The 269144-nt window shown below is 34.5% G+C and overlaps 2 long non-coding RNA genes across 2 annotated transcripts, besides 3 other annotated features; both read left to right on the top strand.

The window, feature by feature from the left end:
• LOC107986050 (uncharacterized) lies at positions 73987 to 80380 on the top strand. Its single transcript, XR_001740573.1, has 3 exons — positions 73987 to 74204; positions 75023 to 75076; positions 80307 to 80380. It is a non-coding gene; the product is annotated as an uncharacterized LOC107986050 (long non-coding RNA).
• Positions 88003 to 88503: an enhancer, noted in NCBI's record as "H3K27ac hESC enhancer chr3:164607970-164608470 (GRCh37/hg19 assembly coordinates)". NCBI's record gives its function as "activates a minimal SCP1, AML or CMV promoter by ChIP-STARR-seq in primed H9 embryonic stem cells {active_cell/tissue: H9 hESC(primed)}" and the evidence as "EXISTENCE:reporter gene assay evidence [ECO:0000049][PMID:30033119]".
• Positions 113611 to 114261: an enhancer, noted in NCBI's record as "OCT4-NANOG hESC enhancer chr3:164582212-164582862 (GRCh37/hg19 assembly coordinates)". NCBI's record gives its function as "activates a minimal SCP1, AML or CMV promoter by ChIP-STARR-seq in naive H9 embryonic stem cells {active_cell/tissue: H9 hESC(naive)}" and the evidence as "EXISTENCE:reporter gene assay evidence [ECO:0000049][PMID:30033119]".
• On the top strand, positions 147205 to 264590 carry LINC01324 (long intergenic non-protein coding RNA 1324). Its single transcript, NR_126405.1, has 4 exons — positions 147205 to 147271; positions 247645 to 247813; positions 260894 to 261113; positions 264203 to 264590. It is a non-coding gene; the product is annotated as a long intergenic non-protein coding RNA 1324 (long non-coding RNA).
• Positions 247491 to 247992: an enhancer, noted in NCBI's record as "NANOG hESC enhancer chr3:164448481-164448982 (GRCh37/hg19 assembly coordinates)". NCBI's record gives its function as "activates a minimal SCP1, AML or CMV promoter by ChIP-STARR-seq in primed H9 embryonic stem cells {active_cell/tissue: H9 hESC(primed)}" and the evidence as "EXISTENCE:reporter gene assay evidence [ECO:0000049][PMID:30033119]".
• Positions 264591 to 269144: the final 4554 nt, after the last annotated feature.

The following is a 269144-nucleotide window of genomic DNA, read 5'->3' as shown; positions in this document are numbered from 1 at the left end:
TGGCAGAGAGAGAGGAAGAAAACTCTCTCATGTCTCTTTTTATAAGAGCACTAAGGTGCAGGATACAAAATCAACATGCAAAATTTAGTAGAATATCTATATGCCAATAATGAACTATCTGAAAAAGGAAAACAATCCCATTTACAATAGTCACACACACACATAAAAATCACACCACCACCACCAACAAAAAATCTCTGGGAATAAGTTTACTCAAGCAGGGGTAAAATATGTATAAGGAACACTAGAAAACATTGATGAAAAAAATTGAGGAAACACAAATAAGTGGAAAGATATCCCATGCTTATAAATTGAATACAAAAATAAGTTAAAATATTCATACTACCCAAAGTGATCTACATATTTGATGCAATCTCTATCAAAATACTAGTAACTTTCTTCACAGAAATAGATAAAGCATTCCTAAAATTTGTATTGAACCACAATTGACCCAGAATAACCAAAGCAATCTTGTGTAAAAAGAATAAAGCTAGAGGCATTACACTACCTGACTTCAAAATATACTACAATGCTATAGTAACCAAAAGAGCATGGTACTGACATTAAAAAAAAAAAAATACACACAGACCAATGGACCAGAATAGAGTCTGGAAATAAATTCGTGCATTTAGAGCCAACTGATCTTTGGCAAAGGCGCCAAGAACACACATTGAGGAAAAGACAGTCTCTTCAGTAAATAGTGGTGGGAACACTGGCTATCCACAGGCAGAAGAATAAAACCAGATTCATATCTCTCAGCATATATAAAAATGAACTCAAAATAATTAAAGACTTAAAGAGTTGAACTATGAAACTACTTGAAGGAAACATAGGAAAAATACTTTATGACATTGGTCTGAGTGAGAAATTTTGGATAGAACCTTCAAAGCACAGCCAATGGGAGCAAAAAGAGACAAATATAATGGTATCAAACTAAAAATTATCTTTATAGCAGAGAAAGCAATCAGTAAAGTGAAAAGATATTCCCCAAAATGAGGGAAAATATTTGCAAACTATGCACCTGACAAGAGGTCCACATCCAAAATATACAAGGAATTCCAACAACTCAATACCAAAACAACAAATAATCCAATTTACAAATGAGCAAAAGGCCTGAATACACATTTCTTAAAAGAATACATACAAATAGCCAGCAGATATATCACAAAATGTCCAACATTACTAATCATCAGGAAAATGCAAATGAAAACCACAAGGAGATATTATCTCACCTGAGTTAGAATGTCTGTTATAAAAAAGACAAAAAATAACAAATCCTGGCAAGGATACATAATAAAGGGACATTTTACATTGTTGGTGGGAATATAAATTAGTATAGCAATTATGGAAAACAGTATGGAAGGTCCTTAAAAGACTAAAAGTAGAACTACAAAATGATTTGGCAATTTCATTACTGGTTGTCCAAAAAAATTGAAATCAGTGTGTCGAAAAGATATCTGTACCCCTTTGTTTATGGCATCACTATTCAAAATAGCCAAGAGAATGAATCAACCTATATGGCCATAATGGGTGAATGGATAAGAAAAGATGGTATATATATGCAACTGAATATGATTCAGCTATGAAAAAGAATGAAATCCTGTCATTTGTGAAAACATGAATGAACCTGGAGGACACAATGTTAAGTAAAATAAATCAGGCAGAGAAAGACAAATACTCGATAATCTCACTTATTAAGATAAAACAAACAAACAAAAAGCTTATCTCATAAAAATGAAGAGTACCATAGTGGGTATCAGAGGCTAGGAATGGGAGAAATGAAGGGGGTATGAAGGGAGATAGGACAACAGGTACAAACTTACAGTTAGATAGGAAGAATAAGTTCTAGTGTGCTATCAGGTAGTAGAGTGAATATAGCCAATAATAATCAACTGCATGTTTCAAGGTTGCTAGAAAAGAAGATCTTGAAAGTTACCACTACAAAGAAATAAAAGTTTGAGGTGATGAACATGCTAACTATCCTGATTGGATCACTATACAATGTATATATGTATTGAAATATCTCTCTGTACTCCATAAACATGTACAATTATTATGGTGTGAATTATAAACACAATTTTAAATATCAATTGACCATAAATTAATGGGTTTATTTAAAAACTCTCAATTCTATTCAACTGAACAGTATGTCCACCTTTATGCTAGTACCACATTATTTTGATTACTCTGGCATTGTGGTTAAGTTTTGAAATCAGCAAGTACAAGTCCTCCAATTCTGTTCTTTTTCAAAATAGTTTTGCCTATTCTGTGTCTCTTGATTTTTTTATGAATTTGAGAATCAACTTGTAAAATTCTATAAAAATAGTAGGTGGGATTTGACAGAGTATGTGTTGATCTTTAGCTCAGTAGGGGGAGTACTGCCATCTTAACAATATTAGGCATTCCCGTCCATAAACATAAGATGGATTTCAACTTATTTAAAAGTGTTAAACTTCTTTCAACAGTGTTTCGTAGTTTTCAGTATATAAATCTTCAATTTATTTTTGTTAATTTTAGTCTAAGATATTTTATTCACTTTAATTCTGCTGTAAAATAGTCTTTTAATTTCATTTTCAGATTATGTACTGCTAGTGTATATGAATACAATTGATTTTTATATATTATTAGTTACAACAGTTTTCTTGGAAGTAATAGAGTTTTCTACAAAAAAAGATTATGACTTCGGCAAATAGAGATACTTTTACTTCATTTCAATATTGATAGAAGTGGTAAGAATATATATCATTGTCTTATTCCTCCTGTGAAGGGAAAAATATTCAGACTTTCATTATTAAGTATGATAACTATTAGCATTTGTTTTGTTTTGTAGGTGTCCTTTATCAGGTTGACAAATTTCCCTTCTTTTCCTAATTTATTGAGTATTTTTCCATAAAAGTTTAAGATATTTTTGTCAAGTGAATTTTCTGTATCTGCTCAGATTATCATATGGTTTCTGTTCTTTAGTCTATTAATATGGTGTACTACATTGGTTGTTTATCAGAGGCTAAACAATCGTATTCCTGGGAGAAACCCAAATTAGTCATGGTTTATAACAGAATATCTAAAACTATGTAATTTATAAGGAAAATAAATTTACTACTTCCATTCGTGGAGGCAGACAACTCCAAGATCAATGAGCGGCATATTGTTATAGTCTTCTTTCTGGTGGGGACTCTGAAGTTTTGAGGTAGCACAGAGCATCACGTGGGAAGAGGACTAAGCATGCTGGCTCCTGTCTCTCTTCTGCTTATCAAGCCACAAGTATCACACCCATGATAACCCACTAATCCATTACTCGATAAATAGGTTAATCCATTCTGAGAGCTCTGCCTTCATGATCAAATCACTTCTTAAAGGTCCTACTTCAATATTGCTATATCGGGAATTAAATTGCAACATGAGTTTGGAATGGAAAAACACACAAATGATAGCAGATTTGGTATTATTTGTTCAAATGTTTGGTAGAACTCACCAATGAAACCATCTAGGCCTGAGCTTTTTTTTGAGGGCAACATTTTTATTACTATCTTACTTCTTACTTGTTACAGCTTATAGGTCTGTTGTGGTTTGGCTGTGTACCCACCCAAATCTCATCTTGACTTGTAGTTCCCACAATCCTGATGTGTCATGGGATGGACCCAGTGAGAGGTAATTGAATCATGGGAGCAGTTACTTCCATGTTGCTGCTACATGATAGTGAGTGAGTTCTCATGAGATTTGATGGTTTTATAAGGGGCTTGTCCCCCTTTTGCTCGACACTTCTTTCTGCCACCATGTGAAGAAGGATGTGTTTGCATCCCCTTTCACCATGACTGTAAGTTTCCTGAGGCCTCCCCAGCCATGCTGAACTGCGACCCAATTAAGTTTCTTTCCTTTATAAATTACCCAGTCTCGGTTATGTCTGTAATAGCAGCATGAGAATGTACTAATACGAGGTCTACTCTGATTTTCTTTTTCTTTTTGTGTCAGCTTTTGTCACTTTTGTCTTTCTAGAAAATTATCCATTTCATCTAGGTTATCGAGAGGTTGGCAAATAGTGGAGAAATAGTTGTTCTTAGTATTTCCTTTTAATTATTTTCTTGCTATAATGTCAGTAGTTATGCCCCCTTTTTCCTTCTTGAGTTTAGTAATTTTGTTACAGGTAGCTAGGCATGAGCAGGGCAGGAAAGAGCTCCCTCCCAACCCACTAGAATGTCAGATGATGGTTCGGCAATTATCAAATTACCTCTCTAAAAATAATTTGGCAGTGCCAGGGAGAGACAATTTCCTGATGGTCCACACCTGTTAACATCAAAATGTTAATTGAATGCAGACCTCAGGAAGAAGCAACTTCCTGGGCACACATGTTAAGAGACAAAAATAGTAAAGTATGATCTTCTGGTGGCACACTCCACCAGAAAAGGGAAGAAAGCCTCAGATGGGGATTTATGTAACTCCCTAAACATGATGCACATGCTCAATTCCAAAGGGTAAGGAAGGCTTTTCTCAATTCCAAAGCATGCGGAAAGCCCATCCTAAGGAAAGAATCATGGGAAAGAGGCGAGCTCTTAAAAGTCCTAGGATTATAGTTAAACAGGGCACTTGACCTTCTCTCTTTAACATTCACGTGCCAACTTGGGTCTCTTCCAAGCACGCCTTTCTTTCTTTTCTGTTCTAAGGCCTTTTACAATAAACTTCTATTCCTGCTCTGGAACTTTCCTCAGTCTCTTTCTGCTTTATGCCCCTCACTTGAATTATTTATTCTGTGGAGGCAAGACTGAAGTTATGGATTTGAAAGGATAGGCCGCCAATAACTTGAAATAACTCATATATCTTCCACTGATACCAATTTGAGTCTTCTCTATTTCTTTCTTGGTCAATCTAGCTATAGATTCGTTAACTTTTTGAAGTTTAAAAGAAGCAGCTTTTTAATTTTTTCAAAACATTTTTCTCCATTTTTTACTCTTTATTCCACTTACATTCCACTCTTCATTATCTCTTTATTTTGGTATGCTTTGAGGTTAGTTTTTCTCTCCTTTTTCAACATAATAAGATGGAATGTTAGATAATTTATTCAAAGTATTTATTCTTTTCTTAAAAATAATATAGATATTTACAGGTATCAATTCCCTTCTAATCATAGTTGTAACAGACTCCCATAAGCATAATTTTATATTTTGCCTTTATTCTCATTCATCTCAAAGTATTTTCTTTTTTTAACTTTTATTTTAGGTTCAATGGTACATGTGCAGGTTTGTTATATAGGTAAGCTCATGTCATGGGGGTTTGTTGAATAGATTATTTCATCATCCAGATATTAAACTTAGTACCCAATAGTTATTTTTTCTCATTCTCTCATCTCCTGCCTCCTTCCACCCTCCACCCTCAAGATGGGCTCAGTGTCTGTCATTCCCTTATTTGTATTAATGAGTTCTCATCATTTAGCTCCCACTTATAAGTGAGAACACGTGGTGTTTGATTTTCTGTTCCTGCATTAGTTTGCTAAGTATAATAGCCTCTAGCTCCATCCATGTTCCTGCAAAAGACATAATCTCATTCATAAAAAATTGAATCAAACTGAATTACAGACATAAATCTAAGACCTGAAATAATAAAACTACTAAAAGAAAAAATTGGGGAAATTCCCTAGGACTTTGGGCATAGATTTCTTGAGCAATATCCCACAATCACAGGCAATCAAAATAAAAAATAGACAAATGGGACCATGTCAAGTTAGAAAGATTCTGCACAGCAAACAATCAACAAAGAGATAATTCATAGAATGGGACAAAATATTTGCAAACTATCCATTTGACAAGGGATTAATAACAAGGTTGTATAAGAATCTCAAACAATAGGAAAAAATCTAGTAATCTGATGAAAATGAGCAAAAGTCCTGAATGGACATTTCTCAGAAGGTGTACAAATGGCAAACAGGCATACGAAAATGTACTCAGCATCACTGATCATCAAAGCAATGCAAATCCAAACTGCAATGAGATATCTCATCCCAGTAAGACAGACAATAACAAATGTTGGTGAGGTTGTGAAAAAAGGGGAAACTTCTTACACTATTCATGTAAATGTAAATTAGTACAGCCAGTATAGAGAACAATATAGAGTTTCTTCAAAAAAGTAAAAATAGAACTCTCACACAATTCAACAATCTTACTGCTAGGTATATACCCAAAAGAAAACAAATCAAAGACATATCTGCATTCCCATGTTTATTGCAGCACTATTCACAGTAACCAAGATTTGAAGCAAGCCATATGTCCAACAACAGACGAATAAATACAGAACACGTGGTACATATACATAATGGAGTATTACTTAGCCGTAAAAAAGAATGAGATCCTGTCATTTGAAACAACATGGATGGAACTGAATAACATTATATTAAGTGAAATACACCAGGCACAGAAGGACAAACTTCACATATTTTCACTTATTTGGGGAGCTGAAAATTAAAACGATTGAACTTCTGGAAGTCGAGAGAGGAACCATGGTTACCAAGACTGGGAAGGGTGGTAGGCGGCTGGTCGAGGGGAAGTGGGGATAGTTAACGAGTAAAAATAAATAGTTAGAAAAAAAAAGATAATATCTACTATTTGATAGCACAACAGAATGACTGTCAATAATAATTTATTATACATTTGAAAATAACTAATAGAGTATAATTTGATTGTTTATAACACAAAGGATAAATGCTCCAGGTGCTGAATACACCATTTATCCTGGATGTGGTTATTTCACATTGCATACCTGTATCAAAATATCTCAAGAACTCCATAAATATATCCAAATATTACATATCCATTAAAATTACAAAGTAAATAAATTTTAAAATGTGTTTAGAACCCAGTCTCTACTAAAAATACAAAAATTAGCCGGGCATGGTGTCAGGTGCCTGCAATCCCAGCTACTCAGCAGGCTGAGGCTGGAGAATCGCTTGAACCCAGGAGGTGGAGGTTGCAGTGAACTCTGTCTCAAAAAAAAAAAAAAAAAAAAAAAAAAGGATGTGTTTAGGGGAAGGAAATAATAGCACAGCCACTTTGGATAGGAGTTTGCAAATCTTAAAAATTAAGTGTTCACTTGCTATCTGACCTAGCTATCTCATTTCCATGTATTTATCCAACTTAAACAAAAGCATGTGTTCACAGGAAAAAATTTATGTGTAAAATATTTTAGTGGCTTTATTCCTAATTGCCAAAACCTAAAAACCACCCAAATGTCTCTCAACTAGGTGATCCATAAATAAGCCATTATGTGCCACATTTTCTTTATCCAGTCTAACATTGATGGACATTTGGGTTGGTTCCAAGTCTTTGCTATTGTAAATACTGCTGCAATAAACATATGTGTGCATGTGTCTTTATAGTAGAATGATTTACAATCCTTTGGGTATATACGCAGTAATGGGATTGGTGGGTCAAATGGTATTTCTGGTTCTAGATCCTTGAGGAATCGCCACACTGTCTTCCACAATGGTTGAACTAATTAACACTCCCACCAACAGTGTACAAGTGTTCCTATTTCTGCGCATCCACTCCAGCATCTGTTGTTTCCTGATGTTATAATGATTGTCATTCTAACTGGCGTGAGATGGTATCTCATTGTGGTTTCGATTTGTATTTCTCTAATGATCAGTGATGATGAGCTTTTTTTCATATGCTGGCTGGCTCCATAAATGTCTTCTTTTGAAAAGTGACTGTTCATATCATTTGCCCAGTTTTTGATAATTTTTTCTTATAAATTTGTTTAAGCTCCTTGTATTTTCTGGATATTAGCCCTTTGTCAGATGGATAGATTGCAAAATTTTTCTCCCATTCTGTAGGTTGCCTGTTCACTCTGATGACAGTTTCTTTTGCTGTGCAGAAGCTCTTTAGTTTAATTAAATCCCATTTGTCAATAAAAAAGAATGAGCTCATGTCCTTTTCAGGGACATGGATGAAGCTGGAAACCATCATTCTCAGCAAGCTAACACAGGAACAGAAAACCAAACACCATATGGTCTCACTCATAAGTGGGAGCTGAACAATGAGAACACATGGGCACAGGGAGGGGAACATCACATACCGGGGCCTGTCGGGATGTTGCGGGGAAGGGGAGCAATAGCATTAGGAGAAATACCTAATGTAGATGATGAGTTGATGGGTGCAGCAAACCACCATGGCACATTTATACCAACGTAACAAACCTGCACTTTCTGCACATGTATCCCAGAACTTAAAGTATAATAATAATAATAATAATAATAATAATAATAATAATATGCTCTAATAAAGCAACTATTTAAAATTTTAAAAAATAAACTATTATACACCCATAAATGAAATGAGCTACTGATACCTGTAAAATCCTGGATGAAATTCAAATGGCTTGCACTAAGTGTAGGAAGCCAAATTCAAATGCCAAAAACTTTATGATTTCTTTTTGAAAACATTATATAATAGCAAGACTATAGAGGCAGAAGTTAGACCATGGTTATCAGGAGAATGGAGTGTGGTAAGTGTTTTACTACAAAGGGCCACAGAAAAACCTTTTCAGATAATGGAACAGTTTTATATCTTTAATTTGGTGACAGTTACACAGCTGTATGAGTTTCTCAAAACTTGCAGAACTGCACACCTAAAGTGTAAATTTTACCATAAAAGAGGTCACATACAAAAGCAAACATACAATATGATGCCAAGTATATAAAGATAAAAAAACAGGCAAGACCAGCTAATTGTGATAGAAGCCATGATTGACAGCCTTCATGGAGGTAGTAACTGGAGAGACATAGAGGTGCTTTCTGAGTGTTGGTAACATTTTTCTTGATTACATTATTAGTTTTAAATATGGATTCATTGTACCCAAAACTTAAAATAAAAGTTGAAATAAATAAATAAATAATGACAAAAATCAAGAAAGCAAGCAAGCAAGAAAGACGGATTCTTTTTGCAAAAATTTCTTTAGCTCTACATGTAGTTTACTATTTGCATGCATTTTTATATGTACATTTTAATAAAAAGTTACCATATTTGAGGGATTTATAAGATGAGTTAAATAGAAACATGTTTGGTGGTTTATATTTAGTTCCTGTGTATTTTTTCTTGAAGGAGTCCTTGTCTTATTATGTGAAAAAATTGTTAATACATAAGCATAACACGCTCCATACCCTTAAATTTTATATCTAGGACAAAGATCATCTTAACAGCAATAACTGCAGAATAGATGTAAATATACTTGTTTCTGAAACCATATGACAATATACAATAAAATCCTGATAGATGTTCTTTTTATAAGTCATTTTATTCCAAATTAGTTTGACATTTTCCAAGATTCAGCCAATAGTTTTCTGCTGGTCTCTTGCTTCATGTTCTCTCTTGATGATATTATTAATCCTTTTGGTTTCAAGTATCCTCCTAATGAGAACAACTATCACATAAGCAACCCCCATACTTTTTTAATGCTCAATTTCAAACTCATGTTTTAATCTGCCTATGAGGTAAGGTATACTTTTTAATTCTTAAAATGTATTATTATATGGCAATATAGTCACATGGCTCAAAAATTAAAAAAATAAGTAGTGAAACTATTCTCTCAGACACCTGGCACTAAGTATTCATTTGTCCTACAAGCAATGTATCATCTTCTTATGTATACCACTGTGGGTATTTCATACGTATTCAAGAAAACTTATTTTCATGTTCTTTTCCACCACAACCCCCTTTAAGTTACACAAATGGTCAGACTAGCATGTGCTTTAGTCTTCTGAAACTCACTCAATCAGAAATTGAACATGTAACATCTATAAGTCATAAAATTAAGATCAGAGAATGTTTGCAGGTCACTGAGCACATTTATTCTCACCTTTCCCCCAAGACAGTTCCTCCTCCTTTCTTTCATTGCATAGTCACAATTCTATAGACAGAGACTTGGAATTTTTATTTATTCATGTATTATTACTATTAATTATTGTTATTATTTTAGAGACAGGGTCTCACTCTGTCACCCAAGCTGGAGTGCAGTGACAGTTATAGCTCACTGCAGCTTTGAGTTACAGGTCTCAGGCAATCCTCTCCACTCAGCCTCCTGAGTAGCTAGGACTACAGGCAAGCATCACTACACCCAGCTATTTTAAAATTTTTCTGCAGAGATAGGAACTCCCTATGTTACCCAAGCTGGTCTTGAACTCCTGGACTCAAGTGACCCTGTCACCTCAGCCTCCCAAAGTGCCGTGATTACAGGCGTGCACCACCATGCCTGGCCCTTGAAAATTTTGACATTATTTTTTATTTGTTTTTAGTTTCTTCCACCCATCCATCCAACCTCATCCATTTTTTGCACAATGGCATTTATTAATTTTGTCCCTCCTTTTCTTTACAACAACGATCACATAATGAAGACCCTCATTACCTCGTTTGTATCATTAAAAACAATTTGTAATTAGACTCCCTGCCTTCAAACCTTCATCCTGTAATCCACCCTAAACACTACCTCCAGATAAATTGTCCCCAGATTTCACTGTCATGATTCCTCATTTACTTCTCACCATACTTGAAAAGTTCTTCATTTCTTTGTGACACAGTTAAAGTCTAAAACTGTTAGCCCATCGTGAAAGAGCCATCATGTGAGGCTCTCTGCATCCTGAAGCTATGAGAGTGAGCTAAGGATAGTGGATGTGAAATCAGAATTTGTTTCTGAATCCATATTTCACCAACTGGTAAATGATGATCGCATGGTATGCTAATAATTTTCAAATATCATCTTAATTTGTCTTCATTAACATTTAATAGTTATGTAGTATCATCTTACTCATTTTATAAATGAGGAATGTAAGGAACAGAAGGCTAAATAACTTGCCCAAGGCCATATATCTAATAAATAAAAAAAAACTGACTCTACCGCACGTATCACCAACACACTGTACCATCTCACTTAAGCTCTCTAATCTTCAGTTTCCTCGCCTACACAGTAGGGGTTAGGATGGGGCCTATTTAATCAGTTTATTGAGAGCATGCATGGAACTTCCAGTCCACTAGGCACATGGTAGTCATTTACTGAAAAGTATCTCTATATATCTAAATCTGCTGTCTCCTGGGCTTTATTTTCAGAATGCTCAGTTTCATCACATTTTCTGGCCAATTTATGTATCTTTTAAAACCTCTTAAATATAATTCAAATTTTTCTGCAATTATTATCACTATTGTCATTTAATAATTATCCATATAAAGGCATAATCAGCAAATTAATTTATTTAACTAAAATTTTTATATTTAATTTAAATAAAGTTATTCAAATGTTTATGTATATTATCTGTTAGTAGATTATAAGTTTCTTTTGACTAATTATTTTACTCCTTTTTTCCATCTTCAATATTCTTATAATGATATCTTGCTCATAAAAAGCACATTAAATAAAAAGCTGTGATCACATTACATTTTGAAAACACCTTACTTAGACTTATGACAAATGTATCAATCTGTTCAGATGGAAAGAAAAGAAAAAATATACCTAAAACACAATAAATGTTTTTATTATACTTCAAGTATCTAATTTTTTTCTTATACAAATGGCATTAGGACTATAAAATACTAAAATACAACTATAATCTCATATTTACTTGAGAATTCTTATCTGTTTTTGGCAGTGCAAATTGTTCTATTAAGTTGTTTGGCAAAATTTCATGCAGAAATAAATTTCAAACATACTACCTCCCACTGCTAAGCTTTATTCACTACATGTTTTGTACATTTTTCATTGCAGTATGACTATTCAGAAAGTTGAAGAATACTACAAACACCTGAGCAGTAAATGTCTAATATTAACTTATATAACACAACAAAGTAGACCCCAAATCTAGGTTTCTATAATTATTCTATAGGGTTAATATGTGTGAATAGAAATTTTTTAATACCTCATTCACACCTGAAGAATAATTCTGCTATGAGCCTTTCGAAATGTAACCTGGCAAATTGGCACCACATTTGGTGAATTTAGCCAACTAGGGAAATACCGAAGATGTTTTTATTCATTTCTCTCATTGAACGCTGATCAATCTTAGGATTATTGTGAGATGTGGGCCTCTATGAATTGCAAAGAAGTGAGAGTTGGGCACATAGAGATGATTTAGGTTTGTTTGTTTTCAAGTCTCCTTGACACTTGAATGTGGGCATTTCCAGTAGAGATTTATAGATTCTATACTGTAGCAGCTTTGGCAGCCAACTTTGATGGGCATAGACTTTTTCATCTTAGGTTGTTAGATCAGATTGCAAGAGACTGAACTCAGGCAATGCGCTTTATTGTATATAAAAGGAATTAAAATACACAAGGAAGTAAGAGAGCATAAGAAAAAAAAAAGGAGGCTCATTAGAGAATTGGCAGCTTTAAATTTGCCATTTATCCTCCTTTTTTTATTATTATCATTTTTATACAGACACTACCAGTGGTTTTTCTCCTTTCCAACCTTTGCCACTGCTTACCCATGACTTCTGTGTTTCATCTTCTCTCTACATGTCTTGGTTTTAGTCCCAAAGAAAAATAGTGTTACTTGTTGTTTTGCTCATCTGTTGCTGTGAGAAAAAGAAAATAAATAAAGCAAAACAAAACAAAAACTCATTCTCAGATTTTGTGGTTTAAAACAATTTTATCTTTCATGGTTCCATTAGCTTGCATGGGGGTGTGTCATATGGTGCCAGTCAGATATAGGTTGGCACTGGATCAATTTGAAGACTGGATTGGCTAGAAATAGATTACGTCTTTACTTACATTTGTTGTCTTAGATTTTATCCTCATGTTCTCACTCTACATTTTGAGTTGCTTGGACTTCTTCTGTGGAAACCCAGAGCTCCAAGAGTCAAGAAGTGATTTAACTAGAAAAACAGTTACAAACTAACCGTTTCATGGAGCTGGGGTTGAAGGAATAGACTCTCTCCATGGAGGAATGGCACACACAAGGAGGGGAAAACTGATGGAAGACTTCTGAGTTTTATATCCTTTCCCTTTGGCTTCTTCTTTCTGTCTTTTGCCACATTGTTGGCACTAAAGGTCTTCCTTCCCTCCACTGTATTAATTTCACTGGGGCTCATATTTAGAAAAATTATCTTATATATATTAAGCAAGATGCTTCTTGGAAAATTAATTTATACTCTACTTATCTATCAATCATCCATCCATATAATTTGAGGTTAAATAGATTAGAACAACATGAAAATATAAAAATAAGGGGGCAGTTATGTGGAAATTAAACCTGAGCTATGTAAAAATTGTGCACATTTCTGTTTTCTCTAATTTTCTCCATTTATACCATGAAATTAAATCTGTTGTTTCTTTTCTGATTATTAAGTCATCCCAATGGCAAATTTTTATTTGACATAAATAGAAATAGTGGTTGTCTGGGAAATATCTTAGAAAAAATAGAATAAATGATAAGTATAATGAGAAAATTACCTTTTTTTTTTTCCTTTTTGCACAGATTTGAAAATGTCATGGTAGGTGAGGAGAAATGGAAAATAAGGGAGGGGCAAATGAATTAGTATCATTAGTGCTCTCTTCTAGGAATAAAATGAGTCTAACTTAGCCTACCTGATGATATTATTTTTTACTTACATCAAAGGGGTGAGAGAAGAACTCTCTCTGGGAGATCTTTTGGTTCAACAAAGTGGGGAATGTTGAGAGTCACCTTTTGAGCATTCTGAAAGCTTACAGAGCAGAGTGAGGTGCTTCTTTCTTTGTAATTACAATTTTAATGAATATAAGTTTCAAATTTCATATAAGTTGTATAACCATAAGGGAAATAAAATACTTTATTAGCCTATAGTATGCTTTATTTTTCTAGATACAACTGACATCCTAGAGACTGAAGGAAGTGACAAAGTAATCAATAAGTGAAACATTTCATAATCTCTCTTAAGATTATGGGTAGTAGCTCACCATTAACAAGTACTACAGTTTGCAGTTGCGTGTTCATATTTTTTAACTTTTATTGTTTTATTTCAAAATTTAATTTTTTTCTTTTTTTTAATCAAATAGTACTTTATATTTCAGGTCCAATTAAAGTTTGGAGAAATTGTCCAAAATGTATCTTTAATGAAATTTTTTTCTTCTCTTACTTGTCTGTTCTCATATCTCTTTGTTACATTCTTAGTTATTTCAATAATAATAAAAATTCTCTGGATAGCTGTATATATATTTTCTTTAACTTGACATATCATGTAGGACTTGACATTATTAGTTCTTTTATCTTATAATTATTCCCTTAACCAACTAGAGCTTTTCAGATTTTATTTCTCACTTATGTTTCTGCCATCTGTTTGGTTAAGATTTTACCCCGTGACATGATATTTTATTCATGATCTTTCATGTCACTTTAGTATTAAAATACGTTGTAAGGTTCTTTGATGTAACTTTCTCTTTATTATAGATATCAATATTGGTTTTATTTTGATATGAATATTAACAGTATGAAATAACCACTTGCTAGCATCATTTTACTTTAAAAATGAGACAATAAAATAGGTTAACCATAAGATAAAACATGTATTACTGTACTTAATCTCATTATCATGCAGAGTTTGTACTTATCATCAACTGTTATTATATTTCTTATTAGTAAGTTAGGGAAAAATGATAGCTCACTTAGGTGAAATTTACACTTGAAATACACAAGTATAATAAAATATGCAAAAATGTCACAATAACAATATATGATAATTCTTTTGGAAAATAATTTTAGAAGCATAAGATTTAATGACGTTTACCCTTAAATTTTATGTCATGTATTTAGTTAAGATATGAAACTTATTAGCAATACTCAGAGGTTATAAGCCAAATACTAAGAATTTGGAAGTAAGATTATCTCAGAAATCAATGCAGAATAGTTGAGAGCAGAAATATGTAACTTGAACTTAGAGGCATTCTACATTTTCCAAAAGCTCCCTGATTCTTTTCCCTGTCACAGATCTTTATTTCTCCACTTCCTAACCTGAGACAAAACATTCTAGCTCTGCAGTCAGTAAATGCCCAGATCTTCAAATTTTCAAATGTTTCCTCAGCCAGGATGAAGCCTGGTTTATCCTAATGACACTGATTCTCTGGGTGCTGTCACCTTAAATTTCAACAAGTTTAAGCTCCAACCCATATCCCTGTTGTGTCTTCACATTCATGCATTCATCTCCTTTTATACAGGAATTCTTTGGACATCTCACAAGTGCCTTAAATGTAAACATTAAAAAAACTGAACTCATGATCTTGCTCACCTTTCCAATTCAATTTTAATTGCCATACTAGCTCCTCACCCTTTCTTTTTATTTTGGAATATAACACTACCATTCACCCAGCAGTTCATGGCAAAGTTTTGGGGGTTAGTTTTGACAGTAGTTTGTCCTGATCTAATGTGTCACCACATCTTGTTGGTTCTAGGTCCTAAATTCTCTTGACTTCATCTCCTGTTCTTCATCTCTTCTGCCATCATTATTGTACAAGCCATTGTTATGGTTCATCTAGAGCACCACAATAGAAGACCACAAATTATTCTGTCTTCCTCAATCTCCTCAATTTTTGCTTCTTCTCCATCTGTTCTCCTTAAATAAATTGAAGGGCTTTATAATAAAAACACAAATACAATGATATCACCACCATGGTTACCTATCAACCGCTTCCCTTTGCTTTTAGGGCAAAAGGAATATTTTAATATGAGCCCCAGGGCCTTTCTGCCCTGGTGCAAATCCACTTCTCCACATTTACCTCTGCCACTCTCCCTTTACCTCTCCTTGCTTCAATTATGCTTGTCTACTTTGTGTTCTTAGAAATGGCGTGCTTCTTTCCGCTTCAGACGTTTGCATATTCACTCCCCTTTGACTCATCTTGTTCTCCAGGTAACGGCATATTTAGCTCCCTCATTTTCTTCAGGTCTTTGCCACATGTCTCCTTCTCAATGAGGTAGTCATTGACCACACCTTTGCACTCCCCATTCCCCTTCCATGGTTCCTCCTTAGCACTTAATTACCATAAGATACAGATACACCATACACTTTAATTACATATTGGTATGTCACCCGTCTCCCACCACAAGAATTCAAGCTTTTTGGGACAACGAATCTGTTTTATTTGCTCACTGCCATATCCTTCACACGTAGAAGAATACCCATCAATGAGTAAGCCCTCAATACATACTTATGATGATTAATTCATGTAATTTAATTCTCCTGATGACAGAAAGTTCATATTTTTACCTCTATTTTAAAGATAAGGAAACTGACTGTTAAATTCAGGCAATGAGAAAGTGGCAGAGCAGAGATTAGAATCTCAAGTGCTAGGCTACAAGTACTCTGGTCTCATGCCGAGACATGTGCTTGCATGGATTGGGAGTGGCAGAAGAGAAAATAATTTCCTTAGTAGAATGGTTATTAATTTTATAGACATTCTTGGGGCACTCCCTTTCCTAGTTTCTATTTAGTTTAAATGATGTACCTTATAGATGAAACAGAAATCAGTATTAGATACCTTGCCACTGGTGGATTTCTGCATTTAATTAGCCATATATGTGGTAAAATTTAGTTGACCTGAGCAGCATTTTCAGCCTTGAAATATTGAGATACAGGAAACATTTTCATTTGATGCACTACAAATTTGGATGCTCACTTTTTCAGTTCAACACATTCTAATAGGTGTAAATTGCTCTAAAATGGGATTCAGAATGTGTCTTATCCCCAAATATTGTTAACTTTTAAAATAGACTTTTCCTTAAAAGGACAAAATTTTCCTTGTTAGAAACAATGTTATAAAAGTGAAACTCTGGAAACTGAATACTTAATTCTATATTCAAAATAATACTGAAATCCCAAGAAATACCAAACACTGACACAGTTGTCATCACAATGAGTACTACCACAACAACTGCTACAGCAAATACATTATTTCCTTGAACAAATTGGGTATATTTTCTCAAACACAAGACCACAGTAGTCATAGCCACCAAGTTAAAGGTTGTTAATCTGAAACCTTAATTAATCTTTGGTCTACTATAATATTCAGTTGTATTGGGCAGAATAATGGCCCTCTGAAGATGTTAGTACCCTAATCCCTAGAACCTATGAATATATTAAGTCACATAGCAAAGGAAAATTAAGGTTACAGATGAAATTAAAGTTTCTAATCAAGTGACCTTGAGGAGAGTAGATTATTTTGAATTACCCATGAAGTCCTAAGTCCTAATCACAGAGTTTCTCATAAGTGGAAGTAGAAAGCAGAAGAAGGTCTGTATCAAATTAATGCAAGTGTCCATTTTTGGCTTTGAAGATGAAAAATGGAAAAGTCAAAAAATATGTGGAGCTTCTAGAAGCTGGAAAAATAAAAAAAAATAATTTTCCCATGGACAATCCAGAAAGAATGCAGCTCTACCAACACCTGGCTTTTACTGGTATGACATTTCTGACTTCTGATGTTCAGAACTGTAACATTTTGGCATTTTAAGCTATTAAGTTTGTGATATGTTATTACAGCATCAATAGAAAATGAATACATTGATTTTTAAAGTATAACCTGAAATTACACTCAGAACTTTTGTTGTGGTGATTGTTATTGTCATTTTGGCATACAGAACTTTTAAATTTTATGTACTATTTTAGAGGAGAAGCACTAATAATATATATCTAGAATTAAGTCTGTAATTTTTTCAGAAAAAGACTCTATTACTGCAAGCAAAACTCCATGTCTAATGTCTGAAGACATCCATACACCTGCCCATAGTTTTCTCTACAGAATAGTGACTTCTATTCCAGGTCTGTATAAAACATAATCTCTTCTAATGGAAGCTCTTTGGTAGGAAAATCAGGGAAGTGTTTTCCATCCTAATGGTCTTGTGGTGAGAGCCCTGAAGGAGTGGGTAGCTGGATATCAACAAGCTTTATTGGAAATACTAGTTGTTTGACTTTGGGCACATTATGTAATGATTTTTATCTGTAAAAACTTGACAATAATACTATCTACCATGTATATTTGTATGGATTAAAGGAAATTATTCACTGAGATAAAGTCTAATACACAGAAAAAGATTAACATAGCTTAACTATTTTATTTTAATTTCAGAAGATACTATTAAAATAGTAACACATGCAAGAGTCAAGTAGACCTGGACTTAAATCCTGATTTTTATATCATCTATTATTTGAGTACATTTGTCAAATTACTGAATCCTATAATCATTACATTCCTCAGTCATAAAATGTAGACACACCTGTGAGGTAATACAAAGCTGGTGCATAAATTATAAACAAATTGAAGTCACTGTTATTATTAGGAATCATTATCACAAATAATAAGGCCAGGCACAGTGGTTCATACCTGTAATCCTAGCATTATGGGAGGCTGAAGCAGGAGGATCACTTGAGTCCAGGAGCTAGAGACTAACCTAGGCAACACAGCAAGACACTGTCTCTGCAAAAAATTAAAACAAAAAACAAAAAACAAAAACGTTAGCCAGGCATGGTGGCATGTGCCTGTAGCCCCAGTTATTCAAGGGGCTGAAGCAGAAGGAATCATTTGAGCCCTGGAGTTCAGGGCTGCAGTGAAACATGATCATGTCACTGCCCTCCAGCCGGGGCCACAGAGTATGACCTTGCCTCTGAAAAAAAAAAAAAAAAAGAAAAAAAAAAAAGAAAAGAAAGATAGAAATAATAACAATAATGATAAATTTAAATGTAATAAATATTTTCTGATTATATAAATTATCTATCAAAAGATGAAAACCGATATAAAATACATGGTGTGAAGCAAGGCTGTGATTACATTATAAATCTAGCTATATCTTGAGAGGGGATGTTATAGAAATAGAAAAAAATAATTTATGAAGGGCATTTTCTTCCTGCTCCAATCCCAGTCAAGAAACATTGTTAAATGCAATTGACTTGAAACCTGGGCTTGCTATTGTGGTTAGAGTATGATAAAAACACATCATAAAAATTAATCATCTTTAGAATGTCTAGTACAATATTTTAAAGATATTAGAACCAAATTCATATGCAATTGTCTATAATTTAAATAAAATACAGTGCATTGCCATTTGCAAATCAAATAAAATAATTAGAAAAAGGAAAATATTTTAAGTCACCCAAAATTACATCACCCAGAAATAACTGTAATTTATATTTGATGAACATCATTCTGGAGATCTCAATATTTATATATAGTGAGAAACACCAAAAGCTGTTTTTGATAGAGAATTTAATTTTCAGTGCTAAGGCCAGAGAAAAATATTCCAAAAGCTTTTATACCCTTATTTCTGTTCTTCTTATATATTTTATAACTAATATTATTATATAACAATATATAGTCTTCTATTTATAGGAGTTACCACACTACAGCTTCATCTGAAATTATCATGTTATAACGATCTGGTTAGAATATTTGTTTATTTTTGGAGACAGGTTTATTTAATTCTTATCTTTCTAGAAACTGAAAATTTATAAGCCTCTTCCTGAGTTTCCAAGTTCCAAATTCTATACATACAAACTACAAATGAAAAATTTAGGTGAGCTCTTTCAGACCCACATTAATGTTATTAAAGGAGCAGACACAAATGAAGTTGAGGGAAACTGCGCTGAACTCTTGATGCTGTGTAGCAAGCTGTGATCATACCCCAAATAAATGCCTCCCCTCCATGTGACTTCCATCATGTGTATGATTAAAATTTGTGCCACCGCAAAGTTGTAAATTACAATGCCATAGACCAACCTAGTCGCTCATGAATTGTCCAAACCAAGAATGCAAATGAAAAGCTTTATGACATCTCATTTCAGATATTTATATTTGCACTTCTGACTTGAATTTCAAGGAATTCCTTTGAATTATTTAAAGAAGGCTATAACTCTTACTTTTCAGATTGCCTGAGAAAGATAAAGCTGCTCTTGCTGACTTGATAAAAATCATTTTTCTGAGCTTGCGAGACTGTTGGGCAGCTTAGATAGTTAAAAAAGGCAGCACTAACTTGTGGCTACACATATTTCACTTCTCTGAATTACTGTAGGAGTATTTCTCTTTACTAAATATTTTTTAAATTTGCATTTAAATTTTAGCACTATAAACTATCAAAAAATTGTAATTATGCTTGAGATTAGAGTCTGCTAGCTCTGAGATTAGTATCTGTATGTTTTGAATTTTTAGAAACTGTTTTGACATAGTTGCCTTACATTTTTGCTTTGCAGAAATGAGAGTTTCAGTAGTGTAAAGAATTGCAGAGCAATGATCAATTGCCAGAAGCCACACATCAGAGGGATCGGCAGTGGAGTCTTTGTTCTGTCTGGAGAAGGGCTGGCTAGACAAATACTCATGTAATTTTCTCATGTGACTTTTGTAACTGGGAAGGTGTTGATACCTTCAACTGAGATATTGAGATGATGAAGTGGGGAAATGGGGGAAATGTCATAGTATAGAAGAGAAGTTGCTGGACAGATAATTTAGCAGACAATTACTACAATTAGCAAGCTTCCTTTAATTTTTTTTCATCGATATGCAAGGAAGGAGAGGTTTAGGTAGAAGGTAATCAAGCATCTTGTCCAGTCACATAGCTAGAAGTGAAGTTAAATATTCAAACCCAGCTATTTCTGGCTTAAAAGCCAACTTTTTACCCAGGATGCTGGTTAAAATTATACTTGTTAATGAAACAACCTCTGAATAGAATATAATATTAAAAAAATGACCTAAGAATAGAACTTGGAAACTTCAATATTTAGGACTTGGGAGAATAGAAGGACCTTTCAAGATCGTTATAGTTGATATGAAGAAACAGAATCACTGTCTAAAGTCAAAGGGAGTAAACAATCACAAGTTGAAATGAGGAAAAAAAATTAGAGAGGCACAGTAAATAGAAAAGTCAAGTATTTTATCCAACTTCAATAATGAAATGATGAGGTGGAGAAGAAAGTGGACTGAAAGACAAAAGATTCAATCGAGTCTAAACTGTATCACAAGCTTCTCTGAGAATTAGCATTTTCAAACTCCACATGAGCAGTTTCCATACAAAACCATTCTGCTCATCTTTATCAAGTTCATAATAAGCGAAGAGAAATTCAAAAAATGACTTAATTTCATTAACAGTAAGAGACCTGCAAAAATGCATAAATAACTTAACTTCAAATTAGACCTATTTTATAGCTAGTCCTAATGGTTAACACCTTCTTTTACATTCTGCGCAGTTAATGTATTTCAATATAAATACAGCATTTGTAATGTAATGTTCATCTATATCAGAAGAAGAGAAAAATGTAAAGAAATTATAATGAAGGAAAAGAAAAAAAGGAACTGAAATGCCCGGAAGGAGGCTTCATTTTCTTTTTGGATTAGGATATTTGTTTTATATTAATATTGCTAATATTAATTTGTTCATGTTTATTTATATTAATATTGTGAATATTCATATATTAGCAATGTTTGAGAAAGTTGATTTTGTACTTAACACGCAAATGCTTAATAGAAATATTGAACAGAGATATTTAAGATAAAATTTCAATAGTACTGAATGAACTGCCATGTTAAAACACTAATAATTAGATTAGTCATTAATATTGAAAATGATTGAGAATCAAAATTGTTATCTTTTGGGGTGTATCTGCTATGATCAGGTTTTACAATAAAAGTAATTTCTAATTATTGCTTATGTCATTCTTATTTGCAATAACATATTATACAATGCTAAATTAGATATATAGAATTAATTTATTAAAATATTTAAGACAAAATGATCATTTTTTGTTTTTTTATTCCGTAATAAAATGTGATAGCTTTTTAACTTTTGATCCTAAAACACAAGAACAATTGTCTAGTCTAATATAGCTACAAAAATTATAAACGATGGTTAGTCAAAATACTTATCAGGAGATGATCCTGCAAAAAAATGTAAGAAATTTTATGTATAAACCTCTTTATGAAGATTAAAAATTTAATTAATACAAAATGTACTGTGAAATTCTGAAACACTGAAATCTACATAAATTAGTTTACACAGTGATTTCCAAACTTGTTTGTTTATAAAATGTATTTTCTATAACATCATCAGTGAAACTATTGTCTCAAAGAATATAATTAGTAAAGTATTGGTATCTTCTCCTTCTTAAATTTTACTTATTCTCAGATTTTAGTTGTATACATTTTTCAGGAAGCAAGGTACTCCATTTTCTGAAACATCTTATTTTATTTCCAAGATTACACAAATTATTTTCACAGTCATATATGACAAACCCTATAATTATGATTTTCTATGGCTACAATTATATCATGATTGAAATAATTATTTTACAATACAGTATAAGCATATTTTATTAAATATACTACTTTCTATTTTTAAAAATAAAAGATTAAGACTTCATATTTCTGAGTTATATAGCAAACTACTAATATATTTTGAATTAAAATCTATTATTCTTCTTTACCATTGAATATTAGATAATGCATTTCATCTGTTAGACTCAAATGATTCCCTGAGAAATAAAAACAATAATTTCACTCTGACTCTGAATGTTGTTTTGGAAATTTGTTACAATATGATATATATGAAGAGTCATATTCACTGGGCATACACATATATTTCCAATAGTGCTTCTTTTGTAACAAAGGAAGAAATCTATTTTAAAAGAGTAAACTTTTAAACATTTTCAGGATTTCTGAAAGAGAAGTTTGATTGTGCTGTCTTCTAGCTCTACCTCTAATGTGTGTTTGTTTCTAGGATAATTTAACCATGGATTATTTTCCCACCTTTTCTCTCTCCCTCTCCCTCTCTCTCTCTTCTAAGGAGCATATTTCCAAACCAGCAACCCTCAATCTGTCATTAGGAAAAGCTAATATTACTTCCATATATGACCAACGTTTTCCAAAATTTAGAAAATAATATACAAATAAATAAATGTTAATAAAAATAATTTTAAAGTATTTAAAGTACTTTATAAAATTGCACTTTTAAGTTATGTTTGTTACTAATCAAAAAAAATATTTATCAACATCATAGAGCCACATTAGTTTAGATATTCTAACAAACTGAAACATTCCTTGGGATTTGGTAATAAAATACTGGTCAATAAATATGACCATATTGTTACTGAAAACAAAATATACATGGTCTTTATATTTTATTTGTTCTATAATATAACAGCATTGTTCAGGGACAATCAGGTCTAGCTATTCTGTTCCATAGCCACATAAAGCTGTGTATTGTTTAATATTCAGAAAGTTCATGTGTTTCTGTGTGCCCATGAGCATCCCTGCTTTTGAAATTACTTACAAGTGGACCATGGGAAAAGGTCTGACCTTGTAATCTCCTCATGGGATGTCTGGGCAAGAGTATAAGATTAAATTGTATTTCTAATTTGTATATATAAATTGAAATTACAAGCAGAAATCTAACCAGGAGTTTAGAAACTGGTTATAAACACATGGAATGTGGTTGTATTCATCTCTATATACCTAGTTCCTCAAACTCTGAATTGGAGTTTGAGGAACTAGCTCTCTGAGAAATGAATGCATTGAATAGACATGATACAGTCTAAATCATGATAATAAGGAACTATATATTAGAGGACATTTACCAAATAAATGGATTTTTAATTTATCTTGGAAGCAGTAATTCACACACTCATCTATAAATATTTACAAATTCTATTCTTCACTTTTCTGCAAGTCTAAAACTGTTATTTCTAGAAGAAATATATATCATTTGTGAGGGTCCTAAAATGTTGACATTTATAAATATTTATAAATAGATTGACATAAGAAGTTTAATACTCTTACCATAATACCATAATACCATATCACTAATACCATCATACATAGTGATTATGGTTTATGTATACTGAATACAAAAGAAAAGAGAAGGAAAGATTCACATAGAATATAATAATTATTTTCTAAAGAAAAGAGAAATAAAATTGAGTATTCTGGAAGAAGGTGAACTGAAAATGTAAAGGAAATATAAAGGTTCAATCCCATATTTATTAAAAAGTGAAGTAGAAACAAGTAGTAAATAAAGACTATAATGAGGTCGAAGCAAACAGTGAATGGCACATACAAATTCATTAAACATCAACTGAATGCATCTATTAATGTATGATAGTAACTTCTGATAATTTTAGCAAAAAAAAAACTTAAAGGATATACACAAACCAAGAAATGATCAAGTACAGAACTCTCCAAGCTCAATTGTTAATTTGTATAAAATTTCCTTTTATATAAATTATGAAGCAGAAAAACAATAGACTGATTTTGAATAGTCACCAGAAAGCAATATAAAAATAATTAATACATTTCAGTTACAATTAACAAATCATAAATTGAAGATGGTGGGTAAAAACGTAGGATAAATTTGAAGATATTAAAAAATATTGTCTAGAAATTCATTTTCCAAGGAAACTCAGCATATTTCAATAAAATGCAATTGATATTCTACACAAAATAGGGCATTAAGGACAAAGCAAAACACCATATACTATCTCTCAATTAATAAATGAAACTTTTGAATTTTTCATGCAAGAGAATACTCACACAATGTTGTAGAAAGAAGAGATTGTTAAGATGTTAATCAACAGGATGACAAGTGAAAACTGAGTAGAAATTGAAGTAGGAAGAGGGCATGAAGTCACTGGGAAAGAGAAATATCCAACTGAGATCCGCTTATGGATGGCCTTAAATTTTACATAATCTTTGACATAGCAATACCACTCCTGAGAATTCATTGTGAGAATATGAAGCAAATAAAATCAATGTTAAATAAGAGTTATACACATTTTTAAAAATATAAGTAATATTTAAACATCTTGAGGCCTTAAGCGAAGAAAAACTCCAAATATTATGTATATAACAATTAAATTTCATGCATATGAAAAAATTCTGGAAGGAAAAGTTAAATATTTAACTTAACTATATATATATGCAAATTTGTTTGACAGATTGACAGATACATAAACTATTTTGATTTGTAATATATTTTGGGAGTCTAAAATTTTTATATTCAATGTATTGCATGCTCATTACAATAGAAATTGATAAAAGTAGGTACCGCTATAATTCTTTCATCTGGAGACAATCACAATTATTTTTTAATACATTTTTATTTTAATCACATTGTAGACAGATGATAGGTAAATGACATATAGATAGAATTTTTCTTTTTATATCTTGTGCACAGGAACTATGAACAACCTATTGCGTTCTGTATTTTATTTACCATATGATAATTATTTTTCAGTTTCATTAAAATTTTCATGTTTAGTGACTGCATATTATTTTTAAATTTTCCTCTTTTCATCAAGATTTAAGTTTTGTCCATTGTTTTCTTCCTTTTTATGTTGTAAAATACCCCATTTTAGCCTGAAATGTCAAGCTAATGGTTCCAGGAATCTTGCTTGAACAAATAGGTTTTTTTTCCTTAGCTCTTGGGTGAAAAGAATATATAGGCAATGAAGAGTTGGAGAAAATGGAAGATAACATGGTGTTTATATCCAATCCCAGCCATCAGGACAATAGGGCATTTGAACCAAGAAATAAATAAATAACTGGAAGAAGGTAACCATGCAATAATCCTGGAGTAGCCTGGAACAGTGGAAGCATTGAGATGAGAACAAGTGTGTGGTGTTTAGTATTGAAAAGGCCAGTGTGTTTAAGGCAAGCATAGGCCATTTCAGGTAAGGTATTTCGGGCTGTAAATATGAGAACATATTTATTCCAGCAGTAACGCAAAACAAAGGAAGGATATAATCTGATTCGTATTTAAAATAGTGTGGCTACATGTGATGATTACTTAAACATTTGGATAAATATACATAGAGGTAGAAATCTTTTGAAATTGTAATTAAAGCAGAATCACTTATTCAAAAAGAAAAAAACAACACTCAAGCATGTACAGATGTTGGAAAGGAGATATACTTCTTCCTCTAAAACAACCTGTAAATTAGTAAGTATTTTTGCCTAATAGTTCCTAATTTATCATCATGACCCACAAATATAGTTCAAAAGAAAAAGAAATAAGTAGTTTAAAATTATAGTTGAACAAAAAACATTCCTTAGCAGTTGGATAATATCTGAGTACCCTATAAAATTTATTATAATAAAAATAAGAAACAATTAGAAATACACACATAAATTAACGACTTACTTCCTAGGTGGGGAATTGAACCTTGACTACTGAGCTACAGCATGGGACTGTCTCTAGTTCCTTCCCCAGAAGGAGTCTAGAGTAGTTAATTCTGAGCTTGAAAGGCTTTCAACATTTAATATGATTTTTAGACCTAACTATGACATGAACTCTAAAATTCCTGTTCCCTGGAAGGTGGAGAAGAAGAGAAATTACCGCCACCTGGTTAAAAGGTCAAGCTCCCAAGGACATAAAACAAAGCGAAGACTTCATCCAGTTTTTTTTTTTTGTTTTGTGTCAGAGGCCTGCAGCCAAGTTTGTTACTGACCAGCTTGCTGGGTCATCTTGAAAAGCTGACTTACAGGTGTTCTAAGTCCATGTTTTATTTTACAGAAAAACGAATTCATAGCACAAAATACACCAGCGTTAAGACGAGCCTTAAATTCTTTTTCTCTTTAATCAAAACATTACAGAGGAGATAAACACTGATTTTTTCTTTCCATTCATTCAACCATTTGCAGAGAGAGAGAGAAGCCAAAGATCTGACTGGTAAGAAATTCTTACCCTTTTCCAGGCATGCCAGCGTTCTGGGTTCCCTTTCCCTGAGCGGCCCTAGTGATCTTGCTTGCGGCACCATTGCCCTGGGGGCCAAGCCACATCCTAAAGGATTTTTTGTTTGTTTGTTTTTTGTTTTGTTGTTGTTGTTCTGGCCAAAGCAAAACATGTGATAAAATATAGACATTAGCCACTCTGCTTAGCATCCAGTATCAAACTGGCAAGGCTTAAATTTGCCCTCAGATGGACCCCATCATCTTTAATCCAACCTCCAACTAGGAGTTACAACACGAGGTCTCTGGACAAGATGGTCGCCCTGAGTAATAGAAAAAGATAAGAAAGGGAAAGGAGAGAGAGAGAAAAGCACTGCTAAAACAGGTTGCAGTGAAGGAGCCAACCAAAATCCACCAAAATCAAAATGGCCACAAGAGTAACCTCTGGTCATTCTCCCGTTACACGCCCACCAGCGCCATGACAGTTTACAAATGCCATGGCAACATCAGGAAGTTACCCTATAGGGTCTAAAAAGGGGAGGCATGAACAAGGCACCGCTTGTTTAGCATATCATCAAGAAATAACCATAAAAATGGGCAACTAGCAGCCCTCGGGGCTGCTCTGTCTATGGAGTAGCCATTCTTTCATTCCTTTACTTTCCTAAACTTGCTTTCACTTTGCACTGCGGACTCGCCCTGAATTATTTCTTGTGCGAGATCCAGGAACTCTCTTGTGGGATCTGGATCGGGACCCCTGTCCTGTAACAAAATGAGGTCTTAGGGTGACCCCTAATCCATTATGACTGGTGTCTTTATAAAAGGGGGAAATTTGGATACAAGGACAGACATGCACATATCTACTACATAAAGGGAGAAAGTGATGTGAATATGATTGTAGAGATCAACGTGATGAACTTACAAACCAAAGAGTGACAAAGATAACCAGCAAAGGACAAGGATCTAGGAGACAGACATAAAGCAGATTCTTCCTCACAGCCCCAAAAGGGAACCAGTCCTATCATACTTCGATCTTGTATTTCAAATCTCCAAAAATTGTGAAACAATACGTTTCTGTTGTTCTGAGGTACCTAGTTTGTGACACTTCGTTGTAACAGTGCTTGGAAGCAAATATGATGTGTTTTTAAGAGGAAACAGTTGGGCTTTGTGACATAAATCACTGACAAATTATTTGTATGCACTCACCAGTCTTGCTATGCATATGTTCACCATTTAGATCATGCTCTTTAATTTCATTTTTAATTATTTTGGAGATATGACCTAGGGATCAGCGGCTTTTAGTAGCCGCCATAAATCAAAGAAAAGAATGTCATAAGTAAACAACAAATTAATTATGAATCTGTTTCTATATTATTGTTGTCCAGGTGTTTTATACTTTCAATATTATGCAACTATCAAAAATATTTTTTGATAGCCTACTATGCTCAGAATGGTACTAAAGCTTGAAATGATGACACTCCTTTTTCTTTTCATAGAAATGATGAGGCAGGACATAAAACCCTAACAGTTTATATGTACACAAATACCTAGCTATAACAGAGACAAATATTTACTTTCTACTCATGAAATCTCCTGTTGTCCCCACTAATTACCTATAATGTATCAGCAATTCACCTCAGAGGAGTAATCCACATCCATTTGGCTTACTTGAAAACAAAAAACAATCCTGGTAAGCAGGAACTAAATGCATTTTAATTTCCTAGAAAGCTGATCCAAAACATTTATTTTATAAATTTGATTATATTTATATGTTTTATCATGTTATAAGATAGTTTTCCATAATTTTGAATTCCATTTATTTTGTTTTACATACATTTTGCCAGTAAAAAGTAGAAATCAGGTACCCTTGACTATGGGATCCCGGGAGGCAGTGAGCAGTAAAGACAAGAAACTGAGAGGGGAGGGGAATTGGAGCGCCATGGTACAGTCAACCTGCCTATATTTGTTTCTTTCCAAAAAATTTTTTTTGTATATTCCCTGTGATTTTTTCATTGTTATTAGTTAAAACAAGAGAGTAAGAAGGGGATGCTTTTCTTATATATCCTCAAAAGTTAAAAATATAATTGTAATAAGGCTAACATGATTCTATTCTATTTTACATATAAAAATTCATGAAAAATATATAGTGATAGTTATATACAATTTTGATACAGGTAAGTACAATATTCTGATGTCATTATGTTGCTTTAAAATATTTAACAGATTATTAACTGCTTCTGCCTATATTCTATATGTTCAGCAGAACATGTAAGGCCCTTCTTAGCATGGACTACACCTCTCTATTCTTTATCCTCTCTTCCTGTTATACACACATACACACGCCCACACCCCTCCATAAACACATATTGTTGTAGCCATTTTTTATTTTTTCTCTTTTTTTGAGACGGAGTCTCGCTCTGTCACCCAGGCTGGAGTGCAGTGGCACCATCTGGGTTCACTGCAACATCTGCCTCCTGGGTTCATGCCATTTTCCTGCCTCAGCCTCCCCAGTAGCTGGGACTACAGGCGCCCACCACCACACCCGGTTGTTGTAGCCATATTTTTGAGAGAATATATTTATTTTGGAGTTTTCCAATTTATTGGCATAAGGGGTTCATAATATACTCTTATTACTTAAAAATGAGACTTTACTTTTTAGAGAAGATTTAGAGTTACAGAAAAGTACTTTAAGTGGAAAGTACTGAGTTTCCATATACTCATTTCCCTCCCCACGACTGCCCCACACTCACAACAACCATATAGTTATTATTATTATTATCATCTTGCTTAGTGCGGCACATTTGTTACAACTGATGAATCAATATTGTTACATTATTATTACCTGAAGTCATTACCCTTAGCTAACAGGGGACATTCTTTGTGTTGTACATTCTATGGGTTTTGAAAAATGTGTAATGTTATCTGTCTACTATTACAGTATCACACACAATTTCACTACCCTAAAAATCCCCTATGACCCACACCTGCTCATCTCTTCCTTCCTCTCCCCCCAAAACCCTAAGAACGATTGATATTTTTACTGCCTTTTCCGGAAGGTCAAATAATTGGAATTACATAGCGTTTAGCCTTCCCGGATTGGATTCCTTCACTTAACAATATGCACTCAAAGTTCATTCATGTCTTTTTTTATTGCTGAAAAATATTTCATTGTATGGATGTACCACAGTTTGTTTATCCATTCATCTTTATGAAAGGACATGTTGGTTGCATCTAAATTTTTGCAAGTAGGAATAAAACCACTATAAACATTGGTGTGCAGGTTTTTGCATGGACATAAGTTTTCATCTCATTCGAATAAATACCAAGGAATGTGATTTCTGGATCACATGGTAAGAGCATGTTTAGTGGTGTAAGAAAATGCCCACAGTATTCCAAAGTGATACCATTCTGCATTCCCACAAGAAATGAATAAGTTTCTGTTGTTTTACATCCTGCATTTGTTGTTGACAGTGCTTTGGATTATAGCCCTTACAATGGGTGAATAGTGGTATCTCATTGTTATTTTGATTTGCAACTCTCTAATGACATATGATGTTAGGATTTTTCTAATGCTTATTTGCAATTGGTATGTCTTCTTTGGTGAAGTGAATGTTCAGATTTTTTTCCAATGTTTAACTAAGGTTTTTTTAAGTTTAAAAAGTTATTTGTATATTTTTATACTTGTCCTTTATCAGATATGTGTTTTTCAAAGATGTTCTTTCAGTATGTGTCTTGTCTTTTCCCTCACTTAACATTGTCTTTTGCAGAGCAGTTTTAATGCTAACAAAGTCTAATTTATCACTTTTTTCTTTAATGGATCATCCTTTTGGTTTTGTATATAAACAGTCACTTCCAAAAACAATGTCACCTAGAGTTTCACCAATGTTATCTTCTAAAAGTTTTATAGTTTTGTATTTTAAATTTAGATCTGTGATTCATTTTGAGTTAATTTCTGTGAAAGATATATAAACTTGTGACTAAATTGTTTTGGTTTGTTTTCAGATTCCAGTTGTTCCAAGTTTGTTGAAAAGACTATTCTCCACTGAATTGCCTTTGCTCACATTGTCAAATATCAGCTGACTATATTTGAGTGTGTCAATTTCTTGCTGTTCTGTTCCTTTGATATATTTGCCAGTTTTTTCAGCAGTACCACACTATCTTGACTTCTGTAGATTTATAGTATATTTTGAAATTGGATTGCACCATTCCTCCAACTTTATTCTTCTCTTCAATATTGTATTGGCTATTCTAAGTCTTTTGCTTCTCCATATAAACTTTGGAATCTGTTTATAAATATATAAAGAAAAAATTGTTGGAATATTTATTGGGATTGCATTGAGTCTGTAGATCAAATTGGAAAGAAGTGACTTTTTTTTTTTTTTTTTCTCTTGAGACGGAGTCTCGCTCTGTCACCCAGGCTGGAGTGCAGTGGCGTGATCTCGGCTCACCACAAATTCCGCCTCCCGGGTTCAGGCCATTCTCCTGCCGCAGACTCCCGAGTAACTGGTACTATAGGTGCCCGCCACCACACCTGGCTAAATTTTTGTATTTTTAGTAGAGACAGAGTTTCACCATGTTAGCCAGGATGGTCTCGATCTACTGACCTCGTGATCCGCCCGCCTCGGCCTCCCATAGTGCTGGGATTACCGGCGTGAGCCACCGTGCCTGGTCAGAACTGACATTTTAACAATATTGTCTTCTTATCCATTAACACAGGATACATCTCTATTTTGTTAGACCTTTTTTTTCTTTCTTTCTTTCTTTCTTCTTTTTGAGACGGAATCTCTCTCTGTCACCGAGGCTGGAGGGCTGTGGCGCGATCTCGGCTCACTGCAAGCTCCGCCCCCTGGGTTTACGCCATTCTCCTGCCTCAGCCTCCCGAGTAGCTGGGACTACAGGCGCCCGCCACCACGCCCGGCTTTTTGTATTTTTAGTAGAGACGGGGTTTCGTCGTTTCAGCCAGGATGTTCTTGATCTTCTGACCGCATGATCCGCCCGCCTCGGCCTCCCAAAGTGCTGGAATTACAGGCATGAGCCATCGCACCCAGCCTTTTCTTTCTTGAGAGATTTATAGTTTTCTTCATATAAAATTTTATTTGCCATATATATATGTTAGTATCTCATTTTTGTGAATATAAATGGTTTATGTTTTCTGGGATTTTTGGTTGTTGTTGTTTCTTTTGGAAAAGGTCTCACTCTGTCACCCAGGCTGGAGTACAGTAAAGTGGTCATGTCTCACGACAGCCTCCACCTACTTGGCTTCGGAGATTCTCCCAGTTAGCTGGGACTAGGGGCGTGCACCACCATGCCTGGCCAATTTTTTATTTTTGGTAGAAACTGGGTTTTGCCATGTTGCCTAGGCTGTTCACGAGCTCCTGGACTCAAGCTATCCACTTACTTTGGCCTCTCAAAGTGCTGGGATTACAGGCATGAGCCACCATGCCTGGCCAGTATTATGTTTTTAATTTTACATTCCAATTGTTTATTTTTGGTATGTAAGAAGCAATTGGCCTTCGTGTATTAAACTTTTATCCTGTCGTCTTGCTATAAACACTTACTAGTTCCAGGAGACTTTTTATTGATACTTTACATATCTGATACTTTTGATATTTGATACTTTTATTTATAGACAATCACATTATTGTGAACAAAGACAGTTTTATTTCTTCCTTCTAAATCTGTATACTTTTATTTTATTTTCTTGTTTTATTGCATTAGCCAGGACTTTCTGTATGATAAATAGGAGTGGTGAAGTAGCCATCCTTGCTTTGTTTCTCACTTTAATGGGAAAACTTCATTTCTTCACCATTAAGTATGATGTTATATGCAAGTATTTTTCTTCTTTTTTTTTCCTTTACCTGTGCTTTATCAAGTAAGAAGTGGTCCCCACTATAACTAGTTTTCTTTAAAGTTTTTTTTTAATCATGAATAGGTGTTTGATTACATAATTCTTATCTACAAATTCACCTTAAAATATAAAACTGAATTATCTCTAAGTAAGCTTATATTTAGTTTTGAGCCATTACTTTGGCTGAGTTCAAAACACTATTCCCAACAATTTCAGTTTCTGTCCTCTCCAAAGCTGGATCTATGTTTGCAAGACTGTCATGGTATGAAGGCATTTGTAAGTGGATCTGTCTGGTAATAGATGTCATCTGTCCCTTTAGCCATCAGCTCAATCAGCCACCTTTCCTTGGTCTTGGTTGAAGAGAGTATCCCCGTAGGTGCTTTTTATTCCTCTCATTTGGTTTGTTGAGATCTGTTTAGTCTCTATGATAGTTTGCTATGTTTAAAAACATAGGAGTCATTCTGCTTCTTCATTTCATACTAGGACATGGAAAATGTCTGTAAGGTTTTCTTTGGATACATTCCAAATACAATAAACTGTTTTGCTTCTTGAGGTCTATTTGAGGATCTGTTGGGCAGGCCATCAAATTGGAAATTGGGAAAGGATTTCTATGTTACAGTCTTAAGGCAGAATGTCTTCGTCTCCAATTGATATGGTTTGGCTTTGTTCCCACCCAAATCTCATCTTGAATTCTCATGTGTTGTGGGAGGGACCCGGTGGGAGGTAATTGAATCATGGGGGCAGGTCTTTCCTGTGCTGTTCTCATGATAGTGAGTAAATCTCATGAGACCTGATGGTTAGTATAAGGGGGAGTTTTCCTATCTAAGCTCTCTTTCCCTGCTGCCATCCATGTAAGATGTGACTTGCTCCTCCTCACCTTCCGCCATGATTCTGAGGCTTCCCCAGCCACGTGAAAGTGTGAGTTCTCCATTAAGCCTCTTTCCTTTGTAAATTGCCCAGTCTTGAGTATGTCTTTATCAGCAGTGTGAAAATGGGCCCATACGCCAATACACTTCAAATTTAGCTCTTAACACCTTTCAATTATTGGATGAGGACCATTCACATTATTAAGAGTAGTCTTATTTACTGAATGTCAATTCATTGTTAATCACATCTACAAAATACCTTCACAGCAACAATATAGACTAGTGTTTTGCTAAACAACTGAGTACCATAGCCTAGCCAAGCTGACACATAAATTTAACTATCAGTCCTTAAAATTTCTTATAAAACTCCCTGCAATATTTTTCAATATAACATTTTCTTTCTTAACTTAAAAAATGAAATGTATTTTAAATTGAAATATGCTACTTTATAGAACTGACAAAATCCTGTAATACCATTATTCTTTCTGCCTAAAATACCCTTCATCTTTTTTAATCTTTTCATTTTAAAGAAATTATTTTTAAAATTTATAATTGAAACATAATAATTGTACATTTTTATGGGTTACATAATGATGTGGCCATAAATATAATGCATTTGTTAAAGGATACAAAATTATAGCTAGGTAGGAGGAATAAGTTCTAATGTTCTATAGCACTGTAGGATGACTACAGTTAACAATAACAGTTTCAGATAGCTAGAAGGAGAGTCTTGAATGTTCTCAACACAAATAAATGAGAAATGTTTGAGAGGATGCATAGGTTCAATATCCTGATCTAGTCACTATACACATTATTTTCTAAATTTGAAACTGTTGATTCAGTTTTTGACTTTTTTCTGAAGAGAATCGTATTTTTAATTTATAAAATACTCTTGTTACAGGTTCTAAGAAACTTGGTAAACTCAAGGCCAATTCTGAGGATATAATTAATTCTTTTTTTTTTTGTATTGAATTCATAAATATTTTAGCTCAAATATTTCCTCCGGTACTTCTTTTTGCCCACACTCAGAGTGCCTTTCTTTCATATGTATGTTTTTACAAGACCAAATTTTTCAAGTAAGATTCTTAATTAATTATTCCTTTGAATGTTTGCCAAATTTAATTCTGCAAAATTATATAATTTTTCAGTGACTAAGCATTTTGAATCATTTTTATTTAAGAAATATATTTCATAACAATAAAATAAAACACTGTAGATAATAAAACATTATATAAAAAATAGACTATAATCTCTGTAGCTAAACCTGAGCCTTCGTTTCTATGACATATTTTATGTACTTCTGAAGTACATAAAGTAATTTCTCAATGTTATCTGGAGTTTTGTGTATTTTGTATGGCATAATATAGGCCACAGCATAAACTTCTATCACAGGAAGTTACTGGCAAGGGCAGCAGTATGGAATGCTCTTTACTTTAACACCTGAGACCAGAAGAGCTGGCTATCTCTAATGTAAGCATTTGCATCTGTGGACAATTCACTTTATCAGCAAGTACCTACTCGGTCTTTGAAAGTGCAACTTTTTCATTACTTTGTGTCTGTAAAACAAAGAAAAATTGATACAAGTTACAGTGGCTATCTTTCATATTAAAGCAGATATTAATGTGCAAATGCTGGTCACTGTACTCACACTCTGAATTGAAAACAAAAATTGGAAGCACAAAGTGGAGGTCTACAAAATTCTTTCTAGTATTTGTTAATGTACCTTTTAGTAATATAGTTTTATTAAATACATGGAAAATATTGGGACAAACACTAAGTGGGATGAGATGCTAAAACAACAATTTTTACCTTGAATTTTCCCAGGCAAACCAGAAACTAAGTTTACTCTAAATATAGGTGTAAGCTAGGTGCAGTGGCTTACGCCTATAATCCCAGCACTTTGGGAGGCTGAGGCAGGTGGATCATGAGGTCAGGAGATCGAGACCATCCTGGCTAACATGGTGAAACCCCGTCTCTACTAAAAATACAAAAAAAAAGCTGGGTGTGGTGGCTGGCGCCTGTAGTCCCAGCTACTCGGGAGGCTGAGGCAGCAGAATGGTGTTAACCCAGGAGGTGGAGCTTGCAGTGAGCTGAGATTGCGCCACTGCACTCCAGCCTGGGCGACAGAGGAAGACTCTGTCTCAAAAAAAAAAAAGTGTAGGTGTAAATCAGCATAGTGTATTGATTATGACTTTTTGGTTAAGTGACAAAACACAATCCAAGCTTCCTTATGCCTGTAATAATACATATGAATTAATCCGTTCCCATAACAGAAACATATAGAAAAAGATCTAAAGACTCAAGAAATGCATTCAATTCTTTATTTTTTTCTGCTTTTAATTTCCATTTTGCATTCCTGTTTTTCTCAGGTTTATTTCAGTGAGTTTTTCTCTGCATGACAGTAAAAAGATGTCATCAGTATCTTAACTTTTTTTTATACTTTTAGTTAAGAATCTCACAAAAAAACAGAAAACAGAAAAACAGAATATGTTTTTTATGGCAGAATATGATTTTATTTTATTAAAGAATTTTGGGAGATGAATGATGTACTCAATTTAAATCAGTTTACCATCCTTGAACAAATCAGTGTGATCAAGTAGATAGGACTTACTGAATAACTAGTTTGTTAAGTACCTAGACCAGTTTTGGGAAACCAGCACCATGTAATTGGTAGCCCAAATGGGTAGAAAAATAAAGTTCCCCAATGGAGGGGATGTTGGAGAGACCAAAAAAAAAAAAAAAAGCCAGATATTCACTATAGTGTAGTGGGGTGGAAAGGGGGGTGACTAGAAATTGGCCTCATTGGAGTGGAGAGTACATATTATACAAGTGGAGAGATGATTTTTAGATGAGGTGGGAAAGTATTAAGAATGGCTTTGAAATCCAAATTTAGATTAATAACAAGGAATATTCGCACCACTGCACTCCAGTCTGGGCAACGGAGTGAGACTCCGCCTCAAAAATAAATAAATAAATAAATAAAATAAAATAAAACAGGGAATACTAGCATTAAAAAGAAGAAAAAAATAATAATACTTTATAGACTTTTTTTTGGCAAAAAAAAAAAAATTATTTTTTCTGTACCAAAGAGTAATTAATACCGTGGTGACAGTTAAACAATGTTTTGTGTGATTCATATTCTAGGTCTGCCTATGAATTAAGGCAAGACAGTAGCAGGATAAATAAGTTATTTTAAGTTTCTTGATTCACTCTGGTTTAGTCTAATTTATGCTGCTATAGCAGAATACTTGTGAGAGCAATTTGTAAATAACAGAAATGCATTAGCTCACAGTTCTGGGGACTGGGAAATCCGAGGTCAAGGTACCACAGGTGTGGTGTCTGGTGAGGCCATTCTCTTTTTTCAAGATGGAACCTTGTGCTCTGCATTCCCTGGAGAGAAAGAAAGCTGGATGCTTATATGGCAAAAGGCAGAAGGGCCAAGAGAGAGCAAGAGGGGATTAAGCACAGTCTTTAATATAGCACCAATCCCACCCACGAGGGTGAAACTGTCATGACCTAATCACCTATTAAAGGTTCCACCTCCTAATTCGTTACAATGGCAATTAAATTTCAGCATGAGTTTTGGAGGAAACAAACATTCGAATTACAGAACTTTATTTTTTAACTAAGTATTTTTTTAACAAATTATGTTCATATATAATTATTGGGTATACCGTGATGTTATAATATGTCTACAGTGTGGAATGAATAAATCAAGAAAATTTGCATATCTAGCACCTTAAATACATATCATTTATTTCTTCTATATAACTGTAGTTTATGTATATACCTTATAGCATTTTAAGGATTTAGCAAGTTCAAACACTAAGAAATTAGGGGAGTGGTTATATATTTACTCAGTGTTCATGTAAAATGGGAAACATTGAGCTATGCAATATTCATACCTTGAAATCAGCTTTTATGTCTTCTTACTACTTGTAAATTTTGAAGACAAAAGGATTTATTTATATATTCATTTATTTCACTCTTTTGTTTAGTATGCTAATTACTTTTGAGGACATTCAGAAATGACCTTAACAATAGCAAGTAATTAGAAAGACAACAATACATTTGGTGAGAAAGGGTATAGAATGAACTATGACAGATATACACATTCATGGCAAAAAGGACAAGGTCATAGCAGTGAAAATCAAATACAATCCACAAATGGAATCTTCTTCAAAAAATAAAGCAGTAAAACAGAACTTTTGTAGAGAGTAGTAATTATCTACAGCACTTAAGGATAGGGAACAGATAATGTTTGAGGAAGATAAGTAGTAGAATGCTTTGATAAAGAATGAAGAATTAAAAAGTTTGAGGTATTTAAGTATTGCTGAAAAGGTATTTAAGTATTGCTTAAAAGGTTAAAAAAAGTGATTCATGAGGTGAGTCACAGATTTAAGCCTGGTTCAGTAATTCACAGTGTGATGTGGAGCAAATATTTCACCTCTTAATTGAACTCTGACAAAAAAAGTGGGAACGTGAAATGGTTCTTTAGGCCACACAGTTAAAATTATATTGTGATGAAATCTAGGTTCATGGTTAAAAAAAAAAAAGAAGTCAAACATGAGGAAAGTTGATGATTGGAATGAACATAAATGGAACCAAAGGATAATCCATTAGATGTGGAATACTACTGTCAAAATTTAGTAAGCTAAAGTCAATTCTGGAGATCTCAAGTCATGTTACATAAATTTTCATGTATTACATCCATTATTATTTAGGTATTAAAATAATATGATTGCTGACCCTTCAGGATATTTTTGGTTTAAAAGGAACACAAATTATTTTAAGAATTAGGGGGTTTTCATTCAGTCATCCAAATAATTATTTGAATTTATGAAAAAAATAGTTAAAGAATTCAGGAGAAATTGTTTTTAGAAAAGGGGATTATCTCTACCATTTAGAATAACATTATTTTCTAGAAGCTTATGATCAAATTAACATTTTTAAAGTACATATGTGGGTAATTCTAGACATTCTACAAGTGAATTATTTATGGCTTATTTCTACCTCTACTCTGCCAGATTCACCACTAATAACTTCCTTGCTCCACCAGATAAATATATTTACCTTATTTTCTTGTCATTATCATCAGGGTATGCACACAAAAAATAATAATTGTTTTTCCTAGAATACCAAGTTATGTGTAATATTTCTTTAATTGCCTAATATTTTTATTTAGGAGAGCTATATACTTATTCCATTTAACATGGACATTTGAGAGTGCACTACCTGGATCAAGTGTGTAAAATGCCAAATTTTAAAAAATCATTTTTTCTCTGTTATCAGAATAAGCAACTGGAGAATCTCATTCTATTAACATCTTTGAATGTCTTAAATTACCGATTGTATTGAAATTCAGAAGCATAGCTATTATGGTAGAATGGTTATTAATGATGTCTGGAGAAATGTGTTCTCAGAGTGTGCTAGTATTCTCTACCTGATTTGATAAAGTTATTGCTTCTTATGTGCTCTCATTGTTCTTAGTAGAGAAAGGAAGATATATTCAATATAAAAACAGAAACAGAGAAAAAGAAAAAAAGCAAATAAAAGTGAACGGGATGGGCAATGACAAAGGTATAAAGAAAGAAAATTATCCAATGATAGGTAGTGACAATAAATCTGAGGCATTAAAATTTCCTCCTCTTCTTTTAAAAGGAAGCACTCTGACTCCTTCTTGTTTATAAGGAATTTGTGTGGAAAATAGTAAGTCAATGTTAGTAAAATGCAGTTATTGAGAGTCTTCAAAAAACCCATATAAGACAACTAAAAAAGGATCTAAATGGAGCATCTAAAATAGCTTAAACAGAGGAATTAAATGCATTTAATTTTCTTCGCTCTAATCCAAAAGAGGAAAGAAGTTAAAAATATATAAGCACATGACAATAAGCAGAACAGAAGAGATAACATTATATGAGAGGTATAAACATAATTTTGGAAGATATGTTGTAATAAACAAACCATTACTAATAGTAAAATGGAGACAGCGTAATGCAATTATTGAATACTAGAATAGAATTTCAACAATGGAGACTAAAAAACAATGCAGCAATGCATTCAAAATTCTGAGAGAAAATGATTTTATAGAATTTAAGTGCAGCCAAAACAAAATTAGCGCAGAAAAAATAAATTTTCTGACCCATAAGGACTCAAAACCTTACTTACAGTATTAGTTTACTAGGCTGTTTAAAGAATTACTACACATTTAGCAGCTTACAACAATACACGTTCTTTATCTCACAGTTTCTGTGGGTCTCAAGTCCAGGCACAGTTGAGCTACACCGTCTTCTCAGGGGCTCACAAATTTCCAATTAAGTGACTAACAAGAGCTTGGTTCTTATTTGTTAGCTCAGCTAGGGAAAGATCCATTTCCCCAGTCATGTGGTTGTTGGCAGCATTTGGTCCCTGTAGTTGTAGGATTAAAAACTTCAGGGTTTTTTGGGTGTTTTTGTTTTTGATTTTGTTTTTATTTTTTTCTGGCTGTCTTCCAGAGACTGACCTCACCTCTTAGAAGCTGCCAACAGTTCCTGGCCGTGTGGGCCTCACCAACATGGCTGCTTACTTCATCAATCCAACAAGGAAAGGGAGATACTCCAGCAAGACTGGTGCTTCAGTTTTAGGTAATAATGTAATACTATCCTATATCTTTTGTGTATTACATTGGTTAAAAGCAAGTCACAGGTACTGCACACATTCAAGGGAACCTTGAACAAAGGCATAAATATCATGGGATGAAAATCATGTGGGACCATTCTAAAGTATGTTCAACACACTTACCATGGCCCTTTTCCAAGAAATGGAGAGTGTGCTCCACAAAGCAAGAGAATAAAGAGGAACATATCTCATTGTGCAAACAAGAAAGATGACACAGGGAATAGGCAAAAGGAGTTCCCAGTATGCCTAGCACAACAACTGTACATCTGGTTTACTGAAAGATCAGATTTTAATATGGAGCAAAGATGGAGAGCATCAGGATATTGTAAATAATAATAGTAATGAGGGATTATCTAATACATTCAACCATGTTAATAACGTCTTATTGAATGGGTGTTTTAATTCTTTTGTAGAGTTTGGGAAGAATTCATGATAAGCACCTAAGAAATTTAGGAGAAAAAAAGGAATTCTTGACTCCAGAATAAATAAGAATATGTTATATTCCAGGAAAAAAATATTAAAATAAAAAGGAAATTTAAATCATATGGAATTTCAGTTTTAGCGATAAGTTGTATTTGGTCCTTCAACAAAACATTGTTGAATATTATTTTTTAGATATTTCTTAAACAGAACAGGGAAGGAGACAAATCCCTGTCCTTAATGGAACTTACATTATTAAGAAGGAATGATAGAAAATAAATAAATATAAATTAAATATAAAAATTAATATACAATGCAACCTCAAGTATTAATGGGTGTTAAGGAAATTAAGCAGGATAAGAAGGTAAAATAACACAATGGACATGAAATGGGAAGGGCTAATATTGAGATAATCCAAAATGTATAATTAAGTAGGTGGAGATAGGAAAGTGAGGTAACACAATAAGGTAAAATCTCACATCTTCCCTAATAAAGAAGTTATAAAATTAATTAAAATTGTTAAAAAATAAATCCACTATCCAAATATGTGTTATTGTTCTTTTTTGGAACATTTTAAGGCCAATTAGACAAAACTAGTCCAATCACTTTCAGCTACTCACACTGTTTTCAGATGAGAAAGCACATGGGCAGCTTGTGAGAGCGAATAGGGTCTATTCCTTACTGGGGTTACAGGAAGAAAATATGAATAAATATATGGGATTTAAGATTAATACCTTTCACTTGGAAGTAGACACCATAATAATTAATTAATTAATTAATTAAAAATTATCTCTATGTTCATTGCTCTTAATACGTAGCACACACTATCAAAAATTCACTAGGAAAGCCAAACTACTTAGAAAAATAATATTTGGAATTGATTAAGGATGAAGTTAGGACAAAAACTATATGTATTATTGAAACACAGTTTATTTAAAAATATACTGAAACACATAGATATGACAAATTTTGAATATGAGACTGACTTGTGGAGTTTTTTTAATGCCCCAGTGTTACTAGGGAGACAATATATGATGAAATCTTGAGTCTGAATCTAAACTATCTTTAGCAGTTAAACAGAGTGAGGAGACAAAATGTCTTAAGCAAGATAAATAGTTCACTGACCAAATGGCTAAAGAAAGTTTATCCTCGTTCTTTGACTAGTAAAGGTCAAGTGCAGGCAGTTAAAAGTGATAGGATAGAAACCAACATTTTCATTTACCCATCATAAGAAAATTGGTTGGCTATTGAATGATAGAGGGTATTTTATTCTATCAATAAAAAGGAATCTTTCCTGAATTGGGGAATTGAAATTCAAGGCATTATGAAAGCAAGTCTCTGTTATTAAAATGACTTAAAAATAAGTTATTCAATTAATTCATATTTCTCTTTTAACTCAAAGTCTATTGTGATTATAAAGTAGATATTCCAGACATTGCACATCAAAGATTTTGTATCTTTTGAAGCCTTATAAAACCTCTTCTCAGCTCTATCCAAATGCTTGTGGTACCTAGTATGATAAGATAGAAGTGCTTCCTTCAAGGAGCTTGCAGTCTAGTGGCTACATAATTAAGGGAAACAATGACTGCAGTACAATCTTGTAGGTCTGCAAAAATGTCTGATGAATAGGGTGTTATGGGAAACAGACAAGTTAGTATAGGTCATTTCCTTACCTCTCAGAATAGCTTTTCTAAAATGTGCCTTGATGCATACTATGAGCCTACACAGAGTCCAATTATTATGTTTTAAGCCCTACGTTAAAGTTAAGAAGACGTTAAGGAGAGATTTTTTTCACTGTATCATATTATGCCTTTTATGTGGATCACTGGGTGTCTTCTTTTTCCTGTGTATGCAATTATTCTGCGTAGTTAATATATTTTAATCTCAGTAAGAATTAAATTTATATTTATGCAAAATTATCCCTCTTCAAGTTGTTGAAAGTTACCAAATATATACCTAATAAAAGGTATAGGCATTGAACAGCATATATTTTAGGCTTATATCTGATTCTACTTTGTCCCCACCCTTGTATTTCCTTCTTTATTGCAATCTGTATGTTATTTTATGCATTTTGTGTTTATACGTCTACATTGTAGTTCATATGTCTACACTGAACTAATACGTAAAATAAAGCTACAAAGTTATCAAGACGTTAATTAACATTCAACCAAACATGTGAATGTGCATAATAAGAATGAAGAAGGCATATAGGTGATTGGCAGAAGGCATAGCTAGAAAGTTAGATTTTTAAGGGTTTTGTACATTTAAGTATGAACTTTGTGCTTTATCCTGCAAACATGGAGTACTTCTAAATACTTTTTACCAAAAGAGTTAATAGTATTTGTGTTTGAGAAAGTAGGTCCTGCATAAATACAAGATTTGTACTGGGTTTTGAAGGACAATACAACTGGCTCTCTTAGTAGCCTTGAGTAAGAAATGTACCTTAAGATGAGAAATCTGTAATGATTTAGTACTAGGCACATGGGGAGGACACATTCTATGTCAATTCAGTGAATTGGTTAATTATTTAATGCAGAAGACCTTTCATGATGCAATCATGCTTCTGTGTCAACATAGTAGTCACTAGTTAAGATGGTAGGTTTCTATATATGTAGAAACTTTAAGTTCAAACGTTGGCAGTGCCTGTGTTCTTTTAGCTATTCACATTTAACTGCATGCTAATTCACAATTACAAGATTTTATATGTTCTCTGTAAAGATCTTGAAAGAGAGATTTTGAAAGGAAAATAGAGCTGTCTGTTCTCAGTCAACAAACACTAATTCTCATTCTGTAGAAGAATGTCAGAACTATGTTGCTTGAGACAATACAGTAAAAAAAAATGTATCAAGTTATTTAAACCCTTCTTTCATGGTTGAGATTCCAAATAAAGATTACTTTATTTTCTTCCATCCATTGAAAAGAGAATTGGAGTTTACTACTTAATTTAGTTTTCAAAGTTGTTTATTTTTTAGTAAAATTTTCTTTTTTCTTTTTTTTTGAAGAGGAGTCTCAGTCTGTCACCCAGGCTAGAATGGGCTCACTGCAGCCTCCACCTCCAGGGTTCAAGTGATTCTCCTGTCTCAGCTTCCCAACTAGCTGGGATTACAGGCGCCCGTCACCATGCCCGGCTAATTTTTGTATTTTTTAGTAGAGACATAGTTTCACCATGTTGGCCAGGTTGGTCTCAAACTCCTGAACTCAAGTGATCTGCTCACATCGACCTCCCAAAGGGCTGGAATTGAAGGTGTGAGCCACTGCACCTGGCTCTTGTTTTTTTCTTAAAGACATTTCTTTCTAAATTGAATTTATTTATTCATTTATGATCCCAAAATAAAATTTAAGAAATTATTTTTTTTGTTGTTTATTAAAAGGAAAGCAGGTAAAGGCACCTTCTATTTTATAATCACAGTTGTTAAGAATGAGCAAGGCTTTCTAGATTGATTTATTCATGGCATCCTTATTTCTTGCCATGACAAATTCTAATCTTCATGATGAGAATGTTTACATTTTTTACTTAGAGATTTGATAACAAAGCAATAAAACTGTCCACTGCTAATATTCACAATTATTTGCTTGATCCTCATTTTGACAGCCTTGACTTAGTTCAGAGGGACAACTTATTGTAAAAAACTGACTCTGCGAAGTTTCTTTTATTTTGTTCTTTTGATGTTCTAATAACACTTTGTATCTGCATTCCTTAACTCATGTTAATGAACAAATGGAAGTTTTGGCCTATTTACTTGGCATGATTCAAATCTTATTTGTTAACTTACATTAGTGTGTTAATTTAATAGAGCAGTAACAATAATCTGCCCTTTTCAACATGTAAAACCAGTTTAAAAAATGATTTTCAAGCAAAATATATTTTTCTAAATATTTTCTAAAACAATTAGGACATAATACTCATTTTTTGTTAAATGTATGTATTACCTTCACCCATTCACTGAGTGCCTGTTTTGTAATAAATGTAAAAAATAAAATATAAGAGAAATTAAATTGAATGAATATCATAAAGAAAGTTATACTTAAATGAAACATTTTACTGCAAATAAACTCACACTAATTGGTATAGTAGTTCTCAACTGAGTAAAATTTGACTTTCAAGCAACATTTTAGTGCTAAAGTTGAGAAACCCTAGTGTAGTACGATGTAATTTACCTTAACATTTTACGTAAGACTAATAAATAACCAAGTCATTGCTATTTCCACTGCCCAAAAGATTCTTTTCAAATCAACAATTTCAAATACACAGATAAACTTCTCAGAAGATATTCCTCCACATTTAAATTAATTACAATTAAAACTTCAGTATTTACTTAACTCTGGGTATAGTTTCATAGCAACTGCTTATTTTCTGTAAATGTTTGTTAACATCTCTCTTAATGGGCAAGAGAATAATTTGGTAAATTTTTTTTTTCTTAAATTCCAGTAGTCATTACTATGAACATAAGTTAAGGCACAAAACTTTAGGACTTCAGCCTTTCATCTTTTCCATAAACTGAAAAGGATCCAATATTGCTTTGAGAAAAAATCTTAGCTCTGCACCATGAAAGACTGCACTCAGTTTTGAGTTAATGTAGGATAGGCTTAGATTTAGGTACCTCAGTTTTCATAAAAAATTGTCATTCCTAAGTCTAGCTTACTTAAGGCTTGAAAACACAACTTGCAGTACAGGATCAACAACATATCTGTCTTCAGATGAGGAAAATACTACTTAGGAACATGCTAGAAACATGTGCAATCTCTTTATTCATCTGTACTCTAAAGTTGAATTAGGCCATTCCAGGAAAACCTCCATACCTGGGACTACATTATGGCTACCAGCAGAATAGATTTTTTCTAAACTGTACTTTGATATGATATCATCAACCCAAACAGAGCTATGAAATAGTCCTATGAACCTCCTTGTTTTAATTCTCAGGTTTGAAAACATTTTTCACAATGTCCTCTTTTTCAAAGTTCACAGGGGCAAAAATAAAAAGAAAGAAAAGTCTTTAGTTTTTGTTCCAGGACTAGCTATGGTACTCCTGGGACACAAATATTGTGGAAATTGTTGATTGTGCAAATGTATATGGTTGTCAGAAAGCACAGAATTGAACTTGAAGACCACCATAGCATACAGGACTTTTTAATAAGCTTTCTTCAATCTTTTCTCCTATTTACTGCCTTTATATTCTCCTTGCTACTGTATCCTAATTTAAATATTACCAGTTTTGACTGTGTTTAGCTTAAATATATATTTGTGGTTATCATTTTTGTATTTTTCAGACTGAAAATGACGTTTTGATGCTTATTATAGTACTCAAGTGAAATTTTAAGTAGCCCCAGTCTTCTTTACATAGAATAGAGACCTTATCCCAAGTCTCTCTTTGATGACTTTATATCATACCATGATTCTGCAGAGATGGCTTGCCATGTGGAGTTGTTATGTTTATCACAGTAAATTGTCTCCTAGAAACCGAGACGCTTCTGTATAGATATACTGAAGAAATAGTCAATGGATTTTATGTGTTTAGGCAGTAAATCGGCTAAGCTATCCATGTGGTCATTACTTTTTTTTCTATTTCAAATATATGGGCTAAAATAAAACATATGGAGCAGAAAAAATTTCAGAGAGGATCATTCACCATTTTTTTGTGGGATAATCACAGAACTAAAAAAAAAAAAGAAAATGGAAATGGGAATGACATTTTTATAGCTTATATAAGTTCCAGTTTTTAGATGCAATTATCCTTTATGTATTGTGATAGGGTGGTGGGGCCTAAGGGAATACCCTGGGCCACTGGGTTAGTAGAGAATCTCTTTGGGTTCTGAAAGTATTATTCTCCTGAGTGTAACACTCTGATCTCTCTCTCTCTCTCTCTCTCTCTCTCTCTCTGTCTTTCTTTCTTTTTATTTATTTTTTGATGGAGTCTCGCTCTGTCGCCGAGGCTGGAGTGCAGTGGTGTGACCTCAGCTCACTGCAACCCTCTGCCTCCTGGGTACAAGCAATTCTCTGCCTCAGCTTCCCGAGTAGCTGGGATTACATGTGCCCGTCACCAGGCCCAGATATGTTTTGTATTTTTAGTAGAGACAGGGTTTCACCATCTTGGCCAGGCTGGTCTTGAACTCCTGACCTCGTGATCCACCCGCCTCGGCCTCCCAAAGTGTTGGGATTGCAGGCGTGAGCCACCATGCCCGGCCAACACTCAGATTTCTAACTAGTGTAGACTACATTCTTTCATTGCCTTTTGTCTTCACTTGCTATTTTATTCAGGCATTAGTCATCTGGCTCAGATTTTCTGTAATCTCATTCTTCAAGTAGCTTCTTCATTACCTGACTAGACCCAACGCTTGTCACTGCTAACCCGACTTCCTCAAGTCTTAGGCAATGAGGTCTGTTAGATTCTGGGTCTGTCCTAGCAGATAGGTGAAACTTAGACAAGAGGTTGAGTTATTTATGACTAAGTGAAGAAGGAAAAAAGAGATCTCAGAATAATGTAAAATTTAAGGAAATAGTTGTTAAAAATTACATTTTGGTTAAAATAATAAACATGGGAGATTTAGCTATAGGGATTCTGAAAATAAACTGAGGTTCTTATTTTATTATAAACATACAGTTTATACAAAAAGAATTATTTTATAATAGATGCTCTGAAAATTCAAGAATTGAAGTCTTCTCCATCACATTTTTTATAAAAATAGCTAAATTTATTTAGCACGTAGCTTTTGCTAGGTACTCTGCTGAGAATTTGGCATGACTTATGTTATTTACTTTCTTTTTGGATAGCTCTATAACCGGAGGACTATTATTATTCCTCAGTAGATATGAGGAAACTAATGTTCAAGGAAATAACAATGTTATCAAAGTCATACATTTAGGAGGTGGTAAAGCTAGAATAGAAAACCAGGTTTCTGACCTAGCCTATTTATTTAATCACTATGACATACTGGTATAAAGCTGACATCTTGAAAAGTATATCTCCTTTATTAAAAATGAAGCAGTATTATATCCAGTTCTTTGATATCATGTTTTATTTTTTAACATTCATTGAGATCTAGTTTACATTTCTTACAACTCTCTTATTTAAAATGTACTATCTAGTGTTTTTTTCTGTACTCACAGATGTGTGAAGTAATCACTGCACTTGATTTTAGAACATTTCATCACTTCTAAAAGAAACCCCATACCTTTGGTTAACTCTTCCCAAGCCCCATCCCCACTCTCCATCCCCTGTCCTTAGCAACCACAGATGTACTTTCTGCCTCAATAGATTTCCTAACTTTGGATGTCTTATATTAATTGAATCACATAATAAATGGTATTTCGTAACTAGTTTCTTTTCATTAGCATAATATTTTAAAGGATCATCAGTACTGTAGTATGAGTCAGTATTTCATTATTTTTAATGGTCAAATAATATTCCAATGAATATGTATGCTACTTTGTTTGTACATTCATACATTGATGAGCACTTGCCTTGTTTCAACCTTTTATCTATTATGAATAAAGTTAGTAAAAATATTTGTGTACATATTTCTGTATGGACATATGTTTTCACCTTTATGGATACAATGTATATCTAGAAGTGGAATTCCTGGGCCATATGGTAACTTTGTATTGTATTTGAGGACTGCCAAACTATTTTCCAAAGCAGCTGTGTCATTTCAAAATTCTATAGTATATGAAGTTCTTATTTCCTTGCCAATATTTTTAATATCTGACTTTTTGATTCCAGTCATCTTAGATGTGTTTGATATCTCATTGTGGCTTTGATTTGCATTTTTCTGATGATGCACGATGTCACATGTGTTTTTATATGCTTATTAGACATTTGTATATCTTCCTTAGAGAAATATTTATGTAGATATTTTGGTTAGTTTTTAATTGGGTGCCTTTTTATTAGGTTGCAAGATTTAGTTTATGTTCTGAATTTAAGTCCTTTATCAGATATATGATTTGTAAATATCTTATTTTGTGGATAATCCTTTTACTTTCTAGAAGCTGTCTTTTGAAATACAATTTTTTAAAAAATTTTGATGGTGTCCAATTTATTTTTTTTCTTGTTGCATATTTTTGGTGTCATATCTAAAACTTATTTGTGAAATCCAAGATCACAAAACTTATGCTTATTGAATTTTTTTAAGAATTTATAGTTATAGCTTTTACATTCCTGTTTTGATTCATTTTGACTTTTAATTTTTGTATGCAGTGTGAGGTATGGGTCTAAATTCATTATTTTGCCTGGGGCTATCCAATTGTCCAAGTTCTATCTGTAGAAAAATCTATTTTTCCCACATTGGATAGAGTCATCATTATTGTTAAAAACTAGTTGTTCATGAATATATGGGTTTATTTCTGGAGTCTCATTTTTATTCTGTTGATCTACATGTTTATTTTGGACCATTACTAAGCTGTCTTAATTACTGTCTTGTATGTTTTGAAGTTAGGAAATATGAGTCATCAATCTTTGCTCTTCCTTTTCAAGATTGCTTTGACTATTTTGGGTCTTTGTAATTTAATAGGGATTTTAGAATCAGCTCATAAATTTTTACGAGAAGTCTGCTTGGTCCTGATGAGAATTCCATTGAATTTGCGATTAGTTTGGGGAGTATTTCCATCTTAACAATGTTAAATCTTCTAATCCATTAACATGGGATTTTTTCTGATAGTTAGATCTTCTTTAATTTATTTAAACAGTGTTTCATAATTTTAAGAGTATACATTTCACACTTTTGCTAAATTTATTTATAAGAAAAAGAATGAAATCGTGTCATTTTTGGCAACATAGATGAGCTTGGAGGACATTATATTAAATAAAATAAGCCAAGCACAGGAAGTTAAATACTGCATGTTCTCACTCATATGTGGGAACTAAAAATGTTAATATCATAGAAGTGCAGTAGAAAAGTTGTTACTAGAGCCTGGAAAGGATAGTGGGGAAGGGGATAGAGAGAGGCTGGTTAATGAATACAAAAGTATGGCTAGATAAGGTGAATAAGTTCTAGTGTTCAACAGAACTGTAAGGTGACTCTAGTAAACAATAATTTATTGTACTTTTTCAAAGAGCTAGAATACAGGGTTTTGAATGTTCCCAAAACAAAGTAGTGAGAAATGTTTAAGGTAATGGATATGCTAATTATCCTGACTTGATTTTTACAAATTGTATATATGTATCAAAATATCACACTGTATCTCATAAATTTGTAAAATTATTGTGCATCTATTAAAAACAATAATAAAGATACAAATATTTATAAGTGTTATTTTTGTTGCTATTGTAAATGAAATTGTTTTCTTTATTTCATTTTTGGGCTGTTTATTGCAACTTTATAGAAATAGAACTGGGGAGCCAAGATGGCCAACTAGACACAGCCAAGGAAGAGAAGAGCATCTCCCACTGAGTGATCCGACTGTCACGAAGACTGGCACACTTTGAGAAGAACTTCAGAAGGTAGTCATTGAGAGTGGGTGAAGAGAGGACTCAAATCCTGGTCTAATGCGGGAGGAAGCTGGGAGCCCTGTATGAGACTGCTGAGCACCAGGACTCATTCTTGGCCTCCAGTGTCTCCTGGGAAAGGGGTGAGTTAAATAGGCAAGGAGTGGCCAACTCTCACCAGGGACCTCCAGAATCCTAGCTGCAGAAGACCCCCTAACCCCCACAGACATTTGAGTTGACGGGGAGACTATTTTGGAGAGGTTGCAGGAAAAAGACTCCAGTCTGTGTGGACCCCAGAGGGTGTGGTACAGGAAAGGGTGCAATGAGCACATCTATAAACGCCCATACTCCAAGGCTCAGCAAGCTACTGTAGATAGCTTTGGCCTTTGTTAACTGTTAGATTTGGACACAGCAGGGTGGTCTTGGCTCTGGGATGGGGCCAGTATGATTTGAGGGACCACTCTGTCTGCCACCCTCTCCCAGAGTCCCTGCCTGTCTGAGGCCACTTGCAGTGTAGCCCCAGATACCCAATCTGAGTGCTTCCCAAAAGTTGCTGCCATTGCTCCTTGACTGGAAGACTGCACTTGATCATTGAGGAGTTCCAGCATATGGTCCCTTGACAATGTGCACACACTGACCTGCATTTTCCTACAAAACACAGCACCCCCAACCCACTGCACAACTTTGCAGGTGCACACACATGGGCAAACCTCACTGCCCCAGATTTGCCAGTGTGTGTGTGGACTCTGCTGCCCTGCAACCACAGGCACAAGTGCACCCACAGATGTTGCCACCTCACTCCGGTCAGTGCCTCATCCCCGCCAGTGTGTGCATACCCAGCCTCGCCGCCACAGCTGGCACAGAGGTGGGTGCACACGCTGCCTCCCCACCACCATATGGATGCTGGCATCTGTGTGCACCCAGCACATTGTGCACCTGGCATGTGTGTGCTGCCACTGCCATTGGCACACCTGCATGTGTGGACACTGCTACTCTGCTCTGTTAAGGATGCTGCTGTCCCACCACCACCAGTGCCTTTGTGCATCCTGAAGCACTGCCACCACTGCCAGGGCCCTGCCATGACCAATGGGCATGCACACTGCCATGTTACCTCCAATGCTGCGATGCAGGTGTGAACATGGCCTCCACTGTCATTGCCACAATCAAGCATTTTGGGTGGCACTTCCCATGAGAGTTTTGTTTCCAGTGCACTGGGAACACTTTAGCCCTTTCAGTGTAACAGGTGCTTAACCTCAAGGAGCCAGAGCATAAAGGAATGAGCCTGCTGCCAACTGCCCAGGTTTACAGCATGCAGCTCAGAAGTGTTGAGCTGAGCCTTGGCCCCATAAAATCTTCCAGAAATGAAGCTAGTCAACTGAATCCACCTTATACTACAGTCAAACCCTAAAGGGCATTTAAGACTATAAAAGCAAAAGAAAGAAAAAAGGAAAAACATTCAAAGAACAGCAACTTCAAACATTAAAAGAACATCAGCCCATATAGATGATAAAGAACCAGCATAAGAACTGTGGCAACTCAAAATGCCAGTGTTTTCTAACCTCCAAATGACTACCCTAGTTCCCCAGAAATGGTTCTTATCCAGGCTGAAATGGTTGACACGACAGACATAAAATTCAGAAACTTGGTAGGAATGAAGATACTTGACGTTCAGGAGAAAGTTGAAATTCAATTCAAGGAATCTAAGAAATGCAATAAAACAATTCAGGAGCAGAAAGGTAAAATAGCCATTTTTATGAAATAACCAAACAAAACTGATAGAACTGAAAACCTTACTAGAATTGTTTAATACAATCAGAAGTATTAACAGCAGAATAGACCAAGCTGAGGAAAGAATCTCAGAGCTCGAAGACCAGTTCTTCAAATTAACTCAGTCAGACAAAAACAATGATAAAAAAGAATACAAAACAATAAACAAAACCTCCAGGAAATATGGGGTTATGTAAAGAGACAAAACCTACCACTCATTAGTGTCCCTGAAAAAGAGATAGAGAGAACAAGCAACTTGGAAAACATATGGAAGACATTACCAACAAAAATTTCCCCAACCTCACTAGATGGCTTGACATTCAAAATCAGGAAGTGCAGAGAATGCCTGTAAGATACTAGAGTTGAGCATCCTCAAAACACATAGTCTTCAGATTCTCCAAAGTCAACACGAAAAAAAAATGCTAATGGCAGCAAGGGAGAAAAGGCAGAACACCATAAGGCTAAGAGTGGACTTCTTAGCAGTAACTTTACAAACCAGAGTCCTATATTGAGGAATTTTAAAGAAAGGAAATTCCAATGAAGAATTTTGCATCCAGCCAAACTAAGCTTCATAAGTGAAGGAAAAATAAGATTCTTTTCAGACAAAAAAATGACATGGGAATTTGTTACCACCAGATTTGCCTTAAAAGAGGTCCTTAAGGGAGTGCTAGTCATGGAAATGAATATTGTTACTGGTCACCACTAAAACACATTGAAGTATACAGACCATTGACAGTGTAAAACAGCCATGCAGTAAAGTCTGCATAACAACCAGAAGATAACATAATGACAGGATTAAATCTGCATATATCAACATTAACCTTGAATGCAAACAGGCTAAGGGCCCCACTTAAAAGTCCCAGAGTGGCAAATTGGATAAAGAAGCAAGACTCAGCTGTGTGCTGTCTTTAAGAGACCCATCTTCAGTGACACCCATAGGCTCAAAGTAAAGGGATGGAGAAGAATCTACTAAGCAAACAGAAAAGAGAAAAAAGCAGGAGTTGCTATTTTAATTTCAGACATGGCAGGCGTTAAACAAAAAACTGTCAAAAAAGTCAAAAAAGGCATTATATAATAATAAAGGGTTCAATTCAACAAGAAGACTTAACTCTCTAAATATATATGCATGCAACACTGGAGCACCCAGATTCATAGTAGAAGTTCTTAGAGACCTATGAAGACAATTAAATAATTACAAAACCATAGTGGGAGACGTAAAAACTGCACTGACATTACTAGACAGATAATTGAGGCAGAAAACTAACAAAGATATTTGAGGCCCGAATTTGACATGTGACCAAAAGGATCTAACAGACATCTACAGAACTCTTCACCCAACAACAGATTATATGTTCTTCTCATCCACCCATTGCACATAGTCTAAAATTGACCATATGATTGGCCATAAAACAATTCTCAACAAATTGAAAAAAGCCAAGATCATACCAATCACACCCACAGACTACATTGCTATAAAAATAGAAATTGATTTTAAGAAGATCTTTCAAAACCACACAATTACATGGAAATTAAACAACCTGATCCTAAATGACTTTTGGGTAAACATTTAAATTATGGCAGAAATCAAGAAATTTTTTGAAACTAGATAAAAACAAAAATGTGGCTGGGTGCAGTGGCTCACACCTGTAATCCCAGCACTTTGGGAAGCTGAAGCGGGTGGATCACCTGAGGTCGGGAGTTTGAGACCAGCCTGACCAACATGGAGAAACCTTGTCTCTAATAAAAATACAAAATTAGCTGGGCTTGGTGGTGAATGCCTGTAGTCCCAGCTACTCGGGAGGCTGAGGCAGGAGAATCGCTTGAACCCAGGAGGCGGAGGTTGCGGTGAGCCGAGATCGTGCCATAGCACGCTAGCCTGGGCAATAAGAGCAAAACTCCGCCTCAAAATAAATAAATAAATAAATAAAATTAAATAAAAACAAAAATGTAACACACCAGAATCTCTGTCTAAAGCAGTGTTAAGAGGAAAGTTTATAGTGCCAAACACCTACAGCAAAAAGTTAGAAAAATTTCACATTAACAACTTTAGATCACACATGGAGGAACTAGAAAAACAAGACCAAACAAAACCCAAATGTAACACAGGAATATAAATAACCAAACTCAGAGCCAAACTGAATGAAATTGAGATGCAAAACAACCATACATAAATCAACAAAACTAAAAGCTAGTTTTCTTTAAAATAAATTTGATAGACTACTAGCTAAATAATAAAGAAAAAGAGAGAAAAGATCCAAATAAATAAGTCAGGCATTATAAAGCAGACCTTATCACCCAACCCACAGAAATACAAAAATCCTCAGAGATTATTATGAACACTTCTATGCACACAAACTAGAAAACCTAGAAGAAATGAATAAATTCCTAGAAACAAATAATCTCCCAACAGTGAAAGAGGAAGAAATTAACAGCCTGAATAGACCAATAATGAGTCCCAAAATTCAACCACTAATTAAATTCCTATCAACCAGAAAAGGCCCTGGTCCAAGTGGATTCACAGCTGAAACTTGCTAGACTTACAAAGAAGAGCTAGTATCAATTGTATTGGAAACACTTCAAAAAATTAAGGAGGAGGGACTCCTACCTAACTCAATCTATGAGATAAGCAACATTCTGATACCAATATCTAGTACAGACACAACAACAAAAACGAAAGCTTCAGGCCAATAACTATGATGACCATAGATGAAAAAATTCTCAACAAAATACAAGTGATCTGAATCCAGCAGCACATCTAAAGGCTAATCCACAATAATCAAGTAGGCTTTATACCTGGGATGCAAAGTTGGTTCAACATATGAAAATCAATAAATTTTGCTAATCACATAAACAGAACCAAAACCAAAACCACAGAAATATCTTAATAGATGCAGAAAAGGCTCTCAATAAAATTCAATATACCTTCATGGAAAAAAAAAAAAAAACCCTCAACAAACTGGGCATTAAAAGAGCATGGTTCTGGCCGGGCGGGGTGGCTCATGCCTGTAATCCCAGCACTTTGGGTGGCCGAGGTGGGCAGATCATGAGGTCAGGAGATCAAGACCATCCTGGCTAACACGGTGAAACCCTGTCTCTACTAAAAATACAAAAAATTAGCCAGCGTGGTGGCAGACGCCTGTAGTCCCAGCTACTCAGGAGGCTGAGGCAGAAGAATGGTGTGAATCCAGGTGGCGGAGCTTGCAGTGAGAAGAGATCACACCACTGCACTCCAGCCTGGGCAACAGAACCAGACTCCGTCTCAAAAAAAAAAAAAAAAAAAAAGAAGAGGATGATTCAAAATGATAAGTGACATCTGTAACAAAGCCATAGCCAACATCATACTTAATGGGTAAAAGCTGGCAGCACTTTCCTTGAGAAGCAGAATAAGACAAGGATGTCCACTCTCAACAATCCTCCTCAACTGAGTCCCAGAAGTCCTAGCCAGAGCAATTGGACAAGAGAAAGAAATGAAAGGCATCCAATAAGAAGAGAGGAAGTCAAAGTATCTCCTCTCACAGATGACATGATTTTATATCTATAAAAATGCATAGTCTCCACCCAAAAGCTCCTAGATCAGATAAACAATTTCAGTAAATTCATGACACAAAATCAATGTAAAAAATTAGTAATATTTCTATATACCAACAATATCCAAGTTGAGAGCAAGAATCAAGAATGCAATCTCATTCACAGCAGCCACACACACACACACACACACACACAATATATAAGAATACAGCTAACAAGGGAGGTGAAAGATCTTTACAATAGAATTATAAAACACTGAGGAAAGAAATCAGAGACAACACAAACAAATGGGAAAACTTTCCATGCTCATGGATAGGAAGAATCAATATTGTTAAAATGGTCATACTGCCCAAAATGGTCAAAGCAATTTATTAAATCAATGCTATTCCTATCAGAGCACCAATGACATTTTTCCTAGAATTAGAAAAAACTATCTAAACATGCATTTGGAATCAAGAAAAGAGACCAAAGAGCCCAAATAATCCTAAGCAAAAAGAAAAAATTGAAGGCATCACTCTACCTGATTTCAAATGCATTACAAGGCTAGAATAACTAAAATAGCATGGTACCAGTACAAAAACAGACACCTAGACCAATGAAACAGACTAGAGAGCCCATAAACAAAGCCACACACATAGAACCATCTGACCTTCAACAAAGTTGAGAATGACAAGCAATAGGGAAAGGAATTCCCATTCAATAAATGGTGCTGGAATAACTGCTAGACATAGGCAGAAGATTGAAAATGGACCCCATTCTTTTTTTTTTTTTTAATACTTTAAGTTCTAGGGTACATATGCACAAGGTGCAGGTTTGTTACATATGTATACCTGTGCCATGTTGGTGTGCTGGACCCGTTAACTCGTCATTTACATTAGGTATATCTTCTAATGCTATCCCTCCCCCCTCCCCCAACCCCATGACAGGCCCTGGTGTGTGATGTTCCCCACCTTGTGTCTAAGTGTTCTCATTCCTCAGTTCCCGCCTATGAGTGAGAACATGTGGTGTTTGGTTTTTTGTCCTTGTGATAGTTTGCTCAGAATGATGTTTTCCAGCTTCATCCATGTCCTTACAAAGGACATGAACCCATCCTTTTTATGGCTGCATAGTATTCCACGGTGTATGTGTGCCACATTTTCTTAATCCAGTCTATCATTGATGGACATTTGGGTTGATTCCAAGTCTTTGCTATTGTGAATAGTGCCGCAATAAACATACGTGTGCATGTGTCTTTATAGCAGCATGATTTATAATCCTTTAGGTATATGCCCAGTAATGGGATGGCTGGGTCAAATGATATTTCTATTTATAGATCCTTGAGGAATCGCCACACTGTCTTCCACAATGGTGGAACTGTAAACTAGTTCCACCAACAATGTAAAAGCATTCCTATTTCTCCAGATCCTCTCTAGCACCTGTTGTTTCCTGACTTTTTAATGATTGCCATTCTAACTGGTGTGAGATGGTATCTCACTGTGGTTTTGATTTGCATTTCTCTGATGGCCAGTGATGATGAACATTTTTTCATGTGTCTGTTGGCTGCATAAATGTCTTCTTTTGAGAAGTGTCTGTTCATATCCTTTGCCCACTTTTTGATGGGGTTGATTTTTTTCTCGTAAATTTGTTGAAGTTCTTTGTAGATTCTGGATATTAGCCCTTTGTCAGATGAGTAGATTGTAAAAATTTTCTCCCATTCTGTAGGTTGCCTGTTCACTCTGATGGTAGTTTCTTTTGCTGTGCAGAAGCTCTTTAGTTTAATTAGATCCCATTTCTGAATTTTGGCTTTTGTTGCCATTGCTTTTGGTGTTTTAGTCATGAAGTCCTTGCCCATGTCTATGTCCTGAATGGTATTGCCTAAGTTTTCTTCTAGGGTTTCTATGGTTTTAGGTCTAACCTTTAAGTCTTTAATCCATGTTGAATTAATTTTTGTATAGGGTGTAAGGAAGGGATCCAGTTTCAGCTTTCTACATATGGCTAGCCAGCTTTCTCAGCACCATTTATTAAATAGGGAATCCTTTCCCCATTTCTTGTTTTTGTCGGGTTTGTCAAAGATCAACTGGTTGTAGATGTGTGGTATTATTTCCGGGGGCTCTATTCTGTTCCATTTGTCTATATCTCTGTTTTGCTACCAGTACCGCGGAGAGCCATTGATTTTGTCAAGTCAAGCTAATTTTAAGCTAAGAAATTAGTTTCAGAAGATGATGTATCCATTATACAGAATTAGCAGCAAGAATTAGCAACAATGAATATCTATATTTTATTCCTAGTTTTCTGCTATTTTTACCACAAATATATATCACCAATTATTTAGCAGATAGAGTATAATTATATTTGCATAAATGTCACAATATATTAATTTTGTATCAATTCTATACATTTTACTTGTCTTTCTAGGTCCAGATATTTCTACTAACCCCCATTGGTATCCACCTTATGCTTTCTAGACAGTGAGCATAAAAAATAGAAATAACATAAATTTTTAAATATTTAGTATAAAATTACTAAAAAAGTTCATTAACAAATTAAGACTCCTGGCATTCTGAGATTGACTTTATTTGGAACAGGGATATGTATAACAACTTATTAAATATATATATGTATATGTGTGTGTGCGTATATATATATATATATATATACGCACACACACCAACCCATTATATGAATCTTTTTGTCCTCTACATTTTGCAAGTGAAAATTAACAAAGAATGCTTCCAAAATGTCAAACTATATGATGCCTAGAAACTGGTTTTAAGTCTAGTGTTTGCAGAAAAGAAATTAAATTGAAAATAATTATGATGAGTGAGATTGAAAAGCAGTTTGAGTTATTATATTTAAATATTGGTAAATACTTATTCACCCATGTTAGACAATGGGAATGTTGTCAGTAACCACAAAACTCCATCAATTTTAAAAGTAAATGCATTCTGAAGAGAAAGAATTATAATTTGTAAGACCATGAAAAACAACATAATTTCAAGCTACGTTTATTTTATACTAAAATTTATTTAAATTATTTCAAATGTTCTGGTTATATGAACGTATAGACTTAGGATTATATTAATCAAAAAAGTAATTTAGATTTTTGTATACTCTTCAGATTGACCTGAGAATAAGAAAATACTCATTGTCTCTGTCAGACTAAAAACCTTAAATTTTACAATGTTTCTTATACTTTTAATAATGTATTTTCTTCCAGAAGATTACTTCAGTTTACTAATTGTGTACATTAATTATGTGACATATATTTATATTTAATTAATAAACGTGTCCATTGGAAAATAGAAAATGTCTATCAAAAATAATTATATATTTTTTTATATTATAGATCCCAATAACAAAAGATACAAAGTCTCTCATCAACATATCAAAAACTTCAGAGGACCAGCAGCTTCTGACGCCCAGTGTTCTCTTAAAGTGACTGACCATCAATTCAGCATTAGTAATGATCAAAGAAAGTAACATAGAAGTTTTATACACAATTTTAATTTGACATTTCTCTAGTTTCAAATATGGACTTGACCTTTATTTTCATCCTTCAGAAATCAAATGTAGAAAAGATACAAGCTATTCCTTTTTCTGATAGACTTAATGTTTTTTTGAAAAATGAAATATTTTATTACTTCCTTACCAAGCACTTTTATGTAAAGTATGAAAGTTTGTCCACATTATTCTCTATGAAAGGGTTTTGTCACTTAAATCTCTTGATAAATGCTCCTAGAGAAACAAGTAACATAAAGACAAAGTGAAAATGGAAGATTGAGAAGAGGTAAAAATAGTTATTAACAGTACATAATTATGTCTGAAAAATATAACTTATTAGAGATGAAACTGTTCCTTTTTTTAATCGTGTCTGTCTTTTAATAGTATGAATGCTCCCTGTACAATGGTGAGTAAGTAGAGCAAGTTTATCACTAATAAAAAAGACTGTCTAAATTGTGATTGTCAGTGAAAACAAAGAAGCAGATATAACAACATAGTAAGAATAAAATTATTTATTTATAGTTATAATAGCATTTGAATATGACATTTTCTAACTCTAAAACACTTTCTAAAGATTTTGCAAGTTTACAAACTAGTTGACATGATTTACTTTTTTGATAATATGTTACTTTTGAATTCTCTAATTTTACTTATTTTGAGCTTAGCCACTACTTCTGCAATTTTTTTAAAATTGTTGTTCTCATTTATAAGAATTCATGTCATGGAAATCCCCAGAGACTACTTATATTTAAAGAGTAGCTTCTCATCCAAATCACTCTGCCAAATCTTTCTTCTAGACTTGCCTATTGGAAATTGTGATATAAAACAACACACAGGTCATTTTCAGGTAGTGATTTTAAGTTAAGTGACCCAGTTACCTAGAAATGACCTGTTCTATAATCACATGCCTGCTGTGGCAAGTAGTGGCAGGGGAAGTTTCTCTCGTAAGATGACATTGCACAGTGACTTGCAGAAAATGAGACAATTGGGTTTCTGGGTGAGAGAGTAATTAGACCAAATGTTCAAGAACAAAGATGAGATTTGGGGAGATGTTTGCTTGCGCAGTTAATGAAAACAGAGGTTGACAGATGAGGTAACAAAGAAAAAGAGGTTGTGTAACTTCTACTGGTCAGTGGAAACTATTTTAAAGGCTTTGGCTTTACTCTGACTTTAGTGGCTAGGCACTTGTTCAAGGGCAGATAAGTGACATCTGACATCTATGTAAGAAAATATTTAAATAAAGTAAGGGTTCAAGCAGAAGAATAGATAGGCAGCTACTGCAATAATCAAAGCTGATAAAATAAGGTGGTAACATTAGAGGTTAAAATCTGTATATATGTAAGAACGTATAGAAGGAAGGAAGAATTTGCTGATAGATAGATGTGGATTATAAGATCAAAGTTTCCAGGAGATTTTTGTTTTCTGTTTTGTCATGTGTGTTTCTTTTTTAAAAATACTTTATTTCTCTTTTTTGGCCTGAGAAACTGTAATAATGTCTACCACTGAGTTGTGGGAAGACTTGGAAAGGAGCATATTTATTTAAGTGACAAGATTAGAACAGAACTCTACAATTTGTTTTTGTATATATTACCTCTGAATTGTCTATTAGCCATCCAAGTGGTGAAGTGAAGTAGAACTGTCAAAGGATTATTGCGCTTAAAATGTCTATTCAATGTCACTAATCATAATAATATCACCTGAGGTTTGTATGGGCCACTCTTGCCCATGACTGGACATGATTTCCATGACTACCCTGGAAGTAGCTACTTTCATTATTACTAGGTGAAAAAAAAAAAAAAAAAAAGTTCAGGGAAGTTGTTTTCCCAAGTTTCTTATTTCAAAATAGAGGTCATAAATTTCTTACAGGATTGTTATAAGAATTGAAATAATGTAATGAACATAATACATTGAGTTAAAATCACAGTTTTCACACAAAGGTACTAAAACCAATATAATAAAGAGTAGTTAACAATGTTAATTTATGGGCTAAAATTTCCATTTTATGATTCGTGACCAAATATAATTTCTAATACTCTGGCTCAACAACTTTCATAATTAGTGCAATGTTTGCCACAAAATAGAGATTCAAGAAATGTTTTTCAAATACATAAAGGCTTGTGACACTTTATATATATAGAAGGAAATAACAGATATGCCAAGAGCCAAATATTTAAAAAGTTACATTTCTTAAAGCACATATTACTTAAAAACTGTAGAGCTAGTATATGGGAGAAAATAAAAATTATTGGTAATACCAAAACTGGATAATTTTGGAGTTAATTTATTCATGTTTTTTTTTTCCTTTTGGGAGAGCTGTATTTTATGACACATAAATAAAATTGTTGTACTCAAAACTATTCTCTTTATAAGATTTTGATTATATAAAAATTCCAAGAATTAAAGATTGCATTATCAATGTGTGAAATATAGTGTGATGAGTATCTTTATGTTGATATTACTTGAAATTAATCTTATGAGGTTCCAAAAGTTTCTAAACTCTAATTAGAAATGACCTGATCTCAGGAGTAACGTAGTATCATGTTACCACACTCTTTTCATAAGAGTAGTCATAGATTCAACATCAAAATATGTAATAAATAGAGTAACCGCTTTTAAGTTAGGCTTTAAATTCTAAGCCCACAAAAGATATTATTTATGCATTTCTTTTTCTTTTGACTATATATGGCACAAGAGTTACATATTAATCTCTTACCTTGGAGGTGTGATGAGGATTTACTGTGTACCTGATTTTACCAACCTGGCATATGTAAATTGGTGAGTGAACGAGCGTGGGCTTTTTCAACAGAAAAGTAAAATTAGATGATTTCAAGTGTAAGTAATTATTTTACATATTGTTTTAGTAAAAAAAAGACACTATCAATTACAGGATACAATTCTTACATAAAAATCTTTTCTTATCCCATTTAATAAGCATTTTTAGCAATTCTTTCAGTCTCCTTGAGTTAAAAGTTCAGAAATAATTTTTATTCATACAGAGGAAGAGAAAATAAGAAAATTTGTGCCTTGTCTCCATTTCCTTCTGAAAAATACACTCACCTACCTCTGGAGTTTACTAATTATTAATCTAGAATGATCATAATAAAAAAATTTTGACAATAAAATTTTGTTGTCATGATAAAAGTTGCATAAAAAGTAAAAAGTTTCTAATGAATTTTTACTTTTGGATTCTGGATCCTTGAGGATTGAAAGAATTTAGCTTCATGTGAACTAAACAATCATTGAAATATAAAACTTCTAATTTTAAAAAATTGAACCTGTAGAATATACCAGGCACTGTGTTATGTGCAAGCAATAGATCTCACCTCAAGGTGATTTTGTCCCTCTAATGAATATATGGTTGTCTTTAGAGACATTTTGGGTTGTCATAACTAGGAAGCGCTACTGATACTAATTGAGTAGAAGTCATGGATATTGTTAAACATGTTACAATGCACTGTACAGCCTCCAAACAAAGAATTATCTGGCCCAAAATGTAAGTAGTACCAAGGCTGAAAAACTGTAGGCAACAGGGATATAAAGATAAAGTAAACACATAGTTATATATTTAAAAATTGTAAATACTGCAGGCATATTTTGTTTTATTGCATTTCACTTTACTGTACTTTATAGATACTGCATATTGCAGATTTTACAAATTAAAGGTGGATGGCAAGTGGGCAAATATACTGGTATTGTTTTTCCAACAGCAGGCATTTACTTTGTGTTTCTGTGTCACATTTTGATAATTCTCACAATATTTCAAACTCTTTTATTATTGTCTTATCACTAATGGTGATTACTTTTGATCAGGAATCTTTGCTGTTATTATGGTAATTGGTTGGGGCACCATAACTGTACCCACAAAAAACACCAAACTTAATGGGTAAATACTGTATGTGTCCTGACTGCAATACTAACTAGCCATTCTTCTATCTCTCTCCTCCTCAAACATTCCTGTTCCTTAAGACATACAATATTGAAATTACACTAATTCATTGCCTTACAATGGACTCTAAATGTTCAAATGAAAGAGTTTCTTGTCTCTTAGGTTAAATTAAAAACTGGAAATGATAGGCTGGGCGTGGTGGCTCACACAAATCCCAGCATTTTGGGAGGCCGAGGCGGGTTTTATATTTAAGAAATACATTTTGTACAGATGTAGCTGCCGTAGATAGTGATTCCTCTGATAGATAGGAGTAAAGTAAATTGAAAACCTTTGGAAGGGTTTCACCATTCTAGATGCCATTAAGAAAATTTCTGAGTTATAGGAGGTCAAATAGCAACATGAATAGGAGTTTGTAAGAAGTAGATTCTAACCCTCCTGGATGACTTTAAGTGCTTCAAGTCTTCAACGGAAGAAGGAGCTACAGAAGTGGTAGAAAGAGCAAGATAGGAAGAATTAGAATTGGAGCCTGAAGATGTAACTGAATTGCTGCAATATCACGGTAACATTTGAACCAATGACAAGTTTCTTCCTATGGATGAGCAAAGGAAATGGCTTCAGAGATGAAACCTGCTTCTGGTGAAGATGCTGTAAACATACTCAAAATGATAACAAAGTATTTAGTTGATACATAAACTTAGTTTATAACTGTGGCACAGCTTGAGAAGATTGACTCTAATTTTGAAGGAAGTTATACTGTGAATAAAATGCTGTCAAGAAGCACATCACATGCTACAGAGAGATCTTTTGTGAAAGGAAGAGTCAATTTGGAAAACTGAATTGTCTTAGTTTAAGAAATGTCCACAGCCACTTCAACTTTCAGCAACATCACCCTGAATAGTCAGCAGTCATCAACATAGATGTAAGACCTTCCATCAGCAAAAAGATTAGGACTTGCTGAAGGCTCAGTTGATTATTAGCATTTTTTAGCAATAAAGTATTTTTAAATTAAGGTATGTAATGCATTTTTAGACATAATTCTATTGCACACTTAATAGACTATAGTATACTTTAAACATAACTCTTTTTTTTTTGAGACAAGATCTTGCTCTGTTGTCTAGGCTGGAGTATAGTGCCTTGATTATGATTCACTGCAGCCTTGACTTGTGGGCTCAAGCAATCCTTCCACCTCAGCCTCCCAAGTAGCTGGGAATATAGGCATGAGCCACAACACCCAGCTAATTTTTTTTGTATTTTTTGTAGAGATGGGATTTTCCCATGTTGCCCAGGCTGGTCTGAAACCCCTGGGCTCAAGCAATTCTCCTGCTTCCGCCTCCTAAGTTGCTGGGATTACAGGTATGACCCACTGCACCTGGCTAACATAACTCTTATATGCAGTGAGAAACCAAAAGATTCTTTTAACTCACCTTGTTGGGATATTCCTTGTATTGTGATGGTCTGGAATCAAATCCGTATCTCCAAGATATGCCTGCACATACTAAGGTCTATAGTTTTGAATAATCAAAGTTATTTCATTTATGTACATTTATTTAAGAAATATTTTCACTCACTATGATATAATTTCTTTGGTAGAGATCAGTAGCCTTAGTGATGGGCAAGGTTTAATATATCTTTATCCATGACATTGCTACTAAGCATGTTTCAATTGAATGCAAGTCTCAGACAAGAGTTTGTCCACATAAAATCTTTTTGGCAAGCAAGCTCAGTGATAATCTTCCTCATGTTCTCTAAGCTCTAGGAAGAACTAGTTTTCTGTCCTTGATGTGCTCTCATCAGCACTGTGCACAAAATGCTTCTCCTGGTACATGAAACAATATTCTAGCAGAAATATCAACAAGCTCTCCTGTCAGGTTTGATTATAGGTATGATTGGACTCCTAAGTTTGGGATGCATTTCTAAAGTGTATAAGTTACTGGTTTCACTGGGTTCTTTTGTCTGATACATACAAAGTAGAATTCCTTAAAAAAAATTCTTGCTAACTGATATAGTTTGGCTCTCTGTCCCCACCCAAATCTTATCTTGTAGCTCCCATAATTCCCACATGTTGTGGGAGGTACTCGGTGGGAGATGATTGAATCACAGGGGGTGGGTCTTTCCCATGCTGTTCATGTGATAGTGAATGGATCTCATGAGATCCGTTCACGTGGTAGTGAACAGATCTCATGAGATCAGATGGTTTTAAAAGCGGGAGTTTCTCTGCACAAGTCCTCTCTTTGCCTGCTGACATCCATATAAGATATGACTTGCTCCTCCTTGCCTTCTGCCATGATTGCAAGGCTTCCCCAGCCACATTGAAATGTAAATCCATTAAACCTCTTTCTTTGTAAATTGCCCAGTCTTGGGAATATCTTTATCAGCAGTGTGAAAATGGACTGATACAGTAAATTAGTACCAGTAGAGTAGGACCTTGCTGAAAAGATACCCAAAAATGTAGAGGCAACTTTGGAACTGGGTAACAGGCAGATGTTGGAACAGTTTGGAGGACTCAGAAGAAGACAGGAAAATATGGGACAGTTTGGAACTCCCTAGAGATTTGTTGAATGGCTTTGACCAAAATGCCAATAATGGTATGGACAATGAAATCTAGGCTGAGGTGGTATCAGATGGAGATGAAGAACTTGCTGGGAACTGGAGCAAAGGTGACTTGTTATGTTTTAGCAAAGAGACTGGTGGCATTTGTCCCTGCCCTAGAGATTTGTGGAACTTTGAACTTGAGAGAGATGATTTAGGGTATCTGGCAGAAGAAGTTTGTAAGCAGCAAAGCATTCAAGAGGTGACTCAGGTGCTGTTAAAGGCATTAAGTTTTAAAAGGAAAACAGAGCACAAAAGTTCAAAAAATTTGCAGCCTGACAATGTGATAGAAAATAAAATCCCATTTTCTGAGGAGAAATTCAATCAGGCTGCAGAAATTTGAATAAGTAAGGAGGAGTCAGATGTTAATCCCCAAGACAATGGGGAAAATGTGGCCAGGGCATGTCAGAGGTCCTCATGACAGCCCCTCCCATCACAGGCCTGGAGGCCTAGGAGGAAAAAGTGGTTTCCTGGGCTAGGCCCAGGGTCCCCATGCTGTATGCAGCCTAGGGATTTGGTGCCGTGCATCCCAGCCACTCTAACCCTGGCTGAAAGGTGCCAACATAGAGCTTGGGCTGTGGCCGCAGAGAGTGCAAGCCTCAAACCTTGGCAGCCTCCATGTGGTGTTGACCCTATAAGTGCACAGAAGTCAAGAATTAAGGTTTGGGAACCTCTGCCTAGATTTCAGAAAATGTATGAAAATGCCTGGATGCTCAGGCAGAAGTTTGCTGTAGGGGTAGGGTCCTCTTGAAGAACCTCTGCTAGGGCAGTGCAGAAGTGAAATGTGGAGTGGGAGCCCCCACACAGAGTCCCTACTGGGACACTGCCTAGTGGAACTGTGAGAAGAGGGGCACTGTACTCCAGACCCCAGAATGGTAGATCCACTGATAGCTTGCACCATGCACACAGAAATGCTACAGACACTCAACACCAGTCCATGAAGGCAGCTGAAAGGGAGACTATACTCTGCAAAACCATAAGGGTAGGGCTTCCCAAGACCGTGGGAACCCACCTTTTACATCAGCATGACCCAGATGTGAGACATGGAGTCAAAGGATTTGTCTCCTTTGCATGGAGTCAAAGCATTTTGGAGCTGTAAAGTTTGACTGCCCTGCTGGACTTTCAGGGGCCCTGTAGTCCCTTTGTTTTGGTCAATTTCTATAATTTGGAATGGTTGAATTTACCCAATGTCTGTAGTCCCACTGTATCTAGCAAGGAGCTAACTTGCTTTTTATTTTACAGGCTCATAGGCAGAAATGACTTGCCTTGTGTCAGATGAGACTTTGGACTGTGGACTGTTGAGTTAATGCTGAATTGATTTGAGACTTAGGGGGACCATTGGGAAGGCATGATTGGTTTTCAAATGTGAAGACATGAGATTTGGGAGGGGCCAGGGGCTAAATGATATGATTTGGCTCTGTGTCCCTACCCAAATCTCATCTTTTAGCTCCCATAATTCCCACATGTTTTGGTAGGGACTTAGTGGGAGATGATTGAATCACGGGGTGGGTCTTTTCCATGCTGTTCTCATGATAGTGAATGAGTCTCATGAGATCTGATGCTTTTAAACATGGGAGTTTCCCTGCATAAGTCCTCTCTTTACCTGCTGTCATCCATGTAAAATGTGACTTGCTCCTCCTGGCCTTCTGCTATGATTGTGAGCTCTCCTCAGCCACATAGAAATGAAAGTCCATTAAACCTCTTTTTTTTTTTTTTTTTTTTTTTGTAAATTGCCCAGTCTTGGATATATCTTTATCAGCAGCATGAAAACAGACTAATAAACTAAAGTATAGGCAATGAACATCTTTCTAGCATATAGATACTGAACATCTTATTAAACAAGCAAAGAAATTATTTCAATAACATTTAAATAATTTATAATGGTAAATAATGAATCTTTTTATATTTAGCACAGACAAAGGTGGTTGAAAACATTGGAGTAGCTGCAGGTCTGATGTGAACATTTGACTAGAATATTTCAAATATTAATTTACCATTCTGTGGTGGGTGTGGATTTCTGATCAAATTTAAATATCATGTACATATTGAAAGATTTCAAAATTAATGACAGATATTACATTCACTTGTATCTCTTAAGAACTCATTTTTTTGAATATAGAATTTGATGTACAGAGAGATTAAATATATGCCTAACATTACGTAGTGGTAAATTGCTGACCAAAATTTGACAAAGGCTTGTTTAATCTCAAAGTTCTTACTCTAATCCTATATTACTCCCTTTACAAGAGTTAACCACCTAGGTTTACAGAGAGACAGATAATCATAATGCAGTTTAATTAGTGCAGCAATAGTGATTTTCCACAGGTATATTTGGACGAGATAGAATTGGTACCCCATTAAGTTGGGAGCTGGGGGATAAAGCTGGATGTTGAAGGAGTAGTTGGTTGAAGGCATAGGAAAAGCAGGTTCAGGAAAGGCAACATTGGCTATAAGTGAGTTTTCTGTTTGAGGAGATTTAAAAAGCCTGTGACAAATGGTGAAAGGTTTATTTTCTTCATTGATGAAATTGGTCAGGGTATTGTAGGCAGCAGAAAATAGTTGAAATGTTTCACATAAAAGAAGCACATTTTAAATAAATCTTTGTGGCAAACGCATAAAGGATTGATTTGAAAAAGACAAAACTAGAGTCAAGGAGATCAACTGGAGGGTTTTTAGAGTAAATTAGGAGGAAAAGACTTTGTCTAAACTTGGAGAGATATGGGTTAAGTAAAGGTTATGGAAGGGATGAACATGAGAAATGTAAACCTTTTGGATTTGTGAGTAATTGACTAAATTCAGGTGGAATGTTGCTTAAGAAAGATGAATCAAGGATTACTTCCAAAGTTCTATCTTGGGTAAGTGGTTGATTACACATGGTGAGGGTGGGATTTGGGATAGCAGAATGATTTCTGTTACGAACATACTGAATTGTGTTGCTCATGGATAGCTAAATAAAGGACAAAGCTTAACAATAGTTTCCTTGAAGCTGTCTCAAAATTTCTGTAAGAATAAAACTGTTCTTTCCTATTTTCCAAATAGTTTTATTTTATGATAAGGAATGAAAGGCAACGTGTTTTGCAGGTTCATGTTCCTCTGTCCATACATAGTATTTATCAGTGGTACTGTGCCAGCCAATTTGTTTTGAAAAAAAAAAAAAAAAAAACAGTGGCTTTTACCATGCTTTCATATACGTAATTAATTTCATTGTAAAAATAATGATATCTCCTGTCAAGCCTGGCTTCATTCATCAGTTCGAAATGTATCCTTATGAGTTATCATCTATTCAGAGGATAAAGCTGAAAATTAACATCCATGAGGTTTGGAGATTCTATATATGACACATGCACAGAGAAGTGAGTTAGAATTATTTGCAATAGATTTAGATTTACACAAGTAGTTAAGTTAGATTTCTATGTCTGAAAATAACAATTCTTGTCATTTTCCAAATGATTTATATGACCAAGATTGCTAACATTTCAGGCAATACTCAGTCCCATAGTGGGTGAAAATAATAAAATAGTTTCTATTATATGGTGCTTAGTATATATTACATATCCTATTCGTTATTTTACACTTACTGAGCTACATTCTCATTTATTTTAATCCTCTTAACAATCCTATGCCTTTTTTAAGGTATGATAAAGCTGAGGCATACAGAAAGGTAAGTAACACGTCCAAGATCACATAACTAGTTACTGACACAGCTGAGACTCAGACTCATGCTTCTCACTCTGAAATTCATGATTTTCATCAACACACTATTGAGAATAATATTATTATATATGTTAGCTTTGATATGCTCTAATTACAAAAATAGATCAATAACATGCAAGAGTTTGTATTTTACTGTGATTTTTAATTTTTGTTTTACTCGGATGGATGGATACTCACACTCTTGTGTATCATGACACTGTTAAAAACATAGAAAAGATTATTAGAGCATAGCGAATTTTAAAAACTATGAAAAATAAAGCAGAAACTAATAAAAGAGAGTCTAGATCGATACTTTGTATGCAGCAAGGATGCAATAAATATTTGGAGAATAAATGGAAGAAATGACAATTGGTACATCTGATTCATTTACATAAAAATTGAATAAATAGGGTTCTTGTTTAGGATTATTTAGTATTATGTATTGAGCATGAAAAATGTTTGCCATGAACAAATATTTTGATCTTAGTATTATTAATATTGAGCAGTTCTTTCTAATATTAATTACACCAGAGTACCTACCAGCTTCCCAGCTATCCATTTCATTTTATTGTATGTTTTTATTGCAAAAATAATATATAATCATTTATATTTGAAGATAAGTTACAAAGTATAAAGATAAGGAAGAAAATAAAATCACCCATAACTGAATCATTAAAGAGATTACTGCTATTAACACTTTGAAAAATAGGTTTCATAAGAATTACGTTGCAAGTACCAATGCCTGGATGATACAATGAACGAAGGTCAATTGTATTGCACAATTAAGTCGCAGTCCACATTCTTGTTCTTTTAAGGGTTAAAACCTAATTTCCAGTGACATGTGATCCTTTACTATCTAATATTGATGAAAATTAAGCAGTTAAAGATGAAAATCCTTTAACAAATAATGTATGCAATTGTCCCTTGGTATCTGTGGGGGATTGGTTCTAGGAACCAGATAGATATCAAAATCCATGACTGCTCAATTTCTTATGTAAAATAGCATATCATTTGCATGTAACCCACACTCATTATTCTATATACTTTAATATCTAGATTACTTATAATACATAATATAATGAAAATGCTATGTAAATAGTTATCATACTGTATTTTATTTGTATTATTTTATTGTATTTTTATTTTTCATTTATTTATTTTGCCAAATTTTTTTTATCTCCAATTGATTGAATTCACAGATTCATACCAATGGATATAGAGGGGCAACTGTATTTCCTTTAACAGAAATTGTCTTTGAATGAGGGTAAGATTAGAATTATAGAATATTTTTCGAAGAAAATGTGATTATTTATAGAAATACATAATGCATAAGAGATTATCTCCAGCCTTCTCAGATTCATAGCTCTAAGGTTCCTTCTGGTGTTAAATGCTTTGAGCCAAGTTCTGATTTTACCTGATTAGCTTCCTAAGTAAAAAAATGATAGCTAACATTTATTGAGCCCCTGCTAACTGCACTGAAGATTGCCTGACCCTGCAAGGTAGTAAGGCAACATTTTTATTTCTTTATGTTTTGGGAAATTGAAGGGTAAGATCTGTTAGAGGCAGAAAATTAGAAAGTTTATTATGCAGAAATAAAACAAGAGTCCATCGAGATCTCAGGAGAGATCTGGAAAACTATCAGGATCCTCAGGGTCCTCCCTTGACCTGTTTGTGTGTGTCTGGCTAACTTTATCTGTTATGCTGATCTATGGTAAAACATCGGTTCCAAACAGACGTTCTTTATGTACTCAAACTCTATGAATTACAATCCTAAATATCCAAGGTACCTTTATCTCAAACAATGGTGGTCAAGAAGCCGGATTCAGGCAGTACACACATAGCTGTTTCGATTTTCCCTGTGTATAGTGGTACTTTTCAGACAGTGGTAGTAATGAGTTTAAAGACAATCTAAAAGTTACCTTCTACATTGAAACTCAGGAAAGCTTAATTTGCAATTGATCACATTTAATCAGAATGTCCCTAGGTCTGTCTTGCAACAAAGCCCTTGTTCTTTCTACTATACATTACAGACTCACCATAGATAAAATAGCATCTATAAGTTGATTCATTTTTTTACTAATTTGTTGAGTTATTTTATAGCTAAACTGTCAGCTATAAAAGTTGTTTTGTGTTTTGTAAATATGTACATTCTGGTTGTTTTAAAGATACATTACTGGAAAAAGTACAAAAATCTGTTCCCTTTTGCAGCTCACTGAAGAAATATATAAAGCCATACTCAAACAAATCAGATTTTAACCACAGTATTTTATTAAAAATTGGGTAATTCCTCAAAGTAAAACAACCTAATATGTTGCTTTATTATTTTCTTCTTGAAATTGTATATAATGCTAATGAATTAAAAATCCAAATCACCATGTAGCATATTTTTCTTATTCCAAAAGCATCCTGATAGTGGTGGAAGTCAAGCTTTAAAATTTTGGTAAGGTTACTGATTATTTAAATGGACAATGCCTAGCAATTCCTCCCCAACTCCATTTTTTCTTTGCTTTTCTGTATTATTATTATTATTATTATTATTATTTTGGTTAGAAAACACATAACACAACATCTACCTCCTTAACGATTTTAACTATACAGTACAGTACTGTACTGTATGTACTGTAATAGATGAACATTATTGTACAGCAGATCTCTGTAACTATTTTACATGATCATGGTGCATGATCCTTTTCGTGTGCATCTATGTTTATCAGGGATATTTGCCTATAGTTTTCTTTTCTCATAGTGTCTTTGGCTGGCTTTGGTATTAGACTACTGCTGAATAAAATGGGTTTGGGAATGTTCCTCTTCTTCATTTTTTTGGAAGCGTTTACGAAGGATTAGTATGAGTTCTTTACATGTTTGGTAGAATTCTCCAATAAAGCAATCTGGTCCTGGATTTTTCATTGTTGGGAGCCTTTTGACTATGATTCAACCTCCTTGTTGTTTGTAGGTCTGTTAGAACTTTCTATTTTTTTCATGATTTATTATTGGTAATATTTTCCTAGGAGTGTATCCATTTCTAAGTTATCCAGGTTGTTGGTATATAATTGTTCATAACAGCTTCTATAATCCTTTTTATGTCTGTAGTGTCAGTTACAATGTCTTGTCCTTCACTAATAATTTTATTTATCTAAGTCTTCTTTCTCTTTTCTTAAGCTAGATAACGATTTGTCAATTAAAAGAAATTCTCCAAAAAGCCTACTCATAGTTTTATTAATTTTTCTATATTAAGTTTTCTAGTCTTGATTTCATTTATTTCTTCTCTGACCTTTATTATTTCCTTCCTTCTGCTAACTTTCAGCTTAGTTCGTTCTTCATTTTCTAGTTCCATGATACAGAAAATTAGGTTACTTATTTAAGATAAGTATTTTGTTTGTTTATTTGTTTTGAGATGAAGTCTTCCACTACCCTCCAGGCTGGTGTGCAGTGGCGCAATCTCAGCTCACTGCAACCTCTACCTCCCATGTTCAAGCGATTCTCCTGTCTCAGCCTCTCGAGTAGCTAGGATTACAGGTGCCTGCCACCACACCTGGCTAATTTTTTTGTATTTTTAGTTGAGATGAGGTTTCACTATGTTGGCCAGGCTGGTCTTGAACTCTTGACTTCATGATCTGCCAGCCTCGGCCTCCCAAAGTGCTGGGATTACAGGTGTGAGCCACTGTGACCGGCCGATATAAGTATTTTTTTTTTCAACATAGCTGTATACTGTTACAAACTTTCCACTTAGTACTGCTTTTGCAGCATTCTTAAGTTTGTTGTTATGATTTGTTTCAAGATATTTTCTAATTTCCCTTTTGACATCTTCTGTGATTCCTTGGGTCAAATGTATTATTTAATTAACAGATATTTGTGAAATTTCAGTTTTTCTTTCAATATTTATTTCTTTTTAAATTAGTTTTTTTTATTAAATTTTCATGGGTACCTAGTAAGTGTGTATATTTATGGGGTACCTGAGATGTTTTGATACAGTTACGTAATGTGAAATAAGCACATCATGGAGAATGGGGTTTCCATCCCCTCAAGCATTTATTGTTTGGTTCATTCTATTTTGAATAGAGAAGATTACTGGAATGATTAAAGCTTTTTAAATTTGTTCAGATTTTTGTGTCTGACATGTGAATTATCCTGGATAATGCTTTGAGTGTGCTTGAGAGGGATGCCTGTTCTGCTGCTGTTAGGGGAATGTTCCGTATATGACTGTTAGGTACCATTGGTCTACAGTGTTTTCATATCTGCTATTTCCTTGTTGATTTTCTGTCTGGATTCTCTATCCGTTTTTGAAAGCGGGGTTGAAACTCCCCTAGTATTATTGTGTTACATTTTATTTCTGCCTTCCATTAAGTCGGTGTTTGTCATATATAAGTGAGTTTTCTGAAGTTGAGTAAATATACGTGTTTTACCTTCCTAGTAATTTGACTCTTGTTATTCTATGATATCTTTGTCTTTTGTGACATTTTTCGATTCAAAGTATATTTTGTCTGAGAGAAGTTTGGCCATTTCTAATTTTTTATTATCATTTACATAGAATACCTTTTCCATTCCTTTCCCTTTCAGCCTATGTGTTTCTTTAAATATAAAGTGGGTCTCTTGTAGAGATTGCATAGTTGAATCTTATTTTTATTTTTTAAATACATTTAGCCATTCTATTTCTCTTGATCAAAGAGTTCAACCATTTACATTTAAATTGATTACTGATAAGTGAGTACTTACAATTGCCTTTTCTTAGTTGTTTCTGTCTGTCTTGTAGCTCTTTAGTCCTTTTCTTTTCTTGCTCTCTTCCTTTGTAATTTTGTTGACTGTTTGCAGCTGTTGGAGGCCGCACAAATGTTTCTTATAATGAGGCATAATTGAAGCCTGTCAGTAACAATATGAACCTGTGGTCAATTAAGCAGCTGACCAATCGTTACCTCCTCCTTCTTGCTCTTGTTACCCAATAAATAAGAAGGGTTGTGGAAGCTCAGGGGCTGCCTTTCCTCACTAGAAGCAGGGAGCTCTCTTCTTCCCCATGCTAGCCTTTCCTTAAAATAGTTACTTTTGTTTTCTGTTATGATTTCTATGTTCGTCCGTTCATTCAGTCTTGTAATGACAGTCTCAAGCAGTAACAGCAGTAACTGCTGTAATGACGGTCTCAAGTAGTAGTAGTGGCAGTCGGCCACATTTTATAATTTCTATCTCTTTGCTGATATTCTCATTTTGATTATGTATCATTTTCCTGAGCTCACTGAGCACCTTAATGTCTGTCATTTTAAATTTTTTCACAGATAATCTATATACTTTCACTTCTTTATGACCAGTTTCTAGAGTTTTAGTTTGGAATGGACCACGTTTTATTGTTTTACCATGCGTCTTGTAACTTTTTGTTGAAATTCATTCATTTGAAAAACAACCACTTCTCCCCATCTTTGAAGATAGACATCATACAGGTAAGACCTTTGTCAATCAGCCAAGCTAGAGATTCTGAGGGTTTCTCCAACATTTTCTGTAGATGCATCTTCCTTGAACATCTGTGTATAAATTCCCAATTAGAGGAGTTCGCCAGTTTCTTTTTTAGGACCTTGTAATCACTTGCTCTTTCTGGTGTTTGCCCATGACACTGAAGATTCTTTGTAGCTGCCACAAGCCACACAGCTTTCATTTGTTCTCAACAGCTTCCAGGACCCTAGAGTATGCTGGGTCCTGTCAGGACTCTGAGTTAGGTGAGACACAAACAGTCCCTCAAACAGTGTCCGCAAAAGTCAGAAAGTTGGATAAACACTTCATTCTTCTCTTTACCCACTGAGAGAGAGCCCATCAAGTTGTTTCAGCCTCCATCTGCTTATTCCAAATCCTCTGCAGCAGCAGCAGGCAGCTCAGTTCTCTTTGCTTCTCAAGGGCCTTCAGACATCTAGAATACGCTGGGTCCTGTCAGCACTTTGACGCAGATGAGACAGAAACCGGTCCCTAGGGCTACCCTCCAAAAAACCAGAATGTTGGACACACATTCTACCTCTTTCCCTCTCCATGAAGAAGTTACAAGTTGAGGATTTTCTCTCACCCCTTCAGCACTGAGTTGAAATGAGGAAGACTTTGGCAAGAGAGTTTATGTAGTCTAAACATTTGTCTTTGTTCTCAGAGACTGTCCAGACTAAAACCTTTTTTGTCAGTGCTTAGATTCAGGCAAAACAGAAACTAGTTCATCTAGCAGCCCCCTGCAAAGTGTTGACTTTGGACATGTGTTTCAGTCTTTTATTTCCCTTTCCAGGGAGAAGACAGAAACTGGAAGTTCCTTCTCAATTGGACTTTACTGAGCTAGCAGGTAGGGCTCTAATGAGTGAGTGCCACAGTTTTTTTTTTGGTTTGTTTTTTGTTTATTTTGTTTTTTTTTTTTTTTTACCAGCTTTGATGCAGCTGATTTTGCATTCACCTAGGGTTCAGGAGACTTTTAACTGTTTTCACTGTTTCTCACAAAGGAAATTAATCTGTGTATTGTTGGATCAGTATCTCTGTTGGGGGGGAAGGGGATCTGGAGATTCCTATTCTACCATCTTACTGACATCAGCTTTCTACATTTTCATTTTGAGTCAGACTCATCTTCTAGTGATGTGGAGTAGCAGAGAGAGTGGGATATAGTTAATTCAATTGTGTTGGCAAAATCAAGGTTGTGTGGTTGGGATTAATTTATAAGTTTAGAATATGCCAAAAGTTCATCTGAAACATTTGAGACTTGAGTAATAATGTGGTATTTCAAACATATTTTCTAAATTTTGTTTGTTTTACTTCTATAGCAGTTATCTGGTTTGATCCTTAGAAAATACCTTTTGTAACTGTATCATCTTTGGTTTCACAGAGATAGTATCAGTGAGTTCTTTCTTATTACAAACAGATTCTTTGGCAGGATAATCTAAGGATTTTTCCTTAAATATTTTTGTGTCCTTTGTGAAACTATGGTAAAATGTATTGTCTAGTAGATTAGTAACTGTCTTTTATATGACAAGCTATGCATTTAAATGGTCTACATTACAATATTAGGAAAAAGGTTTTTCTTTCTGTAATTATATGCTTTTTAAAATTAGGCAATGATAATTAAATAACATTTTGCTTTAGTTTTTAAGAACATAATGAAAATATTAGTACTAAATTTATAAAAACTAAATTTATTCATTCAAGTAATTAAAAATTATATTATAGTTTTTTATGAAATTTCATTAATGGATTGTAACATTTTAATTGTATTAACCTATTTGTTTTAATAAGTAACATTAAATCAATCACAGAAGTAGTCTAAGAGATTTGAAGCACACAAATGAGCTATTTTTTCTACTTACATTGATTTATTAAGGCCTCACATAGGCATTCATTTCAAATACATGAATTCCTCCTGATCTGTTTTTTAAAGACATTAGTGATTTATGTGTTTCAAGGCAACTGTGGGGAAAAAAAGCCAAAAATATTAGTTTCCAAGGTTAAATTTTTAAAAAGAAAAAACAAAATCATTAAATAGTTGTATAATAAAATGTAGTGAAACAAGTTTGTGAGAAAGTAGCCTCTGATCATGAGAAGTTTATACTTGTATCAGCAAAATACTGCCCATTTGTTGACAAAAAATATGAATAGGAATTAAATATTTATTTAGACAATTTTTATAATTTGAGTTTTAGATATTTTGTACTAGACAGGAGAAATATTTGAGCTGTCTGTGAGCTATATGTATAAACGTATATTTCAAAGACAAACCTTGATATATTACCACCTAAAACCTCAACAAAAATTCTATTCTTAAAAATCAAGACAATTTATATCCCTGGAGCTCTACTAATTTCATAGCTGTATAGTTTAACTAAGTCAATAGGTTATACATAAAATATGGTTGAGATATTTTTCAAGACAGCTTTTCCTTATGCATGTGAGCAAGACTGTACAATAGAAATAGGATAAAGGGAATTCAAATAAAACCTTTTGTTTGTTATCATAGTTATTTATTATGTTCACGCTAATGAATAGTCACAGATGGTGTTTTTCTATTAACTTCAAGGCTTGAAAGCAAGATACGTCTTACAGTTCTTGTAGTGTGTGCCATTTATTTCTTGACTCTGGTTACAATGTTGAGTATGACACTAAAATCTCTAAGAGAACAATGTGATCTACTGAGAAACTAGTCAACTTTTGAAGCTATGGCACTCTTAAAGAATATTCCTTCTTTTTGGGATATTAAAGTGTCAAGCTTTTCTTAAGATAGAAGGAAAGAATTTAATAACAACAGTCTGAACTATCTACCTTTTACTCCTCCTAAGTGATCATGTAGAAAATTTTCATCTGAATAACTGGCAATCATGGTTATCTAATTATTATAAATTTCCTCCCTGTACAAAGCACAATTTTAAATAATTATTTCAATTATAATATATGTCTAATTTTTCTTATCCTAGGTAGTATTTTGAAAATTCTTAATATTAAACAGTTGTTCAGATAATTATAAAGGCTTTCTTGCCTCTCAAAGATAACCTAGATATAATCATATTCTTCAATATTATAATTATTAAATAAGAGAGTACCTTTCAGGAATTTCTTTTTGAAATTAAATACTAAAAATGATGTTCGAAATGCAAAAATAACTGAAGAACTCTTATCCATCACATGTACAATCCAAAATTCACCTGGAACCAGCCAAGAAAATTAAATATATGTGCATTTAATACACACATATATGCAGTTTATGTGTGTGTGTGTGTGTGTGTGTGTGTGTGTATTTGAGCAGTTAAAATACATGTCACTAACCTCATTCCCCATGCTAACGTTTATAGGAAAAGGCTTAATATTCAGCCAGTACACACTGGTTTGAACACAGTAGTTGTTAATTTATTGAATGAATTCCAAATGGTTTCAAATACTTTTCAGAGTTGCAGCTGCCCTTGGCCTATACTCCAAAAGCCTCAGTCCTCTTAATAATGCTGCACTCAAAGGATATACAGATGGAGAGTTTCAGAATCCTGCTTCCGTGCTGTGTCTGGTGCTCAAGTTCATCAGGCAGTACACATACCATATTGGTTGTTAAGTATTGCATATAGCCTGTGCATAGGAGAGCTTCTAATTCTTTATTTCAAGTATTTTCAATCTAATATTAGACAAACATCTAATGAGCTACGTTTTAGAACTGTTACATTGTTACATTTCTATATGCTTCTGTGGTTAGGGTAAAACAGCTATAACATAACACCGACATTAATTTAAATATTCTGTTTTTATCATTTTTAGTTGCATTTAAATAAAAATAAATTGATAAAATGTAAAGAGCAAACATGTGTAAAGACAAAGCAGCTAAGAGAAACTTACAGTCATTATCAATATAAATTTGTTGAATTCAATCATACTTATATTTCAATTATTTCTAAAGATACTACTGTGTTGTACCAATGTCTAGAAATTATCAGTTCATCATAACGTAATTATAAAACTATGTTCTGTGTCCTTAGTGAAAGAACTGTTTAATACATTTTATATATATTTTTATCAAAAATATTTAAAATGTAAAAAGACTTTAAGCTTAAATTAGACATGACTAGCAGATTACTCCTTAACAGTAATTGTTAAATAGGGTGTTGCCCTTCCTTGATAACTAAGTATATGGATCGTTTGCTTTACTTGAAAGGCAGTTTTCCTGGTTTCAAGTACAATGTCTGAATTCAAACAAAAGTATCTGATAAATAATTGTACCTTAGCTGAAGGTTAGATATTATATAGCCACTGTCAAAAGAGAGAATAATAATAAATTGCATAAGCATATGGTAAGCCAAATACTATGAACTCTTAAAAATTCAATGAGTTATTATTTAATCATGCATGTTTACCTGTGTTTATTGTGTTATTTGTATGTGGGGAAAATAGAACAAAAATCCAGACAAAAATACATACAAACAAACCAACACATCTTACATGCACACACATGCAAACACACACACACATACACATATACACACTGACATGTTTTCAAAAAGAATGAAGAAGATGCTTTAGAGAAAAATGTTTGTTTGTCAACTGTTTTAACTTTGCTACTGTAACAATATGATCTGAGAATCTCCAAGAAGTAGGCACTCTGTATATTTTCACAAACATATATAACCAGTGAATATTTTTCCAAGTCACTCCTTGACTTGGTTTATTTTAGGTGTCAGTTTGACTGTACTAAGTAACACCTAGAGAGTTGGTAAAGCATTACTTCTGGTTGTGTCTCTGAGGGTGTTTTCGGAAGAGATTTGTGTGTGAGTCAGTGAACTCAGTGGGGGAAAATCCACCCTCAATGTGGTCAGGCACCATTCCATTGGCTAGGGGCTCAGACAGAAGAAAAAAGAGAAAAACATTTCGTTACTCCCTCCTTCTCTCTCTCTTTTTCTTCTGGATCTGGGACACTCTTCTCTTCCTGACTTTGGACATCAGGACCTCAAGCTCTGTGGCCTTGGTACTCCAGGACTTATACCAGTTGCCCTCTGGGTTCTCAAGCCTTTGGCCTTAGAATAACACTATTGACTTCCCTGGTTCTCAGGCCTTCGGACTTAGACTGAACCACACTATAAGAATCCCAGGGTCTCCAACCTGCAGTTGGCCTGTTGTGGGACTTCTCAGCGTACATGATTATGTCAGCAAATTCCACTAATAAATCCCCTCTCATATTATCTCTCCATATATCCCATTGGTTCTGTCTCTCTGGAGAAGCCTGACCAATACACTCCTGTAAACATCTTTCAAATCAAGACTGCTAATTTACATCAATTTATTAGTTATCTGCAGCTGTAGAAATCAAACAAAGTATATTTAACATTTACAGGTGATTACTCGATACAGCAGAATTTAACAATACTTAGCATATGTTGAGGCAATACAATTACATGATTCATTACAATACTTTTTAGCCAATAAAACTATTAAAAGATATTCTTGCCTTTTCACTTTGAAGTAGAACGTGAGTGTGCAGGATAAGAGAGAAGACATCTTTTTCTTTCTTCCTACTTCTGATTTTCCAGCTCAGTGTTATATTAGAGGCTTCCCACTGCACAGATGGAAGAGGAGGGGAGAAAACTGTAAAGGGGTCTGTGATAGAATGAGGATCATAACATTTAAAATTAAAACAGGATTTCTAAGAGCTGAAGTACTAATAATAATAATAAACATTGAAACACGGCTACAATTTAATTATTGTAAATGGGACAGGATGGTCCTACATGTTCACCCAATTGATCCCTGGTACCTCCAAACTCATTAATGATGTAATCTTAATCATGTCTCTCCAATTTCCTGGGCCATTATAATTTCAACTGTGAAAATAAAAGAAATTAGCTTTAGCACTAAGAGCCTGGATTAAATAATTTCTTAGGGCCATATTTACTTTTAGTATTAATAGTTTTATTATTATTCCCTTAATAAATTGAAATAGAAAATGATATTTGTAATTTCTGTCATAGGAAACAATATGATTGAAAATGAAAATATCTTTTGCTTCACTTCTTATACGTAAGTAAAAAGACATCCTTTAACATCAGTATGTTTTCTCTAAGGTATCATTGATGAAGTCATGTTTTCCAAAACTCTTTGTGTGAATTCTGTGCACTACTGGAGCAAGCACGATGGCATTCACAGGACACATGGACACAGTGTGGCTATAGCTGCAGAGGACATTTTTTATTGTTTATTTTATTAGGTCCTTTGCTTCATGTCTAAAATGATTACATGATTGAATGTATCAGTAGCCTTTAGTAAGCCATAAATACTCAACTTAAATTTGAAAACTGTATGCAACTGGGGATGTTTATTCTAGAATGAAGTATGACAAACATGAAGACCATCCTAAAATATTGAAGGAAAGTAATGTGGGTGAGGCTAAGGTTTATTCTGTGATTTCTGAGAGAATAACTAAGATTCAGTGAGCTTTCTTAGTTCTGAGGGAGAGTGTCTAAGAATGGAATAGATAAACAGAGGAAGTACTGATGTTCTTATCAAAGCAGTTGCTCACACTGAACAAAAATTAATGTTTTATCCCTTAAATGAGTATGTGTTTAAATGACTTCTAGTGGTCCTTTACATTACAAGATGGTTGTCATTGTTATTACTGAAAAACAAGAGCATTTGCTATTTAAGAATGCATTCTTCCTAATATATTTTAACAAACTGGCTTGTTTTTTTTAAAAACTGCTATCACGTTTATTCAGCTCTGTGTATTACAGTTATAGATTTACTGCAATTGCCTTATAGCTGGTTTTCTTCTCTGTGATTCCTACCACTCAGACAAATTCTTCAGGCTATCTCCAGAGCAAATCTCTGCTCTGAACATGAAACTACCCTGTCACCTTTTGTCCTCTCAGCTTTTCACTCCCAGCTCTGCCTATTGAAATCTTAGCTTAAATGCCATTTCCTTATAACACTTTGGCAGGATGCCATCTTTCTCTACCCACCTCTCTCTCTTTAACCACAATCCTTTGATTAATTTTTCTTTTTAAATAATTCTTTTTGGGTATGTGGTACAGTATTTCTCCATTAAATTTCCAACTCATTAAGGACCAAAGACATGCTTATTTATTTTTATATTCTCCAGTGTCTAGCAGTAGTTTAAAAATATACACTTTTTAGTTTTTATTATGACAATTTCAAATGGGTGATGAAAACAGAATAGTATCATTACCTGTACCCATCACCTATATTCAATAATTTTAATACATGATCAACTTCATTTAAAGTCCCCCATAATCTGGCGTAAAGAGATATGTATTGACTTATTGATCCTAAATATTTAACACAAATCTCATGCTTCAGGAAATGCAGGTAAATCTCATTTTCTTGAATTGAAAGTATATGTGCATTATGTCAATATGAGGCATCACTCATGTGTTTTTCACCTTTATATGTATCCTGTATTATTCTGATTCATTTGATGGTGTAGCTGAAGAGTTAGAACATAGGAATAATTTGGTGGCATAGCACAGTGGCTCACTCCTGTAATTCCACCACTTTAGGAGGCTGAGGCAGGAGGATTACTTGAGTCCAGGAATTTGAGACCAGCCTGGGGATCACAGTAAGATTCTGTCTCTACAAAACTTTTAAAAATATTGTCCAGGTATGGTGGTGCATGCCTGTAGTCCCAGCTACTTTGGAGGCTGAGGTAGGAGGCTCCTTTGATTCCTGGAAGTCAAAGCTGCAGTAAGCCATGATTGTGCCGCTGTGCTCTGTGACAGAGAAAGGCCCTGTCAACAACAACAACAACAACAACAACAACAACAACAACAACAGATGATTTGGAGACTCCATTAAGACAGTAATAACTTTTAGTGTTTATTTCATTTTTTACTTAGAAAACAGTTTTATTAAAATATAACTCACATACAATTAAATTTACCATTCAAAGTGCAAATGTAGTTTTTAGGGCTTTCAGTTTAGTGCAACCATCATCACTCTCATACCAAAACATTTTCATCAACCAAAAAAGAAGCCCCATAGACTCATAGACATTAGCAGTCACTCTCCATTTCTACTCTTCTTCAGCCCAAAAACCACTACTGTCTGTCTTCATAGATTTTCTTATTCTGGATATTTCAAATAAATAAAATAATAAAATGCATGGTCTTTTGTGTCTAGCTTTTTTTATTTAACATAATGTGTTTAAGGTTCATCTGTGTTGTAGCATGAATCAGTACTTCATTCTTTTTATTGTTAAAAAAAGTATTCTATTGTATGGATAGACATTTTTTTTTTTATTCAGCCATCAGGTGGTAGATATTTAGGTTTTTCTTCTCCATCTTTTGGTTATTTTGAATAATGCTGCTATAAACATTTCTGTATAGATCTTTTGGTGAATATATGTTTGCAACTTTTTTGGATATATATCTAGAAGTGGAAAGGCTAGATCATATGACTTCATGTTTAACATTTCAGGAAACTTCCAAAGTGCTTTCCAAAATACCTGCACCAGTTTACAATACCATCATCAGTGTATCTGAGGCTTCCAATTTATTTGCATCTTTACTGACCCTTCTTACTGTTGATTGTTCTGATTTTAGTCATCCTAATGGGTATGAAATGACACCTAATCATGTTTTTGCTTTACAGTTCCCTAATAACCAATAATGCTGAACATCTTTTTATGCACATGGCCATTTATATGTCCCTTTTAAAGAGATGCTTATTCAAATCCTTTGCACATTTTTCATTTTGTCTATTTATTTTTTATTGTTTTTGAGTTGAAAGAGTTCTTTATCCATTGTGGATACAAGTGTCTTGTCAGATACATGAATTGTATCCCATTTGGTGGGTTGTATTTTCACATTTTTTGATGGCATTTTTGTAACAAAAAAGGTTTTCATAATGAAAAATCGCAATTCATTTATTTTTTTCTTTTGTCATGAGTGCTTTTGTTGTATAAGAAGCTTTTGCCTAATCCAAGGCAAATACTTTCTCCAATGTATCTTCTAATAATTTTGTAGATTTAACCCATATATTTAAGCCTATAGGATACATTTTGAGTTAATTTTTACGTATGTTTTAAAGTAGGGGTTCAACTTCACTCTTTTGCATATGGCTTTCCAGTTGTTTCACCACCAATTGTTGAAAAGACTGTTCTTTTCTGATTATATTTTCTTGACACCCTTGTAGAATATCAGTTTGCCTAAGTGTAAGAATTTATATCTAGACTCTCAATTCTATTACATGATCTTTATGTCTATCTTTATACCAGTTTCACACTGTCACACACTGCAGCATTGTAGTAGGTTTTGAAATTAGAAAGACTGAATATTCCTCTTTTGTTCTTTTTCAAGATGTTTTTGTCTATTCTGTACCCTTTGAATTTCCATATGAATTTTAGAATTCATTCACCAATTTTTTCAATAAACTTGGCTGAGATTCTACTGGAGATTTCACTGAATCTGTAGATCACTTCGGTGACTATTTCTGTCTTTACAATATTAATCTCCTATCCATGACATGGAGTGTATTTCCGGTTATTTAGATCTTCAATTTCCTTCAGCAAAAACAAATAATCCAACAAAAAATAGACAGACTTTTTTTCTTCCAAAGAAGACATATAAATCATCATCAGAAGTGTTAAAAGGTGCTCAATGTCACTAAGCATCAAAGAAATGCTATTCAAAGCTGCAATGAGATATTACCCCACAACTGTCAGGGTGGCTGATATATTCTCACTGATATATATCAGTGATATATATCAGTGATATATATCAGTGAGAATATGGGGAAATTAGAGCCATTATACACTGTTGGTGGAAACATTATACATTATAAGGCTGTATAATGTTGTAGGAGGCATTTTTCATTCTTCACCAGCAGTGTATAATGTATAGTGGGAGCTGTCATAGATTATACACTCATGGAATGGCTATTAACCAGGTTGCTGTAATTCAGTTTGTTGAGAATACCTTATGTAAACACACACTTTAGTAAAATAACTTGGTGAGTTTCACATTAAGTCTATCTTCTTAGCAGGTCATTTAAATGATAAAGAGTTATCATTGAATATGTGCCACTTGAAACATGATTTAGCAATTTCTTTCATTCACATAACTTCTGTGTTAATCCACATGCTGGTAACTTTTTAAAACTGTATATTTATTAATTACTTTTCTCCTGAATTCTGTATTTCTATATCCAGTTGTCTCTATACATATATGTTCATGTCTTATAGGTATCTTAAATACCATATATCAGAGCAGAGGTTATCAACTATTCCCAAAATTTATTCTTCTCCAGGGTTTCCACCTTAAATGATTCAACAAAACTTTAGTTAATCAAAATAGAATTGTAAGGATAATCTGAAATTTCCTCTTCTCCCCTCATATTCAATTTCAAGTTTGTCACTAAGCTGCATTGTGTTTCCAACCACTTCATAAGAAATACTTGAATAAATCTTTCTGTTTCCATTCTTTCAACCTTAGTCTATTATCCTTTTTTCGAATTACTTTAATTAATTAATTAATTAATTTTTTTTTTTTTTTTTTTTTTTTTTTTTTTTTTTTTTTGAGACGGAGTCTCGCTCTGTCGCCCAGGCTGGAGCGCAGTGGCGCGATCTCGGCTCACTGCAAGCTCCGCCTCCCGGGTTCCCACCATTCTCCTGCCTCAGCCTCCCGAGTAGCTGGGACCACAGGCACCCGCCACTACGCCCGGCTAATTTTTTGTATTTTTAGTAGAGACGGGGTTTCACCATGTTAGCCAGGATGGTCTCGATCTCCTGACCTCGTGATCCGCCCGCCTCGACCTCCCAAAGTGCTGGGATTACAGGAGTGGGCCACCGCGCCGGCCGATTTACTTTAATATTTTACTGCAAAAATCTCTATTTTCTCTGACTCTAGTCTTAATCTCATAAATGTATCCCCCATACTGAAGCTTGAGTGTTTAGTTTTAAGCACACATATAACAATGTTCCCCTAATTCTCAAAGTCCATTTGTTGTTTCACATTTTCCTTAGCTAAAATCTAAATGCTTTCATTTGATTTGCAAAACCTCCAGTGACTGGGTTTCTACCGACATCAGCAGCCTCATCCTTCCTTTCCTCCCTTCCAATACTTAATGCTCCAGTCATATAGAATTTTTTTATTATACCCAATATGCCACACTTTATTTTACAACTAATGCCCATGATTCAGTCAGCTTTTAATACTTATGTGAATTTGTGCATTGAATTTCTAACTAACCTATTTTGGGGTTTACCTCCTCTCATAAATATACCACGTTTCATTTATTTTATTTTTTGCACTTGAATATTTTGGCACTTTTAATTGGGTAACATGATAAACTAGAATTCTCTTATGCAAGCTGGGATGTATGGTCACTCTGCTTTTAATTCATCCCCTGTATTTTTCCTAGAATAATTTTTCTAAAAGATTGATTAGATAATTGTGCTTCTTCATGTTTAAAATTATTCAATGTCTTTCTGTTGATCTCAAATTAATCCACTTCTCAAGCCATAAAAGGTCATTCATGCCCACTTCTCTACCTAACTTTCACCATTGCCTTTCTCCCTTATGAATTTCCAAGCGTTTGCAGTTCTCTGAAAGTGTCTTATTCAGCCACAGTGAGCCTCTGAGTGAAACTTACTCTGCTGTTGCCTCTGAAACAACTTTACTTATTCTTTAGTTAAATCCCATCTTATTCTTATACGTCATTCTCTTGTGAAATTACCTTTCTGTAGTCTTGGCCACATGCTCCTTCTATAGGTTAAAATAATATCTGAATATTCTTATAATTGAGGTTTTATCAATTCTATTAAATTTTACTGAGTTCAAAATACTCTTAAAGACTTTGAGGAAACAGGAGGTTATGAAATTCCTGCCTTCATTTGTTTTATACTCTAAGAGAAGAGAAAAACAATAAAATAGTTAACATAGAAATTATGTAATTTCTGAGAGGAATTAAGAGCCTAGGTCTATTAATAGAAGTGAGTATTTTGTACTGAATAGTGAGAGAAAAGCCTCGGCTTGTATTATAATAATTCCCAGTTAGACTTTGGGTACTTTGAGGGTAGAAAATAAGTATTTTATTTCTGTATCTTCAGTAAGTAGCCTAGTTCTATCTCCTTGTGAATATTTTATAAATTTTTATAGTTAGTTATTAATGACTGTTCAAATATTCCTTCAAATAATCTTAATGTTTTTCTTTTAATATTGTTTGATAATTTTTTTACATGTTTCATTGTTTTTCACATTTTATGATTTTGTAAGAGTCAAACTAAAGGCAAGGGAAAGAAAAATGAGGTAGTTATGATAAAAATTGGAAAATAATGTAAATTAATGTCAGTATAAAAAGAAATTTTTTTTTTCAAGTATAGGACACACAAGAGTTTTTAAAACAGTAATATATAATAAATTAACTTGAATAGGAATATAAGAGCTTGAGCATAAAAAATGGAGATTTTCTACTAAATGGTTTATAATTTTTCTAGACTGAAGTAAATTTGTGGGTTCCTTTATGTTACTACAGAAAAATTTTGCAGAGAATAAATGCAACTTTGAGCATTTGACCCATTTGTTAGCAGTATCAATGGTGGAAAAACTGCTGGCAAATCTTAACGTTCTAATTAACAAATCTGTTAAATTCTCTACTTCTTGAAAATTGAGAATCCATACTTAGTCTAAATAATTATATGTTCTCTTGTAAAGAAAAAGCAACTAATTTAAGTGTAGCCACTAATTTTAAGCCTAGGTGAAAGATAAAAGTAAAAATTTTCCTATTGCTTAAGAGATAAAATGATAATAGTAGTGTCTTGGTCAAAGAGAATGGTAACTTAACTAATGGTAACAATGATAACAAACCTTCTTATTTTAATTGTGTATAGTTATATCAGCACACACACAAAAGTATGTCTACATTTTTTATGACTCATCTACATTTCAGTGCCCCAGTGCAATGGTATTATCACTACTTCATTGGAAAATGTTATTTGCGACTTGACTTTTAAATAGCATGTATTCATAGGAAAGCCATTTTACTCCCTAATCTTTAGAAATAATATTGGATAGGGTTTTTAAAATGTCAGAAAACATTTTTCATGGGGTTTCATTGTATATGTTTAAAATTAAGCATTAATACTTTATACAATTTGTTTTAATTTCCTTTCTAATATTTTTTGGGCTGTCCCAATGTAGCATGTAAAACCAATCCAGAACAAAACAAATAAACAAAATGCATAAGAAAACATTTTTTAGGTTAAAAATAACATATTGCATTTTTTTTGAAAGGAAATAGTTGAACTAGAATTCTGCTTGATTCATTCACAACTTTAAATAAAATAATATAGAGTTTCAACGTCAAATGTAAGTTAATAATAAAGAGGAGGTGGAACAAGATGGCAGAATCGGAGCTTCTAGTAATTGTAATCCCTACAGGAACACCAAAATTGAACAACTATCCACACAAAGAAGCAACCTCCTATGACCCAAAAATCAAGTGAGTGATCACAAAACTGGCTTTTGAGATCTTATTAAGGAAGCAGGCACTGAAGAGGATAAGAAAGACAGTCTTGAGTTGCAGGTACTGTCCCTCCCCCATCCCTTGGCAGTGGCCTCATGGTGTGGAGAGAGAATTTATGTGCTTGCGGGAGGGAGAGGGTAGTGATTGTGGAACTTTGCATTGTAACTCAGTGCTGTGCTGTTACAGTGGAAAGTGACATGGGCAGAACTCAGCTGGTGCTCCTGAAAGGAGCATTTAGACCAGCCCTAGACAGAGGCGAATCATTCATCCCAGCACTCAGAATTTGAGTTCCAGAAAGCCTTGCCACTGGCTTGGGAAGCTGGTTAACCATGATCAGCAGTTTTGTTGCAGGTGCTGTTCACTTTTGTCTACACCCCACTTCTATAGTTTTTACTGCTCAAACAAAATATAGGGCTGCTGGTGAAACTGTTCAGCCACAAGGCTCTGTAAGAGAACACTGAAAAGCTAACGTGTACTGAGGTCCTAAATAAACTTGAAAGGCAGTATAGGCCACAAGGACTGCAAATTCCTGGGCAAGCCCTGGGCAAGCTTGGAGCCAGTGGACTTGGGGGACATGTGACCTAAAGAGACACCAGTTAGGACAGCCAAGGAACTGCTTGGATCATCACTCATGAAAGCACAGGCAATACAGTTTGCAGCTCCCAGAGATACTCCTTTCCTCTGCTTGAGGAGAGGAGATGGGAGAGTAAAGAGGTCTTTGTCTTGCAAATTAAATACCAGCTCACACACAGTAGAATAGGGCACCAAGAAGAATCCTGAGGCTCCCATTTCAGGACTTAACTACCAGATATTGCTAGAGACACCCTGGGCTAGAAAGGAACCTGCTGCCTTGAACAAAAGTACCTAGTTTTAACAGGTTTCATTGCCTGCTAAATAAAGGGTCCTTGGGCCCTTAATAATCAGCAATGCTATCCAGGTAGTACACACCACAGGCCTTGGGTTAGACTCAGGATCAGGCTGGCTTCAGGTCTGACCTAGCACATTCCCAGCTGTGGTGGCTACAGGGAAAGATTTCCAATTGAGGAAATAAGAGAAAAGAGTAAGGGGACTTTGTCTTGCATCTTGGGTACCAGCTCGGCTATAGTGGAGTAGAGCATCAGATAGGCTTCCCGGGGGCTCAATTCCAGGCTTTGGCCCTGGCATGACATTTCTGGACATGTTCTGGGCCAAAGGAGTTTCTATACCCAAAAGGGAGAGACCCAAGCCTGACAGCATTCACCAAAAGCTGACCGAAGAGCTTTTGGGCTTTGAGTGAACATTGGTGGTAGCTAGGCAGTACTCGCTGCAGACCTAGGGTGGTAGTGGTCATAGGGAAAGACTTTTCTGCATGAGGAAAGGGGAGGCAAGAGTGGGAAGGACTTTGTAATGTAGCTTGAATGCCAGCTCCTCAGCAGTAATATAGAGCATTGTGTAGATTGCCAAGGTTCCCAACATTAGGCACTGGCTCCTGGATGGCATCTCTGGACCAGCCTGGGGTTGGGGCAAACTAGACACCCTGAACAGAAGAAAACAAGCCTGGATGGATTTGCCACCTAGTTATTTTAGAGCCCTTGGGCCTTTAGTGAACATAGTCAGTAGCCAGGTAGTCCTCATCACGGGCCTTGCGTGAGACCCAGTGCTGTGCTGGCTTCAGATCTAACCCAAAACAGTCCCAGTGGTGGTGGCTAGGGGTGTTTATATCACTTTTCCCCTAGCTCCAGGCAGATCACCATAGAGAGAGAGGGACTTTCTTTGGGGCAAAGTAAGAGAAGAGAACAAGAGTCTTTGCATGGTAATTCAGGAAATTTTCCCAGATCTTACCCAAGACCATCAAGGTGGTACCTGTATAAGTCTACAAGAGCCACGCCATTATGGGGCTTGGGGTCTCCCCTAATGCATATGTAGCTGCACTGAGCAAAGACTTAGATCACAACACCTAAGTCCATTCAGATACTTGGAAAACCTTCTCAAGAGGGATGGGTACAAGCAAGCCCAGACTATGGAGACTACAATAAGTACCTAATTCTTCATTGTTCAGACACTGATAAATATCTAAAAATAACAAGATCGTCCAGGAAAACATGACCTCACTAAATGAGCTAAATAAGCATCAATGTCCAGTCCTAGAGAGACAGAGATATGTGACCTTTAAGACGGAGAATTCAAAAATAGCTGTTTTGAGGAAGCTCAATGAAATTTATGATAACATGAAGAAGGAATTCAGGATCTTATCAGGTAAACTTAACAAAGATATTGAAATAATTAAAAAGAATCTTGTAAGTATCCCAGAGATAAAAAATACAATTGACATACCACAGAATGTATCAGAGTCTCAACAGCAGAATTGATTAAGCAAAAGAGAGAAATTTTGAGCTTGAAGATGGGCTATTTGAAAGTATACAGTCAGAGAAGACAAAAGGAAAAAGAGTAAAAAGAATGAAGCACACCTAGAGAATCTAGAAAAAATAGCCTCAAAATGGCAAATCTAAAAGATATTGGCTTTAAAATGGAGACAGAGAGAGAGATATGGGTAGAAAGTTGATTTAAAGGGAAATAACAGAGAACACCCCAAATCCAAATAAACTTTGCAATATTCAAGTACAAGAAAGTTATAAAACACCAAGCTGATTTAATCCAAATAAAACTACCTTAAGACATGTAATAATCAAACTCCCAAAGGTTATGGATAAAGAAAGGACCCTAAAAGCAGCAAGAAAAAAGAAATGAATAACATACAAAGGAGCTCCAATATGTCTGGCAGCAGACTTTTCAGTGGAAACTTTACAAACCAGGAAAGGCTGGTATGACATCTTTAAAGTGCTGAAGGGAAAAAAAAAATTATCCAGAATAGTATATCCAACAAAAATATCCTTTAAAATTGAGAAATAAATACTTTCCTAGATAAACAAAAGCTGGGAAATTTTATCAACACCAGATCTATCCTACAAAAATTGCTAAAAGGAGTTTTTCAATTTGAAAGAAAAGGATGTTAATGAGCAATAAGAAATCATATGAAGGTATAAAGCTCAGTAGTAATAGTAAACACACAGAAAAACACATAATATTATAACACTGTAATTGTGGTGTAAAAATTCTCAACAAAATACTAGCAAACAGAATTCAACAATACATTAAAAATATAAATCATTATGACCAAGTAGGATTTATCTCAGGAATGCAAGGATGGTTCAGCATACACAAATCAATAAATGTGACACATCATATCAACAGAATGAAGGATAAAAAAAATAATCATTTCAATTGATGCTGGATAAGCATTTGATACAATTTAATTATCTCTTCATGATAAAAATCCTCAAAAACTTTGCATATTCAGCTATGCTGGACCTACCTCAACACAATAAAAGCCACTTGTGACAAATTCACAGCTAGTACCATATTGAACAGGGAACAATCAAAAGCCTTTCTTCCAGATTCTGGAACATAGCAAGGCTGCCCATTTTCATCACTGTTATTCAACATAGGACAAGAGGTTATTGATAGATTAATCAGACAAGAGAAAGAAAGAAATATCCAAATTGTAAAGGAAGATGTAAAATGATTCTTGTTTTCAAATGATAAAATCATATATTCAAAAAAACCTAAAGCCTCCATCAAAGAAGTATTAGAACTGATAAACAAATTCAGTAAAGTTTCAGAATACAAAATCAACCTACAAAAATCAATAACATCTCTATATACTAATTGTGATCAATGCAAAATAAGTCAAGAAAGTAATTCCATTTGCAATATCTACAAATAAAATTAAATACTTAGCAATTAACCAAAAAAGTTAAAGATCTCTGCAATAAAAATGATAAAACACTGAATCAAGAAATTAAAGAGGACACAAAAAATGAACAGATATAGGCCAGGCACAGTGGCTCACGCCTATAATCCCAGGACTTTGGGAGGCTGGGGAGGGCGATCACGAAATCTGGAAATCAAGACTATCCTGTCCAACATGGTGAAACTGTGTCTCTACTAAAAATACAAAAATTGGCCATGCGTGGTGGTGCATGCCTGTAGTCCAACTACTCGGGAGGCTGAGGCAGAAGAATAGCTTGAACCCAGGATGCGGAGGTTGCAGTGAGCTGAGATCACACCACTGCACTCTAGCCTAGGTGACAGAGTGAGACTGTCTCAAAAAAAAAAAAAAAAAGATACTTAATGTTTAATGACTAGAAGAATCAATATTGTTAAAATATCCATACTACCCAAAGCAATCTACAGAGTCAATGAAATTCCTACCAATATACCAATGGCATTCTTCACTGAAATAGAAAAACCAATCCTAAAATTTATATGGAACTACAAAAGGCCCAGAATAGCCAAATCTATCATGAGTGAAAAGAACAGAAGTGAATGAATCACATTACATGATTTCAAATTAGAATACAGAGCTATAGTAACCAATGGTTACTGTAGCTTGGTACTGGCATAAAAACAGACACATAGAGCAACGGAGTAGAATAGAAAACCAGATGCAAATCCATACATTTACTGTGAAGTTATCTTTGATAAAGTTGTCAAGAACATGCATTGGGGAAAGGATGGTCTCCTCAATATATTGTGCTGGATAAACTGGGTATCAATATGCAGAAGAATGAAACTAGACCCCTATCTTTCAGCACGTACAATAATCAAATTAGAATGCATTAAAGACTTACATCTAAGACCTCAACCTATGAAACTACTAAAAGGAAATATTGAGAATAGTCTCTAGGACATTGGTCTGGGCAAAGATCTTTTTGAGTAATACCCTATAAGCCCAGGCAACCAGTGCAAAAATGGACAAATAGAATCACATCAAGTTAAAAATGTTCTGCACAGCAAAGGAAACAATCAACAAATTGAAGGGACAACTCACACAATGGGAGGAAATATTTGCAAACCATCCATCTGACAAGGTATTAATATCCAGGATATATAAGGAGCTCAACTCAATAAGAAAAAAATCAAAGAATGCAATTTAAAAACTGGGCAAAAGATCAGAATGGACATTTCTTTAAAGAAGGAATACAAATGGCAAACAGGTATATGAAAACGTGTTCAACATCACTGATTATCAGAGAAATGTAAATCAAACTACAACGAGTTATCATCACACCACTGTTAAAATAGCTTTTGTCAAAAAATAGGCAATAATGAATAATGGCAAGGATGTGGAGAAAAAGAAACCTCTGTATGCTGTTGATATGGACATAAATTACTACAACCACTGTTGAGAACAGTTTTGAGCTTCTCCAAAAAACTAAAAATAGAGTCACCATATCATTCCGCAATCCCACTGCTAGGCATTACAGTGCGGTGGCACAATCATGGCCCAAAGCCCAAATCCTATATCACATTCTTTCTGATAGCGTCATACAAAGATGGCCAGGGTGTGTCTTCTCTCTTGCTGCAATGAGTGATAAATGCTAGTTGTTCAACTAAAAAATAATAATAAGTTAATAAAATATATTCTTAAAACAAATGAGGTTAAACACAGAGAAACTATCATGTTAATAACATTTCTTAATGTAATATTTTTAGCTTCATGACCTAGCATATGTTACAAATCACTCTCTTTTGGCTAAGGTGTCAAAGGTCTATTTGAATATTTGCTGGATAAGATATTGCCTTACTCTATACTTGGTTTTATAAAGCCCTTGTAAATGAGGACACAATATCAAGGCCAATTCTTCATGAGTAAGTCAAGTATTCACAAATTTGATTCACTTTTCAGGTATATTTATTCAGTAATAGTTTAAAACATCATTTGGTATATATTGTAAGAAATTTAAAATTAAAAAATGTAGTTAGTGCAATTTCGGTAAAGATTCTCAGCATTAGCAAACAACTTAATCAGAAATAGTCATCAAATACTGTGGATATTATCCATACTTGTATAATACTTTTAGGATAAAATTTAGGACACTGTACTTTTTACAGCACTTCCCCTTTGTTATGGAGAAATGAAATGAAAAATTTATTGAACAACCAATACTAAATATTACCAATGAAGAAAAAGATGGATGGAACATAATGTGATATGAAAATAATACTAGACAAGAAAGGATTAAATGTATGACTTAATCTTTTTAATATTTTTGTGTTCAGACACTTCAAAAGCCATATTAAATGCCAAGATTTAAAAGTAAGAAATCTAAAGGCATAATCAGAGTGGAATTACATATTTTACCCTCCTAAAAAGAAATTTAAAGTATGTAAAGTAAGTTATATAATTAATTTTAACATATTTGTTTCTACTTAAAGATCCCTGTAATAATGAAGACACATTCCCTCTAAAGTATAGAAAATTATGACTTGTGAATAAAAATAAAAATATATATGGGAAGAAATTATTTTAAAATTCCATGGAGATGCAGAAAGATTTACTTAAAACAAGAAATTTAAGTTATTTTTTTCTAGTCATATCACAACAATATTTTGCTTTATCTTAGGTTTTATTCAGCTGCAAATATCTAGACTGAGGACACAGTTATCATTGAGACTAAGCATTCTGCATTCTATACTACTCCTGCCCTAAAACAAGTAAATATAAGTTTTGGAATTCTCTTTCTTTCTTTCTTTTCTTTCTTTCCTTTCTTTTTGACAGAATCTTTTTTTGTTTCCAAGGCTACAGTACAGTGGTGCAGTCATGGCTCACAGCAGCCTTGACGTCTGGGGCTCAAAGGATCCTCTCAGCTCTGTCTTTAAGGCAGTTGGAACCACAGTCATGGGCCACCAAACCCAGCTAATGTTTTATTATTTTTAATGTTTTGTGAAGTTGGGGTCTCCCTATGTTGCCCAGGCTGGTCTTGAACTCCCAAGCTGAAGTAATACCCCTGCCTGGGCCTCCCGCAATGCTGGGATTCCAGGCATGAGATACCATGCCCAGCCAAGTTGTAGAATACTGATGCATATTTCCTCCATGTAATTCTTAAACATAGATGTAAATATCTGCCCAATTTTCAATAATAATTCCTACTTAATAGCCTTAATTTTATCATTTTACCATGGATCATACTATATTACAATGATTATTTGATCATAGCTAATATAACCAATCTGAATAAAATGTATATGCCATCATAATATTTTTTAAAAATCAGTTAAGAGAAAAACGTAAAGAGCATCTGTCACCTTTTTATTTTGAGATACTGACTTTTCAGTCACTGAGTATCCTGCTAAGCATTTAAGCTTTAAATACATACAATTGTTAATTTATTATTATTATTTACAATAATTAGATTTTGCTACCCAATATTTTATCTATTTTTTTCTCACTTAAATTATCAGGGAAATTTTCCAGGTCAACAATATATCAGTTCAGTTAAAGAAGGCCTTTAATGTCCCATTTGTTATTGATACTTCAATACCTAACCTGAAAACCCTTAAGAGAGTAGTAGTACAGCATACTCTCTTGTCAGAGATCTAACCTTGAATTTACTATAGCTCAAGCCTTAGCAAAAGCTGTGCTGGAAAAAAAAAAAAATCTATGTAGAAAATACATCCTGAAAAAAATACAGTCTGTCCTTTTGGAGATCATGTGAAAAAGAATCCTTGGATTCAGCCACATGATCAGAGAGCTGCTACTTAAAGTCAAGTGTGCTTCAAATATGCTGAACTCTGCCTCACCAAGATGTTACAAAGACTCTTTGATGCTCTCTGCTGTATTTCCTGAAGTCTTATCATTAGAAAACATTCTTTATAACACAGTATAACTATTTCATGAGGATTCTTAGAGGAAAATGTGCTTCTGCTCATTAGCTGGCTTATTTTTATCTTATGGGTATAAAATGAGTCAACTATTAATACATACTACTTTATGATTGCTGGTTACAAATCCCAAAGATTTGTAACGTTTTTCAACTTCCTTAGAAATGACATTCAGTTTAAATTGTAACATTACATGCCCTTATTTTTTCCATCACATGATTTTTTTCATTACATTTTTACCTTATGGTATATATTTTGTAAGCTATTTCAAATATCTTTTATTGAGAAACAAGGTAAAATAATTATATAAAGCCAAGATAAGTTAATAAAAGCATTTCCTTTGTTTATAAGAGAATAACTGGGGGGAAAAGATCCACACTATGGCTCTTGGGAATTCAGACCATTAGTAGATCATTTAGTTTCTGAATGTGGCTAATGAGAGCAGAGATTTGTGGATAAGGTATGTAGTTATGAAGTTTATATTGTAATGACTGTTAGTTAGCCTTGTGGTATTATGGTATTGTTACAGATATATGGACTTAAAAACTGACTGCTATGCAAGGGAAGGACTAAGTTCGAGTGTGTTATCTATTTAATATTTTTTAATTAATTTACCATAGCATTTCTTATTCTATAAAGGAAATGTTTCCTAGATTTTTCAGTAATATTGACAGAATTCAATTTTGTCTACAAATTCAGTGATTTCCAATAATCTTATTCTCTTTTGCTTTGCTTTGCTTTCATTTCGGAGTGCAATGTCAGCAAGTACCTATATCCCTGATAAAAAATGGTATGATTATGGAACCATAAGTAATTTTTAATTGATGATAAGATACATTAAAGATCCATAATAAATTGTTAATAAGACAGGTTGGAGTCATATCTCAATCTATAAATACAAAATTCATTATTATTTTATATACTGAAGGATGTTCCAGTGAACTTGAACATCCTGCAACAAAGAAATCAAGATGTAAATTAGAAGACTTTGATCACAAAACTGCTTATCTCAGTGAAATTTGAAAGCAAGCCACCTCCACTCTATTAAGCTTCAAATTCTTAACCTGCAAATGGGGTTGAGGTATTTTTCTTTTATATTTTACTGAATAGTTTCAAAAATTAAGTCATTGTGCATTAATATCATATTTTTAAAGCAATGCTGACATAATATATACACAATAAAATACTACTGATCCTTTAAAAAGAAGGAAGTTCTGTCATTTGCAACATGCTGAGATTATGCTAACTGAAATAAACCTGGCATAAGATTTATCTTATTTATTTATCATATGCATGATATGACTTATATGTAAAATCTCAAAAAGTCGAGCTGAGAGATGTAGAAAATAGAACGGTGGTGGAATAGCAGGTGGGGTGAAGAATGGAAAGTGAGATGGACTGGGATGGACAAAGAAGTGGGAAATGTTAGTCAAAGGGTACAAAGTACCAGTTAGAGAGAAATAATAGGTTTTCGGCATCTATTACATGGTGTTGTGACTACAGTTAATAATATATTGTATATTTCAAAATTTTTATAAGTAGATTTTTGAATGCTCTAACCACAAAGAAATGATAGGTATATAAGGTGATAGATATGTTAATTAGACAGATTTAATTATCATTTCACAAAATACACTTTTATCATAACATTACATTGTACCCCATAAATAAATGCAATCATTTTTCAAAATGATAAACATAGTTACCTTTTAAAATTCAAGTACCCAGCTCCTTTTGGTTGAATTCAGTTTCAAGGTTTACTTTTCATATGCTGTAAATACTATGTCAAAAATCAGCCCTGCCCTCCTCTATAAAAGATACAATTTTTTTAAATCTTTCTCTTAGAAAGCTGTTGAGAATCCTATTATTTAAATATTTTTGAACATCTCTTCTCTTTCTCCTTAAGTAGTTATTTTTCTGTTCATGCCTTAAAATTTTTGTTTTCAAAGGATTTTCTGTTGATCCATTTTTCTTCAAACTGTGCTTTCCCTCTCAATTTCTATGATTTTACATAAGATTACCAAATCCCTTCCTCCATTTTCAAAATTGCTTCTCAGTACCAAATATGTATATCCAATTATCTCCCGAAATTCTTCATCTTGGTGTTCCTCAGGCATCTGAAAACATAACAGCCCCTAAAGGCATTTATCCCCCAGCTTTGTGTGAAATGCGCACCCATGCATATTTGCTTAATACATAAGGATTGTATTTCTTTATCTTAGTGAAGTCTATTGAAATTTGTAATCATGGTAGAAGCCTAATTTGTAAATGCTTGTTTTATTTATTATAAACTTCTAACTGCTTTAAAAAAATTATTTGTGAAAAGAATAGCTTTAAGCTCACTTGAAGGATTTCCTCTGTGCATGACAAAGCCACTAATTCAAGTTTATTTGTTCTATTTTGCTCATAGTGTTTAGGAATTGCTCTTTTTTCTTCTACTTTGATATAATTTTGTTTTATAATTATGCAAAATTTTTATACAACTCCTATGCCAAACCTACAAAACAGGGTACATTTAGAGAAATCTAGCTTCCATCTGTTGCCTAATTTTTATTTCTGTCTTCCCTGTAACCATTTTATTCACTTGATTAAGTATTCTTCCATTTAGAAAATATTTAAGAAAGTATGTATAATTTAAAATTTATTTTTGAGAATACATGTTGCTATAAATATGTTCCAATCATTTGCATTCTTAAATGTATTTTATTATAGTTGTCAAAATCCCATGAAACTCATAATTATTCTAGATAATAATAATTTAACAAAAGGAGATTTGTTCCAGGATGATGGAAAGTATAAAAGTAGACATATTATATGTATATATAAAAGATAGATTAATAAATGTCAAAACAATTTAAAATACAATAAATCATCAAGCGCAATCACTTTGCTTTGATCTAAAATTAAGGGTAACCAAGATTGATTTTCATAAGTGGTTTATGGAAGTCAGGATAGAATGTTGTAATTGCCAAATGATACCGAGCTAGTTTACCATGTTTTTACACATAGACATGCAAATAACTAAATATAAAATAAAATGAGAATTAATAGGAATAGAAACTAAGAAACAGAATTTACCATGTATATAGACATTTACACATACAAAGATGTTAAAAAGAAAAGAGAAAAAAAGTAAAAACCAAAATAACAAAAGATTTGTTTTACAAAAATATGCTTCATAAATTTCTATGATGTTTATCGAATGCAAACTAAATATTTGGCTATAATAGTATTAGCAGTCAAAGGAAAGAGAAATTCATGATTAGATGTAATGTTGAAAGTGCTGTCAAAACATTAATACCAGTTGTTCATAAGAGGCAAAACTTTTCTGACACTGAAAATATGGGTTCCCACAAAAGCATCATTGAAAGACATAGAAAACAATATCTGTGTATATACAATATTGGCAGCATCACTACAATAAACATGCAGTGAGTATCAAATGAGTTATATTTGGTGCATCACAAAACAAAAGATGAAATCATTGGACCACACTGATATCATTCAAATAAATTTATATTTTTATATTTTAAAAAACATCTAAAAATTGTAGTCACAAAAATGTATTCACATTTATAAAATGAATATATTTAATATAATTTAATTTAACATCACCATGCATCCTGAAGAATCCTAAAGAAACTGGCAAAATGGAGAATCTATAGAACTATTACAGTATTCCATTCTTATGTCACAAATGAAAAAATCTAAGTTTCAGAGAGAATAAAGGTATCAGTAAGGATAAAAAATTGTAATGGTAAAGTTGAAATCTTGCGGCTTTTTTGCTCCTGTAGTTCAGTGAGCAGGAGGGAGTGGCACTCAGCAGTTTCTTCACTCCCACAGCTCGGTGAGCGGGAGGGAGTGTTACAGCTCTTTTACTCCTGCCATCTGCAGCTTGGCTAGCAGGAGCATTACAGCTCTTTCACTCCCACAGTTCTACAAGTTCTGAGTTCTTGTTTCCCACCAAGAAGAATAAGGTACATGGACATCAGAGAGTGAGTAAGGCAGATTAGAATTTTATGGAGCGGCAAAAAGAAAGCTCTCAGCAAGCTCTCAGCAGCAAGGGGGACCCAAAAGTGGGTTGCCGTCTGTGAGGCTAAGTCTGGGGTTTTTAGGGCTTAGAATGGGGGAATGCATGGATCCATGTGTGGGCTTGGAAAAGGCACCATTCAATTGGTTAAAGGGCATCCATCACTCGGAATCAATAGAGAGAGAGTGGGTAAGATGAGGACTGAAGTTCTCATTCTGGTCGTGGACTCTATCTGGAACTGGCAGCTTGGTTTTCAGGCTTCAGACTATCTTTGTCCTGAAGGTCGGTTTCACCAGGGACCTGTCCCTGTCTGCCTATGAATTTGTCTGTCTCCTGTCACTATCAAAATGAAAGCCTAAATTCCTTAATTTGTTTTATATTGTACCACGTTGTCTTTGTCAGGTATATGCTAGGAGATTGACTCATGCTTTAAAACTGTAGTGACAAAACAGCTTGAGTTATTTCTATGCATTATAAAAATAAATAAGAACTAAAACATTCATAATCACAATTTCAAATTTAGAAAAATAATTTTGCCTGCATTTTCTCGTTTGATGTTCACAGTAACCTTGAGATGTAGCTTTGGTGATGCCATTTATTAGATTAGAATCAGAGAATCACAGAATATATATAATTTATCTGACCTTCAAAAACTAGTAAATGAGAGGGTAGGGATTCATAGACAGAGATTTGATTCCAAATTAAGCATCCTTTTCATTTATCTACAATTTTCAGTGTCATAACAACTTAGTCTGTTGGTTGAATTATTTTTTCAATAAATGTTTATTAAACAAGTTTGTACAAATAATGATCTGAAGAGTAGAAAAGCAGGTAATTATAGTAAGACTTCATTTCTGCTCAACAAGAATTCACATTGTATACAGGAAATAAAAATACAATAGTAATGTTGATAACTGAAGTTAGTTAGCCAAGTGTTCTAGTAATCACTTCATTTGCTGTCATAAACTTTTTGTATCATGAGTGATATCAAATGATAACATAACAAAATTTGCTAGAAATAGCAGTACTCCAGAAAAGGTTTGCTTCATTTGCTTTATTTAAGATATATAACTCTATGTTTAACACTAAGGATGTTGGCTGGCACTGTGAGAACTATTAGTAGTTATAATAATAGTGAGAATTTTTAATAGATATAATAATAGTGAGACTTGTTAGTAATTATAATGAAAAATCATTATAAAAATCATTAAGCATAGATTAAACAATGTATGCTGAATGGAAGTTTTTCATAAAGCAGTTATTTCTTCTCTCCAGAGTACTATTGACAATTTAAGAGGACAAGTAAGAACCACTGTGAAATGGGCTGAAAGGATTACTGGCATAATTCATCATTTACATATTGTATTACTAAAGTACAAGACTTTTAAAAAGTTTAATGGATGCCACACTTGTTGCTGAAATTCACAAGTGATTTCTCAGTCATAATGAATGTAGATCCTGATTCAAAATTTATTTTTCAGTAGAATATAAAGCACATTTAAATGAATGCTTTAAAAAAGTGGTTGCCTGCGTAAGATTTGCAGGATTCCTTTTTTTACAATTTAACTTAGTCCCCTACCATCATTTTCCATGCTACAGCATCATTTCCATTCTTTCCCACAAATAAATACCTCATTAACATAATATTTGGTTCTAGATATTCATTGTGGAATCAAACAGGTTCAATTTCAATTTGTAATTTGATTAAAACTGGTTATATGACTATGGATAAATTATATAACCTTTCTATAAGACTCTCTTCTGTCAAAGGGCTATTTTAAAAAAACCTCTCATTGTTGTTGCTATAAAAAATTCATACATATACTCTAAGTTATACCTAGAGCCATTATCATCATTCTCATTATTCTAATAGTTAAATTGATGGATATGAAGTTATTTTTATTTGACTGAAACAACAGTAAAAGTATCCTATATGTAAATACTGTTTTGCTGTGAAGAGAGGAGAGAGAGAGAGAGAGAGAGAGAGAGAGAGAGAGGTTCCTTTTCAATCACAATCATGTTTTGTCTTGAGAAGGAAAGAAAAAAAAATCAAGAATAGTGAGTTTATTTTCATTAAGAATTAGAATGTGTATTTAGTTTTGGACTATGAGGGCAAAGGCCTTTGGCCACCTAAGAGTTTGCTGAAAAATTACTGACATGAGGCAGATTGATTAGTTGGATAAAAGGCATACAAATTGATTTGATGTACATACACAGATCCTTCAGGATGAAGACCCAAAGATACAAGGGCATTATCTATTTTCATCGTTAGATTTAACAAAATATGGAAAGGTGTGTAGAAATATGATTGGATGAAAAGGTCATGATCTAATGCTAATTGACTGAGTAGGGAAATCCAGCAAGGCCTTTTGTTCTAGATTCTTCTTACCTCTCTGATTATGCATTTCTTCCTTCTGGGTGTGGGGTGAGGCCCTTGATGAAATGGGGGTCTTATGACCTACAGTCAAACATGGTAGCTCAGATAATCTTGTAATAGCCAGTTTTTAAGGATAATATTTTTAGGTTTTATGACTGGCTTTTGGGAAAAGAAACTCTGGTTTGTATGCCCTTACTTGGGGAAGAAGGATTCTAGTTTCTATGGCCAGCCTGTGGAGAGAATGCGACTGAGAGACAGGAGAACAGGAGAAGGTCAGAGAGAAACTTTTGCTTCTGAGGCTGCTGCTGAGGCCTTCATTTTGGAGTATTGTTTTCTGGGTTCCATCAGGACAAACCTATCCAATTAGGAATTTTTCCCTAGCTTATTTTGGTTAACTCCCTTCTTAATACATTTCTTAATACATAACAATTAAGATTTGTCTTCTAGAAGTTCTCTAGACCTACTTTGAAATTGTGTTTCTTTTTTATCTTTTTTTAAATTTCAGGTAGTATGGAGAATAGTAACTACATTCTCTATGAATTTTTAATCTCTAATGTAAGAATATTCACTGAATAAAATGTTTCTTGTATACCTGAATAATGAAAAGTTTTGCATTTCATGCTGTTTATGCCTTGTGATTAAACATATGGTAGTTGTTTCAAATTTCACTTAAACTAATATATAGATGGCTTTTCCCTGAAATTAGTAAGCTGGCTTTTAAATTTTCATTTCATTCATAAACAGATTTTACTTATCCCCTTAAATCAATGTATATTTTTAGCTTAATATTAAGAAAAAGATGAGTACTTGGTAAATTCAGCTATGAAAGGCAAAGATTATTAAAGAATGAATAAAGAAAAAACCTATAATGAATTATTGAGATGAATTATAAATCTTAATTTTATACATACATGTAAATTGTCTCAATATATATTTTTTCAAACTAGTGAGTAGTGATTAGTTATCCTTTTATCTTTAAGGAGATAGTATAATAAAAATAAGTATAGATTGCTAACTCTCAAGGAAATTGTATAGGTAAAAAGCAGAGGCATAGCTTGACTAAAGTATCTATGAAAGCACGACTGACTTCTGTGTTATAGTGCCTTTTTTCCCATGAAATGTGATAACTGCATTACTCTTTGCTTTTATAAACCAATTTTATCATTCTGGAAATGTAAAATTTTTAGCATCATAAAACAAATACGCTTATGTTAACAGAGTTTAGTTTATTATTTTTGCAAAGAGAGTAATGTACCTTTGGTGGTTGTATTGTTTCTTACCATATGACTCCCCATGGGAAGTTGAAAAAAGGACGCACCATATTGAGTTACACCCTATCTGGAAGGAATGTTTTAAGCATAACACTGATACTGTGGTAGCATTACTTCCTCAGTGATATTTGTGCCACTTTCATTTTAGGTTCTTAATAGATACTCTAATAACTAATGCATTCATTTTCTTTCAGAATCACAATCACTTAGCTTTGACTTGTATTTGTTCATAATGTCCTGAAGAAACAAGTTTGAGCTTTTCTGACATTAAGGTTCTTGGAAAACTTTACATCAATTACAGTGAAAGAGAACAATCAATAAAGCACACCTGCTCCTTCTTTTAATTTTTATATGGTGAATAAGATGAGTAAAATTTAATTAAATATTTTACATATGAAATATAGTTCTAGTTTTCTTGATTTATTGCTAAAATTAACACATAAAGAGTGTGTTAACTACTTTTTTAATAATTCTAATTCAACTACTTATTTATATTCAATTTTCTACTTATTTATATTCACTTCAGTTGCCATGGTTACCCTTTCTTTCAATCAACCTTCTGTTAAGTTTGTTATATTAAGGTTTTTTAATTGATGAAAGATGAATTGTGCATATTAATGGTATAAAATGTGATATTTTGAGAGAGATATGTGTACACACATTGTGAAATGACTAAATATAGCTAATAAACATATTAATCATCTAACATAATTATCATTTTGTGATCAGAACTTTATTTATCCCTTTAAGTTAATGTGCATTTTTAGCTTAATATTAAGAAAAAGATGAGTACTTGGTAAATTCAGCTATGAAAGGCAAAGATTATTAAATAATAAAAAAGAAAAAACCTATAATGAATAATTAATGAAATAAATTATAAATCTTAATTTTAGACATACATGTAAATTGTCTCAATGTATTTTTTTTCAGACTAATGAGTAGTGGCTAGCTATCCTTTTATCTTTAATGAAATAAATCTATCATCTTAGAAACTTTTAAGTATACTATACATTGTTATCAATTATAATCACCATGCTGTATAACAGATCTCCAGAACTTATTCTTCCTGTCTAATTGGAACTTTGTGCCTTTAAACCATCTCCCTATTCTTTTTCTCGCCCCAGCCCCTGTTCACCACATTTCTACTCTGTTTCTTTGAGTTTGATTTTATTTTTATTTTTAGATTCATATATAACTGAAATCACACAATCTTTGTCTATTTGTGCCCACTTTACTTCACTAAGCATAATGTCATCCATGTTTATCTATGTTGTTGCAAATAACAGAATATTTGTCTTAAAAGACTGAGCAGCTTTATTGAGATATAATTTACATTTTATGCAATCTATCCATTTAAAATGTATAATCCCGTGGTTTTTTGTAAGTTCACAGCAGTTGTTCAACCATCACCCCAGTCCATTTTAAAACATTTTCATCACCCATAAAAGAAACTTCATAACCACTAGTAGTGGTTCCTCATTCCTCTCCCCTATCTTCTCTTCCTTACTGCATGGCCCCAAGCAATCACTTATCTACTTTCTGTCTCATATATTTGTCTATTCTGGACATTTAAAATATGTTTTTCCTCCCTAACTGTAGTTATATCCTTTGACCAACAGGCACAGAAAGACAAATACTGCATGACCTCACTCACATGTGGAATCTAAAAAAAGTGTATCTTATAGAAGTAGAGAGTAGAATGGTGGTTACCAGAGGCTTTGATGGCTAGTGGGTTGGGAGGATAAAGAGATGTTGGTCAAAGGTTATATAATTACATTTAATTGAGAGGAATATTTTTTTAATATCCAGGATACTCTTTTCTAATGCTAAATATTATTCCATTGTGTAATATGCCACATTTTCTTTATTCATTGATCCATTGATGAACATTTATATTGATTCCATATCTTGGCTATTATGAGTAACATTAGTCATACTCAGAATAATATACTCCCACTCATACTCACTCTTAGACATAATAGCCAAGATATGGCAGAGAACATGGGAGTGCAGACATCTCTTTGATTTACTGATTTTATTTACTATGGACTTGTACTGAGAAGTGAAATTACTGGATCATATAGTAGTTTTATTTTCAATTTTTTGAGGAAACTTTGTATCGTATTCCACTGCTCAGTTAATTATTAAATCACTCCTGGATTCTGCCATTTGTTTCATAATCAGTCTCTTTGCATCTATACTCAATTTTTAGTATCACTACATATATTTTTCTAAAGTATTAAATTCATATAATTATTCATTTTATAAAACAAAACAAAACACTAATGTGGACACTAAAATTCTATAGTATAAAAATCTAAGTGAATTGTACTGGAATTCAAATATCTTCATTACCTGTGTTCAATCAATATTTTTTTAATGCAGGCTAAGAGCAGATTTGTTTAATGTCATCAATCTATTCAGCTACCTATTTAGTAAATTATATTATTATGGTAGCAGCTATGGTAGTAGTAGTTGTTGTAATTATAATACATACTATAATATTTATTTATATAAGACACTCCACAATCTTTATCTCATTTATTCTGTACAAAAATCTTTTAAAAGAAGCTTTATTGGCCTGGCATGGTGGCTTACTTCTGTAATCCCAGCACTTTGGGAGGCTGAGGCAGGTGGATCATGAGCTCAGGAGTTGGAGACCAGCCTGGCCAACATGGTGAAACCCCATCTCTACTAAAAATACAAAAATTAGCTGGGTGTGGTGGCACATACCTGTAATCCCAGCTACTCGGGAGGATGAGGGAGGATAACCGCTTGAACCCGGGAGGCGGAGGTTGCAGTGAACCGAGATCACACCACTGCACTCTAGCCTGGCTACAGAGTGGGACTCCATTGCAAAAAAAAAAAAAAAAAAGAAAAGAAAAGCATTATTATATTCACATTATTGACAGGAAAACTAAAACTGAGAAAAGTTACTGGTAACTAGCCCTACCACATGTAGTGACAAAGAACAGAGACAAAATTTTCACCTAGGTCCATTAGATGCTGAATTATATTCTTTCATAAGGGATAAATATAAGTAATCTTTGGCCTAATAAAAGACAATTGTTTCAGTTGAATTTAGCCTCTGTTCATTTAGTATATAGTTAAATCCATAATATATAACTTGTTTTCTACTATTTATTATAATATATAAACCCCTAGCTTATGCCAAAGTCATTCATTTCTGAAAATTTTTTTAAAAAGAACAATTCTAATGCTTGTAATTCCTGTATTCCATTTTTCTGGAAGATTTAACTATTAAATTATTAATTATAACTTAATGCCTTTTTAAAATATAATTTTTCTGAACTATTTCTACCCTGACCCCAAAATTACTTAAAATGGCTTTAGGAAACAACGAGTAAGTAGCTATATAACTGTTAGCAAATTATTTCTTTATTTTCAGTCCTGCTATGCAAGCCTACCAAGTGAAGTGATTGAACCAAATGATCCCAAAGTTATCTTCCCTAAGTAGCAAAATATATTGTCTATTATTGATACAAATGGAATACAATGTAGTATATGCTGACCCCAAATTACTTTTAGGTGGTAATTATTTTTATAATAGATAAAGACAGAATGAAAATAGACAAATTAACAGATAAATGACAGAGAGAGATGGAATACACAAATAATGATTACAAAGATAAATGATATACACATATAGAAATATGAGCATTTCTTTTTCTAACAATTAATTATATTTGGAAAAGGATTGAGCCTAATAACTGTACATGACAATTATTCAATAAATGTTAATTATTATTGTTGTTGTTATAGCAGAATCTACAGTCTTATTCTAGAATAATTCCAGATAATAAGTATTTGACAATTAGTAAGTAATGATAGACATTTTGCCAACACGTGTGCTTTGGAGGTGCCTCTGTACCTTCGGAATGGTGTCACTTTCATAATTTTGGTCATGTGGTGAGATGGTGTGATAGGCAGAATAATAATCACTCCCTCCCCAGAGATGTCTACATCCTAGTATACTGAGCTTGTGAATATGTTACCTTACATGACAAAAGTGACTTTGCAGATGTGATCAAATTCAGGATTTTGAGACAGGAAGATTAGCTTGTATTATCTGTGTGTAAAAGTCTTTACAAGAGAAAAAGGGAGGCGAGGACAAACAAGATGCAACCATAGAAGCAGAGGTCAAGAGATTTGAAGGTGCTATGCCGCTGTATTTGAAGATAGGGAAAGGGACTATAATCCGAGGAATACAGGTGGCCTTTAAAAGTTCAAAAAACAGGTAAATGGATTCTCTGTAGAGGTTTTAGAAGAAACGCAATTCTGCCATCACCTTGATGTTAACCCTATGAGCCTTCTGACCCTCAGAAGGGTTTATAGAAATTTATTACAATAGTAATAGGAAGTAACACGACTAATAAGAAACTAATGCAAAGGGTAAGGAGGAGTGGGAATAAAAAAAAGAGGAAAGGGAAAATGAGGAGAAAAGGAGAGAGATGATTTTGTAAAACAGTAAAGCAGATACATTTTCTTGAAAGTCATATATAGTAGTTCATACTCATGTCCTTACAAAAAAACAGGCTTCCCCTCTACAATCTGTTATCTGCTCACATTAAAGTATAGGTGACATAGATTAAAGTATTATAAGACCGAAAATTTTTGCATTTTAGTAACAGGAGACTCTAAAGTCAACCTAATGAAACTTCAATGGTGTAAGTTTGTAAAAAACCTGACCACTTGAAGATAATTATTTAGGGAGCAGATGGGCTGTCCATGTGTTCTTGAAATTATGCTTTCTATATGGTCATCAGTCTCATGAGGTAGACTATGTACTTGATAGTAATTTATGACCTGTTTTCTCTTTTTTAATTGTAACCTTTTTTTTTTTTTTTTTTGAGACAAAATCTTGCTCTGCAGCCCAGGCTCAAGTGTAATGGTGCAATCTCGGTTCACTGCAACCTCTGCCTCCCGGGTTCTGGTTCAAGCAATTCTAAGCAATTCTCCCGGCTCAGCCTCCTGAGTAGCTGGGATTTCAGGAATGCGCCACCATGCCCAGCTAATTTTTATAGTTTTAGTAGAGACAGTGTTTTACTATGTTGGCCAGGCTGGTCTTGAACTCCTGACCTCATGATCCGCCCGCCTCGGCCCCCCAAAGTACTGGGAGTACAGGCGCGAGCCACCGTGCCCGGCCAAACAAAATGTTTCTTAATATCTCACAATTTATGTTTGCTTAGAAAGGATATGTGAACAAACTTGTTTTTCTCAAACTCCTGGTCTCCTGGCTTTCTGAAAACCACAAGCTTTCACCTTGTCTTATTTTTTAGCAGCTGAAAATCACATCCAGATTTGAACTTTGTCATATTATAATTGTTCTACCTCCTAAAAGGAAATTCTGAAATTGTCCTCTTTGAAACAATTTTCTCTCACCTATTCATCTCTCTCATCTCCTCATTCCCCCGGCCTTAGTTTGTGCTCCAGTGTAAAATGAATTCTCCAACCCAGTGTAGCTGTCTTCTGGATTCTGTACTTTTGCTCCTCCTCAACCAGGTGATTCCGAGCCTTTTGTCTTAGTTCTTCCTTGTCAACCAATGTGCACTGTTAGAAAAGTCGCATCAATGTGCTAGCTGGGCCTCCATGACTAAATTTTTTCTTTTCTTCTACTCAAACATTGTTTACATTCTTTTTTTTTTTTTCTTTTTGAGATGGAGTCTCACTCTGTCACCCAGGCTGGACTACAGTGGCACAAACTCGGCTCACTGCAACCTCCGCCTCCCAGGTTCAAGCAATTCTTCTGCTTCAGCCTCCTGAGTAGCTGGGACTACAGGCGTGCACCAACACACCTGGCTAATTTTTTGTATTTTTAGTAGAGATGTGGTTTCGCCATGCTGGCCAGGCTGGTCTCGAACTCCTGACCTTATGATCCGCCTGCCTTGGCCTCCCAAAGTGCTGGGATTACAGGCATGAGCCACCGCACCTGGCATCATTGTTTACATTCTTGGTTTCATTATTTTTTCCCATTCTACTCCATTTCAAAACTTTTCTTTTGTTATCATGATTTCACCTTAAAAACCTCTATCCCTAGCAAATGCATCCCCTAATCCACAATCTTAACTGTCTTTAAATGACACAATTACCCAGGTAATTATGCCCCAAATCTAGGAGTTGTTACTGATGCCTTCTTTACCCTCAGCCCTACATCAGTCATCTTCCTAAGGACCATCATTTGGTCCAAAATGTATCTCAAATTTGCCTATTAATTTTTCATATCTACTGCCAACACCCTACTCCTGAAACCCTTATTGTTTCTTAGCTTTTTCATTCCAGTTCCTCTTATCCCTTTTTTTTTTTTTTTTTTTTTTTTTTTTTTTTTTTGAGACGGAGTCTCGCTCTGTCTCCCAGGCTGGAGTGCAGTGGCGGGATCTCGGCTCACTGCAAGCTCCGCCTCCCGGGTTCACGCCATTCCCCTGCCTCAGCCTCCCAAGTAGCTGGGACTACAGGCGCCCACCACTACGCCCGGCTAATTTTTTGTATTTTTAGTAGAGACGGGGTTTCACCGTTTTAGCCGGGATGGTCTCGATCTCCTGACCTCGTGATCCGCCCGCCTCGGCCTCCCAAAGTGCTGGGATTACAGGCGTGAGCCACCGCGCCCGGCCCTCTTATCCCTTTTGATAGCTATTCTGTATACAATATCCCAAGTTATAGTCTTAGAATATAAGAGATCATATTTGGGCCTTGCTTAGAATATGACAGACTTGTTCTTGTCTTTAGAGCAACATTCAAATTCTATGACTAGTTGTACAAGATTCTGCATGATCTGACCCCTGCTTGCTTCTTCAGGCTCATGTCCTAGTCTCACATGCTCACTTATTTCCGGTCTTACTGAAATTATTTCAGTTCTTTCAACATGCTGTGCCCTTTTCTACTGGCAAGCCTTTATTGATCTGTGCAGTCCTCACTGGGAATGACTTTCCTTCCATTTTTTACTTTACTGGTTTCATCTAATCCTTCAAGTCTCATTTTAAATTCAACTGCTCAAAGAGGAATTCGCTGTCACCATTCTAAAGCCTAAACCCTTATTCCAACAGCCTTTCTGTTTTCAGCCCACTGAGTATATTTCAAAGTTTATTATCTGTTTTTAGATGTATTATTTATCTATTTTCTCATCTTTTAATTTGGTTCCTTTACTGGAGAAGAAATCATGCATGTTTCATTTATTTTTCAACAAATCCTCAATGATCAGCAGTGTGCCTAATATATATAAACTGTTAAGAATTTGTTTAGTAAAAGGACAAATGAAGCCCTCACTTTCAATCCTGTCACATTGGTTTTCTACGTTGATAAAATAATTGGAACTGACCATTGAGAATTCTTTCACATTTGTCCTTTTCATTTCAAATGTTTCCATATCTTCAAGTATTTTATACTCTCTAGTTTCAGAGAAACACTCACTTTAACAACTGGTCTCATTCCGGCTCAATATCCTCAGGATTTCCCTATTCCCTTTGCATCTTTTTAGTAATTTTCCCTCTAGTTACTCCTTTACATGGCCTCTAAGAACCTAACAAATTCATTCCTTGACTGTGCTCTCCTATTTCGTGTCTTTCTAGGTCTAAGTCTTTGAATACATAAGGTATCCATGTTCCCTATGCTCTTTTGCATCTCACTCCATTACCTGCTGTGGGCTCTGTCAACAACCCTCATGAAAATATTCCACAAAAAAGGTTATCAATTACAAACCACATGCTTAGGATTTATTTCAGCTAGACTCTCTATTGCATTCAACTGTGGGGCTGCTTGCTAGCTTGAGGTTATTGTGGCATTCTTAATCCTTGATCAGTTTTGCTCCATATTTGTGATACTTTATCTTCTTTTACCCTACACTTAATGTGTACACACTTTCTATCTTCAATAATGTTCTCCTTCTTAACTAGTCTCACTCTCTCAAGCTTTATATCTACTTCAATATTCATTTCTATATTAAAGTTTCATTCATTATTATACTTTATACAAATTAAGTTCTCAATAAATATTTGTCAAATGGAATTGACTTGAAGCACTGTGTCTTATTCCTGAACTTTATCCTTTCTGATTTGAACCTATTAAGTGGGACTGGCATGGCCATGAAGAAGGACACTGTCTCCTGCAAAGTATCTGCCTGATGTATTAGAACAATGGGGCATAATCGGAGTCAGCAAACCCTACTTCATTTAAAGATCATATAGTCTGCAAGAGAAACAAAACTATTTTCTATAAATTTCCTACCATAGGTAACCACACTTTTTTCTTCTCCACATTAACGGAGAAAAGGAAATATGACAAACTTAGAGCTAAAAATACATGCTGGCTTTCTATGAACAGTGTAAAGGCTTTTTTTTTTTTAAAGTGAAATATTAAGCAAAAGCATTAAAAATCAGTACACTTTTATTGAATTAATTTCTCTTTGTGATTCTTTCCACTGCCCACCAAAGTCACCTTAGTTCCTCTAAAGCTTGAGTCAAGACTTACCTTCAAGTTAGTTCTTTTTAAAAGAACTGATGCTTGGGCCAGGTGCGGGGGCTCACCCCTGTAATCCCAACTTTGGGAGGCAGAGGCGGGCAGATCACAAGGTCAGGAGATCAAGACAATCCTGGCTAACATGGTGAAATCCCGTCTCTACTAAAAATACAAAAAATTAGCCGGGCATGGTGGCGGGCGCCTGTAGATCCAGCTACTCGGGAGGCAGAGGCAGGAGAATGGCGTGAACCCGGGAGGCGGAGGTTGCAGTGAACCCGGATCGCGCCACTGCACTCCAGCCTGGATGACAGAGACAGACTCCGTCTCAAAAAAAAAAAAAAAAGAACCGATGCTTAATCCACACTTGTCCTGTCAGCTCACAATTGCTTTGTTTCTTTTATTTCCACTTGAATTATGCACATACTGGGTTCCTCAGACATTTTCTATTACTTGGTTAAAGATACAGTAGAATTCTTTATACCGAATTTTATGTACAGTATTTATTTCATAATGATAAAAGTAAATAAAATGTTTATATGCAAAACGTATTTCATAAAATATATAGTAGTTCTAATAAATTTTAGCAGGTGGAAGGATTATTTTATTCAATATGTTTAATTTTATGCATTTAGTGGTGCGGAGGAATGACAGTTCAGAAAAGATCCTAGGACCTAATGCACATTAACTGCTTTTATTTAATTATAATAATTTTATTTGTTGATGCATCATTGCCTTATAGACAAGAAAAAATCAATCTAAAATAGCAGATAAAGTCTATTTGAAAAGAAAAGCAAAGCTAAAATTGCCAAAGAAAAAAAAAATCTGATGGCCCAGATGTCAGGATATATTATTAGTTTCAAACGAAAATCCTTGAAATCTTTTTTTTTTTTTTTTTTTTTTTTTTTTTTTTTTTTTTTTTTTTGAGACGGAGTCTGGCTCTGTCTCCCAGGCTGGAGAGCAGTGGCGCGATCTGGGCTCACTGCAAGCTCCGCCTCCCAGGTTCACGCCATTCTCCCGCCTCAGCCTCTGGAGTAGCTGGGACCACAGTCCCCCGCCGCCATGCCCGGCTAATTTTGTTTTTATTGTTTTTGTATTGTTAGTAGAGACGGGGTTTCTCCATGTTAGCCAGGATGGTCTCGATTTCCTGACCTCGTGATCCGCCTGCCTCGGCCTGCCAAAGTGCTGGGGGATTACAGAGAGCCACTGCATCCGGCCGAAAGTCCTTGAAATCTTAAAATTCATAGCATTGAGTTTTCATTAGGAAGTATACATATTTAGGAAAATTAGTAAACATTTAGTATGTATTACCAAAATCTATACTACGAAATGTATAAAGTAAGACTCCCTTTAGCAGTCTCTGTCAAGAGTTTAAAGCAGAGTTTCTCAAACCTGACTGCCCGTTATCACTCCCCGGGGAGACTTGACAGGTATCATTGCTGAGGACTCAGTCCCAGAGATTCTGATTGAATCAGCCTGGATGGCATCCCTGGAATGGCAGTTTTTAAAAGCTCCCTAGGAAATTCTAATATTCCGCAAGGATGAGAACCACTGGATAGAATTAAAAGTATGGGTTTTTGGTCACTATTAGCACATGTATAAGTATATAAATATATTTTATTTTATTAAAATGCACAGAAACAAAGTACTAGACAGGACCTTACCTATCTCTTATTATATTTCTGCTTCTGCTTTGGTTACCACCAATGATAAAATAATTCAGTATCTGGCATCTTTTTGTTTGTTTGTTTGTTTTTGTTTGTTTTTTGAGACGGAATCTTGAGCTGTCCTCCAAGCTGGAGTGCAGTGGTGCAGTCTTGGCTCACTGCAAGCTCTGCCTCCCGGGTTCAGGCCATTCTTCTGCCTCAGCCTCCTGGAGTAGCTGGGAATACAGGAGCCCGCCACCACGCCCGGCTAATTTTTTTGTACTTTTTAGTAGAGACGGGGTTTCACCGTGTTAGCCAGGATGGTCTCGATCTCCTGACCTCGCGATCCACCCACCTTGGCCTCCCAAAGAGCTGGGATTACAGGCGTGAGCCACCACACCCAGCCTCTGGCATCTTATAGTCAATCAAAAGGTACCTGTTGAGCTGTGAATTGGACTACCTGCTGATGCTCATGCATCATTCTTTTGTCATATTCTTCATCAGTGTTTTTAAACATAAAATATTTTCCCACTGCATAATCAGTGCTATCACTAAAGGAAATAAAAATATTTTACCCCAAAATATATTTCTTTGACATATTTTGAAATAGCTATCACAGGGCCAGCTGAATGAGGTGGGGAAAATTTGCCTCTGTAGAGAATCTACATTAAATCAGCCAAGCCTTCTTTTTCTAGGCCTTTCTCAGATCTAGGAGACTTTAACTGGGACTCTGACACCTTTAAAGATCTGAAAAGAAACATTTACTGTCTATTCTCTCTGAGGACTAACACCTATGAGGCTTTATCTACATAACAAGGCTACCTTTGCTAGCCAGGCCCCTTCCTTTCTTCCTCCTATACCTGTCTCTCTGCTGAAACTTGATTTACCAACATAGTATCTTTTGGGCTGTGCTCTGAGCCAGCATTCTTAAAAGATGGTATATCATTTCTGTACCTCACTGGGAGGTTGGGTCTTCATTTTGAAGACTCCCTTGTATACACGTCAAATAAATGTGCATACTCTAATTCAATTCAATTCTGACACTCTCTACCTGAAGATAGCATCAGATACTAGACATTGAGGACTCATTTCCACAAGGCTTCTTCCCACTTCTGATGCCAATAAAAAAACCCAGGTTGTTTTACTTTACCTGTATTTCCTACCAACTGATTATAAGCTGGGGCTCCCACAGCTGCCTCCTCAGGTTCAAATAATTTGCTAGAGGAGCTTATATAACTCAGGAAAACACTTGATTTTCATTTATCAGTGTATTATAAATAATATTACAAAGGATACAGGTTAAAAGATGCATAGGGTGAGATACGTGGGAAGGGGTGAATAGCTTCCATGCCACAGGTGCACCACTGTCAAAAAACCTCCACATGTTCAGTTATCCAGAAGCTATGCAAACCTGATCCTTTTGGGTTTATATGGAAGGTGCATTACATAGACATGATTAATTACTGCCTTGGTAGCCAATTCAACCTTAAGGTCATCTTCCCTCCATGGAAGTTAAGGGCGGTAAGGCTAGCTAAAAGTTCCAACCCTCTAATCCTGACTACCTTACTCTTGCTAGTGATGAGCCCCCATCCTGAAGCTACCTGGGGACTTCCAGTCACCAGTCAACTCGTTAGCATACAAAAAGATATTGTAACCTCCCAAAGGATTAACCTTGCCTGCTACCTAGACAGATCCGATTTATCAAAACACAGGGGAATTGCAATAAAGAGTAATTCATGAAGACCTGGCTGTGCGGAAGACTGGAGTTTTATTATTACTCAAATCAGTCTTCCGGAGCATTCGGGGATCAGAGTTTTTAAGAACAACTTTTTGGGTCGGGAAAAGCCAGTGAGCCAGGAGTGTTGACTGGTTAGGTAGGAGATGAAATCATGGGAAGTTGAAGCTGTCCTTATGTACTGAGTCAGTTTCTGGGTGGGGGCCACAAGACCAGATGAGCCAGTTTATTGATCTGGGTGGTGCCAGCTGATCCATCAAGTGCAGGCTCTGCAAAATACCTGAAGCACTGATTTTAGGAGTAGTTTAGGGAGAGTCAGAATCATGTTGCCTCCAGCTGCATGACTCTAAACCATAATTTCTAATCTTGTAGCTAATTTCTTAGTCCTACAAAGGTAGTCGAGTCCCTAGGCAAGAAGGAAGTTGGTTTTGGGAAAGGCTTCTTATCGTCTTTGTTTTAAACTATAAACTAACTTTCTCCCAAAATTAGTCCAGCCTACACCCAAGAAGGAACAAGGACAGCTTAAATGTTAGAGCCAATATGGAGTTGGTTAGTTTAAATCTCTTTCACTGTCTCAGTCATAATTTTGCAAAGGTGGTTTCAATATCACTTTGAAGATTCCAAGGATTTTCTGAGTTGGATGCTAGGAAACAGGGACAAAGATCAAATATGTATTTCACAATATCGCACATGTACACCCATCTGCCTCCACTTCCAGCAGATTATAACAGCCCAGTGAAAAGAATTTACTCTTTTGTATTAAAGAAGCAAAAAACTGGTCAGATAAGTAATAAACAACATACTATAGAATCAAGAACGGTCTTGCATTCTTTTCTGCATGACGAATTACCGTAATCTTAGTAGTTTATAACAGCGCACATTTATTATCTCACATTTCCCATGGGTTAAACATCCAAGTACCATTTAACCATGTCTTCCATTTATGGTCTCTCAAGGCTGACATTATGATGTTGGCAAAACTGTGTTCACTTTTGGAGACATAACTAGAGAAGAATCCACTTCCAAGATCATACAAGATATTGGAAGAATTTATTTACTTGCAGTTATGTGACTGAGAACCCAGCTTCTACCTGGCTGTCAGATGGATCTTCAGGATCTAGAGTCAGCCTACAGTTCCTTCAAGTAGCTGCAAACTTCAAGCTTGCAAGGAATGTCTACTCCAGTCTGCTTATATCACATAATATAATGTTGAGGGAGTGACATCTTATCTCCTTTGTTATATGCTGTATGTTATAAGACAGTAATAACCCTGCCCAACCACTCACCACACCCTCACTCAACAGGGAGGGAATACAAAAAGATGCAACTAAGAAATGTGAATCATTTGGGTCACTTTGGGGTCTATTTGCCAGAGGGTCACCATAAACTTGAACTTCATTATGTATTTAGGTGAAGACACTCATCCTAGCATAAAAGGAATGGGTGGAGTACCAGAGTAGGATGTTTTGAAGAAGACAGAATCTTTCTGACAACCCTTACCTATAGGCAAAGCTAGCGAGGATTTGCTCCTTCTGTGGTGTAGTAAAGGGAGATCAGTAGGCTCTGGGACAAAACTTCTCCCATTCCCTGTCTCTTCATGTCCTTGAAATCTGATCATCTCTCTGTATGAAGCTGTGTAACTATTTTCAATGTTCAGTATGTATTTACTTTGAGGAAATATGAGTAAACTGGTACTCATAATGTAACTGTTCAGCTGATTCTTCCTGCTCACTGCCCAAACAAAATCAATTCACAGAGATCATGGCATTTCAGCAATGAGTTTAATTGTCAGAGGCCAGCCATGCAATGTGGGAGATGGAATTATTACTCAAATTAGCCTCCTTGAAGGCTCAGATGTCAGGGGTTTTTCAAAGACAGTTTGGACTGCAGGGGCTAGGGTATGGGGAGTGCTGATTGGTTAGGTTGGAGATGAAATCATAGGGAGTCGAAGCTGTCCTCTTGCACTGAATTGCTTCTGAGTGGAACCACAAGAGCAGTTGGTAGGTCTAGGTGGAGCCATCGGTTGGTGGATCCGGGTAAAGCCGTTAGTTGTCAGACATGCAAAAACTGTGAAAAGATATCTCAAAAGGCCAATCCTCAGTCCACAAAAGTGATGTTGTCTGCAGAAGCAATTGGGAAAGTTGCCTATCATGACCTCTGGAATAATGGCTGGCAATCATTTATGTCTCCACCTTAGCAGAATTTAGTCTCCTCTAGTCTCCTAGCCTGGTGTTCTCTCATTAGCTTTACACAGGGGGTTGAGTTCTGAGAAAGGTTCATTATTGTTTAAACTATAAAGTAAATATATCCAAAAATTAGCTTGGCCCAAGCCTAGGAATAATTAAGGGCAGTTTGAAGGCCAATGGCAAGATGAGGGCTAGCCAGATCAGATCTCCTTCACTGCCATAATTTTCTCATTGTTATAATTTTTGCAAAGGCAGTTTCAATAACATGGAGTAGACTAGACTAGGCTGTGGTTACAAATAGTCCCCTCCCAAATCTTAGTAAATTAAAATAACAAAGGTTTCTATTTTGCTCATGCTACATATACATCATGGGTCATCTGGGCATTCTGCTTCATGTCCTCCTCACTCTAGTACTTAGGATGCTAAAGCAGCTCTCTGGAAAATTGTTGATCTCCTGACAGGTGGAAAGAGTATGGGGCATATTGAACACTAGCTCTTAAAGTTTCTACTGGCGAAGACATGTCACTTCTCCTTACATTGACCAAAGTAAGCCACATAGCCATACCTAAGTTCAAAGCAGTGGACCATGAAAGGTAATTGAAAATACATGATGAACTGGGTTAAAGAATACTAAAAGGAAAGTCAGGGTGGAGGGTGGTTATGTTACAGGAAAGAGGTTCGATCCAGACCCCAAGAGAGTGTTCTTGGTTCTCATGCAAGAAAGAATTCAGTGTGAGTCCATAAAGTGAAAGCTTAATAAAGTTTATTAAGAAAGTAAAGGAATAAAAGAATGGCTACTCTATAGACAGAACAGTCCTGACGCCTGCTGGTTGCCCATTTTTGTGGTTATTTCTTGATGACATGCTAAACAAGGGGTGGATTATTCATGCCTCCCCTTTTTTAGAACATAGAGGAGTCAATTTAGATATAGACAGGTTTTCTTATTGTTTGTAAGATGCCACTTGTAGAAAGCTGACTGATCAACTAGTTAGATAAATTTGATTTCTTTGGTTAGCTAGAAAAATGGTTAATATTGTAAACAAAATTGTAATAGTTAAGTTTATGTGATAAGTTAGATGGTAAGACTTGAAGTTGTTAGTCTAATTGCACTACATAGTCTAAAGGCAGAGAACCAATCTCAGTTTTAATGATATGGCTGATTCTGTCCCAATAATTAGACCCATTCCTGCTAGTTCCATTATAAGTCATGATACTATGACCCAAGTACTAACTCTCTCTTTAGCTTTAGATTTTCTTCCCTCTGAAATTTGCAGTGTCTACACAGAAAGATAACGATACATGTTAAAAACAAATTCTTCATTTGTGACCTCAAAGATACTTGAGAGGTCACCTGAATGATAACTATGTCACCCTCTTTTTGGTTAATAGTCTGTAAATTCTTGATTTTGATGTTTTGTTTGAGTTATTAGTTCAGCTTGGAAAATACAGCTCATACAAAGCCAGAAAAAACCTTCAGTTTGAGGAAAAGTAGCCTGGGCAGGAGGTACATTAGTAAAGAGTCAAGCAAAGGTCCTTAGAAAATGGCAACAGAAAAAAACCTCAAGTTGTCAGAAATTTACAAAAGGAGAATCAAGGGCTTGGCAGGCAGAGGACACTCAGGTAGGTAATAGGAGGTTCCAGCCAGTAGATCATACATATTACAGTACCAGCAGGAAAACTCTTGAAGATCATCTGAAGGAGCAGGATATCCAGACACCCTGTGTTCAGTTCTACCACTTGTTAGCCGTGTATAGAGAAATATCTTAAGTCTTTTTGTACCTCAGTTTCTGCATCTCTAAAATCAGAAAATATCAATACATCTGTGGTTGCCAACAGAATAAAAAGTTAATGTATGCAGCTATAACATTCTGCATGTTAGCTATGAATACGGTAAATATTTCAGCCTCAAGTATTAGTCTTTAAAATTAGAGAAATAAAATATGCTTTTATTTCCTCAATAATGTTCAAATTTCATGTTAGCATAGGCAATAAAATAATTCTAGTTAGTGCCTTTATGCAAGAAACAATTTACTCAGATTTATTAGGCCCGATAGTTGTTTTTCTACACTTAAAATTAGATGGGGTTCAAGCTGTAGTCATATGTCAAAAAAGGTTGGCCCAAATTAGATGGAGCCATAATTATTTCATGCTTTCACAAAAAATAAAAATCTTAAAAATAGGGTTACAATGGATATAAAAGCAACTCCAAATTGCAGAGTTCTAATATAAAGACTTTGGCCTTAGGATTAAATGTGGAAAATTATTTTAAATGATGGTATTCAGTAATCCTAGATATCATTCAGAAGGAGTTCAGGATGAATTTCTAAATAGGCTCAAGAAGAATTTACGTATATCATAAATAATGCACTGAGGAAATTATGGATATTTAGGTTACATAATTACATTCAAAGATTTTTTAAGAATAATTTGGAAGAAAATGATAATTCCCTTCCCAAAGAAATCTTTATTGCTTCTGTGAGAGACAAAATATTAGCTCAGTTAGATTATTTTAATTGAGCAGAATGATTATTATACACATAGATATTATTAGTGAATATTAGACCCTGCAGAATAGCAGAAGGAATTGTAAATTTGAATCAGAGTTGGGGTGCATATGTGCGTTTTGATTCCTTATAGCCATATGGCTATAGTGTAAAGACTAAAAGAAGAAAATTTGCTATGTGGAAATTCAGAAATAAGACTAATTGATTGATAACTGTTAAGTGAAATTGATAATACTATTCATACAGAGTGTTTTAAATTAGTCCTAAGAGTGGCAAAGATTTTAGGCCACAAAAATTTACATATTCTTTCTTCAAGCATGTCTGCTTTCATAATACTTTTGAAGTCTACATATGCATACATGTTCATGTTTAGAGTGAATGTTTACAATTGCATACATCAAGAAAAAAATTCGTTTCCTTCTTCAAAATTTCATAATAATCTCTTCCTGAGTGAGGTAGACATGTTCAATCATATTTTGTTCTCTTTCTGTCTTTCTCTGTGTATCTACACTCAGGGTTCCTGCTGCACACACAGTGAGCCATATAACCCCATCTCCAGTGTCAGTTAATTCAAAAGGGACAGATTCTGATTCACACTTCATTAGTCTGTGATTCTGTCTATGAAGCTGGGATTTCTATCAAGGATACTTCAATTCTACTTTGGGAATGGCTTAACCAGAGAAGCAGAGAAAGAAAATTGTCAGAGAGAATAAAAAAAATATATATATATATATATATATATATATGGAATCAGACTCAGTAGAACTGAGAGAAGAAACCAGGTAGCTCTAGAAACTTGACTACTATCCTAGCAGATTTTGATTTTCATGTAAGTCCCAACTGTGCTTTCTGCTCTTGGTTTAATTAAAGTGCACCATTTTCCCTTATATTAAATTCTCCATTTCTGCTTAAGCCAGTAGGAGCAAATATTCTTTACCTTCAACAAAATAACTTTCCTCCAGAATAAAAATGCACTGGCTTGCATAGTTTCTATATTTGCAGTTGAAGAAATTAATATTGTACCCAATGCAAGAGGCAGATTCACAAGTTAAACTGTCAGTGACAAAGCTGCATTAAGACTCAGTTATTCCATTCTACTGTTAAATATTATTTTCATATAGTCCATTCTATTCACTTTTATGTTATTTTCCTGTTTATATCCCCCTATTATCTTGCCCTCCTCCCCACTAGCTCTCATGTAGCTTACACTTTGGCAAAGTACTGCAATTTGGTGAGAAAAAAATTAATCCAAGGCAAACACTACAGCATTTCACAGGCCTTCAGTGAAGGGAAAGCAGCTTTTGGAGTACACCATTTTAAATGTAGGAATTTTACTTCACCACAAACAACAGTACCTTCCTGGAGGACCTCTTTGAAATATAAGAAATTGTATATTATCTGTAGTTTATTAGGCTCTAACAGAAAGAAGAGATCAAAGATATAAGGAATCACTCATTTATTCATTTATGAAGAGTCCTTACTCATTTTCTTACAGGATAAGACTACAGATCTAGAGTATGAGGAACATAATCCAACCAACAAGCATTTTTAGCGCCTTACAATCAAGATCAAAGCCTTCTAAAAATCCAGCTGTGAGTTTCTTTTAATTAGCTCACTACTCAGTATACCACATATTGCAAGTATTCCTTCTTGAATAACTTCCTTGAATAATGCAGCTGGGAGTATAGTCAGTTGAGCATTAATGCAGCTGGGTAGCTGAAAAGATGAAAATCAAATGTGAATTCTGATGAAGTAATTTCATTTTGAGCTTTTCATATTTCTTCCCCCCTAAATTAAAAAGAAATGAAACCTTGAGTTCAGCTGGTTCACTACCTACTTCATGACAACTCACATTTTCAGATAATAGAAGTATTTTGCCCAAAATGAATACTAAACATAAAATTCTATCTTCTCACCTAATGGTGAAACATTTTTTATGTATGGAGCCTATAGTAATTTGTTCTGATGACATAATAGCTGACCTTGTTTGTGAAGTAAGGTGAACATGTTACTATCGGTAATAGAGTTTAATGTTGCTGTAATTACTGATTATAAAATGCTGTCTTGTCTAAAAACATTCATATATGTTCAGTTTCAAGAATAATACTATTGAGGAATAACTATAATGCTTATCCTGAGATAATCTTTCCATTTTTGAAATAGTATCAGTACATTTTCAAAGATCATTTTTTCACCTCATACTTATAATGCAATAAATGTCTTCAGGAATTTAATCAGTTGATAGCATTATAATTTAGAACAATAAACCCATGAAATTGAATTATTATAATGGAAATTTTTCCTTGTTCTAGTTACATATAAGGCAGCCTATTTTAATTATAAGTTTGAGTTTTATCTCTTTTTGTTTTACATTAATATTTAAATATATTGGACTTTATAATTTTAGAGTATAAAGTGCTATTTTTTCATTTATTGATTTATTAATTTATTCATCAAACAAATATTTTTTGAGAGCTCATTATGTGCCATGTGGTATGCTAGGTACTGAAAATACAAAAATGAGCAATTCAAGTCTTGGCTTTCAGCTTCACAGTTATTTAGAAAAAGAGAGACCACCCACAAATAGTGTCTACACATCTTCAGATTGGTTTAAAAATGTGACAATACTGAAAGCTGGCAAGGATGTGAAGAAATGACATCATTCATACAACGCTCATGATAATGAAAAATGGTACAGCTCCTGTAGAACCCAGTTAGGCAGTTTCCTATAAAACTAAACATGCAACTACCATATTATTCAGCTGTTATACTCCTGGGAATTTATCCCCGGGAAATGAGCATTTATGTTCACATAAAAAGTTGTTCCTAAATTTTTGTAACAGCTTTATTCGTAATAGCCCAAACTGGAAACACTTCAAATGTCCTTTAAAAGGTGAATGGTTAACAAACTGTACATACACATCATGGAATATCACTCAGCAATGAAAAAGAACTAATTGGCCCAGCGAGGGGGCTCACGCCTGTAATCCCAGCACTTTGGGAGGCTGAGGCGGGCGGATCACGAGGTCAGGAGATCGAGACCATCCTGGCTAACAAGGTGAAGCCCCATCTCTACTAAAAATACAAAAAAATTAGCCAGGGGTGGTGGCGGGCGCCTGTAGCCCCAGCTACTCGGGAGGCTGAAGCAGGAGAATGGTGCGACCCTGGGAGGCGGAACTTGCAGTGAGCCGAGATTGCACCACTGCACTCCAGCCTGGGCGACAGAGCGAGACTCCATCTAAAAAAAAAAAGAAAAAGAAAAAGAAAAAGAACTAATTGCTGATACATTCAACAACTTAGAAAAAACTCCAGGAATTTATGCTTAATGAAAAACATCCAATCCCAAAGGTTACATACTACATTTTTATATTTATATACTATTTTATAAGTGACAACATTTTAGAAATGAAGAACAGATTAGTGGCTGCCAGGAATCAGGACAATGGGTAAGAGAGAGAAGTGAATGAGTTTATAGAAAAGCAAGATGAGAGATCTTGACTGTACTGATGGATGCACAAATATACAGTTGTGGTAAAATTGTATAAAACTAAATACACATACATAATCAAATGAAGACAAGTAAAAATCACAAAATCTGAATAAGATCAGTGGTTTGTATTGATTCTATTATTCTGGTTGTGACATTCGAGTACACTTTTACAAAGTCTTCCCATTGGAGAAACATAAGTAAAGGGTACATAGGATCTATTATTTCTTATAGCTGCATGTGAACATATAATTATCTTAATATATTTTAAATAAAAATAGTATAATAAAATGAGAGAGTTGCTTTTACAGAATTCTACATAGTATATAGTAGGACCATAAGGCAATTGTGTATACTTTGTATATTTTTCCATTGAACGATTGTTTGATTCATTCATTTATTCATTTAGTATATTTGTTGAGCACCTAGAATGTGGTAGGCATGAGATTGGTAACGGTACATGAAGTGCACAGACATTACTGGCCTTTTATTGCTTCTATTCTAGTGAAGAGATAGACGTTTATTAAAAAGTGAGTATAAGATATATTGTTAGATTGAAAAGTTTATGGGAAAAAAATAAGGCAGAAAATGAGTAAGAAAAAAATACAACAGGTAGGGTGGGGTGGAGTAGTTTTCTAGATCATGTAGTGCCTTGTCAAGCATGGAAAATATTTTAACATTTTACTCTGAGTGAAATGGACAATCTTGAAGAAAAATACCTTTTTATTTTATTTTATTGTTATTGTGTTCTTGAAGTATATTTAGAGAAAATTGAACTTATTATATGTGTAAAGCTGGGTGAATTCTGAATCCGACTTGTTTTCAACACCCAGATAAGGGTGGTGGCTCGCCCCTGTAATCCCAGCATTTTGGGAGGCTGAGATGGATGCATTGCTTGAACTCAGGAGTTCAAGATCAGCCTGGGCAAACTGGCAAAACCCTGTCTCTACAAAAAATACAAAAATTAGCTGGGTATGGTGGGGTGTGCCTATAGTTCCAGCTACTCGGGAGGCTGAGATGGGAGGATGGCTTGAGCCCAGGAGCCAGAGGTTGCGGTGAGCCAAGATCATGCCACTGCATTCCAGCCTGGGCAATAGAGCCAGACCCTGTCTCAAAATAAATAAATAAATTAATTAATTAATCAATAAATAAAACAAAACAAAAATATAAAATAAAATAAAGCACCCAAATAAGAAAGAAAACATGGAGTCCTGCAGTTTACTACAGACTTCCTTCTGGTCACAGCAAATCTATCAGGGAAACATGTAGAGAGATATAAATAAAATTAGCTTCTCTAATTTGGAGACTATCTTGTGGATCTGCAGGCAAAAGATCTGTTTTTGAATGTTTGCTCCACCTCTAGCTATTCACGTGGCATTTAGTTTTTTTCATTTATTAAGTGAAAATAATGAACTTAGTTCACAGGAGGTAATGTATTAAAGTGCTTAAATTATTACATAATGTGCACATTAAAGTTATTATTACAACAAATAAAAGCCTTGGTTTACTTAACAGCTACAAGTCTAATTGTTTTTAAGGAGTTTTATTATTTGAACATTATATTGAGGTATTCTAAATTTCCAATTTAATTCTTACACTCTCCTGGTAATTCTAGTATCTTATAATTTGTTTTGCAATAAATATTTTTCACCAAACACCAGTTTAAGAACATGACTTTCTCTAAGTATGTTATTAAAATTGACATTTTAAATAATATGCCTTTTTATGCTGATTAAATGTGGCCAAAGTTTGTATAAAGAAAATACACTTTGTTTCTTAGGTGATAAATCTATGTACATTTCTAAGAAGTCTCTGTTTTTTTTCCAAATAAAATATATCATTTCTATGCTAAATTTTTATTAGGTTTTCTTTCCTAAGAGTCTTGGTTTCCCACTGAGAGGTTGAATTAAAAAAATGGTTACGTCTACTTATAAAATTCAATAAAATTCATTAACCCTCTTAAGTCACTTCATTTTCACTTATGTAATAGGGTTTCTTTCTTTCGTTCTATTCTACAGGTGGTATACATGTCACAATTTTTTTCCACAACAAAGAAATAGCATAATAGCCATGTACTACTTCTGACTTAGACTATTAAAAACTTTTTCCTTTTTGATCAAACTCTAATAATGTGATATTTTTCAGTTTTTTGAATTCAAACTGGAAGTAGTATAAGCAAAACCCCACAAAGTTTATTATATTTAACTGCGGGATAATATTTTGTAATTAACATTAAATGTTGAGGTTTCAATTTGAGTTTAAATAAATGAGTCAACCATTCATTCAGATCATGAACATTCAGTTGTCCCAAACGTGTCTAGTGCATTCTTTCATGTTAGAGAACTTCTCAAATTAGACTTGGTTTATTTTTCTATGTAAAATTAAAAAGGCATACTTTATGATGTTAATGGTGTCTTAAAACAAATACCAGTAAAACAAAATAAGGGTCCTCAGTGGCACAGAGTAACTGGACTCTGATCTTTGAGCAAACAATTATCAAGTTAATCCTGTGTACTGGGGGTGGGTAAATAATGAGATAATGTGTAAGTTGTTCCATGGGGAAGCTAATATTCTAGTGATAATTGAGCTTTGACTGTCTTATTTCATAACCAATATCCTAGTGATAATTGAGCCTTGACTGTCTTATTTCATAGACTCTGAAATAAGTCAGGCTTCTTATAATTTCATCATTTACATAGAATTAAATTAAACCAAATACCTTATGTCAGCCTACTTTCTCACAAATTATTAAAGACAAGGAGATTATGTATACAATTTTAAATACTTTCACATTTTTTTATATTACTGTACTTGATTCACTTCCTTACATTAATCCTAGGAATAAAGCAAAGGAAAATGAATATTTCATTTCTGATTTTTAAAAGTATCATTTTATTTCCAACAGTTATATCATTTTGTGTGTTGTTTATTCTTGATGAATGAATTTAACTAGAACCTGAGAAATGAAAAATCATTCCAAAATTAGATTCAATCTATTTCAATACAGTGACAATTTTCTTCAACAATTGCACTTGATAAAGATATATTTAAGTAGTCTCAAACAATGCTAACCATAAAATTTAAACTCATGTTTTAATAGTGACAGATTTCTTTTCAATTTTGGAGTCGAATTTTTAAAACATTTTAAAAAATGTTATCTTCATCATCATGAGATAACAGGATTATGTACGTCAGAACAGAGCTCTGTACTTGCAGAAAATAAATTTGATCAAGACATATAAATTACATATACCAATGAGAACATTTCTATCAAGCATTACAATAAGCCTACCAATGAGGGTATTTTTTAACTATATCACTCTCCTCTGGATAGTCTTAGAATTACAACCCTCATCTAATGGAAATTTTTTAGAACAAGGAAATGACTATAAGAAGCTGTTTAGATTTAGGTCATCATGTTTGCATTATAACTCCATTATCTCCATTATGCATTATAACTCCATTATAACATAGGGATGGCCTCCTGACTAAAAGGCAGCCTATAATTAGTCTAGACAGCAATCTATGAGGTAGTCAATAGAAAGATGAGCAGATTCCAGTTGATAAAATTTCCCTGGAAAGATTACAAACTCAAATGCCTATAGCGTCCAAATAACATTTGTTATAATGTTTGTAATTTTTTGAAAAATGCTTGAGCATACGAAGTGCAATATGCATTAAGTTACATTCCAGGTGAATTCATTTGCTCAGATCAGTCCCTTATCATCTAGGGTAGTTAGCACTTAATCAGAAAGACCTCAATTAAGCGAGATGGCTATTTTAAGTGCTGCAAGCCATCCATCTACATACGAAGTTTACTATTTAGCAAAATAAATGTCACAATCTTCTTGTGAAAATATTGAAATTCATTTTTTTCAGATTAGCTAAAATCCTTTTGGAGGTATGCCTTGTAAGTGATTTTTTTTTTTTTTTTTGTGACACACCTCACATCCTCTCAGCCTCACCTCTACTTCCAACAGTCACTGCAATAAACACTCCATGCAGCTTCCATATAGTTTATAGTTACCAATATCCTACCAAACTTGATGTGCCCCTTATGTGGAACCCTAATAGATCAATAAGTCAACAGGAACCTGGAAGGAGCCAGGCTGGTGGAACAGAGACCTACCCCATTTGCATTCACTTTGTGTGGAAAAACCACAGCCACTATCTTGCAAATGGACAGTATGCGGGTTGCAAAATGGCTAAAAGCAGCAGAGCATTTCCTTTGGGCAGCTGGAGCAGAAAGGCCTGGCAGTAAAAAAATTACTCCAACATATTCTTAGCGTACAGCACAAACTCACCCGCATGTACCTGCTTCCAGCAGGACCTTGTAAAACTTACCTCCACCATCTGCTTCTTTGCAGACAGCCACTTCTCTGCTATGCTGCATGTTGCATCTTTGCAGTGTATCTTCATACTTTCTCTAATAAATCTGCCTTTCTTTATCTACAGCTGTTTTGGCTAATTTCTTTCTTTTTTTTTTGGAGATGGAGTCTCGCTCTGTCACCCAGGTGTTTTGGCAAATTTCTTTACCACCTGTGACACCAACCCCAAAAGTCATTGCTCACAACACTTTTTTTAGTTTAAGATGGAAATATGAGCAAAGTATCTTATACATCAAGCATTTATTGTCATATCTAGCAGATTGATGATCTGTGTAACATTGATTTCTGTCAGGTGTTTTTCCTGTGCTCAAATACGTTAAGAAAATACAACTTAAAACAATGTTAAGTAGGTTAATTTATTAAAGGACGACATGGAGCATTTATTATTTAGTTTTAGAAGAATTCAGGATTTATTCTAGTCTACATGTGGATAACAAGAACTTAAAAACAATAAACAGTGCTACAATCTTATAACGGGTATATTATAATTTTTCTTTAGAAACATCAGTTATTTTTCTCTACATAGAAAGCTCAGGTTTAAAAACTTCTTGAGGCTATGAAGCCAAACCAAGGCTGACTTCAGGTTTTTGGGCCTGCCAGAAAGTACCAATTTTTATTCACTTACTTTAAGAGTCTTGAAATCAGGCATTGTATGTATTGTCTCAAAAATGATTTAGTCAAAGCTTTGGTGATAAAACCAATGTTTCCGATTGTATGCTGTTATAAAGATAGAGCAGTGCAGGCATGATGGCTCAGGACTATAATCCCTGCACTTTGGGAGGCCAAGGTGGACAGATCCCTTGAGCCCATGAGATTGACACCAGCCTCAGCAACATGGCAAAACTCTGTCTCTAAAAAAGTACAAAAATGAGCCAGGCATGGTGGTGCGCCTGTGGTCCCAGCTACTCAGGAGGATAAAGTAGGAGAATTACCTGACCCCAGGAGGCAGAGGTTGATTGTATCAGCTGTGATTGTACCACTGCACTCCAGCCTGGGCAACAGAGAAAAACCCTGTCTCAAAAAAAAAATAAAAATAAAAATAAATAAATAAAAAAAAGACAAAGCAGATTTTTAACATATGCGAATAACTATATTGTTATAAAAATAAAAATATTTATAAATAGTTTTGAATTTTCAAAACATCTAATAGCAGAAAAAAGCAAGTGCTGTCACCATTGTTCACACCCAAACTTTACTTACTTATTTATTTATTTATTTATTTATTTATTTATTTATTAGAGACGGAGTCTTGCTCTGTTGACCAGGTTGGAGTGCAGTGGTGCTATCTTGGCTCACTGCAACCTATACCTCCCGGGTTCAAGCAATTCTCATGCCTCAGTCTCCGCAGTAGCTGAGACTACAGGTGCATGCCACCACATCCGGCGATTTTTTGTATTTTTAGTAGAGACGGGGTTTCACCATGTTGGCCAGGCTGGTCTCAAACTCTTGACCTCAACTGATCCACTTGCCTTGGCCTCCCAAAGTACAGGGATTACAGGCATAAGCCACTGGGCCTGGGCCCAACCTTTAATATCCTAAAGTATACTGTGACTCCTAAATAAAGAGAATTTACAAAATGTATATAATTGTGTCATTCACAACCAGAAAAATACACAAAGACAGAGGAAAGCTATAGCAAGGTATTAACACTACTTATATGTGGCAAGCTATATCTGGTTTCTAATTTAAAACTCAACAAGAGCAAATGCTACATTTATAAATAAAGAAAAAACAAAGTGTTATATATTTTCATCTCCCCATATTCATTATTTTACGCATTTTTTCTTTACTGTCAGGCAAACAAAATGATTTGCTCATGTTAGGGTATTAACCACCATTTTCTTTGCCAATGGCAGAAGGAGTGTGTTAAGCTCCCTATGAAAAAAGTAGGAATTTTTTCCTGATTAGAATTGATAGAACATATTTATTTTTCCCTGACAAGGCACTTGATACGTGATAAAAATTGGATCTATCTGAATCCCTCTTTAAAGAACTTGGAAAGTTGTGTATTGCAAAAAATAAAAATATTTCACCACAAAATATGCTTATTTGACATATTTGGAGATGGGTTTCAGAGGACCCGCCATTAGACGTGGCCCTGCAAAGCTGTATTTTCTGGGTATATTTGCATCTGTAGAGAAAATCTGCATTTATGCAGCCAGGGTTTCTCCGAGAGCTTTTCCTTGTCTGGCTGTAGGAGAGATTCACTCAGAGTCTGACAACTTTAGAAGTCTGAAAGAAGCATTCACTATCTATTCTCTCTGAGGGATGCTATCTATGAAATTTATCCATATAAAGAGATCAAATTTGCTAGAGAAGCCTCCTCTTTTCCCCCTCCCATAACCTGTTTTGCCACTATCCAAAAACCCCATTATTTCTGTAACCTCAAGATAGTGCATAAGCTTTTGAACCTCATTGGGGGATTGGGGTACTCACTCTGTGGCTCTCTTCCATATGTGCATTAATAAATTTGTATGCCTTTTCTTCAATTAATCTCCTCTAATGAGTTGATTTATCAGTGGGTAAGCTTTCCCTTGGCCCCTATTGTACTTTTCCAAACAGTGAGACTGGAGTAGTCCAGGCAAAACAATGAAGTTACAGGTACTCATTCTTACTAAAGACAGTGCAGCAAGCAAGAAGTCAGTGAATCACCGTTGTCTTCAATTTGCAGGATCAAGTTAACTTTTAGCGCATCTCTTATTTTTCTTCTTATTGACATCATTCTGTATGATGCAATCCCCTTCTAATTTCCTCAACAGATTTCCCTAAAATAGAACTAACTAGATTTTATATGGCACCTAAAATAATTAATATTTGCATCATAAGAATATCATTTTAATATCATTACTTTACTAAAACAGGGGTTCTACTTATCAGCAAACTACAGAAGATTATGAAGATTGCTACTACATTTAGCCATCTTCGGTAATATGTATGAAATAATGCAATAAGTCCATAGCTTTGTTTGCTTTTGTGTCTTTCCCTTATCTTCCCACAAGCCTTAAATACTTTAAGGTCTACAGTTCTGTGCATTTGCTCCTTACTACAGTAATTTATCTGCTTGAAATATTTTATTCTACTGAATAATATTGATGTGATAATGTGTGTTTAATAACTTACAGAATTACAGTACACAATACAACTTTCAGGTCTTTCATGAAGCCTTTAAATAGATGCACCAGTTGCTATCTCTCAGAAACAGGAAATTAGGTTGGATGGACCATTGGTTTGGTCTAATAATACAACACTCTAAACTAAAGTTGCCTGGAATTGATATAGTGTTTCTAAAATGCTTCATGCAATTTCTTCATTAGCTTTTGTGATTTACTTGCCTGTATTTTAACAGATGAGTAAATTTAATAGTCCTAACAAAACCTATATGCAGTATAATACATCATTCTCTTTGTAAGAAAGTATGGACACAACATTACATTACCAATCCTTAGAAAAATAATGAGACAGTTATTACAAAGACTTATTCCCCATGAGAGTATGTAGTTTATAAACTGTTGTAGCCCTTCTTGAATTAAAAAAATAATTAAAATGGCAACATTTTATCTAAAATTAGCTTCATATTATGTCTGTCTTTCTTATTAAATTATCCTGTTAAATTATTTATTAAATTATTAAATTATCCTGTTAAATAATTTATTAAATTATTAAAATACTGTCTAGAATCAACATTCCAGGTGTTTTACTATTTACAAAAACTAGACTAGGACCACTTAATTTAAATAGCATTTGTACCAAATATTTGCTTGTTTTGCAACATGATACACAAACTGACACTCACTGTTTCCACAGACCCTTACCATATGGAGAAGCTGTACTTTTTATCACACAGTGCCTACACCTAGCACTGCAGGTGTTGCAGCTATAGCCAGGTTCGGGCAACCTATTGTGTAATTGCAACTCAGTGGCCATTGCCTTCATAGATGAACTCTTATTTCAACATCACAGATGGCTGAAACAGGTTCACTGATTATTAGAATTGATAGCACATGACTCGTTGTGACATGAAATATAGAAGATATTTTTGTCAGAGGAAGGGTAAATAACCAGCTGTATTAGCTATTTAATTTCTAGACATTCATATGAAAAGTATAGTTGTTGAAAATCTATACTATTGAAAACTGTCATTTAATTTAATACATACCTGACTTAAGAAAAACTTTTATAAAGCCTGTAATTCACCTGTTTGTAGAATAATTTACAAGAAATCTAGTGTGATGAGTTTTATATATCAAAGTTAGTTTTCACAACACAAAAGAGTGTGTATTTCAATGAGGGTAGACTATAGATAATACAACTAGAAAAAACATTTAACCTATTGTAGTAATTATGGAAATAATATATAGTTCAATAGTCAGTACAGATTTCATGTAGTGCATGCCCTTCTAAATTGGCAGTTGAACTCTGAGATACTTGGAGTTATAAAAGTACATAACAAGTAGAAAGGTTTGTTGTTTATGCATTTGAAAATGCAGTTTTTATAACAATGAAAAACTTATAAATAAACTAGGTCAGCTGGATAATTCGAGGAACAATCTGGATGAATAGCTGACTGATTAGAATTGTCTATAGCTTTGGGATTCTTTCCCCTCTCCTCCCTCCAATTTAATCAAGTGTAAACTTTTAAAATGTGTATAATGGCAATAATATTATGGTGTTACAACAGATTAGAAAAATAATAAATTTTGACATGCAAGGAAGTTGTATTTCGGGAGGGGGGAGCCATGGTCCCCTAAAGAGGACTCAGCAAGCCATGGAAGGTGAAGGCTTTACTAGTAACAGCAATGCAGACTTATTAGATTTTCTGGCTTTTTTGTCTCTTTGTGCTTAGAAGAGCATGGTGAGGGTGAATGGGTTCATAATCAGTTCCTATCATTCCAACCTAAGATTCAGATTACTTTCTTCTATGCAATGAAGTCTACTTGTTGTTTCAGTCTAGATGGTCAGCTTGTGGTCTTCCATGGCTCATCTCAATTCTTTAAAAATTGTTTTCTTCAATCATAGATTCCAGAAATTTGCTAATCATATTTATAATAATTAGTTTGAATAGTATATGTAGTTAGAATTAAGTTTTCCCTGTAGGTTTATCATTCCTTTTTTTCAGACAGAATTGTCTCTGGAATAAAAAGCTCAGCTCTTGGTCTTGTTTTATCTCTGGCGAGGATGCTTTATCATGCAATTTCCTTAAGGGGAGCTTCCTGGTGGATTCTATTCTCTCCCACTCCAACCACAATGTCTTTGCCCTATGAGTTTTTATTTGTCTGTTTTGATGCTTTGCAGTTACCACCTTACCTATTCTGTTTCCTTTCAGGAATCTAAATACACAAAAGAGCTTAGATTTTCCTGAGAATCTTTTGCTTTCTCTTTCTCAAGACCTGCCAGCTCTCACTATGGCTTCTCGCTAGGGCAGCTAGCTGGAGCAAAGACATGGCCTGGCTATTTGTGTCTATAGTCTTTTAATTACTCTGATTACTGTGCCTGCAAACCACTCCTTCTCTTCACACTTGACAAGATCTGCCTGTAAACTGGATTTTATTACACAAAATTTGGGCTGTGTTTTCCTCTACCCCGTATTCACTATTGTATTAATAACCACCTTTGTATGCCATTTACTAGGAATTCTGCAAAATGTCATGCTTTTGGTGATGCCTGTGCTTCTGAATTCCCAATGGTTTTTAAGGGCTTTTCTTTTGGTACAACTTAAATAAATAGAATTTTGAGAAATAAATTTATGTATTTTGTGCAATGTCTTCAGTCAAAAGTCATCTTTGAAGAAATTTAACAATCTTCTATCTATTACCTATTTGTTGTTCATCTATTTTGAATGTTAAAAAACAGAAGACTCCTACATAGCAACTGCCAGCCTTTGAAATATAAAATTAATTAGTAGGAAGTTTACCCTATGCAAATGAAAAGAAGAGAATTGTCAAGTTATAACAAGGAGAAAGAGTAGTTAACTATTTTTACTAATTATCTTAGCCCAATCTGAAACTCAGAAGACCTATGCAGAAGGAAATGTCAACTAAAGTTCATTTGAATATGTAGGCATTAACTTCAATTAATAATGGGATTTAAGGACTAGAAAGAATTAGAAAATATCATAATAAAATGATTATTATAAAAGGACATCTAAGACAATATTGTATATCTTATTAAGGATGTCTTGTTTCATATTCCTGTGATGAAGCTCTCTCAAACTTAAAAGATGTCAGTTTATACCAACAAACTGGTAGATTTCCAAGGAATAGGGTTTTTTTTTTTAATAGAATAACAGATGAGTTATTATCTAAAATGTTTTCCTTTCCTCCTTGATTTTTGAAAGCTTAGAGGTGCTTTCTGCTCAGTGATGTTTACAGGCAGAAAGTTAAAATTGTACTTTAATTTATTATTTGATGTTTGTCTTGTGTTTTTACTTGTGTTTTACTATAAAACCACAAAATGTGTGCTTTACTTTGTCTTATATTTCAACTATAAAGCATTGTGAATAATTTTTTGGATGTCGATAGTAAATGAAAATAGAAATAATTTTTTAAACATGTAGGCTTTTTTTTTTCCGATTGAATAGGAGCTTCACCTTGTACCTTTTGTGAGAGGAAGGGAAATCTGCAATGTAATGTGTCTAACTTTCTGCCAAAAAGAGCACCCGAATATATATTATGTGAATAGAGAAGAAAATCATTAGGCAATCTTCTCATTCTCTGCCATCTCAGGGTAGTTTTCATTTTATCATTTTGGACATTTTGATTTTACTGTATTCACATGCTTCTCCATTAAGAATAAGCGCCTAAGTTATTATCCATGCCCCACACATGATATGGTGAATAAAAACCATTAAATGTTTTTCTAATGTTCCTGTTATCATAAATGTGCCTAATTGAATAAAATGTTTTAAAAACTTTTATTTTTGAGGAAGATAAAGGTTAGAGTACCATTAACAGAAAATGCTAATTCCACTAAGAGAGGAATTTCACTCACATAAATAAATAAAAGAAAATGAATTTTAATGATTGCCTTTAGAGTAATCAATTATGACAAATTTTATAGACTGCTAATCACATGTATCATGGCAATGCTTTGAAGTAACTATCATCACTTGGCATATATTAAATAAATTAATCCAATATATTTCATCAGCATAATTTGCATATAAAATCTATTTTAGAAACGTAATACAGACAAACCTCAGATATATTGTGGGTTCAGTACTACCAACACAATGAAGCAAATATTTCAACAAAGCTAGTCACGTAAATTTTCTGGTTTCTTGGTGCATATAAAAGTTATGTTTAGACTATACTGTAGTCTATTAAATGTGCAATGACATTATGTCTAAAAAATGTGCATACATACTTTAAATAAAAATACTTATTATTAAAACACATGCTATTATAACAATACACTAAGCCTTCAGCAAGTCATAATCATTTTGTTGATGTAAAATCTTGCTTCTATGTTGTTGGCTGCTGACTGATCAGGATAGTGGTTGCTAAAGGTTGTTGTGGCTTTGCAATTTCATAAGATAATACAGCAATGAAGTTTGCCATATTAATTGACTCTTCCTTTCATGAAAGATTTCTCTGTAGTCTGCAATACAGTTTAATCGCATTTTACTCACAGTAGAACTTATTTCAAAATTGGAGTAAATCCTCTCAAGCCTTGCTACTGCATTGTCAACTGCATTTCTGTAGTATTCTTTGTTGTCATTTGTATAATATTTTTTGTCGTCATTTCAACAATGTTTATACCATCTTAACCAGGAGCAAATTTCATCTCAAGAAACCACTATCTTTGCTCAACCATAAGAACAAGAGCCTCATCTGTTTAAATTTTATCATGAGTTTTGATATTCAGCATGAATATCAATGAAACTTCAGCAATTTAATCACATCTTTAGGCTCCACTTCAAATTCTACTTCTCTTGCTATGTCTACCACATCTTCAGTGACTTCCTCCACTGAAATCTTGAACTTCTTAATATTATCCAGGAGGACTGGAATAAACGTCTTTTAAACTCCTATAAATATTTCTACTTTGACCTCCTCCCGTGAATTATGAGTGTTCTTAATGGCACTTAGAATGATGAATTTCTTCTATAAGTTTTCAATTTACTTTGCCCTGATCCATCAGAAGAATCACTATCTATAATAATAATTATTACTTTATAAAATATATTTCTTAAATAATAAGTCTTGTTTACTCCTTTACCTGTGGGCTGCAGAATGAATTTTGTATTAACAGACATGAAGCCAACATTTCCCTTTCTGTAAATCTCCATCAGAGCTATGGGGTGACCAGATGCATTATCAGTGAGCGGCAATATTTTAAAAAGATTTTGTTGTTGTCGTTTTTCCTGAGTAGTAAGTCTCAACTGTGGGCTTAAAATACTCAGTAAACCAAGCGGTAAACAGATGCTTTGTCATCCAAGCTTTGTTGTTCCACTTAGAAAGCTCGAGCAGAGTAGATTTAACATAATTCTTAAGAGTCTTAGGATTTTGGAATGGTAAATAAACGTTGGCTTCACCAGCTACATTAGCCTCTAAAAAGAGAGTCAGCTTGTCCTTTGAAACTACGAAGACAGGCATTGACAGATCCTCTTTAGCTATCAAAGTCCTAGATAGCATCTTCTTTCAACAGAAGGCTGTTTCATCAACACTGAAATCTATTGCTTAGTGTAGCTGCCATCATCAATCATCGAGATATTCTGGATAACTTGCTGCAGCTTCTACATCAGCACTTGCTGCTTTACCTTAGAAGGGATTTGATGTGATGCGATGCAATGTGATGCTATGCTATGTTATGTTGCTATACGTTTTGTAGATGGCTTCTTTACTTCAACCTCATGAACCAATCTCTGCTAGTTTCTAATTTTTCTTCTGCAGCTTCCTCACCTCTTTCAGCCTTCATAGAATTCAACAGAATTAGGACTTTTCTCTGGATTAATCTTTTGCTTACAAAAATGTGATGTTCTATCCTGAACACTAAAACTCTCTCCATCTCAGCAAGAAGGCTGTTTTGCTTTCTTATCATTTGTGTGTTCACCGGAGTAGCACTTCTAATTTTTTTCAAGAAATTTTCTTTTGCATTCCAATGTGGCTGTTTGGCATAAGAGGTCTATTTTTGGCCTATCTCAACTTTTGGCATCCTTTCCTTATGAAACTTAATCATTTCTAGCTTTTGACTCAAAGCAAGAGACATGCAGAGTCTTTCTTTCACTTGAAAACTTAGAGGCTGTGTAGGGTTATTAATTGGCCTAATTTCAATATTGTCGTGTCTCTGGGAATGGGGAAGCCTGAGGAGATGGGGAGAGATGAGGGAATCAGTGCAGCTGTCAGAGCACACACAATATTTATCAATTAAGTTCACCCTCTGATGTGGGTGTAGTTTGTGGTTCCCTAAACAATTACAATAGTAACATCAAAGATCACCAAATAGAGATCACCATAAAAAAATAATGAACTAGTCCATTTGCGTTGCTATAAAGGAATACCTGAGTCTGGATAATTTAAAAGAAACTAGGTTTCTTTTGACTCATGGTTCTACAAGGTAAACAGGAAGCATGGTGTTGGCATTTGCTCCTGGTGAGAGCCTCAGGAAGCTTTCAATCATGGCAGAAGGTGAAGGGGAAGCATGCAAATCACATGGAGAGAGAGGGAGTAGGAGAGAAAGTGGGGAGATCCCAACTCTTTTTAACAACCAGATATCATATGAACTCAGAGTGAGATCTCACATAGCACCCCAGGGAGGGCATCAGGCCATTCATGAGGGATCCACCCCCATGACTCAAACACCTTTCACTAAGCTCCACCTCCAACATTGGGGATCACATTCCAGCATGTGATTTGTAGTGGACACATATACCAAACTTATAATAATTATGAAAAAGTTTGAAGTATGAAAATTACCAGAATGTGATACAAAGGCAGGAAGTGAGGACATGTTGTTGGAATAATGGCACTGATAGATGTTCTCAACTTGTCACAAACCCTCAATTTGTAAAAATGCAGTATCTGCGAGCTCCAATAAAGCAAAGAGCAATAATGAGATATACCTATATCTAGATATTTTCTGCCACCACATCTGCTGCAAGTTGATTCTTTATCCTTTCAAATGCCAAGTGTTTCATTAAACACTTAAAATTTCACCTGGAACTAAGGCTCTCCACCTTGAAAGCCCATAGTATTTTTATCTGACTTGTGATCCTAATTTTGCTCCTCTCTTTATTAGACATGTTTTTGTACTTGCTTTACCTGTTTCCTTAAGATAAACAAACAAACAAAAAACAGTTCTTTTAGTGCTGTTTCTCTTCTTATTTTGTTTCTCTCTTGCAAAGTACATACTCTAGTGTCCTGTATATTATAAGCATAAAAATTTAAATCAGAATTTAAATACAAGCCTATAATCTTATAATATTCAATTTTTTTCAGTATACACATTATATTTATCATAAAGAAGTGGTAAACAGTAAGTTATTAGAATTGCTGATTAAACAATTAATAATTCTTCAGTTAAGAAAATTATCTTCAGATAAGACATATACGACAGATACACATACGAAGGAAATTATAGAACTAAAGGTTAAAATCACTCTCAGAAAATATATTTTCTATTCACACTATAGTGACTAAATATAAAACTATTGTCTGGGTTAATGGGGAGAATTCTGAGAAGGAAATAGGTAACCACAGATCTTTTCCTGAACGTATCATATTATGTCACTTTGGCAAATTTCCTTAATCTCTCTGTTTCTTAATTTTCTCACCTGCAAAATGGAATACTTTTTTTTCTATTAGCCTATAAAGTTCTTGTGATAACATACTTTGCTACTTGTTTGAAGCTCCTTGAAGATTACCAATTAATATGCAGGTATAAGTTTTATTATTAGTTTTACAAGTGGATATATTAATACCAAAAATTTCCAGAGGGGGACTATGGTAGTCTTCATCAACTAAGTACTAGAACACTAAGAAGCCATGATTATTATTTTTTAGTTTTAAAACTGTTTCCAGATTGATATGATTGATAGTTAAGAATAAGAAAAGTGCAATTTATTGGTTGTTACAGAGAAATGTTTCTTTTTTTGTTGTTTTGAGACAGAACCTTACTCTGTCAACCAAGATGTAGTGCAATGGCATGAATATGGCTCATTGTAGACTCAAACTCATGGGCTAATGTGGTCCTCCCTCTCTATCCTCCCAAGTAGTTGGGTCTACAAGCATGCACCACCATGCTTGGCCATTTTCATTTTATTTTGTAATGACAGCATCTCACCATGTTGCCCAGGCTGTTCTTGAACTCCTGGGCTCAAACAGTCTTCCCATCTCGGTCTCCACCTAAAGTCCTGGGATTAAAGCCATGAGCCACCACACTCAGCAGAAATACTACATTTTAATCAATGTGTATAAATATGTAGTTATGAGAGATGTTTAAACAATAGAAGATGAAGTTTGTTTTGGTCAAGTCTAGATTAAATTTGTTTTGCCTTTATTAAGCACGGGTTTTTATCTGTCAGCAGGAGCTATGTTGGTACAGTAAGAGCTGCCTATATTTTCAACATTAGTTACAAGGCTTCCAGCCATTTACCTCATTGAAGTAAATCTAGAAACATTTATTTACCTACATTAAAGGGAACACTTAAAATAGTAACATAGTACAACTACCAGAAACTCTAATCAACATTGTATTCTAAATGTAGCATTTTGTATACCCTCAGTTAATACCAGATTCTGAGATGTTGTCTTTGGTCCCTCCGATCACACAGTGTTTTTATTCTCTGGTGTTTGATTTAAATTCTCGGAGGTATTTTTTAAATATGGGCAGCTTTTCATTTTATATACACCCACAAGTCAGTTTATTCCTTTTCTGTTATGAAAACCAAAAGAAAGTTCATAAATTCTGGGAAATCATCTTTTTCAAAATCTAGAACAATATTTACCAAACACATTCAGGTATGTCTGACATTGTCTTTAGACAAACTGGGACACCTCCTATATTAACAAATGAAATGAAATCATCAACTGCAACTATAATCCTATGTGAATAGTTTTGAGAGGTCAGATAAATAAACTGTGTATTGTTTGCTTCTCAAAAGTCTCAAATTGTCTACTTCATGCACAGCTATCTCCTTCAGCTTTCTTTAAGCCTATACTTCTTTGATTCATGTTCCTCAGTTTCACAGAGGTTGTTTGTGTTAAGGTGACCAGCAATCTGGATCAAACCTAATTTGATGCTAATTTCTTCCTCACTACTTTCTTTACCTCTTAGTGGTATTTCACAACAACTCTATCATACCTGGAAACCCCGCTGCTGTCTCCCCCATTACTTTTGTGATATTTCTGCTTTTGTTTCCCTCTAAATTCACTGGCTGCTCCTCAGGTTCCTTTAATTTGTTTCTTCTTCTAATTTATCTGTAAATATGAGAGTGCTGCTGGGAGCTTCATTTTTACCTCTTGCCTATGTGATCTCATCTAATTTCATAGCCCTAAATAGGTTTTACCTGGTGATAGTGTGCAAATCTTTTTCTATCCCTGATATTTATTAGCATATTTAATAGGCATTTCTAACTTTCAAAATTAATATGTCCAACACAGAAACCTCGATATTTCCTCCTTTAGTAAAAAGTATCACCTCCCTTTCAGTTTCTTAGGTAAAAAATTCCACAAGTCATCTTTGATGCTTTTCTACCATAGCAAAAGAAATGATATTCTAAATTTTGTTTTGCTTCTGTATGTGAAGTTTTAATGTTTTAATGGCTTAACAAAATTACTTGAAAAGAACTTGACTTAAATGTATACCATATAATAAAATAGTAATTTGGAGAAATAGTCTTAATAGTTCAAAAAACTCCTACATTTTCTTGTTGATGCTTTGACAGATGACATACCAGAAAATCTCCAGTCATAGAAATAAAGATGCTGCAAATAACAACAGTTTCTACTCAGCTAATTGACAACCAGGGACATAAATACATCAAAGAGAATATATTATAATATTATTCAAGGGAACACAGTGTGTTAGGAAATGTGCAATGTTTATTAGTTGAAAATGAGAATGTATTTTTGAATTACAACATTAAACAGTTGGTTACCTCTTATAAATAAAAACACTAGCTACAAAAACAATTCTCTAATTGAAAGACTAATAGGCATTAATGATGAAATAAAGAAAGTATTTTTTTAAGTATTTAAAGTGTTTCTGTTTAAACAGTTTAGCAGAATTGTATACATTGTACTCGAAAACATCTTAAAAGTATAGTAAAATTTCATTATATAGTTTTTGTAGTGATTTTCATTCAACTGTAATAACCTAATTTCAAAGTCTTCTAGAAACCCCATGGGTGTCATGATTTCCACCCTTATTGTTTTGCCTTGTAATGCATATGATAGACATTCAAAAATAAATTGCATTTTCTTAAACAAAAATTATCTGACGAGACTATGAATATTAATAAAGGGCTCACCCTGGAGTCTCATTATGTGATATAGGAAATGTAATAAGAATAGCAATAAGAGTTTATATCTCACTTGTCTAAAGAGTGAGTAGGGAAATTTTAATCTTTTACAAAGTAAAATAATTTTTCTCCTGAAATTTTCTAGCTAATTGTACATTAAAAAGGGAAGAGAACTAATCGTCTTTGAACACCTGCTCCATGGCTCATATTGTGCTGCATGCATATTGCTTTGTTCATGGTAAAATACTCGAAAGTCTAAAGTAAAATGAGAAAAAAAGTATGTAAATTAGAGTTTTTTAAAAAGTTAAATATATTTGAAGTTCATAAGATTCTGTTTTTATTCTGAGTTTTAACCCTCTCTTGGTGTCCAAAAGTTTTTATTTTGTTATACGATAGTACAGGTAGATATGGAGTTTGCTTTTGTTTACTTGGAAAAAATAGAAATCCTATATGAGTTCCTGGAGGTTTTGAAAAGTGTTATGGTTTTATAGAATGTAAAATTATGGAAACTATGATTGATACTCAAAAGTTCCCTTTATTTTAAAGAGAATAATAAAATATTTATTATTTTTTTCCAGTATAATAGTTGATAAATTGTAGCACAAAGAAATAATGAGCTTTTCCAGGTCATTCAACTAATAATAAAGAGGTGATGGCAAATTCAAAGAGAAAACAAATTGAAATCAGTTGGAGTTTGACGAATTAATCTATTAACTACCACTGATTGAACTATTTGGGAGTATTGTTTCCTCTCTTAGAAAAATGAAATTATCTTTAAAGGTGATACACATAATAATTCATTTTATCTTATTTCTTAGAGTCAGTTTATCATACTGAAATGCTACATTTCACTTGCTATCTCTAGAAATGCCTCTTATCTCTTTCAAAGCTGTGGTTTAGTGACTAGAAAGGGATGTAACCATAAAATAATGAAAAGTGAAAATAGAAGTTTGGGAGATCTTGTTTTTGAGAGGTGCATATTGATGGTCGTTTTTCAAGAGAAAGACCAGAGGTTGACTTCAAAAATTAAAAATATAGCATTAAAATAAGAATCATGTTACAAAATGAGAAAGGAGGCATACAAGGTAATTAGCTAAAATTAAAGCTAAATCTAGAGCCAAGATGATCACCACAGCAGAGGAAACATAGGCAATCAGTTAAAATACAAGCAGCAGATAATTCTAGTGAATAAGACAGGCGGTGATTGATAGGATGGTGTTTTTTTGTTACAGAAGATGTGTTTCTGGGCCAAAAGAATCCAGCACTGAGAGGCCAAAGGCCTGAAAGTCAGTCACAGCCAAAGAAATAGAAGTCATTGAGATACTAGAAACAGTTACTGTTTAACTCTTATCTAGGGAGAGGGCTACTCTGAGTTTGCGGCAAAGCTGAATACATTGTTTATAGTGAAGATGGGCACTTGTTACAAAGGAAGAAACGACCTTTTCTTAGTTCCTAATTTAGTGTAGTGGTCCTCAACAGATTTTCACTTCAGCATTAGCTGGATTCTTCTCTTTTGCTTTCTCTGTTGCCGATTTCTTCTTTATTTTTCAAAATCCTTGTACCTAGAAAACCACTCACTTCTATGTAATTAAAACATCTGGGTGTAGAAGGCATATTTGAGCCACTGGAATCTCTTTCCTTTGGTAATTCTGATGTGCATCCATTGTTATGAACCCTGAGAATGTTGTAGACCCAGTGAATTAAAGTAATCCTTTAAAACCCAAGATGTTTCAGAGTACAATGTGGACAGATTCTCACATATGGGATATAGGTTACATCGATCATGTTGTGATTAATTCTTGGATTGAAGACTTCTGGTAAATAACACTCAACAAAAATAATTTTAAAAAATACTTAAGAAACAGAAGGAAATTTGGAAGTATGAATAGTGAAATGAGGAAGGAAATTACCTATGTGATGCTATATTAAATAAAAATTCATCATGAGGTTCCAAAGATTTAAATTAAAATAATCGTATTCATAACCAGTATTACTTAATAACAAATTCACCAACTTAGGTTGTACACAAAAAACTGAAAGTGACAGTGAGGAGTAGAAGATATTTGGAAACAGAGCTGAAAATTTATTGATTGAAGGAGGAAAATTTAAACTTGGAATAATAAATAACAGTGAATGATTATATTTTATATTTATATTTTATATTATATTTTTGAAATCTTAAATTTCAAAGTGCATAAAAAACTCTCCAGGGATCTTGTTAAATGAAGATTCTGGGCTGGACACGGTGGCTCACGCCTGTAATCCCAGCACTTTGGGAGGCCGAGGTGGGCGGATCATGAGCTCAGGAGTTCCAGACCAGCCGGACCAACATGGTGAAACCCCATCTATACTAAAAATACAAAAAATTAGCCGGGTGTGGTGGTATGCAGCTACTCAGGAGGCTGAGGCAGGAGAATCACTTGAACCCAGGAGGCGGAGGTTGCGGTGAGCTGAGATTGCACCACTTCACTCCAGCCTGGGTGACAGAGTGAGACTCCATCTTGAAAAACAAAACAAAACAAAACAAAACAAAACAAAACAAAAGATTCTGGCTCCATTGGTTTGGGTAAGACCTGAGATTCTGTACTTCCAACAAGCTCCCTGATGATGCCATTGCTGCTGTTCCATACATCTTGAGTAGTAAGTCTCCAGTTTAGACCATCTAAATAAGAGAGAACCTGAAGTAAGTATACAGGTCATCATGGAAAATAAAGGATATTTATTTTATATTTTGATTCTTTAATAATATTAGTGGCTCATTTTTTCTTAGGTTGTTTTCAGGCATTAGGAACAAATTGCATCCTCTGTAAAGCACTCACTGGTTTTACAGAGGATAATTGGATAACATAATTATGTATCCAGTTTTGTACCTTAACATGACAGGTTTCTCCTGTATGGGGTACAGTAAGTAATAAGTATGCAACATTCTAAACACATGAATAGGTTTGTAAAAGAAATATTAAAATGATCTCTTTGGAGTTTATGATAGCAAATAATATTTCAAGGGTTAATTTTATCATCTTTCCATAAAACAGGCCTAATTAGTCTCAGGATCAAAACCCTGGTTAGAAAAACGGTACAGTTTGGTGTGTGTAATGGGTAAAGTGAATTTTCCGGGTTGAGTAAGAACTGCATTCTTTGTAGCAAGCAGAACATCTGGATGAATGATTGGGCTTTATTTCCATATGTTACAAGGGCTTTTCTAGGAAAGGTCAAAACTTTGTTTAAAAAAAATTGCATAAGCAGTGAAAGGCTGGACTTACTCTAAGAGCTATATATACCTGATCTTTACAATATATCCTAGATCTGGTCATGTATAGTTATGCTCAAATAGGGCATAAAGGGTTGCTGTGGTAAAAATCTGAAAAACAAATGGGAAACCCAAGGAAGCATTTTAATAAGATGTGTGTGCAACAACTCCAGTGAAAAATGTGAGTGGCATTAGTCTAAGTGTGAACAGTGGAATCAAGATGGCAGTAGGTTCAGCATGACAGTAGTCAATGAATTGGCAATAGAAGCAGTTAACACTGGTTATGGTTACAGTTACACTTTTGGCTCCTCAACATTGGGCATCCTGCTCCTGCTGTGAAACTCACTTCCTTAAACCCTGGGCATCTACAGATTTGTCACAAATTACAGAACCAGCAGCATCAACTCATTGTTGCCTTCAAGGGATCTTGACACCATATCTTCTACTTTTAGTATCAGTAGCAATTAGAAAGCTCTTTGCATCCTTAACAGGAGTGATAGACTATTAAAATAGAAGTCCCATTTTAGAGGACATTATTGGAGATCAATTCCTCTAGATTGACAGAAATATTAAGGAGAAATTTCAAGGAACTGATTTTCTTACAAAGTGGGTGAGATAGAGCCATAGAAGAACTGCTCTCTAGGTGACATTTATATCTCCAGAATAACAGCACTGGAAAACACACATAGCAATTTTTTAAGCCCAAGGAAAAAAGTACTTTATACTTTCATCATTAAGAATATCCTTAGAGACCTAAAATTTCTAAATGAGAAGCGAGCAGAGAATTTTAAAAAGAACCTACCAAAGTGTTATATTTCAAACCTAAGATTATAAAAATAGCTTTTTTTTTGAAAATGCTTCTTGAGACTGAAGAATAATTGAACTTATGGAAATTTATTTGAACAGAAATATATTTAAACAGAAAAGTATAGTGTGAATGACATAATAGCAGCACCTGGATTCTGTGCCAATTTCCGAGAAATGGAGACTTTCTCGGAAACCAACATAGCTACTGAAGAATTAGTGGACTGGATATTGAACATAAAAAATAATCAGTCTACTGGGAAGACATCTTATAGCAGTGGAGTCAACAGACAATAGAAAAATGTACTAAACAGCTTCTTTTGCTTATTTTAACATTTGTTTGTAAATATAGGATATAAACTTAAGATGACATATAAACTAATGACATAGCATTCTTGAGGACCAATTGAAAAGTTTACAGAACCATGTGACTATTTATTTTCTATAGTTACAAAGAATATTCAGACTTAGTAGAGAATTTAAACACTTTTTTATGACTTAGTTCCACTTTCCTTCATTATGCTTGAAAAATTATAGTTTGCTTCTGGAGCTCAGGGCTACAGCAGAGGAATAGAGATAAAATGTAAGATTGTCTCATTGATTAGAGTTTCCTGTGACTCCAATATTATGTCATCTGAGTCACAGATAGCAATTAATTGCTAATAAAATGCTTTATATTTTCCAGGTTTCCCACTATCTTTAAAACACAGATGTTAACTTGCTCCTGACACTTTCACTTTTATTTTTGTATTTTACTTTTTGCTGTCACCACAGCAGAACAGTTGCTTTTAAGTCAGAATTAGGAAATTTAAAAATGGATATGGCCCTGTGATTTATTTCATGTTTTGTTTCAGCATGTACATCTTTTTCAAAGGTATGTCTCTCTTCCATCTTAGCTAGGAGAGAAAGCTTAACTGTCAGGTATCAGAGCAGCTGAATAAAGCAACAAATCAGAAATGCAAGAGTTAAACCTTTAATTACTTACTATGATGGTATAAGCAAGAGTCTTAAATTAGTGGAAGCACCAACTCATCCCTTGTTCCATTTTCCCCCACGGAGCAGCACATTTAGCTAGAGTCATGTAGATCAGTGTAGTCATGGGGGTGGTCTCACCGTTGAGGGAACTCAGAACAAAAGGCTCAGGCAGATGTACAGACTTTGAGGTCAAGGGGAGGGCATGGGGAAAGAGTTAGGAGCAGACATGTATTACATACTGAGTCACAGTCGGGCAAATACTCTTCAAGATTTCTCATTTCTCCATAAAGAAGTCTCAGCAGAGGTGCCTGAAGCAGACGTGTGTCCAAGGCTACAGATTAAAGATAGAGGAAGGAATATGCCAAGCTTAGGAATGTAAATATGGGAAAAGCATGACGAATGAGGAAGGCCTGAGTCCTTGACCACAACTCCCCCCAGAAACTTTAAAGCAAGGACTGTGTACTATGTCTGTGGTAGAAAAGACAGTTATTCCCCATGGGTCTGGCCAGGAAGAGGCTTTGTGATTGCCTATTGTCAGGCCTGAAAAATTATGCATAGTTTTTTAACCAGAGTATGAACTTCTCTGGATGGATCTTTGTAGACTTATAAGGCCCTTGAAGGACAAAAGCATAAATGGCATCACATGAGATTTTATTAGCCTGATTCTGTTCAACCAACTTTAACCAGATATATTAGTTTTTAAAAATGTACTTAACAGTGCTTGTATTAGTCTATTTTCACACTGCCATAAAGATACTACCTGAGACTGGTTAATTTATAAAGAAAAAAGGTTTAATTGACTCATAGTTCAGCATGACTAGAGGCCTCAGGAAACTTACAATCATGGCAGACGGCAACAGGGGAGCAAGGCATGTCTTACGTGGTGGCAAAAGAGAGTGAGAGTGAAAAGGGAAGTGCCAAATACTTTTAAAACCATCAGCTCTTGTGAGAACTCATGCACTATTGGGAGAACAGGATGGGGGAACCACCCCTATGATCCCATCACCTCCCAACAGGTCCTTCCCTCAACATGTGGGGATTACAGATTGAGATGAGATTTGGGTAGGGACACAGAGCCAAACCATATCAGGGGTCAATGTCAAAATTAATATCAGATCTCATTCTGGGACTTCCAGGACAGAGAAAGCGTAATCCGGAACAAAGCCATACCTGTCTCCTGCCTCCTGACCTGCCTCACACTCCTCTACCTGAATGCACTTGTGAACTTCAGAATTTTGAAGCTCTGTCTCCTGACATCACAGATAGACAGTAAGACTTGTCATCCTAGAAATTTTCTGACTATTAACATTCAGAATTGCTTTTTTTACTTCATGTGTGATTACAAATCTTTTCTTCTTTCATATTTGCTCAACAGAGACAGGGAATTCTTATGTTACCTCCATTTCTATACACATTTAACCAATGTAATATATTATAAATATAATTATGTAAATTATTTTACCTTTTTTTATAATTTCCCAATATGTTCTAAATTTTAACACATAATTTTAACTAACAGTAGCTATAAATATCAGAAATAATAAAATATTGAAACACATATAGAAAGTGCCTATTTCCTAGGATCATTTTTTGTCTCTATTTCAGTCATTTTAATGTATTTTTTGTAATTAATACACATAGGAGGGACACTCTGTTTGATATTATTGTTTTGGTACAAACAGTAATTCAGTCTTTCAAAGCTTGTCAACTAATCAAGGTAGAAGAAAACCATGAACTAGAAGAAACAAAATTGACATCAATAGACTTCACTCACTGCCTGCCCCTAAGAGAATGCAGAAACCAATTTTGTCCCGATAGTGATAACGCCACACAGATTAGATAACAAAAGAGGATACAGTAGGTTTAAAATATTGGGGGAATTTAAGATAAAAATCAATGATGTTAAAAATTAGCTAGGCGTGGTGGCGGGCACCTGTAGTCCCAGCTACTCATGAGGCTGAGGCAGGAGAATGGCATGAACCTGGGAGGGGAGCTTGCAGTGAGCCGAGATTGTGCCACTGCAGTCCAGCCTGGGTGACACAGCGAGACTCCGTCTCAAAAAAAAAAAAAAAAAAAAAAAATTAACGATATTACTTAAGTAATAAAATGTCAAAACATCACTGAGGAACTTAATGAGAGAAAATTTTAAAATGCATAATAGTTTGGGTCGAATTTAAACAAATTTAATATACATTATACATCTCATAATTTTTTCTAATAATTTACTACACCAACGTTATTTATATAAGATTACAAAACTGATAGATGAGAATCCTCATAGAAATAACTAGAAAAATCAGAGAAAATTAAACAATTTGTTTTACTAGTTTGAGTGTTCTCTGAAGAATTGAAGACTTAACCAAAACTTAATTGACCATAAATTGTAAGCACAATATTAAAAGATATTAAAAAGACCAATTTTATGCAGTCTATATTTGTGCTTTATATTTCTTTTTCTATGAAGATCCACATTAGAATATAAGTTACATTTTACACTTTAAAGTAATTTTTTTCTGGTGGTTAGATTTTCAATACGTGTAGATATTATGCAATATCTACCTATGAGAGACTTCTTTCTTTGCCAATTGTAGCAATTACTCCTTTTCCTTTAGTAAAAACCTGTGTAACATAGCTTTGTCATTTGATTCTTAATTAAGCCTGCTCATTTTATAAGAGAAAAGAATCCAGTTAGTGCATCTTTTATATTCCAAAAGTCCTTTGAAATTGAATAAATGTTTAAGCCCTTAAATTATATAGAAGTAAATTTGATATAATCATGTATCCAGTTTTACTAAATTTTCTATTCTTAACCTAGGAGACTCACCATTATTAACTAGAAAATATTATTATTACTATATTATTATTATTTTGTTATTTTCCATCAAGGTAAGTATTGCTGAAGATTGGAAATGTATTTCTATTTTCAAATCAATACAAGATATTCTTGGAGAAATCAAGTTATTGTGGTCAGTATGTGTGATTTTTAACACATATATGTAACATTGTATAATGTTATAAAATGTTACATATTTATTTATTTTTATAGTTTAAAAAGATAACAATATACAAAGCCCTTAACTAATTACATGGCTTATATTGGAACTTAGATAATTGTCCCTGGAAGGGGTATGACCTGAGATTATTAAGGGTAGAATCTGTTTTGTTGTTCATATTTTCAAAATCAAACAGGAATCAGAGATATCTGAGAGAACATTTTTTTTTAAGTCAGAATTATTCCCCCAAAATCCTGAATTCGAAAGTAATTCCACATATACATTGAGTACTAGAGAATTTTCTGAGTAATAGTTAACGTGCTCCAGAGGGGAGCCACCCATGGAAGGAGGCTCACTAGGCTATTTTGGCAGCAATGTCTTGTCGGGGAACATTGCAAGTAATATATGAATAGCATCCATCAGAAGTTCTTATTTTAAAAGGCCCTTAATCACCTAGCATGGGATTATGGATCCCATTGACCTCAAGTATCTCCAGTTAAAGTTATTGTTTACATATAAGTCTACTGAGTGGCCTGGAACATGTTTATCTCTTCAATAACCTCTGGAGCATTTCCTGCTTTATGACAAGCAGCCAGAAGTAAAGAAAATCTTTCTGAAGATGGAATTTTTAACTTCTGAGGAAGAGATATTTCAGTTTGTGATTTATACCCAAGGGATTGTTTCTGACTTGTGATAATTTTATGGATTATACAATTGAAAACCTTCATAAGCATAAAAAGTAAATAATCCTAGCTATTCGGTTAAAGCTATTGTTACAACATAAACTTAACTTTTAGCAAAAAGAAACTCAAGTACTTATACACGTGAAAATGATAACTTGGTTGTTATTATTTAGCGTTTCTAAATAAAAAAGATAAAGTGCTGGTGATATTGCATAGATATGCAGAAGCACTGGTTCTATATCTATAACCAAAGAAAAGAGATTTTCTGTTAACTGAACCAAAAATGTTATTTTTGAATTCCACACAAAGCAATATAGTATCTGATATGTCCTACACCACAATATCAGCATCTGATATCTCCTCCACCTTATTTTGAAATATAAAATAAGGCCTCGTGTCATTTAAATAACACTATTTTGAGAACTATCATTTCAAGATTATTTTTACCAGATATTCCCAATGATCTCTAATATTTGCTCACTTGGTCCAAAGTAATAAATATAGGTTTCCACTGCTAAAGATGAAAAGTAGAAAGACGCTCTTCTCTCAGTTTTTGTTGTTCCCTCACCCATCTGAGACATCCAATGAAGGACAGTCACACAGACTATACCCCAGCTTTAAAAAACAGTGATAATCCTATGTAAATTTACGCCAGCTAAATTCAAATTTGGGGGAGTGTGGTCAAGTGTCAGGACATTGGATGGACAATCAAAATACATTTGTTTTTACTGAGGTACCTAAATTAAGGACTTTTCTAAGAGAAATCTATTCTATAGCAGTATTACTTGATTTTTAAAAACTGATACCAAACAATGACTAAGAACAGATACTACTCTATTCAATGTGTGTTAACTCATTTATTCTTCAAAACAACACTGTGAGGTAGACTTTCCTAGGATCTTTACAAGTAAGGAAACAGGCATAGAGATATTAATAACTGCCCAAGTCTGTGCAGGTGATGAGGGGGCAGAGTCAGATTTCCAACCTTGCAGTCTGGCTACAAAACCCATGCCTTAAACGTTGCACACTATAACCTCTCCTGAGGCTTCACTGTATGCAAACTGCTAGCAACTTCATGGTTTCCTCTGTCTTGGAAACTGAGCATCTTACTATATGTAACTGAGATCGCAGTGAATTAAGTATAAATGACTAATATGTAAATGAGATTTTCTTTTGCTTTCGCTAAATAGCTATTCATAAGCATTGCAAAAATAAAGCTGAGCTCTTCAGAATAACATCCCACTGGTATACAACTTAGAGATTATTCGTGTTTGATTGTTGTAAAATTCAACTATCAAATATCCTGATATATTCTTTTCTTCCCATTTACAAATTATCTTGCATCTTTTATTAATAGTATCTAATCTTATTGTATTACATTTTTATGGTGCACCCGTTCATTTTCTTTTTGGAGGTAACTAGAATGTAAATAAATAAATACATAACTCTAAGTAATCTTGACTTATAAAAAAGTAAGTAAAATATATAAGAGTATTTCCAACCTTATGCTAAACAGCCAAAGGTAAAGAAAAACTTTTTGAAGATGCAATTTAAAAATTACTTTTAGGTATCTTGGTATCAATTTACCATTTACTGATTTGGTTTCTGTGACTGAACAACTGTTTTATACTTGCAAATAATAGAAGTGTGTTTGTGGTGACACATTAACGTGGAAGATTATTTGGAATAATATATGATCTATCCCATTTTACTAGGGAAGAAATGACAACTCAGGAGCTTAGTTGGTGTCAGTTCCTATAGCTTCTAAGTAACAAAATCAGTGGTTTGGGACAATATATTTTTATCCTAGAACCAGTATTCTTTCGACGTAATGATTGTGATAAGTGGCTCAGCTATTTTTCTGTGATATTTACTTTCCAAAGACCGGTAGGGCATAGGAGAAACTTCAAGCAGGGAACCCAGAAAGATCCAGAAGATAAATATGAGGTCAGAACCTTCCCATTAAAAGGACAAATAAGGCAACGGTGGAATGGTAGAGTGGTGATTATATTGATGGAAATTTAGGCAAACATAGATGACTCAATCTAGTCACCATCGCTGAGTGGAAGAACAACATGACACATAAATAGCAAGGAGAATGCATGTGGGTAATGACAATTCATTTCAAGAAGACAAAATCAACAAATACTACCCATCCCTACCCTGCAAACACTCAGTATCTGAGAATTCTAAGGTTTGAGAATTCCCAATGTGTGTTTAGTGAGGTGATGGTTATATGCTGAGTACAGCCAAAGCTACGAACATTTTCTTTAAATTTCAAAATTGATAACCTTGCTTCCCCCAGTAAGACCCCTCTATATGAAATATCTCAAATATAACATGAGCTTTCAATATGTAGGATGGGTAGGGTATTATGTCTGTCTTAGTTTGGTCCAGATTATCTTCTTATAGCTATCTATATGCCTATGATGTTGTCGATGTCTCCCATGTTGAGCTGTTCATATGTAACCCTCCAGTTTATACATAACTCTCTAAAATTAGGACTTAGGCAAGGTATGAAATCAAGGGAAGTCATCACTCAGCACACATTTTTTGGTCTACTCCTAAGAGTTCAGTGACTTTTGCTTTACCTATATTAATTGATAAAGTGATAATGAATATTGATATTTAGTCCAATAATAGATGAAGCCACATTCTCATGGTGAAGTTCTCATTGCTTAGTTGTGATAATGAACAAAGCAAGTAATATGAACAAAGCAGATTGGATAGATTCAGTTTGTTATGAAATAAGTCACAAATTGCCTGAAGTATCAAATTACATATTAGGAATGATCAGAGTCATTTCAATGGAACTGAGATTCTTATCATTAAGTGGCTAGGATGTCTTCTTCCCTGATAAATCTGGGATAGCTCTTATTTATGCCAACTTTTAAATTCTGGTTTTATAGTACACCATCCCTCTCTGGTTTTATAAACCCATCCTTCCTAGAGATGAATTAAAGATTCAGGACATTTCAGTTACTTTGAGAGGGAGTTGGACTGTGTTGGAGACTTTGTGTTTTTTTGCTCCAGTTTATTATGCCTAATTTACACAAAAATTCCATTTTTGTTATCTATTTTTTATATGTAGAAGGGGAGAGAGACATATAGTATTCCAAATTCTGATGAAAAATATAAATAACAATAGCAAAAACAACTTTTTTTTTCTGAGTTCAATTTTTTTGATATTTCACAGTTATCTCTCAGAGAAATTGATAATTGTCCCATTGAACTCTGAAATTCTTAAAAGGAAGACCCTACCAATTATCATCTTTTTATTCTTACTGTCCAGCATGGCATATTTTACATGATAAAAAGACAACGAAAAAGCATTCATTGAATATATACCTACATTATTTATATAGTTCTCAAAGTACTATTCACATTTTTTGTCATTTATTACTCTGTGTGGGTGTCTGCATGTATATAATTTTCCAGAAGTATTTTTAATAAGTTTATTACATATCAGATATACAAAGTGTAGAGTGAAAAGAAGTGATCTACTGACAACAAGAGAAAATGTCTTTTCAAATAATAACAAATAGCATCATTTCCAGTACTGTTCCTGGAAAAAAACTGAGGGTCAGGCTGCTTATTCTTGTGGCCCAATAATGAGATGCACATGAAATGGGAGAAAAGGGAATTTATTTCTGTAACCGGTTACAGGGAGAAAGCCTGGAAATTATCACCAGACCAACTCAAAATTACAAAGTTTTCCAGAATTTATATACTTTCTAAGCTATATGTCTATGTGTTGACTGTGAATTCATCTAAAGACATAAGTAATTAACTCCTTCTAATCTAAAATTAAGATCTGAGTCCTGAAGACCTTCCTCTGGAGCCTCAGTAAATTCACTTAATCTAAATGGGTCTAGGTGCTGGGGTGATTTGTTTAGATCCTCAATAAGCTTGTTTGTGGAGGCTTGGGGAGTTTCTACAGACCCCCAATTAAACTTGTTTAATCCTAAACAGGTCCTGTTAAGAATTCCTTCATTATCTTGTCATGCTTCAAGTTCCAGGCAAGGCCTAGGCAAAACTCTTGGTGGGCTTTTGTTCCGTTCCAGCCTTTGTAAAAGGGCACTGACTCTTTGAGATTTAATATTTAACTTTACCATTCAGTCAGTGCTGAAACAGTTGTTATGGAGGCCTGTGTTACTGAGGCCTGGCCTGCCACAGTACTTCTAGTTGCTTTTATAGCAGCTGATCAAATTTTCAACAGTAAAGGAAAACACTTATTTTATAAATAAAGATGTGGTGCTAAAGCCTGTAACTTCTTATAATTGCTACATACCTTAGCTGGGAATTGCAAATAAAAACAGCAGTTAAAATTTGTTGGCTTTCAGATTTTAGCAAGTAATTTAGAACTTAGGTGAAATATCTTCCACTTAAAATCGTTTATTAATAATTGCATTTTTTTTTCCAGAACTCAGTTCTCTCAAATGTGTATTCATCCAGGATAGTAAACACCATATTTTGGCATAAATCTAAAATATTTAATATTGTAGAATAGTTCATGCATCATATTTAATCAAGTTTAATTTTTGTTACTGATGGGCATTCACATAATTAAATTACATTCATGTCTACTATTAAAAACAATCACTGAAAAATTTCTTGTGATTCATAGTATCAGATATTGTAACATTATGCTAATGTATTTTGATGAGGTTAGTATTATTTAATATATGATGAGACATCCAATATGCCAGATGGACTAGGACAGATCAACAAGTCCTGAGGGTATATGATAATCACGCAGAAGAGGAAATATAATTACAAATTATAATTATATTTAACTTGAGTTTCTCAAAGATATGAATAAAAAATAATTGCAGTTTAAGTATATACTTGTAGTTAATGGAAGCTATTTCATGAGAAGAGAAAATATGAAGGGATATTTTACAATAGGCACCAAAGGCATGAAACTGTGAATTAAAATAAGGAAAATGATTTTTGGAAGCAAATAAGCTCTTAGATTATAACTGCTCATAGAAATGCCAATGATGATGCAAACAATGGTTTACTTCCACACTCTGAATAGATCTAAGTTATGTAAGCTGTTATACTAATGGAATAAAATGCTGGAATAAATTTTTTGCTGAGAAGAGGACAGATTTCACAATGTTTGGGTACATCTCTTATTGTACAAATTGATCATAGTTCAATATAATTTTAATTTTCTCATAAGCAAAATAAAATGCCCATAGGAGGGCTGATGAAAACCTCAAATTGTGAAGCTCATGAATATTCTGATTTCCCTCATATCAATGTATGAACAAACATTTTTTAAGGTAAAGAAAAACATAATACAAAAAAAGTTATCTTGTAAGAATTATGGTTAGGGAGAAGCTTAAGAAAGTTTTCCTCCTGGTGCTGGCCTAGATAGAAAGGGTAGCAGCTTCTAGACTCAACTCTGTCACCTCTGTTGTTGAAAAAAAAAAAAAAAAGCCATAATATTCAGGGAGAAGGGCAACAAAAATTCTTGCCCTTAGGGCACTAATGAAAACCCATTACAGCTGGGGAAAGACTGAAAACAATCACACACACGCACACACACACACACACACACACGCACATACACACACATCATTTTTAAGCAGGGAGGAGGGGAAGAATCTTTGCTGCGCTCAACATTATAGCTGGAGAAGAGTAACATAGCTGTGAAGGCCACATATACTAATGTCAGGAAGCTTTTATCCTTATAAGTTTGGGACTTTTTTTTTTCTGATGAGAAATCAATCTCTATTGTTGGAAAAAGGGAGCAATATGAAGCTTTTGAAATCTTGGGCATAAAGATTGAGATAGAAGTACCATAGAAGGGGGAAAGAAAAAAAAGGAAAGGGGATTGGTCATTAGGTTCATGTAACAGCCAAAGTCAGAACTCATCCTGAGATAAGTTTCAGGGCCAGCCCAAGAACTGGAAGTTGTAGGGCCTGTGGAGCATTTAAAGAACCAATTGTGTCAGCTTTGTGGAGACTGGCAGTGGCTGTGGCCCAAGGGAGTCCATCTGAGCTCTGAATGTAGGCAACCATCAGGTTTTGGACCCTTGACAATAAATAATTCACTTTGAATTCACCACAATAAGATGTAAAGCCCATATTTGAGGAAGCCTTTCCATGCTGTATGTTCTGTAGACTTCATCTACCAATCTGACTGTAGGGGTACTGACAGAAAAGAGTAAACTGGAGGGAAAATACTAACAAAAGTAATTTCAAAATGTCTTGATTTAGGGAAATAATCTCTCTATCTTAAGCATTTACCTATTGCCAGCTCCAAAAACACCTGGAAAGAAGGAAGGAAGGAAGGAAAGAACGAAGGAAAAACCAAAGCTAAGGCATAGCATAATAAAATGTTAAAACAACTGAAATAAGAAAAATATCCTAAACTATTACAGAAAAAATGTACAATAAACTAAATGAGCATCTGGCAGGTAATGGAGTAATGCCCTGCAAATACTAACAAAATGTAATTTTCAAACTAAAATATTCTACTCAATCATGTAATTTTTAAAAGTAAGAGTAGCATAAAGGTATTTTCAGATAGATGAGGATTAAATATATTTATATTCTGGTCACTCATCTTTAGGGAAATGCTGAAGGCTCTCTGCCAGCAAAAGAAGGACAGAACCAACAAAAGATGATAAAATTGAATATAGGAAAATGGGGATTAAGCCCAGTAAAATAAACAGAGAAATTTTAGATAATGTAATGTATAGGACGACTCAAAAGCAATTACATAGTCCATTTTGAAACAGTAGGACAAAGTGCATCATGAGGAAAATCTCTTGGAGGAAAAAATAAACATAATCACTTGGGAATAGTGAGCATTCAAATAATTTTAAATAAAGAAAAAATTAGAGATTATATGTTTTGTTATATTATAGATCTGATTCACTACATGGAAGAGATCAATATAAGAACATAGAATTCTAAGTAAATGAAAATCCAATATAAGAACATAGAATTCTAAGTAAATGAAAATCCAAAGCAGTTTATTACCACCAGATACATCAAGCTGTTGAAAACAGACAAACATACAAACAAACAAAATTTTAGTACATTAACTGGCTACGTTATTCCTACTAAATCCCAGCTACAGAATACACACACGTGCACACACACCCCACATACCACACACACAGCACATACCACACACACACACAAACATCATACACACATATATTGGGACGATGATATAAGGAAATTTAGGAACAGTGTAAGCTAAATCTTTATCAATCAAATGGTAACATCCATACGATTTCTAAAATTGATAAAACATTTTTATGAAAGCATATTATTTAAAGTAGAGGTAAATACAAAACAAATATGAAATGACTAAAATCATTGCTTTTGGGAGCATGGTTGTGAAACAGAATGGGGGAGTCTTGTTTTTTTAATACATATTTAATGTTGATGATTTTTGAAAGTTGTGAATTATTTGATAAGAATGCCAGGTAAAATATAATTATTGAATATTTATTGAATCTTCCAAATTAAATTTCATTCACATGTTCTGTAATGGATTAATTTGCTGCCTATGTGAATCAAATACTGGACTTGACGCTTTGGTGTACATATACTAAGGTTTTTTCTATCCCGACTCTCAAGGAGCCTATAATTTTGGGAAAATTGCAAATACTCACTATATAATTAAGTATCTCCAACTGTAACACTAAGGCATCTGTTCTTTCTGTAAAAAGAAAGTATGTTGTTTATTTATTATAAATTTGGCATTGAGTAATGGGCTCCAGTCCCCTTTACTTCCTGTTTCTGGTTAACTGTGTAATTTATTTCTGATTATTAAAAATGGTACATGCTAATTATACTTTTAAAAATTATAGTGCATACATACACTATATAATATAAAAGATCAAAGTATGCCATAACCTTTTCTTTTCTTTTTCTTTTTTCTTTTTTCATTTTTCTTTTTCTTTTTTTTTTTTTTTTTTTGAGGCAGGGTCTCACTCTGTTGCCCAGGCTAGAGGGCAATGGTGCAATCTTGGCTCAGTGTAACCTCCACCTCCCAGGCTCAAGTGATCTTTCTGCTTCAGCATCCTGAGTACCTGGGACTACAGGCACATGACACAATGCCGGGCTGATTTTTATATCTTTTGTGGAGCTGTAGTTTCACCATGTTGTTCCGGCTGGTCTCAAACTCCTGGACTCAAGTGATCTGCCCTCGGCCTCCCAAAGTGCTGGGATTACAGATAAGAGCCACTGCACCAGGCTGCTATAATCTTAGAAGTCACAAAATAACCACAATTATTTATTGCATGATATATTCCTGGATTTTTCACAATTACTGTTGTCTTTTATCTGTATTTTCAGATTTCTTATTTATATATGAGCAAATATTATTTTCTGTTACACTATATTAAGGATAATACCTTGCTATTGGCTTTGTGTTTTATTTCCTACTCTGTGGTAAATTTTATCTTAAAGTACATATAAATCTATGACTTTAAATATTAAAAAGCAGTTCATTGAAAACACCAAAATTAATGGTAAAATTGTTGATTGACTATCATTTGCTTCCTTTATTTTTGCTATTACCAACAATATGGAGTGAAGTTTTTGTAATTATTGTAAGTACTTCCATATGACAATATTTAAATATAAAAATGCTCCATTGATTATGAATATTTTATATTTTGATATATATTATTAATTTGTTCCAAGTGGTTATAGTAGGCCTTATAGATTGCTATCACTTCTGGAAATGATATGCTTTTATTAATCAAACTCTGTCATAATCAAGTGTTGTTAATATTTTGTTAATGTCCAAATATCAGATTTTTTAAACAAATGTTTTAATGTCTTTAATTGACTAATTGGTTAATTATTAGTTAGATTGGTATGTATTTATATTATTACCCACAATTGTGTTTATTTTAATATAAATTACCCACTTTCATATTTAGTCAAGTTTTCTTCATTTGCTAGGCCTCTTGTTTGGTGCAATTAATTCTTTGTCTTTTTCAAATATCTTCAATGTGGTAAATGCCTTTCAGATTTATACATAGTATTTTTTGAAGCTTAATAAACTTAAAAACATAATACTTTCCCTTATATGTACTATCTTCCAGGTCAGGTAAAAAAGTGATTTTCTCGCATTCAAATTACAGACATATTGATATATATATAAAAGATCAAAGTATGCTATAACCTTTTCTTTTTCTTTTTTCTTTTTTCATTTATATATATTATATATATATTTTATATATATATATATTTGGGGCACTCTTTTTTGGGGGTTTGTTTTGAAGTAGATTTTGTTTGTTGTTAATTGTTTGGGCTGTTTTTGGAGGTCTAAATTTGAATCATCATTTAATCTTTGATTCAGAATTGAATAAATAGAAATTATTAATCTAATGGTGCAAAGAATGGAGCTAAATGTAATTTCTGCCATATAGTAATCTGTCCGGAATTGGTGGATTCTTGGTCTCACTGACTTCAGGAATGAAGTCGCAGACCCTCACAGTGAGTGTTACAGTTCTTAAAGATGGTGTGTCCGGAGTTTGTTTCTTCAGATGTTCAGATGTGTCCAGAGTTTCTTCCTTCTCGTGGGTTCATGATCTTGCTGACTTCAGGAGTGAAGCTGCAGACCTTCGTGGTGAGTGCTGTAGCTCATAAAGGCAGTGCGGACCCAGAGTGAGCAGCAGCAAGATTTATTGTGAAGAGCAAAAAAACAAAGCTTCCACAGAGTGGAAGGGGACCCAAGTGGGTTGCTGCTGCTGGCTCGGGTGGCCTGCTTTTATCCCCTTATCTGGCCCCACCCACATCCTGCTGATTGGTCCATTTTACAGAGAGCTGATTGGTCCATTTTACAGAGAGCTGATTTGTCCGTTTTACAGAGAGCCGATGGGTCCATTTTGACAGAGCGCTGATTGGTGCATTTACAAACCTTTAGCTAGACACAGAGTGCTGATTGGTGCATTTACAATCCTTTAGCTAGACAGAAAAGTTCTCCAAGTCCCCACCAGATTAGCTAGACACAGAGCGCTGATTGGTGCATTAACAAGCCTTTAGCTAGACACAGAGTGCTGACTGGTGCGTTTACAAACCTCTAGCTAGACACAGATTGCTGATTGGTGCATTTAAAATCCTTTTGCTAGCCAGAGAGTGCTGACTGGTGTGTTTACAATTATTTAGCTAGACACAGAGTGCTGATTGGTGCGTTTACAGTTATTTAGCTAGACACAGAGTGCTGATTGGTGCATTTACAAACCTTTAGCTAGACACAGAGTGCTGATTGGTGCATTTACAATCCTTTAGCTAGACAGAAAAGTTCTCCAAGTCCCCACCTGTCCCAGAAGCCCAGCCAGCTTCACCTCTCACTGGCACTCGCTGCGGGACTTTGCGGCACCTAGCCCAGGCACTCCAGCAGCCCAGAGGGAGCTCGTCCCCTGATCAAGCCGTGCAGGCGCTGGCCAGCCATGCTGAGTGCAGGGCCCACTGAGCCCATGCCCACCCAGAACCCACATTGGCTCACCAGTACCGTGCACAGCCCTGGCTCCTGCCTGCGCCTTTCCCTCCATGCCTCCCCTGGAGCAGAGGGAGCCGGCTCCAGCCTCAGCCATCCCCAGAGAGGGGCCCCCACAGCACAGCGGCAGGCTGAAGGGCTCCTCAAGCACAGACAGAGCAGACACTGAGGCCGAGGAAGCACCAAGAGTGAGCGAGGGCTGCTAGCACGTTGTCACCTCTCAATCCCCCATCTAAGCAGGACACCCCAACTGCTGTTGAGAATTTGGCTGATGACCGCTCTAGCTACTTCCTGCTGGATAGGGGCAAAGAAGGGGCCCTGCAGTTGTAGTGTCCTCCAGAGGGGAACTCTTTAGGCCAGTGGAAGGACCAGTGGGTCAGTCCAGGAGTCCTCGGTAGAAGTTGTTAGTTGAGGTCATTTGGGGTTCCATTTGTAAGACCATCTGTAGCTTGATGGCCTCGATTCTAGTGGTACCTCCACAAGAAGGTTAAAAATTCAGGGCCGAAAGGCAAGTAACAGCAAGATGGCTGCCGCGAGACCTAGAAAGGGGAGAAGCCATGTTGCCCAACTCCAGAGGTTGGTATAAGAGTTTGAAAGGTGTTGTCTAATTTCAGAAGCCTTTTCCTGTAAATGTCAGGCAGCATCTTGTACTATCCCTGACTGGTTAGTGTAAAAACAACACTCTTCCCCTAAGAAGGTGTAGAGTCCTCCTTTCTCAACAGTGAGGAGGTCTAGGCCTTGGTGGTTTTGGAGAGTCACTGCTGCCAAAGAGTCTATTTGGGATTGTAGAGTAAGGATAGATTTTGTTATTTCTTACAAACTGTCTGAGAAATCCTTTGAGAGTGTGTGGTAGTAGGATAATGCATGTTACACTGTTAACTTTTAACAAACTTTGCTTTAGTTGAAAACCTTGTAAGTTTGGGATTTTAATTTTTCTTTGCTATTAATCAGACCTCATTCAGTCCATATTAACTTAGAATTGGTATAGATGTCTCCTTCCTGATTCTGTAAGTACTTTAAGATTTGGCTGAGTGCAAACAACTCACACGTTTGAGCAGACCAATTATTAGGCAATTTTCCTAATTCTGCTTCTATAAGAGTTTCCTTATCACATACTGAATACCCATTGTGTCTTTTTTCCTTAATCACCTGGGGGGAACCATCTATCATCCTGTCCTGAAGGGAGTTCCTTCTATGTCTGGTCAGATCTTTGTATGGCAATTAATTAAGATTTAGATCCCCTGTTAGGAAACCTTCTGGGTTAAGGATTTTTGATAGGAAGGCTATGGGTTATCAGTGGCCTCAGTGCTTTTGGGCTACACCCCTGTTTACACTGACAACAAGGTGGCATTGGAGTGTTATAGGGCCACAGAGAAGACCTTCAATCCTCAATTATAGGATTTAAATCTACCCTGGCTTTCAAAGGAATAGGGTATACTGTTTTTTTACTACTTCTATCTCTCTCTCTCTTTGACTTCTTTGACTCTCTCTTTCTGACTCCCTCTTTGTCTCTGTCTCTTTCTCTCTTTGACTTTGTCTGTTCCTTCCTCTCTCTTTGACTTTCTGTCTCTGTCCCTTCCTCTCTCCTTTCTTCTGGTCTTTCCCTGCCTCAGCCAGCCACTTATGCTGCTGCTCTCCCCTCTCCTTCCCCTTTTGATGGCTTTTGCACTGTAAGACTGCCACCACCTTGGGTTTTTGCACTGCGTGCAGTAACTCCATAATTTGCTTGTGGTATTTAATGGGGGTTCCCCCAGAGGTTAAGAACTCCCTTTCTTTCCATATTGCAGCATGGGCATGTACGATTAGATATGCATACTTGCTATTTGTATACACATTTATTCTTTTTCCTTTTCCCAGTTCTAAGGCTCGGATAAGTGCCATTAGTTCTGCTAACTGGGCGCTGGTCCCTGGGGGAAGAGGCTTACTTTCAAGTACAGTTACATCACTACCTATGGCATAACCTGCCCTTCATATTCCATTCTCCACAAATGAACTTCTGTCAGTACATAGGTTAAGGTCAGGATTAGCTAAGGGGACTTCTAAGAGGTCATCTTGGGCGGCATAAGTCTGGACTATAATTTGTTGGCAGTCATGCTCAATTGGTTCGCCATCCTCTGGGATAGAAGTGGCAGGGTTGAGGGCCACGCACGTACATATTTGAAACACCGGTCCCTCAAGGAATAGCACCTGGTATCTAAGTAGGCAGTTGTCTGATAGCCATAAACTTCCTTTGGCACCTAGTATGCCATTCACATCATGCGTAGTCCAGACAGTGAGAACCTTTCCTTGTATTACCTTGATAGCCTCTGACACTAAGACGGCCACCGCCGCAACTACCCATAAACAGTGAGGCCAGCCTTTTGCTACTACATCAATTTTCTTACTTAGGTATGGCACTGGTTGTGGGATTGTCCCATGAGTCAGAGTAAGGACTCCAAGAGCTATCCATACTCTCTATGTGACATATAAAGAGAAGTTTTGTCCTGTTGGAGGCTTAAAGCTGGAGCTTGTACTAGGGCCTGCTTTAAGGTTTTGAAGGTTGTTTCTGCCTCTGGTTCCCATTCTACTAGATGAATATTTGCCCTCTGGGTTTCCTTGATTTGAGTACAGAGCGGCCCGGCTATCTCACTGTATCCAGGGATCCATAGTTGGCAAAAGCCGGTGATTCCAAGGAACCCTCGCAACTGTTTTTAATGTCTTAGGGTGAGGATAAGCCAGTATAGGTTCTATTCATTCCTTGCTGGGGGCCCTGGTCCCTCTGGCTAAGATTAGGCCTAGATATTTGACCTGCTGTGGGCAAAGCTGGGCCTTCGACCTCGACACCTTGTACCCTTGGTTAGCTAGAAAGTTCAAGAGATCTAGAGTAGCCTGCTGGCATGAGGCTTCTGAACTGGTAGCCAAAAGTAAATCATCCACATACTGAAGGACCAGAGTGCCTGGACTTGAGAAGTGGCCTAGATCTTGGGCCAGTGCCTGACCAAACAGATGAGGGCTATCCCTAAACCCTTGGGGCAAGACTGTTGATGTAAGTTGGGACATGTGTTCTGTGGGATCCTCAAAGGCAAAGAGAAACTGGGAGTCAGAGTGCAGGGGAATACAGAAGAAGGTATCCTTGAGGTCCAGAACTGTGAACCATTCTGCTTCCTCTGGTATTTGAGAGAGCAGGGTATAGGGGTTGGGTACAACTGGATATAGAAGAATTACTGCCTCATTGATGAGTCTAAGATCTTGCACTTGTCTCCACTGACCATTCGGTTTTTGTACTCCTAGAATTGGGGTGTTGCAGGGACTGCTGCATTTCCTTACTAAGCCTTGAGCTTTTAAATGTTTAACAATATCCTGTAATCCTTTATGAGCTTCAGGCCTTAAGGGTATTGCCTTTGATAAGGAAAAGTGGTGGGGTCTTTTAGCCTGATTTGGACTGGGTGGGCATTTTTTGTCCTTCCAAATTGTCCTTCCAATGCCCAGACTTCAGGATTGATTCCTTCCTCAAGTAGGGGACAACAAATGGGTAACTTGTTCCCCATATTCATGTAGATAATAGCTCCAGCTTTGGCTAATATATTCCCCCCTAATAAGGGTCTGGGACTTTAAGGCATAACAAAAAATGCATGTGAAAAGAGCAAAGTCTCCCAATTACAGCTGAGGAGGTTGGAGAAATACCTGCTTACAGGCTGTCCCAGGATTCCTTGAATGGTAACGGACCTTGAGGACAGTTGTCCAGGACAGAAGCTTAACACTGAGAAAGCCACGCCAGTGTCCAAGAGGAAGTAAATTTCCTGGCCCTCAATGGTTAAACATACCCGGGGCTCAGTGAGGGTGATGACATGAGCTGACACTTGCCCCGGGACCCCTCAGTCCTGTTGTTGGATCATCTGGAAGGTGCGCTGCCCCAGAAGACAAAGGTTCGATTGCCTTGGCATAGCGGACATGGACAAGGGGGCAGCTTCTTTCTCATTGGACAATCTTTTTTAAAGTGTCCTTGTAAACCACACTGATAACACGCCCTACCAGATGATTGGCCTGCTCCATTTTCTGTCCCCACCCATCCCAGAAGCCCAGCCAGCTTCACCTCTCACTGGCACTCACTGCGGGACTTTGTGGCACCTAGCCCGGGCACTCCGGATGAGCCCAGAGGGAGCTCATCCGCCAATCAAGCCCAGCAGGTGCTGACCAGCCACACCGAGTGTGGGGCCACTGAGCCCGCAACCCCTGGAACCCGCACTGGTCCGCAAGCATAGCACGCAGCCCCGGCTCCCGCCTGCGCCTCTCCCTCCACACCTCCCCATGAGCAAAGGGAGCCAGCTCCGGCCTCGGCCAGCCCCAGAGAGGGGCCCCCACAATGCAGCAGCAGGCTGAAGGGCTCCTCGAGCACATCCAGAGCAGATGATGAGGCCTAGGAGGCACACAGAGTGAGCAAGGGCTGCTAGCACGTTGTCACCTCTCAGTAATATATATCAGACTCATTTAAAACTCAATTTAAACTGTTCAGCAATATAAAGAGCACTATTGGTTCCTAGCACTTGAAAGTTCAGTGGTTGGTCTGACCTCAGTCTGATCTTCGTCTCAAATTTCAAATGGTCATCTCAGGTTTCAAACAAGGTCATCAGAATCTGTTTTGTTTTGTTTTTAATGTTTGTTTGTTTGTTTCTCTCTCTTAGTTTTGCCTTGTCTTCAATTTTAGACCCATGTCAACTGGTTAATAAATCATTAGTTAGTGGCCCCCAGGTTTAAACCAGCGGAAAGAAGATGATTCTTTCTACAATTTGCATAAACGTCCTGGAATTAGTTCTTACTGACTTGAATTGGGTCTAATGCTCATTCCCAAAGCACACATGGCCTGGGTCATGAGGTATTGCTGGTTGGAACTTCGTGCACCACTCCCTGAGCTTCATGATAGTAAAATAGGAAGGAAATTTGAGTAATTTTATAGGAAGAAAAATAGATTTGAGCAGCTAGAAAAATAGTGATATATTATTATGAATGAATTATCCTATTGCTCTTTAAACATATAATGACCATTTCTATCATTGACTTGAGGCATCACTTCAGCACAAAAACTACATTTCTATGAGTTGAACTTCTTTTCCCAAACTCAGGAAGCTGTTTCCCTTGGTGGGAATGTTCTTGATTCCACTGGACACTGTGACAATGTCTGGATATTGATTGCTTTGATTGGATTCTAAATATCAACAAAGTAACAGTGTACAGTATCTGTCCCTCAGCAGTCACCACACCTTCATATGTTGCCCCTTATAAATCACATAAAATCATGTTTATGGCTTCTACTGAAAACACCAACACTTCTCTGCTAATGTCTTTTGCTGTCTACAAAATCATTCTCAGTTCGTGTGTGAAGCAAACCAGAGGTTCCAGGGAGTTAATCCTGGGTATATTCCTAATAAATCACAGAGTGGAGGTAGTGAGTAAATACCTCTGAGTTTACCCTAGACTGGGACAACTCAAAGTCACATTATATTCATTTTCCCAGAAAGTCCCCAGTAGGATTGAGTCACAGTAGACATCTGTTCTTCATTTACCTGTATTGGCTTTGTTTCCTGCTCTATCTCACCTTCCCACTCTCTTAGTAGTGTTTCCAGTAGTCACTTCCCAAATCCATTATGTGTATTCAAATCTTTGTTAGTTTCTCTGGGAATTAAATGTAGAACAATGAGATTTTGCTTAATTCATCAAGATTACACTAAAAACTTGTTGCACAAACTTTGAAGTGTTGTACATGGCAAATAAAACCCAAGATTCAATGTTTGAGTTTTATTTTGCCAATGTTACTTGCCCTGGCATGGATTTACAGGTCAGTGACTTTCTTTTCCCATACATATTCTCCACATCTGCAACTAATATTGACATTAATTGAACAATATGGTGTCATATCATTTTTCCTTTATAACTTTCACATAAAATGCATTTTTAAGAAGTCCTATCACAACACCATGCTTTTGGAAGCTCCAGGGCTTTTTGTTTGTTTGTTTATTATTGCCCTGTACCTCTCAAATCAACTGTTTTAACTCCTGAAATTTTAAAATTTATTTTATTTTTAAAATTATTTATTTATTCATTCATTTATTCATTTATTTATTTATTTTGGAGACAGAGTCTCATTCTGTCACCCAGGCTGGAGTGCAGTGGCGTGATCTCGACTCACTGCAAACACTGCCTCCTGGGTTCAGGTGATTCTTGTGCCTCAGCCTCTGCAGTGGTTGGGATTACAGGCGTGAGCCACTACGCCTGGCTAATTTTTGTATTTTAAGTAGAGATGGGGTTTCGCAATGTTGGCCAGGTTGGTCTCAAATTCCTGACCTCAGGTGATCTGTGCATCTTGGCCTCCCAAAGTTCTGGGGTTAGAGGTGTGAGCCACTGTACCTGGCTTTAAAATTTATTTTAATACACGGTGGGCATGTATTCTTCATTTTCCAAATTTTTTGCTATTCACAAACATGTATTACTCTATATCAATCTGATTATAAATCCAGCAAGGTAAAAATAACAATATAATCCTAGAAAGATTCTCATTGAAACTGTATTAATATTCCATAATAAATATAGAAAATGAAAATATTTACACTTTTAAATATCTTCTCCATACAAGACTTTGTACAAGTCTTGTAAATGTTTTGTCTTGAAAACTATTTTAGAATTTGTTACAATCATACATGGGAAATACTTTGCCATTACATTTTACTGGTATCAAATAACTTTATTCATGTTAATATACTGTCTCAAATCTCAGAAATATTATGTAATATTATTATTTTAAATGTTATTTATATTTAATAAATATTGATTGGGTTATCTATGGGAAAAGATTTAACCTATTGACATATGAAAAGTTTTTCAGATCATTTTTCTCTATGCTCAGTTTTTCTTGGTACAAGGAAACTTGATATCTAAAGTGGATGGTATATAAAAAACAAAAGTCCTGTGTTACCTATGTCACTGAAATGTACTGTTTTTTTATACTCTCGTGGAAGAGGAGTTTTTGCAAAGGCATTTCTAGTTCTTTAATGACTAATTACACCTTAGCAAAGTAAGTAATAGCCACCTTTTATAATGAACAAAAAGACATTACTTCATTTATCTTCAAATCATTTCTAAAAGAGAATCATTAAATCATTATTTTCCAGGTCAGCACAATGAAGAATGGAAAGGTTTCTGCTTTTTTTTTTTTTCAATTAGAAAGTAACGAGACCATCCTGGCTAATATGCTGAAACCCCGTCTCTTCTAAAAATACAAAAAAATTAGCTGGGCGTGGTAGTGGGCACCTGTAGTCCCAGCTACTTGGGAGGCTGAGGCAGGAGAATGGTGTGAACCCGGGAGGCAGAGCTTGCAGTAAGCTGAGATTACACCACTGCACTCCAGCCTGGGCGACAGAGCAAGACTCAGTAAAAAAAAAAACAAAAAAACAATTTTTCTTACCAATAGCCCTACTAAGTTCCAGTAATCAAAACACAAGTAAAGATAACTAAACTGGACAATGGAGTTGTCCATTGTGTTTCTGTTTTTGGTATTGCACACAGTTGAATGAGTAACTGCATAAATTTGTAGCGTATTCTTTCATTTGATTGTTTATCTTTTGCCATATCTCATCTGGTTTGCTTCACAATTAATTTATTTTTCATTAATATTTACATTTAGAAGTGTGACCACATCTTAAAATTTCCAGTGTTTTATTTATTTTGCCTTATATTTAAGGGAAAACTGTCCTCCCCATCTTCATAATAAAAGAATTATATAAAGAAGTTTAAATGGATTGTAGATGGTATAAGGTAATCCTTGGATTACCAAAGAATATGGGATTTTAAATTAATCTCTTAAACTCTCCTTCCTTCCTTCTTTCCTTCCTTCCTTCCTTCCTTTCTTCCTTCCTTCCTTCTTTTCTTTCCTTCCTTCCCTTCTTCTCTTTTCCTCTCTGCCTCTCATACTTTCTTTCTCTCTTTTCCTCTTTCTCTCCCTTCTTCTTTTCCTCCTTCTCTAAATTCATTTCAATTTCTTCTTTTCAAAAAATTTAATCAATATTTTCACTTCAATAATCTGCCTTTGAATTATCAATAAATTAGACATAGAGTAGAAGAAAAAAAGCCCAAAAGTTAGTTTTTAATTACAATGGGAGGATTTTACTTTCAGACACTATTTTAAGGCTTAATGGGTATAATATCTTGAGTTTTTACCCCACTGAGTTGCAGATGATAACATCTGCATTGTGAAGCTTACCTCACATAATGATTTGGAAGTTCAGATGTAATATATAATAAAACACTTTGGAAAACATTTCACAATATAAAAATGTGAAGCATTGTTGTAAATATTACCCCGTAGGATTAGAAAGGTGAAAAAGTTGAAAAATCTTACACAAATTGAATCTGAAATTCTTAAAACACTATCCTACATTCTGTAGAAAGCTCACACTTAGACACTAAATGACCTCCAAATATTTATTTGTCTACTCTCAGTTGGGAAAAACAAATGAGAAAACAAAGGACCAGTAAGTTTAAGAGACTGGTCAACTATTGCATGACTCACATATGAGAGACGAAATTTCAACCTATGCTTTGTACAGAGCCTTTTCTATCAATGCATGCTCTTTGCTCTACTGGTTGATGAACGTTTTGTAAAGGAAGGAAAGCTCAACATTTATAGTAATTCCTATTGAAACTCATTTGTCTCTGTTTTCTAATAGGAAGATGTTTATACTAAGCAATCTAAACTATTACTCCTGCGATGCTTTGCTCTTGTTCTTCAAATAACCAAGGAACTAATTTGTCATGCAAAGAAGGAAAAGGCTGAAATTCATTTTTTGTTTTAACACCGTTTGCATATATTCATAGTTCTGATGATTACAGGAGAAAATTCCAGAAGTTCATCTTTCTAGTTGAGAATTCATCCTTATAAGCATTGTAACAGCAATCAAGCATAAGTAAGCATGTGCTTCACAATATCCTTATCTGCAAGTCTGCTGAAAAAAGAAAACCCAAGCAATACGTGTGAAGCATTTGGTGTCTAATATTTACTGTCAGCTGGATTTTGCCTATAGAAAAACAAATATCAGCTGTGGAAATGTCAGGTCGTTTTGATTTTATAAGAAACAATGAGAGAGAATTATGATTAAAGCAGTGGGTGACCAAGAGTTTTAACACGGTAAGTGCGGACTACCTCAGGGCTAATGCTGCTCTGTTTTTTAACTGTTAGTAAAAAACTGTTAGTACAGTGGAAGGCAACTTTCAAGAGACCAAAAACAATAACTGTTGGATTTCAGAATATTGTCCTTGACTCAAGAATTTGTATAACTTATCACTCTAGGATAAGCACTTGGAATATTTGTCCAAATATGGCCAAATAGGCCAGAAGTCCAGTGCCTAAGCAGCAACGGCATAGCTCCAGCAACTCTTTGTGGTTGCTTTTTAGGATTGTTTAGGTTTCAAATTCCAGGTATGTTTTACCTCTTTTCTAGAAATGAAAGGCCCATTGATCCATTTTATTATTTTCCATAGATATAAATATTATTGAATATGAAGTGTGTGAATTTTTATAAGAAACTTTACTGCAAGGAAGGCCATATTTCTTAAGTGAAATTAAATAATTCAGGTGTCTTGCAAGTGAGCTGAAAATCAAACCTTAGTAATTTAAGGAATCTCCTTTCTCTCCCTTGATACCTAGAACCTGGCATCAAACATAATATTCACCAGTTCAGACCCATAAATCCATGGCTGCATCAACCTGTTATGTTTGGGCTTTGACTAGCTTCATGAAGGTTTAATTTGAGAACACTTCACTTCAGGTCCAAGCCTCTTCCCTCGTGCCTGTCCCCCTCAGCCCTGGACTTCTCAGTTTGCATCTATTCTTGATATATATTTGCTTCCCCAGTGCACTATTTCTGCAAGCATCACTCTTCTGCTATCCTGGGGTTTATAGACATAGCAAGGACAATATTGTCTTCTACCAGAAGATATATTTTATGGCAAAAGAGATGGTAAAATGGATTCACGGTCATAGGACCCACTGGCATTTTCATATATCCCAACACCCTGATGCAGCTGATCTAACAGAATAAAGAAGGGCTTGTTGAAAGTTGAGCTAAGGTGATGGTTTAAGGACAATACTCTGCAGATTATAATGCTATCTCTTCAGGATCCTGAATATGTAAGGAAACAATGGCATATATATGATACTTTGTTTCTGTACCTAGACTACATGGATTTTGAAACTGAGGAAGTGGTATTGGTCCTTCTCAACATGATTCTCAGTTTCCTACTTGAATGTATTATTCTGAAGGTGTAGTGGATTTTAAGGTCTATGTTTTCAGAATTAAAGCTTCCTTTTCAAGGGAATGTAATAAAGGTTCACTGAACTTGAAGCTATGACTACCACCTGGTCAAAGGGAGGTTCTTAACACAAACAATGCAGTAGGCATAGAAAAAAGTTTACTCTATCTGTAAGAATCATTTAATTCTGATTTCCATCAAGAACCAGGATTGCTGGTAGGCAGTAGGAACATGGAAAAATACATCCAGATCATCCAGATCCAGATAATTAAATGGTAAATGCACAATTGAAGAATCATAGCTTGACAAGAGCAAAAAAAGTATCTAGACTCTTCGGTGATAAATTGAACAATGGAGACTAGTCAGAATGCTAGCTAAGGGTGCAGGCAAATGAAAGTAAGAAAGGGAGAATAGGGATGAATATCCTTACAAATAAATGCACCAATGAAGATTTGTTTTCATGAGCCTCTTACTTTCATTCTTTTCAGAGACCAAAGTGGATCTTTCCCTTAGTGGGAGCTTTGTGATGAAGTAGCCTTAATAGGGTTATGTCTGTATCTGAGTTATATCAGAGCAGTTGATATGGAACCTCTCTTGTGCATTATTTAATACGCCCTCACAGATTTCTTTTCCTTTATTTTCCTTCCTTCCTTCCTTCCTTCCTTCCTTCCTTCCTTCCTTCTTTCCCTCCCTCCCTCCCTTCCTTTTCTTTCTTCTTTCCTCTTTTCTTCCTTTCTTCTTTTCTTTTCTTTCTTTCTTTTTAAATTTCAACATTTATTTTAGATAAAGGAGTATATATGCAGGTTTGTTACATGAGAATATTGAGTGCCTCTGAGGTTTGGGATACAGATCCCATTATCTAGGTGGTGAGCATAGTACCCACAGGTAGTTCTTCAACCCACGCACAGTTCCTTCCCATTCTACTCGAGTAGTCCACAGTGTCTATTGTTCTCATGTTTATGTCAATATGTGCTCAGTGTTTAGCTTCCGCTTACAAGTGAGAGCATGAGGCATTTAGTTTTCTGGTCCTGTGTTAGCTCACTTAGGATATTGGCCTCCACCTTCACCCATGCTGCTGCATAGGACAAGATTTCATTTTTTATGGTTATGTAGTATTCCTTGGTGTATATGTACCACATTTTCTTTATCCAGTCCACCACTGATGGCATTTGGGTGGATTCTATGTTTTTGCATCATAGTTTTTTTTGTTGTTGTTTTTTTTTTTTTTTTTTTTTTTTTTTTTTTTTTTTTGCCAAAGGAGAGTAACATTTCAGTCAGTGGGCTGGGAAAGGCAGACCCACCCTTAATATGGGTGGGCACCATCTAATCAGCCTCCAGTGTGGCTAGAATATAAATTTAATTTTATTTACTACTCCTGTATCCAGCTCTGCAGCTCCTGCTGTGAGCTTCTGTTGCATTTTGCCCTTGGGCTTCGCTGTTAAGGTAGCAGTAGAGATACCCAGAACAGCTCTTGTATTTCCTAAATTGGTTACCTTTATGCCCCTTGAGGGACAACCTTTGACCTATGGTGTATAATTCTCTGTGTCCCTCAGGGTTAGTCCTGAGATGCATTTCATTTTACTCTTCAGGAGTTCCTGTTAGAATGAGCAAACAATTATTTGTATATATCGACTCTCCCTCCTTTTTTGGTATCACACTTCTTACTCACTCCTGCTCTCTAGATCACATTATGCAATAAAGTCATTTAATTTAAACCTTTTTCAAAAATTCTGCTTTCTAGGGAACTCTAGCTCCCACAGAGCCCAGGGCATACTCAATGTGAGAATTTTTTGCCAAAGTGCTTTGTTCTTTAGTTCATGAAAAACCATGCTGTGTTGCTTATTGGCTGGGTCCATTTGGCCCGTTGGCCTTAGGTGGCTCTGCTGCTTATGGTATCTACTTTCGTCACATATAAGTCTTGGAACCAGTATGTTCACTATAATTTTTAAGATGTTTATTGATGAGTCTCTAGCAATCACAGCCTCTTCCTCAACTTTCAGACCACTGTCCTTTGCAGTAGTAGGATATCACCACTCATTGCATCTGTACCTTGCATGTGGAGAATCGAGCTTTCTTTGAGACCTGGCCCCCTTTTCTCCCTCGAGTCTTAGCAACATTCAAGGACAATTTAGAACAGTTGCTATGAGCATAGGCTTTAAAAATTTAAGAACTCTGAAATCTCTCGTGGTGTAATAAAAGTCAAATTTTCCAAGACTTACAGCTTTGGCTACTCTTCTTTCCTAAAGAGCTTAAGCTTAGATAAAAGACAGGTTGTTGCTCATCTTGTTGTTACATAAAGGTTTTTGGGGGAAATATTTACTTACTTTTGGTGAGATGGGAAAAATATTGGCTAGAAAACTTTCAATATGATATTGTTTATATCTATTTCTTACTAAGTATATGTATTTGAGCTGGTCATGGGCCTTAATTTCCCCACATCTAACATGGAAATAATATCTACAACATTCTTGTAAGAATAATAAGCAATAATATTTGTGATACTAACTTGTTCATAATTTTTAGAAATGTGAGATGTTTCCACTATAGTGGTTATTGATGTTGACATAGTACTTACTATATCCAAAATAAATTTTTAGGTTAAATAATACTGTCAAATTCAAATGCACTTGAACATAAAATAATTACACAGAATATATCTATGACTCACTAAAATTACTAGAAATGTACATCTTTTACTCACTGAGTAATGGTTAAACTATATGAATTTAGACGTTGGAGGTGCTGCTCAAAATGTTAGGGTTGAGTTTTCCATGCCTTGTGAAGATCATTTAGGTATTACTATGCATTATGTTACACAACATTAGTGTATAGTTCTACATTGCTAAAATAAAATATATATGCATAATTATGAAAAATATTGTTCTCTGTAGTAAAAAAAATCATATTTTCCCATCTGGTTAGACTTTATATTCATCCTTAGCTTTACTTATCTGCAAAATGGAAGGAAAAACACATACTTCAGAAGGATTGTGAATTATTCCTAAATGCTTTTTCATATTCAAATGTAATAGAATCTAATGTAATAGATGCTTAGAGAATGTTTACTGAAGGAATTTCTAATAAAATGTTTCAAAGAATGTAAAATTTTAAGAAAATATGCCCTTAATACATTGTCCATGATTAAACCTACTGAATAAGATTGTTAGGTAAGTGGACTTATAAAATAAATTTGTGATGGTTAATACTGAGTGTCAACTTGATTGGACTGAAGGATGCAAAGTATTGATCTTGGGTATGTCTGTGTGGGTGCTGGTGTTGCCAAAGGAGATTAACATTTGAGTTAGTGGGCTGGGAAAGGCAGACCCACCCTTAATCTGGGTGGGCACCATCTAATCAGCTGCCAGCATGGCTAGAATATAAAACAGGCAGAAAAACGTGAAAAGACTAGACTGGCCCAGCATCCCAGCCTACATCTTTCTCCCATGCTGGATGCTTCCTGCCCTTGAACATCGGACTCCAAGTTCTTCAGTTTTGGGACTTGGACTGGCTCTCCTTGCTCCTCAGCTTGCAGATGACCTGTTGTGGGACCTTGTGATCATGTAAGTTAATATTTAATAAACTCCTCTTTACTCCTCTTTATATATATATGTATATATATATATATATACGTATATATATATATATATGTATATGTATAAAGGTGTTACTGGCTGCTTGTCTTGGATTGTTCTGTGCAGCTATCAGAGTATCTAAGACTCAGTAATTTATAATGAGCTCACATTTTTGGAGGCCAGGAAATTCAAGATCAAGGAGCTGGCATCTAGTGGTGGCCTTCTAGCTGTGTCATCACATGGTAAAAGGGAGAAGGTCAAAGAGAGCAGGAGGGGTCCAATTTTGCCCTTTCATAATGGCATGAATCCCATCATTGACAACAGAGCTCGCAGGGCTTTGGCACTTCTCTAAGGTCTCACCTCCTAACACTGCCTCAGGGGCAACCAAATTTTAACATTTTTGGAGGGAGCAAAAATTCAAACCATAGCATTGCTTAAGGTAAAAATGACCTTTAATTAATAAACTGCATGAGTAGCTGATAGAAAACTATACTGGGGTCTTCTCTGACTATACCAAATCCCATAACTGGCATGTCCTTTGCAGAAACCCTAAAATAATGGCTTATATAAATATTATAAAAGATATTGATCCTGTGGGGCCAGATATTTTAAAGCTATATCAGCTCCTGTAGCCTCCTGATTTTTATCATGCCTTTGAAATATTGCACTGCAATAAGGACTCCTGGAGAAAAGCAATACCTGACACTCATTCTGGCAAGCTGTGGTTTCTGCCCTGTTACTTCTGATTGGAGTGGTACCCATGAGAATCTTGTCACTCAAGTCATTCAAGTGAATCTTGTCACTTGAATGTCTAGTTGAGTCTCAGAAGACCTTCAGGTGGGGTTGCAGTTGCACATACCATCACCTCAATCCTTAAATTTTTTAGTGTCTATTTCCTGAAAACAAGGTTATTGTCTTACTTAGCTGCAATAAATTAAAATTAAATTAAATTTTGAAATTAAACTATATTTTAAATTAAATTTTAAACCTAATGCAATAATATATACTGCTTTTTTTTTTTTTTTTTTTTTTTTGAAACAGAGTCTCACTCTGTCACCCAGGCTGGAGTACAGTGGCGCGATTTCAGCTCACTGCAAGCTCCGCCTCCTGGGTCCAAGCGATTCTCCTGCCTCAGCCCCCTGAGTAGCTGGGATTACAGGCACGTGCCACCACGCCCGGCTAATTTTTTTATTTTTAGTAGAGACGGGGTTTCACCATGTTAGTCAGACTCAAACTCCTGACCTCGTGATCTGCCCACCTCAGCCTCCCAAAGTGCTGGGATTACAGACGTGAGCCACTGTGCCCGACCACTGCATTTTCTTTAGCCATTCATCTGTTGATGAACATTTAGTGTGATTTCATATCTAAGCTATTGCAAATAGTGCTGCAATAAACATGGCGGTGCTAGTATCGCTTTGATATATTGATTTTCTTCCCTTTGATATGTACCCAGTGCTGGCATTGCTAGAAGCTAGTCTCATTTTTAGTTTTTTAAGGAACTTCCACACTGTTTTCCACAATGGTTGTACATAGTATATGAACACAATGTGATACCATTCAGCCTTAAAGAAATAATAGAAACCTGTCATTTACAGCAACATAAATGGAACTAGAGGTCATTATGTTATGTGAAATAAGCTAGACGCAGAAAGACGACACATGTTCTCACGCATATGTAGGAGATAAAAAAGTTGATCTCATGGAGATAAAGAATAGAATTATAGTTACCAGAGGCTGGGTAAGAATGAAGAGAAGTTGGTTAATGGTACAAACATACAAGCAATAGAAAGCTCTAGTGTTTGATAGCACAATAGGCTGACTATGGCTAATAATAATATTTTATTTATTTCAAAATAGCTTTAAGAGAAGAGCTGAAATGTTTCCAAGATAAAGAAATGATAATTGTTTGAGGTGGTGAAGATGATATTCATTAGTGCAGGCTTCCAACTTTTTCATTCTCTTTCAAGATTCTCTTTTGTGGTGGATTAAAAATGGCCGTGAATTCTGTTTGAATCTTGAGTTGACCTCATGAGTTGCTCTAATAAAGTAAAAGTGAAGGAAATCATTACTATGTGACTTCCGAACCTAGGGTTCATGAGGCCTTGTGACTTTCATTTTTGCCTCCTTGGAGCCCTTTGACTGTCAAGTAAAAAAGTTTAGGCTAACCTCCCATTGGATGAGATACTATGTAGAGAGAGGCCCAGCTGACCACCCATACCAACTGCCAACAAATGACTGGCTCCCTCTTGGGCTGGCCAGCCTCTGTTGAGCTACCAGCTTAGTCTGACAGCATGAAAGAGTTCAGGTGAGACCAACTGAAGAGCTGCTCAGCTAACCTTAGCCTAAATTACTCACCCACAAAATGGTGAGCTAATAAATTAATGTTTTTTGAAGCCTCTGTGTTTTGGGGCAGTTTTTAATATAGCAATTTATGACTGATAGACCACAGCTGTTTTGGACCCCTTGAATTTCCAAATAAATTTAACTTCATTGTGTCATTTTGCACTAAACAAACAAATAAAAACTCATTAGATTTTGCTTGAAACTGCATTAAATCCTGACAATCCAATATTAGGATGGTTGAAAATTTTACAATTTTGAGTTAACTCAATATCTGTTTCCCAGTATTTCATTGACTATTACTCCTATTAAATGCTTTAGTGCTCACAGGAAAACAAAAAATGGTATATATGGTTAAATAACTTTGAAAAACACTGGATGCTATATATAAAATAAAATATTATAGGTACAGTAATATATTACAGATCTTGAAAGTTTTCATAGGAATACGAAAAACTGTTTTACTTAGCTTAGTGGGGCACTTCTGAAGTTGGATATTGAAAATGAAAAAAAAAAAAAAGTATCCAGAGAGAATAAGTAGAAACTTTGAAACAGTTTACAAAGTGTTACTAAAATAGTAACTCATGTTTCCACATTAAACATACAAAATAAAAATGTGCATATTTTAGAAATACACAAAAGTGCCTAGACGTGATGTGGTTTGACTGTGTCCCCATCAAAATCTCAACTTGAATTTTATCTCCCAGAATTCCCAGGTGTTGTGGGAGGGACCCAGGGGAGATAATTGAATCATGGGGGCTGTGCTATTCTCATGATAGTGAATAAGCCTCACGAGATCTGATGGGTTTATCAGGGTTTTCCAGTTTTGTTTCTTCCTCATTTTTCTCTTGCCACCGCCATGTAAGAAGTGCTTTTCACCTCTCACCATGATTCTGAGGCCTCCCTAGCCATTTGGAACTGTAAGTCTAATTAAATCTCCTTTTCTTTCCAGTCTTAGGTATGTCCTTATCAGCAGCATAAAAATGGCCTAATACAAGATGATATAGAATATTTGCTGTGGCTAACTTATCAATTAAAAAAAAAATTCAAAACGTGATGTCAGACAGAAAAATAGAGGGGAGAAAAAAAAAACACACACACATGTAAATTCTGAATCTAAAATGTAAAAAAATAGTTTAAAAAAGGAAGCAAGCAAGTGCCAGGAATCCTGAGGTTTATCTCTATAAAGACATAGGGAGATCCAGGGAAGCCTATTTCCTTTACCAGTGCTGTCTCTCTTCTGTTGTCTACTATAATCCCAGCACATTGGGAGGCCAGGGCGGGCGGATCACGAGGTCGGGAGATTGTGACCATCCTGGCTAACACGGTGAAACCCCATCTCTACTAAAAATACCAAAAATTGCTCGGGCTTGGTGGCGGGCGCCTGTAGTCCGAGCTACTCGGGGGGCTGAGGCAGGAGAATGGCATGAACCTGGGAGGCGGAGCTCGCAGTGAGCAGAGATCAGGCCACTGCACTCCAGCCTGGACAACAGAACGAGACTCCATCTCAAAAATAATAATAATAATATAAATAAATAAATAAATACGTCTGAGTAACATTTATGAGATAGTTAAACTATGTAATGAAACTTTCATGACAAAATCTTTAATTGTTCTGATAAAAGAGTAGAAACCTCTAGAGTAGTAATTCCCAAACTTTTTCATATTATTGTGCATATAGAAAAAAATAATATTTGTATGGCACACTGAGACAAGCAAATGGGGATAATGTGGGCTGATAATGACTGTACTTGGATATTTGGTCATCTCAGGACCTTCCCAGCTTCCTAGGGGGAATCTGTCCTCCAGTCACACTAGTTTAAAAACTGTTATTTTCTCTTCATTAGGAGGAAATAGCATTCATTCCCCATAGCCTACAATTAATTAGGTGACTTACAGGTTCAGGATGATTTTTCTAACAGGATTTTAACATATTATTGTCTAACAATATTTTTACAAGAAGTTGCTCTTTGGAAGCTTTTTCAGAGGAAAAACCCTCTCTGCATCATTTTAGTACAAGGATCCTATCAGATCACCTTGAACATTATACACATTCAATGAGTATATGCTAAGTGAATTATTAATTAACTCTCTCTCTTATAATTCTGTGAATAAAAATGACAGAATAATGAAAATATTATGCCAAATAAAATCAAAGTTCTCATATACTTTATTTTCTCATTTCCATCAAGAACTAAAAGAAAATTCTGCTACACATCTTAGTTCAAATATAATGATATCTGTCACTTTATCTTGGGCTTTTCAGCTAGCATACCCAATACAGTGATAGGATATATGCATCTATAATCATCTTTTAAATTATTTTCAGAGCTCCTTGTTTAGTGCCTGCATATAATAAGTACCCAGTACATCTTTGTTGACATATTAAATCAAATCTAATCTTAATTGTTAATGTCTAGTAAGACTGAGGGTTCATGATCTTTCCAATATGAGCCTACAGGGGACTCATTAGTATTCAGATCATCAGTAGACAGCTTGAGTCAATTAAAGTGTATCTTTTACAATCTGTAAAGAGACTAAAATTCACACACTACTTTAGAAACCCATTAATAATTCAAAAACATATTTGAAATTTCTTATCCTCTGACACCAACTGATGGTAAATATCAATTTAATTACATTCAGAAAATTTACATTAAGCACATACTACGTGCAAATCTCTCAGTTCCACACTATGGAGACTATCAAAGTTAAAAAGACATGGTACTTATTATAATTCTGATTTAGTATTTGATAATTATAACTCTAATTTAGTATTTGATAATTTATTATTTACCAAATACTTAGTGATGATTAGTCTGTATTATTCCATTAAATAATCATATTCATTTATTTATTCAGTCATCCATTAAGCAAACATTTACTGACTACCAACCATGTATTGGGCATTATTGTCAGTTCTTGGGTTAAAAGAGGAAAAAAACAGTCCAAGTCCTTGCTCTCATGGAAGGCATACATTTGTGAGGAAGATAATAAATAAAATGGAAAATATAAAATATGTCTACATGGTCAGCTTTAACTGTTAAATTATGCTGTAGTAATCAACAATTCTGAAATCACTATGCCTTTTATTGACCAGGGTAAGATATGGCTCTGTTCTAGCTCTGATTCTGCTCTATGTATTTTATTCATTATGTAATCTAAGCAAAAGAAGCAATTCTAATCTGGGACAAAGCATTGTCGTGGAAGACTCAAAAGTGCAGCAAACTTTTAATTGAAGTCTCTTTAACAAAACCATATGATGGCTATTAAAACCTCTGTTCTAATTGGAATGCAGCTACTTTTGTTCTTACCTTATAAATCAAGCAATTCAGGTGGCCAAATGTGATTTCAGTGCTGAAGGCAAGTATATTCTTCCAAAAAGGAGAGATACGTAATACCCTTACATGAAATATAAGTAAATATTTGGGAGAAATAATTTATCTCCTGCTTTGTGTATAAGTGGAAATGGCACCAGAATGAGAGAAGGATTTTATTGTTACATAAGTAGATAAGAAAAGCCTCAGTAACACATGAAGAAAAACATGAAACGAGTTTGGGATTGAGCCATTCCAATGCCCAAATTAAAAGCATCACAGGCAGATGATTACCAGGGAGCCAAAGTGGCTGGAGATTGAATGAGAGGGAAGGACAGTATGTGATGAGGTCAGAGAGGTAGGAAGGTGGTTGATTTGAGTAAATGCTTTAAAAAGATAACTGGAGACTGAAGAGGAGAAAGCGTGGAACCGCAGATACAAATTAAGATGCTCCTTCAACTATTTGATTTAGAAGTGTAGGCCAGTCTATAGAGATGAAGATTAAGAGAAGTCATAGGTTTCTGAATATATTTTGAAAGTAGAGCCAACAGATTTTGTGGACGGATGGATTCTATAATGGGAAAGAAAGGGGAGACAGGTTGACTTCAAGATTTGTGGTCTGAGCACTTGGAATGATGGAGTCACCATGTTTATTTAGATGAGGAAGCATGCGAGAGGAACACATTCAATGAGAATGTTAGGAGCTCTGCTTTAGACTTAGTTTTGAATATCTGTCATAATTTTAATCATATAAAGGAGTCGGGCATTTAGGGAAGATTTTGAGTGTTGCACTGCAAGCACAAACGGGTAATTTAAGCCCACTATTCTGGATAAGGTCACAAAAGGAGTTGAGTGTCAATGGAGACCTGAGGATAGAATCCTAGTGCGGTCCAATATTAGGATCTTATGTCAGTTTCAGTGAATGAAATAATGTAATTAATGTCTAATTGTACAGATAAGGTAACTGGATATTAGTATTATAATGGAAAACTTAAGCAACCTTTTCCAAGTTAACAAGACTGATCATAAGAACATGCTGTAATCTAGCAGACAGACCAAGAAAAAATGTAAGATGGAAAACAGATTTGGAAGTACAAAAATCAATTCTATTTGCACATAAATGCATAGATATCTCATGGGTGATCGGATAGAGAAAGAAAGAAAAAGTGCATACATGAAGTGAATAATAGCAGAGAGCAGATACAGTAAAATATTTCTTTTAGGCACACAGAAAGCAAATAAAATTCTGGAAATCTCTGAAGTCAAGAAAAGAAACAGTATTACATAGGTATACTATGAAAAGAAGGAAATAGTGTTAAACAGAGATGAATGCAAGATTTTTATATTTATGTACTAGCTAGAAGAAGAAAAAGGAGAAAAGAAAAGTTAAATGGATGAGGAAAACCAAATCAGTGAAATATATGGCAGTTAAGTGTTGTTAGTGGGAATGAGGGGATGGTTAAAAAATCAAAATTAATAGAAAAATGAAACAGATATTAGGCTTAGTATACAATTACATTAAAATTATTATAATTCATATGTTCAAGAAGGTAGAGGAAGCATTTAAAATGTTTCAGTAGTGACATAGGAGAAGTGGAAAGATTCAAATAAAACTTATAAAAAATAAAATGTCTAAGATTTTTCAAAAATCCTTTATATGAGATTAAAAACAGAGTAGAAAATACAGAAGAAAGGAATGGTGACTTTGAATATGTAATAATAGAAATTATCCAATGAAACATGTGCTATTCATCATATATAAATATTTTTGGTAAAATATTTATTTAATTCTTTGGCCATTTTTTTTAAACTGGATTGTCTTCTTATTAGTTAGTTGTAAGTTTGCCTTTTATTTTATGAATACACGTTCTTTAGCAGATATATGATTTGCAAATATGTTTACTCAGGCTATGACCTGTCTTATAAATTTTTCAAAGCCGTATTATTAGAAAAATAGGTATATTAATTTTGATATAGTCTAATTTATAATTTTTTCTTTTACCGATTATTCTTTTATTATTTTAGGGTCATATATATGTGTGAATATATATGTCTGCCTTTGCCTAATCCAAAACAACTAAAGTTTTCTTCTATATTTTTTCTACATAATTTATGGTTTTAGTGCTTACATTTAAGAGTAGGCTCAATTTTTTTGCAAATTCCATTGACCAGCACAATTTCTTAAAGTGAATTTTCTCTTCTTCATTTATTTTCCTTGACCTATTCACAAAAATCAACCGACAATAAACATAAAGTCTATTTTTGGACTTTGCATCCAGATCTATTCATCTATTAATTGATATGTCTGTTCTCATAAAAATATCACACTATCTTCATATCTTTGAAATTGGGAAATGTAAATTATCAACCTTTGCTCTTTGCTTTCAAAATTGTTTTGATTACTCTACTTTTTTGCTTCTATATACAAGATCGGCTTGTAGATCTCTACAAGTAAAACCATGGGAATGTGATTAGGATTGTGTTGAATTTGTATATAAATTACATAAAAAGGAATGTCTAAAATTAAAAAAAAATCACTCTAACAAGTGTTAATAGAGATAAAGACCTATTGAACATTTTCATTGCTGGTGCATAAGTAAAATGATACACACAGTTTGAAAAATAGTTTGACAGTTTCTTAAAAAGTTAAACGTACACTTACTGAATTATCAGCATTTTACTAATATGTTAACAGAAAATAGTCTAAATTTCCATTAACAGGTAAATTGATAAAAATATTTTCGGTATATTCATATAATGGTATACTACTCAGCAATAGAAAGAAGTAGACTACTGAAGTAGCAACATAGATGAATCTCAAAATAATTATGCTGAGTCAAAAAATCAGACAAAATATATATATACTTTGTAAGTATCTTGATATTAAAATCTAGAAAATAATAACAAATCTATAACAGAGAGTAAATCAGTGTTTGCCTTGAGTCTGGATAAGGTGCTGGGAGTAGAAAGAAGGAGGGATTAATAAGGAAACTAAGAGACTTTTGAAGGACGATGGATATGTACATTATCTTTATTGTGGCGATACGGTATATGTTTGTCAAATTGTATTAAATTGCAATTCACGTGCAATTAATTTTACATTAACTGTACATTTTTAAAGAATTAAAATTGTTTTTCATATGAACACAAAATAGTTTATATTTTTCTCATAGACTTAAATATTTTGTATTAAATTATATTTTTTAAAATGTTAACATTTTCACTGAAACAGTTTATTTAAATCTATATTTCACAGGGCTTCTTTAGCTCTCACTATCAATATGTATTTGATAGTTAACTAGTAGTCTATCCATGTTGAATCTCTGGTTACAATAGTATCTGTAGGAAACATTTATTTTCATATTCAAAAGACCATTCATCAACTTAAATTTGCTGTTCTCACTCTGTCTTCATATCCCAGGTGTAATAATGAATCTTTGCTCGTTTTTAGATCTATAATCTACCTTAATATTCCTTCCGTTGTTATTCCTATGTCTTTTTATTTTCCTAAATTTGGGCCATTGTTTTAATATTTTGCCCTGTGTTTCTTTCATTGAAGATTTTTCTCTTACCTTTTGCTTGTGTCCTCAAGGTTTAGAATCAAATGTCTGACCTCAGAGCCTATGGAAAGCTTGCTGCCTATTGAGTATTCCATTCTTGATTGTTCCAAATCTTCCTGTTGCCAGAATCCCTTAGCTATACTCAAGAATTTTTCACGTCTGGCTCTTCCTTATGCATATTGTTTCTCTGGACTTACATCTGTTTTCTGACACACCCTTTCTGGATGTCACTTTATGTTTGACTTTTAGTCACTAAAAGTTGATGCAGGTTCTCAATAACTTATGCTGCTCACAGGAGTTGTGGAATTTTAGGTCTAAGATATTTCTCAGTGGGCCAATTTTATTGCTGTTTGTCATTTCATGCCACAAGAGATAACATGTGCCTAATAACAAACTTATTGAAGAAAGAGACTTCATAAAAAGGCAAAGATGGGCCGGGCGCGGTGGCTCACACCTGTAATCCCAGCACTTTGGGAGGCCAAGGCGGGCAGATCAGGAGGTCAGGAGATTGAGACCATCCTGGCTAACACGGTGAAACCCCATTTCTACTAAAAATACAAAAAATTAGCCAGGCGCGGTGGCGGGCACCTGTAGTCCCAGCTACTCAGGAGGCTGAGGCAGGAGAATGGCGTGAACCTGGAAGGCAGAGCTTGCAGTGAGCTGAGATCGCACCACTGCACTCCAGCCTGGGCGACAGAGCAAGACTCTGTCTCAAAAAACAAAACAAAACAAAAAAAAAGAACAAAAAAAGGCAAAGATATTATTTATTGTTAGCTTTGTTAAGATTCCCATTCTGAAGTTTGAGAAAAAATATGACAATAAATATTACCAAAATACCACAATTAGATCAGTGTTTGGAAAGTTTTACTTGTATTTAATGAAGGAAAAATATAAATGCCCGTTTCTACAAATACACAGAGCAACTTTAAGAACTCATCCTAAATTTCTTCAAATTTAAATTAAGGCAATGATGCCCTACAAAAATTGACAGATTATAAATTCCCTGTGGAAACAGTGTGACCAGAAGCAGGCTTTTAGTCTGCATTTCCTTTAGGCATTATTTTCTTAATTTAAACTTGGAATAATGAAGGGTGATTTGCAAATTAATTATGTAGGTTTCTTGTTTAAACATGAGCATTTAAAAAATTCCAAATGACATCTGCAGAGTCAGCACAAGTTTAGATAAATACTGTACTGTGTTATAGATCTGAATAACCCATTTATTTAAATCTGCAAAGAAAAGTGAGCTAGGTATAGGAAAAGGCCATACACAAATTATCTCTTGATTGCAGATGCCCTTGGTGATTCATAATTGTGAAATTTTAAAATCGTCATAGATATGCAAAATGGGTATAGATTATATTAAAGTTATACAATCAATAAATAGTACTTGTTAAATTTTACTCCTGAGCATGTTATCTTACAGATCTTTGTACTATAAAAGGAAAGAAAGGGTGTGGCTTTTTAAATATCCGTTAATTAATCTTTTAGATAATGTATGTTAATACCATGTGATCCATCTAAATGAAGACAACTATTAATAACGTTTAGAGGCCATGTTAAGTTTATGTTAAATATATACAATTCTATGTAAATTTCATAACTACCTTTTTAATATGCATTATCTCCTCAAGAAGCAAGCATTTAAATTGATTCAAAGAGTTTTTAAAATGCATTTTTAGTAAAAAAGTGTAACTTCAAAAAGTTGGGGATTAGGCTTAAAGTAATACTCAAATTATATGCATATAAGTCAGCATATTGGAAAGCAGCATCATAATATTTATATATTCATAGGGAATTCAAGTGCCACAGAATTTTTCTTCTTTTAATCTCTCTTAATTGAAAAGCCAATGTGTGAATTAGAGTTGTCCACCAGAATAAGTCAATTTTCTCATCATGAAAGTATCATAGTGAGCATACTTACACAATTCAGCATTGAAGGCACAAGATAAAGCCTTCTTTCTGAGAAATTATACATGGAGAGTTAAGTGTTCATTTGATACTCAATTTTTCTGAAACTCCAAAGTTATTAAAGCAACCTGAGGTTGTATGCAAGAAAAAAAAATCGGTGGCCTTATCAGTCAGTTAGCTTCAGAAACATAATTGATAGATTGTTATTTGTTGAACTAAATTAAACTATAAGAAATTGATCAGTAATGTTAATGGTTCCTGGTAGTCAAAGGGATGTAAACTGAGAAGAGGAAACAATGAACACCTTTAAGAGAAACATTTTACAAAGTGGTAGAGATAGACACCAAGAAGCAAGGTTTAGAAGTACCTGGATAATGAGTACATTCAGCCAATAATTCTCAATGATTCATTTATTATAGTTAAACTTTATAAACACTTGAAGTTCAAAAATGGTTTGATAGATAAATAGGACAAGATACAAAAAGAGACAATTATCAATAAAGTCAAAAGAAATAAAACGCAGTACTTGAAAAAGAGGAAAAAATCCTTACTGTAAGAATAAAAATTCAATAAAATTTGGAGGTGGATAGGAAGTAACAGATAATTGACATGTTCTCTGACCATTTCAATGTAATAAGAGGATTGTCATCTGTGTAGAGCAAATGGTTGACATGGGAAGTGGAAAATTAAATAAGTTCTAGAAAATTTAATGGATCATCATTAGAAATCAATATAAAATTGACTGAGTTGTACATTTAGCATGGCTGATTTTGGTTCAACACATTCAGTGTCCATGTTGTTTTTAGTCCTTGACTCTCACTTGTATCCTACTTACAGTTGAACCATATGATGATGTTTCAACCAATGCCAGGGCTGCGTGTGTGATGATAGTCCCATTGGATCATAATACTGTATTTTAACTGTACCATTTTAATGTTTAGATACACAAATAGTTACCTTTGTCTTGCATTTGCCTACAATATTTAGTTTAGTAACATGAAGTATAGGTTTGTAACCTAGAAGAAACAGGCTATACTATATAGCCCAGGTGTTTAGTGAGCTGTACTGTCTAGGTTTGTGTAAGTACACTTTTTAATGTTTGCACAATGATAAAATCACTAAATGACACATTTCACAGAATAAGTACCCATCTTTAAGTGATGCATGACTATATTCAGTTACCCGTTAATAAATTTTGATCATAATTAGTCTCAATATCAATATATTTAACTTACATTTATTGAGTTTTCTCAGGTGACTCACACTGTGCTTTGAGAAATATAAAGACTTGAATACTGAACATTATGTTGGAAACATGACACACTATCTTTGTTCAACCTTTAGTGTATCATAAAGAGTGCTTAATAGAGTGGTACTTCACGTCCTGTGATTTGAAGGGTACAGGTAACAGTTCGATGTAGCAATTTAATAAGATAAGACCAAGGTCATCAAAGTTGGCTATTGAAGAAAAATACATCCAACTTTCCTAATGAAAAGACACAGACTCTGAAAATTTCTTATATGACTGAATGCTAAATTAGTGTAGTGTAAAGAGAAAGGTTATAAAGTCAAGAAAACTGACTTTCTAAAGCACAGAATTTTTGTAAGGAGATACTATGTTAGTGCAGCAACACTAATATATTGGAATGAGATTTGAAAGTGCTTATAAAATGGGAGCATGAACTAAGCAGAAAAGTAGTGAGGGTTAATGAGATTTGCAGTAATCTACAGCACAAATTAAAATCATGCAAAGCAGAAGATCTAACAGTGGCACACAGACAATCCGAAAGTCTGAGAGTTACATAACTAGAAGACAGCTGCATCAGAATTGGTAATTTGCTTCATCAGTCTCAAACAGAGAGGTAGCCAATGAGCTATTGGTTTCACAGGGTTTAAAAATACTGAGAGACAACATGGCCAGAGTATTTATGACATTTCTTTACCACATGCTCAGAATTCGTATCCAAAACTACATTTTTGAAAGTGTAACTAATAAAATTTGTAGTGCTTACTCACATTCTCCACTCAATAGGCTATTTATTTGCTTTAATTTGGAGCAGGCAAACAGTGAAATGAAGCAGTGAAATGTACTTATTGTGTAATGCTATCATGAGATGATTTACGTGCTTTGGGGGTTTGGCTAATGTTCAAAGTTAAACCTTCTCTCCGATGTCTCCTACTACATGTTCTTTGAAGACACTCCATCGTGGGTCATGTCTCACCTTCAGTTTGTTTGTTTGTTTGTTTTTTTAACACCCACCCAATCACTTAACAATTGTTTCCTCTGGAAATGAGCTTCTTTTGGAGCTCCTTGAACTGTAGTTCAAAATACTGGTCAAAATCCAAAACAACCTCTTGCCACTGGTGTCTTGAGTAGTCTACATGTGATCCACAGGAAACATGTATGTCCTTTTTTTATGTGCCCCTTAATCCCCCCAAAAATTGGAAGTGTAGGCAGTCATCAATTCAAGAACAGCTTTATCATTACAACACTGGCCATCAACAGTTCCCAATCCTTCTGATTCCCCAAACAAAAATCAGTAGCTCCAAAATATAAATCAAATGTTCTAGGTGTTACATTGGTGAATCTTTTCCAGGCTTGACCTGAAAGTAAAAGCACATTCTATCATTTCTCCATAGAGAAGGAGGGAAAGGAGATTCAGAGACTATCAAAGCTTCCCCTAAAAAATTTCCTTCTAAAAAAAAAAAAAAAAAAACTCCTAACTTATATGTAGACTGTATATTAGATCATAATATTGTGTTAGATAATGATATATTGTGTCAATCAAAATAAAAAATTCAAAACAAGGAAACAAAATAAAGAGCATTGCAACAGCAAATAAGTATTTAATTAAATGTCAATTTCTCATTAAACTTTATTCATTACACTTTCCTATATCTGGAAAACAGGTACTAGGCACTTGAAAATACTTGCCATGTGTTTTCTTGGGCCTCATCCACCATTATTTTAATTTCAATATCACGTAAAAAACAGTGCAGCTAGCTGGTATATTTGAAAAATATTTGTTTTCATACAAATTATTTATGATATTAAATTATACAGGGGTTGATAAAGTAGCTTTGATTTTGCTAAATAATGATTTTAAAAATGAGTCACAGGAAATAAATATTGCTTAAATACATTTTATGAAATAGCACACAGATATTTTAAAATTTAGTATTAATTAGGAAAAGTTCACTTGAACCTTTTCATTTCTTGAACAGCATGTTTGAATTTAATTATTCTAAATTTTTCTTTCAGTCTTTTTGTTCACTGTACTTTTTTGGATAATTTGCATAAGCATCTATTGACATTTATAGACTCTTTCCTCTGTCATTTTCATCTTGCTATTTAGAACATCCAGTGTATTTTTTTCTTAGTTACAGATATTGTAACTTTTTGACCTAAAATATACATTTCATTCATTTTTGTACTTACTGGTTCACTTAAAACATGTTTTTTAGAGATTGTAATTATTACCTGAGGTTCAATACACTGTAAGTTATTTAGCCAACAGGAAGCTGAGTTGACAGTTCATTTCTATAAAATATAGTTATCTTACAGGATTTATTATCCTTATGCCTACACAATGATTATGTAGGTAATAGTCTGACAATAAAAAGCAGTATGGTCTGCTGAAGTTTGGAAATGTTTTTTACTTCCTGATATATTCTATCATTATGTATATAGTTACTATGGTTTCTAAAACTTCTGCACAAAATAATAATAAATTTTAAATCGTCCAAATCCTCACCAATTATATCACTTATATCGCTTCCAAATTAGTCCTCTTCTCAACACCACAAAAATAAATATTCTATATTAAATTATAGGACACTTTATTGAGAGCAAGGAGGAAGCAAATTTAGGTGATTTCTTCAGAAACTAGTATCTTTCAACTTGAGGCATTAATATTCTGTGATAAGCAACCCTATCTAGTGAGGCCCAATATCTCTATACTGTTTAAATACCACCCAACTACTTTTAGCAGATACGCAGCAAAGTTAAAGATGGCAACCTGGTTATAAGAGTTTAGTATAGTAAATTAGTAGAATGAACAAATTTTGATCTTAAATCTATCCATATGTTGAAGATATCCCTATGATCCTCTACAATCAAGGGGAGTTTGGATATTTAGAGGAGGGTGTCAGGCTTACTAAATATCACAAAACACTCTGCATAGGACAAAGTCCAGTTATGAAAACAATGTGAGAGAAGAGGAGCATAGGTCCAAACCATAAAGCTGATTTTAGCCATCAACTTCAAGTTGTGGGGGGCAGGGGCCGGCTAACCCCAACCCTATTGTCAACAGGAAACCAAAAAGATAATAGTCACTTCAACATTGGAGGCATAAAATATGTGGAATAAGTCAAGGTTAAGCTGAAGACAATATTGGCAAACATTTCACTATAATTGGTGGTTCAGTGTTTTCTTAAATTAAATTTTCTAGAGTGATTAAATTCACCACTCCTCTAAATAGTAAGTTTTAATTTTTATTTGTGACTTAAAAAGACCATCTAATATATAATACTTTATTTCTTAAAAGGTAAAATTATAAAATGATTTTGACAATAATGGAAATGATGATAAATACATATGGTGGAGCAATAATCCTTTATTAAATTATAATTATTTAAAAACATAGCTATAAAAATCAGTGTTATTAATTCTGAAACCTGTGTTTCTAAAAATTATGTAATCAATTTTTAAAACAGAGCTCTCTAGATTTACAGCCTAACAAGTAATTTAAACTCTAACGACATTGCCATTGTAAAAATTACGATGTATTTTTCAATACATTGTACGTGTACATTTTTAAGTACATAATACATTCTCTATTTTAAGAGAAGTCTTAAATTGTATTTCAGACTTCAAAAATAGCATTGGAAATATTCAAAAAAGCAATTAGGAAATGGGGTAGATTTTTTACTAGAGAAAATATATAGAAATAGAGAGTTAGCCATTGAAGTTTTGCTTACTATAGGCCTAGGCCTTTCTTTCCTGCTCAAAATGATATTAGAACTGATTAAACAATGCTTAACCTATGAACCTAGACAATTCTTGAGTGTTACTTCCACTTTTTTTTTAAATAAAACTCATTTTAAGTGTTAAAAAAAAGGAAAATTTTCTAGTCACACTTACACTTTTTTTGTTATAATTCAATGTAATTAATCAGCATCTTAATTTGATAATTTCCATAGGTATTATAATACTGATATGTAGTTTTATAGTTTTTAGTTGGTATTCAATAAATCATTCAGGCATTTAGGTGTATATATTTACATATATCTAAATTTCTCTTTGAGGTTGATTAAAAGCTTATAATAACAACTTGAAATCAATGATTGCCTTTTTTATTTCTATCATTTGTGGGTCTTATTTCTTAGAAAGTTTGATTTCCAAAATGTAATACTTACATATTATAAAACAATGCTATACTATTAAAGATTAAGAAGAGATGATGACAATGATGATGGTGATATGTTCTAAATCACAGTGTGCACTGGTATCCTGATATTCATAGATCCTCTAGAAATAATTCCCTCAATTCGGAGAAGTTTGATCATCTTAAGCCTTCTTCTCTCAACTCGTCAAAGTCATTCTCTGTCCAGTTTTGTTCCATTGCTGGCAAGGAGCTGCGTTCCTGTGGAGGGGGAGAGGTGCTCTGATTTTTAGAATTTTCAGCTTTTCTGCTCTGTTTTTTCTCCATCTTTGTGGTTTTATCTACCTTTGGTCTTTGATGATGGTGACGTACAGATAGGGTCTTGGTGTGGATGTCCTTTCTGTTTGTTAGTTTTCCTTCTAACAGTCAGGACCCTTAGCTACAGGTCTGTTGGAGTTTGCTGGAGGTCCACTCCAGACCCTGTTTGCCTGGGTATCAGCAGCGGAGGCTGCAGAACAGCGAATATTGCTGAACAGAAAAATGTTACTACCTGATCGTTCCTCTAGAAGCTTTGTCTCAGAGGGGCACCCAGCCGTGTGAGGTGTCAGTCGGCCCCTACTGGGAGATGCCTCCCAGTTAGGCTACTCAGGGATCAAGGACCCACTTGAGGAGGCAGTCTGTCTGTTCTCAGATCTCAAACTCCATGCTGGGAGAACCACTGCTCTCTTCAAAGCTGTCAGACAAGGACATTTAAGTCTGCAGAGGTTTCCACTGTCTTTTGTTTGGCTATGCCCTGCCCCCAGAGGAGGAGTCTACAGAGCAGGCAGGCCTCCTTGAGCTGTGGTGGGCTCCACCCAGTTCGAGGTTCCTGGTCACTTTGTTTACCTACTCAAGCCTCAGCAATGGCGGGCGCCCCTCCCCCAGCCTCACTTTCACCTTGCAGTTCAATCTTAGACTGCTGTGCTAGCAATGAGTGAGGCTCCGTGGGCATGGGACCCTCTGAGCCATGCGCGGGATATAATCTCCTGGTGTGCCGTTTGCTAAGACCATTGGAAAAGCGCAGTATTAAGGTGGGAGTGACCCTATTTTCCAGGTGCCTTCTGTCACAGCCTTGCTTGGCTAGGAAAGGGAATTCCCTGACCCCTTGCACTTCCCGGGTGAGGTGATGCCTCGCCCTGCTTCAGCTTATGCTCGGTGCACTGCACCCACTGTCCTGCACCCACTGTCTGACAAGCCCCAGTGAGATGATCCCGGTACCTCAGTTGGAAATGTAGAAATCACCCGTCTTCTGCGTCACTCACGCTGGGAGCTGTAGACTGGAGCTGTTCTTATTCGGCCATCTTGTGTTGGAAGTTCTGGCCAGGGCAATCAGGCAGGAGAAAGAAATAAAGGGTATTCAATTAGTAAAAGAGGAAGTCAAACTGTCCCTGTTTGTAGATGACATGATTGTATATCTAGAAAACCCCATCATCTCAGCCCAAAATCTCCTTAAGCTAAGCAACTTCAGCAAAGTCTCAGGATACAAAATCGATGTGCAAAAATCACAAGCATTTTTATACACCAATAACAGACAAACAGAGAGCCACATCATGAGTGAACTCCCATTCACAATTGCTTCAAAGAGAATAAAATACCTAGGAATCCAACTTACAAGGGATGTGAAGGACCTCTTCAAGGAGAACTACAAACCACTGCTCAAGGAAATAAAAGAGGACACAAACGAATGGAAGAACACTCCATGCTCATGGGTAGGAAGAAGCAATATCATGAAAATGGCCATACTGCCCAAGGTAATTGATAGATTCAATGCCATCCCCATCAAGCTACCAATGACTTTCTTCACAGAATTGGAAAAAACTACTTTAAAGTTCATAAGGAACCAAAAAAGAGCTCACATTGCCAAGTCAATCCTAAGCCAAAAGAACAAAGCTGGAGGCGTCACGCTACCTGACTTCAAACTATGCTACAAGGCTACAGTAACGAAAAAGCATGGTACTGGTACTGAAACAGAGATATAGACCAATGGAACAGAACAGAGCCCTCAGAAATAATGCCATATATCTACAACTATCTGATCTTTGACAAACCTGACAAAAACAAGCAATGGGGAAAGGATTCCCTATTTAATAAATGGTGCTGGGAAAACTGGCTAGCCATATGTAGAAAGCTGAAACTGGATCCCTTCCTTGCACCTTATACAAAAATTAATTCAAGATGGATTAAAGGCTTAAATGTTAGACCTAAAACCATAAAAACCCTAGAAGAAAACCTAGGCAATACCATTCAGGACATAAGCATGGGCAAAGACTTTATGTCTAAAACACCAAAAGCAATGGCAACAAGAGCCAAAATTGACAAATGGGACCTAATTAAACTAAGGAGCCCTGGAGTTTGAGACTGCAGTGAGGTACAACCATGCCATTATAGTCCACACTCCAGCCAGTACAACAGAATGGGATCTTGTATTAAAAAAAAAATCTGGTTGTCTTCAAGATAGTTTTTTTCTCAGTTTATGTACTTGCCAAGACATATTTCTGCTATTGTCAAAGAAGTGATGAAAAGTGAAAGAGGAAATGTTATGTTGAAAGCTGTTATATATCATGGAATTTTGTTGTAATTTCTCCTAAGAAATACTTTAATCTAAGTTTTAACATTGTCATCAAGAAATCATTTTTTTTTGTTTTTTTGTTTTTTTTTTTGCTGCATCACAAAGTGTTAATCAAGATTTTCAAAAATAATGAAGCACATTTAATCACATTGCCATTCACTAAGAGTATCATAATTAATATTTGGGTGAGAGTAAAAAGATTGTGTTGTTAATAAATAAGTTATTTTAAATATTGTTTATCTTTTTTTAATTTTTTTAGTATTTATTGATCATTCTTGGGTGTTTCTCAGAGGGGGGATTTGGCAGGGTCATAGGACAATAGTGGAGAGAAGGTCAGCAGATAAACATGTGAACAAAGGTCTCTGGTTTTCCTAGGCAGAGGACCCTGCGGCCTTCCGCAGTGTTTGTGTCCCTGGGTACTTGAGATTAGGGAGTGATGATGACTCTTAAGGAGCATGCTGCCTTCAAGCATCTGTTTAACAAAGCACATCTTGCACCGCCCTTAATCCATTTAAACCTGAGTTGACACAGCACATGTTTCAGAGAGCACGGGATTGGGGGTAAGGTTATAGATTAACAGCATCCCAAGGCAGAAGAATTTTTCTTAGTACAGAACAAAATGGAGTCTCCTATGTCTACTTCTTTCTACACAGACACAGTAACAATCTGATCTCTCTTTCTTTTCCCCACATTTCCCCCTTTTCTATTCGACAAAACCGCCATCGTCATCATGGCCCATTCTCAATGAGCTGTTGGGTACACCTCCCAGACTGGGTGGCGGCCGGGCAGAGGGGCTCCTCACTTCCCAGACGTGGTGGCCGGGCAGAGGGGCCCCCCACCCCCCACACGGGGTGGCTGGGCAGAGGCACCCCCCACCTCCCAGATGGGGCAGCTGCTGGGCGGGGGTGCCCCCCACCTCCCAGACGGGGCGGCCAGGCAGAGGCGCTCCTCAGTACCCAGACGGGGTCACGGCCAGGCAGAGGTGCTCCTCACATCCCAGACGGGGCGGCCGGGCAGAGGCGCTCCCCACATCCCAGACGATGGGCAGCCAGGCAGAGACTCTCCTCACTTCTTCCTAGACAGGGTGGCGGCCGGGAAGAGGCGCTCCTCACTTCCCAGACTGGGCGGCCGGGCAGAGGGGCTCCTCACATCCCAGACGATAGGCAGCCAGGCAGAGACGCTCCTCACTTCCTAGATGGGGTGGCGGCCGGGCAGAGGCTGCAATCTCAGCACTTTGGGAGGCCAAGGCAGGCGGCTGGGAGGTAGAGGTTGTAGTGAGCGGAGATCATGCCACTGCACTCCAGCCTGGGCAACATTGAGCACTGAGTGAGCAAGACTCCCTCTACAATCCCGGCACCTTGGGAGGCCTAGGCGGGCAGATCACTCGCGGTCAGGAGCTGGAGACCAGCCCGGCCAACACGGCGAAAACCTGTCTCCACCAAAAAATACAAAAATCAGTCAGGCATGGCAGCGCATGCCTGCAATCCCAGGCACTCGGCAGGCTGAGGCAGGAGAATCAGGCAGGGAGGTTGCAGTGAGCCGAGATCGCGGCAGTACAGTCCAACCTCGGCAACAGAGGGAGACCGTGGAAAGTGGGAGACAGAGATGAGGGAGAGGGGGAGACCATGGAAAGTGGGAGATGGAGACGACGGAGAGGGAGAGGGGGAGACCGTGGAAAGTGGGAGATGGAGATGACGGAGAGGGAGAGGGAGAGGGAGAGGCAAGAAAGCATTTGTTAAAAACTTAACTGGACAAAGTTTGGATAAAGACAATTCTAGAAAATGGAGCTATGTAGAAAAATATCCATCCCTGGTTTTATTAGGTGGAACTATATGAAATTTACATATTTTAATAAAATAACTGATTTATTCTCTTTAAAAATATTAATGTTATAATATAAAATATATAATATAAAAATATTAATATTATCAATGATAAGGAAAGGCAGAAAACCATCCCAGATTAAGAGATGAAAGAGACACAACAATTAAACACAATACATGCTCTTGAACTGACATAGATTAAAGGATGGCATCTATATTAAGTTTTCTAAATTTGATTATACAAGTGTCTGAATCTGTGTTTATAAAAGGAAATATCCTCATTAGATAATGCACATCAAAGTATCAAGGTGTAAAAGAAGATGATAAATATAATAAACTCTCAAGTGCTTCAGAACAAAATCTATAATGTATATATTTAAAATGAAAGAAAGTTAAAGCAAATGTGGCAAGGTATTAAAAATTTGTGAATCTCAGTAAAGGGAATACAAGAGTTCTTGGTACACTCTTGAAACTTTTTATAGTTTGGAAGTATTCAAAATAAAAGTTAAAAAATAGTTGAGTACCAGCAGTTTCGGATGGCCCAACATGATTATCATTTAAGACTGAATTATACATGCAGCACTTTGAATTATGTATAAGACATTTTCTTTCTAGTCTACTTTTATAGACTTGAGAGCTTCATTTCATACAGAAGCTCATCACACTACCATTAGGCAGAACCATGGATACTCTACAGCCTTAAAGTCATAAGGAATCCTTGTTTTAATTTTTTGTACATAAAATACCACCTGGGCAGAGGTCTACAATATCTTTTTATTCCAAGTACATGATTTTCTTTTAGTAAGATTAAAATGTTACTATCTAATTATATCAGGGTTTCTAACTTATAATTAATATGCAGCTTGAAGTATTTGTGATATAAAGCCAACACCTTCTCCACTTCTCAACCAAATAACAAAAATCAAGCATGCAGTAATCTCACTTATTATAGTAAACTGAATGTCTCTTGTCATAATCTCACAAAAAACCATATCACATATCTGGAAAAACTTATGAAGCATATGTTACTACTCCTGAAGAAGCACAGTGTTCCATTAAATTTGAAAGGCAGCATGAAGCACCTTGCAGATTATACTCAGACCAGACATATGTGTCAAAATGAATCAAGATCCATTTTCCTTTTAAAATGTTGATGCCAAATAAATTGATGTAATCTGACATTGGTAGCACTGAAGTTTATCTCCATTCAGTACAGAAATCTCTCTATCACTCTTGCCCCCAAAAAATTGCTCTCTTCACAATTCAAATATATAGGAAAACAACATTTTCTATTACTGAGTAATCAGAAGGAAGATAGACATGAAAGAAACTAGTCATGGCTTTTAAAACTAATGGCTCCATCACACACACACAAAAAAAACCTGTCAGAAATAAAATGAGGTATAGGAGTATATCTGTACAGTCATAGTTTTACAACTGCACTTGAAACATTAGTTTCGATAAGAATTATTTCACAAGAAGAAATAACAGCTTTAAAAATAAATAAAAGCACAAATTTTATGCCATTGTGCCTTGATTTTTTACTAACCAAGAAAGTGAAATTAAAAGTGGAAATTTTTATGTGCTGCTTTACCTGGGAAATCCTCTCCATTCTTTCTGAAATCTGTACTTTTGTGGGATAGTATTATTCTTTAACTGAAACACACTCCATATTATCAGATATATTACACCCAAGTGTTCACTTTATTTGAAACATACACATGGGTTCACAGCTATAGATCAGTGTTTAATTATGAAGATGAAATTTTTGCTGACATGATATTTCTGTCAGGCATGAGCCACTGCACCTGGCCAAGCTTTTAAAAATATGTTAATTTTCTGTGAAATAAGCCTGGCATGTGGTGTGGTATGAACTCAGTAAATGTTAGAATCTAACAGTTCTTTCTTTTTATGTTATATAATCATAATTTACTTCAAGACCATTTGTAAGAAGGTAGTAATATGTTATAAAAAAATTAATAGAAACTCAGTTTTTATGGAGGTATATGTTTTACCATATTAATCCTCTTGCAAAATGTAAATAGTATATGACACATGAACAAATAAATTCAGAGCAACAAATTTTGTTAGATATTTTCCTTCAAGTTATTTATCATGTAATTATTTTATATTGGAATATGATTTAGAAGAGAAAATCACATAGAAAATAATTCATATTTTAATGTATAAAATTTTGTATAATACAATCTCTTAGTTTTATGATTATGATTTAAAATTTTCATATATCTGTAATAACTTTGAAGCACATTGAAGACTGAAATCACATATACTATACCATAATAATTCATTAAGCTTTATAATCAATTCACTTTGATTTGTACTAAAATTTATTTTTCTCCTATTCTTATTTGGTCATATTAATTTAACCTAATAATTTTCTGTCATTGCCGCTGAAAATCAATATGTGTATGTGTATGTACACTAAATTACATAAAAATATAACTAAAACACTTTGTTATGAGTATTCTGTTTTCGTAACTTTGTGATGAGCTTTATGTATCTGCATAACAGCAGTCTGTTGATTTTTTTTTCTCAGAGTTTATATAACTCTGTGCAGTTCTGAGACCTGCCATGATTGTGCTGGGAGTCATTTACAGATGATCTATTTCTTCTGTTGGGAATACAGAACACAAGTTTTCCTTATTGTTCTGGACATCTCACCCACTAAACCATACGTTTTCTCTGAGGACAGAAGTAAATAGCACTATTTGTTCTCAAAGATGACTAACTGTTTTTGAAATGTGAGGAAGCTCATGGTAAATGTGCAGAATGTTAGATATAAATAAGAAAAATGAAGCAGCAGAAATAAATCTTTTATGATTTCTTCTCTCATTCATTTATATGGAGGCTATCTTTTGCCACAGCTACAGGTGACAAAAAACAAAAAAATTACCAGTTTAAAGTATTCCCGAAAAAATAGTATTAATTTCATCATCAGCCTGAAAATGCACTTATGGTAAACTTTGTAAAAAGTTCACACTAAATATTGATTTACAATTAATCTTTGCTTCATTTACTGTATTTACAATCCTGGGAATATTATTTTATTATTGTTAAATTTAATTTTTATGACCTTATTTTCTCAACATGTATTATTTTATACCTATCTTTTTGTAATAAATATTCTATAATTCAGACATTAAAGATGAAGGAAAGAAGTATTAGAATTTTCTGCAACTGAATATAGCCAACTATAAGATGGAACTTTATTACCTATATGATGGACAACAAATAGTTTATTGGCACTTGTTCAGGAAATAGTTTCTTCTCACCTAAAGTAACTGGAACAAGATAAATTGTCCTTCTACATGCTGAATGATCAAACATAAAGTGGAAAAAATAGAGGAGTAGCATTAGAATAAGTCAGGAAATTTAACCAAGCTGAGAGATAATGGCAAATTATATTTTCCAAAGATGGTCACATTCATACATATTCCACCCTAACATGCTCTGGAAATATGAAACTGAATACCCCTCCACTTGAATATGGACTTAGTAGTGATTCTAATAAATGGAATGCAGCAGAAGCAGCACTTTATGATGTCTGAGTATAGGTTATAAAAGATAATACAACTTCCATATGGTTATCTCACCCTAGGTTATGCTCATGCAAGGATCACAATCACTATGCTCTAAAGAAAGCGTGTTGCCACACAGAAAGAATGCATGTCAGTTTTCTGGTAGTAATCCCAGAAGGTAAACAGCTTCAAGTACCAGACACGTAAGTGAGTCTCTAATGATTTCAGGGCTCAACCTTCAAGCCTCTGCGGCCAAGTGGAACAGATAGGAGCTTTCCGCACAAAAGTCTGCTAAATTACAGATACTTAATCAAAATAAATGTCATTGTTTTAAGCCATTATCTTCTGGAGTGTTTTTTATTTGCTTTTTAAAAATCTAGCAACAAATAATAGGAACAGATGAAATTTAAGGCAAGTTCTGAGATGAGGATAGACTTGTTTGCTATTTAAATATTCAGAGTAGAAATACTGCAAACTATGGTTCTTTCTACTAACTCACAGTCATGATATTTGTACATATTTAACAAAACTAGTATTAAGTCTACAAATCCCCACCTGGGGAAAAAACATATACACATGTAACAGGATAAAATAATCATCAGTTTTATAATTATGTAACCAGTATTAAATAAATTGGGTCAAATATAGTATAATTCTATTAAATATAAATATCTAAAATGGTGTAACAATTAAGCTTTTATTCGTTTATATTTTCTGGGAGATTGCTTTATTTCAAAAACTTGTTTTGAAATACTTAACAGTTAATTGCTTTGTGTTTCTAAGAATGTAGGAAATACTGTTTTCTATTCTTACTCATACTTGTAGTATTTATTTGAAAGCACAGACTGCCCCTATTGTAAATTTAATTTCAAATATTTAAATGTCTCATCTATTTTAAGTAAATCACCTGAACTATAAACATACAATGCATAGAAGATACTATAACAATGTTTCTTCATGTGTTTTTTCTTATATTTATTCTCAAATAAAACCACCTATTTCATTAGAGAAGATAAGCTGGGCTGTGCCTTTTTGTAACCATGACATGAGTCCCTAACATAAAATAGAGAGAATATATATGGATAGTATCGAATTTGTATCCTAAATAAATGGAGTTATGCCTTCTCCTTTTACCCATTTATCCACAAGGTATCACCACTTTTGGTTCATTTCTTCTTTTTGAGATCTTAATATGATATAGCTGAACAACAGTAACAAATCTACTGTCCTTATTTCAGAAGAAAAAGAGAATTAGTTGGTACTCTGCATATGCACATTAAATCTGCTCCAAGATCATATTGCTTAGACTGAGAGCTTAAAAATAACTGGAGAACTAGTAGAAAACTTGTCTTCTGCACTCAGAAAAGTGTCAAACATGCTGCCAGTGATGATAGGGGATTGTTTATAGGTAAATGTATACTATCATTGTTTTAGTTTTTCCTTTCTTAATCCAAAAGCCTCATTTTGAAGTCATCCTGGTTACAGAAGAAACATTTTTATTACTTTTTATTTCACCTCAAGCAAAATTAACAAATTCAGAGGATTTTACTTATATATTCTTCTAAAGCCTTTTGGCAAAAGTAATTGTAACTTACTAATAATATCACTGGCCTCAAATTTAGATCGCATTTTCTAATGAGCTCAAAATAATTTTATTTCCCCCTGACTATGCCCAGAGATTCCAGCAAACTAAGTAAAAACTATTATTACTATTATTACTTCAAGGATAGAAAAATTAAATAAAATGAATTTCTGGAGGACATGTAATATAGCAGTAAATTACAGACTTATTGAGATAGTTGTTTGTTAATGGTTTATTACAAATGAATTGCTCACTTTCCATCCTAACTCCTTCCCTTCCTCTTTCTTTCCCTTTTTTCTGTGCACAGATGTTAAATTAATGCTTAGTATGTGTCAGGTACTGAGGATCTGAGGTTACAGAAATGGTTTTTTTTTATGATCTATGCTTTTGAGGTGATCACTGTGTAGTTTGAATAAAAGTAGATTAATCACACAACTCCACAGCAGTAGAATAAGTGTTACACTGAGAGCTATGAACAAGCATACAAGAAAGACTGGCGAACTCTAAGAGGCCCTGGGAGAAAAGTAAGGATCACAGAATCAGGTGAAAGGGAACAGAAGTGACGATTAGAAAAAAGGTTGATCCTCATTATTTATTAATTCCATATTTGTGAATTTGCCTACTCACTAAAATTTATGTGTAACCACAAAGTCAATACTTGTGAAAATGTCATGGACATTTGAAGATTTGTGCAGAGTGAAAAATATTTGAGATACCTGACATGCATATTCCCAGCTGAAGTCAGACAAGACTATGCTCTGCCTTATTATTTCAGTTCTTATACTGTAAACGTTTCCTTTACAAGGTCCATTTAAAGCCATGATTTTGTGAGTTTTGTTGGTGATTTCACTGTGTAAAACAGCCCCAAGCATAGTGCTGAAGTGCTTTCTAATCCCCCTAAATACCAGAAGTCATTGATTTACTTTTCAGAGATAATTTGTATGTTAAATAAGCTTCATTCAGGTACAAATTATATTCCTGTTGCCTGTATTATTAAATAATGTATTTTTAAACAGTAACACAAAAAGCAAGCTTATGTTATTTAAGAATTGCTAATAATGTTGTGACCAGAGGCTCACAGGAACCTAGCCCTATATCTCCCTTAGGAACAATGGTTCAGAATTAACTAATTCAGTGTTTGCAGTAAAACAAAATTACCATGAATAACAAGGATTGACTGGATGGGGTATCTCAAGCAACAGATTTTTCTTATTCCATAGATATTTTCAAATAATATTATTTTGGTTTTGCTTTTTTCTCTCTCATTCACAAGTATGAAAATAGTCCGTTTGTCTTATTCATCTTTTTATTTTTAGTAAAATGCTCACTATATACTAGTAACTCAATATATGGTTTTTGAATGTTTTTTGGATCATTGAGAGTGAAGAACGTGGATGCTGAAGAGAAACAATTGGCTTATTAATATCTAATTGGTCTGAATATAAATTCTCTGAGGCTTTTTGGTAATCAGTATTTTAGAGAAATTATAATTTTATTACAAATTACCCTCGGTTAGATATCCTTAAAGAAATAAATTTTTAAAGAGAATCTGCTTAAAACATCTAACTGTCATGTTTCAAATTTGGGGGTAGTAGGAGGATTGTTTCCAGTTTGATATTTATGTCAAAGCTGCAAGCCACATTTTTGGTTGTCAATTATGTGCTAGATTTCTTCCCTGTATCTTAGTCCAGATCTGCTTTCTAACCTTGTCAATTCTGCTCCTAGGAGCTCACCTGTTTATATCACAATGATTGTAGGAGATTTGAGGGAGAAAAGATAACTATTTCCTATCTTTAGTAGACTGCATGCCTAAATCATACTCTCCTTGAATGTTTCAATATATATTGCTGTGATTTATAAAAACAGAACAAAACAAAGCCCTAAGACAATAATCAATGACTTCTCATTCATAACTAGCTCACCCAGTTTCAACTCTAGACTGCAAGTCAAACTGAAATTTGCTACCACCTTAAAAAGCACCATCTACTGTCTGCCTGTGCTATGACCATCTAATGTGGTTGGAAGAAGCACAAGAAGTCAACCTGAAAAACAAAGCTTACATAATAATCAGCTTGTCTAGAAGAATGGTTTTCCAGAATGTTCAATTTGTAGAAAAAGTATCTGACAGTATATGAAATACCAGAAGACATTATACAAGCACAGACCACACATACACACACAGAGATATGTGAGTGTGTATATATATATATATATATATATATATATATACATTTTTCTTTTCAGAGATAATTTGTGTGTATACATATATAAACACACACATATATACACATATACACATATGTGTGTGCATGTGGTTTGTGTGTGTAGAATATTTATACATATATACTAATTTTAATGAACTCAATTATTTTAATGGCTGAATATGTCTCTGTGTGTGTATATATATAAACACAAATGTCATTTAGAAATGCCAATGTGATATTTTTGTCTAGAATTTTTTAAAAGGTTAACTTGTTTTATATTCCACTGTAAAAATAAAGATATAACGGTATTATATGACCGCTAAATATTATCTGAAACAATGTTATGTCAACCAAAATTCAGAAAACAATAAGCAGATGTATGATGATTTGGAAGGCAATATGTTACAGCCTAATGACTGTGAGTCATCCAAACTTGCTAAAAATCAAACTTGCCTAACATTGTCTCATTTTATGACCTTTTCACTTGATATTACCTCTACAAGAAATTATCTCTACCCAGATATCTGTGTAGTTCTTTTCCTCACTTTATTGTAGTCTGTGTTCAATTTCATTTTTTTAGGAAGGGTTTTCAGTAATCACCCTTACCAAAATAGTACAATGTTATTACTCTGTTCTGTTTTTTTCCGCTAGTGCTTATCATGAACAAATATGGCATTAAATACTTATTTAATTTTTGCTAATAGAATGTAAACTTTGTAAGGGCAAGGTATATATCAATTTTATTCAATAAAGTGTTATCAATGTCTAGAATAATACCTATTACATAGTTAGCAGTCAGAAAATAAGTTAAATGAATTATGTCTTTGAATGTTAGGCATATGATAAATTCGTATTGAAAATTAGAAGTCACGATACATAAAATGGATATGACAATTTATAATCCCATTTTGTCCATGATTTCCACTCATATTAACATTAGTTCTAACAGTAAGCGATACTCATTAATTACTTATCTGCCTAAGGCTCTTTAATATAAAATATTCTAATGGTTTTTAAATTGTGACAGATTTACCCTCAAGGAATGTTTTGCCTAAGGATAAAGAATATACTCTAGACATATTAAATAAGCATATCAACAAATGTAGGAAAATGTTTTCTCATCGTATCTTTATCACAATATATGCATTAAAGCTTGACTTTATTTAAAGAACATAAAGAAAACAGTAAATTTTTTTTCTATTGTATTGTGGCTTTTTAGAAATATCTTTAAAGTTAGCATTAAATTATATACCTATGTACATCATTTCAGATTTCTTATATATAAGATGTATGTTAGATTCTTAAAAATATATAATTTCAGAAATGAGATATTAAATATCTACATCCTACCTCTCTTGTGAAATTTAATGTTCCCAATTGGCTGAATGTATTGTTAGGATATTTTGAAAATTAGCGATATTTTTTATAATTACATATATAATTAATACAAAATCACAACAATTTATAAGGATTAGACCTTTGCATGATGATTATATAATTAGTAAAAAAATTTGAACTACAATTTACCATATAAATCAATGCTTCCATGTTTGTGCCTTTATTTTGTAAAGCCAAATGGACTTTCCCTCCCACTCCATCATGGCATTAATACAATCAAGAAAATTAAAGGATATATATTGAGTTTTCAGAGTTACAATCAAAGATGGGGTTTGTCGCTTAGGATTCTTCTGCCATCGTTAAAGACTTGCATAAGTTTATACACATCAAGAAGAAAAAGCTATACTGTTTAAAGGTCTAAGAACATCTAAAAGAAAACATAACTAGCTTATAGGCATTATTATCTAAATGTAAAAAGTAATGTCTATTATTCTGTAGAGCAGATGGGTGTTTTGTGCCTCATATTGCCACTAAACAGATATTTTTGCTTTCACTTTGTAAAATTAAAATGTCCATTGAGGAAATTTCTTTGCAAATAAATTTTTCTCCAAAGTCATAAGTTATTTTCTCTTGGTAACATGTGGGGTGCTAAAATGCTATATCCCTTAACATTGAATTTCTATTTAAAAGAAGTTCTGTCTTTCTCCAGCTACTTATGAATTCTTAGTAAATTAAATATTCAAAATTCCATCTCATTTGGATCATCTTAGTTGAAACCAATCACTGTCACCAATATGAGAAAATATGCCCCAACTAAAAAGTGTGATTTACATCAGCTTGCCCAGAGTTTTCTGGTGAACTCTTGCCCAAAGCACTTGACAAGAATAGAGATCCCATTCTAGAGATTAGTATAATAGAAAAAAAATACATTTTCTTTCTACAAGAGGTCTTTTTCTTTTACGTGAATAATACATCTATTTTATGTGTGTATACATTAAATGTCATTACTTAAAATACACATAAAAAGAAAAAAGTATAAGTAACAATAATATATATTGCTCAGGACAGAAAGTTAAGTTTGATGTCTTCTTAATGAGTTCACAATTTAAATCATTTATAAACAGTTCTGATTTTCCTGGATAATGTATTCCTTTAGGAACCAAGCCAAAAATATGTTTACTTGTGAGAATGCAATCCATTGCTCTAAAATATAGTAAGCCAAGAAGTAACTGTTCTAGTTTTATGCTCTTCCTTAATTAATCAATACCTTTTACTGTTGAGAAAAATTGAGCCAGAGCAACCATTTTATAAATAAACCACTTGAGTCTCAAAATGCTGTGTTTCCTTAGCTAAATTTGAGAAGGCTGACTCCATCAAAGAATTTTTTTATGCTTTTTATTTACAAATGCTTAGATAAACTTAGAAAAAAGAGAGATAAGTCTCATAAAAGAAGTAATAGAGAAATTACAAGTAATAAAAAAGAAGACTGCTATATACAATTATGTACCAACTAATTGAACAATCTAGAAAATAAAATAAATTACTAGAAACATAACCTACCAATACTGAATCAAAAAAAAAAAGGAAATCTGGACAGATCAACAATTGAAAAAGAAAATCAAATCAGTAAATAAAAGCCTTCAATCAAGGAAAAACTCAGGATCAGCTGGCTTCATGGCTAGATTCTACCACACAGTCAAAGGAGAACAATCTTTCTCAAACCCTCCCAAAAATGCAAAGGGAAGGAATAAGTTCATTTTCTAAGGCCAGCATTTCCATGACACCAAAGCCAAAGGCGTTACAAGAAAAGAAAACTACAGGCTAGTACCACTCATAAAAATAGATTTTAAAATCCCCAACAAAATACTAGCAAACCATCTTCAATGGTACATTAAAAGAATCATTCATCATGTTCAAGTGGAATTTATACCTGTGATACAAGGTTAGTTCAACATAAGCAAATCAATAAATATGATTCACCATATCAACAGAATAAATAACAAAAACCATATGATCTCAACAGAAGCAGAAAAAGTATTTGACACAATTTAAAATTTTCATTATAAAAATTCTCAACAAATTAGCGGTAGAAGAACTGTTCCTCAATCAATAAAGGCCGTATATCATAAGCTCACAGCTAATGTAATACCTGAGGGTGAAAAGTTGAAGGCTTTTACTCTAAGATCAGGAACAAGGTAAGAATTCTCACTCTCACTATTTTTGGTAAACCCAGTAAAGGCAGTCCTAGCCAGAACAACTATACAAGAGAAAGAAATAAAAAAAAAAAATTCAAATCAGAAAGAATGAATTAAAATTGTCTCTGTTTGAATACATGATCTTATCTACAAAAAAAAAAAAAAACCCTAAAGACTCCACCAAAAAACTGTATAAAACTTATGTTTCACTTTGTTTCCTGTTGCTATAACAAAATATTACAGACTGGGTAATTTATAAAGAAAATAAATTTATTACTGTTATAGAAGATGGGGAGACCAAGACTGAGGGGCTACATCTAGCGAGGGCTTTCTTACTGTGATATAACATGGCAGAAGGACACGACATGATTGGAGTGTGCCTGCCAGATCTCTCTTCCTTTCTTTTTAAAGCAATCAGTACTATCATGGGAGATTACCTTCCAGCCTCCAATCAACACATAAATTTAGAGCTTAAGTTTTTAACATACGGAATTTTGGGGACACATTCAAACCGTAGCCGCTAATAAACAAATTTAGTAAAGTTGTGGGATACCAATTCAACTTATGAAATTAGTAGCATGTTTATACATTAACAACAAACTCTCTGAAAAAGAAGTTAAGAAAACAATACCACTTACAAAAGCAAAATAAAATACATGAGAGTGAATTTAACAACAAAAGTAAAATTTCTGTGTACTGAAAATTTAAAAATATTGGTGAATGAAATTAAAGACATAAATACACATAAATAAGTGGAAATATAGACCATGCTTTTGGAAGAATTAATGTTGTTAAAATATTATACTGCCCCAAGCAATCTACTAATTAAATAAAACTCCTATCAAAGTTCCAATGTCATTCTTCAAATAAATGGAAAGAATATTCTAAAATTTGTATAGAACTAAAAAAGTTCCTGAATAGTCTTAACAATCTTGACCCCAAAAAAAGGCAGGACATACAGCAATACTGAATTTCAAAATATATTAGAAAGTATAGTAACAAAAACAATATGGTACTGGCATAAAAACATACACACTTACCAATGATAGAGAACCCAGAAATGAAGCCATATAATTATAGTCAATTGATTTTCAATAAAGGAGTAAAGAACACACATTGGAGAAAGGACAATCTCTTTAATAAATTGTGTTGGGAAAACTGGATATTCATACAGAGAAGAATGAAAATGTATCTTTATATCAACCCTTACACAAGATTCAACTCAAATTGGATCGGAGATTTAAATGTAAGACCTGAAACTATAAAACTGCTAGAAGAAAACATAAGGGAAAGCCTTTGTACACTGGTCTTAGCAGAGATTTTATAAATACGACACACAAAGCACAGGCAATAAAATAAAAAATAGGCACATGAGATACCATCAAACTAAAAAGCTTCTGCACAGCAAAAGAAACAGTGAAATGATGAGACAACCCACAGATTGTGATGAAATCCTAGCAAATCTTACCTCAGATAAGGGGCTAAAACCCAAAATATACAAAAAACTCAAACTATTCAATAAAAAGAAAACAAATAATCATATTAAAGTATAAGCAAATAAATTGAATAGACATTTCTCAAAAGAAGACATACAAACAACCAATAGATATATTAAAAATGGTCAACATCTTTAATAATTAGAGAAATGCAAATTAAAAACATAATGAGATATTATCACCTCACATCTGTTAGATTGGCTGTTATCAAAAAGATGAAAGATAAATGTTGGTGAGGACAAGGAGAAAGTAAAATGCTCATAAATTGTTGATGATGTTTTAAATTAGTACAGCTCATTTGTAAAATAGTAAAAACATTCTCAAAAAACTAATAACAGAACTACCATATGATCCAGCAATCACACAGCTGGGTATGTATCCAAAGGAAAAAAAATAATAATGTGCTGAAAGGATGTCCACATGCTCATGTTCTTTGTAGCATTATTCACAATAGTCAAGATACAGATGAAAATATTTTTAAAATGTGATATATATGCAAAATGATATACTATTCACCCTTTAAAATGCAGGCAATTCTGTCACTTGTGACAATATGGATGAAGCTAGTTCATTACGTTAACTGAAAAAAGCCAGACACAGAGAGACAAACACTGTATTATCTCGCTTATATATGGTACCTAAAAATGTCGCAATTATAAAATAAAGAGCAGAATGGTGATTACTAGAGGGTAGATGTGAGGGCGGAAGGGAAATGGGGAGACATTGGCCACCAGGCACAAAGTTACAGTTAGATAAAAAACATAAATTCTGGTGTTCTACTGTACAGCAAGGTAACTATAATTAACAATGTATATTTAAAAATAGCTAAAAGAGGATTTTAAGTATTTTTATAACAAAGAAATAATAAATATTTGAGGTGATCAATATGCTAATGACTCAAACTTGATCATTCCAGAATCTATACATCTATCACTATCACTGTATACCCCACAAATATATGAAATTACTATGTATCAATTAACAGTAAAATTTAAAAAATTAAGTCCTCCTGACTTCCCCCAGCCTCTTACAACATAAGAGCCTGACAGAGCAAAATGATTATAATTAAGCAGAAAATAATGTGGCACACAGCAAAGGAAACAGAATGGTTACAGTTACTGAGAGACTATGAGAAGAAAGAAGATGGGAGAGAAAGGTCTTAAATAGAAATGCCCCTGCCAACCATAACAAAGCTGGTTAAGAGATGGTATAATGTTTAAGAAAATGTCTAAACAGATTTCTTATGATCAAGTTTCAATTTTGCCACTTATCATCTATCATTTCTGGCACTTAGCAATTTACTGAATTTCTTTTTGCTTCAATTTTATTATTTTCAAATTGGACCTCTACCTTGCTCAATTAGTCTGAGTAATAATTACGGTAAAAGATGTAAACTTAAAGTACACTTTGTAAAATATTCTATTAGTCTATAACAAAATTCTAATGAGTATTGGTGACTTAATAATTGAAATTAAATTCCCATTCCCACTTGAGTTTAATGCAGATGGAGGTAAATGATTTCTGGAAGGGAGACCTATAACTCACTGGAACGAATGACTCGGACTCTTCTGATTGCATTGCTCTCACCACCACTAGGTTATAAAAATCCATAAGCATATGAGGAAAGAGACTGACCATCACATGGGACATTTTAAAACAGGTTTTCTGGAACTGGCAACATCAATTCCAGTCAGATTCAATTTGCCAGAACCCAGGGACATGACCACATTAACTTTAAGTAAGGCAGAAAAAACATGTTTGCTGTGAGTCCTGAAGTCAAAGAGAAAACAGGATTAATGCTCACCACTTGCAGGCTCTACCATGTACATTTTTATAGTCCTTTGTAATGTAAACTATTAATGTTCCTATTAAAACAAATATCCTATTATCATTAATTTGAATAGGGTGGATACCCATGAGGTGCTTTCACCACCTGTAGACTATATAAGAGCTTAAAATTTCAAGTCAAAGCTGAAATTATGAACCATGTTGCATATTCTTTTGAACTGTTTGAATTGACTGCATAACAGTAAAAATCAATATTTATGAATTATACTACACATATATTCCATTATTTCTTTTTAGATTACAGAAAGTATACCCAGTGTTTGTGACAGTTCAGCCCATCAGAAGGAATCAATAAAGATAAAAAATTATTCAGACATTAGAGAGTACTAAGACGTCTCCATATGAAAATATGGATTTCATTGGTGATGATGGTAATGTGTGTAGGCAGCTGAAATCTATAAAACGGGCACATCAGTGGAGAAAAGAAAACCCATAGGGCCTTAGTAATAATTACTTATAAGCATTTAATAAGAAACCTTGTTACTAGTTAGTGCTAAGGATTTATTGAGAATATGCATTGACTTTAATCAAGTAACTAAGAAAAAAATGCCTTTCACAATTAAAATTTCATTGAAATTATAAAGCATGAATACAATTAATTCTAACATCAATTAAAAATCTAGAAAACATTTAAAGTTTGCTTGTACTGTATTTATGTGGCAAATTTATACTTTGGATTATTAATAATGAGTAATGACCTCTATGACATTGCTGCTCCTCACCCCCTTAAGTGAATCCACATTTTATTGAAAGAATAGAGAAATATTTTTATTGACAAATCAAGTACCACTTCACAGACTTGACCACATTTTCTGGAGTGTAGCCTTAACAGGAATGGATTGGGCAAAAGTCTAGTTTCACTTATTTTCTTTTGGTTCTCCTCCTTGGGTATTGTTTTATGTATTTGTCTTTTTATATGAGAGTGAATTGTGTAGGATTTTAGATTTAGGCTTGGCATGAAAGTGGGGAAAGTAAGTTGTCTGTTCTGAGTATGAGTTAGCTGAGATTAAATTATGTTGTCTTAACAAACAATACAAAATTCTACAGTGGTTTATGTTATTCAATTATGTTCACTCATCTCACATCATCTTTACACCAGAACTCAGGCTATAACAGCAACTGTCTCTTAAACATTGTGAATCTTGGGAAACAAGACAATATGCCAAATTATATGATGACTTTATCATTTATGCATTGAAGTAATACAGGTCATACCTACTTACTTTTTCTTTTTATGTCCTAGCCTGTTATTAAAGGGTGGGAATGTATAATCCTCCTTTGGAATTGGGAAGCAAATACTTTTGAACAATAAAATAATCAATCACAACATATTCTCCTTCTCTTAAATTTTTACTTCCATCACCCTCTCACATGAAACAGATACCAAATAAGACAACCTAAACATTTCATCCAAAGGCTCTACCAAGCTCCAGGACTTTGTAATTTTTCAAATCAAGTATGAGAATGTATATGTTCTCCTCTTGTTCTGGAAGACTGAAAACAAAAAGAAAATTTATTTCCACTCATACTCTGACACTTATATATTTAAAAGCGAAAGTTGGAGAGAGATAGGATAAATGACCCTAAATACTCCTTTTTGAAAAAAGAAAGAAAAGAAGACACACAGTTGTCACTGGTTCATAGCAATTGTAAAATCTCTTGGGCAGAAACAGTAAGGGTCTCCTTGCCTGGGGGTTGAAAATATTCTTTTGTAATATTCCATTTTTCTCTCTATGAGATTGTTCCTTGCCCATTGCTTTTTATTCTTAGCTGTTCTTTCAAGCAGGCCTTTCTATTCCCAATATATTGCTTGGCCACCTGTGAGGATTCTATAAAAACATAGGCATTTCATAAAAATGACACTCTTTTCTCAACTTGCTTCCTATCCATTGATGGTTGGGGCCAAAGATTTATTTTAATTCCTGAACATTTACAGTCCCTGTCAGTCCAGTATGCATGCTCTTTAACAGTATACCTCTCGAAAATAGTAAAATTCTAATGAATTAGATTGTGTCATCTCCAAGTGTCATTAGCCACACTCATAAAGTTTTGAGACAAAATTCTCTCTCTCTCTAGACTTAATTGAAAGTAACTTGAGTCTATTAGGCTTCAATGGAAGAGCTATATCTTCAGTCTCTTTTTCCTTAAACCTCACTATGTAATTGAGAAAATCTACAGGGCACCAACTTTTGACTCAGACATCTTTGCAGTGAATTAGATATACCTTTCCTGCTGAAACATCTCAGTTTTGTCTCTTCCTGGATGGACAGAAATATCACTTCTACTTTTTAACCTGCCGTATTTCTCTAATTTTTAATATCCCTAAATATTTTGCCATTTTAATTTTTATTATTTATTTCAATTATTTTTGAGCCCTTTTCTTTTTGTCAAATGCTATCTATAGCAACCTAGCCTCCTGAATATCTGTAACATCTTGCTTCCCAATCTCTTTGAATAAAATCAAGAGCCAATTTCTGTATTATTTAGCCTACCTATATAATCTGTTTATAGTTTTTCAGTACATGAGTTTCTCCAAATTAGATAAAAACAGTTTTCCATAAATAACACAAACTACAAAACACAGAACAATTAAAATGGCAATAGTAAATATTTACTTATCAATCATTATTTTAAATGCAAATGCCTTAAATTTTCTAACCAAAAGATATAGAGTGGTTGAAGGAATTTAAAAAAAGATTCTATTATATGTTGCCTACAAAAACAAACAAAAAAAAACAAATAAGCAAGGAAACAAACAAAAAACCTTTAACTTTAAGGAAACACACAGAGTGAAAGTGAAGGAACTGAAAAAGCTATTTCATGCTGTAACCAAAAAAAAAAAAAAAAAAAGCTGGAGTGCCTCTACTTAGACAAAATATACTGTTAGTTAAAATTATAAAAAGAAACAAAAAAGTCATAATATAATGGCAAAGGAACAAATTTTTCAAGTGGATATAATAATTATAAATATATGCACCCAACAGTAGAGCTTCTAAATATATAAAGCAAATATTAACAGAATTGAAGGGACTACAATTCAATAATACAGCAATTCAATAACACAGGCTTCAATACTCCAATTTTAACAATGGATAAATCATCCAGACAGGAAACCTATAGGAAAATAACAGAACAGATAACATTCTAAGCCCAATGAACCTAATAGATATACTTAGAACATTTTATCCAACAGCAGCAGGACACACATTCTTCTTGAGAGCAGATGAGACATTCTCCAGGACAGCTTATCTTTTGGACCACAACACAAGTTTTAAAACATTTAAGAAGACTAAAATAATATCAACTATCTTTTCCAATTGCAATAGTATGAAACTAGAAATCAATAATAGGGGGAAAACTAGAAAACACAAATATGTGGAAATGAAACAATGCATTCCTGAACAATCAATGGGACAAAAGAGGAATCAAAATATAAATTAAAAATTACCTTGAACCAATAAAAATGGAAACACAACACATCAAAACTTGTAGAATGCAACAAAAGTAGTTCCAAGAGGAAATTATATAGCAATAAATATCTACATTAAGGAAAAACACATGTCTCAAAAAAACAACCTAATTTTAGGTTCTTTTGCAAGGAACTAGAAAAGGAAAAACAAACTAAGCCCAAAGTTAGCAGAAGGAAGAAAGTAAAGATTAGAGCAGAAACGTATTGAAACAGATTAGAAAAACAATCGAAAAGAATAACAAAACAATAGAAAACAGTTTTTCTTTGAAAAGATGAACAAAATTGACAAACATTTAGCTAGACTAAAAAAAATTAAGAAGACTCAAATAAATTGTAAGTGAAAGACAAGACTTTAGAACTGATACCACAAAATATATAGACTCAAAAGAGACTACTAAGAAAAATTATATGTCAACAAATTGGATATTTTAGAAGAAATTCATACATTCCCACAAACATACAATTTTCCCAAAGCAACTATGATGAAATAAAAAATTTAAGTGGACCAATAATGAGTAAGAACACTAAATTAGTAATCAAAAATCTCCCCAGAAAGAAAAGTCCCTGGCCACATGGATTTACCAATGAATTTGACCAAACATTTAGAGAATAATTAGCACCAATTCTTATCAAATTCTTCCAAAACTGAAGAAGAGGACCACTTCTAAACTCATTCTAACAATCCAGTATTACTCGGATACCAAACCAGACAAGGATAGTACAGGAAAGAAAACTACAAGCCAATATTCCTGATAAAAAGATGTAAAAGTCTTCAACACAATAAGCAAACCAAATTCTACAGCACATGAAAGGCTCATACACCATGATCAAGTGAGATTTATCCCTGGGATACAAGGATGGTTTGACATCAAAAAATTAATATGATAAACCCCTTTAACAGAATAAAGGATAAAAATGACCTGAACATCTCAATCGATGCAAAAAAAAAAAAAAAAAAAAAGCATTTGACAAAGTTCAATATTCCTTTGTGGTAAAAGCACTTAAAATTTAGGAATAGAATAAACATACCTCAACAATAAATACCATATATGACAATCTCATGGTGAACATTATATTCAAACATGAAAAGCTTTCAACTTTTTGTCTAAGATCAGGAACAAGGCAAGGATGCCTACCCTCACCACTTCTATTCAGCATAGTCCTGAAAGGCCTAGCCAGAGCAATTCAACAAGAAAGAAGAAAAGGCATCCAAATCAGACAAGAAGTAAAATTGTCTTTGTTTGCAGATGACATGGTATGTGTAGAAAAACTTAAATATAACACCAAAATACTGTTAGAGATGATTATCTAAGTCAGTGAAGTTGCAGGATATAATATCAATAATTAAAAATTGTTTCTATATACTAAAACTGTAAACTAGTTCAACCATTGTGGAAGTCAGTGTGGCGATTCCTCAGGGATCTAGAACTGGAAATACCATTTGACCCAGCCATCCCATTGGTGGGTATATACCCAAAGGAGTATAAATCATGCTGCTATAAAGACACATGCACACGTATGTTTATTGTGGCACTATTCACAATAGCAAAGACTTGGAACCAACCCAAATGTCCAACAATGATAGACTGGATTAAGAAAATGTGGCATATATACACCATGGAATACTATGCAGTCATAAAAAATGATGAGTTCATGTCCTTCTTAGGGACATGGATGAAGCTGGAAACCATCATTCTCAGCCAACTATCCCAAGGACGAAAAATCAAACACCACATGTTCTCACTCATAGGTGGGAACTGAACAATGAGAACACGTGGACACAGGAAGGGGAACATCATACCCTGGGGCCTGATGTGGGGTGGGGGAAGGGAGGAGGGCTAGCATTAGGAGATATACCTAATGTAAATGACAAGTTAATGGGTGCAGCACACCAACATGGCACATGTATACATATGTAACAAACCTGCACATTATGCACATGTACTCTAAAACTTAAAGTATAATTAAAAAAAACATGAACTATCTTAAAAATAATTTGAGAAAAAATTATATTTATAATAAAATCAATAAGAATAAAATACTTGGGAATAAATTTAAATATGTAAGACCTATACATTGAAAACTATAAAACATTGATAAAACATATTAAAATATATGTTAATGAAACACCAGATGTTTGTTCTAGGTCCTGCTAAATGCTGCACAGAAAGCCAATCACTGAGACAACAAATAGTGCCAAGAAAGAAACCTTTTATTGGGTGTTGCAGCAAAGGAGATGGCGATCAGTCTCAAATTTGTCTCTCTGATTGCCTAAAATTAGAGGTTCATATACCCGGAAGAAATGTAACAATGTGTAGGAAAACAGGAATTTGGGAGGCAGAAGGTTGCAATCAGGATGAATGATGGTGCTTGGCCCCTCATTGTCTGAATATGATGATCTGGTGAGTTTCAGTTCTTTGATACATTTTGAGAGGCCTGAGGATCCTTTACTGAGAGAGAAACTCAGATAAAATTTATGTAAATTTCAAGCTTTAAGACCACAAGGATCAATTTCTATGTGTATCCAAAAAAACCTGTCTATAGGACTACTGGGTCAGCTTCATATTAGAAATAAATGGAAAAATATTCCATGTTCATGAATTGGAAGAATTAATAATTATTCAGTGGAATACCTATCAAAGTTCTAATGGTATTTTTCTCAGAAATAGAAAAAAATCTTAAACTTCATATAGAACCTCAAAAGATCCCTAATAACAAACAATTTTGAGCAAGAGGAACAAAGCTAGAGGCATCACACATTCTGATTTCAAATTGTGTCACAAAACAATAGTAATCAAAACTATATGGTACCGACATAAAAGGTAGACAATTAACCCAGTGAAACAGAATAGAGGTCCCCAAAATAAATATATGCATATCAGGCCAATTAATCTTTGACAAGGGCTCTAAGAATACAAAGTGAAAACAGGATAGTTTATTTAGTAAATTATGTGTCATGTATATGTGTGTATATACATACATATGTATTTTCTTTATCCAATGGAATATTATTTAGTCAAATGAGGAAGAAAATTCTGTCACTTGAGACAACATGGAAACATAGATGGGCCTGGAGGACAGTGTGGTAAGTAAAATAAACCAGATACAGAAAGACAAATGCTACATGGTCTTACTTATGTGTGGACTCTAAAATAGTCTAGTCATAAACACAAAGAGTAGAATGGTGATTGACATGAATTGGGGGATAAATAGGGGTTGAGGAATGGAGAAGTGATAGTTAAAGGATACAAGGTTTCAGTTATGCAAGATAAATAAGTCCAAGAAGTCTACTCTACAGCAGAGTGTCTACAATTAACAATACTGTATTGTATACTTAAAATCTCTAAGAGAGTAGGTCTTTTGTGTTTTTAGAAAGAAAACAACTAAATAATAAAAATAAAAGGGTTGGGAGGAAATTGTGGGAGGAGATGAATATGTTTATGATCTCGATGATTTCAACAAGTATATACTTATCTTCAAACTCATCAAGATTAAATATAATACATATAGATTTTTACATATCAATTATCCCCCAATAAATAGGTGTTTTTTAAATAGGCCAACATAACTTTATAGTTCTATAGATTGTTTGTCTTGCTTTTTCCTCAGTGTATATTTTCCCTCAAAGTTCACAAACACTGACTGGTCAATGTTGTAGCTTAACAACATCTTAATCTCAAACCAGCATTCCCAAAGAAAGTCAAATACCAATGACATAAAGATTTAAACCTGTGGCTACAATAAGGAAAAGCAAATGCAGTTTAAAGAAATACCAAGCACCTTGATCCTGAAAACTTAAAATAAGATTAGTAATATTTTAATTATATTTTAAAATTAAAGTTTTTAATTTTACTGGATAACTATTTTTTTAAAATGTTATATTTTTAGTTTCAAGTTATCCTAATTTGTTTTCCAATTATTTATTAAAATGAGACCATGGCAACCATCTACTTTGTTAAATAACTTTATATTAAATGAGTTAAGTATGTTTTAAGTTTTGTTTTGTTTTTAATTGGCACATAATAATTGCATATGTTTATGGAGTACAGTATAATGTTTTGATTCATGTATTTACAATGTGTAATGATCAAATCAGGATAATTTGCATATCTATTACCTTAAACATGTATCATTTCTTTGTTGTAAGAGCATTGAAAATCCTCTATTCTAGCTATTTTGGAATGTATAGTATATTATTGCTAACTATAGTCATCCTACTGTTTGATGGGAAACTAGAACTTATGTCTCCTAACCATAATTTTATACTCATTGACAAACTTCTCCCATCTTCCACTCCCCCTTGCCCTTCCCAGCCTCTGGTAATTGATTTTTGTATTAGACTGTAAATGCACAGATATTTAGAAGCAATGAATGTTCCACATTTTCCTATTTCATCATCAGTAGATAATGTACATCTTGTATTTTTATCATGTCTAGTAATAAAAAACTATCAGTAGTTGTTAAAACTTAATTTTCACAATAATCCTATGAGATATAAACATTATCACTCCAGTTTGACAAATGAGTAAATTGAGGCACGGAAGGTTTCAGTGTCTTGTACATAAATAATAGTAAAATAACATTGCATTTTGGCTACAAACTATTTGGCTCCAGAGTTTTGCCCTTAACCAATCCATATCACTGATCTACCAATTAAATTTATCAATGGATACATACTATTTTGCTATAATGATAAGAAAATGAACAGTAATACAAGTGACTAATAACACATACTCCATAGATTTTTAATTTCGTATCAACTAAATACCTCAACATCTAACAGTATAGTTTAGTTCGTGTTTATACCCAATAAATACACATTATACAAATGGATGCATGAGTGATAAGGCAATAAATGCATTAAAGATTTTTAGGCATTCTTATTTCCCAGATAATAAACCTCCTGATATTCTGAAGAAAAGTTTATATTGGTGTTAAGACTGTCTTCATTAAAATAAATGGCACATTCAAATGGTGAAAATGCAGAATTTGTTTTCAATAGAAAAAAACTTAGCATTATCTATTGTTTAAAATAAATTAATTCAATGATGTTTTAGAATTTCCATAGCTAATAGTCTCACATAACTGGAAAAATTATTTTGGCCTTGGAATTTTAATACTTTGAGCTAACTAAAATTACTGTTGTATTTGTTTTTTAAAATCTCATCCAGTCATCTGACTGATAATGTAATGAGTTTTTTCAGCTTGAGAAGTGTCTGTGGATGGCCACAGTGAATGACAGATTGAGGAACTAAATGAATCCAGGAGACAGAGACACTGCATTGCCTTTCTTGAAACATCCATCTATGGTGCCACGTTATTCAGAAATTAATGCAATTCCATAAATGAATAATGACTTAAATGTACTCATAATAATTGTTAATGCACAAACATTTTCCTCTTCTATATAATCAGAAAAATTGATGTGGCTGTGGCTAGACTCATGTTCTTTTTTTAGAGTTACTCAACAAAGGTACAACAAAGAAACTAAAAAACAAGAGAAGAAAAAACTATTTTTAATATACAGTGCAGCATGTAGATTAAATGGCAGTGCTCAAATTTTCCAAGGCTTTTGTCCTGAAATTGATAAAAAGGACATTTTTAGTGTTAGGGTCTGTAAGAGTGCCTGTCTTTGGGGAATGTCACCATTATATATATAACTGATATTTAAACATATAAATCAAGCAGTAAATATTTTATCAAGTACGAAATCAGTCCTTTCCATTGTTGAGTAAATGACAGGAAAACAAATGGAAAGTTGGATCGCTATTAAATACAATTTAAGAGAAAAACATAGTGCACATCCTGTGATTTGGGCACTTACTGATCAAACATTTGTGCAATGTCTATTTTTTGCCAACATTTACAAGTTATTGGTGATACATGTATAAAAACTAAATACTCTATTATTGAGGAATTTACTACCTACCATGAGGTCTGAAAAGTTTTTTTTTTTGAATGGTACAATGAAATATGCATCATGATAGATTTTTCGGTAAGGTACCACAAAGTGCATGGAGGAGATAGGACTACCTCACCTTTTGAAGTAAAAGTGATTATTGAAGTATCATAATTGTGCCTGTGTGTTCATGTGTGCATACAAGTGTGTGAGTGAGTGAGTGTATGTATGATGTATATATGAGTGTTTTAATCTGTCTAATCTTCTTCTGGTTTATGTGGATATCTCCATCTCCACTCCATGTGGTTCTGTTGAGACTGCCCATTACTATGTTCCCCTACCACTTCTGAGTGAGCCTATACCCCAACAGAGCGACGATGTGTTTCTCAGCTCCAAGGCCATTGTATTTAGGTGTGGAATGGTGTCTTATACAAGTCTTCTCAGAGATTCAGATTGAGATACGAACACTGGAAAAGAGCTGAGATTACTAAATAGAAATTATGTGGGTGTGGGTTTGCCAGTGAATGTAGGCTTGCCAACAGTCATGTTGCTCACACTGGAGGAGAATAAAACCAGAGACCAGCAAAGACAAGACATCCAAAGAGATAGCGTTCTGGTCACATTTTTAGGTCCCCAAATTTATGCATGAGTGAAATCAAGCAGAAGCAAGCTGTGCCAAAAAACAGAAAAGTTTCTGAAAATCTGAGCCTCTGATTCTACCCCAGCTTGTTTTTTAAAGATAGTTAATGCTTTTACTTGCCATTGAATGTGTCCTGTTGATATTGGGACTACAAAGACGGTGAGGACAACATCCTAGAAATGAAGATATTTAAGCTAAATGTAAACAATAATTATGAGTAAAATAGTTGATATTTGAGTGGGTGTGAGCATGCCCTATAACTTAACAAAAATGAATAACTTGTGTAAGTTACTAAATAAGAAAGTAGTCAATAACTTATGCATGCTGAGACATTCTAGAAAAGAGTCATAGGTAAATGTTAGTTTAAAAAGAATTTTAAGAATATGTTGAGGATTTGGAATTCATGTTGAAATTGTTGAAAATATCTTCAATAATTTAATAAAGGGACTGAAGTTGTAAAAATTATATTTTTATGATGATCTCACTGGGGTATGATGGAGAGAAATATTGGCAGCAGGGATATTACCCAAAGTCTATTGCAATTCATGTGAGAAGTGACAACAGCTTAAAGTAAAGCATTTTCCAAGACATTTTAGAAGGTAGAATCTACAGTGTTTGCTGCCAGCACCATGTGAGGAGTGAAGAAACAAGCTAATTCTAACATGACTACCAGGCTTCAGGCTTGGGTGATATAGTGGTTGATGGGATAAGGGCACAAAGAAGAAAGGACATATTAAGAAGGAATAATTATATATTTCAAGTGATAGATGTATTATCAGTTTAGCTAAAATATGTTTCAATAATTTTGTAGCCACCCACCATACAGTCCTTGTGAAGTTTCCATCTAAATACATTTGGCATTCATCAAACATTTACTCCTTCGCTATCATAAGTTTTCAGTTACTTTTCCCTTCAAATCTCCTCTTTTGGACTTTTCCAATGGCAGTTCCATAAATATCGTATGTGGCTTCCATTTTCTAATATAACATCCCATCAGGTACAGATACTGTGGTTTCCTGCCATATATAACTTTTTATCTTTTTATTAATTTTGTTTCTTCTGGACTATGCTGAATTTTTCCAGTGATTGCCAACCTGTACTAACTGCTGTTATTTCTGCCAATACTCTAGGTTTCTCTGTGTATTGATTGAAGCTGTAGTTTTGTACAAAATCCATGTTCTATTTAGTGCAGAAGTTAAAGGCAGTGTTTTCTTCCTTGAGAACTTCATTCTTCCAGTTGAACACCAAAGCAGTGTTGCTTATAGCACCAAAGTCTTATAGAGGTGTATAGAAAAATTTTTTCCTTTTATTTACCTAGCCCTACGCTTACCAAACCAGAGTCTAGGCAGTGAAACAATTTTTTAATGACAGTCACCAAGTTGCACTCTTATAATTTTGGATATTGTTAATTAATCAGCATGTCTTTCTTGGATTTCTCTGCCTTAAGAGCTAAATCCCACATAGGACCTTCAATCAAATGGACTTACCTTACCAAGTTGCCAGAGGTGCTCACAACTTTCCAGTTTGACTATTATTAGATCCCTGAGAGTATGACTGACCTGTACATGTTTGTATATTGTATGGAATCAGGTAAAGTACTTTCCCCCAGTCAGTAGGAATTAATCCTCACAAATGAGTTAAGGATAGTCTTAAAACTCCCATTAGACAATTAAATCCTTGGATCTGTAAAAGAAGGACTGCAGCTTTTGCAGGTTTGCATGTTCTATAGAATCATAAATAGTACTTTTTCCCAGAGGAGATCTGAATAAACTCCTTATAAATGATTTTTTTTCTATTTGTCTACAATAATTCTGTCGTATTAAAGTGTTTTAGAATGGGGTTTGTATAAATTGCTTCTTAGGATTTGGGCTGTAGTTTTAATCATCGAATTCAAGCACACAATAAGAAAGTTTTATTTTGAAGACTCCTGAGGCTGATAGGAGTAAGCCAGCTCTGCATGCTCTGTTCAAGCTGATTCAATGTTGAGTAATGTACTATGTTCAAGGCACTCTTCAAAGCACTGGGGATGCAGCAAGTAAGCAAGAATGGCAAAACCTATGTCAGGAGGCTTATATACTAATGGAGTTCATGCAGTGCTCACAGTCTATGCACATGCTAAACCCAGGATTTGAAGAAAATGAGCTACCACTTAAATTATATAAAAAATAACTAGAATTTCAATTTACAAAAAGACTGATTGCATACTGCACTTTCAGAATACAAAACATAGTGTCTAAGGAGTAAGTAAAGAGTAAGACATAAGTAAAGAATGATTGATTTGTTGTCATCAATCTTCTTTAATCATGCTCTGGTATCCAGATGAATGTGTGCGTGTGTGTATATATATATACATATATATATTATATATATATAATATAATATATAATATATATGCACAAACTCATCTAATGCAATGATTTTTTCCTTCTACATTGAGATCTGTTTTTTCAACTTATTCTTTCACTCCTTTTCCCCCATTCTCAGGCTGTATACGACAGCTCTAGAATTTGAGTGAGTAGCAAAGAAGAGAAGCACAAGAGAAAAGTCCTACTTAACTGGTACAGTTACCATCTGCATTTGGTGTCCTGTAGCTACATTGTATTCTAAAATTCTAAATACTTATTTTTTTTATTATTTCACGAGGTCCTTTGAGAGCTTTATTTTATACCTCTTCTGGGCTGAGAATCTTCAGTTCTCTAGTTTCTTCAAAGTGAACAATCTCATCTTTTGGAATAAACCAAATATGAACGGGATATTGTCACATTTCTGCTTCTTACACTTTAATGGCATCTTGTCACTCTCAGAATAAAATGCAAATTTCTTACCACTGCCTCTGAAGCCTGTGGAATCTGTCCCTGAGTATCTTCCAACTGTAACGGGCACCTCTTTGTTCACTCTTTTTGTGGCCTAGGGACATATGGCTCTTGTTTCCACTCTAGATATGTCCCATATTGTGATTCTTTCTGACTGATACTTTACTTCCAACTATCTGTATCTATTCCATTCTTCAATTCTTAGTTTAAATATAAGACAGGACTTTTGTGTAAAAAACATCTAAGTAGGCCTACCCCTTTATGTTTCCATTTTAGTGTGTTAATTTGCAAATGCATATTCATTTATTAATAAAAACAACTCTGGAATAGGGCATATGGCCTATGCCCATTTAAACAGAGTGATAAAATTTCTATGAGGATAATGTTAGAAAAACAACTGTTCAGATTATCTGAGGTTTTCAAAAACTTATGAAGAGAGAAACAATTGAGTTTTGGTTTTCAGTAGATATAGAATCAAGGAAAGGTAAGCTCCAGGTCTTAATGCTTAGGTCAAATGGAATAATGTTACTAAAACTAATAATAATGATAAATGAAGGAGGTTAGAATGCTTTGACAACTTTTAAAAACATTTCTTCTTTGTCAAGATAAATGCTTTTGTTCTTGAAATTATGGAAAAATTCTTATAAGAATAAGATTATGAAAGTCTTGCATTGGTGAAGATGTGAGATCACCAATGAATGGAAAGGAGATACAATTTCTAGTTTTATTTGGATTGCAATGCAAAGGGCTGAGGAAAATTTTGGAAATGATAGAAAAATTATTGCTTATCATTGAAAAAAATAAATGGGAACAAAGGGAAAATTTCACTAGTAAATGTTCTCCCATATGAGGAAGGGTGTAGACTGATGATTATGACATTAATACCAAGCAGAAATCTGTAAGACTATTGTTATATAAAGACACTTTGTAAGTATCTAAAAACAGGATAAATTATGCTAATCTAAACTCGATAAATTTTTATAAGGTCACTGCACAAATAAATTCAAGCAATGTTATAAATACTTATATTTCAGAAATATTTAACAACATTCTAACACAATATATTTAGGCCAAAATAGAAAATTGTGATCTAATAAGACATCTAAAAATCTCAAAAGCCACACTCCAAAGTTACCAATTAAGGAGCCAACATAAACTTCAGAATAGGCTTTTGGTATCACTGTTGCTGTCCCTAGTCTAGATTTCTGATTTGAATAATAATATGGATAGAAATATGTACATATATATATTGTTCTTTAAAAATCCAGAAAATATAATAAATATGCTGAATGCAAAAATCAATATCCAACAGATATGGAAATTCTAAAAACACAGACCTTAATAACTTGTAATTTAATCAGTAAAAATTAGAGTTTGTAAATGTTACATGGAATTTCTCAGGGTGATAAAATTCTAAATCCTGGTTTCAGAAGTGGTGTTAAAATTTGGAATTGTACACCAAAATGTGAATTTTACTATATGGATTTAAACAATTTTAAATAAATAAAACTTTCTTTTTACCTTTTTTAAAAGAAGATTGAGTCCACTGTAGCTGTCTTATTTTTTTAGACAGAATACTTTAGGAATTGTATGAATGACTATTTTGTCTGAGGAAGAGTTAATGCTTATGTTTTCAGATATTGTGTAAATAATAAATAACATTTTAAAGATATAAATTTATTAAATCATACAAATATTAATTTTAAATTTAAGAATAAAAATTTTACTATGTATTGTAAAACAATTTTTCAGAACTTACAGCTAATTCTGTAAAGAACAAATTCATAGAGCATTTAGATTATAAAGTATCTTGGTATTTTCTCTTGTGGGATATCCAAATGAAGATAAACATAATGGTTACAAATTGGCTCTTTCTATATTCAGTAAATAATGTTTATTGCTTTGTAGTGTACATTAATAAAATGCTTCACACTTATCTACCTGTTACTTCTAAAGTATTATAGATTATCCCAGTTCCATTTACCTGAACTTCCAAACACAAATTTCTAAAATTTCTTGATTTTGCATTTTGTAATAAACTGAATATTGGAAATAGATAACTCTCTATCTGTATTCACAGACAATTATCAGAGGGCCATTCCTGGAATAGTAGCATCAGCAATGCAAATACAGGGGCTTAACCCAGGCTTAGTGAAGCAGAGATGCTGGGGTCAAAACTCAGCATATTACAAGTCTTTTAGGTGATTCTAGTGCAAGCCAATTGTGAGAACATCTGTGTGATAATATCAGAGACAATTCTAATACAAACCAGCATACAGTTTACAAAAAAAATTAAATGAGTTAAATTATCATCATAATAATTAGTGGGAAATGTCAGCAATTACTAGGGCCTAAAGGAGAGAAGAACCGAGACTTGCTCATTCATTTACAGATATCGATTACGCATCTGTGATGTTCAAGTTGCTGGAACTATGTGCTAATCATAGAGAAGTGACAAATCTGTGCCCTTGGAGCTTACAATATGATACAAATGGAAAAGAGTAACAGAAAAAGCACACACCTAAAGTATAAGTACATATTTTATACTTTTACATAGAGCAAAGTATGAATTGCTATGAAAGAGTTTAAAAGAAAGACGTAATTTAGATTCAGGGTCAGAAAAAAACTTTCTGAGGAATTTATAGTTCTAAGATGACCTGAAAAGTGAACCAAAACTTTGAGGCAGTGGTTGTGGGGTGGTGGAAGACTAGAGCATTCCAGGCAAAAAGATGAGAATAACATGCACAAAAGCCCTGAATTAGGAGAGATATTGTTCGGTTCGAGATAAATCAAAAATAGTGGATGCTGCGAGGTACCTGGATTCTGTCTTAGGATGGAGGCACAGTCCTGTGCCCTTTGCCTCAATTTGCAATGATTTTGAAAGGCCATCGAAGCTCTAGAGTACCCTGTAGTACCAACTGAGGTTGTTCTTGGACTGCATTCCTATTCTGATTTTCCTTTTGCTTACTCTTGCTTCCTCCTTCACTTCTTTGTAGCTCTCATAGAGATCCATAATAAACCTGAGCCCAAGCCTCTGACTTTAGAGTGTGTTTATGTAGAAACTATGGAGCCCAGAAAGAGAAAAAGGCCATTTAAGTGGAGGGTAGTTGAAAAGGGGTAAAGCAGCCTCAGGTGAGCCTGGGCAATTAGGCACAAGACTGATACAAGCTCACGTAGAAGATAACACAGTAAATTCTAGTGCAATATGTAGCCATTAAAGCGTATTTAACAGAGGGGTTAAGAGATATGACTTAAGATGATAACACTAGTCACTGTATAGAAATAGAAAAGGAATAGTTTTCCTTCACCTGTTAATATAAAATAAAAGAATTGGCATAATTTTTCTCTTATGATGATATTCTAATCTTAATCTTGTGTTGCCTTTCATATTTAGACGTCTCAATCACTGCCTTTCATAGGACAAGAATACAATTTTTTCATAAGTGAGATTTTAAGTTCCTTGGAAAAAGGCCTAAGCTTTCTAACTTTGAATTCTCAGAAACAATTATCATGATTCTGAATACATAGTAAATGCTCAATTCTAAAGTTAAAATAAAAGTTGCCTTGGGCACATGAGTTGCTAGAAAGGCGTTGGCTCTCTTCAAGATGCCTCATTTGTCCTCATTATTTTTGAGTGTTCACGTTCACTGCAGCTGCCTGCAGTCAGTTCTTAAGCCTTGGCAAGCACAAGAACTGGATGTATCAACATACTAAGAATAGATCTGTATCACGGGAAAAGGCTCATATTAACTGAGTCCTGAGAGACAGATGTTTAAAGCCTGAACTCAAAGGTAGATCAGCATATTTTCTCTTCTTTGGCAAGCTATACTCAAATATAACTAAAATGCTATCTGTACTTATGCTAGACTAAAAGTCAAATTACAATCAGAAATGTGTTTGGTAAGCACAGAATCAGAAAAAGGAAAGTCACTGTGTGCTTTGAATGTGTGAAAGCATCATTCCACGAAGACAACCTTATTCATTCAAATCCAAAATATGGAATTTTGTGCTTATTAAGACCAAACAACCAAGTATCATGGTGCTTGAATAAGCACGTTCAAAATTTGCTTTCTTGATGTTTCTAGAATCAAGGAGCTATATTAAAAAATATACTTTTTCTTAATTATGTTAATTACTTTAATGAGGTTTTAGTCAATTCTTGCTAAAGTAATTGTTTTCCAAATGATTTTCTCCTATCTCTGACATGACTTTGTAGGATAATTTAGTAATTTTGCTTAAGATTCATTTTATTTCTGTTCTATGAGGGGAGGCAAGGTTTTTGGGTAGCAGCTAGTTTTTGTAATTTTTCTCTACCATTTGTGGGGTAATTAATACTACAAGAAATAATCATATAATTTATTTAGTAAATGATACCTTTTGAAACTCTTGTGTTAGTGAGCTAGTATTGAATAACTTAACACTGACTACTCAAATACATGAAGGTAGAAGAAAATAACTTTCCTGTAGATACCAAAATGTTTATTGAATGTTAATTATCTGAATTTATTGCTAGTTAAGACAGCACAGAATTACTTATGCTGAGGCTTACAGATATATGTAGGTTAAAAATATGGCTTCAGAAAACTTTTAAAAATTATCCACTGAATCTTCTCTTCTACGTTTCCTTCTGTCATGACTGTGAGGAACATGATCAGGTTATATTATAGTGCATGTGTTTTTGCAGAGAAATAATTAAATTATCTAATATGGCTCTTTTGTTCCCAAGTTGTACATAAAGTAGAATTTCATATATTTAAACTTAGACAAACTGTTTCATTCTTAAATAGATCAATAATGAATTTGGACATGTGTAGTATTTCAATGATAAATTTTAATTTTGTCAAGAGCTTAAAGGAAAAAAAGAAGTCCCTAGTGAAGGGAAAGCAGTAGGAGGAATAGCAGTGTCATAGAGTAAAATAAGTGAGTTAAAAGACCATAGTTCTGCAATTATTGGACAATATGGAATTATTGTTTCTCTGATTATTAGATTTCCTATCTATAAAATAAAGTAGTAACACATGCCCCATCCAAACAACTTACTTACTGAGGCTAATTGAAATAATGTATATACAATTATGGCCTTATACAAATGTTAGTGAAGAGTATTGTTATAAGTAAAGAAAGTAAATTATTGATAATATAGTTATAAGAGTGTCCACAGATTTTACTAATTATAATGATAGTAAAATTGGGACATGTAGATTTTAATGTGTATCTCTGCACCTATTTGGTACTAGGGAAGTGAGACAAAACTGAAACTTAAAAATAAATAAATAAATAATTATCTTACTCTTTAATCATCACTAAACAAATAACTGCACAAATTATTCATGCTTTTATTTTTGTCATTTTTATTTAGTTTCATATTTGTTTTAGGACCAACAATTAAGAAGAAACAGTTTCTTTTTAGGCCCTTCATTTTCTGCAGGCATAGGCACACTGACGTCAACTTTAATATAAATGTAGAATAAATTCGTTTGATACAGCTTTGCTGCCAAATGTAGTGGATACAAGCCTTTCCTTCTTGGTTCACTGCTTACGTGTAATGCAAATGCTATGATAGCTCAGCAAAATATCATAAGGCACAAATGCCAGATTGATTCAATTGGTAATATTTGTAATGTTGTATTTTTTTGACATTTGAAAACATACATGATGGGATGTTCAAACCATGGCCAAGTCAAGCAATAACCTCCAGTAGAAATGGTTCAAGGATCTAGAACCAGAAATACCATTTGATCCCATTACTGGATATATTCCCAAAGGATTATAAATCATTCTGCCATAAAGACACATGCACATGTATGTTTATTGCAGCACTGTTCACAACAGCAAAGAGTTGGAACCAACCCAAATGCCCATCAATGATAGACTGGATAAAGAAAATGTGACACATATACACCATGGAATACTATGTGGCCATAAAAAAAGATGAGTTCATGTCTTTTGCAGGCACATGGATGACGCTAGAAACCATCATTCTCAACAAACTAATACAGGAAAAGAAAACGAAACACCACATGTTCTCACTCAGAAGTGGGAGTTGAACAATGAGAACACATGGACACATAGAGGGGAACATCACACACCAGGGCCTGTCAGGAGGTGGGAAGCTAGAGGAAGTATAGCATCAGGAGAAATACCTAATGTAGAATGATGGGTTGATGGGTGCAACAAACAACTTTGGCACATGTATACCTCTGTAACAAACCTGCACATTTTGCACATGTGTCCTAGCACTTAAAGTATAATTTAAAAAAAAAGAAAAAAAAAGAAATGTTTCCACTGACAGTGCCACGTAATTATTCCTCTAGTGTCATCTTGCATAACCATTGCCAAAATCAGCTTTCTAAACACGTTTCATCCTGCCACTCTGCTTGTTAAGGAGCTACAATTGACCCATACTGCTTACCACTTCCAGTTACAAATTCATCTTTTATTTATTTATTGTCTCAGCAAATCTTTATTGGGCTCCTACCCTAGAAAAGAAACTCTTCTTGAGGCTGTGATGATTAAAACAAACAAATGCTCAAGAGACTTACATTCTATTTATCAAATTATTCAGAATGTCTAAAATATATCTAATATAACAAACTTAAGTATATTATGGAAATTGCATTTGTGTTTTTATATATCTGACTGCTTTCCACTTAATACAATTTGAATTTTAAAATCTATACCTTTCAACTTGCCTTTCAATCTTTACCCAAATGCCCATTCCTCTTCCTTTATCCCATCCAAATTTTTGTAAGCCTATTTTCTCTACAAGCTCATTTATAGTTTTTCTACATCACACATTTTTGCTAGAGTCACCAAAATCCAGTTTATCATTTAATTATTTGTTACTATGTTTTCATTTGTTAATTTTATCTTCCTAACTAAATTACTGGCTTCTAGGCATATAATCAGAGCATTCTAATATGCTCATCCCAGTGTGTACTTAATTTCCAGGTACTAACTATCTGATGAATCTACTGATCTAATATCTATTGAATCATTGATCTCTAAAATCAGAAGGTACTTTCAATGAACAATATTAATACAGATTTAAGATTAAAATATTTTACTAAATGTTAAAAATAATAAAGAGACTGTAGCATTTTCTACTCTGATATTTTAATGATGTACAATAATATACTTGAGAAATATGCCATTTTTGACTTTATTATTGAAGTTCAAAATGTAATAGTTAATATACAATATGTTTTTGTGTGGCAAGAACTAGTGAAATGATGAGATACAGTGCTTATTTCTACATAAGAATTTGATATTTTTTTTAAATCTCTGTTTTTGTTTGTTTTAAAATACGGATTGAAATGTTAGATTCATGATCCATTATTATAAAATATAGAACATAGAATGGTAAAGATGTATATCAACTCTATTGAAGAACATGTAAAATTGGTCACTTTGTTTTATTTTTTAACATTTTTTTCTCACAAAAATTTTGTGGCATGCAGTTTTTTGTTCTGTTTTAAGCTATATGTGTATTGATTTGGGTTTACAAAATAGGATATGTAAATGCATAATTGTGTAAATATTCTCAATAAGAATGACTAAACAAAATAATACCTTTTCGGAGTTTTTAATATCTCATTTTTCATTTGGAAAAATAACAATTATTTTGAAAAATGAACTTCATATCTAGCTCTGATATTTGTGTTTCAGAAAAATTATTAGATATTTCTACACAAAAGTGAACTTTTGCTTCTAGCCCTCTACAACTATATCCAGAATTTCCAATGATAAAACTAATTTTAAAATAGTTCTGGTAATTTCTGAATATAGTGATGTCTTTGAACAGACTAAATCTTGTGGTGTGATTAATGACCACTTTATAATCTTCATTGCATTTCTTTCTTTATGAGTAACATCTATTACAACATGTGGCATTACTAGAACTTTCCTGTTTAATTGAGTCACTAGGCAGACATTAGCTACAGAAGAAAGTAGAAAAGAGGCAAGAAAATAAAAAATGTTGTGGAGTTAATTTCCCATAGAATTCTTTATTAGTAGAAGATTGCCAGCCTAAAAGACATACTAACTTTCCTAAGGCTTTGGTTCAAGTGTTTTATTCCATTGCGCTTTTTTTCTTTAGAGCATTTATAGTACATTCTATCTTCAAAATAGTTTAAAACTGTCAACCAGCTATTCTGCACAACACCCCTTTGAGGCAGGTAACCATTATTCTCATTTACACTTGGGGAAAAAATAGTAAAAATGGTTTTAAAAAAAACTCTTAGTGACTCAGTCAGAACCCTGAAGCTGAATTCTAGCCTACTACACAGCTTTATCCTCAACCAAAGTTTTCTTTTAATAGTTAGCCTTAAAATCATGTAGGTCAAGTTTATTCAAATATTCAGTGAGTACCAGTTGAGTAACAACTCTATACAGCACTTAATTTCTGGATTAACTTATCTTGCATCCACAAAGAACTTACAAACGAATACAGACATGCACATGTATACACATTCACCCATATACACTCACAGATGTACCTATACACACACACACACACACACAGACACTCAAGAACATAAGCAATAGAGAGATTCTTTTTACCTAAAAATGATCAATGAAAGTCTCAATGAGTAGGTGTAATTTATACTACCCCTAAAATGTATATTATAAATTTTCCTCTTTTATCTCCTGTCCTACAACTTTAAATGGCTAAATTATTTCTTGCTAATATTCCATCTGTGGATAGGGTAAACATTCCTCAATTTTTTTTTCTGTGTATATGCCAAAATCATTTCCTAATATCAAAACTTAAGTATTCCTGGTGATTTTTATTAGACAAATTTGGAAAAATGCAGCATGAAAAATAAAATCTAACTTGTTTTTATGGAATCAAGTTCTTGTTTGTGCCCAGCCTCATTGGTCCTTCCTCACTTAATAGCAATAGGTGCTGTTGCACTTTGCTTTTATATACTTTTATCATATCACTTGTTAAACTCCACTAGAATTGTTTACTAGTTGATTTCCCAGCTGCCAACCACAGAACCTAGTACAATCTCCTCAAGCAGTAGTTTAAGAAATACTTATCTATGTTACTCTAAGAATGAATGATCCAGTGGAATCTAGAAGTTCTGTGTATTCCAATGTGTGGGGAGCATCCCAATTAAATGTCTTCAGAGATTAAATATTCATAACATAGTTAGGACTTAATTCTCTTTGGTAGAATCTGTGGGTTTGAGTGGAGAAGAAGGACAAGGCAAAAGTAATCTGGGACGAGATCACGGAAAATTTTGCATAGTGATGTCTATTTACAGTTTCTGATTTTGCCTATGGCCCATTCTCTCATTTACTTTGCTCTTAGAATTCCCTGCCTCATTTTTCATATTCAATCAAGCATTTATTCATTGAAATTTAATGTGCCTTTCCATATCAGGTCATTCTGCTATTGCTGCAAAATTGCTTCTTAGCTGACATCTATTAACTGATTCTTATTCCCACAAATATTGACTTATCTAATACACACAAACTATTAGATTAATATTCACGTACATCTCTTATCTATTATTCTCTGCTCTAAAAAATATTTAATGATTCTTCATTATCTTCATGATACATGCCGGGTTAATTGGTGTCTGGTTTTCTTTAGCTACATTTGTCAAAAATTGTTAAAAACCTACAAAATTTCATTGAACTATGAGAAATACAGAGTAGTAATATTTTGAAAGAATTATTACTTGTCCTAAAGTACATATATTCACCACCTCAACCTAGATAAAAGCATAAGGTAAAGATGGCAGAATCTATGAAGAAAAAATAGTAGTGTATACCCATAGTTTGGAAGGATTGCTAAAAGAATATTTAACTTCCTGATGTTCTTTCTTTGAAGCTAAGTCTCATGATTTGAAACATATGGTCCTTTTCTTCTTGGCACAAATAATATGAGTATTTTTAGTTATCCCATCTTTCTATAATAAATTAAATTTAAAAAGAGTACTTACAAAATATGCAGTTTGGGGGTGGCTAAGGTATAAGGGTTGGATATCTAAAGTGCATGCCTGAGACAAACATAATACACTGGCAGAGTTGAAGCCATTATTAGATTATTCCTTCAACTATGCATTCATTCATTTTGTTTAGCTAAATTATTTAGCTATGACAGCAAAAGAATGGTCCACGAAAGAACAAATTGATAAATTGGACTTCATCAAATTGTTTTTAAATCTCTCAAAGGCATCATTAAAAAATAAAAAGACAAGTCACAGAATAGATGAAAATATTTATATATCTCTGATAAAGGACATGTATCCAGTATATATATATATATATATATATATATATATATATATATATATATATATATATATATATATATAAAACTTCCCAAACTGTAAAAGAAAATTAAGCCTAATCAAAATGGGGACAATATTTGAACAAATATTAAGCAAAGCAGATATACAAATGTCAGAGAGTACATGCAAAGACGTTTGACACCATTATTTTTTAAGAAATTGCAAATTAAAGCCACAATGAGATGACATTAGACAGCTGTTAGAATGGTAATATTGAAAAAACTGGTTATATCAAGTGTTGGTGAGGATGTGGAGGAACAAATTCTTACATAATGTTCATGGAAATGTGTATTAGTTTACTTTTAGTGATGTAACAAATTATAGCAAATTTAATGGCTTAACGTCTTTCATAAATGTGGTACATTTATCTGAAATGAATAAGCAAGAGTAATACATTATTATTAACTAAAGTCTATACTTTATTCAAATTTTCTCAGTTTTTCTCTAATGTCCTTTTGCTATCCCAAGAGCCCATCTAGGATAACATATGACATTTAGTACTCTCCTTTGATTTCTTTTGTCTTTGACAATTTCTTAGACTTGTACTGTTTTTGATGACTTTGATAGTTTTGATAATTAGTTTAGATATTTTGTAAAATGTCCCTCGATTGAGATTTGTTCGATGATTTTCTCATTATTAGGCTGGGGTAATTTGTCTTGGGGAGGAAAATCACGGTAGTAAAGTATCATTCTTATCATATTATGTTAGAGTGTATATTATCAATGTCTTATTACTGTTGAGGTTAAACTCGATCACCTGGCTTTAGGTAATAGTCACAAAGTCTCTCCATTGTTAAGTTCCTTTATTTTCCCATCCTCACCATACTGTACTCTTTGAAGGAAAGTCTCTAATATAGCATACACTTAAGGCATGCGGAATTATATTTCATCTCCTTACAAGATGGAGAATCTACATAAATTATTTGGAATAATATGCTTTAAAATCAAATTTGGAAGTTTTTAACCATTATTCATTTAATTTTTTTATACCCTTTCTCTCTCCCATTCTCCTAGGAATCCCATTACATACATGTTTTAATGCTTAAGATTTTTATTGCATTCACTGAAGTTCTTGCATCAGTTTTTTTTATTTGTTTCATGCACTCAGTAATTTCTATTGATTCCTCTGAGAGCACACTGATTTTTCTTCTGCCATCTTATACCTCTTGTTGAGCTAATCTAGCAAATTTTTCATTTTTGTTTTCACTCCTTTAAGCTCTAGAATTTCCACTTGATTTTCTTTTATAGTTTACCTTTCTCTGTTGAAATTGACTATGTGTTATTTTCATACTTTGCTTTAGTTCTTTAAACTTACTTATAATATTCTTTTTGAATCCTTTGTCTAGCAAATCCAATATCTATGCCTACTCAGAATTAGTTTCTATTGACAGCATTTATTCTTGAGTGTGGGTGATACTTTCCCATTTCTTGTGTATCTTGTAATATTTTATTGAAAACTACAAATTTTTGATCATATAATGTATTGATCCATTTGGATTCTGTCTTACTTTTACTTTTTAATTACCTTACCTGGACTCAAACTGCAGAAACTTTTCCTCCATGTTGTATAGTTGCTGATATCTCCGCTCAGTTTTTTTTTCTTTTTAGTTTTTTCTTTTTAGTATTTTCTTTTAGCCTAGCTTACTAGCGATTGTCTAGCCTAGTAGCCAACCAATGATTTAGCCAGAGTTTGTGCTCAAATATATTAAGTTCTTCTGTGGCTCTTATTTCCAGGATCCTTTTGCTAATTTTCTGAAGGGTCTGCTGCTTACCACAACTGGGACTTAAGTTAGCAAAATTGTGTTTCTCCCTCCCCCATTATTTTCTATCAAGTTTGTCGCTTTTAAATTACAAAACTGCAAAGTTTTTTGGCCCACTTCAAATCAATTCCACTCCTCTGGAAGCAATGATTCTGATCTCCTTCCCCCTTCATTCTCCTCCCTTGCCATCTTCACCTTTGTAAAGCTACTTTTCTTGGCAACCGAACTGGGGTTGTTGATGGGAACTGCCCAAGGCAAGTTGGCAGCAGAGCTTTCCCAAAGCTCCCCTAGTTTCTCAAGAATATATGTTCTTCAATTTGTTCTCTGCCTTTGGCAACTTGCAAACCTGAAAGGATGTTTTTTTGACAATTTTGCCCAGTTTCATACTTTGCGTGTGGGAAGGATTTACCAGCATCTTCACGCTGTCTTAATGGAAATCCTTCTCCAACACTCAAAACAGAGGCCAGTGCTAACAGGGCCATTGCCTCTCCAGGTGACTCTTCTTAAGGATTAAAAAGATGTTTTAGGACAGGCATGCCTGTAATCCTAGCATGTGGGGAGTCTGAAGTGAGTGGATCACTTAAGCCTGAAGTTCCAGACCAGCCAGGGCAACCTAGTGAGACCTGTAGTTTTTTATCTTACAAAAAAAATAAATAAATAAAATTATCCCTGGTGCAGTGGCACACACATGTAATTCCAGCTACTGAGGATGGGGAGGAGCTGAGGTGGGAGAATAGCTTGAGCCTGGGAGATGGAGGCTGTAGTGAGCTGTGATCATGATACTGCACTTCAGCCTAGGTGACAGAGTAAGAGTTTGTCTTAGAAAAAAAAAAGATATTCTATTAGTATTTAATCTTCAGAGTCTGTTGTGCTGGACACTGAAAGTTATTTTCTTAGAACTAATAAAACTTTTCTAAATGATATAAAAGACATCCAACATGAGTGACCTAACTGCAACTTCGGTCAATGCAAAGTATATAATTGATAAGTAATAGCTCATTACAGAATGTATTTCCATACCACAAGCCATTGGAACTGATCTAGTAGAAATAAACTCCTGATTCTCCATTTGTTATATGTGTTGTATATTTACAATGGTTATGAAAAGTCAGTCAGTAAGGATCTTATGTTAATTTTATATTAAATGTAATTGTTAAATAAATACCTACTCTTGGTTAGTGCATCATATGAATATACATTCACCACAGAAATGTCTATGAGTAGGTGAGAACATAACAACAGCAAAAAATTCAAATTACGTAATTCTAAATGAAAAGACAAGATGATTTTATTATTGTATTTCATTCTTATTTATGAGTTTTGCCTACAGCAGTGGCATTTAAGCAGGGCAGGAAACCCCAAATTTTACCTTTTTATATATTTCCATTTTCTATGTGGAAAATATGACAAAAAATAATTCTACAGAAAAATAATAAAAAGTTTTAGCAAAAAGTTTGGTAACCACATATATAGTCCTTTAGTATTTTATATAAGATGCATATTAGATTATATACTTAATATTATGTTACATGTTCCATTTTCTTCAAATAACTCATTATTTATAAATGTACTTATTTTAGTAGACTATCTCATATTATTCAAATACTATCATGTCAAAAATGAAATCTCACTCTGCAAGTAAATTTGGGAATATATATGAATACATCTAATTTGAATGGATACTTGGAAGAAAAATATTTGCTTCTTCACACATTTTAGAGTTTAATTAATAACCCACATCAAATTCAATAGCTAATATTAAAGCTAAATTAATGTTTATTTTTAATATAAAAATTTTAAAATAGAACTAATTAAATACCACACTGTTATTACTGTGGAAGCAAAGCAAAATTTCCTTCATGAAAAACATATCTTCAAGTTATCTGAATCTGTGTAGTAGAAGCTTTAATGATTAGAGATCTCAGTAAAGTCTAGCTATAAAAAAATTCGATTTACAGCCACTTAAGTCGCTAGTCCTCATTCAGACTATTGCGATCAACTTTCTTGTTTTAATACCAGAATTCTCTGAGATGTTTCATTTGGGAAGATTATGGGATAAACCATGTACGATATTTAATTGATGCCAAAATTAATATTTTTCTATTTTAAAATCAAGACCTGTCTTACAATTTAAGATGTCTTAAAGTCATAATTAGCGGCCTTTCTCTTTAGTGGCAAATTATATAATGATGCATCATACAATCAATGAAAATTTAGATTAAACATAGATTATGTAAAGCATGTCTATGAGTATGAGTCAATGAGAAATAAAAAAAAATACATAATGTAGCTAAACTCCTCTGCATGAAATGAAACAGCAGTTTGGGGGATAAGTTCATCAGACAGTAGAAGACAGAAGAGACTATTCCAGCAACATGGCAGCATGGCCAAAAAACATTTAAGATCAAGATTAAGAGCGTGAGCAGCGTCTCTAGTGCAGGAGGCTCCCCTAGGTGAGCAGGACCTTGTCCAGGTAGAAGCAGGCTGGGCAAATGAGGCTTGTGTGACCCAGGTGGCAGGATTGCCCCGGGTCTGATGGTGATCCTTGCTTGTGGTGCACAGCCACACGTGAGTACTCATCCTTGAAGTCACCAGTGCACCCCTGTGCCTCTCTTCATCCCAGCCATTCCCAGGAGGTGGTGCTCAGGGATGCAACAGTTGCTACCGCCAACAGCTGCCCACCAGGCTTCTGCTTTCTGAGTGTAATGATAGAGTGTTACCAAGCAAAGGCGTACTGCTCAGTGTACATAGAAACCAATACCACAACACCAGTTTTTGAGAAAAGAAAAAGCTTCATGGCAAAGTCACTGGAGAGGAGACAGGAGGAAATGCTCAAATCTGTCTTTCCGAGGCTGGGATATGGGGATAGGTTTTGTTGGTAGAGGGTTACAATGAAACAGATAAGAAAATGCAATGAGGCGTGACTTTGCTAGGTCATGCTGACGTCCTTGGCTCTTAAGTCCATACTACAACAAAAGCAGGCATCCCTTGTTTCTGCATTTGGTCCCCATTCCTTGATCCAAGTAGATTGGTTCTGCTTCTGGGTGACTCTTCCGCTCTTGCTGGCTCCTAGACCACGCACCTGGCATACTTACCTGGGCATGCTCCAATTATGTAACCAGCAATGTAGGGGTCTGCTGCACTGAAATGCAACTCACAAATTTGTTATATAAAATTTGAACCAGAGTAAGCAAGTTCTAGGGTTACAAGAGAGGTGAGGGAAGCCATGTTACTCCGATGGAAGATTCTGTGCCTGCTTATGCTTATCTTTGTGAGTAGTTCATGGAGAAAAACAGAAATGGAAGTAAAAATGAAGAAACCTTGTGAAATGTAGGCCAGGATGATGAAGTCTCAGATGGAAATGAGAAAGTTATTGTGAACTGGAGTGAAGGTCACCTTTCTTCTTAGCAAATAACTTGGCTGCATTTTAACAAATGATATTTTCAAGAATCCATATATATATAGTGGTGACTTCAGGGATGACTACTAATGTGTGGCTGTGCACCACAGGCAATAATAGCATGGTAGACAGTTGCTTATCTTTGTTATTTTCTGACAATTTCATTGAAATGATAGTCAAGGAATTAAATATGTGTGTGTGTGTGTGTGTGTGTCTGTGTGTGTGTTTGTGTGTGTGTGTGTTGTAGTTTGGATGTGTGTCCCCTTCAGATCTCATGTTGAAATGTGATTCTCATGTTGAAATATGTTGGAGGTGGGGCCTGGTGAGAGGTGTTTGGATCATGGAGGTCAGAGGGGTGTATTCTTCATGAATGGCTTAGTATCATCTCTTTTGTTATACATACGTTTTCACTCAGTTAGTTTACATAAGATCCAATTGTTTAAATGAGTCTTGAACTTCTCCCTTTTGTCTTGCTCCTTCTCTCACCATGTGATGCACTGGCTCCCTCTTTACCTTTTACCACTATTGTAAGCTTCCTGGAGCCCTCACCAGAAGCATTTGCCAGCACCATACTTTCTGTACAGCCTACAGAACCATAAGCCAAAATAAAATCCTTCTCTTTGTAAGTTACCCAGTCCAGTCTGAGGTATTTCTTTATAGCAATGCAAAAAAGCATTAACACAGAAAATTGGTACTAAAGAATGGGGCATTGCTATAAAGTTACCTGAAAATGTGGAATTGACTTTGGAGCTGGGTAATGAGCAGAAGTTGGAAGAGTTTTGGGGGCTCAGAAGAGGACAGGAAGATGAGGAAACTTTTGTAGCTTCTTAGAGACTGATTAAATTGTTGCAACCAAAATGCTAATAGAAATATGAATAATAAAAGCCAGGCTGATGAGGTCTCAGGACAAGAGGCCAAGGAGGAAAGAATGGTTTTGAGAGTCAAGTCCAGGGTGTCACTGCCCTGTTCAGCCTCGGTACACTGCCTCCCACATCCCAGCTACTCCAGCTATGGCTCCACTTGTGGCTCAAAGTGTCCCAGGTATAGCTCAGGCTGCTGCTCTGGAGAGTGCATGCTACCATAAGCCTTGGTGGCTTCCGTTGGATGTTAAGTCTGGAAGCTCACAGAATGCAACTGCAAAGGAGGCTTGGCAGCTTCCCCCTAGATGTCAGAGGAGGCATTGGAAAGCCTGGGTGCCTAGACAGAAGCCTTCCCTCACACAGAAACCCTTCTAGAACAATGTTAAAGGGAAATGTGGGATTGGAGCCTTCACATAGTGTCCCTAAGGGGGTCACTGTCTAGTGGAGCTGTGGTAAGGGGCCTCTAAACTTCAGACCCAAGAATGATAGAGCCACTGGTAGCTTGCATCCTGGGCCTGGAAAAGCTGCAGGCATTCAGCTACACCCGGTGACCACAGCCAGTTCTGCCTGCTGCAGAACCACAGCAGTGGAGCTGCCCAAGCCCTTGGGAAGCCACTCCTTGCACCAGTCTGCCCTAGATGCAGGACATAAAGTTAAGGGAGATTATTTTGTAGCTTTAAGGTTTAATGTCTACCCTGCTGGGTTTTACACTTGCATGGGGCCTACTGCCCCGTTATTTTGGCCATTTTTTCCTTTTTCAAATGAGAATATTTACCCAATGCTTGTACTACCATTGAACCTTGGGAGCAAATAACTGTTTTTGCTTTCACAGGATCATAGGTGGGAGGTGATGAGTCTCAGATGAGACTTAATACTTTTGTCTTCATGCTGAAAACATTTAAGACTTTGTGTGGAACTATTGGGAGAGATAATTGTGTTTTGCAATGTGAGAAAAGCATCTGGAGAACTAAGGGTGCAATAATATGGTTTGGATGCATGTCCAGTCCAAATCTCATGTTGAAACATGATCCCTAGTGTTGGAGGTGGGGCCTAGTGGGAGGTATTGGATCATTGGGTCAGATCCCTCATGAATGGCTTAGCACCATCCCCTTAGTGATGAGTGAGTTTTTGCTCGATTAATTTATGGGAGATTTGATTGTTTAAAGGAGTCTGAAACCTCCCCCTTCTCTTTCTTGTTCCCTCACTTGTCATGTGATGTGCTGGTCCCCACTTCAACTTCCACCATGATAGTAAGCTTCCTGAGACCCTCACTACAAGCTGATTTCAACACTATGCTTCATGTATAGCCTGCAGAAATGTGAGCCAAAATAAAACCTCTTTTCTTTACAGATTACCCAGTCTCAGGTATTTATTTATAGCAATGGAAGAACAAACTAACACAATATGTATGTGTGTGTATTATATATATATGTGTGTGTGTGTATATGTGTGTGTGTATACATATGTATGTGTGTGGGTGTACACTGCGCAACAAAGAGAATGAGAGTGAAGATAAAGCTGAGATGACAATTTTTGGAGTCTATAGAATGGGATGGACAAATGGTAACTGACAAATTGGAGAAAGACAAGGGCTAGTCTGTACGGTAAAACAAACAAGAAACAATCCTGATTTGAACCACAAATCACCCTATCTTTTGCAGGGCAGTTTGGTCCTTCCTCAGTGTAAAACTGGAGCTTTGCTTCTGTGCTTGACATATCAGGCAAGCTGAGACCAAGGAGTGAGATGCTATACTGGAAAGAGGAAGGTTAAGTGAAAATCTGAATAGTTAATGGTGAGACTTCCTTCACCCTTCACCTTCTTGTCTCCCACAATGCTGGCATTCAGGATTATACAACCAGGGAAAACAAAGAGTGGCAGAAAATTAATTGGTTTGCATCAAAATCACATTAAGATGAAATCTACTCACATATGAAGAGGTCTGATAATGAGCATTTTAGTGTGTTGTTCTTTAGTGGGCATCACAGGATAAACTTGCAAGCAAGAAAGAGGATCTAGGAAGAAATGAAGTCAATGCAAAGGGCAGAAGAAAAATTACCAAAAACAAAATAAAGCAAAAAACTTCAAGACAATAAAGCAAAAAATAACCAACAAAAAAACTTCTAATCTATGAGACAGAAGAGAAAAAACACAGTGAAAAAATATTTTAATAGGGTTAATCTAAGAAAGCAAACATTCATATAATGAAATGTCCGGTAAAAAAAGAAAACAAGGAAAATGGAGGAGAGAAAATTATCAAAGAAATAATAAAACTGTCCCGAAACTGAAGGATATAGTGTCTAAATTATGACATTTAACTGAGAGCCCAATGCAATGAATTCAAAGAAACCCACAACAAAATGTATAATTCTGAAATTTCAGAACATTGGTGAGAAAAAGGAAACAAAATACTCCAGAAAGAAACAATTGAGTCTCATACAGAATATTGAGGATCAAGATGGCACTAGGCGGTTACGTAGCAAAACTGGAAGGTAGAAGATGTCATGGAAATATATTTAAATTCTGAGACAAATGTTCTTTGATCAGGATCTACATGAAGAAAAATTATTATCAAAATGTGAAAGTAAAGACATTTTCAGACATGCAAAATGTTTTCTCAGTGTATTTCCCATTCATTCTTTCTTGGAAAAACATTGAAATTTATGCTTCATCAAAATCAGGGAATACACCAAAAGAGAAAGAAAATGGAATGCAGGGAATGAATAATTCAACCCAGGAAGAACACATAAATAATTCCCAGGAAGAAGAGAAGGATTCTGTGTTAGTCTGTTTTTGTTGCTATAAAGGAATATCTGAGGTTTGGTAATTTAGAAAGAAAAGTGGAACATTTTGCTCACAGTTCTGCAGGCTGTACAAGCAGCATGGTGCCAGCTTCTGCTTCTGGTGAGAGCTTCAGGGGGTTTCCACTCATGGCAGAAAGTGAATGGGAGTAGGCATTATATAGTGAGAGGGAGGAAGGAAAGAAGGAAGAGTGAGTTGGGGGAGGGGTGCCACAGGCTTTTAAACAACCAGCTCTACTGTGGCTTGAGAGAGCCAGAACTCACTCATTACCTTGGTGAGAACAGCAAGTCATTCATGAGGGATATACCCCTATGACCTAAACACCTCCCACTAGGTTCTAGCTCCAACATTGGGAATCACATTTAAACACGAGATTTGGAGGGGACAAATATCCAAAATAGAACAGGTTTCATAATAACAGTTGTGGAGTTGTCCTGTAAGGCAACTGGTGCATACAGAATCAAGTAATAATATATATTTTCAGTTTTGTTAGAAAAATTGGGAATGAGTTAGCAATAGGAACAAAGAAGTGGTTCCTAAGAACCACTTTTCTAACAAAAGTGAAAAGTGATGTCATTATTAATTTTTTATGTAAATCTAAAAGTTTTACAGTAACATAATCTTAGTAAACTAGGTAGCTCAAGTGTGAATAATAAAAAGTAAATAAACATATTTATATTACATATTATAGAAGTATTACTATATATAGTAATATGTATAGTGAACAATTTGGTCATAATATAAACGTATATTGAACTATATGTTCATAAATTAATAAACACTAGATATCAATTTAAGAAAAACAACATATGAATAGACTAGGAGGATGGGAGGAGGCCTGTGCATTTTCTGTTCATATGAAAACAGGAATGAGTGGAGTAGGTTTAAAGACATTAAATCCTTATCTTCTATAGTAACTTCCATATACAAAGGTTAGCTTTAAAACTGAAAAATTAACGGAGAGATGCAAATTACTTAAAAATGTGGACCTAAATACCAGAGAAAATGACTAGGAGGTGAAAATAGATTTGGAGAACAACAATCAGGAATAAGGAGAGTTTGTATAAGGGACTGCTGTTTCTCTTTATAAGCCAATGTCATTCATCTTACAAAACTAGAAACATGTATTATTTTAATAACAATGGCACACACACACACACACACACACACACACACACAGAACAAGATTGTTTGATAAGACGTTTACAAAGGTTAATGTTGAAATAACGATTCTCTCCACAATATATTTAATATAGTCACAAAAAGGTTGGCTTTTCTTCCTTTCTTTTTTCCTTTGTTTCTTCCTTCCATCCTTCCTTTTTTGTCTGACTTGATTTTGTTTATTTTTAGAAGACAATCAGATATGAGGTTGGGATCCATGTTCAGGATAATATTAGCGTTAGAGTTAAAATGACTGTTGAAAGATATTGAATAAAGAAGAAAAAATAAGTGGAATAAGTATGTATGAGCCTGAAGTTACCTCATTATTTTAACTCCTGGGAATTCACAGAGATCTTAGGGAGGGTTATTGACTTCTCAGAGGATTTAAGAAGTTTGAGTCTTTTTTGAAAGAACAAAGAGGCATAAGGAGACAACTGAGTTACTGTGTTAATCAACAGTTCTTAATTGTGTGTAAAAATAAAAATTGATAGAATTTCACCTTATCCAACCTTGAAAACAAAAGTAAAGATTAGTATCTCTGTATAATATTCTCATGGGTAATGAGGAGTGAGACTCTGGGCACTCTTAGTTAATAAATATTATCCTCATTGCATAACATTAAAATTAACACATGAATTAGAACAGAGAAAAGCAGTGTCTCCCAAGAAACAGACTGCTTCTCAGTACCAAAATAATTCAAAGTAAGTTCATCAATGGACTTATATAAAGATGAAAGGATGATTGTTCTGTCCTGGAATCATAGAAAAAGTGATTTGTAGAAGTCAGTGTTGATGGTAACTTTTAGCCCTGACCAGGATACAAGTCTTGACTGAATATATGATTTCCTTGGTTTTTAATGTGTTTTAAACCACCACAGCTGGGACACAAAGCTGAATGCCATCTTATGACATATTCTGATTCCCTTCTCACAAAAATTTTTTTTTGAGAGTTTAGCCTCTCACACAATTTGTCTTTAAGGAAAGAAAATGCTCTGAACAAGGGGATACATGTGCTTCTCTGCAAATAATTGCTTCGCTTTGCTATTATAAGTTATGAAACTGGTACTCTGGTTATAATTTGACTTTCTGCTGAAATAAAATTAAATTGACAAATTGTCATACTTGTTCTTAAGTGCTCATCCCTATGTGTGTAGTATTTGATGGTTAGGATAAGGATGATAGATAGGTACATTTTCTTTGTTCTGAAATATCAGATTTCTGGACTTGCAGGGCTGAGTGAGGACCAGACATTGGAATTTAGTGAGTCCAAAAAAATACACAAATAAGTTCCATTTCATAGCATTTCTTTTTCTGAGGGCAGTTGGCCCCCTAAGTCTCAGAGAAATGCAAATGGAAGTTTCCTCTGACCTGTGTCTACCCTTTGATGTTTTCAAAGCTTTGGGAAATTAAGAAGCACATTTGCTTTGGTGGTGACAATCATCTTATGTCCACTTGCATATTCTGTTTTTTGTTTGTTTGTTTGTTTTGTTTTGCTTTCTCTCCATGCTCTTTCATTGAGAAAAAAAATGCAATGCGTAAACATGGACTTTGAGTATTATATCAAAAGCTCATAAGGAGAAAGGGTGGGATTACCAACCCCCATTCTTCTTACCAATCCAGTGCCATCTTGCATGCTAATGGATATTAAACTCAGGAATTTTCAAAACAGCCTCAATACATTTCCTGATCTTCTAAGTTAACTTCCCCCAGGACCACCTCACTCCAGATGCCTGTAAGTTCACCTATCTGAAATTACAGATAGTTACTGAAAAGAGTGCATTTCAAAGAGAGCAGAGGAAGGCACAGGTGCTGCCTTTGGAATATGGGGCTCTCTGGTGGAGGGCATAATGTATCAAGGTTTTGAGAAACACAAAAGGTAGGCCACTTGGAGATGGACAGGAGAGAAAGGAAACTAAGGTAGAGGAAAATACAAATTTCACCTACTTGAACTTTTCTTAATTTTAGTGATGCTGTTTTAATCTTTTATCAAAGGTAAAACTGTTATCCAAATCAGAAGTCTCCTCACTCTTATCTTGAGCCATACCTAGACCAAAAGGGTGACATTAAGAAGAAGAGGTAAGCCAAGCCCTGAGAATTGTCTTCTGTGTGAGATATTTGTGTAGCCTATCTATGGAAATGTTGCTTGTGGGTTTCATATCTATTATAAAGCAAATGACATAAAACAGATAGTTGCATTTGCTTTTTATTAGATCAAGGATTCATAGGGTATCAGTTTTGTAAAGAAACTTAGAAATTATGTAATTCATACACATAAATTTATCTGGAAGGAACCTGAGTGATACCAAACATTATATCTAGTTATAGATCCAAAATATATTATCCATAATTCAAAAATCTGAAACAAAAAATAATCTGAAATGAGATTTTAAAATAACATATCAGGTGATAATTTCTACCATCAACTAACATGATGTAAATTACTGTCTTTATTTTAATTCCTCTTAGCATAACAATTCATAGCTTTTCCTGCTGAAATACTAATGTATCTGATTATGGGAGCTACTTCATTCCTGTTTGGGATATTAAGCAATATATAGTACATTGCTATCTAATATTTTAAAAGCACTCATGAATTAAAAATATATTTCTTTATAAAGGATTTAAATAAAAGCGTGAACATGATGAAGCAGAGGAGTGGTTAGAACTCAGTATTTCTGACTCTTCGTTCCCCATTCTTTCTGTTACACAAAGCTAGCTCCCATCTTAAAATGCATCAGATCATATAATTAAAATTGTATATGGGTAACTAGCAAAAAAATAGCTATTCTGTTATAATATTCATGGTGGTTGATTCTTCAAGACCTATTCCATCTCAAATGATTAATCTAAGTTATTAATGTAATATTTTTCTCTTTATCTTTGCTAATACCTAGTTTAAGAATAGCAATGCGGACCATTTATTGGCAATCAAAATTAAGGTGAAGTGCACCGATTATCCTCTGAAAAAGTATTTTTTGCCCCAAAAGAAGAGACACAAAAAAGACAGAACTCATGCTCCTTTTTCACGTGAAAATTATTTTGACATATGTGATGACTATACATCGTCCACAAGTTAAAAGAGGAGTAGGCACAAGGGCAAAGCCAAACAATACAAATGGCAAAGTAGTGATCACTTAAACTTACATAATTATTTTAATTATATATATATATTTACACTCTTTTTACAATGTGAGGTTACTCATGTTGACTATATGCCAAAAATTGAGTAAGTACATTCATATAAAAAATGCTTGCAAAATATACACATTGAAAAAATAAATTTTCAATTGAACTTTATATTTTGATTTAGTCCTATTGGAATATGTAGATGGACATGTTGAATTTAAGGAAATAAATCACAGGAAATTATGCATACCTAAATTACTACACTGTTTTTAGGACATGTACAAGTAATTCTCTAGCAAAGATTTAAATCAAGCGAACTCTTTTAAAGCTATAAGTACCTAATACTGTTAATACAAATGTTTTGATAAAGATAAGCATTAAGAGATTTTAAAGCATTTGAATACATTATATGTCAAATTTTTTTAAAAGTTATTTTCACAGCATACTTTTTAGACCTTATCAAAAGTCTTCTAATATAGTCCCAGAAACAAATAACAAGAGGCATAGCAATCATTTAATATAAGGACAGGCAACTTCAATGTATACAAGGCAATTAATTACAGTCCTCCCTTAGCACACATGGGGGATTGGTTCCAGGACGTCCATGTATACAAAAATAGTATGCTCAAGTCCTTCAGTTGGCCCTATTGAAAATGTATATGTGAAAGTTCGCCCTTCGTATATAGCATTTAGCATCCACAAATACTGTATTTTCTGTCTAATTTTGGTTGATTAGAATCCATGTATCAGTGAACCCATGCAGTTCAAACCTGTATACTTCAAGGGACAACTGTACTGGGCTGGGAGAAGACAATGGAATTGGGAAAATTCATGGCTCATAAGGAAATCAGCTGCTATGTGGTTTAAGCAGAGATTTCAGATTACCCAAAAATATTTACAGCAGACTGACTTTGGTGCCCTCTAATTAACCGCACTTTCTGTTATTCATGCCATTGTGAAATCTCTTTCCACAGAATTTCTGGAATTGACCATGTGACTAGCTTTGGCCAGTGGGATATCTTTAAGGGTGATGCAAGTGAAGCATCAGTAAATGATAAGTGCTGGCACTTAGGGTCTGTTCTCTTACAGGGTTTCCTTTTGGAACCCCTCCACAATTATTTGAAACAGCCAAAACAGCTAAGCGGAGATGCCTACACAGAAGAAAATCAAACACCCAGTCAATGGCACCAGCAGGGCTCCCAATCTTACATCTAGACTTTAGAAGCTACCCTGGCCTCATATCCTACACTATCAAAATGACTAAACTTTAGGGTTGTTTATTATGTAAAAAAAGATAATTGAGACATTCCTAAAATTCAGATTTTATGTGAACTCAATTTTTTTAAAGTACAATTATTATGAACTCATAGAGGCTAAGCAGTGTAGATATATATAATGTGTAACATTTAATCTAGCTCCAACTATTTTACTGAAGAAATTGATGTCTGGGAGGTTCAGTGGTAAGTTCTCAAAATTAGTGTAGCGTGGTGTAGTATAGTGTGGTATAGTGTAGTGTAGTGTAGAGCCAGACTACTGTATTAGTACCTATAAACTAATGAGTGCCTAGCAGATGCTAGATACTATATTTAGACTGGATAGATTCACAGGCCAGTCACAGATTCTCCTTCCAGGAAACTCTAGTGAAGTTGAAAAATACATAAACAAATAATTATTGTATTCTACATTTTATATCGTACTAAACCTATTTCAGTAACCTTCCCATAATCAAATTCAACCTACTTAAGAAGATCGTTTTCTCAGCTCACATTATAATAAATGAGAAGAGTAAGATGGCTAGTGAAATGCTGGAGTCAGGCCTAGAGTAGAAGGATGGTTTATTTAAATTATGTTATATAGATTTTCTTTAAAATATCCAGGATTAATTTCATTTAGAACCCATCTTTCCACTTTATGAAGTAAGCCATATTTGTGTTCTTTAAATACAGGGAAAACTTCTATATGTGTGCATTTTTTAAGGAAAAACATTCCATTCAGAATACCAATTCTAAAGCATAACCTACTGTCTTACCATATGTATGTTTCATTTCCAACATCCTTCTTGTCAACTAAATGTATATAATTCTAAATTCTTCTCCCCCTCACTGTATCATAAGCAGTGGCTTACAGTAGTCTGACAGTTAGCAAAAACTGTTATAAAAGCTTCTGTTATGAGACACAAGAGGAGATTAAAGCACAGCCCTGTCAGTCTGCAGAAAAAGAACGTGTTGCTCATAGCTGGTTATTCTTTTTTTCAGAGCACTGAACTTGGCAGGAAAATCAGTAGGAGTAAGTGGCGGAGGCATGGGACTGGCAGAGATACGGCAGCCCCTGTGGAGAGGCTGTCTACAGATAACATAACAATAACAACAGGATCTGCGGGGTTCCTGCATGCGTGTTGGCTTCACTGGAGAAACTAATCAAGTGGTAAGAATAAAGTTTAGGTTTACGAAATATAGGTGCTTGGCTGCTCAGAAATATAAAGGGGGTGGACTAGAGGCAGGACATTCAATATGTGTTTAGAGATATGTAACTGATGGCAGATAACAGAAGCAAAATAGAAAGAAAACACTTCTATAGACAAAAATCTCGCACCATTTTTATTAAGGAAATTGAGTCTGGAAATCAGTAATGTTTCTCGTAATCTCACTTTACATCATTTAATGCAAATGATGATCATTAGGTCTTTTAGTCTCCACTTTATTGCCTCAGACATTTTGAGTAAATTATATTTTATTTATTATTATTTCCTTATTTTCTTTTCACATTCTGTTATATTATTTTAATTAGGCTTTTTGACATGGGCTATATATAAATATTTGGGTCATAAATTAATGAATTATTTGAGCAGGGTTTCCAGCTACCAAATACCACTTTCCATCCAAATATAACTATAGGATGATGTGAAGTTTATTATACATGTCATAAGAATGAAGTGTGGATGCTGGGGAATGTGCATTTGTTTCCTACGGAACTGAGTACAGAATTGGCTTTTGCTCTGAGGTTCTATTTACTGTCATATATTTTATTTGCAGAAAACCAAGCAGGATTTATTTTCTTGGAAGTGACAAGAGAATTCTAAAATTTATATGGAAATTTAAAGACTGGGAATAACCAAAATGACTTTGTAAAAAATATACTGGGGAACTATACTACCTGATTTTAAGACTTATTGTAAATAATCAAGACACTGGAATATTGGTGCAAAGAAAGATAGAGCAATGAAAGATGAGCCCTGAAATTTAACCACATATATGTGGTCAATTAATTATTTACAAAGTTGCCAATGCAATTCAATCAAGAAGAAACAATCTTCTTAACAAGCAGTGGTGGAAAAATCATATAGTAATGCCATAAAACAAACCACTTTGTCTCTAACCTCATACAATGTACAAAAATCTACTGAAAATAAATCATAGATTCAAATGTAAGAACTACAACTAAAGCCATTTAAAATGAAGCATTGAAAAAAATCTGAGTACTTTGTATTTTACAAAGCTATATAAAATAGACAGTATGAATTATGTACTGAATCAGTAACTTTATCAAAGCTTAAAAAATTATACATACATTAACAAATAAAATTGCTATGACAATAAAAAAGGCAAGCTATAGATTGGAGTAAATACTTCAAAAAAAAAAAAACCTGGCAAAAGGATTTCATTTCGAATGTATAAAACTTTCACAACTCAGTAATAAGAAATCTAACTAACATTCTGATTAACAAGATGATTAAGGGTTTTGATGGATATTTCATCAAAGAATATATATAAATGGCCAATAAATACAAGAGAAAATGCTCAACTTCACTATTCATTAGGAAAATTCAAATGTAAATTACAGTGAGATGCTACAACTCACCCAGTGGACTGAGTAAAATTATAATGATCCTATAGAGTTTTAGCAAAAATGTGGAGCAACTGGATTTTTTTTTACCTTTCTACTTAAAATGTGAAATAAATAAGCAAAGTGAAAAATAGTTTTATAGTTTCTTAAAAATTTAAACTTATACATACCATGCAAACCAGCAGATATATGCATGCATAATTATGGAAGATGCAAAAATAAACTCACTCAAATGCCATCAGTAAATGGATAAAGACATTGTGGTGGTATAAAGGAACAAGACTGAACAAACTAAGAGGTGATGAGAATAGAAAACAACAGGTACTTCTATTTTGCTTGTGTTTAGGTAAATTGGTCTTAACATTTTGCAAATTGATGGTATCTCCTAAAGAGGAAATACAGCTAACCTAAAACTCACATATTTTTCTGAGAAATCACTTATTAGAGTCAAAACCATTTACAAGAAGGTTCATTTCAGCTTTGTTCATAATTGTCAAATACTAGAAAAAAACCTTTTGGCTGAAATAGAGATGCACTGTTTGGGTTCAACTTCAACAACAAAAAAACTTGCTGCCTAATTTTTAGAATCTATCCTACATTTTGGGCTTATTTCATGGTCTTATCAGGATGGCCTGTGGCAATTGAGTGAGCAATGTGGTGGTATCTGAGGTCTTCTTTGAGCAGCTTTCAGCCAATGTATGAGCAAGGGAATAGTAGCTGAGGTCACCATCTTTTGGGAGCAACCCCCAATTAATGAATTACTAAGAGCCCATTCTACTGGGCAATTTTTGCTTTGAGTCTTCCCAGAAGGCTGGCTAAGATATTAATTAGTCTACCTTGCAATCCAGTGACTTTTCCTCCTATTTCTTACAGGTGTTATTCTCTAGTTCAGCTTTTGCACACCAAATTCTGTCTTAGCACGTGCTTTCCACAGAATTCCACAAGCACAACTCCATTCATCAATTAGTAAATGATAAATATATATATATATTCATATAATGGATCACTCCACAGCATAGAAAACAAACTACTAGTACAAAATCTGATAGATATTTTGTGGAGGAAAATCAGCCAAACACTAAAGAATATATAATATATGATTTCATTATATAAAGTTCAAGAAATTATAGACCTAATCAATGATGATAGAAATCAGAACAGTCATTACTGCTGGATTGGAGGTGAACTGGAAGGGGGCATGGCAGGAATTTCTAGGTCATTAAGATGTTCTGAATATTGACCTGGATAGTGGTGCTTGGGTGTATATTTATTTTAAAAATTAAATATTATAATTGAGATTCATGCACTTATGCACCTTACTAAATGCATTTTTTATCTCAGCTTATTCCTTCATATGCACTACACGAAATACAAACAATTTCATGTTAGTCCTTGTTCTATCTTGTCAGTCTATTTGGAGCAGCTGAAAACTTCTGGGAAATTCTCACAAACATACATTGAGGTGAAAAAATAAATTTGAGATTTCCATCTTCTACTGAACCTTAAACTCTGGTTTGAAATACCCTACTTTTAAAAATGATTTTGACAATTTTTTATAGTGTCTACTTAACACATTCTCCAGGTCTAAAATTTTCTTAAAATTGTGATCCCATCAGCCCTCTCTCACATTCTTTACCAGCATATAACCTCATCTTCCATTTCAAAGAGAAAATAGAATTGGATAGATTAGAACTTACCTACATTAACTAGAAGATAAAAAATCTTAAAAGATAGTTAAACAGTAGTGCATCAAAAACTCTTTAGCATATATTAATTCTATACTTCAAAATGAACTACCACCAACACATCTCCTCAAGATAAACAAAACTGAAAAAAATTGTGAGGGATAGATTTTTGTTTCTTGGTTTGTTCAATGAAACTTTAGAAACATTGTTTTAATACAATTATAATCATTATTAGAGTAATAGTGGAGCAAAAATAGAAAGTTACTATCATGAAAAAAGAGAATTTTAGGCAAAACTCATCATATTCACAGATTTAGGGAAACCTACAGGGATTAGGATTAGGGTTATGGTTAGGGAAACCTATCAGGTAAATATTAGCAAAATGTATCCAAAAATGTATAAAGCAAAAATAGTACACCATGATTAAATTGGATTTATTTCTGAAATGTAAGACTAGTCCAATCCTAAAAAATCTATTACTGTATGCAACAGACTGAATGTGTCTCCCCCAGATTTATGTGTTGAAATCCTAGCCCCAAATCCTATGGTATTAGGAGTTGAGGTCTTTGGGAGGGATTAGGTCATGAAGGCAGTAGCCTTCATAAATGGGATTGGTGCTATTATAAAATAGACGATAGAGACAAATCTTGGCCCCCTCTACCACGCGGGGTTACAGCAGGAAGTTGGCCCTCTATGAACCAGGAATTGGGTCACAATAGACATCAAACTTACAGTTGCCTTTATTATAAACTTCTAAGCCTCAAGAACTGTGAAAAATTCATTTCTGGTTGTTTTGGTTTTGTATTGAGATGAGGGTTTTGCTATGGTGCTCAGGCTGGTCACAAAAATCCTAGGCTCAATCTTCGTACCTCAGCTTCCTGAGTAGCTGGGACTATGGGCACAAGCCACCACACCTGGTAAATTTCTGTTATAAAAAACAGAACCACACAGTTTTATAGAACCCTGAGCTGACTAATGTGTAAAGGCTTTGGAATTGGATAATGGGTAGACACTGAAAGAGTTTTGAGATACATATATCATTTCTGTGTGCCCTTCACTCCACTGGCACCTCATGCCATTTCTGCATGCATCTACATTCTAGTAAATGAACTGCCAACGGTGATTTTGGTGAAGGCTGTGAAAGAAAAATGGTGAACTAGAGAGAAATTTTCTATCTCAGAGAGTACCAAGTAAATTCTGAACAAATTTTTGTGGAAAATAAGAAAGCTGTGACAAGTCCAACAGGGTAAATCAATCCCACTAGACCTTAAGTCTTGAGAATTATCATATTTGGCTCAATACCCTGACATTCAGCCGCATTGGAAAAGAAATCCTACCTTCTGGACCCACTAGAGTGTGGGTACTATCTACGGAACCACTAGAGGCCTCAGTATTGTCCCTGCAGTCTTTCCAGGCAAGCTGGAAATCTAGATTTCAAGAGATAGGACCTCCTGCAGAGCTGTGGGGTTGAGAGAGTCCAGGGGAGCCCAGGAGAGCTTCAGGGACCAAGCACATAGCTCTGTGGAAGTGAGGTCCAGGTAGAGAGGCCACTGGACCAAGCTTTGGGACTTGGGCTGCCAAAAGCATTACTGACCTAAAGCCTGCCTGGAAAGACTGCAGTGACAATACTGAGGCCCCAGTGTGTCTGCAGATAGTACCCACACTCTAGTGGGCCCAAAAGGTAGGATCTCCTTTCCAATGCAGCTGAATATCAGGGTATTGAGCCAAATATAATAATTCTCAAGACTTAAGGTCCAGTGGCATTGATTTACCCTGTTGGACTGGTCACAGCTTTCTTATTTTCCTATTTCTCTCTATCAGATTGGGAATGTCTATTCTGTATCTGTCTCATCATTATATTTTGGAAGCATATAATCCTTTGGTCTCACAGAATCATAGCTAGAGAGCAATTTGCTTCAGGATGGATGGTACTCTGAGTCTCACCCATATCTGATTTATATGTATTTAAATAAGATCATTGGACTTTGAACTTTTAAGTTTAAGCAGGAAAGACTAAAGTAATCAACTATTTTGAATCCATAAAATCTAATCCAAAATGTATAGCAGACAGGTGACTAATGAAGAAAAAGACAGCTGAATTTCTGTAAGAGAATGTTGTGGGATTTTCACTCACCAGCTTATTATCCCTCAATTTCCCGGTGGGTGCGTGTTCATGTGGATGGTGGCCTGCATTCCCAGTATAGTTTGCTGGAACCAGGGAGCTAATATAAACTTTATGCTTAAAATATTATGGCCATGTGTTTTGACCAGTCTTGTCGTTTCCTGAATGATAAAGAAGCTGGCCTTTGGTTTCCTGCCTCTCTTTTGTACTTCAGTGGGTATCAGGTATTAGCAGTGTGTCTGTTGAAAAATTCAGTGATGTACACTGTGCCTACTTGAGGAAGGGGATATTGGATAAAGCCAGCAGCAGACAGATTTAAAAGCCTAAGAAAGAGAAGCCTGAGGAGAAAGTTTCTTGAAGTAACAAGAGCCAAGAAGGAGCAACACATATGATGGGGCAAACAGAATACAATGTGTATGCCCAAGGCCAGATGCATAGTTTGAAAATGCCTGAGAGGATCTTAACCCTTCATCTTTGATGGATCTGTGGGCTCCACACAAACAGGTGGTGAAGGCTAAGGCAGAGTTGTATGAGGCTTGGCTTTAGTAAGGGAGTACCTCAGCTCAGAGGCAAGCTGCAAAGACTAAGAAAATAGTATTTATTGTTTATCTTTTATTTTGGCCCAGGCATTTAAGTAAATGTCTGTCCAATAACAATGTGACCACAGAGATAGCAGAACAGAGGCTCCAGTGACCACACACAAGGAATGCAGCTTTTGAAAAATGATTTGAAAAAGTCATGAAATAAATGGATGTCTCAAGTCTTTCTATCAACAACAGAATTCCCTTGGGAAGAAGAAGAATGTGATTTCTTGAGTTATCACATTATAATATCCAAAACACTAATTTTTCAGAAAATAATTACAAGATATTAAAAGGAACAGAAAATAGCCCATTCATATAATAAATTAAATTGATAGAAACTCCTTGAGGCTATCCAGGCATTGGACTGAATAGACAAGTATTTTAAATAAACTCTCCTAAATCTTAAATATACTTGAACACTTAAAGATGACCATGAATGAAGAACTGAAGGAAATGAGGAAAACAATGTGTGAGCAAAATTAGAGTACCAATATAAAATTGAAATGTGAAAAGAAATCAATTAAAAATTCTGAAGCTAAAAACTACAATAAGAAATTTTAAAAATCACTCAATGACAAATTGGAGCTGGCAGAAGAAAAATATCAACAAGCCTGGTGATATAATTTATGCAAAATGAAATACAGAAAATAAACAAAAATGAGCAGAACCTCATAAATTTGGGACATCATTAAGTGTACCAACAAATGGTACCACGTGGTTATTAGGAGAGGAGAAAAAGGAAGGAACAGAAAATACATTTTAAAAAAAGGCTAAAAAATCACAAATTTATTGAAAATATGAATTTGTAATTCCAAGAGCTCTATAAAATTGAAATTGAATAAATTCAAATAACTACCTACCCAGACACATTATAGTAAAAATGTTGAAACCCAAAAATAAAGACAAAATATTTAACATATCAAGAAATAAAGTGACTTGCTACATAGTAGTACAAGGGAACCTCATTAAAATCAAAACATAGTTTATTATCAGAAATGCAGAAGGTAGTAGAATGAAATATTAAAAACACTAAAAGAGGATTGGAGTTAAGATGATGGATAGGAGACAGGACTAGCTTGCAGCTCCTGCTCAGATGGACAGAGCAGCACGTGGAGACCCACACTGGGAACTTTTGCTTTAAGAACTACCACAGGAAAATACCAGGAAAGCCGAAATAATCCAGACTTTTGAAGGAACTGGATTGCCACTACAGGCTCCAAGAGATGACAAAAAAAAAACTGTGATTCTGCTTGCTTTCTCAATGGGAGGCTTATGGTCTGGGGAAAGTTCTCAGCCCTGGTCACCAGCTGTCTGGAAATAAACACGGCGCTGTTTGAGGGGCAAGGTGAGAGTGAGACGAGCCTTTAGGACTGTGGGCTGCATGGGAGCAGGCCTGTGACTGCTGGCTTTCCCCCACTTCCCTGGTGACCTTTGTGACTCAGCAGAGGCAGCCATAATCCCCCTGGGAACATAACTCCACTGGACTGGGAACCACATCCCATCCCCCACATCAGCCACGACAAGCCCAGATGGAGGAGAGGCTGAGCTCAGATATGCCTATCCCTGCCCTGGCCTGGGGTCTTTCTCTACTATCCCTGGCAGCCAAAGACAAAGTCATAATCTCTTGGGAGCTCTATGGCCCTGCACACTGCCTGAGAAACTTGCATACTTAACCAAGTGTCCCTGGACAAGTTTGTATCCTCCCTATAGAAGCACAGCTGATGTGCTTTTGAAAGTGCCACCTCCTGGCTGGAGGCCAGCCAACATACTAAACTGGAGGCACACTAAACAAATACACAATCAAGGACCCTCACAGAGTCCACTTCACTCCCCTGCTACATCCGTCAGAGCAGGTGCTGGTATCCACAGCTGCAAGACCTGAAGATGGACCACATCACAGGACTCTTTGCAGACACTTCCTAGTAGCAGCCGAGAGCCTGGCAGCTCCCCTAGGTGGCTAGACCCAGAAAAGCAACAACGATCACTACAGTTCAGCTCTCAGGAAGCCCCATTCCTAGGGGAAGTGGGAGAACTCTACATCAAGGGAGTACCCAATGGAATAAAAGAATCTGAACAGCAGCGCTTGAGTCCCAGATCCTTCCTCTGACATAGTCTACCCCAAGGAGAAGGAACCAGAAAAACAATTCTGGTAATAGGACAAAACAAGGTTCTTTAACACTCCCAAAAGAACATACCAGATCACCAGCAATAGATCCAAACCAAGATGAAATCTCTGAATTGCAGAAAAAGAATTCAGAAGGTCAATTATTAAGCTAATCAAGAAGGCACCAGAGAAAAGTAATGTCCAACTTAAAGAAATCAAAAACATGGTACAGGATATCAAAGGAAAATTATTCTGTGAAATAGATAGCATAAATAAAAAAAATCACAACTTCAGGAAATCAAGGATACACTTAGAAATGCAAAATACACTGGAAAGTCTCAGCAATAGAATCAAAAATCAGACAAAAGAACTTCAGAGCTCAAAGACAAGGCTTTGAAATTGACCCAATTTGTCAAAGACAAATAAAAAAGAATTATTTTTTAAAAAATGAACAAAGCCTCCAAGAATTTTAGACTATGTTAAATGTCCAAACCTAAGAATAATTGGTGTTCTCAAGGAAGAAGAAAAATCTAAGAGTTTGGAAAACATATTTGAGTATTTGAGAGAATAATGAGGAAAATGTGATATAAATACACACACACACACACAAACACACACACACACACACACACACATGCCATGGAATACTACTCAGCTATAAAAAGGAAAAAAAATGATTTCTTTCACAGCAACCTAGATGGAATTGGAGACTATTACTGTAAGTCAAGTAACTCAGGAATGGAAAACTAAACATAGTATGTTCTCATTCATATGTGGGAGCTAAGCTATGAGGATGCAAAGGTGTAAGAATGATACATTGGACTTTGGGGACTGGGGAGTAAGGATGGAGGGTGGCAAGGGATAAAAGACTACACATTAGGTACAGTGTTCACTGCTCGGGTGATGGGTGCATCAAAATCTCAGAAATCACCACTGAAGAACTTATTCATGTAACCAAACACCATCTGTTCCCCAAAAAACTATTGAAATAAAAAAATTAAATAAAAAAACTCCAAAAGAAAAAATATTCAAAAAGCTGCCAACTGAGAAGCTTACAGCCTGCAAAACTATCTTTCAAATATTAAAGTGAAATAAAAACATTCCCAGAGGAAAACATGGAGGGAAATGCTATCTGATCTGTGTTACAGGCAATACTTAAGCTAGTTCTTCAGGCTATAAAGACGTGACACAAAAGAGTAATTAAAATCCATATGAAAAAGTGAAAAGTATTGGTAAAGGTAATTATATAGATAATATGAAGCACAGTAAAATTACACATTTCTTTTCCTTTCTTCTCTTACGTAGTTTATAAAGAAACTGTATAATACAATATATATAAAATTATATTGTTGACCCTATAACTTATAAAAAGGTAAATATTTGAAAATGGGAGATGGTGAGAATGAGGTGGTTTACTAATAGGGTAATAAGGCTAAATAATAAATCAAATCCATATGGGAAAAATGAAGAAAAATTGAAATGGTAAATATGAAGTTTACTGTAAAATGTCTGTTAATAAATACTTGCTCTCCTTTATTATCTTAGCATTTTTAAAAAACAAGATTTTTTAAAACAATACTTATGACTATATATTTCTAGGTTTTTAATGGTAATGGTTTCAGAACTATGCACATATACTAAAAGTTTATTGAAACTGATACTTTAAACCTTTGATTTTTGTGATATATAAATTGTATCTCACAAAATCTTTTTTAAAAGAAAAACAGACAAGGCGATAGCTTGGAAGACTGATTTTCCCTGAGATAGGAAATAAATATCAGATATTTTAGAAATAGCAAAAGTCTAGAGAAAACAATTGACATATGGAAAATAAAATAAAAATAATTCACAGTTTAATTTTCTTGCTCCTCCAGGCTAATTTACTTTTCCCATTTTAGGATTCCTCTAAGTTGTATCATTAGAAGCAGAACATGGGGAAATTAAGTAAGTGAGGGAGACTTCCTGCTGTTCCTGTTGCAAGGAGGTTATTTTTTGTCTGGATTAAAATACTTTTAAATTTTGCTAAATGTGACTCAAATTTGCAGTCTCATGAGAAAATTTGAGAATTTTTTTTTGTGGGGGAGAGTAACCATAAGTCAAAATACCTACCAGATAGCTTAATTAAAAAGTGAAATTATCATTGCTGTCTTTGCTGTTACCGAATGTTAACCCTCTACCCTGGCCCTGGAACCTGCCATATGCGTGCAGACTTTTCAAAAATCCCATTCATCATGTCTACTTTGAAAGTGTAAAATTAGTTACATGAAACTACAGGAGGTTCCAATTAATATATGTGGACTATCCTAGTTTCAATTTCTTCCAATAAAAAGATATTTATTAGTATAAGAGTCCTGTCATATCTAACTAAAGGAAAAAAAAACAGAGCCAAATTACAATGCTATCTCAGTTGGTTAGTGAACACAAGCTTGTAGCTCCTGTTAGTGTTCTAACTTGTCATTCAGATGTTGCAGGTGAATACAGGGGTGTTCATTATATGTTCATTCTGTCTTTGTTGCTACTATAGCAAGTATTTATAAAAATGAAGCTATTTGACCCAACAATCTCATTTCTGTGTATATACCCAAAGGAATATAAATCATTCTATCATAAAGACATGCACATGTATGTTCATTGCAGCACCATTCCAAAAGCCAAGACATGGAATCAACCTAAATGCCCATCAAAGGTAGACTGGATAAAGAAAATGTGATACATGTACACCATGGAATAATATGCAACCATAAAAATGAATGAGATCATGTTCTCTTCAGGCACATGGATGGAGCTGGAGGCCATTATTCTTGGCAAACTAACGCAGGAACAGAAAACGAAATACCGCATGACCTCATTTTTAAGTGGGAGCTAAATGATGAGAACACATGGACATAAACAGGGGAACAACAGACAATGGGGCCTACCTGAGGGTGGAGAGTAACAGAGTGGGGGAGAGAAGCAGAATAAATCACTACTGGGTACTAGGTTTAGTACCTGGGTCATGAATGAAATAGTCTGTACAACAAACCCCCGCAACAAGAGTTTATGTATATAACAAACCTGCATGTGTACCCCTGAACCTAAAATAAAAGTGTTTAAAAAATAAAAAGGATAAATAAAAACTGTCTGTGGATATATGTCCTATGGTAAATTATGGTGTGGTTCAATTTTTACTATTTTCTTCATATTTTTATTGAAATAACTTTTAGGTTCAAATTTAAAAAGTGTGTATTTAAAGAGAAAAGAAAGAGCTAAGCCAGGAAAAGGACAATTGCTGTGAAAGTGATAAAATACATGATGTGTTTGTATATTTGTGAATTTCAGCTATATTCCTATTTTGTTTATATTTTAGCCTAGTAAAATAGAGCTTCTCAAATTGGTGTCTTCATGAATGTGTCCTAAAATAGATGCATGTAGAGATAGCTCTTATCTCTGATTACTTTTAACCTATTTTGTAGTGAGTTCTCTCTGTCTTAGATATTGTCAGCCAAGCAGATCTTTGAATTCAGACATAGACCATGGTATTGTAAAATAGCTGATATTTCATACCTCCTTTTTTCTTTCTCGGAGTTCTTTCTCTCAAGTACATAATACTAGTAGATACTTGATTAAGAAGAATTTTAATTAACCCTTTCAGTGCAGGGTTTAGCAGAAATACTGGGGGTATGAGGCAAAGTGTGTAATAATTCTTTAAATACTGAAAATGATGATAATAAAGTTTCTACTTAATAAAATATGCAAATTAGTTATTATTACCTCAATTTACAGATAAAAAAATGAATGTGCAATAAGTTTGCATAGTGAATAGAAGAAGATGCATTTCAATCTCACTGTTTTTCTAAATCCGCTTTGTCTTGCAGCTTCTAAAAGAGTTTTTGAATTATCATTGCTTCACCACAACAGATGCATGCACACACACACACACACAATATCACAATAATAGTTATTGGTCAACCATATTTTCTGTCTTAGTAGAATAATGCCCAGCAAGTTATTAATGTTTTGCATAGTAAGTGAAATAAAAGACTATTTTTACCTCTTATCCATATAAAATTTTTTACAAAAGACTATAAAAATATTATTGTATCCATATAGGTATGTATTTTTATATATGAATAAATATATATATATTTCTTTATATATATGCATTAGAGAGAGGGAGAGAGAAGTCAAGAAAAAGTTCTGATTAAATAAGAGACAGAAAACCTTTTATTATATACGTAAATTAATTCTTTGAGACAGTTTCTTCTGTTTCTCGTCTTTTTTAGCTTCCTCTATCTTTAAAATATATGCTCAGAAAATGACCTAGATTTTGTTACTGATCTCCTAGGAAATTTTATGTGACTATTTTTGAGTTGATCCAGTGTAGAACAATGCATGTGAAATAAATCCATAATTTTTAAAAGGAAATTTTAAAAAATGTCTTGGCCGGGCGTGGTGGCTCATGCCTGTAATCCCAGCACTTTGGGAGGCTGAGGCGAGCGGATCACCTGAGGTTGGGAATTCGAGACTAGCCTGACCAACACGGAGAAACCTCATCTCTAATAAAAATACAAAATTAGCCGGGTGTGGTGGTGCATGCCTGTAATCCCAGCTACTGGGGAGGCTCAGGTAGGAGAATTGCTTGAAGCCAGGAGGCGGACGTTGCAGTGAGCTGAGACCGCGCCATTGCACTCCAGCCTGGACAACAAGAGCGAAACTTCGTTTCAGAAAAAAAAAAAAAAAAATCTAAATTCAGTTGTCAAAGTAGCAGATGCGGCTAGGAGTGGAATACATTGTCTTCAACGCTATATATATATATTTTTTTAATCACCACCAGCAGCCTGAGGAAAATATTAGAGACAAATGAGAAGAAATGTTAGAGTAACAGACAAGAGTAACTGAAGAAAGTTAAGTAATTGTTTTGTTACCACATCGTTTGAATGTAAGAAATAAATCCATATAAATTTTTATATGGACTACATTTCTCAATGATTTATTGATAACTATTATGAATATGAAGCATAAGCAGCCAATATTTTCAAGTTAAATTTTAAAATAAATAAATGTCTGTTTTTGTCATCTAGAATAATTTCCCCTACATGATCAATTATCACATTCTGCTAATTTGCCAATCTACTATAAATGGTAAGACTAGAAAATATTTTGAGTGGAAATCTCTTCCATTTTCAGGTCTGAGTCATTCAAGTTATAGTCTATTTGAAGACGAGTTGAATCTGAAACAATGAGTAAGATGATGAGAGCTCGATACTTATGGTTTAAATATAAAAGGGGTATCCCAACTCAGAAAGAGAGAGGAGATCTGGAAAAATCCTGCTTTCTGAAGCTTTTGACGGTATTTTCATACTGCCTGACTAAAGTGCAACAGCTACATATTGACAGGCGGTGGAAGGTATATCTTTATTTACCCTTTATCCCCCTTTCAAATGCCTTTCCCTGTGGGCTCATGTCCTACTAGTATCTTTCTGACTTTTATGTCTTAGGGCTTGTACTCAGGCTATCCTTGACCAACCAACCCTTTTTGTTCAGAATTATTATTTTATCTTCTTCCAAAATTGGAAGATTTTCTGTTTCTTGGATATTTATATTCTATGCTAGAAGTTGTGATAAATTAATCCATCCTAAATGATGCTAAAGGGCTACTGTCAGATTATCTATCTATCTATCGATCTATAATTTTATCTCCCATCCAAACATTTATTCGTACATTTAGTGATATGGTATGTCTGCTGTGTGCCAGATACAAGATGGCTTCTAGGGATTAATTGCCTAAAAGATATCTAGCAAGATGTAAAAGACATATAAAAACAACAAATGGGAAAACTATCAAATGATTATTATAATAATATGTCTCAAAATGTTTTTTAAGATGTATTTGTTATTGAAGGACAAACAAATATGACTCAAAATGCTTTTTTATAAAGGTGTATTTGTAAAGGAAAGAAAATTTTTTTTCTGGAAAACACTTCCTATTTTCAGGAAAGTGCCATTTAACATATTTTAAAAAAGAAAAACTAAATAGAAGGAAAAGCAATGTTAAAAACTTATCAAGAATAAATAAATGGGATCTAAATATTGAGAGAAAGGATTCTCAAATTTGTGCTCCCAGAATCAGAGGCATCAGCATCACATAGCAGCTTGTTAGAAAGCACATTCTTGGACCCAGCCCAGAACTACTAAATGAGAAACTCTAGGAGTGGGGACCAGCAATCTGTGTTTAACATGCCTCTCACATGATTCTGAAGCATCCTTTAATAACTGAAGAGCAAGTCATTTTTTTTTAACTAACTATTTGGTATAGCTCCAATGTAGGTTATACAGGTATGAATTCAAAAGAGATTTGGGTTCTGCCCAGTAGAATATTGGAAAATATTTGATGACAAGCATAGAATTGAAGTGTTCATAAGAGTTCTAAGAAAATAACTCTTATAGTATCATCAACATTTAATAAAGTTGGTGGAGAGATACTTCATAAACCATGAGTGGTGTATGAATAAAGCTTTAGCATCATTAGTGGAAGAAGAGTGATGGAGAGGAGATACATATAAACATAATTGGAAATGTACAGTTTCTCAGAAAACTTGTATATCTTTCAACAGGATTTCTGGAGACAAGGCTCTACTGAAGAAAATTAAATACAGGGAATTGTAAGCACCATGGCATGTTGATGGAGATAAGGTTGATTGAAAGGGATTTGTGCTACTCTACAAAGTAAAACTTCTGTTTATAGCAATGTGTACTATGCAATATGAAGGAAAGACAGCAGAGTCACTGTCTTATGTTCTTTGTATTCTTTATGTATATTAAGCAAGTCTGTATGTGCCTAAACTCCAATTATGGGTTAGATTCAAGTTAGCTCCCAAATGGTTCATAGACTCCAGACCAGCTCTAGGCCTCTCGAATCCAGATTCCTGTGTGCCCTAGACAAAACATTGTAACAATTAACTGGTTTTATGGCAACATTTGAAAAATAAACTTCTAAACTTGCCTGCAGAATTCAAAGAAAGCTTTGGGAAAAAAAGCTGGCTTTTGAGTTCAATCTTTATTATTGTATAGATGTATACAGACAGAAAGGGGCTGTGGCTTTTTAAATTTATTTTTATTTTTATTTTTATTTTTTGAGACAGAGTCTCACTCTTTTGCCCAGGCTGGAGTGCAGTGGCTTGATCTCAGCTCACTGCAACCTCCGCCTCCCAGGTTCCAACGATTCTTCTGCCTCAGCCTTCAGAGTAGCCAGGATTACAGGAGCCCGCCACCATGCCCAGCTAATTTTTGTATTTTTAGTAGAGACAGGATTTCACCATATTGGCCAGCCTGGTCTCTAACTCCTGACCTTGTGATCTGCCCACCTCAACCTCCCAAAGTGCTGGGATTATAGGCATGAGCCACTGCACACGGCTGGGGCTGTGCCATTCTAGAAAGAGAAACTGTATGAATATACTCGCAAAATGGATGGGTCCATAGCTACTTAAAGAAAATAGTAATTAGATTAAGAAGTGCCCATGCTTATATTTTTGCCACCTAATTCTGGCCTCACTGTGTATCATTTTTCAGGAGGGATAAGATTGGAGGAAAGGGGAGCAATAAGCAAATGTTCTCAACACTCTAAGTAGAGAATGATGATTGATGATGGAGGGGAGTACCAGGGCAGATTGTGGAGCTAATGGATTGAAAATATTTGGATTGAAAACCTGGGACAATTAGCATCTTGTATTTAGCAAGTAGCAAGCAGCACTGAGAGGTCCCCTTTTCCACTATTAGTGGATTTACTAGCTCTCCTTAGAAGGCTCACTGCCACTCAAAAAAATACATTGCATAGATTTTTAAAAACCAATTTCAGTTAAACTTGAAGAGAAAAACAGTATTCTAATCCATGAGGATTTCACTTATTCTAAAACCACAACACACATACACACACACACACACGAACCTATTATTACACTTTTTTCTAGAAAACATGGTTTTTATTTGGCTTTATTTTGGCTCCAGCTCTCTTTGGGGTCCCCTACAGACTCCAACTGCAGGACTATGTTATTTAGTTGTCTTGTTATACCAGAAGAGCATTGGAAGAGAGGGCAAGCCAGGAGCTTGCAGAGGGTCTGCTTTATGCTCAGCTTTCTTCACTATCCCCCCTGGTTCCACCTTCCTGTCAATCATGAGATAACTTGAATATTGGAGATAAGTAGCAGAACTTAAAATCGAACCCAAATTTTTAAACTCCAAACATAATGCTCTTTCTGGGAAACATTCAGAGTGACACAATAGTAAATATTGCAAATATAACATGTCCGTATTAAGCGTAAAGAAAGTCAATTTTATGGATTGAATTGTGTCCATCACAAAAAGATAAAATTTGAGTCCTAAACCCCAGTACTAAGAATGTGACCATATTTTGAGATAGGTCATTATAGAGGTAATCAAATTAAAATGAGCTCTGCAGGGTAAATCTTAATCCAATGTGACTGGTGTCCTCATAAACAGGTGCAGTTTGGACACAGAGACTGACACACAGGAAGAATACCATGTGAAGACTGGAGTTTTGCATAGAGAAGCCAAGGAGCTACCAGAAGCTAGGAGAATGGCCTGGAACAGACCTTTCCTTAGTGCCTTCAGAGAGAGCATGGCGCTGCCAACATCTTGATCTCAGACTTCCAGCATCCTGAATTGTGAGATAAATTTCTGCTGTTTAAACCATATAATTTGTGATACTTTGCTATGGCAACTGTCACAGCTATTATAAGCACCTAACCCTTTTTTTAATCTTTTAAGAAACTTTTTGCTTTCATCTACTTTTTTTGTTCTGGTTATTCCATATTTTACTTTAAGATTTAGTCTTCTGTCAATAAAGCAATAATTTCAGATCAATTTCAATAAAAAATTAATAATGTCCAAACACTACTTTTCCAATATTGTGAGATAATTTTTGAGATATTAATTTGTATTTGCTTTCCTTCTACTTTCTTATTACAGAAATGTAGCCAGAATTTTTCTATTTTCTTGTCTCAAGTAAATGGGTGGCGTGGGAATTTAGAATTTATATAACCCAAGGCAACTAAAGACCTGTCTCTAACAGTCATTTGTGGTAGTCTCACCTCACTGAGAATATTATGTTTGAGGAAGCATAAGAGAAAGAGAGAGTGTATAGATTTCCTACAAGATGAGGATAATAAAGTTGTGCAGATTAGCAGGATTCTCATCTCCTTGAAGAACCCTGAGGAGGATAAAATCTCAGAATTGATTTTATTGTGCACCTGCATGGGTGAGGTAAAACCCAGACATATAGGTTTCCAGCCTTATCAAGATATCCGTGTGTGATAGGCAGAAATCTACAGAGGTCCCAGCAGATTCCTGTTCTCTGGTCATATAATTCAACACTAATCAATTTTTTTAATTTTTATGAATACATAATAGCTGTACATGTTAATGGGGTACATGTAAAATTCTGATACAAGCATACAAAGTTTAATAACCAAATATCCATCACCTAAAAAATTTATTACTTCTTTGTGTTATGAACATTCCAATTCCACTCTTCTAGTTATTTTGAAATATATAATAAATTATTGTTAATTATAATTCCTCTTTTGTGCTACTGAACAGTAGATATTATTCCTTCTATCTAATTATATTTTTTATCCATTAACCAACTCTCTCATTATTCCTAGTACTCTCCTCAGCCTCTGATAACTATCATTTTACTCTCTATGTCCATGAGATAAATTTTTTTAGCTCCCACACATGAGTGAAAACATACAATATTTGTCTTTCTGTGTCTGGCTTACTTCACTTGACATAATGTCTCCTAGTTCCATCTATTGTGCTGCAAATGACAGAATTTCATTCTTTATTATATATGCTATATTTTATTTATCCAGCTATTAATTCATTGATAGGCACTTAGGTTAATTCCATATTTTGGCTATTGTGAATAGTGCTGTAATAAACATGGGAATGCAGATATAGTTTTGATATATTGGTCTCTTTTGAATATATACCCAGTAGTGGAATTTCTGGATCATGTGGTAGATCTATATTTAGTTTTTTTGAGGAACTTTCATACTGTTCTTCATAGTGGCTGTACTCATTTATATTTCCACCAACAGTGTATGAATGATGGTATTCCTTTCTTCACATCCTTGCCAGCATGTATTTTTGACTGTCTTTTTTATAAAGTAGTTTTAACTGGGGCAAGATGGTATCTCACTGTTGTATTGATTTGAATTTTTCTGATGATTAGTCATGTTGAGTATTTTTTACATACACATGTTGGCCATTTTTATGTTTTTTGAGAAAAGTCTATTCAGATTTTTTTGCACATTTTAAATTGGATGATGATGATGATGATGACTTTGCTATTGAATGTTTTGCATCCCTTAAATATTCTGGTTATGAATCCCTTGTGAAATGGGTGGTTTGCAAATATGTTCTCCCATTCTATGGGTTGTGTCTTTACTTTGTTGATTTCTTTCTTGTGCAGAACCTTTTTAGTTTGATGTAATCCCATTTGTATACGTTGCTTTTGTTGCATGTACTTTTCGGTTAATGTCCAAAAAATCATTGCTCAGGTCAAGGCATGGAGCTTTGTCCCTATGCTCTTTTCTAGTAGTTCTAAAGTTTCAGATCTTATGTTTAAGTCTTTCATTCATCTTGCATTGATTTTTGTAAGTGATGTGTGATAAGAGGCTAATTTTATTCTTCTTCATGTGGCTATCCAGTTGTCTCAACAATATTCATTGAAGAGGCTTTCCTTTACCCATTGTGTATTCTTGGAATCTTTATCAAAAAATAATTGTCTTAGTCCGTTCTCATGCTGCTATGAAGAAATACCTGAGATTGGGTAATTTGTGAAGGAAAGATTTATTTTGTTTGCTTGTTTGTTTTTGAGATGGAGTTCTCCAGGCTGTAGTGCAATGACGTGAACTTGGCTCACTGCAACCTCTGCCTCCCAGGTTCAAGCAATTCTCCTGCCTCAGCCTCCCAAGTAGCTAGGATTACAGGTGCACACCAACACGCCTGGTTAATTTTTGTGTTTTTAGTAGAGATGGGGTTTCACCATGTTGGCCAGGCTGGTCTCAAACTCTTGATCTCAGATGATCCACCTGCCTCGGCCTCCCAAAGTGCTAAGATTACAGGCATGAGCCACCGCACCTGGCAGGAAAGAGGTTTTATTGACTCACAGTTCTGCATTGCTGGGAAATCCTCAGGAAACTTACCATTATGGCAGAAGGCAAAGGAGAAGCAGACACCTTCTTCACAGGGCAACAGGATGGAGAGAGTGCAAGCAGTGGAAATGCCAGATGCTTATAAAACCATGAGATCTCATGAGACTCATTATCACAAGGAAAACATGGGGGAAACAACCCCCATGATCCAATTACCTCTACCTGTTCCCACCCTTGACACATAGGGATTATGAGGATTACAATACAAGATGAGATTTAGAATGGGGATACAGCCAAACCATATCACTTGGATTTATTTCTACTCTCTCTATTGTGTTCCCTTGGTCTGTGTGTCTGTTTTCATGCCAGTATCATGTTCTTCTGATTATTATAACTTTGGAGTATATCTCAAAATAAGGTATTGTGATTCCTCCAGCTTTGTTCTTTTTGGTCAAGATTACTTTGGCTATTTGGGGACTTTCATGGTTCCATATACATTTTAGAATATTTTTTCTATTTATGCAATGACTGTTACTGGTATTTTGTATTTTGATTGAGATTGTATTGGATCTGTAAATTTCTTTGGTTAGTATTGTCATTTTAACAATGTTAATTCTTCCAGACAACATGCATGGAATATCTTTTGATGTTTTCATGCTTTTTAATATCTTTTATCAGTGTGTTACAGTTTTCCTAGAAGTATGCCTCTTTCTCTTCCTTGCTTAAATTGATTCTTAGGTATTATAATTGTAGATATTGTAATTGAGACTGCACTCTTGATTTACTTTTCAGATTGTTTACTGTTAGCATATGTAAATGCTACTAACTTTTGTATATTGATTTTGTGCCCTGTGACCCTACTGAATTTTTTTGTCAGTACTAAGAGGTTTTTGGTGGAGTCTTTAGGTTTCTCTAAGTATGAGATCATATTGTGGTATTTTGTTATGGCCTCAATGAGAAACTAGTAAATCATTCTGCAAGGGTGGCACAGAGGTGGAGTAGACACTACTCCAGGCACAAAGTGCCCTGGCAAAAAGAGCCATCATCGATGATTGCAACAGACTGGAAATTGGAGGTTAATTTACTATTTGGGGAGCATAACCTGAGCTTCCAAAATTTTTGTGCAAACTGAAGAATTAGGGGAGGGCTACAGTAAGTTCTGTGATTAAGCTGGACTTAATTTTAAACAAGGAAATATCATTTGTGTGCCTGAGTTTAATTATTCAGATATATTTCCACTTCCCCAGGATAAACTATATATTATATTTTCCAGTATATTTCATCCTCTGTGCTAATATTTCATATGCACAATATGTTTATATTTGTGTCATATGCTCTACAAGCCTCAGCTTATTCCATTACCCTCATTTCATTAGGTCTTCCAAGGTCTTTCAGAATAATACTCTATGTTCCAAACATCACCAATATATAAACCTTGTTTTGCTGGTATTTGTTAAATAAATTTAACTAATATATTTTTACTACCTATCGTATTAAACAAGTCCTTCTAGTTCTTTCATATAACCACATTTAATAGTATCATTCATCATAATAACAAAATAATTCATCTCTTGTGTATATCATGAAACTTAAGCTCAAATACTTAAGTTTGCCTAGGATGCTACCTTTAATAAAAAGCAAAGCAAGAATTCAAATTCATGTCTGCTTATCTCCTATTATAAGATAGAGCTACTTACTCAAGCATCAGTTGGTAAGTAACCGTTTAACAAGTAAATCCTATTGAAAAAATCACTGTAGACTGCCTAATGCGTTACCCTTCCCTGTGGTCTTTTTATTTCAATAAAGCATAAGTCCTTGAATCAAAGGAATGAAAATTCAAGAATAGAAAAGTTAATCTAAGGAGTTGAACGGAAGTTGGCCAGCAGTAGTACCATCCAAGCACTATTCCAGCTCTGATATCATGCTAAGTAAAAATTACATCTAGTGAAATTGATTTGAATTCATTTTTTGGCATCTTCTTCCCCCAAGCCAATAATGCTGCTTATGACTTGCGTTCATATTGTTGTTACTACACCTCCTACCATCACGGTTTCTCTACCACTCCCTCTTATTTATGCACCGTTAACTAGCTAGCCTTTATGCATAAGCAGAAGGAAGGTCAATCTAGGTGTGGATCTCAGCATCTCAGTGATAGAATGTTACATAATGGTCTGTCCCTCAAGCATTGGCCTTTGGATGAAGGCTTGTCTTAATGCTCTAAGATATCTGATGTGTGCCTTAATTATCATAGTTGTTTTCCT

The sequence above is a fragment of the Homo sapiens genome, chromosome 3 (genome assembly GCF_000001405.40).
Source record: "Homo sapiens chromosome 3, GRCh38.p14 Primary Assembly".
Lineage (NCBI taxonomy): Eukaryota > Metazoa > Chordata > Mammalia > Primates > Hominidae > Homo > Homo sapiens.
The sequence above is the reverse complement of the archived record's forward strand: the minus strand, read 5'-3'. Positions and strand labels throughout refer to the sequence as shown.